Source organism: Carcharodon carcharias, chromosome 2 (genome assembly GCF_017639515.1).
Source record: "Carcharodon carcharias isolate sCarCar2 chromosome 2, sCarCar2.pri, whole genome shotgun sequence".
In the NCBI taxonomy this organism is placed as follows: Eukaryota; Metazoa; Chordata; class Chondrichthyes; order Lamniformes; family Lamnidae; genus Carcharodon; species Carcharodon carcharias.
The window spans coordinates 111376963-111612458 of NC_054468.1; the positions used below are offsets into that span (position 1 = coordinate 111376963).

General features: G+C 41.9%; 2 protein-coding genes and 1 long non-coding RNA gene across 16 annotated transcripts; 1 reads left to right on the forward strand and 2 right to left on the reverse strand.

Moving 5' to 3' along the window:
- Positions 1-66041: 66041 nt before the first annotated feature.
- On the reverse strand, positions 66042-141833 carry gpcpd1 (glycerophosphocholine phosphodiesterase 1). Of its 11 annotated transcripts, XM_041210375.1 has the most exons (24): positions 134058-134208; positions 133002-133095; positions 127338-127408; positions 123148-123193; positions 121854-121965; positions 121193-121281; positions 115450-115540; positions 114248-114332; positions 111223-111298; positions 106925-106966; positions 101015-101138; positions 98364-98601; positions 96866-97022; positions 94474-94603; positions 93030-93084; positions 85852-85944; positions 79615-79692; positions 77770-77809; positions 73971-74032; positions 73472-73537; positions 72397-72533; positions 70539-70674; positions 70255-70415; positions 66042-67635 (listed from the first exon to the last, which is right to left on the reverse strand). In XM_041210375.1, the coding sequence occupies exons 6-24, from the start codon at positions 121251-121253 to the stop codon at positions 67392-67394; spliced, it is 2076 nt and encodes a 691-aa protein (XP_041066309.1). In that variant the 5' UTR covers positions 121254-121281; positions 121854-121965; positions 123148-123193; positions 127338-127408; positions 133002-133095; positions 134058-134208; the 3' UTR covers positions 66042-67391. The 11 variants fall into 11 exon arrangements, with proteins under 11 accessions (XP_041066309.1, XP_041066319.1, XP_041066265.1 ...); XM_041210385.1 differs by lacking the exons at positions 133002-133095; positions 134058-134208 and adding an exon at positions 141696-141801; XM_041210331.1 differs by lacking the exon at positions 123148-123193.
- On the forward strand, positions 134127-233943 carry LOC121290163 (shieldin complex subunit 1-like). 4 transcript variants are annotated; one of them, XM_041210424.1, is made up of 3 exons: positions 134127-134265; positions 152529-152713; positions 232757-233943. In XM_041210424.1, exons 2-3 carry the CDS (start codon positions 152533-152535, stop codon positions 233161-233163), a joined length of 588 nt encoding a protein of 195 aa, XP_041066358.1. In that variant the 5' UTR covers positions 134127-134265; positions 152529-152532; the 3' UTR covers positions 233164-233943. The 4 variants fall into 4 exon arrangements, with proteins under 4 accessions (XP_041066358.1, XP_041066374.1, XP_041066349.1 ...); XM_041210440.1 differs by lacking the exon at positions 134127-134265 and adding an exon at positions 134959-134985; XM_041210415.1 differs by lacking the exon at positions 134127-134265 and adding an exon at positions 142199-142558.
- On the reverse strand, positions 152726-156090 carry LOC121290188. The gene is made up of 2 exons (XR_005945719.1): positions 155697-156090; positions 152726-154349 (listed from the first exon to the last, which is right to left on the reverse strand). It is a non-coding gene; the product is annotated as an uncharacterized LOC121290188 (long non-coding RNA).
- Positions 233944-235496: the final 1553 nt, after the last annotated feature.

A 235496-nucleotide genomic window follows, 5' to 3' on the forward strand; every position in this document is an offset into this window, starting at 1 on the left:
GGCTTTAATCCAATGAACCTTCAGCTAGCACACCACATATGGACCTCCAGGACAAGCCTGGGCTGCAGGCTCCACACTTGCTACCTAAATGCAAAATCTGCCTGGTTGGGAACATTAACTAAGGGCCTTGTTAATAAAGTTGAATGTCCCACAAATTACTCATAACATTTTTGGAAACCATCCACCTGCAGAAGAAAAGAGGCACTCTCAGCCATGGTGACATGTCTGAATTTAATATCACAATGAAAGGAACTTAAGAAAACAAAATGACAAAGGTGTTAAAAATCACAACAACTCATAAAGACCTCATCTCAGGTCAACACAAAAGCTCCAATGAGAAACTCGTGGTGTGCCTAAGGTGCCTTATGTTTACGCTTTCAGGTGCTAAGTCTTGGTGCTGATCCCTCGCCTGCTGACTCTGCTGTCCTGTTGGCCTCGATGACCTTGGCGGTCGTCCTCTGGCCTGTGGAGCCTGTGCTGGCCCCACCTGGGAGGGAGCTGCCAGTTCCACAGCTGGCATCTCCCCAGTCGTCGCAGCCTCACTGGATGCAATGGTCACTGGCAGAGGGGCGAAGGAGCTACTGCCCTCAGCCGGAGTGCCCTGAGAGGTGCCTGCAGAGACGCCAGGCAGCTGCTGCACTGACGTGAGGTCACCCCATACCTCCCTGCTCACCGTGGATGGATGGGCACCAAGCCCAGACCATCTCCCACATTGGCACTGACCAGCTGAGGTCAATGCCGATGTGAGGGCTTGCTGGTCAGAACACATCCCCAGGAAGGCCTGATTGGTCTCCTGGAGGAGCCTCTCCACAAGAGTCACCACTCTCTCCATGGAGGACGCATGACGCTCGGATATGAAGCTCATTGCTTCAGCGATTGCCTGCGTAGACTCCTCCACCATGGAGACCAAGCCAAGCATCGCCTCATGTATCTCCCCCAGATGTTCCTGCACACCCGGCCGCATTTCCTGCAGCTGCTGCGTCACGGACGACTCCAGAGGCACATCATCAGGCAGTGACTGAGCATGTGCCTGGTCCCCTGCAGCCCTCTGACTGCTGGCACCGTGGGCACTCTCTGTCTGTGCCAACTCCTCCAGCGACTGTGAAGTGCCCTCACCGCTGTGCCCCGGGACACTAGTCGATGTTCTAATTCCCACCGAGGTGCTAGTATCTGCGTTAGTGCCTGCCTGGCAGAGATGGTGTGATGCTGGTGAGACTTCAGGGCCCTCAGGTGTGAGAGGGGGGCCTCTGCTGCTCCTCCTCCTGGCCCTGCTCTGCTGATGCTGAAAGGAGGAACAAGGATAGTGGATCAGTTACCGTGGAGACAATGTCAATGTGCATCCCTGTCCCCCGGATCATTACCCGCTCATCCTTCCATAAGCAATGGTCAAGCCATGTTACAAACTTCAATCGCTGAACATTCAGCGCTGCCATGGCTGCTGGGAGAACAATGCTGACCTCACTGCTGGGCAAACATACCTGCCCCGTGACACCCCAGCCTCACCGACACTGGTGGACCTGGGCACACGGCGCCTCTCCAGATCCAGGGCCTCCTGCTCGAAGTGGCTTAGAATCGCTAACTGGGCCTGGCTGCCAACCAGTCCTCACCCACTCGGGGGCATTATGTTCATTCTTCTCCTGGAAAGGAGAGAAGAGCATTGATTAGTGCTACTTGTTCCTGGACTCTCTTCACAGACAGCCCACCCCAACCAGAGTGGGATATGTCAGGACTCCAGAGCCTCCTCACCCTGCTGCTGCTGAACACTCGCACAAAGATACTCAGCCTTTCCCCCCAGCACTCCTTTGACCGCATGCTGCCTACATCACATTAGGCACCACACGGTCTAACCTTCCATAGCAAGGAGGCACAAGGACGTGAAGCGCAGAGGGCAGCAGATCGATCGGTGCCAACGCCACCTTGAAGCTCCCCTCCCAGCATCTCATCACCTTGACTTTGACATGTCCTGGAGTTCCAGCTCTGCGCCAAGGGGCAGCTTCTCCAGGTTGTCCCCAGAACAGTAATGTGGGTCTCAGCGTGCCACATGCTGCGGGGGCAGAACTCATCTTTTCACCTCCCTCTCAGGGTGACCTCGGCATGGACAGTATCCGCTGGCCCACCCAGTGAAGGACACATCCCATCAATGATTCAATGCAGTCACTACACTCAGACTTGGGGTGGGGGCAGAGGCGAAGCTGACCTGCTGGGTTAAGTGACCAATGCCAACATGGTCCTCACCCTTCCTGAGTGCAACAGGTCGTTGGATCCCGGTGCATCACGTCGTGGGAGCTCACCACCTCCGCCACCTCCTCCCAGACAGGTTTGGTCATGTGGGGGGGTCTCCTCCTCCCATCCTGGGGTATGAGGACCTCCCACTGTTCTGCCACCTCCTTGAGGGCAGCAAGGCAATCATCAGAAAAATGAGGGGCACAGTCCTTCCCCTGCCCCACCCTCCTGCCTGGCCTGCCCCCCTGCCCCACCCTCCTGCCTGTCCTGCCCCCCTGCCCCACCCTCCTGCCTGTCCTGCTCACCAGCAGCGCTCTGGGAAGACCTTCCACTGACCGGGATTCATAGCCTTGGAAAGGCTGCAGCAGCTTTTTAAACAGGCGGCCGGGTCACCATTGGACCCAGTGGTCACTGCAATCCCACCACTGCCCGCCCACTCCCACTGTCCTCGGGAGCCGCGATTCACGCTGGGAGGGCCTTAATTGGCCTCTCTGTGTAAAATGCCGGCGCAGATTCAATCACGGGCAGCGATCGGGTCCGCACCCGCTCCCACTCCTGCTCTGCCCACCCAACAGGTTGAAAATTCTGCCCCTGGAAGTTAACAAAGTGCCTGAGCTAACCTGTCTCATAGCACCATGCCACAAGCACACATCGATGCTGCAAGAAACTCTACCATCATGCTGACGATATATATTTTTTTAAAAGGCAAAACTGCCACGAGCAATATTCAAGTCAGTCTCATTTACTTTCCTATTGTGACTTTTTAAATCTATCTATTGAGCTAATTAGGAGGTGCCTGGTTATAGGCCCCATCTACTATATCCCAAAAAGCATTTTTGAAAGATTGAGCAGGAGAGAATCATACAAGGTAGTCAATGTGAAGAAACCTACAATGAAAAATGTTCACGGAATCTGTGAAGGTCCACAATTGTGTTGTGTGTTGCTTGAAGCTCTACAATGGCAATTTGACATCTCCGGTTGCCAAAAGAGCCTGAAGAGCGATGCTATCATCTCGAACATATCCTTCCAGTGAGTGCTTCCTATCATCAGGATGTCTACCCTGGTGCCTCCTTGTGTTGTTCTCAAAGCTCTCCAGAGATTGTGCTGTGATGAAAACCTAACAGCCAGAGATGCTCTATTACCGTGAGGCATCATTACCCACTTGAAGACGAGGTAGTCCTGCAAAGCCTTTGAATCTGGGAAGACTCTATGCAGGTGCTGTCACCTCTCACATGAGCACGTCCCTTGACGTCTGCATGAGCAGGTAGCTGAGGGGACTGATGGGTTAAATGTGCTGCCACCAGGAAAGAGGATGTCCTCGTGAAGGCAGATTTCTAACATGTTGCTTGTACTGGGTCCTGGATCTGAGTGCCAACTGAATAGCTGGAGGGTAGGCCTGACACTATCCGTCTGATCCAGCAGACCCCGAAAATGTTACCTTTGACGTTCTCAGGAGCCACTTTCCAACTCTCTCCAAACGCTCCCCAAAAGCCTGAAAATTAATAGTCGAAGCATCCACAATGGATGCACTGCCTGGTCAGGAGGTGTCCCCCGTCAGAGTGGTGGATGTGAGTGCAGATGTCTCAGGGGCCAACACCAGCTCAGTTAATTCCCAAGAGTCTCCCGGTCAGTCGGAACTGTGTGACAGCTGCAGCACAACAGTCTCCCCATATTAAACAGTGCTTGCTATGGGCTGTCCTCCTCTCTTTGAGCAACTACCAGAGAGAGAGAGAGAGAGGGTTAATGCTGAAATGTGTCAAGTCCTTTTTTTGCCTGTTGGCACTGAGTTGTGACATTGGACTTCACTATGGTCCTTCCATCTGTTTCAGTTGCTGCAAGATAAACCTCAGTGCTGCATGTGAGTACAATGCTGATCAAACATCCTTCCCTTTAGAGCAGAACTCCTGAGATCTGAGACATATTTACTATGTTTTCATTGACAGGATGTCGATGTCACAGCCGGCATTTACTGCCCAGGTCTAACTGGCCCTGAGAAGGTGGTGGTGAGCTGCCAGGTTTTACTGTGTGAGTACAACCTGAGATATTTCGGGTGCAGTGAATACAGGAAAAAGTTCAATAACTTGGAATGTTGAACATTAATGAGGCTTTCAGGTTATTGCCAACTTTCCCTGGGGAAAAACGCTCAAATAGTGGGATCTTTGTTCCGAGGTTGTGGGTGTGGGATAGAGTTGGGCCCGCCACGCCCCCGATGCAGATTGGAGACAGCCACAGGGGCAGAAAATGCCAAGACAGGCCGGTTAAAGGGTCTTCCTTGGTTCCTTGGGACTTTGTGCCAGTTGTTTTTTTAAATATTTGGTCCTCTATGCCTCACCTCTCACCCATCCCCATCCACTTCCCATGTTCATACATGCCAACCCTTGCCCCCACCACTCCCATGGCTCCTCATGGCTCCTATGCCAACTAAGTGCCAATGCATGCCAACCCATGTCCCCCACTCACCACCCTATTCCCTTACACCTTCCAGGCCAACTCACCCAGTATCCACAATGAACAGACCTCAGGACACATCCTGAGATGAAATAAAACAAAGTTCTACATACCTATTACAGACTTCACTGTGTTAAAAAAACATCCTCATTCATGAAAGCCCATTCAAAACATTTAAATCGCGTCAAGTACTTAATCCTTATACAAACATTTGTATTCATTGTATTCTCCTTCGACAGATGTAAGCGCTGCAAAGCTTTCAATTGCATGCTACATCTCGAATGTGTGCCCTCATATGGTTTGGTGTGCATAAGGTATGGCAAAGAGCTGTAACTTGTCTTTAGCTGGAGGAGGAATGAAGGTGAATCAGGTTGGTGTGCAGTATGTTAAATAGAAATACATGGTAATGTTCCGTACTCTTACCTTGCCTGATTCTTCAAAGGGTGACATCTTTGCTTTAGTCTACTTGTGGATCTTGCAGGTAGTCCACACAGCATTGAATCTATCCACCATCTCCTGTCAGGCATGCTGCATTGTCATGCTTTATCATACCCTGGAATGTCAAGCTGGTCAACCCATCCCTCACTCACCAGCCTGTCCACTTTGCTAACCATGGAACTAGTGGCTAGATGCTGCAATGTAAGCAATCACCCATAGGTTCACTCCATTTCACACCCCCACATTGGGGCTCCTCTCACTTCATTTTCACTTGGCACGTCTTTCTCTACTCTTCATCCTTCCTAAAGCCTGAAAAGTGAGGCTGGGGTCTTACTCAAAGCTTCGAAGAGTGTTTGTCCTCTCCATCCCAGCCACCCACCCCCCCTCTCAATATTACAACTCACCATTAAGTGATCCAATCCCTTTAAATGTCAGCTGAAATATAACTTTGCGTTCCCCTACCCTAATTAGCCACACTCCCCATCCAAAATCGATGCTTCCCAAAGAACTGTGATTAACAATGTAAATTATTTTCCTATTCTTTTCACAGGACATGGGCTTCACTGGCTAGACCAGCATTTTTATTGCCCATCCCTAATAACAAATGAGCCAATCCCAGAATATTGTAAGCAGTCAAATTACTTTATAGTCTTCCAGCTTTGTAGTCATAATTATCAGCCCCGACTTCCACAAATTGTATGAATCCTAAGAAATTTCGCCCTAAGAAGGTATTTTATGAAGTAAAGCGTTTATATTTTATTGATATAAAATGGGAGTTACACACCAGCTTTGACACACCAGTCACTATTACGGTACTGCTTCAGCCACAGTCAACACCATACCGGCATCTTACTGATTCAGGTGGCAAAGTCATTACCAACCCTGCAACACCCATTGTAGCCTAAGGACTTCAGGATGAGTATTCACAATATTCTGGGTAATGACGAATGATGCGGTTGCTATTGAGCCTGTAACCACATGGTGGCAGTATAAGACCTTTGTTATGAACCATAGAAGAACCATAGGAAAGTTACAGCACTGAAAGAGGCCATTCAGCTCATCTTGTCTGCACCAGCCAAGAAAGAAAAAATAAAAAAAACTAGCCGCCCATTTTAATCCCACCTTCCAGCACTTGGTCCATAGCCTTGCAAGTTTTAGCATCTCAGGTGCAGATCCAGGTGTCTTTTAAATGAGCTGAGTGTTTCTACCTCCACCACCAAACAGGGCAGTGAATTTCAAACACCCACCACCCTCTGGGTGAAGAAGTTTTCCCTCATGTCCCCTCTAATCCTTCTACCAATCACCTTAAATCTTGGCCCCTGGTAATTGACCTCTCTGCTAGGGCAACCCTGTCTTCTCTATCCAGGCCCCTTATAATCTTGTACACCTCCATCAAGTCATCCCTCAGCCTCCTCTATTCTAAGGAAAACAACCCCAGCCTATCCAATCTTTCTTCATAGCTCCAATTTTCAAGCCCTGGCAACATTCTTGTAAATCTGCTCTGTTGAGCATAATTACATTTACAAAAGCCTTTTTTTTAATAAGCCATACCAATATTTTAGGTAATAACTCAGCTTTTCTTTTCAATCCCTTGTGCGCTTAGATTCCTTTAATGAAACAATTCCCTTTCAATGCTGAAGCAGGCACTGGGAATTTGCAACCCTCTCCCTTGGATTGCAATTTAGAATCTGTCAAACAACAGGAGCCAAATCTGATTCCACTCTGCTATGATAAATTATGTTTGTCACACATTTTGAAGTGTTATCCTATTTGACATAGATACAAACAAATCATCTTAGTCCGCCTGCCTAATGCAGATTTACTTTATCTGTGTCACACTGGAGGTTGGGGTGAGACAATTTTAAAGAGGCACCAGCTTCATGGAAAAGTTTTCAATTTTAAAAATAGAGATATATTTTTTCATTGCTTTGAAACCCAAAAGGCATATTTAAGTGATATCCACATGATAAAATGATGCCTGCCTAATTTTACGATCTTCTGACCTTTGATTTAAAAAATCTTAAATGTTTATACTATAACATGTACATAAACAATGGATAAGATATACTAAAGTTGCAGGGTCGATTAAAAAAATAAAACATTCTTCCCTTTTAATGTACAAAATATTCGGCACCATCTTTATGTTGCGTTCTGTGGGACTAATTCCATACCAGCACATCCAGAAGTGGCAGCATTAAGGCATGGAGGAAATTGTTTACAAGGATCTAGTTTGACTTCAATAGCATCACAGAACAAAATATACCTTAAAAATGCTTTTATAAGTCATGGATTCCTGTATCATCTCTCTGGCCTTTTCTCATTTACCTAACAATCAAGAAAAGTAGCTTTTCCATAGCTTGGGACCATTAGACCATAAGACGTAGGAGCAGAAGTAGGCCATTCAGCCCATCGAGTCTGCTCCACCATTCAATGACATCATGGCTGATCTGATAATCCTCAACTCCACTTTCCTGCCTTTTCCCCATAACCCTTGATCCCCTTACTGATTAAAAACCTGTCTACCTCCGCCTTAAATATACTTAATAACACAGCCTCTACAACCCTCTGAGGTAAAGAATTCCACAGATCCATTGCTCCCTGAGAGAAGAAATTGCTCCTCATCTCTGTTTTAAATGGGCGGCCCCTTACTCTGAGATTATACCTTTTGGTCCTAGACTCTCCCACAAAGGGGAATACCTCTCAGCATCTACCCTGTCAAACCCCTTAAGAATCTTATATGTTTCAATAAGGTCGCCTCTCATTCTTCTAAACTCCAATGAGTACAAGGCCAACCTACTCAATCTCTCCTCTTCCATACCCAGGATCAACCTAGTGAACCTTCTCTGAACTGCCTCCAATGCTGGTATATCTTTCCTTAGATAAGGGGACCAAAACTGTTCACTGACTAGTCTAACTAGTGCCTTGTATAGTTTTAGCAAGATTTCCCTATTTTAATGGTTCATTCCTTCTGAAATAAAAACGAACATTCATTCAACATTACATTAATTTTGGAATATCAATGCTTTCACAGGGCTATAAGCAAAATTGTTCCTGTGGTACATTTTGACTTTCACCACATGCTGATCAATCTTAGTGTTCCTGACAACAGTCCACATGTTGAAATTGAAATTACGTGTGCCAGTGCTCTTTCTTTGAAATCAAATATTCTCACAAAGGTATAGATAGCAGGTTTCCAGTGTATCCTCAAGGTGTCAGCCTTGCCTCAAAGGTAGCACTCTTGTCTCCAAGCTTAGAAATCTTCATCTTGAGCACATTAATCTAAACCGACACTTCAGTGCAGTCCTGAGAGAGCTGCAGTATTGGAGGTGCCATCTTCCTGATGAGACTTCAGACTGAGGCTCTGACTGCCCTTTAATATGTATGTAAAAGATTCAGCAGCAACCTAACGTGAAGAACAGGGGAGCTTTCTCAGTGCCAATATTTATCCCAAAAACGACTTCACTAAAACAGATCATTTGGCCATTTACCTCATTGCTGTTCAAAAGACCTTGCTAAAAATCAGCTATTTCCTACATTACAATAGTGAATACTCTTTAAAAATAATTTATTGGCGGCTTTGGGATGGTGTGAAAGACACAGTATAAATCTGAATTCTTCTTTTCTCAACTGTATCAGTAATTTTTGAAAAAAGAGACATGCTATCAAACTTATCACCTTGCAATCATCAGGAATTTTCCAACCATAGCAAGGGAACAACAATTTATAAGGCACGAGAAGAGAGTGCTGATCGGCTGCCAAATGGACTCTGACTGGGGGAGGCATTGCCATAGAGAATGCAGCATGGAACAGTTAACTTCCCAGCTTTGTTCACATTCAAACCAGGCAGGTTGACTCTTGATTGGTCAAAGTATTGATAGCAAAACTCTCTTATCATGCTGTATAAATTGTTGTTCTCCCGTTACGGTTGGAAAATTCTTGCCAGCTATCCTGAAGACATCAAGACAAAAAACTTTGACAGCTTGTCTTTTTTTTCAGCAATACCCAAGTTCTGTACTACCAAATGACTATTTGTATCAGTAATTACTATGTATAAATAGTACAATTATTTAAAATAGTGTTACTGTCCTGTATGCTGTGCATAGTTTCTGCTCTTTACACATCACATTTCAAAAAGATGGCTTCTATATATAAGTCACACCTTTGTTCATATCCTGAAGTGTTCTGGTTAAGGAGGTTATTTTAATCTTGTATAAAACATTGGTTGGGTCTCAGCTGGAGTACTGCATTCAGTCTGGGTGCCACATTCTAGGAAAGATGTGAAGGCATTTGAGAGAGTGCAGAAAAGATTCACAAGAATGCTTCCAGGGATGAGGAACTTCAGTTAGGTAGGTAGATTGGAAAAGTTAGGATTGTTTTCCTTGGAAAAGAGAAGGTTGAGAGGAAATTTGATGGAGGTGTTCAAAATCATGAGGGGTCTGGACAGAGTTGATGGGGCCAAAACTGTTCCCACTGGTGCAAGGATTGAGAATGAGAGGGCACTCAAAGGCTTAAGGTAATTGGCAAAAGAAGCAATGGCGACATGAGGAGAAATCTTTTCACACATTGAGTGGTTAAGAACTGGAATACACTGCCTGAGATTGTGGTGCAGGTAGGGTCAATTGAGGCACTCAAGAGGGAATTGGATAATTAACCGAAAAGGTTATGAGAAGGCGAGGGAATGGCCCTAGATGAATTGTTCATTTGGAGAGCCCAACAGTTGTAACAATTCTGTGATTCTGTGGCTGTATAGGGGTAACTTAGGTGGGAGCAGTTTGCGGGTATCTTATACTGAAAATGCAAGCATGTTATATAGGATTTGTGGACTAAGTATTGTTATAATTACATAAAAAAGCAGCCTTGCACATTTCCACAAACAATACTCCAAATGATTTATGTTTGGTAGAATGGGCACATATGTGAATCTGAGTGCCCTTTCTTAACCTACACAAACAAGCATTAATGTAAGTCACATTTTTTCAAAAATACATTTCTGGCATTTGGGGCACACTTGCTCTGCAATGTTCCAAAGATGAAAAATTTTGCCTCGTGATAGACAAATATTTTACATCGATGTTTTGTTTTATATTCAAAAATCTCACATAGAGCCAAAAATTCCTGTTCAAAGACCTTGGACAGGATTTGGGTTTTGTTTCATGGATTGGGGTCAAATAGGGGGTCACAAACCCACTCCATGTGGGAAATAGTCACCTGACAGTGATTTTCTCCTCAATGGCCAATTAGTGGCCAGAGGGCAGGCTCACCGTCCAATTAAGGATGGTAGAAGGTCTCTCAAAACTGGAGGGTCAATAGGAGGCTCACCAGCTCAGAAGGAACAGGGGTCTGCAGTTCAGGTAAGACAGCGAGAGAGAACACCTCAAGATAAAGCACTGTCAGTAATTTGCAATAACAAGATGGACAATGTCATTTTCTGTTTCTAATTAACTAACATGGGATGCTGGCAGCCTACGTTGAGATAGATGGAAAAGCTTTCTTCTCCCTCTTCTTGAAGAAGGGCACAAGAACACAAGAATTAGGAGCAGGAGTAGGCCATTCAGTCCCTTAAGCCTGGTCTTCCATTCTATAAGATCATAGCTGATCTGACTGTGGCCTCACCCCTGCTTTCCTGTCTGCATCCCCCATAAACCATAAGGGCAAAACACAAAGATACACCTAGGAAAAATCTGACATTTTACACATGGCAGGGGGAAAGGGAAGGGAAGCAACTGAGCCACAATATTTTGTTGAGAATTAGACATCTTTGATTTTACATGCCACTGACAGGTGTGTTTTTGGCAGGGGGACGCATAAAATAGGGTGGGTCCCAACCACACCATATTCCCGTCCACCCCTGAGCTCAGCCCCATAACGCAGTAGGTGAGCGGGCAACGAAATTGGCAGCCCACCCGCCACATTTAACTAAATAGTCAAGGGTTAATTGAGTTTGTTAACAAGCCAATTAACTGTTACGCAGTTGGCGTGGGCATTTGGGGAGTGGGGCAAGTAGCATTTTTAAAAAACGCTTTAAATGTGTGGGAAGGCAGGGGATACTATCTTCGGTGGGGTTGTCCTTTGCGCATTGAGGTTCATCCCCCCCCCTAAGATAGTAGCCCCCCCTTTCTTCCTACCTGCCTGCTTGCCAAAACCCATGACTCCCCTTTGCCGCCGCCCCTCCTCCCTAACCTGTCCAAATCTTCCCCACCCAATACGCTGAGCTTACCTGGCTCTGGGATCCATGGGACTTCTTCTTCGTCAGTGATTGGCTGCCAGCGTCAGAAGGTGGGTCTTGCTCCCCATTGAGGGGCTGAATTCCCACCGGCAGCATGTTTAGCCCATCTGTAGCATGTTGTGGCTGCAGGCCGGGCTGGTGTGGACACTTTGCTTCTAAGGCGGATGGTTGGGGGCAAGTTGTCCGCCGATCCCCACCCCCATTGTCATTCATTATGCCTCCATAGCTATATTGTCTCATTATGCATGAACTTTGATCAGCTTATTGAAGGCATTTAAGTGTTATTTATGAATAAAGGTACCTGTTCAAATATTTATTAATTATTATAAAGTAAAAATAGCTAAGTGGTCAATGCAATACAACTTGTTCAATATCATTCCTTGAAAAGTCACAAGCAATCTCAGACAAACATACGTTCCACTATATTCGGGTACAGTTCCAGGCATTCAAATAGAATACAAGTGTTATTTTGCCTTAGCACTTGCACAGTAGCACAGGACAGTCAATTAATCATTTCTTTGAATCATGTAATTTGTGTAGTATACATTTACAACACCAATTTCAAAATAATGGGCTGGATGGTACTGTAAAAATAACATTGAGGCTAACAGTACTCACTTTATTTATTTGCAAATTGGACAGCCACCTCTAGTGAGTGCGCATATGCAGTTAAATGAAAAAAATCTAGATTTTGCTGTCCAAGATGCCCTGCTCCTCCAAAAGAGGCTTGAGAATAGCATCTTGCTAACTGACTTACTATTCAATTACATTCAATGACATATTGCCTTATAGATATAAACCCACCAAAAAAAAAGTTAGGCACTGTCCATTCCAATCTGAGCACCACTTTTAACAGCATGGTAAGTCTTAATGATGCCAAACAACCTCTCTGGCACTGAAAATTAACTTATACAAATGTGGTGTTTCATTCATTCAGGTTTTAATTATTGTTGGAAATTTTTTAATATCTATAGATACACAATGTTAGTTTTTTTGCTTTTTCTTTCTGCCTCTTTGATCCTTCTCTTAATCAAATCTTTCTTTCCCAATCTCGATTTTCCTAACTGCTCTAATTGAATACACTATTCCGACTGACACTTCCTGGTTGAGACTCTGGGTTGCTAATTAAGCATTCTTCAATCCGGTGGCTAAGGAGATGCACAGTTGCTTTCCCTGTTGACCCAGGTTTCAGATGACCTGTTGAGGGAATTATGCTTTTTGGCATGGTTGGCTAACAGCAACTTGCCATGCTAAAGTCTGCAGGAAGTCTAAGGGGCAAGTGCAAATCTTAATGAATGTCTGACACCATTTGTTTGCTGCACTGAGCAACATTTGTCTCATTAACATCTTTATAAGCTATCAATCCATTATGATTGGGTTTTTAACACAGATTGATTCTAATCTTGTACCTGCGATTAATAGAAGGTACACATTTGACAAGACCGTTGTAGCTACTCCTGACTTGCTGTTCTGTTGCCTAGTTCAGAGGCTGGATTTGATCAGTTCAGGCCGCCTTCTTCCCAGGTTATGCAGGGGAATGAAAGGATATACCTTGATGAATAAAGAACCCTATTCTGCCCAAGCCAGACTTAGAGTGTGATTTTCTATTCCCCTGAGCAGCCAAGGATTTTACACTAAACACAGTGTTGCACAGTGTTGACTAAAAGAATGGATACTGCCAACCCTCTAGTTCTTATGCATCTTGGGTATGACATACACATTTTTCTTTGTAGAGCCTTTTGTACCCAATTTGCTCTTTCTTGAACATATGATGTCACGCACTAAAGCATTCTCTTGGAAGATTTGGATAACACAGTTACCAAAGTCTGCATCCTTTGGCCTTTTAAAACTTTGTTTAAGCTCTTTCAAAGCTGGCGTCTATTAGAAACGTGTTTTACCAATTGCCTCCATGATGCTCACAAACAAGGGCTGATTGCATTTTCATAGTTAGCCTCATTGTATCATTCACATTCTCATTAGTTTTGGCTCCTAAGGCATTTTAATTTGACTATAAGCGTAGCTTGTTCTCAATATAGCTTGTTTATCACAATCTCAATGAGATAGAGTTCTCCGTTTATGATCACAGCTTTGCTGAAACAATTAATTATTTCAGATATTGTTAATGACCATGTTTGTGGAATAATTCATTTGAGACCCAAGAAATAGTAGATTGAATCAGCCAGTAGAGTGGTAAAATGATTCAAGGTCAGTTTTTGTTTTCTCATACATTCGCTTGATTAAGTTGGGGCTTGCTTTTCAAATAAGGAGTTTCCAGCCACAGGAAATTCAGCTAACAACATTATTGACTAGAATCTTAACTGGACCAACCATATAAATACTGTGGCTACAAAGGCAGGTCAGGCCCTGGGAATCCTGCAGAGAGTAACTCACCTCTTGACTCCCCAAAGCCTGTCCATCATCCACAAGGCACAAGTCAGGAGTGTGATGGAATACTCACCACTTGCCCAAATTAGTGCAGATCTAACAATACTGATAAAACTCAACACCATCCAAGACAAAGCAGCCCGCCCTGCACCTCATCCACCACCTTGAACTTTCACTCCCTCCACCACAGTGGCAGCAGCGTGTGCATCCACAAGATGCACTGCAGCAACTCGCCAAGGTTACTTCAACAGCACCTTCCAAACCTACGACCTCTACTACCTAGAAGGACAAGAGCAGCAGCTACATGGGAAAACTACCAACTGCAAATTCCCCTCCAAATTACTCACTATCCTGACTTGGAAATATATCGCCGTTCCTCCACTGTCACTGAGCCAAAAACATGGAACTCCCTCCCTAACAGCACTGTGGGTGTACCTACACCATTTGAACTGCAGCGGTTCAAGAAGGCAGCTCACCACCATCTTCTCAATGACAATTAGTGATGGGCAATAAATGCTGACCTAGCCAGCGATGCTCAGATCCCAAGACCAAATGTTTAAAAATGTTTTGGGAAATGTACTGATCAAAGCTGTGAGATCAAACAACCAAATTCATTTTTGTAAATAATGTGTTCCTCTGTGGGAATAAAGCCAAGTATTTTGCGAATGAACTGGAACAGGGATGTCTGACTAGAGATGTTACAATGAAATTAAGTAGAATATTCAAGCAATGGCTGGCATGATTAATGACATTTGCATGTTCCCTTTGATCACCAAAGGTTAAAGTAATGTAAAATAGAACAAGCGTTATTTTGTCATTTATGAATGATTTACCCATGCAACAATTAGGGGTGAGGTAGAGGCCAAGTTAATAAACTAGAGAACGAAGTTGAGAATTTAAAGTGAACTTTATTTTAAAACTATGCAAATAAAATGTTGTCACGGTAAAAGTGAACAAGAAGCTGCCGGATTGTCATTAAAATGGTTCATGAATGCCCTTTAGAGAAGGAAACCTGCCCTCCTTTCTCAGTCTGGCCGATATGTGACTCCAATCCCCACCTCAAAGTGGCCACACCACTAACATGGCCTGGCAAAGAACTCAATTGGATCAAAATGGCGGTAACTGGAGGTGGGCAATAAGTACCAGAGATGCCCACATCCCAAAAAGGAGGTTTTAACAAGAAATATCCTGTTCTATGTCTTTGAGTGGGAGACCACTCTCAGGCGAAGATGAAATGAAGACCATACCAGTTCCACATCTTCCTTCAGGGATCCAGTTGTTGCCGATATCACCACCTCAGAAAGGGGAGTGTAAGAAAGGAGTGCGGAAGGAACTGGCAGAGTGGAAGACACGGCAGAGTCATCCATAATTTCAATAATATTAGTTGTAAATTGTGCCACCTTCCTGACTAAGTGTTGAATATATTCCCTATTGATAAATGACACTTTGGACGGAATAGTCTCAGATTTGCACTAAGTGCGGTAGCTGGCGGGAAAAACTACCTTCTACCCAATGGTGGCTTCTCACGCCGCATCGTCCCAAACCTGCCACATTATTGATGCATTCCCAGGAAACACACTGCTTCTATGGTGGGCAGGCCCTCATTCGCCCACCCACCATCACCTCGTCGCTTCATCACACCAGGCACCAAATTTAAAGTCCAGCGGCAAGCAGACATCTCAGTGCTTCCAGCCCACAACTGCTACACAGAAGACAGGATGACCCCAAAAGGCAAGAACAATGCGGCCTTTTGGACACTGTGGAGACCTGCTGTGATGTCCTCTACCCCCTCTCCGGCCGCAGGAGGGGCAGCAACATTACCGCTCCGGCTTGTTAGCGATGGCAGTGGTGATCAGTGCCAAAGCTGCACAGAAGAGGTTGGCCATCCAGTGCAGATAGAGGATGAATGATCTCATCTGTGCAGCCAGGGTAAGGCAACCATCTCATCCCTCTAAACTCACACACTCACAAGCCCATCACATATTCACTGGTATCTTACTCACTGCCAGCTCAAAAGACATCACCACTCACTCTCTCACACATACCCTCACATCTCCATCTGGCCTCATCTCCTCTGGAGACTGCCTCCTCAACCTTCACCATCTGGAGGCCACTTGCACAGATCAACTAGTGCCCCCACACACACCCTGGGATACCCCCCTCCGCAGTACAGCCCTCGCCCTGCAGCCTCTTCCCTTGCCTGAGGCCACTTCTGCCCCTTCTCCAAGCAAGACTGCCCCCCCCTGCTAAAAGCACTGTGGTGCTGTCTGTGAAGCCAGGCACTGATGACTGTGAGTGCTGCCAGAAGCAAGGCAGACAAAACAAACCTCGAAGTCCTGAGCGAAGTGCAGCCCACCAGATGCACTTCACTTATGTGCTGTTGTGAAACACGTCGCTGTGCTTTGCTGCCGACATGGTCAGATGATTCAACGAGGAGGGATGCGTCTGGCGCACTGGCCTTATAATGATTTGCTGATGTATTACAATGTGGTTCCCAACGTCCAATGGTGGAGAACTCGGCCCGTGGTCGGCGGGCTGAGCAGACGATCGCGAGCTGATTTCACCCCATGGTGAAATCGATCACGTCATATTGTCCGCTCACACCACCGAACACGCCCGATGCCAGCGGGCACAGAAAATCTGGGGTCTTTATGTTAAAATTCTTTGTGGCTGTCAGATATTTTGAAAGGAGAAGTATTTGGAAATGTACTGTTAATTTATTTCGTACGAACTGAAAATAAAACAGAATACTGAATGTTTTTAGAGTTACACTGCTAAGTGAATGTGGCCCCTGGAGAGATAATGGCTGTCAAAGCTTTGTTCTACTGATCAGAATCAACTGCTGGCCATATCTACTCTCCTGAAAGAATGATGAACAGCCTGTGTTGCCCAGAGTTCAGCCTTGACAGTGTAGATAATGCAAGTATTTATACATACACACACACAGATAACACTCACTGAATCACAAGGCAGTCTCACATGACTGCAAGTATAAGACTAGACTTGACCCTGAAATGGAACTAATACTATGGTGTTAAGTTCTAAAAATGCCACATCATATCCATTTATCACTGCTTATGCACCATTTGTGGCCAGAGGGCAGCACAACATGGGACTGGGCCAGAGTAAATGGATGTATACAACTGCTCACATTCAGTCTCCAAGCCCTCCAAAAGACCATTAAAGGCAGGGCAAACAAAACTCTGCATGTACGGTGCCACAAAGTCTCAGTGTTATCGCTTGGCCCCCTGGAATGAAGTGCCACTGACACAGACTGAAAATTCACTCAGCCCTTGGACTGCAAAACAGTGCCGCAACCGATCCTTGCCCACCCACCAGCACACTTTTTACCTTCTTAAAGCAACACTTTCTCGGCCCTTGACCTTTGACCTTTGACCCTCAACCCTTTCTCGACCCTCAACACCAACCCTTCACAGCGCTCTCTGGTTCAGGAGGGCACTACTTAGGCATTTCACACTATAGCTACCAAGCTCCCCTCACAGTAGTGATTCACATACATGGCCCTAAAACCTCTTGCTCCCCTTTAACAGCCTTGTGTCATCCCAGTTCTTACTTCACCTCACCATTGCAATTTGGCAGGCATTTCTCGATAGCTTTTTTTATCATCATTCCTCATGGGGGACAGACAGTAAAGTGGAGTTGAGGCTACAACTAGATCAACCATGATTTTATTGGATGGTGGAGCAGTGTCAATGGGCCACATGGTCTACTCTTGCTCTTAAGTGTTATGTTGCTATCAAGGGAGTCAAGGGTTATGGGGGACAGACAGGAAAGTGTAGTTGAGCCCACAACAAGGTCAGCCAGGATCTTATCGAATGACAGAACATGCTCAAAGGGCCGAATGGCCTACCCCTGCTTCTAAGTCCTATGTTCTTATGTTCTTTTCATCAAGGACAAAGGTGGGGCATCCCCACCTTGAAGCCCCTAACCCACTTTTGGGAATTTGACTCGTGGAGAATGGCTCAACTCTTGGCATGGGAGCTGGTGAGGTTGGCAATTTCCTGCCGGTGCCAGGTTACTGACTGAGCACCAACGCTGTTATCCTGCCATTGCTATGAAGCAGCGTCACATATGCAAAACCTTCCATCTGCACCTCCCTTCCCCTCTCTGTCTCCTTCATCCCAAGGTGGTGGGTGCCCACCCTCCTGTTCTGCAGATCCACCACAGCCATGGGAGGAGAAAAATGGTGATGTCAAAGAGGATGATGTGGACCAAGCCACCCAGGAGTCACTGTTGAGGAATACTGGCATCCCTCAGGGCAACACTGATGCCATGGCTTCAGCTGCTCTCCCCCAACAATTGTACTTCACCTGTAGTCCATGGGAGATGACCTGGCTGCCAGGCAACGAGCTGACATGAGGTGAGGGCCACATCAGTCCCATGAGTCCTTTGTCGACTGTGAACACAGCCTGCAATCTTCGCTGCAGTCACCACCTAGATGAAGCCCATGAATAAGTAACCATATTGATTGCTCCTGAGGGGCCTTGACAGAGTAGAAGATGGTGAGGTGGGGGGAGGGGTAAAAATCTGCTGGTGTTCCGGCTCCATGAGAAGCAGTCAGAATCGACCGCAGGCCTCCGTAGGCAGAATGGCGAGAGAGAGAGCTGCTTTAAAATTTATTTCTTACCTGCAGAGGTCAGAATGAAGGGGTCTCACCCTCACTGGCTGTGACGTCACCAAACTGTGGGTGCATTACCCCCTGTAGCCCAGCTTCTGGAAACTCCAACATCTCCTGCTCTAACACAATCAGATGAGGTCAGCGCTGAGGCAATCGTGGGCGAGCTGCAGAATCACGAGGAGACTGGAGGGGAGCCATTCGATGGTTTTCACTCAAGTTTTCCATAAAAAAATAAAGCTGTCAGTGCCATGGTAAACATGCCAGAAGCCATGAGCATATCCACCCCCATGAGGAATGGGCAGGGTACTGGAGGGTATCTTGAGGGGGTGGGGGGGAGGGGGGGAGCAGGGGGCAGTAACATAGGTAATGTTGCTGGACTGTTAATCCAGAGGTCTTGACTAATGCTCTGGCGACATATTCAAACCCCAACATGACAGCTGTTGGAATTAAACTCCAATTCATTAATAAACCCAGAATTAAAATGTTCATCTCATTAATAATGATCATGATCATAAAAACCCATTCGGTTCGCTAATGTCCTTCAGGGGAAGAAATCAGGGGTCCTTGCCCAGTCTGGCCTACATGTGACTCCAGACTGATAACAATGTGATGACTCTTAAATGCCCTCTGAAATGACCTGTCAAGCCACTCAGTTGTAGCAAACCTCTATAGTTGACAAGGGCAATTACGGATGAGCAATAAAATCTGGCCTTTCTAGCAATGCTCACGTCCCAAGAGCAAATCAAAAAAAAATCACATCCCACTTTCAGGAGAGGTGGAGAGGGCAGAAAGTTTGCAAAAAAAAATGTTCCTTTGAGGTGATAAGGAGAATACAGAGAGGAGGGAAGGATAGAAAGAGGGCAGCTATAAGCACTAATCATTGTTGATGACCTTCGAATGCAGAACAAGAGGACATCTTGAGCCAACTATTGTCATAACAACATTGTTTACCCCAGCGGGGTGATAAAGTAACAATATGCAGGGTGCATGCATCACAAATACTAAGAAAGCCTGATAGATAACATTTGATTTCAAGTTCACCAAATCACAGCTATAATGTAAACAATACCATGTTACAAAATTAACCCTGAGACTGCTGGTGCCTCCTCAGCATAATTTATTGCCTGGGCAGGCTGTTAATTGTCATTGGAACTTTTATTTCGCCTGATAGAGTAATTCTTAGGACATGTCCTGGCATACCTAGTGTTCAAGATGTACAACTTCGGGGACTGTCAAATGAGGACTTGATTCCAGCAGGATTAATGTAATGGATTCTTTCCCCTCATACAAATTAATGCATTCATACTTCTAATCTAACCTTAAAATAATTTCCCTAGTGATGGAGTTGTTAATAATTGTTCAGTGTCAGCCAGGGCTCAGTTGGTAGCACCCTGGTCTCTGACCCACAAAGTTCTGGGTTCAAGTCCTCGTACTGAGGGAGAGCTGCACTGTTGGAGGTGCTGTCTTTCAGATGAGACATTAAACCTAGGCGCTGGCTACCTGCTTGAATGGATATAGAAGAACCTATGGCACTATTTTCGAAGCAGAGAGCCAAGGGAGTTATCCCTGGTGTCCTGGCCAATGTTCGTCCCCCAGTCAACATCACAAAAAATATATTATCTAGTCATGATCACATTGCTGTTTGTGGGAGTTTGCAAATTGGCTTCCACGTTTCATACGATTACAACAATGACTACGTTTCAAAAAGTACTTTGAGATGTCTGGCGGTGGTGAAAAGTGCTATGTAAACACAAGTCTTTCTTTTTTCCCTTTTTCTGTTAGCATTACAATTCTACCAAAGTGTTTGCAATCATGAAAGGTTTAAACAGAGAAAAATAAAAAGGTGCTGTTTCCAATGGCTGAAGGGTCAATAGCCCAAGGACACAGATTTAAGGTGATTGGCAAAACAGCCAGAGGTGATGAGGTGGGGTCTCAGCTGACCTTAAAAAATGGCAAACAGGATCTGGAAATCCCACCTCCATTTCCCACACAACCATTTTCACCAGCAGGGGTAGGGAAGCGGGGTGTAATTCACACAGGCGGGAAACCCCAACTAGCACTTCAGCAGGGCCACCTGAACTGAAGGCTGAGTTCAAATACAACCAGTTTTTATTGTAGCAAGGGCCTTATCATGCAGCGTGGGACTCACAAATTTATGGAGGAGAGGTAAATACTCATGAAGGACATATAAGGTATGTAGAACTGTCAAACTGGCACATTATTTAAATTCCTAACCCTTTAAAAAAAATTTTAAAAGCCTACCTGTGTCAGTGCAAGTTGAAAAAAATCTCAAGCTATGAATTACTCAAATTAGTATTTAGCAAAACAACTGGGACAAAGTTCTAGAGAGCCGATGTAGGCCTTTAAAACAGTCGATCTGCATCTGGGGGCAGTGGGAGCACCCCCCCCCACCCCCGACTTTCCTGCAGAGCAAAAATCACACCATTCAGGGCAATTTTCCTGAGCCGGGAAATTTCCCAAGTCCAGCCACCCACCTCAGGAGCGAAAATGCGCCCTTACTGAAGGAAAACCTTTTTTACACAATGAGTGGTTAACATTTGGAATGCGCTGCCTGATCAGGCGATCGATAACGATTCAATAGTGCTTTCAAAAAAGGAATCGGATAAATATTTGAAAGACAAAAAATGCAGGGATATGGACAAATTGCTGGGGAATTGGAATACTTGAAGTGCTAACTTGATGGGCTGAATGCCTCCTTCTGTGCTGTACTATTCTATGACTCTAGGGCCAGGATTTTACACTTCCCCACCCCCCAGTGTGTTCTGAGGCAGCGAGGGCTTGGGGGGGCGGCGTTGGTGGTGGGGAGCATGAAATTGCATGGACAGGATTCCTTCCATGTTCGCACCTGCCCTGACCTGGTCGCCATTTTACTGTGGGGTTGGCAGGGCTTTGGGCAGGAAACCCGTCCTTGCCCAATTAAAGCCTTTAAGTGGCCACTAATTGGCCAAGTGAGGGCCTTTTCCCGCCTAGCCTCAATTTTGAGGCTGGCGGACGAATGACAGATCAGGGGAGCAAACCCAGAAACGAAAAGAGCTCTATCTCAGGCGGGAAGATAGGTGGGGGGGTGGGGTAGCGCCTCCATCAGAAACCCCCTTCTGACTGGGGGAGCCCCCCCCTCAAGGGCCAGTGACCCCAAGACCTCTGTCTCCCCCGGGCCCCTGATTTCTCCCTTCACGACCCCCGCCCCCACCAAGGCCTTCCCTAACTTCCCCGCCCTTGGACCCCCCTGTCACTTACCTGTCCTCTTGTTCCCAGCACTTAGTGCCAGGCAGTTCCCTGTAGTGCCTCTTCCGGCCATTGCAGCACTGTTCCTGGAGGCACTGGAGAGCTGCTGGTCAATTCGATTGGCTGGCAGCTCCCCAAGGTGGGGTTTCCTCCCAGTGACGGGCGGGAGTCCCGCCTTATGCCAATCAATGCTCGTTAAAGTGTGAACTGGCATCGGGCCTGCTGGATGTGTTCCCGCGGACCCTTCAGATGGTGGGGGCCGAGACCCGCCATCCTGAAAATTCAGGCCTAGGATTCTACGGAAGTTAACATCTAAATTTCTATCTTTTTTGTGAAAAAAAAAATTAAAAGGGAACATACTCTTTTACTACCTCAGCAGCCATTTTCAATTTGAGTGGACTGAGGTCAGTGATGGAGCCTGATCCCATTTATGTAGAAGAGGAGAATATTTGCGATAAAAACAAAAAAAACTGCGGATGCTGGAAATCCAAAACAAAAACAGAAACAGAAATACCTGGAAAAACTCAGCAGGTCTGACAGCATCGGTGGCGAAGAGCACAGTTGACGTTTCGAGTCCTCACGAGGACTCGAAACATCAACTGTGCTCTTCTCCGCCGATGCTGCCAGACCTGCTGAGTTTTACCAGGTATTTCTGTTTCTGTTTTTGTGTTGAGAATATTTGCGAGGCTTTTTCTAATACCCTTTCTGAGTCTTCTATAATTTTATCATTGCAAGATCACCATTAACCCAAGGGAGCATAAGGATATCATAAAAGCACAAGAGCCAGTATGTTCATAGGGCTACGATTTTGGAATTATCCTCAGGAAGCTATGCAAACATTGCAGAAAACAAGCTTTCAGCTGCTCTTGAGATCTCCTCCTTCTTTTACACTAACTTTGTTAAGCATTTCATGGACTGAGCTGGTTAAATCTTGACTGAAATGTATAAAATCCTGAGGTGTCTTGACAGGGTGGATGTGGAGAGGATGATTACTCTTGTGAAAGAACTGAGAACTATGGATCACCCATTTAAAACTGAGATGAGGTGAAATCTTTCCACTCAGAGGGTTGTGAATCTTTAGAATGCTCTTCCTGAAAAGGTGGTGGAAGCAGAATCTTTGAATATTTTTAAGGCAGAGGTGGATAGATTCTTGATAAGCAAGGGGGTGGTGGGTTATCAGGGGTAGGTGGGATACAGATTATCTGATCAGCCGTGATCTTATTAAATGGCAGAGCAGGCTCAAGGGGCTGAAAGGCCTACTCCTGCTCCTTGTTCATATGTTCGTATGGGGGAGACGTTCAATCTGGGTTAGGGGGTGGGTTTGGGCACGGGTGCGGGGGTGGTTAAATTGGCAAAATTGCCAGTGTCTCAGCAAGTTGGTTCCAACTCCGCCGACTTCCGAGTTTAACTTGAATGCATTAGGTGTGGAGCATCACCCAGGGAGAAGCAGTTTGCCTATTTACATATGGTATTTCCTTAATTGGAACAATATTTCAGCACAGTTCTAAGTTTAACGTTGCCTCCTGCAACAGGGCAAATAACAGACCTAAGGATGACTGTATTAGCAGTTGTTCACTCGATGGGGGCATTACTATTGTGAGAGTGGCCAAGTTGCTACTATTAATAGAGTTGCTCTGCAGACACTTCTTGGGTGGAAACATTAAGTTTATTTACAATGTACTCAGTAGCAACTACACGTGTGCTTTCAACTCCAACTCTATCTTTACACATTCTGCTGAGGTAGCCCACACTACTCTCCTATTGGTTACTATAGATCATGTGACCTTCCTTAGCAAGCATTTTTCTTAAAGGTACATTACACATTAAAAAAAACATAATTAATATATTCTTCCCCCTTTAATTTGGCTACACATATTATAATTTTTCAAGACAACATAATATTTGCAATGGTTAAGGTATTTACAAGTTCAGTCTTTCAGGTGGTTTCCTGGTACGTGTGGAATGTTGTAGCTCCACAACTTCAGATGCTTTGTCAGGAACCTCCTTTTCCGGAGTTGCCTGAACATCAAGTGCTTCAATGGGCACTTTCAGTTCTGTATCCTCAACTCTAACAGGAGCATTACACATGTCTGTCCTGGGTCGGGTATTCTCGACAGGAAACGCAGACCCAGTCATGATTACTGGTGGAACCAAATCTTGGTGATTGGTCTCTCTCTTCCATAAATGGTCTACATGTTTCCAGATGATTCAGCCTCCCACCTCTACGTTGTAAGATAGAGGTCCAGTCACCGCACTTATTTCACCCAGTAACCACTTTGGTCCTCCTCTGAAGTTCTTCACGCATACAGTCTCTCCCATGGTAAATTTCCTCTCGCGACTATGCCAGTTGTGTCTTATTTTCTTACTTCCCTCAGTCCTTTCCACCTTCCCCTCTAAATTCGGCATTATCAAGCTCAATCTCATCTTGAGATGGTGTTTCAACAATAACTCCGCAGGTGTGACACCTGTTGTTGTGTGAGGGATATTCCTGTAATGAAAAAGAAAGCGTCTTAGCTTGGTTGCTAAGGAATTGCCAGTTGGCTTTTTCGTGCCTGCCTTGAACATTTGAGCTGCTCTTTCAAGCCCAGGCCATTTGTCGAAGGGTGGTACGGTGCAGTTTTTACATGGGCGATACCGTTGAGGCTGATAAGCCGTTGAAACTCAGCGCTCATAAATCAGAAACGATTATTTCTGGTCGTCTGTGAATGGCAAAACTTTGACATAGTTTCCCAACTGTAGTGGCCAACATTGGTGACTTCACCTCATATATGTCCAACCATTTTGAATAGCCATTGACAATGAGCAGAAACATTGTTCCCAGAAAAGGTCCAACATAGTCAATGTGTAACTGCACCCAAGGGTGTAATGGAGTTGTCGCTGGCAACTTTTGCAGTTGCTGAAATTGCACACAGTGCTTCACTAAACTCTCTATTTTGCCATCCATCCCAGGTCACCATAGGAAAATTCCTGGATGGGCACTGTGTAGTTCAATTAAAAATGGCTCCCTTCCCTTTGGAGGAACTATCACTTGTGCTCCCCAAAACAAGATGCTGTCCTGGCTGGTTATTTCATGTCTTCCTGTTGAAGTACAGTTTCATTTCCTTAGATACGGGCTCCTGTGACCAACCCTGTTGCACTTGTTCTCGTACTTCAGATAGGACTGGATCCTGACTTGTCCAGCCTCTGATCTGTCGATACCAGCGAGGAATCTAAGAAATTTAACAGTAAAACAAGTTCCTGTGGCACTGGGACATGCTCATCATTTTCTTATAAAGGCAAACGACTAAGTGCATCAGCGTTTGCAATTTGATTGCCCGGCCTGTGTACGAAAGTGTATCCATATGCTGTCAGAATTAAAGCCCTATTAGTATTGCTGTATCTTCTTTCTACGTGTCTTCTTCTTTCCAGCACAGACTTTAATCTCAGGCTTTCTTTTGACTTCACTAGTGACCAGACTTCTCTCAGGTGCAACCCAACTTATCTGAACTCAGTGGCTGAGTCCTCCAAAATTTGATAATCTGTCTGCTTCTTGGAAAATTCTGTGACTTTTGCTTCCAAAGACCCTTTGGCTTCATTCAGCTGATTCTCCAGTTGTTTCATCTCTTTTTTGTATTTGTTTGCTGCCTCCTGGAAAATTGAGCATTGTTGTGTCTTCTCTAACAACTCATTCTTCAGTTTATTCAGAGAAGTGCTGAATTCTTTCTTTTTCTCTTCATACTTTTCCAGAGGTACAAATTTTGACCTGAAGGGATCTTGTAGAGTGTGAAGATCTTTCAACAGGTTTTCTTTTCCCCTGTGAAGGTTGCTCACCTCATCTCAAAGCCTGGCATCAAGCAGGGTTTCTTTGAGTTTCTTCTGTTGTTCTTCCAGGTTTTGGGTTAAAACAGCCTGCATTTCTTCAGCTTGTTGAGCCCTTACACACTCCTTTTTCAAAACAGGAACACTTCCAGCTTCCTTTTAGAAATTCAGTGGCCAATCAAGGTTGATTTCCCTTAGCCGATTTCACCCTGCCTCTCAATGCTAACACTGGTGACTTTGCCGATTGGCTTCCATAATGGATGGTTACTCTATGCCTTTTACTTGAATGTCTTCACCCATGTATGTTTTTAGTTTTGCATCAGTTTCTTCTAAGCTTAATTGATGTTCACCATTATTCAGATATCTGAAGGTATGTTCCCCATTTACTATAATGGAAGCTCCCGTGTCCACTTCCATTCTAACAGGTTTGCCATTTGCTTTTACTGTGACAAATATTGGTTCTGTCTTTCCAACTTTCAGATTAAACAATGAGTAAATGTCTGAATTTGTTGTTTTAGGCTCTTCTATATGGGGCTCCTTTTTTTGTTTACAAGCCTGTATGAATCTTTCCTTGCACTGTCTCATCAAATATCCATTTCTGTGACAATAGTAGCATTGGATTTTTTTTAACTGCAATCGCTAACAGACCGCTTGTTTCCACCTTTATCGAAATTATTTTTTTGATTTTGCTGCTAAGTTATTTTTCTTTATTCTGCGGCTAGTGGGGGCTGTTTCCTGCTTCTCGGCAGGGTCTTGCATTTTCGCTCCCCTTTTGGCTGGGGTTTCCTGCCCAATATGGAGGATGGCGCCATTTTGTGCACCCTCTATTGCTTTTGAATCTCTTACTGCGCTTTCCATGGCCAGTGCTATCTCTAGCATCTTCTTGAAAAACAAATTCACTTCGGACAATAATCTTTTCTGAATAGAGAACTCATTCACACCACTCACTAAACAATCTCTGAGCATGTCGTTTAGGAATGTACCGAACTCACAATGTTCCATTAGCTGCTTCTAATTTGCCACGTAGCACACAATTGTCTCACCTGAGGCTCTATTTCGCAAATTAAACCTGAACTTCTGCATCGTGACTGAGGGCTTAGTTTGGAAATTACCCTTCACGAAATCCAACAATTCATTGAAATGTTTCAAATCTGGGGCATTGGGTGCCATCAAACTTCGAATCAGACTGTAGGCTTTGCTCCCACAAGTACTTAAGAGGATCGCTCACCTCTTCTCTTCCCCCATGATCTCGTTCGCTTGAAAAAAGAATGTGAGGCATGTATGTAATGAAATCAATAATCTGTGGCTGGTTCAAAAGGATCAATTCTCCCAAATTGTGGCATTTTAAGAGAGGATAACTTCTTCAATTCTAACATAGCTTGCTGCTTACAATCACTGGGCAAGGTACAGTGCCGATTTCTTCCTAACTTGATTTCTTCTGTTCAATCCTGTTTTATCCTCATTGCCAGTTTGTTGTGAAGGTGGATGAGTTGCTATTATTGATAGATTTGATCTGCAGACGCTTCTTGGGTGGAAACATAAAGTTTATTTGCAATGTACTCAGCAGCAACTACATGTGTGCTTTCAACTCTAACTCTGTCTCTATGCACTCTGCTGAGGTAGCTTGCACTACTCTCCTATTGGTTACTACAGATTTTCCTTAACAAGCATTTTTCTTAAAGGTACATTACACACTAAATAAAACCATCTTAAATACAAGTACATTGGGTGAGAATGACTATCAGGGAGCAGCACCTCCCTGATAGTCCCCCACTCCACTCTAGCTCCCAATGTACCTCAGAGCTGAAATCTGGACTTGTGTTTCAGTTCATGGTTAGACAAAACAATCATGGACCGGTAGATCTTTGAAACTGTTCCTGCCCCAAGTAAATGCCAGCTCTATAGGACAGAGGTTGTCCTATAGACAGTGTCTCCAAATTTCATAAGGGTGAGTGGCATTGGTGGATGCATAGATGGGGATGTGGAGAAGTGCATAGGGAAGGATAGGCGCACTTGCAAGGCAAGTGAGTGAGAGGAGTAATATGATGGAGTAGGCTTGCCAAAGCAGAGTGAGGAGTAGGATGATATACACAGCAGGATGTAGGTGAATGTGCAATTGTATCCCCACCTTTCCTAACCTGTTTAGGTTATTAAAGACATTTCTTGCGCTGAATCCAGGAGTGTGACACAATATGTCTGCTGCTGACCTCCTGGGCCACCACCAGTCCCGCTTTCTTTGTGTCACAAGGGTCACGTGATTGCGTGATGTGGGTCCTTATCATGCACACTAACAGGCAACTGATGGCAAGCCTGAAAGTAAAATGATAATTAAGTTAAAATGCCACTAACGGGTATGTTGAATTGCTTGCATGTTTCCTGCACAATATCGAAACCCTGCCCCCCCCGCACAACCAGCAACCAACCCGCCCCTCCCCCCACCCCACCATTCCACTCCAGCTCCCAATGTACCTCAGAGCTGAAATCTGGACCTATGTTTCAGTTCATAGTTAGACAAAACAGTCATGGACTGGTAGATCCTGGGTAGGGTAGTAAAGGGGGTAGTCCCTCGGGGGGGGGGGGGTGGGTGTCGGGGGATTGTCGGCAGATGGTATCGAGGGGGTGAAGGGAGTCCCGTAGGGGATCGGTGGCCTGGGGGGAGTCCCATGGGAGGTCGGGCGAGCCAGTGGTGGGAGTGGGGCAGCGGGAGGATTCCTGCTGGGGGTCAGGAGGATGGCGGGACTTTCCTAGGGGTTTGGGGGTGTGAGGGGAGGCCCCTTGGGGGGGGAGCTGGTTTGGGTGGGTCAGTGCTATTGTTACCCAGAAGCTTTAGTTCCTGTAACTTTCTCTGGATAACTAGAGCTTTATGACAGTCGGAACCATCTGAAGATTGGGATTTAAATTGCATTTTTGGATGGTTCCCAGTGCAGGGAAATTGCCCAACCGAAGTTTGAACTTCCCAAGCAACTGTCATGCAATCCTCACCTGGGAACATATGGGGGTGGGTGGCGTGGGAGGGGGTGGTTTCCTGGCCAATCTTTGGGGTAACTCCCAAATACACTGCCCTGGAACTCGGACGTTACGGCCTATATTTTTCTTTCAAGTAAGGAGACCAAAACTGTGCACAGTACTCCCAGGGGAGGATTTTCCCCTCGTTGGGTGGGTGTGGCGGGTGGGCCTGGGAGTGGCCGTGCAATGGTCCTGCTGCCCGTGATCAGTGGCCACTCAGCGTAAATTGCGCACTGAAACGCTCAGCGCTGCCTGGGTGGTGGGGGTGGAGAAGGGCGAGTTCGGAAGTCAGTGCATGTGTGCGGATGCACTCAGTGAAAGCTCCCTGAAGGAACAGAACAGCCTCAGGGAGCTGAAGATTTTTCACGTGAAAATTAAAGTTTTAAGACAAAAGGAAAACATGTCCCCTCTGACTCTACTCTGACTCTGTCACATGAGCAGGGACAAGTTGAAAATGAGTTCTAAAAACTTTTATTTTATTGTTAATTAACATCCCGTCCATGGATGAGGTTTCCTCAAAAATCCAAAGGCTGCTTGGCCTATTCACCCGCCTGCCAACCGTAAGGTTGGACGGGCAGAGAAAAATTCTATTCAATTGATTGATGAATGGGCTTATCAGCCCTCTTAATTGTCAGCAGGCGCATTGCCAACTCCTGCACACGCCCCCCGACTGAAATATTGTGTGCTATTTCACGCTCGCGTGAGTTGGGTGCATACCCACATGCTGAGCTAAAAATCCAGTCCCAGATGTGGTCTCACCAAGGCCCTGTACAGCTGCAGTAAAACATCCCTATCTTAATATCACATTCCCCTTGCAATAAACACTAACGTTCCACCTGCCTTCCTAATCACTTCCTACGCCTGCACGCTAAACTTTTGTGATTCATGTACCAGGACACCCAGATCCCTCTGTACCATCGAGTCCTGCAGTCTCTCTCCATTTAAATAATATACTGCACAACAGAGGTGCAGAAGGGCTATCCAGTGATGGATGGCATCACAGGTCTGAGTCCCTAAGGGAGGTTGCCCACAAGGAAAAGGAGAGGTAGTGGCAGCATGGGAATTATCCATCATAGTTTTCAGAAAGGTAACAAAAGAGTATTGATGTTTTTTTCTTAGGCAGACCCTCAGGATCGAGGATTCACTGCCTGAAAGGGTGGTAGAGGCAGAAACTCTCATAACACCTAAGAAGCATTTGGATGTGCACTTGCAATGCCATGGCATACAAGGCTATGGGCCTAGTGCTGGAAAATGGGATTAGAATAGTTAGATACTTGTCTGACTGGCGCAGAGCTGATGGGCTGAAGGGCCCTTTTCTGTGCTGTAGACCTCTATGATTCTATGGTTACTTTCTCCCACTCTAGTTCCATGGATTCTGGGATGGCGGACAGTCCATTACATGATCTATAGACTCTGACACATGCGGGGTACGTGGTGCTTAGAGAGTCTAGTAAATGAATTGTTGGGAACTTTGTGAGCTCCCTCCAACACCTCGACTTCGCCTCTGTGTATTCCCAATGAAGTCTTGTGATGTGTTCAGCAACTTTCCAAATAAATCTTCTCAATTTTGGTCGGTCACAAGCCAGGGTCTTCATTGAGTCTGAGAGTATGTTTGACCTCTTCAGCAATGGTTTGAGGACATCCCTAAAGCGTTTCATCTGTCCTCCTGGGAGTTGCTTGTCATGACCAAGCTTCAATAAGGGCAGTTGCTTTGGGATCTGGTGTCAGGCCTACGAATGACATGTCCTGCCCAGCAGAGCTGGTTTTGAGTGATTAGTGCCTGGATGCTGGGAAAGTTGGCTTGGGAGAGGACCCTGCTGTAGAATCACCTTTCTTGCCACCAGATCTGGAGGATCTTGTGAAGACGCCCCTGGTGGTACTTCTCCAGTGCTTTGAGGTGCTGGCTGTGGGTTGACCAAGTCTCTGAAGCATATAGGAGCACGGGGATCACTGCTTCTTTAAATTCATTTACGGGACCTGGGTGTCACTGGCTAGATCAGCATTTATTGCCCATCCCTAGTTGCCCTTGAGAAGGTAGTGGTGAGCTGCCTTCTTGAACTGCTGCAGTCCATGTGGTGTAGGTACACCCACAGTGCTGTTAGGGAGGGAGTTCCAGGATTTTGATCCAGAAACAGTGAAGGAACGGTGACATAGTTTCAAGTCAGGAGGTGAGTGGCTTGGAGGGGAACTTGCAGATGGTGGTGTTCCCATGCACCTGCTGTCCTTGTCCTTTTAGGCGGCAGAAGTCACAGTTTTGGAAGGTGCTGTCGAAGGAGTTTTGCTAAGTTTCTGCGGTGCATCTGCTGCCACTATATGCCAGTGGTGGAGGGAATGAATGTTTAAGGTGGTGGATGGGGTGCCAATCAAGCGGCTGCTTTGTCCTGGGTAGTGTCCAACTTCTTGAGTGTTGTTGGAGTTGCACTTATCCAGGCAAGTGGGGAGTATTCCATCACACTCCAGGCTTGTGACTTGTAGATGGCGGACAGGCTTTGAGGAGTCAGGAGGTGAGTTACTCTCTGCAGAATTCCCAGCCTCTGACCTGCTCGTGTAGCCATGATATTTATAAGGCTGGTCATGTTCAGTTTCTGGTCAATGGTAACCCCCAGGGTGTTAACTGCTGCCCAGTAAACCATGACCTTATCCTTGGGTTTGAGGTCCTGGTCCTCAAATATTCTTTACATCAGTCAGCCGAAGGCTGAGCTGGTACATTGGAGGTGATGATGAATTTCATCATCCATGTCTGCCTTCATCGAGGGGAAGCACCCCGGACGTGGGCCTGAACCCTGGTCTCATCAGGTGCACGCGATTGGCAGGCCTGGAAGTGGACGCGATACGTGCTTCCAGCCACGATCAGCCCCCAGTTTCAAGCTGGCTGGCCAATTGACTGGTGAAATATGGGCTGAGAAAGGCCCAGCACTGCTGGGGGGTGGGGGCAGGAAGGGGGCAGGTGCCAAGAGAAGTGAGGGTGTGGGTGGGCACTCCGTGAAGGCTGATAGCTGCTGTGGAGCTGCCTCAGGGAGTTGCTGTACTGCAAAACTGAAATGAGCTCAGTAAAGCACAGCAAACTATGTGACTACTGCAAATTCTACTGACAGCAGATTACATAGCAGCTCATTGATCAAACACCTTCTTTCATTTTATTTAACTCTGGACATTTTATCCCACCCTGGATGGAGTTTGTAGCAAAAACGTGAGGACTGCCTGACCAATTGGCCCATCCGCTAAAAGTGGACGGGCTATGTAATATCACTGACCATTGGCTCCTTACTGGGCTTAATTGTCAGCAGCTACATTTCTGATTCCTGCACGCTCCTGCTGACTACAATGTTGCACTCGAGCACAGTGACGTCAGGACACTCGCCTGACGTCTACTCGCTCGATTTCACGTGATTCCGGGTCGGGTGCGCATCATTGGAAATGGTCCACATTTTGCAGGATCTCGCCATAGATTGTAATCGGCGAGGGGGAAGGGGGAGGTGTTGTGCTGTGAGAGCCGGTTGGGAGAGGACCTTAGTTTTTTGGGTGTTTAGTGAAAGGCACATTTTGTCATATGCTTCAGAGAAGAAGTCGACAATGAGCTGAATCGCAGTTTCTGTGTGAGCGCGCACATAAGCATCATGTGCATACTGGAGTTCTATGACTGAAATTGGAATGTCTGTGGTTTTGAATTGAAGGCAGCATAGATTGAACAGTTTCCCCTCTGTTCTGTGAATTATCTCCACGCCTGTGGGTAATGTGTTGGAGGTGAGACGCAGTATTGCAGTGAGGAAGATGGGGAGGAGAGTTGGTGCATTGATACAGCCTTGATTGACCCCAGTCTTCACTGAGATCGGGTCTGTGGTGGTTCCGTTGATGAGCATCAAGGCTTACATGTCAGGCTGGAGCAGGCAGAGGATGGCAACAAATTTCTGAGGACAGCCAAATTTGAGGAGGATACTCCATACGCCTCCATGAGTCAAAGGCTTTTATGAGATTGAGAAAGGCCAGTGGCTGGTGCTGTTCCTTCCATTTTTCTTGGATTTGCCATGCAGTAAAGATCATATCTGTGGTGCCGCTCGATGGGCGGTGACTACATTGCGACTCTGGAAGGTGTTATTCAGCTGCTGGGTGAAGGCTATTGAGGCGGATCCTTGCAGTGATCTTCCCTGTAGCAGAGAACTGGGAGACTCCTCACCAGTTATTGCAATCAGACTTGTTTCCCTTCTTGAATACAAGATACTGCCAAAAACATTGAACAAAGTCCAGTAGTGCACCTACATGAAGATTTCACCCATTTTAAATTACAATGCATTTACAATATGTTGCATTCGGATGTTCTATTTGAAGGCCATGTACAGCCCGCAAAGGAAAAAAATATGAATCACTGGCTTGTCATTCCTGTTTGGGCAGTTAATTCCCACTTGATTCCTTCTTCTGGAGCCTATCACTTTTGTCTTCTCTTCCACAAGCATTGCACATAACCTCTCCAATGTCAATACTGAACAATATTCAACAGAAAACACTGCTGAATCCTTCCATGCAGAGCATAAACAGAGAAGCGCGTCCCAATTTCAGCGACTAAAATTCTGATTGATTATATTCCTGGTGCATGTGAATCAGCGGAGGACCATTTTTGTAGGGTTCAGAACCACTTGGAGAGAGGGAAAAAAAGTCAATGCCTCCCGGAAGCAAAACTTACATCTTCATGTATGGCAACCAAACAAAACTGAGAAACAATGTCAAAAATGCATAGCAAGGTCGCAAAAATCCAGCCAGCAAAAAACAATCTTGCAGGCAACAATCAAATTTTCAAGCAACTGCAGTCTGAAATATCAGATGGCAATTTAAAACTAAATGATGTATTAGTGTGAGTGAAGCAGATTGGTGACTTATTCATGTCATTAAATAGAAATAACTAACATTAACAGAATTAACCTTCATTACATATTCATGTCATGACCATTCATTCATTAACACCCAGCTAACAGTGACCGTAACATAATTAAAATTCTATTTTAGGTGCAAAGGCAAAAGAGCCAATCACATACTGAGGCTTTAAATTTAGGGAAGGCAGACTTTAGAGGGATGAATCAGAAATTGATCACAGTGAACTGAGCAAAACTATTACTGGATAAAAATTCAATGAATGATAGGAGATATTTAAAGAGTAGTTTGCAGAATCTGTACACACCTTTAAAGGAAAAGAGCTTGACTTATGTAACTAAATAAACTGGGTCAACAGGGAAAGATAAGGTGGTTGCGATTCCAGGACTAACAGAGATATGAAGGACAGCCAAACGATAAAGGACAGCAATTGGATACAAAGAAAATAATAAAACTGCACAAAGAATATAAGAAAAAACTTGTGAGGGACATCAAGGAAAACACTGAAGGATTTTCCAAATAGATTGAGATGAAGGGGGTGACGAAGAGTAATGTGGGCCCCTTAAATGTGATGTGTAATCGAAAATCAGGAAATGGCATGCTAGATAAATGCTCAGAATTTTTAGCTCATCGGGCAAGCGCTCTCCCAACCCGATCGATCGTAAAATGATGTGCGATGACGTCAGGCGAGTGTCCTGACATCGCGATATTTTGTTTGGCGGGCGCGCACCAGAGTTGTCAGCGTGCCCACCAACAATTAAAAGGCCTACTAAGGCCATTAAAGTTATCATTGAAAGAAATTTTTGTTGCCCGTCCAACCTTATGGTTGGCGGGCAGGCGAAAAGGCCAAGCAGCCTTTGCATTTTTTAGGAAGTCTCATCCACGGGTGGGATGAGGTTTCCAATAGCAAATAAAAATAAAATAAAAATTTTAATATTTCATTTATAACATGTCCCTGCTCATTTGACAGGGCTCCAGGGTCTTAAGCATAAAATGTTGGCTGATACTTCAATGGGAGGGTGCACTTGTCTTTCACATTAAATCTGTCTGCTCTTTTGAGTGTTGATCTTGTGAAAGATCCCATGGCATTTTTTCAGGGAATTCTCCTGGTGCCCTAGTCAACATTTATTCTTCAACTAGCATCACCAAAAAAGGATTAACTCTTTGCTGTTTGTGGGAGCTTGCTATGCACAAATTGATCGCCCCGTTTCCTACATTACAGCATTCCTACACTTCAAAAGTATTCCATTGGTCATAAAGTGTTTTGGAATGTCCTTTGGTCAGGTAAGACACAATACAAATGCAAACATTTCTTTCACTGAAGATGAATTTTACCTGTTGCTTCATGCAGAGCAGAATACGCATGCGCATGAGCTTCCTGGCATGGCTGCAGACCTTCTCAAGCTCAGATAAACATGTGAGAGAAAAAACATTGTGAGACATTCTTGAACAGCCACCCACAACTGGATATTTATATAGTGGCAGAATCAGGTTTATAGCCCATCTGCATGAACTCTGCTGCAACACTGCACAGAAGAAAATTGCCGACTGTAGCAAATCAACACAAATCTTTTGGAGTATGTGTTGGGGCCCCAGCTAGAGATGTACTATTTCATTTAAGGCTAGTATATTCTGCTGTGTTATTACTAACACGATGCATTAACATTCTACAGGCCCTATTAGTTTGTGCAATTGATTATGGCTGTTGAGTTTTAATGGATTGAGAAAGGATTGCATAAGAAGGTGTCAACTGGCCTGAAATTTTCCTGCTGCCTAGGGTTCTTAATCAGGATATTCTAATGTCCTGGCAGCAATGAATTGGTGTATTTTGTCAGGAAACATTGACATACAGCATTACCAATGTTCTGAACACAAAGGTTTGTAGATCCATGTGTACAGTTTTGACCAGTCAATGCACCTGCAGCAGTTTCTAGGTGATGCCCCAAATATGTGAATGGACCAAATGCTAACATTAACAAAGACACTCCAAGATAGAGAGTACATTAAACATCCCAGTACTGCACCAACTTCATGAATAACTATTAACCATACTGCTGATGGTTTATAAATACAAGTGATGAATTGTAATGGGAGTTGCATGTTTGCACTGGCTGCTGGTCAATAAACAATGAACGGTTTTTGAAACATTTATTCATGAGGTTTGTAGGATATTTGTGGCTTCCTTTAAAAAACTCAAACTTCAGAACTATCTGTAAGATTTTGGGGATTTGGGGACCACATATACCTAAGACAGGCAGTCGACTATTTTAAGATAGTTTATTAAGAAGCAACCGTTTAGATATGATGCATTAACTAATCAGACAGGAGAAGTATACAACCGTGACAGTTGAGAGTGGTTTACTGATCCCAGAGGATGTACAGATGGTTGGCAAAGAGTGTGTTCATCTCAGTGGCTTGTGATAACAGCATTCTGCTCTCTAGTCGAAGTGTTAGGGAACGCTTCCTCTGATCTTCCTCCTCCTCCTCGTCCACCAGGAGAAGGCAGCTGCCAACGGGCACTGCCACCTCACCAGCACCCCTCACCAGGATCTCACCAGGACACAGCCCCTGTGCCTGAACGCTTGTTAACATACCTTTTTTCTGGGGGTTGGTGGCTTACCCAGTGTCAATCATCTATTCAACCCCTTCTGACAAATGGATACAGGAGAGGTACCCAAATTGTCAGGGTGGTTACTATGCTCCTTCTTTGTCACCTTGCTCGAGGTCAGCTTTTTAGTTTACATCATGGTGAAGATCAGATCCTGGTCCTTTTTAAACACTAGCATAGATAAGGGGGGTGCATGTGACAACATCCTACCAGCTTAGTAATGCCAACATGGCAGCCTGAACTAAGACTGTTTAGAAGTCAAAGTGTTTAGAAATCCTCTTTCTAGAGAAAGAATCAATTCTGTCTAACAAAACATATCAAGGTTCTATAATATGCAGAAAATGCTTGTTTATTCAAGACCCCAATGTCTTACATTTCCTTTTGAAAAGGAAATATCCTTATTGGCTTCTCACAAGTAATCTTTAGATAACATAGTTATTTCTAAAATACAAGCTGTTTCCCTAATTTCTTGATGACACATCATGGATAACTCATTAAAGCTACTAAAATTATCTGATCACTTTGATTTGGCACTCCCCGCCTGCAGATCTTATAGTTTCCCCCTTTGAGAGGGAAATAGCAGACTTCTGCAAAAGTGGCTAGAGGCTTTACCTCAAAGACTGCTTCACATGATGTACCTCTCGATCTCTCACCCACACCCTTTAAAGCAACATTCCATCCTTCTTTAAATACATTTCTCCCTCATTAATCTGTAAATTCCATTGTTCTACATGTTTTTGGAAATGTACATTCCCATAATATAAAAATCTTTCATGGGCCAGTGCTTTTGGGACAAATCGATGTAATAACTTGCAATATTCACCTTGCCAGTCATAAAACTCTATCATGTCTCCTTTGAAAATCCAACAACTCTTCCCCTTATCTAAAAATGAAAATTTCATTCATACCGTAGATGTGGAACCCTCATCCTTGCTTGTCCATCTCCATTTCAAAAGTCTGCATTACACCTAACTTCTTTTGATAACTTCAGTCTAGCATTCTATCTGACTCTGATTCAATCAAGTCAATCATCAGACAGAACCATCCACCCTCAAAACCATAAACCTACCTTGCAAAATCCCACAATACTATTATGACAAATACGACAGCTTCATAACAGTCTTAAAGTCAGTTCCTTTATGGAGTATGTGTCAGTGTTTGGTCATTTAAAAATGTTTTCTTACTCTTCAGGCCATGCTAACCATTTTGTGTCACGTTGTTTGTCAAGTAGCTGAGCAAGCCTGGGACCTGTTCTTCAGTGCAGCTGCGCCATATTCACAAGTTGCAAATCACTTCTGCGCACTCACACCAGTGCTCCAATTTCTTCTTTAATCCTCTGTTGGAATTTTACATTCTTCACATGATTCCCTATCTGTTGGACGTGATCTCTAGTGATTCTCTTTTTGGGCAGTGTTCCTTCTGCTGCACGTCACTTCATCACGCTTGGTGGTAACCTCTCTGCCCTCTCCCACAAATCCTTGTTTTGCATTTGTGGAAAGTTTATCAGGTCCACAGGGATCGTGCTGTGTATTTTGCCAATCAATTTCATCATCCACGATTTCACTGTCTTTACAGGGTTCCACCATTGGATAATTCTTCCTGACTTTCCGGTAATCTTCTCAAAAGATCAAAGGGGGTCTCTGTCTCAAGATCTTTGCTTATCTCCTCTCCTGTGCAGTCCCAATGTCTCAGATGGTAGCCAGATTATCAAATTCAGTTCTCTTAAAAAGTTCATAGGCAAAGACACAAGTATCTCTAAGAGAAAGCCGTCGTCTTATTCATCTTATCTATACTTTCCTTTCACTGGGACACACATCAAGACCAAATTTATATATTCCACCGAACTACCAAGGTGAATTATTCCAATTCCCTTTTTCCCTAACTCTACCTCTTATCCTAAGCCATTAATTGTCATTGTATCTCTTTCAGGAGATCTGGAGAAACTTTACTAATAATAAGTCTAATAAAATATTCTCATAATATCTTTAAAACAGAAATTAAACATTCCCACTTGATTCAGGCATTCATTTTTAAATGTTGATTGTTTGCTCTTTCCCTTAAACTCCATCCTATTTTCTCAAAAGATCAGGCTTGTCCAAGGGCCAGCCTGTGGGGCGGTTTGATCCTGCCTGCCACGTCGCTGGGCTTATCGGACCTTGGGCCTGGTCCTGATACAGCATGTTGGGAGGGTGATGGGGATGGGGGAGGACTCTTCCTGGGCTGACAGGTGGGCATCAGATCTGGGATGCAGCACGGCGCTACATCAAGTACATGGTCAGGCATTGACTTTGATTAGCAGGCAAAAACAAGGGCAGATGTGTGTTTTTGGAGTAACATGTGCCCTTCCCCCCACCAAGCGAGAAGGTTGCACAAGCCTGCCCGAGATTGTGCCTGACTTTTTTTATTTTAAAATTATCCTAAATTCGAATAGCAGTGTTGTTGGGCTGACAGGTTTGTTTGTTTATTTCTTCCAAAAGCACTATTTTTTTGATACTGAGGAACCACTCAAGCTGTTTTTCTATTAGCTTTTTCGGGAAATTGGAATTTGTTTATTCCATTAAACATCAGGCATTCTTTGAATGCTTGAAATGGCAACTCATGTCAACTTATTCATCCCTTCCAAGTTCAGAAACAGGCTTGGTGGTTTTAAATGGTGGATTTGCATCAGAGACAAAAGCGTTTGCAATCGGTTTACAGGTGATTTCCATGTCTCCCCTACTCAAACACTTTGGTGAGAATTTTCTCCCCGTCGGGTGGGTCGTTCGGGAGTGGGTGCGTAGCTGATCGCCGCCCGTGATCGGCTGGCGCCACCATTTTGCATGGATGGGCCAATTAAGGCCCGTCCAGCATGACGTGCACCCAGAAGCGTTGTGCGCTCCCTGTGCGGGCTGGAGGAGGAGGGAGAGTCGGGGCCTGCGCTCTTTCACGCACGTGCACAAAAGAGCACAGAAATCTCCCTGAGGCACGGAGCTGCCTCAAGGAGATTAATTTAAGAATAAAACTTTGCAAAAAAGAATTTTAAAAATTATTCAGACATGTTCCCTCATGTGCCAGTGTCACATGAGCTGGGACACATCAATGAATTTTACTAAAAATTTTTATTACATTTATAAACCCTTCATGAAACCTCATCTCGCCTGTGGATGAGGTTCCATGAAAAATGCAAAGGCCACTTGGGCTCTTCGCTTGCCCAACAACAGGGCAGCCCTGTTAATTATTTCAATTGGTATTTAAATGGCCTTAATAGGCCTTTGACAGTTCAGCGGGCGTGCAGCCAACTCCAATGCTCGCCCACTGAACTGATGATCGGAATGGCGCGCAGTGACATTGGGATGCATGCCCGATGTCACTGTGCGTCATTTTACACGTCGGCGAGCAGGGGCCCATCCCCCGCACACCGACCTGAAGATTCAGGCCTTTGTCTCAAAAGATAACGAATAGTAACAAACAGTTGAATGATTGAGGCCCGGTCTCCAAAAGGTAAAGTCTTTTTGCTGTGCTTTAATCCTTAAAACTGCTAGGTTCACTCGGAGCTGGAGACCATCGTCACCTGTTTTTAAAAAAGCACAAACAATTCATTGTGGCTCTGGCCAAGAGCGCAATGGGTTAATATGTCCAGTCATATCTGTAAATTTAGAAACTTCATATCTAATAATGCCCAATATACATTTAGTAATCCGAAGGTTTTGTGACGAATTTGAAGAAAAGAAGCAGCAGTCAGCAGAAAGGGTTAACTCCGCTGCTTGTTTATCGGGGGGGTGGGGTGGGTGGCGGGGGGCACGTGGATAAAACTTGGCACGCAATTGTGTCACTCCACATAATTTTAAAAAAAACATCCCCAAGCAAAAGAGAAACCAAACTCCATTTTAAACTTGCTCCATTAAATTCTTGTGTGATTTTAGCATTTTGTAAAACGCTTCTCACCTATTTCGTTTTGGTACAGTCAGGAATTTAAAGTCAGTAAAATATGTCTTTAGCTTGAATCTTAGTCGTTCTTCTTTAGCTCGCCTTGGTACAAGTTTCTTGAGGAGTTCAAATTGGATTTCTGCCAAATATCAGGCTATCTTTATATTTTGGGAACAAACAGTATTGCTTTATTAAATTCAACACAGAAACCCACAGCGTTCTAAACTAATGTCAATTGCTTTTAAACTTTTTTAGCTCCCCTTCAAACTCAATTTTTTGAATCACTGATGTTTGCGAACAGCACCCTGCTTTAACAATAGCTTGACTCAAATGTGGGGCATACTCTCAACCAGGTAAATGTACTCCTTCGTAAGGTCGGGATAAGGATCGTGGGTGAGTGCAGGAGGCAGATCTCTCTGCGAATATACTTGGACTTTTGATGGGGACCTGCTTGATGCTAACTAGGACCTTGTGAACCTCAATGTCCTCCTCTCTTAGAGCCCTAACCTCATCCAGGGAAAGGTGCAAGGCTGTGACCTCTTCTTTGGCCATGGTGGGTGGTTCTTTAGCATTCCCGTCCATCTCTGTCCTTGCCCTGGTTTGGATAACCCCACACACCGACATTCCCTTATCACTTAGGAGCGGCAGAGCAGAGGGGGAAGTGCTTTCGGCCGTATCACTCCAGCAAAGCTCAGGATCATCTGCACGGGTTTTGGAGACAGCAGCCTACAACTTCTCACTGTTGACCCATCTGTGTCTGGGGGTTGTTTGTTTTTAGCTAAGTATGGGGAGTGGTCAGCTTCAGGGGAGGTGGCACTTGGTGGCTGAATTAACTTTCTCAAAGCCAACCACCCCCAGCCCCCTGGCCCCCACCCCCACTGCCCCCCACACCTCCTAACTTCTCTCTCAGCCTGGTATTTTCTGACTGTAAATCAATATTTTGTTCCAGTGTTTGGTCTAACAGCTTTTAAACTTCCTGGTCCCAGCGTAACTGGTTGTTCAAGACAGCTGTGCTCTCCTGCCAACCATCACTTCCCTTTTGCAACTTATCTACCAGTTCGCTTAACTCCTTGTACTTCTTACTTAGCTGTCAGACACACAGATGTGCACTGTAAGCCAATTTATTCTGGATTTTCTCCAACTCAGTGATTCCTTCATAGGCCTCTTCAGCAAACCTACCTAAGATACGCTCGTAATCTCCGTCACACTCTTCTATAACTCCTAAGACATCGTTCGCTCCTCATGCTCCTGTCTCTTTTGTTAAACTGTCTATCAGTCACATTCTAGCATCTGCTAGTGCCATTGTGACTCGTGGCTTCACTTAATAACTACACCACACGTTTAACTACAATCTAAGACTGCTTCTCGAATACAAATTATTGATACCTCGACTACTGTGGATCCTACTTCTGAGGCCAATTGTAAGATTTTTAGTGTTCGAGGGGCCACAGATAATTAAGACAGACAGTCGGCTATTTTATGATAGTTTATTAAGAAGCAACAGTTTAGATAAGACATATTATGACTCGATGGAGTTTAGAAAGATGAAGAAGGATCTGATTGAAACTTACAGAAATACTGAAAGGCCTGGATAGAGTGGACGTGGAGAAGATGTTTCCATTAGTAGGAGAGACTAGGACCCGAGGGCACAGCTTCAGAGGAAAGGGAAGACCTTTTAGAACAGAGATGAGGAGAAACTTCTTTAGCCGGAGAGTGGTGAATCTATGGAATTCATTGCCACAGAAGACTGTGGAGGCCAGTTCATTGAGTGTATTTAAGACTGAGATAGATAGGTTCTTGATTGGTAAGGGGATCAAAGGTTACAGGGAGAAGGTGGGAGAATGGGGTTGAGAAACTTATCAGCCATGACTGAATGGCGGAGCAGACTCGATGGGTGGAAAGGCTTAATTTCTGCTCCTATGTCTTATGGTCTTATGGTCTTATGGTCTTATGAATTAATTAGACAGGCAAAATAAACGACCCGTAACAGTTGGGGGTAAATGATTTTGACTGGAAGCATTGCCCCTGTAGATGGATTGAACAGATTGTTCTGTGCCTCAGGGTGTGCCTGCCAGTTCCAGTATTGGCACTGCCTCTCCATCATGAGCCACCCTCTCCTTCTCCCTAAATTTGAGCAGCACACACCATTCCAAGTGGGACTGCCTGCCACGCTTCCCCTTGGCTGCTCTGATTGGCCATCCTGCATCCAGTGCCCGCCCACCTTCCCAGATTGGGCTTCGAAACAGAGGCGGCCTGTTAATTGCCTCCCGTTATATAGCGCAGGAGGCTTGACCGTGCTCGAGGCCTGGAACTGGTCCCAATGCGCAAAAGTTTTTAAGTGGAGAAAATTCTGGCCTATTGGAGCCAATCTACATATTTAAAACCGGACCCCACTTCCTTTCTGAGGGGTAGACTGTTCACCTGCTCAAAAGAGCAGGTTAATATCAGGAAATGGCCTGAAGGAAGCATGATTACTGGGGGTAAGTTACTCCTGGTATTCTAACAGCCACTCCGTCCAGTTTTCACCAGGTCAGAGCGGTTAAAATCAGGGCCATAAGATCTTACAGAATAGAAGAAAGTAATTTGACCCATTGTGGTAGTGTTCAATGACAGGCCAATGCCCATGCCAGTTCTTTGAAAGAGACACCAATTAATGCCACTCCCCTGCTTTCTGTCTATGGTACTGCAAATCCGTCCTTTGTATGTACACATCAACTTAGAAAGTTACTACTGAATTGATCTTCACCACCCTTTCAGGCAGGGCATTCCAGATCACAGCAACTCCATGTGTAAAAAAAAATTCATGTCCACACCCCTCCCCCATTCCCATCACATAGTTCTTTTGCCAATTATTTACAATATATGCTCTCCGGTTATCAAACCTTCTGTTCATAGAAGTTTCTCCCTATCTACGCTATCAAAACCCTCCATAATTTTGAACACCTCTATTAAATCTCCCCATGATTGTTGTATTTCTCGGATCTATGCAGAGGTGACACTAGTTTCTAAGTCTGCAACAAGTTTAATCGCAAGAGTTTTAAAATATCTCTGCAATGTCTGCACATATACTTTACAGCTCAGCTTCTAGTGGCTCCTTTGGTGTCTGTTTTCTTTGCTCTGTGTCCACACCCAGGTTTAACCAATCAAGCTCAGTGGTCAGTTACTAGACTCACATAATCAAACACAGAACAATTGAACACTATCACAACTGTTCTTGCTTTCGAGGGAACAACCCCAGAATTCCCAGCCTCCCCAGACCCCACTGAACTTTTTATTTATTTATTCTTTCATGGGACATGGGTGTTGCCAACAAGGCCCAGCATTTGTTGCCCATCCTCAATTTCCCCTGAACAGAATGGCTTTCTAGGGAAAGTCCACCACAGTGCTGTGGGTCTGGGGTCACATGTAGGCTAGACCAGGTAAGGATGCCAGATCTCCTTCTCTAAAGGACACTAGTGAACCAGATGGGTTTTTAGGACAATTGATGAGAGTTTCATGGTCACCATTATTGAATTGAATTCAGATTCCACCAGCTGCTGCAGTGGGATTTGAACCTGTCCCCCTTTGCCCCCCGCCACCACTCCCCACCCCAAGAATTAGCCTGGGCCTCTGGACTACTAGTCTGGTGACAGTACCATTTGTCTCACCATCTCCCCCTATGCTGAGATACAGTGAGTAAATTAAGTTCCTGTGGAGACGGACGCTACAATTCTATATTTGATGCCATGAATTTGTTAAAAGGTGACAGAGCTGATGAAAATCCAAGTTGTGTCTTACAGTTGTAAAGAAACAAAACTGAGTCCTTCAAGCACTAAAAAAACACTTTGTTTAATTCCTTGGCTCACATTGCTCTAACTTTCTTTAATCAGGGAAATCTATCTGGACTGAGGGCTAGCAGACAGTCAAACTTTTCATCTGAACGCAAGGCACAGGGAGGATGCAGCAATTGTAGAGACGTCTGCAGATCCTTTCTTGGCAGGAGAGAGCTAAGTGATTGTGAACAGTTTTTGGGACAGAGAGGGGGTGTTGGGGGCAGGAGGTGGTCTAAATTAAATAAAAATTGCATAAATGAAACCAAACTCACTGGTGACCTTGTGATTCATTCTGTTCTAAACTAGTAAATTGCACCTGTGTGTGCTAATATGTCAGCTATAGGATTACAAGTTAGGAGTAATTGCAACTGCTGCTGACAGCTACATGCCACAGGAGTAAGTCAATCCCTAATCTGCTCAGAGGCTCAGTATGTTTCCTGGAACTCTTCAGAACAACACTCAGTTACAATTCTAGGAATATGAAGGATAAATTGGACTCCCAGTTTAACACTAAGGTAAAAGCAAAATACTGTGGATGCTGGAAATCTGAAATCTGAGAAAGAGTCACACGCACTCGAAACGTTAACTCTGTTTCTCTCTCCACAGGTGCTGCCAGACCTGCCAAGTTTTTTCCACCATTACCTGTTTTTACTCCAGTTTAACGCGTTTAGTTATTTTCTAATTGAATTGGCGTTTTGCATTGCTGTTTGAAATAAAACCCCCAGCACATGTTTATCCTTTGTTTTTTTTTAACTTTTCAAACCATAGCTTTAGTTGTTCTGTAGGTGCGCTGGTAGTTTATGCCGTGCTGGAGGAAGCCATTAGTGGGATATCTGGGCTTTTGGGTGGTCCCTTTGCAGAATTCATTCCAGAATCAGCGATATACCACCTTCAGGTGCCCCAGTTGTGTTTCTCCTTTAGCCCTGAGCACTCCAGTTATGCTTCCTCTTTCTCTTGGCAGGGTAGGTACATTTACTGCAGGTCGATTCCTGTGGGTGAAATGCTTTAGCCCCACTTCGCCGGCAAAGAGTGTGGGTCTTGTTCCACCTCTTACCCAGTGACGATGTTCCCTTCGTCATTTTCACTGCATTGCCTGCCAATTACAACCCAAATGTTATTGCTTACAGCTGCTTCCCTGGAAAAGAAAGGGGTGATTTTTTAACTCCCGAGTGACACAGCTCATGTGCTATTCAGCAGAGGAGGACAAAGATCAGGCTGCCCAGAACCCACCTGCAAGCTGCTAAGTAGATACAAGATAGTGCTGCCAGGGACAGCAGAGACCCAGACTTCCCTTTTGAGGTCTGAAGGCTCACTGCTGCTCCTTACGGCCCCACTAAAGGAAGCTCTTTTTTTCAAATTGCCTTCGGTTGCTTTAATGTTGTAAAAGACTTTGATAGGGTAGACATACAGAAGTTATTTCCATTAGTGGGGAACAAAGCAAAAGTGGAGGCCATAATGATAAACAAGCCACCAATAAATCCAATAGAAAATTCAGAGGAAACTTCACTAATCGCAAGATGTGATAAGAATGTAGAACTCACTATCACATAGAGTATGTGAGGCAAGAGGAGAAATGTATTTAAGGGGAAGCTTGATAAACATATGAGAGAGAAAGGAGTGTGTTGCATTTTGGTTAGTCTAGCTAAGGAATGAGAGACATTCTCATTCTAAACAATAACTGGTTTATTAGATACAACTGAACCATGTGCATGACTAGCTGTTACACCGCTTAGGGCAAGAAGATTCTCCCTCTCGACTCTTAGTCACGTGTTCTCTTACATCATCACTTTGGGGGGTTCTATTCACACAGTCCCAAACATTAACCCTTACAAATCCTAATACCACAGAATGGAAGGATATTCTGATAGGGTTGGATGAAGGAAGGTGGGAGGAGCCTCGATCACAAACCCCAGCATAGACCTGTTGGACTGAATGGTCTCTTCCTGTGCTGTAGGCTTTACTTCACTCTATGAGAAAATTAATCAAGATAAGATACTCAAAGTCCTGATATGAGGTTTGAGTCCATGACTATTTGACTATGAAGCAAGTGTGAAACCGCTCAGTCAATTCAGAGTACACTCATGGATTCTATGTAAGGTTTTGATTTCTCCATAACTGATTCACCAGGGTTTTGTGAAACTGAAGAGTGTTGGATGTGGTGAATAAGTTGGGTTCCCTGTGGAGAGATTAATTCACTACACGTTTTATCATCATTTATTCATTCATGGGATGTGGGTGTTACTGGTTGGGCCAGTATTTATTGCCCATCCCTAATTGCCCTTGAGAAGGTGGTGGTGAGCTGCCTTTTTGAACCGCTGCAGTCCATGTGGTGTAGGTACATCTACAGTACTGTTAGGGAGGGAGTTCTAGGATTTTGACCCAGCGACAGTGAAGGAACGTCAAAACAGTTCCAAGTCGGGATGATATGTGGCTTGGAAGGGAGCTTGCAGGAGGTGGTGTTCCCATGTATCTGCTGCCCCTGCCCTTCTGGGTGGTAGAGGTCACAGGTGTGGAATTTGTTATCGAATGAGCCTTGGTGAGATGCTGCAGTGCACCTTGTAGATGGTACATACTGCTGCCACTGTGCATTGGTGGTGGAGGGAATGAATGTTGAAGGTAGTGAATGGGGTGCCAATCAAGCGAGCTATTTTGTCCTCACAATTTTACTAAGAGGTGGAGGAGTTGATAAAAGGTCTTTCAACGAGTTAAATAAATTGTGATAAAGTGGTGTCAGCTGTGGTTCAGTGGCAGCACACTTGCCCCTAAATCTTCTGGTTCAAGTCCTAGGACTTGAGTGCAAAAAAGCCTACATTCGCTACATTCAGTGCAGTACTGATTATGTAAAAGATCCCATGGCACTACTTAAAAGAAGGACAGGGTAGTTATCCCTGGCATCCTGACCAATATTTATCCTTCAATCATCATCACTGAACAGATTATCTGGTGGTTATTACTTTGCTGATTGTGGAGCTTGCTGTGCACAAATTTGTTGCCGTGTTTCAGACATTACAACAGTCACTACACATCAAAAATTACTTCATTGACTGCAAAGTGCTTTGAACCATTTGGTGGTTATGAAAAGTGCAAGTGTTTCTTTAAATATGATACACATTTGAGTCCTTCATTCACAAAAGGAAGCCTGGGAGTTTAACACATTGGCTGCCATTGCTCAAACGCCCCTCATTCAGAGGAAACTTTCTATCTGGACTAAGGACTGGAGGACGATGAGGCTTTTCATTTCATCAAGAAGCACAGAAAGGATTAATAATTTATGCAGACCCCTGCAGCTCCTTTGGCCGGAGGAAGCTATGTGATTGTATCAGCATGGGATTACCAGTTCAAAGTAATGCAAGCTATTTTGGCTAGCCACATGCTGCAGAAGTCAATTTTTGATCTCTTCATATACCTAATGGTATCCCTGGAATCCTTCAACTCGACAGTCAGTTGTAGCTTCTAGGAATATGAAGGCTGACTTTGGCTCCAGTTTAGCACTGTTGACTGTCATTACTCCTCTGAAATTTACAGCAACTCCTGAAGTCCGTATGTGCACTGTTAAATGCAGAAATACAGAATTTCCTGTGAATGGTTCTATGCTTCTCCAGGACAGGCAATGTTCAAGCCCCACCCAGCCTGTGATCAATTAGAAATCACTGAACTGACAAGAACTTGCCCTTTTACACTAGAAATCTCACTGTCAAAACCCTTGACAAAGTTACACCTTGTTGAATGAGGTGCAACTGGGTTTTTAACTAAGTTCCTAATTAATGTTGAACAACTTCACTAGCCCAGGAAAACTGATTTCATTCTTGTGAAATGTCAAATTTCTCCATTATGATAAAATTATACATATTTTTAAAAGAATATTTTTTATGTCTGTTTATGATATTTCAGCTTCTATTGTAATCCCATGTGAATGGTCCAATGATTTATTTTACTCTCTGTAAAATATAATTAAAAGTGAAGGATAATCAGCACTTTTTAATTCCTGATTTGCTGTCTACCAGAATACTTTGATGTGATTGGCTGCTAACCCTGCTTGATGCTATCACTGTTATTGGATGCCTGGCCATCCTTTTGACTTGGAACCAGATTCAAACTGACATTGGCTAAGGGAAAATCCACGCCACAGGCATTGCTAAATCCTTTTGGGCAGCTTTCTTCTTGGTCAGTAGTGACTGCCACAACTTTGCCTGTGCCTGTGAAATCTGGGCAATGGTCATTTTCTACTTAAATAGTTACTTTGACAATCCGAGGATTATCTTTCTTCGACACATTCCAAATTATACTGATGACAGCTCCTTTACTGTAAATGAAAGTGATCCGGAAGCAGCAGGTTAGATGCAGGAGAGATCTCGCAGTTAGGGTGGCAAGTACTGAGGGAACAGGGCAGTGGAAGCCAAGGTATTCCTTGTGGGATCAGAAGGAGCACTGCTGCTCCACCTTGCCCCACTAACCGAACAACCATCCTGCTGGCTTCAGAGCAGCATTACCTGGCAAGGTAGCTGTGGTGGGCACCTTGCTCAGGCGTGAGTGAAAATGCCATGGTGCAGAGGGGGTTTAATTTAATGAGGGGAGGTGATGGCATAGTGGTATTGTCACTGGGCTAGTAATCCAAAAACTCAGGATAATGCTCTGGGGACCTGGGTTTGAATCCCACCATGGCAGATGGTGGAATTTGATTTCAATAAAAATCTGGAATTAAAAGCCTAATGAAGACTATGAAACTATTGCCGATTGTTGTTAAAAGAAAACCCATCTGGTTCACTAATGCCCCTTTAGGGAATTGTAGTGACTGAAGGTATAGCCTCTCCCACTGCCTATGTTCTTGCAGGCTCTGACCAATGGGCCCTAAGCGCATGCAATCCAGAGACGGGGCTTCCTGTCAAGGGCCCTGTTCAAGCATGTAGCATCTGAAAAGCTCTCTGTAATAAAGTTTATCTGTTTCTTGTTGAAACCTATCTGGTCCATCAAGTCATTACAGGAAGGAAATCTGCTGTCCTTACCTGGCCTGGCCTACATGTGACTCCAGACCCACAGCAATGCGGTTGACTCTTAAATGCCCTCTGAAATGCCACTCAGTTCCCAAGGGCAATTAGGGGTGGGCAATAAATGCTGGCCCAGCCAGCGATACCCACATCCCATGAAAGAATAAAAAAACTGTCAGACATTAGCGTTAGCCTTTTCCTCTGCCAAAACCACTGGGATTGAAATTGCAGGTGGGTGACAAAGAGCAGAAAATGAAGCAGCTCCCATATTAATTCACTCCCTCACCCTCCCAAACCCCACCCCCCACCCCACCAGCTGCTCCCCCCGCCCCACCCCACGACTCCTTTCTCATGGAGATTTAAACAGCCCCTAAAATGAAATTCACAGCAATGGTTCAACTCTTCTGCCAATCCTTGTTTGATATGAGGCAGAATTTTCTGCCTACCGTGTGGGCGGGCCCGTCCCAATCTCCGGCAAGCAGGGAGACGATCCCCACCGGAGAAGCGGGCCCCGCCGCCATTTTAAGTGGGCGGGCCAATTAAGGCCCACCCAGCGTGACGTCCAGCAGGATGCACTATGCACTCCCTGTGAGGGCAGGGGGGATTCTACAAATGCGAGAGTGAGCTCTCTCGCGCATGCGCACAAAAGAACGCACATCTCCCTGAGGCTAAGTGCAGCCTCAAGGAGATTGCTGACACTTTTAAAAAGATGAAAAGTAGAAGTAAAAAAAAAATCCTTAACATGTCCCCCTCACGTGACAATGTCACATGAGATTGGACATGTTCATAAATTACAATAAAATTTTATTAAACGTTTAAAACCCTGCATGAAACCTCATGTCCACCAACCTTAAGGTTGGAAGGGCAGGTCCTTTAATTGTTTTAATGATCCTGTCAATGGCCTCAATTGGCCATTGATAGGTCGGCGGACGCACAGCTGATTTTGCTGCGCCCCCACCTTCTTGGGAATTTAAATGGGGCGGGATGACATCCCCTGCTCGCTGATGGCAAAATTCTGCCCATGGAATTGAGCCTAAGAAAAAATAATGGTATAGCACTGAAACATACATGTTGAACATTTCTGTATGTAACACATCAAACTCTAGTGCTGAGATTAAACTTAATTAGTGCTTAATTCTCTTACATGTGTAAAAGGAAACCAACACAGACAGGGAAGCTGTTTACAATCATTTATTTTTATATGAGAAGGCTTGGAATGTGAACTGGCCACTTGTCCCATTAAACTCATTTTCTTTACTCCACCTCTTGATTCCCTCACACCTCATTTGCCACATCAAAGGTACCACCAAGGTTGTTGGCAAAGTGGCAGTGTAAGAATTCCAACAGCAGCATACACATTTACGCTTGACCACTACAGGGTCAGTGGCTCCTTTTCCTACTCCCACACAGTTACCTCTATCCTTGGACCCCCTCCTATTTCTCACCTACATGCTGCCCCCTCAGCAATACCATCCAAAGACACAGTGTTAGTTTTCACATGTACGCTGATGACACCCAGCTATGCCTCACCGCCACCTCTATTGGCTTGTCCACTGTTGCTAAATTATCAGGCTGTTTATCTTCATCCGATATTCAGTGCTGGATGAGTAGAAATTTCCTCCCATTAAACATTGAGAAGACTGAAGCCATTGCTTTTGGTTCCTGCTCCAAACTCTGCTCCCTAGCTACTGACTCCATCGCTCTCCCTGCAACAGTCGGAGATTAGGGCAGTCTGTTCGCAACCTTTGTGTCACCTTTGACCCCAAGATGAGTTTTTGACTACATATTCGTGCCATCACTATGACCGTATATTTACAACTCCATAATATCACTCTATTTTGCCCTTGTCTCAGCTCATCTACTGCTGAAACCCTCATTCATGTCTTTGTTGCCTCTAGACTGGACCATTCCAATGCCTTCCTGGCTGATGTCCCACCTTCTACCTTTCGTAAATTTGAGGTGATTCAAAACTGCTGCCTGTGTCTTAAATCGCAGCAAGTCCAGTTCCCCATCACCCCTGTGCTTGCTGATCTTGGCTCCCAATCAAGCAACGGCTTGATTTAAAAACTCTCATCCATGTTCTCAACTTCCTCCATAGTCTCGCCCTTCTCTAACTCTGTAATCTCTCCTCACCCCGTGACCCTCCATGATATCTGTGCTTCTCTACTTCTGGCCTCTTGTGCATCCCCGATTTTAATTGCTCCTCTATTGGTGGCCGTACCTTCAGTTGCTTCGGCTCAAATCTCTGGAATTCCCTCCCTATACCTCTCAGCCCCGCAACCTCATCTTCCCCTTTAAGACACTCCCTAAAATCTACCTCTTTGCCCAAGATTTTGGTCATCTGACCTAATATCTCCCTATGTGATTCAGTGTCATACTTTGTTTTATATTGCTCCTGTGAAGGGCCTTAGAATGTTTCAGTGCATTATAGGTGCTATATAAATATAAGTTGTTGTTGTTGTTGTTGCTCCTACCTGTTCCATGTTGGTCAACAAAGTGGTTTTGCTGCTGAAATTGTTGATCTGTGTAATATTTTCCCCAGCTTTTAGAGAAGGTAGTGAAGCCTGACAAAAGATTAGAAACAATGACTTTAAAAGTGTTGATCCATTACAGTGGAAACCAGGTTGCCTTATAAATGGAGGATTCGACAGCACCGTATGCTGCATCAGCCTTGTAACAACCCCCTGAGGTAAGGTTCTGCACCTATTTTCTCGAGCACGACTCCCTCGACTTGAAAACAAAGACCGGTTCTTGAACATGGTTGATGAGTGAGCTGTCCACATTTTTTTCATAAGCCAAGCTCAGAGTTTTCACTAACGTGATAAACTCGCATTCAACAACCGAGCCAAATCCAGCTAAAAGGCAGCAAGATGACATTCATACTTTTTGCAGCTGCCATCATAATTGCTGAGGGGGAATATGGCGTGTCACTGTACACCAAGTTCACATGTCACTGTACACCTGCTGGACAAGACTACATCCGAGCGACAGCAGCAATGTCTTACCTAGGATTAACTCAAGATCGAAGGAGGTTGTGACTGTCCAGGGATGAAATTATTAAGGTTTGTTAGGTGTACGCAGCTGCACACCCATATGTACCTGTTGTCCAGAACTGTTCATTGTTGCTATGGGATCAGTTTAATTACCTGGAAAGAGTTTCTCAGGCAATATTCAATATTTAAAGACCTTTCTCTTCTCTTTATTCAAGTAGACACTGCAATCTTTTGTAGACAGTTGTAATCAATATCAAATCTCTGATTTCTACCAAGGATGCTGGGTATGGATACCAATGTGCAAGATCCACACTGTCTCCCTGAACTTTAGACAATGATCTCTGGTCACTGCATGTCTTAGAAACATGGACAGCCTGCATGGCTGAGATTGGCAATGCTGAAGGACCTTGGATGTGCCGCTACATTAAAGGTGCCAGATAAATGCAGGAGTTTGTTGTTGTTGTTGTTGACAGAAGTGCCTCAGTCATTCCTGGATGACGCTCCAGAGTGAGTAAGGTAACATACGTAGAATGATCATGATGGTGCTGCACACTGCAGAACCTCTCCATTCAGCCCATCAGAGTATCAATGAAGGGATTGCAGCAGTAGAAGGTAAGGTGGCATTGCTGGGGAGACTGGGAACAGTCTGATTGCTAGCAATCCCAGTTAAGACAACTTCCCACGTTAAGAAGAAAAATGCCACGCTCGTGGTTTCTAACAGATGATATTTGTGGATCTATCATGCAAGCCTCACACTCACCTGGAAGATATTGTATGTGCAGCAGCTCCATAAATAATCTGTTATTGGACTAGTTTGTCTTTCTCTTACTGTTCTACAATCAGTTCTTACTAGCAATTGAACCTAATGGTATTTCAATACCCAGTCAAAATCCCACATAATTGGAGGAACAAAGACAAATATGCCGACTTAAAATAATTCTTTACTTCTTTATATTCTTGGGGTGCCCCTAACTATGGCCATTACGTATACTTAATCTTCTCAGTGAAATATGAGAGTTCAAGTCCCCCATACTGTGCCTCTGCCTTCTGTATTTCCTGTTCAGCAGAATTGATAATATGGTGATTATAAGAGGTCCCTACGGATAACTCTCAGTTTACCTTGGTGTTTATTTTCCTGTGTACAATCATGGTGGCTGCCTCAATCTAGCACATCCTGCTGTGTGCCCCGACCTTTAAAAAAAATAAAACAACGAAGTAAATCATAAGTCAGCAGTTGTAAATATCATGCAGAGGTTGTAAGAGGTTTCACAGGAGGGAAGGGGCAGAGAACTGGTCCATTTTGTGCGGTTGCCAACTAACACTATAGCACTGTAAATCACCTCACGTCAGATTTTTTTGGTAAATAATACCATCTGTGGGGTCCATAATGCTTGTTATGGAAAGGAGGGGATTTTAATGTAGAACAGCCCTGATAAATCCACTCATTACCCGTCCATAAACGGAAAGGTGGTTTTATTTATTTTTGCTTTTCCCCCTTTATAAGTGGTGCCGTATTTTCCCCAAACCATCAGCTTTGGAATAATCCAATCCTCTATTAATAATCCGGCAGCAAACTTGAGATAGGGTAAAATAAGAGAGTTTATTTTACACACACATAAGATGGGGGAAGGGGTTTTGCAATGTTCCCCCCCCCCCCCTCACTTTTTGCAATCGTACAATAAAAGAGGGATAAGGGAAAAAAAGGGATTCAGGGCAAAGACCACAATAAAAATAAGAATTATGGTTTCACATAAGTCCAGAGTCTGGAATCAAAAAGTTCGATGGTGCATTCCTTCAGGGGTTAGTAGGCTGAAACTCTTGCAGGGCAATCCACTTTTCCAGGAGCGATGACTTCCATGATGCAAGAAGACATATAGAGAGGAATTTGTTTTCTAGGCACAGATACAGATGTTCCAATGTTCCAGTAGTACACAGTGTAGACGAGGGCCAGGTAATTTAAAATTTAGACAGAGCCCTGTTTCCATTGTTGCTCTGTTAGGTGGTAAATGGCAGACAGAGCCTTGAGCCCTGTTTCTCTTCTGAGATTAAACAGCAATGGAAGATAAAACCCAAAATCTGTATAATTAAAGCAATTCAAATAATTTAAGTCTTGACCATATGACAGGGTTGAGCTATTTAGCTAACGAGGTCCCTTGTTAAAAACCATTGTGTATTGAGCAGGTAATTCTAGAACCATCAGCACAATGTTGGAGATGAGGAGTCACAAATAGCTCTGCTTTTGTCTATAACTGGCTGATGCAGACATCTTGTCTACTTTTCTTTGTGTTGACATGGCTGGAGTTCATACGATACAAGGAGTATTACATTCCAGGGGTTTATGTGTTAGCCTTTGTCCATTTAAATAAAAAACAGAATTTAAACAAGAGAATATGGAAGAGAAACAAATTTCTTTCAGATCTCCTCCTTCTTCATGCCATCTCGATGGGGCATGCTGTTACATTGTTCTGCCCCAGATTAGAATGTATGGAATAAGAAAAGCCAATTCAGTCCATTGCTTCGAACAAACCATATCCAATTTTCCATTCACGTACTTTCTTTTGTACTTATATCTCCTAAGGCAATCGATTCAACAGAAATAATACTTCCAGGAAATCAGTACTGTAAATTGCCTGCAGTTAATGTTGGCATGTCCTGCATAGTGTATCTCCTTATGGTCCAATGAATTACAGTACCATAGAATCATACAGCACAGACGTGGGCCATTCAGTCCATTGTGCCTGAGCTAGCTCTTTGATAAAATAGCTATCCAATTAGTCTCACTCCCCCAATCCTACTCTTTTTCCATAGCCCTGCAAATTTTTCCCCCTCAAGTATAGATCCAATTCCCCTTTTGAAAGTTTCTCATGAATCTGCTTCAAGTGCCCTTTCAGGCAGTACATTCTAGATCACAACAACTCACCATGTAAAAAAATTCTTCCCATCTCCCCCTCTGGTTCTTATGCTAACGGTCTTCAACCTGTGTCCCTCTGGTGTCCGACCCTCCAGCCAGTGGAAACAGTGAACATTATGTGAACATTTTCATAATTAGGCCTGTTATCAGAGCGATAAAATATGAAACTGATTATCATACGCCGGCGTTTCACATTTCGTCAAAATTAAGAAACACTGAATTTATTATTCACTGTAGCAGAATTTTCATTCACATATGAATCTCCTGAGAACAGCAGCCAGCATTTTCAGTACAATCAAAACTTAATTAAAAATTATACTGAACAAGTCTATCAAGCTGTGTGTTCCATCTTTTTTTCCCATTTCCAAGGGTTTCACTGGCTGTACATCTACAATCAATAAAGAAGCACATTTTACAGGCTACTAGAAACTGCAGCATAAATGACAAATTACCTCATTGTACCTTTTACAGTTTGCCTCTGAAGAATGATTCACGTAATCTTGGAACTATTGCAGAGTCTTTATTTTATTTCCAGCATAATGCTCTCTGGACAGAAAGTTGTTTAGGAAAAGAAATCACCTTTGAGTAGAGTCATTAGCATTGACAGGGCCAGTTGTGCCTCATTGGCTTGCACTCTGAGTCATAAGGTTGTGAGTTCAACCCTGGTTCAGCGACTTGAGCACATGCTGACAATCCAGTGCAGTACTGGGGGAGTGCTGCACTGTTGGAGGTGCTGTCTTTCATATGATGTGTTAAACCAAAGCCTTGCCAGTTCTCAGAGTTGGATGTTAAATATCCAGTTACACTATTTCAAAGAAGAGCAGCATATTATTAATATCAAGCTACACTTAATACCAATAAATACCTATAGTCAATTATTGAGAAAAATATGTTAAGCAATTATTTGGACTTTAAGTCAGAAAGTTGTGGAAATGTGCAAGAGGATATAATAATAATAATGTAATATGCCCTAAAATCCTTGGCTCATTTGGCACACTCTGACTCTATCTCCTGCAACCCAAGGAGGCCCCCAACATCCTCCTGGAGTTTCAGCAAGGTTTTGTAAGAAATCAAAGCATCTCCTGGCTGAAACAAAGTTAGTGGAGATGTTGTTAGTGGAGAAGTTTTGATTGTACTGAAAATGCCGGCTGCTGTTCTCAGGAGATTCATATGTGAATGAAAATTCTGCTACAGTGAATAATAAATTCAGTGTTTCTTAATTTTGACGAAATGTGAAACGCCGGCGTATGATAATCAGTTTCATATTTTATCGCTCTGATAACAGGCCTAATTATGAAAATGTTCACATAATGTTCACTGTTTCCACTGGCTGGAGGGTCGGACACCAGAGGGACACAGGTTGAAGACCGTTAGCATAAGAACCAGAGGGGGAGATGGGAAGAATTTTTTTACATGGTGAGTTGTTGTGATCTAGAATGTACTGCCTGAAAGGGCACTTGAAGCAGATTCATGAGAAACTCGCTCTGGGCACTCATCTGTCCACAGCCTGGGCCCGGTTAACAGAGTATTCATGACTGCACCAAATGGAAGCAGGCATACTGGCTGGCTGCTTCAGTGGTGATGCCTACCTCTGGGGTTTAGGTCTAGGTCATGGTTTGAACTACCGAAGAAGAGATTTTTTATTTTTGCATCTTTTATTAATGAAGCTGTGAGGGCTTTCTGTCTTGGGAGCTTGCTAGAATTATTTGAATGTAGGGATCCTCCCTATTAGCATGAATGTTGGCAGGGGCAGCCAGGTGACATACACCCACAGGATTGCAGCCACAGAATGTTTTCCCCTGGTATTGTAGGATAGGTACGTAAAAAGGAAGCGATTAGCAAAAGTAAACATGGGTCCTTTAGAGGAGAAATTATAAAGGGGAATAAGGAAATGACAGGCATTGAATGAATATTTTGCATCTGTCTACATGATGGAAGCACAAAATAAAATTCCAAAAGTAATGGGGAACCATGGGACTGGTGAAAATGAAGGGCTTAAGGATGCAGGTACCAGTAAAGAAATAGTGCTGAAGAGATTAATAGCAATAATGGCAATAAAAGCTGACAAATCCCTGGACCTTATGGCCTCCATCGTAGGGTTTTCAGTGTTGGCTATAAAAACAGTGCTTGCATTGGTTTTGATCTTGCAAATTTCGCTGGATTCTAGAATGCTCTCTGTGGATTGGAAGGTAGTAAAAGGAGGGAGAGAGATAGGGAGCCATAAACCAGTTAACCTGGCATCAGCAGTAGGGAAAATTCTAGGATCTTTCCCATTTTGTGCACCATGTGAAAGTAAAGATTCTGATGTGATCTTGGCCCTTCTGGCAATGTTGTTAGTATTGCTCTATTTGTGCATTTGATTATATTGCTGCTAGTTGGCATGGAGTTGCAGTGTTGTCTTAAATTTTTGGCTCCCTTGGGCATAAAAAAAACAAAAAAGATGTGCTGGACATTCACTAGGATGTTTCCCAGGATGAGGAGCTCCATTTGTGAAGAGAGGTTCAATTTGAGATCAATAGATTTTTGTTAGCATAGGATATAAAGGGATATGGCTCAAATGAGGTTGATGTACAGATCAGCCAGGACCTAAATGAACAGTGGAACAAGTTCAAGGTACTGAGTGACCTGCTTCATTGTTCAGGTTTGTTTGAGAGAGTTAATGAATAGAGTTCTTCAAGATTATGAAGGATTATGATAAGGTAAATAGTGATCGATTGTTTCCAGTTGTCAGTGAGCCAGTAATGAGAGGAAGCAAGTCTAAGATAATCCCTTAAAAGAATTCAAGGGAAGGCTAGAATTTATTTTTGCACAAGGCAGTGGATTCTCTGCTAAAAACCATTACTGAAGTAGAGTCTATAAATCCTTTTGAAAGGAAATTCGAAGATTGCTTGAAAAAGATAATTAAAAGCTATGGAGAGTGAGCAGGATAATGGGATCCAACTAGATGCTTTATGTAAAGAAAAAGATCATCACAGTCTTTGTAAGCCAAATGGTCTCTTGCTATGCTTTATCATTCTATCATCTGAAGATAACTTTGATGAAAGGTCATTGACCTGAAACTCTGGGCCGAATCTTTGGGTCGGCGAGCAGGGGTGGAGCCCGCTTGCCAATGCGTAAAATGACGCGTGATGACAACGGATGTGCGTCCCGATGTCACGGCGCATCAGTCAGATTTTCAGTTCGGCAGGCACGCACCCGAGTCGGCTGCACACCCACCGAATTGTTGAAGGCCATTTAACTATCAATTAAATCAATAAGCTGAGCTGCCTGTCCAACCTTAAGGTTGACGGGCAGGCAAAGTGCCCAGGAGGCCTTTGCATTTTTCATGGAACCTCATCCACGGGCGGGATGAGGTTTCACGAAGGTTTTTAAAGCCTTGTAAAAATTTTTAGTAAAATTAATAAACATGTCCCAGCTCATGTGACAGTTTTTTATAGTCACATGAGGGGACATGTCTTAAAATTATTTTTTTCCTTTATTAAATTTTTTGGAACTTAAACTAATTTCCCTGAGGCAGCTCTGTGCCTCGGGGAAATTTTGGTGCTGTTTCACACGAAAGAGTGCAGACCCCAACATCAGGCAACTCCCCCCCCCCCACCCCCCAGCCCGCACAGGGAGCGCTGAGCGCTTCAGGGTGCACGTCACACTGGGCAGGCCTTAATTGGCCTCCCCTACGTAAAATGGCAGCGCACGCTTGCCCAATCCCCCATCCCCAACGGGGAGAAAATTCTCCCCTCTAACTCTGTTTTACTACCCACAGATACTGCCAGACCTAATGAGTGATTCCAACATTTTCTGTGTCTATTTGCATAGTGCTCTGCTTACATTGCTGCAGGAATAGAGCTGACATCGTAGCCAGGAATGTACAGAAGTTCTGTTCATGTGTTTTTTTAATCCTCTTGCCTCTTTCTTTTTACTGTTAATCTTCTTTGGCTGTAGGGTTTTCTAATGCCATTGGCAATATGCCAGCCACCAACAGTCCAAACATAATACTAGGCACAACAGCTGCAAAACTGATAACTTTTTCAACAACATGCAAGATGATGATGATAGATGTATGGGAGTAGTAGATGCTGCAGCTATCACCTCCTATCCTCAACAGTGTAAAATAACACACTCCGGTCATCTATGAAGCTGAAAGTGCTACCATGCATCGCATTGAGGGATATATTCCGTTTCAGTGGTTTACTTCAGCACAAAAGCCCAGAGTCAGGGGGCTAAAGTATGTGGAAGGCTGAAGATCATATTTCACCCCTGCCTTGGATTCACCTAGTTCTGTTGAAGGGTCATGAGGACTCGAAACATCAAGTCTTTTCTTCTCCGCCGATGCTGCCAGACCTGCTGAGTTTTTCCAGGTAATTCTGTTTTTGTTTTGGATTTCCAGCATCCACAGTTTTTTTGTTTTTATTACTACATTTTAGTGTTGTCTCTTTTGGCCTCCACTATTGCAGCTGTTGACCATTTAAAAAGTACTCAGATCCATCTGTTATTGGCCCAAAATGGATGATTGAAATCCATCTGCCACAATTCTGCTCACTCACTTGGTCAATTAATGTCTCCTTATGTTTTGCTCCCCTCTACATTTCTGCTATGTCAGCAATCTTTGTCATTGGCAAATTTGGACATAGGGCTCTCTATTATGCTATCTAATTATTGTAATGTTGAGACCCCAACACAGATTCTTGTGGGGCACCACAAGTCCCCTCCTTCCAATTCCAGTACACACCCATTATCCCTACTATGTTTTCTACCATCTAATCAACCTCCTAACCATGCCATTAATATTCCCTCCATTCCATGAGCTTTAATTTTAGCTAACAGTCCCTTATGAGGAAGCTTTAAGAATTCAATTAGGTTCTATGACCTATCTTTTACAAATTCTTGCTGTTCCTTTTTAAATCAGCCCATTTTTTTCCTAAGTGTTTAGTCACTCATCAATTAATTATTGACTCCAATAACCTCCCCCCACCCCCCCAACAGAAGGAGGACGAAAATGTCTCTAATTTCCTGGTTTCTCTCTTGTGCCCCTTAAATAATAGTTAACTTTACAATTTTTCCAATTAAAATGGGCAACTCCTGTTTTGAGTGAGCCTTAGAAGGTTAAGGGTAAAACATCTGCAATTTCATCCATGCCCCTTGAAATTATGAGATGGGATCCAGCAGGTCCTGGGGGTTCATCAGTCTTAAATACCATTATTTTTTCTAATGCTGTTTTCTTACTTACATTAACTTTAATGAGTTCCAGTCGTTTTACTGGACTATTATATATTTTATCCTCTTCCTTTACTGTGAAATTTGAAACAAAGTGGGTACTTATTTAACAAGTTTGCCATTTCTTTTTCATTTAGAAGATCACGTGCTTGTTTTTAAAGTGCTCACGTTATCGTCTAACATAACTGTATAATCTCTGCGTTAATCTTGATATGCCTTGCATTTTTTTTGTATTCCCTTTTTGCAGCTTGTCTTCCTTTGCTGTTCTTTATATCTATCTCAGTCTTTTATATCCACACTATTCTTTGCACTTCTGTACGTTCTCGTTTAATTTTGTTATGCCCTCTTCTGTCAACTGTGTTTTATATTTGGTGAGTAGAGCTCTGGCTGCTTAATGGTGTATACTGGTCCTGCATTAAGTGAAATTCTTTTTGAGCACCTCTGGCTATTCATCTGTAGCTTTAACTGTCCCATCAGGAAGCTTATTGCATAAAAATTGGAACTCACTGTTGTGGTCTGGAGACATTCTACTGCATAAATAACCACCTCTCTGATGTTTCTACTGAAGCTACAGCGGATTGTTTCTCAATCTACAGCAGACAATTATAGGTAAGGAAGGCCATTTATCCCATCTTAGTTTATTGAGAGGAAGATTTGATAGAGGTTTACAAGATTATGACATGTTTAGGTAAGGTAGACAAAAACCTGCTCCCATTCACTGATAGTATACAGACTTGGGGGCGACAGATTAAAAGGTTTTGGCAAGAAATGACAATTTTTTTTTTTTACACAAGGAGTGGTAACGACCTGGAACTCGTTGCAGAGATGATTAATGATTTCAAAAGGAAATGGGATGTTTACATGTTGGAAATAAACTTGCAGGGCTAAGGGGGTATGTTGAGGGAATAGGACAGGCTAGATCAGTCAAAAAAAAAGCCACCACTGACTCGATGGACTTAATGGCCTCCTCCTGTGCCATAATGTTTCTAAGCTTCTATGAGGAAAGATCCTAACATCATTCCCAATTGTAGGATCCAATTGCTTCTTAAATGACACCAAGTTTTTCAACTTGTTACAAAGCTACGTATGTCCCTTTATTTTTGAAAATGATTTTCAACTTTCAGCTGACTGGAAAGTTTACAATTTGAACTGAGACAAAGCAAACTGCTTAAAAATGCAAGGCTGTATTTCAAGGTGAAGGTGAGAAACCAACAAATCACCCTCAGGTGAGTGTGAAGGGTGGGACACATCCTATAATCCAGACACCCACTGAATCTCATAGCTGTCTAAGGAAAGATATTAAAAATGCAAAGTACTGAATATCGAAACAATGGCTGCTATAGACAGACCCATCCAAAACCTCTTCGAAATACCCAATAGATGAAGTATTTTAAGGCAAGGTTGCTAGCCAATAGAGAGATTGCAAGTGATACAGGTGTCCATAAAGGAAAGCAAGGAAAACAAGGAAAGCTTTCAGCAGAGTAAATAGGCTGAAGGCTGCTCTCTCCCTCTTTTGGGATGTGTGTCAGCTAGTTCGAGAAGCCAACTCTACCAGAAACCTACCAACAAACCAAGATCTCATTATAATTGCACCTACATCTGACTGCATCCAAGATACCAGCTAACCTAAATCAGCTGCAACGTTTACATTCTACACCTCAAGGAAAATCAAAGGATACTGAAGCATATATTCTTTTAACTTTTTTTAAATTGAACTCTTTACATATAATGATCCCAGATGATGTTACTACTAGAAAAGTCAGACTCCACAAGGTGGAATCTAGCTTAATAGATCTTAACTTTTATTTTTTGTTTGGAAACTTGGAGGGTGGCAACTGAATAGAATCAAGAGTCATCTGATGAACCTTTAACAAAAAGGATAAAACATTTATTAAACAAGATTAACTATATTACAATACTCCTTCACCCACAACTATACATTTACAGATGTATAGATTCGTAAGGGCAACACAGGTTACAAAAGCTCTCACTCTCACATTCACAGTAAGTACGCAGTCCATATAAACCAGTGGACAACCTGTGGTCAGACACATCACACTAAATAAAAGTGACAGATGCCACCCCAAACAGATGCTATGGATCTCTCAACTCTTCCCTTCCCCTGCCCCCTCCCAGGTGCTTGTCACATCATGAGCCGGTCTTACTGCACCGAGTCTTCCACACAAGGGTTTCCAAACTTTCCACTCGAAGAACTAACTTTGGAATCTTCTCCCAAACTATGCTATCTTGGACGCCTTCCACAAGGGTTCACCTCCAGGGTTTCGATCTCTTTCCAATGTTCCCCACCCCTGGATTAGCACATGCATTCAAGCTTTGCCTTCCATGCACTCAGATGTGCCAGTAGAACACCACAGCGCCACATACCCATAGTAAGGAGTTACCAACCTTTGGCAGTCTCCTTAGATCTTCTGACTTCTTGCAAGCCAACTTTGCCTTGAGTCTGCTTCCTCTCTCTAATTTGGTGCCTTTCTCTCTGCTCCTTGCTTTCATTTCCACTGAACATGAGCTGTTCCCAATTCCTGTTCTTGTTCCTTGACTTAACTGCCTTACTGGGACTTTTTGTCCCCACTCCCTGGTTTCTGGGACTTTCTTGTTCTTTTGAGAAACCTGCTCTCTACAATTTCCTCTTCTGTCCCAACTTCCTCACCCTATTGTACCTACAGACCAACTGATCTCAAACTGCTTTCCTGTTTCTCTTTGTCCAGTTTTTTCTGCTTTGTTTTAACTTCGCCTAAACCACTTATCATAAAACCTCATTAAAAACGTTGTTATGCAAACAGAGCTTAGACACTTTTCAGCTCCATTTCACAGAAACTCAAATGAAACCAAACCCAGGATTCACCTTTTCTCGACACACAAATTAAAAAAAAACATCAGCTATATCTTGTTCCTAACACCCACAAATACAAATTACTTAAAACTATCTCTAGTTCCCAATAAACTCCCCTTATTTCTGATACCTGTGTGTGGGACCTAATGATTGCACAATGACCAAATGCTTGATGTCACATTATCATTTCTTGGAATTAGTGGTTAATAAATCTGACTCAAGAAAACTTTGCTTGATTGAACAATAAGGAGCCACAGCTTAAATACATTCTGATTTGGAAAAGACATATCCTTGTGAAAAAGAAACTTAAACCTTTGTTCTGACCAACTGAAGAGATTGAATAGAGAAGAGCCAGTTCACCCCTTCTCACCAGATCATAACAGTCTTTAGTTTCATCAGTTTTTCTATTAACTATCTAAATCAAAGGATGAAAGAAGGGGTAGCTAAGGAAAATAATGAAAAAAAGGCAGCAATTGATTCCTTGGTCACACAATTACCATTGATGTAAGTTGATGCAAATACATTGGATGAATATAAAGAATGCATTAGTCACAAATGTATGAGCCATTGAAAGTCATTATTGCCCATGTCTATTCGCTCAATGGAGCGCATCCATCTTATTCAGAGTCATCATAGGGATAATTTACACAAATGACTTATTTAAATTTTCACTTTTCAACATGGAAGAGTCCATTTTGGCCCTCAATTCTTCATATTTTGGAAGTTCAACTGAGTATTTCTGCTAAAGTCATGGGAAATATATATATATATATATATTAATTACTGAATTGCATTTGCATTATAAACAGATGGAAGCTCAACCAATCAGAACAATTTTAATGCTGAGTATATACACATCACAGATAAGGTATTATGTATAATATTTACCTCTGCAAATGTTTTACAATCCTGGGACACTGGGTGTACATGTAAAAAAGGTTGTAAGGAACAATTCTTAAACTGCCCTCATCCCAACACTGGGCAGATTTTATTAGACTGTAGAAGTACGCTGGGTGTGTGGCTCTTATTAAACAGACAAGCTGTAATCATGAATGTCAGCGGATAAATGGTTCTGTTAGTTTGTCTGCACTAAATTCATATCCATCTCTCTGCATTTAAAAATTATACATACATACACACACACACACAATACATTCACACTAAAAATGGCACAATTGCTTATACAGATTAATCTTATTTTCTCACTCAGTGGAAAAATGATCACAATGCAAAACCAGACATCAACATATGAGAACATAATGGGAAAACCAGACCAGTTTGCACAAGGATAGTCTGATCAACTGAGCACATCATGCAAATGCTTTTTGAAACGTCCATTTTATCCAGTCACTGAAATTTCTGATGACAAGATAAAGTTTTAAACATAAAGGTTGTTTTAAAACATGATTAAATCAATTGTTTTGTGCCTCTTAATATCTAGTAAAGTTTATACTTGAAAATGTCACCTTCTTCCAAAAGCTTGGATTCAATTAACACTTTTGGCATTAAATAGCAACTCAGTGCATTGAAGGCAACTCCTACAGTCTGAGCATGTGCAGTTTGTATAATCCCCAGGATGTATTAGCATTACGTTAGCCAAAAAATAGAATACAAGGATCTAATAATCTACTTAAATGCTTTTATAAATGACACAGCAAGATTGTACTGACTGCATATGTTACACCTTTAGTTGGTGTTCTAATTAACTCAAACTGCAAAGACTTTTTCAAATACCAAATTTGATGCTCATAGAAGGTATAATCCTGTGCTGCCGGACCCACAACGACCCCTTTTTGCTCAGTGTAGTTATTCCTATGCCCTCCCCACTATAGGCAAACAGCAGGAATGTACCAACAACTTTCCAAAAAGAAACCTTTAACAATATTAAAACACCCCAAAACACTTTGCAGGGGCCTAACAAGGTGCGGTCAAAGTACTAGGGCTCTAAGGACATCTGAAAGGAAGAGAGGTGAAGAGATTTAGGAGAGAACTCTAGACTGAAGGAATGGCAGTCAATAGTGGAGCAAAAGTAGAGGGGCTTGCACAAGACACCAGAAACAATTGTTTATTTCTGCTTCATTTAAGACATGGCATAATTAACCATGATTTTATTTTACATTAATACACAATAAGTTAGGACAAGCAAAATGTTAGTCAATTCATGCTAATGACCACATATTTCCTGAGTATACAAAGGCAGTTTCAATCTTTTAATAAGATTCCAAAACTACTTTTCATGCATAGCAGTTGAAATATTAAAATGAAAAAAGATGCAAAGACCTATGGTCAACTATATTGATTAGATCACCTACTACACACATGCTTGCACACATATTTCATGAAAAAAGTATAGTTGCTAAGTAGTACAGAACTTGAGCACTGCTGAAGAGAGATATGTTGCCAAAGTTTTTGTCTTGCACTTACCAGAACAGATGCAAGAATACCAAATCTCAAAGGAACAATTTATACTACATTTGAAGAATGTGCTAGCTGGTTGGCAAATGGACTCTGGTTAAGGTGTTGCCATGAAGAATGCGCCAGGGAATGGTTAACTGTCAAGTTTTTGTTTAAATTCAAGTCAGAATTGACTTTTCTGCTTTGAATTTAAAGCAAAGCGTAGCAGTTAACCATTCCTTGGTGCATTCTCCATGGCAACATCTCGACCAGAGTACACTTGCCAACCAATTAGCACCCTCTTCTTGTGCAGTATAAATTATTGTTCCCTCAGATTTGGTATTCTTGAGCCTGTCCTGGTGAGGGCAAGATGAAAAGTTTCAACAGCATGTCTCTTTTTTTTTCAAGCCATTCTCAAATTCTGCAGTATTTGTAGACCATCCTACACCATGACGACTGTAGATGCAAACATACTATGAATAATTACAGCTGTGCTGTCTTAGACTGCAGTAAAGATGGGTATTGAATAATCTAATGCAGAGCTGACTCAAGTAAAATTTCTATTAAACTAGCGTCTAAAGCGAGGGGTATAGAAAAGATGTGCAGATCTGAAGCAACTGAAAGCCTATGCAGAAGTGCAAAAACATTTTAAAATATACTGAACAATTTTACAATAACTTGGATAACTTAAACAGCATTAACTATAATTTGTGCTTAAATCGTAATTACAGTGTAAGATCTGCAATTTGAGGAATCGTCTGAATTGCAATACAACTGTAAACCATATCCCATTTGTGTCAATGTTGTCAATATTAAAATGTTGTAAAAATCCCAAAGCTGAATGAATTTGCACTTAGGAGTCCAAATCGCTGCTGAAGGCACACTAAGGAGACGCTGCTGCCTCAAAAAGTATGCATAAATAGACATCCTCATTCAAATATGGACTCAACACTAGATATTAGTGAAAGAAAATTTATATGGTGGTAAAGTTCAATCCAAATCTTGGGAATGAATGAGGTTATCAAGTTGCTCAAGTTTTGATTGCCATTCACGTCATTAGAACTCTCACCCAAATTGAAAAATAATTTACTACATATAGATAGGTGATCTTTTATTTTATAATTTTATAGACACTGTGGAAATACATTTATAAAAATCCAAAGTTCCGTGCAATGTTTTTTGCCCAGTTAAAGTAGTGCAGTACCATATTTATGACGAGAAGCATGAATTAGCCCATATAGCTATATGGTGTTGCATTTCGCTTTCATTTTTTGGAGGTTAATATTTATGCTAAAATAGAACTTCAAATTCCAATGCTGCATCGTTCCAATTCCATGCAAATATTGCACATTTCTTTTCAATTTTATTTCCTAAATTACGATGGACACAGTCACACAATTCTTTCACTATTCTTCAAACAGAAAATGTTTTAATAACAAATTGACTATTTGTACAATAAGTCAAGTCATTATGAAAGGTGCCATCACAGAGCTGCATCCATCAGCTAAGGTATGTATAACAAATATTGATTTATGGATTTTAGAAATTTATGGTATATGAAAGGACAGCTGACATTTTCGTTACACACTAAAGTTTGAACTACAAGATTACTTTCATAATACTTTATCAATGCAGTTAGTATTCTAATACATTACATAGTTTTGTTCCTTGTAATATTATTTAACTCATTTGTACAATAGGCGGTGTTCCACAAGATATTGAAGCCAATACCAACTTATTATACAACGAAAAAAAATAATTGGTACATGTCACTCTAATGAAAAACATTTAATATATTAAGAGTTTTTGTTGCATGGACAGTTGAAGCCTGGAACAACCATGCCTAAGTTTATACAATATCTAATGTAAAAAAATAATTCCGCCAATGCAAACTAATACTTGGCCTCCATCTAGAAATACTTACATATTGCAGATCAAAAGATGTCAGAAAATTCTAAAGTAATCACCATTTGTTTTATGGCAAAGGAAGCAATATGTTTATTACATCTTTGAAGCAGACCCATTTACTACAATAGGCTGGTGATTGTAGCAAAGACATCACTTTCCTTTTCCATCAGTTAGCTTCCATGAAAACAATTGGAGCTTTTCTACCCCAGAGTAGAAGAAATTAGAATTGCAATGTATATACTCAAATCTGAAATCAATGCATAAACTACAGAAGGTAACAGAATAAATGCATAGTGTAAACATTGACGTGACTGCATAATGCAAATGCCCCCACTATAATAAAAAACTTAAATGGCACACAAATGTATCATAAAATAAAAAGCTATTTTCCCTTGAAGAAACCATATGTACAACAACCAAAATTATTTTTTTAAAAATAGGCAATATGAAAACTAAGCAACAAAATTATTGTTCATGCCACCATGGACTGCAGGAAAAAAAACCATATTAGAATGTGGGAGGATTGAAATGGAGGAAGGATCAAAACGAATTGCAACTTTGCCCAGAGTCAGATTCTGTACTGTATGCTTCTTGTTCACAGCTTTTTATTTCGCTTGGATAAGTGCTCCCATTGAAGCTGTCCACTGAAGTTGACTGACGATCAAAATGGTTGACATCAGAACATGTGTAATCAACATATGCCTCCTCTGATAATTGTTGCTTCAATTCCTCCAATTTTTCTACTTGGAAGATATTTGTCTGTCCCAGCAGAAAGTCACAGATCCTGTTTAAAATAAAAATATTTGTAACAACTTCAGTGTGTTAAAATATTCCCAGTTAACACACTTGTAAAAAAAAAATGAAAATTTAGAAGAGAATGGTTCAACTAGTAACAAGAATGGATAGCTGAACAACAAGAGCAGGAAGGTCTCACTTTCAAACCCCAGTGGATACAGAGCTAGCTAATTTCAGAGCACTACAATTGACCTTGTGCCACAGGAATTGGAGGGAAGGGGCAAAAAAAAAAAAAGCCAAAATCCCAGATTATTCAAAATTGGCTGCTGGAAAAGCGCATTTGTGGCTGACGGTGAGGATACATGATCAGGTTTGATGCCAGTGCACACCACAGTTGAATAACTCACCAACATTCACTGCCATGACTCAACTGAAGCCAAGCCAGGTTCGAGGGGTGTTGGCGCAAACTTTATAGGGGCGACAAATGTAACATGACAATGCACTTATTGTAATTTTTGAAGTAAAAGATAGAATGTGGAATATTACCTGAAAAGCAGGGTTCAAAATTAAAATATGAAATATTGTAAAGCGGAAAAATACGAAGACCAAGAAATTAATTCTGCCGATTTATTTTATGGTCAGCGATCACAATTCCTGCTTCCCACAAGCTCCAATTTTCACCCTAGGGTCACGTGAAGCATGGGACATTAAAATGGGGTCACATTGGGAAAAGGTTTGGGAAGCAATGTTCAGTTATTCTGAAAGTGGTAAGAAGTGTTAGTGCTGAAAAGAACAGTTTATACTATAGGCAGCATTTTCCCCTGTCAGGGGTGGGGGTTGTGCAGGAGCGGGTGGGCAGATTCCTGATTGGCACCCTTGCCAATTAAGGCCCGCCCAGCGTGACGTCCACCCAGAAGCGGTGTGTGCTCCCTGTGCTGGGGGGGGGGGGGGGGGCGCACGCGCTGTGCTGCCACAGGGAGCTCGGTACAAGTTTGAAAACTTTATTAGAGAGAGAAAAGAATATTCCTGACATGTCCCCTCATGTGACGTTCGAGCAGGGACATGTCAAGTACTTTTATTTAAAAACTGTTTACACATTTTAAATCCCTCATGAAACCTCATCCCGCCAGTGGATGAGGTTTCATGTTTTTTCTGAAGGCAGCCTGGGCTCTTCGCCTGCCCGCCAACCTTAAGGTTGGACGGGCAGGTCCATTAATTGGGTTAATTACTTTTTGTTAAAGTCCTTAAGTGATCATTTGGCAGCCGCACAGCTGACTCTGGTGCATGGCCGCCGAACTAAAGATAGGAATGACACATGGTGACGTCACCCCGCGTCATTTTATGCGTCAGTGAGCGGGCCCCACCCCCACTCACCAACCGAAAAATGCAGCCCTATGTATGAAAGGTAAAGGGCCCAAATACACAATGAAACAGGGAGAAGAGAGAAACTGCATGATTAACGAAGAGGAAGAACATGGCAAAAAGTAATGCAGCAGGCATACAAATACAGGAATGCTAGACTTAAGAGAAACACAACCTAAAATCCTCCATACAACTTAAATAGCTCCAACCATCTGCAGGAACAATGGAATCTAATGTCCACATTTCACTATCACAAAGGATTACTGGGATGATTATATGTCAAGATATTGGGGTATAAACAAACCAAACAGGCTGATTAAGGATATAAAAACAAAAAACTGCAGATGCTGGAAATCCAAAACTAAAACAGAATTACCTGGAAAAACTCAGCAGGTCTGGCAGCATTGGCGGAGAAGAGAGTTGACATTTCGAGACCTCATATATTTCACCCCTCTCCTTATGTACACTCAGTTCTGTGGAAGGGTCATGCGGACTCGAAACGTCAACTCTTTTCTTCTCCACCGATGCTGCCAGACCTGCTGAGTTTTTCCAGGTAATTCTGATTAAGGATATATTTGAAATACAAATAGGTGTATTCTGCACAGAATCCGAACTATTTTAAATCTACTGTCTTAACTTGTGTTTGGGTTTCTACAAGTTTCTCCTCACCACCTGCTTTAGAAAACTCCACATTGTGACACTAAGGCTTTAAGTGCAAGAAATATTACAATTACTGCCTGCAGTAAACTGAAAGATTAGTTGATTAATTTGCTACTTGGTTGTGGTTCAAAGGCATTCACCGATAAAAGTCTTAGCAGCATTAGTTATAAGCTTTTTTAAAAAATATATAATATAAGCAGTTTAAGTATGTACTTTAGTATTAAATTTACTATACCCTTCCTCTCTATTAAAAGGTGTAATAAAATAAATTTAATTTTTACAGTAATATCAGAAGCTTATCCCCAAACCGTTACTTGGTTATTCTTGGATCAATTTTACAGATTGTGCACTCATCTGACCCATATATGGCTTCAGTCGCACACTGATGTATTTGACTCAACTGACCCTAGCAATCTACTCTGGTGCATTAAATACTATGAACTCTTGGAGAACATGGCCCACCAATACTTTCTCAAACCAACGAGGAATGGGCATCAAATACTGGCATTGCTAGTTATATACATATTCCAAAAATATTAACAAAACAATAAAGATTGATTCTTCCTAGTGGTGAGCATTCATTGATTTTAACATTTGACAGCAAGATAAAATTTAGACGAATTCAGTATCACTGTTTTGATCTTACTTATCGTAGATGAGGCCATCAATTCCATTCTCCTTCAGTATTCTCCTGTTTTCAAACTCATTGGTATCATCACCCCAGCAAAAAATGACCAATTCTTTTGACTTGGCTTGTTGAATGTAGTCCAGATTTCGTAGCAAGTCCTCCGTGTGAACATTAATTCCCTTGTAACAAAAAACAAAAATGTTTAAGCAATGGAACAAGTAAATAAAGTTATTTGAAAGCATATCATTAAGGACAGTATTCTTCTCCTTAGGTACATGGAAATGTAGAGGACCAGTACTTACTAGAATGTTTTCTGACTGTGCAAAACTCATCGCAATTGGTGTGCTTCGGCACCGGAGATCCATAAGCTCTGGATAGATATTAGAATAGCCTTGGGTCAAGAAAAGGACTGGATACTTGTTTTGCTTTTGCCTGATCCTAGAAAAATAAAATTGTTCAGTGTTTAACTTTGGAAAAATCTAAACCTTAACTCTCCCCTTTTTGCCATTCCCTGTTAGAGGACTTATGGGAAATGTCTGATGCCTCCAACCTATCTCAAATATTCAGGATCTAGGCACTGAGAGGGGCACAGAACACGCTGCTGATATATTATACAGTGCTAATGGTGGCAGGAATAGTTCATCTCTGATACTGATGGTGCACTATTGATGTGAAAGTGTTCAAACTTGACGACCAGTTCTGGCAATTCAATAAATTTCCACAATTTAATCATTAGCCTCAGAATTTCGAAGAATCATAGAATTCTGATATTAATTTGATGAATTAGTGGCTTAGATAGCTTTGCAAACATTGAGGAAACAAAATTGATTTTGTTTTTGAAAGATACTTGCTAGGTATCAGGAAATTCCAGTATTACACAGTACTGGAAGTTAGGCTGACTTAGAACTAGTGCAAAAAGTACACACGGGACTGTGACTACAGATCAGAGCAGTAATTTATTGCATGTGAAGTACTTGAGGAAGCTCGAGGTAAAAAATGCTATATGAATGCATGTATTTTTTTTAGAAAAAAATGTCTTATTTAGTTACATTCAAATTTGTCAAAAAACTTATCAACCCAACATACTGTACATTTAACCTCTAAATGCAGTAATAAGTATTCAGCTTTTCAGCAAGATTAACCACTGCGCCACAAAGTACTTTGGCAGCACTATAACTCCCATACAAAATGTTTAGGCTCTTGGATAAGAGTCAAGTCTTGATATTCACGCTTGACTTTCCCTAAACATCAAATTTTTCCAGTCTCAAATATACATGATTTTCCACTGTTAAGAAAAGGAACGGGAGCAGTAAATGGGTCCCTACCTAGACTGAACTGCAGTTTGAGGAAGCATCAGTGTTATATGTGGCTGGATCACGCCATCCTCTGAACTGAGTTTTTGATCATTTTACATCTGTGAAATTGAGGGTCATCATGTCTGTTTAAGTGGAATACTTCTCTCATTCTCAATGCTGAGCGCTCATCAGAGAGCTGGAAGTGTAGCTCTATTACACTTTTGCAGCACTCTGACCAAAATCACAAACCCAACAGCTCTTATTACACTCATGTGAATTTTTCTATTTCATTCATCAAACATCATTTTTATAACACCTTTATTAACTCCTGAATCAATGGAAGCTGGCAACTCCTCAAAATCTCCTTCATGTTGTTAATTTTCACCAAACAGTGCGACAGTGAATGAAGGTGGACTATATGATTATGGTGTCAAGTCCAAATCCAAATTCACAGCAATCTGCATTGTATATCCATCAGAGATCCCTGAATTTTCCGAGTCGAGGTTAACTAGTGTCTTATTGTTGTATTAATGGCCTCCTGGGTCAATTATGGGTAGAAAACTAAAAAATCAGCTACAACTGCTACTCCTGTTTTCCATCTGCTCCAAATGTGCACAGGATGTTGTGTTATGTTGGATAAGGTCAGGATCAAGCTGCACTCCACCAGAAAAAAAATTCCATGCTTCTGCAAGGTAATAGATGGCTAGTGATCCCTAGAACCACACTCAAGCAATAACTCAACATATCCAAAACGGCAACTGGGGGAAAAAAGGCTTTATCTTAAGTAACTATAGACATCATGGTGATCAGAATCTAGCTTTGCAAAAGGAAAAATACAAACCCAAATATCAAAAATTAAACATACATTGAACAGACGTCAGCAACAAACGAGGAGAACACTATCCTTCGATTAGATGCATTTTCCAAGACACATTTTAGGATTATATCAATAGCTTGATTCATATCCAAATAGGTTGGCATGTTGCCCTCCCAGGTACCATCCTAGTAACAGGGGAAAATGCACAACTAATACATATGTAGTATTTTTAAACGTGTTTTAGTTAATATTGACAGCTAACAGTTAAAAAGTATTTGATAAGCAGTGCAGAAAGCAAAATTTCAAACACAACAGTGTACAAGTTGCAGTATCCTTTGCCCAATACTGCAGTGACTTTACAAGCCATGCCAAACATTTCTTATTGAAAATTAAAATAAAATTTCAAAAGACTAAGTCATGTATATATTTTGCCCATTCCTTCCTCCCATTTTTCTTTTGCTTCAATAAAAGATTGCCACACTAGTAACCCACAAGATCTTGCAAAAAAATTGCTTACTTAGTGGCAAATAGTGCAAAACTGCACTCAATTTTGTGCCTATTGGGTTCATATTTCAAATGAATTTCTCTGTAGAGTCAACAAATTGAACATTTTAATCCAAAATCTATGCTAAATTTAAAAGCAGGTAGCAAAAGTGCATGGAAGAATATTGAGCAGGATACCTGCTCATGGCATCATTATTTAACATCACATATGAAAATGCCGCCTCTAATAATACAGCACACCCACTGTGCCACAATGGAACGGTAGCCTAGATTATCTATTCCATTCTTGATTCGAACTCTCAAACCTTCTGAGATAGAGGCAACAGTGCTACTGACTAAGCTAAGCCAAGTCAACAATTGCTAATCCACTGTGCCCAGTAATCGATTGAGGCCTTCTCCTTTCCACTCTGATAAATTTCAACAATTGTAATTTACACCAGAAATTGACAAAGAATGGGCAAACTCTATCAATTAATGTACATAAAAGGCTGTCCCGGGGCTCATCATCAGCGGCTTTTTAGGTTAACACTCTAATTGTATTTATCAGGCTGTTGCACTGACCACATCACAACAAAGAAAATCTCACAAAGTGGAGATATCGAGGATTTATGTTACTTACTTTTTGTTGATAAGGCCATTTAACTTCAACATTGAATCCAATACGCTCAGGCACACATGCTAAAACCTAAAAAAAAAAAATTATATTTTTAATTCATGCTAAAATGCATCAATATTACCTGACCCACAAAAAGTGCAAATTTCAGAAATACTAAATATTTAATAACAACTTTCTAAAACTGACCATTAATTGCACAAGTAAATGAAGCTTGAAAATGTGAAAACATGACTGCCTCTGAAAGAATAGTATTTGGAGAGCATTATAATCCTTACTAAATTAAGTCAACACCTTTAAACATTTTTTTTTTTAAAAAGACCCTAACCACAAAAATACCTATGGTTGAATTATTAAAAATGGCAACAGTGGCAAACCATTCCAGTCATGAAGAGTGCCACATCTCACAAGGAAACTCTCATTCAAGAAATGAAAACGGTGTTCCAAAGTTACCTACTGGATATTCTATACAATAAACTTTTTTTTTTTACATCAAATTATGTACCTGCTGCAAGGAAGGGAATGGCTGGTTTTCTGATGCATCATTTTCATCATCCATTGAATTTTCTAAGGAATTAAAAAAAACTAAAGAACTTAGATGTGAATTTTGAACAAATTGGATCATACATCTTCCTATAAAATCATGAATAAACACAGCAATGGTTAAATAAAGACTAAATATAAATCTTGAGTTCAATTAAATGAAATCCTGAAACAAATCAAGTTACAACTATGACAATGTGTTTCAAGCACTTACTTTCAAAAGGAGCCAAAAGGTGAAGCAAATTAAATTGCTTCATGCATTAAGGCATGATTTGCTTAAAAGTATGAATTCAAGAAAGAATTAATTTTATATAGCGAAAGCAATCATTTACTTTCTTTACTCACTTTTCATCATGTGTTTCATGGTATCCTCTAACCAGTATACTCAGAAGTGACCTAGATTCCCATGGCATTATCCTATTACAAGTTTTTGATTATAACTATGTACAAAGGTTGATCTTATAGGTGGTGGAGGCAGCTTTTATGAAGCTGGTAGCTTTAGGGCTGGGTTAACATTTTAAAATTGCAAGGCAACATTATCTAGAACACTGGTTTGAGCTTCTGCTCAGTCAATGTTGATGCGTGCAACGACTGTTTAAACTATAATGCTCGGAAAATCTATGATAGACAATCTGTTATGATGAAATATTTATATTGCATTGCTCCTGAGTTACAGTCATGACCAAGTTGCATAAGTCATTCATCATTACCAAAAATAAAGCTATTTCATACTTCTACACTAAACATTCTTCCTATATTTGGGCTTTGTAAAAATAAATGTTTTAAGAAACAATGGAGGTAGGTGAAAGAGATAGAAAATCGGAGGGGAAAATCTGAGGGAATACTACTTATTCAAGTACTCAATTTTCCAAGAAGCAACACAGGCCATTAGAGGCCCAGTTTCAATTGGTCTACAAAGAGTTAACTGACTTCAGTCAGGGCTGGAAATATGGGGATTTTGGAGGTAGTAAGGATGTTACAGTTAGTCTGAGTACCCTACAATGAGGGCGGAACAGACATGGAGTTACCAAAACAAAAACAGAATTACCTGGAAAAACTCAGCAGGTCTGGCAGCATCGGCGGAGAAGAAAAGAGTTGACGTTTCGAGTCCTCATGACCCTTCGACAGAACTTGAGTTCGAGTCCAGGAAAGAGCTGAAATATAAGCTGGTTTAAGGTGTGTGTGTGGGGGGGCGGAGAGATAGAGAGACAGAGAGGTGGAGGGGGTTGGTGTGGTTGTAGCGACAAACAAGCAGTGATAGAAGCAGATCATCAAAAGATGTCAACAACAATAGTACAATAGAACACATAGGTGTTAAAGTTGGTGATATTATCTAAACGAATGTGCTAATTAAGAATGGATGGTAGGGCACTCAAGGTATAGCTCTAGTGGGTTTTTTTTTATATAATGGAAATAGGTGGGAAAAGGAAAATCTTTATAATTTATTGGGAAAAAAAAAGAAGGGGGAAACAGAAAGGGGGTGGGGATGGGGGAGGGGACTCACGACCTAAAGTTGTTGAATTCAATATTCAGTCCGGAAGGCTGTAAAGTCCCTAGTCGGAAGATGAGGTGTTGTTCCTCCAGTTTGCGTTGGGCTTCACTGGAACAATGCAGCAAGCCAAGGACAGACATGTGGGCAAGAGAGCAGGGTGGAGTGTTAAAATGGCAAGCGACAGGGAGGTTTGGGTCATTCTTGCGGACAGACCGCAGGTGTTCTGCAAAGGTGTTCCGCAAACTGGAGGAACAACACCTCATCTTCCGACTAGGGACTTTACAGCCTTCCGGACTGAATATTGAATTCAACAACTTTAGGTCGTGAGTCCCCTCCCCCATCCCCACCCCCTTTCTGTTTCCCCCTTCTTTTTTTTTCCCAATAAATTATAAAGATTTTCCTTTTCCCACCTATTTCCATTACATAAAAAAAAAACCCACTAGAGCTATACCTTGAGTGCCCTACCATCCATTCTTAATTAGCACATTCGTTTAGATAATATCACCAACTTTAACTTTAACACCTATGTGTTCTATTGTACTATTGTCGTTGACATCTTTTGATGATCTGCTTCTATCACAGCTTGTTTGTCCCTACAACCACACCCCCCCGCCCCTCCACCTCTCTGTCTCTCTATCTCTCCGCCCCCCACACACACACCTTAAACCAGCTTATATTTCAGCTCTTTCCTGGACTCGAACTCAAGTTCTGTCGAAGGGTCATGAGGACTCGAAACGTCAACTCTTTTCTTCTCCGCCGATGCTGCCAGACCTGCTGAGTTTTTCCAGGTAATTCTGTTTTTGTTTTGGATTTCCAGCATCCGCAGTTTTTTTGTTTTTATCATGGAGTTACCAATCCTGGTCAATGGCCAGTGACCCTACTAAAAATGCACTTGTTTGAGGTCAAAACAATTTGTGACATTCAGCATCAAACACATATGTACAAAGTCCTTTTGGTTAAGGAGAAGTGAGTGGTGGGTGCCCAGCTGTTGCCTGTAGAATCCTATCAGCAAGGCATCAACAGTGAGGGGATAAAATAGTGGGGAAAACATTTTACCATGTTACAGAAGTGGAATCTTCATAGGTTTTAGCAGATGTGCCACCTCCATTGTTCTTAGATGCAAACTACATGTTTAAGGCTCAAGTTCCACGCTGAGTTATTCATACCTTTAGTACATGTTAGGTGAATCTACAGCATTTCATTTCTTTGCCCAATTTTTCCTCTCTATCCTTGTAAATATTGCACTCATTAAATATTATTAGAAGAAATGGTGTGAATTTAATTATGGCTATTTTATAATTTACCTCTTGGTTGTTTTCTGTGCCAGAGTTACCAGAAAAAGTGAGACAGGGCATACCTGTCAGTTTGATGCCTGCTCTCCCTTCCTTTCAGAGGAGAGTGAAGCAAGGTTTAATATCTACACTTTACTTTAAATACTGTCACAGCATCTACGACAACCTTGGTATGAAGTTCTTCAATATTTCTACATTATACCTGCTGGGCATGTTTGCTTATTATCCCTACAATAAATTAAATCCAGTGATTCTCAAAATAAAATTTGGTACATTACCTTTATTTTGCCTTTAATAGTGCAATTGATCCCCCAGTAATGCAAAAATGCTTATTAGTATGGATTCTAGATTCTGAATCACCATAATAAATTGAGAATGGATTAAAGACATTAACCTCGGCAGGGTTCAGAGAATATAAATTGCAAGAATGAAATTTCGGAGACTTACAGGAGACATTTGAACTCCAACACGAGATCACAGTCTTGAAATCATTTCAACAATTTGATTTTTAAAATCAGAATTCTATAGGACTTTCTTTTCCTAGTTTAAGGTTGGTTGACTTTCACCACTGCTTGTTATAATAGATGCCAGCAGCAACTGTGCTCCATGTCAAACGATATTGTTGGTCATAATAATTGGTTAAACATATATTTATTTCTAAGTATGAACGATCTTTTCAAATAATTGTATAAAATAAGATTTGCACTTCTGTTGTGAATTTACATGTAAAGTAGAATAAGAGATCCATAAACCAAAAAAAATCAAAATCAGTCTTATTTTTGCAGAAATATTGCAAATCACAAAAGGAATAAGCAAGCATATTTAAAAACTGGTTCAAAATAAACATTTATTTTCTAGACTGTCATGTGGAAGACCATCATAGGATAGCTCAAAGGATTTCAAAATACAATACTAAATAAAACTATAAAATCAATATGGCATGTGGAACCTTTGACGCTTTCCAAATCTATATGTACCTTTATCGTCATTCACCTTCAAAGCAGCCACATGAGCCAACTGAAAGATAAAAATGGCAATTGTGCCACTTATTAGTTATGCATGACAGTATGAATACAGCAGTTCACTGTTGTGCCCATACTTCTAAAGATTGCAACATGTAACCTTGCTTATATAAGGAAAAACATGCATCCTTGCTTATGTGTTTAACATCTACATATCATGTAAGATGAAGGCAAGAATCATAACAGAATTTAAAAGACATCAGGAGGCAATACTGACTGATTAGAATCTGTAGCTTTGCAGCCTTCAGGTTTTGCTTATAAGTGGCTTCACGCAAAAGAACTGTGTAATGTAAAGAAAGCAAACGATATAATAATTACCCTAAAGCAGTTTTTAAATTAATTACAGCCATTTGTCAATTCCTCTTGGTTTTAGGGTTTTCCACACCAGACTTGCCAATGACTCAGTACCCTTTTCTCATGCAATATAAACTGTTGCCCCCTTTGAAATTTGGTATTCTTGCACCTGTCCTGATGAGTGCATGATGAAAAGCTTCAACAGCATGTCTCTTTTTTCAGCAATACCAAATGCTCATTTAAGGTCAAGGTTAAACTTAAAATTATTTTATGTTAATGTACAGAACATGAACGAAAAAAAGCTTGCAACTATAAACTAGACAAAATTGCAATGATTACAATTAGATAGACAAGGTTTCAATAAATGGAAGTGACAGTGGAAATAATTTCCCAGAAGAATGTGGCTGCTTAAATACAAAAAAAGATTTTCTTTCAAAAAGAATTTGGAACACCTGGGGCTATTTTCCCTAGAAAAAAGATTGACAGGTGATCTGATGGGAGGCCTTTAAAACTATGAAGGGATTGACTAAGGGTAGATGCTGAGATGATGTTGCTACTTGTGGGGGAATCTAAAACTAGGGACCATAATAAGATGGTCACTAATAAATCCAATTAAGAATTCAGGTGAAACTTCTTTCATTCAGAGTGGTGAGAATGTGTCAACAAATAAAATGGCTGAAGCAAATAGCATAATTCTATTTAAGGGGAAGCTAGATAAGTACACAAGGGAGAAAGGAATAGAAGGACATACTGATAGGCTAAGATGAAGTACGAAATTAAGAAAATAAGAATGGAGGTGGTCCTGGTGGATCATGAACACCAGCATAACTAGTTAGGGCAAATGGTCTGTTCTTGTGCTGATAAACACCTGCAAAAATTCTGGGATGAGATGGTTTTAACCGAGGCTGCATTGTAACGCAAGAATGTTGTCAATAAATAAAATAGTGAGACGGTTACAGTGAACAGAAATAAAACATTCCATCCTGTTTGTCTCTAAGCAAGGCCAATTTCTGTACTAATCTGTACAAGTGTCAAACATTTAAGTTTACAATCATGTTTAAGTTGAGGTAAGGCTCACAACATTTGATTAATAATTGAAGAAAACATGACAAGGAGTGTGATTGAAGTCTTTAAAACGAGTCGGTTATTCTTGGTAGCAATATTAGAGGCAAATTACATAAAACTGGTAAGCCTGAAGCAACAGGAGAATTTTTAAAAAATGCCCATACTCAGAATACAAAAGGAATAATGAAACAGTGATTTTCACTTACTCCAGTATCTCTAGAATTTTGTCAGATGCTTTTCATATATCTGAGGCTTCTAGCCCTGACTAAACCAGAGGCTTTTCTTTAAATCAAACAAGCCATACTTATGCTGATGTCTATTTCACATGCTAGTTAATTATATTCATCCAGATCAAGTCTAGCATATCTTGCGTTCTCTGCCATTAAATGTATGATTGAAGTGCATAGCACACTGCTAGATATTAACTATAATGCTTCATACCTTTAATAGCTGCAACTGTTCAAATGTAAGTTCCTTTACTGGAATTTCAAATAATTCTGAAGCTTCTTTGTCCACTTTCTGAAAACATAAAAACCACAATGGAAACACAAGCAGTGCACATGACAACAAAAATATCAGAACTATTGTCACAAAAGATTATGAAAATGTTTAAAAATTAGTTAAGAGTCATGAAAACCAGTGACGTGAATTCCACCACATTAAAAAAACAGAAGCCAAGACTTAAACAAAGTGTGTGTGTGTTGGTGCTATTTTGACTGATCTAAAGCAGATCAAGGTTTTCCAATGGGGCAATAAAACAATTTTCAAAACATCAAATGCAGTTGGAATACAGCATTATAATATTTCACTGGCACAGGCAACAGAAGCAAGTAGACCAAGAAAAAGCTGAAAAGAATTCCTGGACAGTCTAAAGTTAATGATTAACTTATAGTAGCAAACAAACGGGCCTCATTTACAGAAAGGATTTGATGGGTTAAATAATCTTTTATTACGAATTGGTACTATACTCAAAATACTGATGTAAACAGTAAATATACATATGAATCCCTTCACATTTCTTATAAATTGTCCTTTTAAAACTCAAAAACTGTGTTGGGACACAAGATCTTTTCAACCTGTGTCAACACCAAATACACATCACGCCAAAACCACCCCCCAAATCTCAGAATATTACTGGCGCCTCAAATAACATTGTTATTTTCCATACAAGCCATGCTGTTGTATTCCACCAAATTTGCAAATTAATGCCAAATTATAGGCAATTTTATCCTGTAGACTGTGTCACTAGGAAATGCAGCAAGATCATCCATATTGATTTCTTGTAAACTCTACAGTTATTAGGAAGAATATTTTCTTTATCATTCTGGGTTAATTTCAACCAATATTTTGAATAAAAAACTGTCACCAATATGATGAACCAATTGAGTTAATGTAAGATTCTACATCGTTTTGGCAATTTCCAAAGTCAGCAGTAACTGTGAAGACGGTAGGATTAACACTTTAGGTCAATGATCTTTTATCAGAACCAGAAAGTTACGCTACTCAACCCAAACAACTACAAATTTTGCTTGGGATGGGTGAAGGTCAAAGATTGCAATTCATGGATCACAACCAGATTCAAGAAGAGCATCTTTCTGATCTTGCTAGAAGCTTTGGAGAAAGAACAGTGAATGTCAACAACCAAAGGAGTCAGCGAGTCTTTTGGGATAAAAAGGTTAAAATTCCTAGCCCCCAGGTCAACTATAGCTGCAAAAGACTGAAATAGGTTTATCTAAAGGAGGAGTCAAAGAGAAAGTGGCTGCTGTAGGATAAACAAAGCCACATTAAAGCCAAGATAAAAAGTTACCCTGAGAAAAATAATGTTAAGCATGTTACGCTTCAATGAAAGACAGGAGTAGCACCTAAACTAGAGAACAGAAGGTCTTCTTCCATTTTGTAGCTTTCAATCCTGGAAATATCCAATTTTCTCAGCAGAACAAAGGTTGAAAATAATTCTAATCAAAAAACAAAGTAAACTGAAACACAATAACTTCACCAAGCAGATGTTTATTTCACACAAGGTAAAGTACTACCATCACCTAGAAGGGCTGTGTCCTTCACACCACACTGAATGAAAGTCACAATGACTTCAAGATAAAGGCACCCTAGGTAGCAGTGACCACAATATGACTGAATTTTAATCCAGTATGAAAGGGAGAAATATGGGTCTAAGACTAGTATTTTAAACTTAAATAAGGGTAACTACGTGGGCATGAAAGCTAAACTAGCTGATGTTAACTGGGATACTAATCTAGGGGATAGACCAATAGAGAAGCAATGGCAGCCATTTAAGGGGATTTTTCAGAATGCTCAGAATATGTATATTCCTACTATAAAACAAAATTCTAAAGGGACGATCCACCATCCATGGCTAACTAAAGTAGTTAGGGAGAGCATCAAATTTAAGGATAAAACATAACGTAAAGATAAGTGACAGGTCAGATGATCGGTCATAATATAAAGAATGGCAGATAGTGACTAAATGGTTAATCGGAGAAAGAAATTAGAGAGAGAAGCTAGCTAGAAATGTGAAAATGGATAGGAGTTTCTACAGGTATTTAAACAGGAAAAGAGTAGGTGAAGTGAGTGTTGGTCCTCTACAGAGTAAAAATGGGGAGGTAATAGGGGATAATAAGGGAATGGAGGATCAAATCACAATCTTTACAATGCAGGAGGCCATTTGGCCCATCGAGTCTGCACTGGCTCACTGAAAGCATTCTACCTAATCCCACTCCCCTGCCTTATCCCCGAAACCTTGCACATTCTCTCTTTCCAGATAGCAATCCAATTCTCTTTTGAATGCCTCAATCGAACCTGCCTCCACCACCCTTTCAAGAAGTTTGCTCCAGACCCCAACCATCCTCTGGGTGAAAAATTTTTCCTCACATCACATTTACTCCTTTTGCCCATTAATTTGAATCTGTGCCCTCTAGTTCTTGATGTACTCGAGTGGGAAAAGTTTCTCACCATTTACCCTACCCATACCCCTCAGGATATTGAATACCTCTATCAAGTCTCCTCTCAGCCTTTTTTTTTCTCTAAGGAAAACAGGCCCAACCTCTACAATCTATCCTCATAGCTACAGTTGTTTATCCCTGGAATCATTCTTGTGAATCTCTTCTGTACTCTCTCCAATGCCTTCACATCCTTCAAGTATGGCACACACAACTGGACGCAGTACTCCAGATGAGGCCTAACTAGTGCCTTACACAAGTTTAACGTGACCGCCTTACTCTTGTATCAATGCCCCTCTTAAAACCTAGGATACCACATGCTTTATTAACTGCTCTCTCAGCATGCCCTGCCACCTTCAATGACTTAGGTACATATACACCTAGGTCCTTTTGTTCCTGCACCTCCTTTAGAGTTTCTCCCTTTAATTTATACTGTCTCTCCACATTCTTCCTGCAAAAATGAATCACCTCACACTTCTCTGCATTGAACTTCATCTGCCATTTGTCTGCCCAATCCACCAACGTCTCAATCCTTTTGAAGTTCAAGACTATCCTCAGAGCTGACAATGCGTCCAATGTTCGTATCATCTGTAAATTTTGAAATCATGCCCTGCACACCACAGTCTAGGTCATTAATATATATCAAGAAGAGCAAGGGTCCCATAATGACCCCTGGGGAACTTCATGACAGACCTTCCTCCAATCTGAAAATCAACTAAGTATCACTACTCTGTTTCCTGTCACTCAGCCAATTTCTTATCCAAGTGCATACTTTCCTTTTTATTCCATGGCCAGGATTTTACAGTCAGCGTGAGGGGGCAGGCCCGACATGCTGGCACGTAAAATGATGCGTGATGTTTCGTTCGGCGGGCGCGCACGGGAACCAGCTGCGTGCCCGCCGATTTTTAATGGCCTTAATAGGCCTATCAATTAAGTAATTTATTTCAAGTTTACGCTGCCTTACAGTAGGCAGGCAGGGGAAAAGGCCAAGTGGTCTTTACACTTTTAGGAAACCTCTTCCACGAGTGGGACGAGATTTCCTAAAGTTTTTAGGAATTAAATAAAAAGATTTTCCTGAAAAATCAAAACATGTCCCATCTCATGTGACATGGTTCATTAAATTTTTATTACATTCATTTATCTTTCTCAAAAGCGCTTCAATCTCCGAGGCAGCTCTGTGCCTCAGGGAGACTGAAGCACTCTTTTGCATGTATGCGCGAAAGAGCGCTGGACCAGATTCTCCCTCCTCCCCCTGCCTACACAGATGGCGCTCAGCACTACTGCACACGTATTACGCTGGGCGGACCTTAATTGGCCTGCCCACATAAAAAGGCAGTGTGGAGCTGATTGCCGACAGCGGTAGGCTGTACGAAGGCCCCCGCTTGACATGGGAAAAATTCAGGCCCATGAACTAGAATTTTGCTCAAGAAATCTGCTGTGTGGCACTGTACCAAATGCCTTTTGAAAATCCATACACGCATCAACAGCACTGCCCTTATCAACCTTCTCTGTTACCTCAAAAAGCTTCAGCAAGTTTAGTTAAACATGATTTTCCCTTAACGATTCCATGCTAGCGTTCCTTAATTATCCCCCACCTGTCTAAGTGACTACTGATTTTGTCCCGAATGATAGTTTCCAGAAGTTTCCCTACCACACAAACTGACCGGTCTGTAGTTGCCAGCTTTATCCTTGCACCCCTTTTTGAACAAGGGTGTAACATTTGCAATTCTCCAAACCTCCAGCACCACCCGTGTCTAAGGAAGATGATCACCTTTGCCTCTGAAACTTCCACTCACCTCCCTCAGTATCCTTGGATGCATCTCATCTGGTCTTAGACCATCTTTACTTAAAATTGATAGGTACCATCTAATACCTCCTCTTTTCTTAATTGTAAATTCCTTGATTAAAATATATTTTGTCTGTCATCTTCACTACAGAGGATATAAAAAACATTTTTTATATCAGTAATATAGTCAGTAATAACTATAAATCAGGAGGTGGAGGGAAGAGAGGAACTTGGTGAAATTACAATCATTAGGGAAGCGATGTTGAGAAAACTGATGGAGCTGCAGGCTGACAAGTCTTGGTCCAGGTGGACTTCATCTTTGGGTCTTAAAAGAGGTGGCCAATGAGGTAGTAGATGCGTTGGTGTTAATTTTCCAAAATTCATTAGGTTCGGGAAAGGTTCCATTAGACTGGCAAGTAGAAAATATAATCCCTCTATTCAAGAAGGGAGGGAGGCAGAAAGCAGGAAATTATAGGCCAGTTAGTTTGACATCTGTCATAGGGAAGGTGTTATATTTGATCATTAAAGAGAGCTGGGCACTTAGAAAAAGACAAGGTAATAAGGAAGAGTCAGCATGGTTTGTGAAAGAGAAATCATGTTTAACCAATTTATTAGCGTTCTTTAATGGAGCAACATGTGCTGTGGATAACGGGGAGCCTGGAAATGTACTGTACTTAGAATTCCAGAAGGCATTAGATAAGGTGCCACATCAAAGGTTATTGCGGAAGATAAAAGTTCATGGCATAGGGGGTGACTATTAGCCTGGATAGAGGGTTGGCTGCCTGGCAGAAAACAAAGTATGCATAAATGGATCTTTTTCTGGTTGGCAGGGTGTGACTAGCAGGGTCCTGCAAGGGTCTGTGCTGGGTCTTCAACTTTTTACAATTTACATGAAGGACTTAGGTGAGGGGAGCAAAGGCATGGTAGTTAAACTTGCAGACGACACAAAGATAGGTAGGGAAGTATGTTGTGAAGAAGACATAAGTTTGCAGACGGATATAGATAAGTTGCGTGAATGGGCAAAAATCTGGCAGATGACGTAATGTGCGAAAATGTGAAGTTGTTCACTTTGGCAGGGAGAATAAAAAAAAGCAGAGCGTTGCTTAAATGCAGAGTGACTGCAGAATTCCCCGAGGTGCAGAGGGATCTAGGTGTTCTTGGGCCTGTGCCACAACAAGTTAGTATGTACAGCATATAATCTACAAGGTTAATGGAATGCTATCCTTTATTGTGAGGAATTGAATATAAAAGTAAGGATGTTTGCTTCAATTATACAGGGCATTGGTGAGATTGCATCTTGAATACTGTGTGCAGTTTTGGTGTGTCTATTTAAGGGGGGATGTAAATGCATTGGACGCGGTTCAATCTAGTAAACCGCCTCTGATACCTGGAATGAGCACATTGTCTTATGAGGATAGGTTGGACAGACTGGGCTTGTTTCCACAGGAGTTTAGAAGAGTGAGGGGTGATTTGACTGAAGTATAAAAGATCCTGAATGGTCCTGATAAGGTGGACGTGGAAAAGATGTTTCCTCTGGTGGAGGAGTCCAGAATTAGGGGTCACCCTTATAGGGCATAGGTGAGGGGAAATTTTTCTGAGGGTTGTGCAACTTTGGAGCACACTGCGTCAGAAGGCAGTGGTAGCAGAGTCACTAAATATTTTTAAGGCAGGGGTACATTGATTCCCTTGCCTAACAAGAATCCAAGTTATTGGGGGTAGATGGGAATGCAGAACTCGAAACAAAGGGATCAGCCATGATCTTATTGAGTGGTGGAGCAGGCTCAAGGGGCTGTTTGGCCTACTCCTGCTTCTATTTTTTATGTTCCTATGACAGATATCTCAATGTTTGTAACTACTTTAAAGACATGCTGTTCCCAATGTTACCAGTTGGCTTCTTCCTCTTATGTGCAGACAGTGCAAAAATGAAAAATTACATACCTTTTTCATTGATATACAACAGGTAAGGTCATGGTATACAATAGGAACATGGTCTTTTGAAAGATGGACATCAAACTCTACAAAGGCAGCACCCTGCAAGAAATCAAATATATTTCTTTATATTTTAGGTACTGGTGTAAACAAAGTCCTGTAAAGTAACATAACAATTTTACACTTTTTTTCAGAAGCCTCACAATGGATTCTGATTTATATTTCTTTTGTAAAATTGAATTACATTCCATTCACTAAACTTTTTAAAAAAAATGTAGTCAACATACTGCAGAAACCATGTAGGCTGTAACAAAAATGAATGTATAGTCAGGGCTTCAGACAGAGACCAATATAAATATTACTAAAATATGAACCCTTTTAAGATGTAGAAGTTGTCTTAAATTTACACAAATGTTTAATTATTTTCTTTCTTCTCTTATAATCCTAGAATGTCACGTTGCTTAACTTCTCCTCCTGTCAGTGAAATACCTAGCTTCTGCTTAACACCGCACTAATGGTTCAACCAAAGATCAAGAAACTACTTGGGGGAAAGTGCTATTTAAACACAAATTTTATCATGTCTCGTAAAAATGCTTCAAAGTTTCCCAATCAGTTACATAAGTAAACATGGTAGCATTTTGCACAAAACAATGGATCAATGCATTTTAGCTGGTGATGAGTAGCAGAGAAATGACAAACATGTGAACATACATATGAATTTGCAGTAGGCTACTCAGCCCTTCAAGCCTGCTCTGCCAATCAATAAGATCATGGCTGGGCTGATTGTAACCTGCCATCTATCCCTGATAATCTTCCACCCTCCTGTTAATCAAGAAATATCTAGCTCTGCCTTAAAAATATTCAAAGACCCTGCTTCCACCGCCTTTTGAGGAAGAGAGTGTTCTAAAGACTCACGATCCTCTGAGGAAAAGATTTTCCTCATCTCTATCTTAAGTGAGCGACCCCTTACTTTTAAACCATGACCCCTAGTTCTAGATTCTTCCACAAGAGGAAGCATTCTCTCCACATCAAATCTCTCAAGACCCCTCAGAATCTTAAAGTTTTTGATCAAGTCACCTCTTACTCTTCTAAACTCCAGTTTAGAACTCCAAGCCTAACCTGTTCAACCTTTCCTCATAAGACAACCCCGGTTCCTGGTATTAGCCTAGTAAACCTTCTCTGAACTGCTTTTTTTAAGGAGGCCAATACTGTACATAGTACTCCAGATGTGGTCTCACCAGTACCCTATAAAACTGAAGCATAACTTCCCTACTTTTGTATTCCATTCCCCTCAATGAATTTCTCTACAAGAGCACTAATTATGTGTGCAATTTACAGCCTGAAAAACAAAAGTTAAGCGCGAAAATTAGAAAAAAAACAAAATATATTGACTTTAGTCATTATTCTATGAATATTGCTTAACATTGGAATGAAAATATTATCTAAGTGGAGAAAATACTTGTGCATTGTCATTAAGTATTTCACATCCCTGAAGAACTGTGGTGTCACTTAATCTTTCTTAATGTTCCAAAGCACAGAAGAGCCAACAGAACAGGTAAAGACACACCAGAAATCAAAATCCTAATTAGTGCTCTTGTAGAGAAATTCATTAACAATCTGGAAAAGGGGAGATGGGGGCGGGGGGGGGTGGTGGGGGGAGGAGAGAAAAAAGGAAAGAGAGAAAAAATGTTCAGGGTTCGGATGCGGTTAGGGAGGTCTCGCATGATGATTAAAGGAGAAAAGTAGCAGAGGCAGCTAAAGACATGCTCTCTAACTTGGGAGGTGAAAAGAATCAATGAGGTCCCCATGCTTCTTGTTGGAGGTAAAATTGAAGGAGACAGTCAGTCAGTCAGTCAGATTCACAGAAAAGGAGCCCAGGGTTAACTTAACACTCCAGGCTGATCCTACAGTGGTGGGCAATTTAGATAGAAGAAAGTAGAGTTTATAAGAGTTTGATATGGCTAAACTGGCAAGGAATGACTAAGTGCCAGGTTTGGTCAAGTTTACATTTCTCAGGCTTGAGGATGCCATGATGGGGGCAATATTAGTGGTAGCAACCAAGATGGGAGACAGTGAAGGTTCGTACCAAAAACAGGCAGAGTGCCAAAATAACAGTTTTGCAATTTGGATCATAATTAACACTTGTGGAATAAAACCTCAACTTCTACTTAGTGCATCGCTAATGATTAAATTGTTCAGCAATGAGTGCATTGCTATTTATTTTAGTAAGATATTAACAGGCTTTCAGCGTAGACTGATAAATAGCAAATGAAAGTCAATATAGCGAAAGTGTTGTAGGACTGAGGCCTGCAGCTACTAATTTTTGCAAATTTTTATTTTTGCGTTTTTATGTCTGCTTTGCTCTCAATTTTAAGCCTATAATGAGTATTTAAAGTAATTTTGCATTAAATCTTACTTGGTAGACATTAACCTTAACCCAGCTATGATTATTATTGATTAATCAAAGCACAATCAGTAATGATCTGTGTTCCCAGGCCTTTTTTTTTCCCATATTGGCCATGCACAGCTGGTAATTATACTAAATCTTTTGTTTTCCATTTTTCAAGCTAGAATACTAAAATAAATTGTCATTTGTTTAACAAAAGTCCCCTTTTTTTTACTGCATTCAGTGACCCTTGGACTAAAGGCTGGGAGGGTGAGCAACCTTATATGGGGTGGTCACCTAGTGTGGTCATCAGCAGATGAAGTTTGATTGCTGGGAGTAACACTTGATGAATGGCAGATGGGAAGACACCATCAAAAGATCTGTAAACAACTTGGATATTGCGAAGTCTACATGGCCTTGCAGTGCCTGTGAGAACTGATAAGAAGTGAGACTCGTTTTCAGAAAGGACTGTACCAGAGCCAGAAATTTGGCGACTGCAGCCACAGTGGAATAGTCACCACCGAAGATGGAAAGAAACATAGAAAATAGGAGCAGTAGGTCACTCTGCCCTTTGAGCCTGCTCGCCATTCAATATCATGGCTGATCCTCCATCTCAATGCCATACTCCCAATCTCTCCCCATTCCCCTTGATGCCTTTAGAGTCCAGGAATCTTTTTCCTTAAATATATTCAGTGACTTGGCCTCCGCAGCCCTCTGTGGTACAGAATTCCCCAGGTTCATCATCCTCTGAGTGAAGAAGTTTTGCCTTATTTCAGTCTTAAATAGCCTAGTCTGTATCCTGAGACTGTGACCCCTTGTTCTAGACCTCCCCAGCCAGAGGAAGCATCATCCCTGCATCCAGTCTGTCCAGCCCTGTCAGAGTTTTATATGTTTCAGTGAGATCTCCTCTCATTTTTCTAAACTCCAGCAAGTACAGGCCAAGTTGACTCAATCTCTCCTCATACGATAATCCTGCCATCCTAGGAATCTGTCTGGTGAACCTTTGTTGCACTCCCTCTATGGTAAATATATCCTCCCTTAGGTAAGAACATAAGAACTAGGAGCAGTAGGCAATTCAGCCCCTCAAGCCTGCCCCACCATTCATTACGATCATGGCTGATCTCATTTCGGCCTCAACTCCAATTTCCCATCCTCTCCCCATAACCTTTCAACCCATTTCTAATTAAAAATCTGTCTATCTCCTCAAATTTATTCAGCATCCCAGCATCCACTGCACTGAGGTAGTGAATTCCACAGATTCACGACCCTTTGAGAAAAGTAATTCCTCCTCATCTCTGATTTAAATCTACCACCCCTTAGCTTAAAACTATGGCCTCTCGTTCTAGAATACCCCACAAGGAGAAACATCCGCTCCACGCCTACTTTGTCTATCCCTTTTAGCATCTTATATACCTCAATTAGATCTCCTCTCATCCTTCTAAACTCTAGCAAGAAAAGGCCTAAACTGATCAATCTCTCCTCATAAGACAGGCCCCGCATCTCTGGAATCAATCTAGTGAACCTCCTCCAGTGCAACTACACCCTTCCTCAAGTAAGGGGATCAAAACTGTGCACAGTACTCCAGGTGAGGTCTCACCAATGCCTTGTACAGATGCAACAACACCTCCCTATTTTTATACTCAATTCCTTTAGCAATAAATGCCAAAATTGCATTTGCCTTCCTTATTACCTGCATACCAGTAAGGAGATCAAAACGGTTCACAATACTCCAGGTGCGATCTCACCAAGGCCGAGTACAGCTGCAGTAAGGCACCCTTGCTCATGTGCTCAAGTCTTCTCGCAATGAAGGCCAACATACCATTTGCCTTCTTAACTGCTTGCTGCACCTGCATGCTTGCTTTCAGTGATTGGTGTACAAGGACACCCACCCAGCTCCCTTTGTACATCAACATTTCCCAATCATTGTTTAAATAGTACTGTGGAAGGGCCAGGATCGGAGTAACTGAACATAGTGCCCACCCGTAAGGTTACTCAGCGACTTGGTAATTTATATACCAAGGAGATGGTAACAAATGTACCAATTAAGGGTGCTTTTGTGGAACAGACTAAGTTGGGGTCATCCATTTTGGACAGCAGCCATGATCATATTGAATGGTGAGCAGGCTCAAAGGGCCGAATGACCTACTCCTATTTTCTGTTTCCTCCCGTCTTCAATGGTATTTATTTATATTTTTTATGTATATTGCTTTCTCCATTCAGTAACGCTATCTTTCTTTTGTTTTACTTATTTTTTCTTTTTTAATTTTTCAATTATAATTGTCTTATTGTAATTATTATCTTAATTCAATGTTCAATAAAATTGTTGTTTTAACACATAACAAGAATGAGCGACTGTGAAAAGTAATGTCCAAAGTACAGCTTCAAACCCAAGTGAGACTCCGAAAGGGACTCTCATGTCCAACTCCCTACAGTCAGAAGCGGTTCATTCTGGCAGGAGGAATATTCTGTGGAAGGCAAGAAACTAAGTGGAATTTAGAAACATAGAGCTCTGGGATAGAGGTTCATAAATCACTAGCTGGTAAGACCATAAAGAATGCAAGCAAAGTACTGTAGTTTATTTCTAGAATAGAACACAAAAGCAGGGAGGTAACATTAAATTTATATAGAATCTTGGTTAGATCACACCTGTATTGTATGCAGCTTTAATCTCCATACAACAAAAAGGATACTGAAGTACTGGAAAAAATAAACAGTTAACAATAAAATTACTAGAATTGGCAGGATACAACTATCAGAAAACTAAGAGGAGAGCTGATGGAGATTTTTTCACAGTTATGAAGAGATTTTATAGGGCGTGGAGAAACCCTCACTGTGGTTAAACCCAAAGCATGAGGACATTAATATAAGATAGTCACTGACAGATTAAAGAATTTAGGAAGAATTTCTTTACCCAGTGTGTGAGAATGTGAAGTCCACTGCCAAATGGCATGGCAAAGATAACAGTATTAATGCATTTATGGGGAACCTTGATGCATACATAAAGGAGAACAAAATGAAAGGTATGGGTACAGGATAAGAAGCGGTGATTAAGAATAGGAGGCGGCTTGTGTGGAGTATACACATCAGCAAAGGTTGGTTGATCCGAATGGCCTGTTTCTGTGCTGTAGATTCTATACAACAATTTCCTGAGGCAAATAAAACTCAAAAACAATTTTAGGCATTTTTTCCCCCCAAATGGAGCTTGATCACTGCTGTATCTGACTGCCGAAGTTAACCCACTGTCAACCATAAGTAAAGAACTTATCACATCAAACCATTGGTACAAATGGATCAGACATCATGGGCAAAACAAGACTAAGCTCCCACAAGCTTTTTTAATTCTTTCATGGGATGTGGGCATCACTGGCAAGGCCAGCATGTGTTGCCCATCCCTAATTGCCCATGAACCGAGTAGTTTGCTAGGCCATTTCAGAGGGCAGTTTAGAGTCAACCACATTGCTGTGGATCTGGAGTCACATGTAGGCCAAAACAGGTAAGGATGGAAGATTTCCATCCCTAAAGGACACTAGAGAATGAGATAGGGTTTTACAACAATCGATGATAGCTTCACGGCACCATTAGAGAGACTAGCTTTTAATTCCAGAATTAAAAAAAACATGGCTGTATATGAATCTGTGTGCGTCCAGAGAACTAGCCTGGGCCTCTGCATTACTAGTCCAGTGACATTACCACTATGCCACCATCTCTCCCAAATGAAGAGTTGCTGCTTATATACAAATCTAATTCTCCAAGAACATCAACCCCACCAGCAACTTAAAAACCATCAGTTTTTCCCAGCTCAATATCAGCAAAGCCCAAATCATGTTCTTCAGCACCCTTGAACCTTAACCCTTTGTAGGCTCCCATTGCAGATCAAGTCCTTAAGATTTGAATCTTGGTAACCAAAAGACACAGAGGACAGATTATGCAGTAAACCAATCCTGGCTTCTTCCACCTTTGTAACATCACCCACTTCTGTCAAATCCCTAAACATATCTGAAAGCTCAAGTTATGTTCTCCTAGTCTACTTCCTTCAGAAATTAAAAACTCGTCCAAAATGCAACAATCCAAGTTCTCACCTTTGCAAAGTTACAAATTCTAAATCACTGCCCATTCATGTGGATGCTATCCGTGACCGACCAATACAAATATTAACTGAAGCTTGCCATACATTAATTCAAAACCTTTTTAAATAAAAGGCTCTCCAAGAAATAGTGATGGCACTGAGCGTTGCAAATAACATCTGGAAAAATTAATTATTTCAGGACTGCTAATCATAAACTGCTGCTGGTAGCAAGGAAATAAAAATTTTGGCACATTATAAAACAAGGTATTATATTGTAAGAACATAAAAAATAGAGTAGATGACCCATTCATTTCCCCATGGCTGATCATCTACCTCAACTCTAATGTAGCAGGGATTGCAGAAAGGTCTTAGGTCTGTACAATAGCAAAACTTTTAAATGGCCAATTTCTCTTGTGTGTTTTCCATTTATTTAGGTGGCAAGATATTCATTTGTACAATTTCATTCACCTTTCCAGGATTTAAAAATCTGCTGTGTGATCCATTTGTTAAAAAAAATGCAATTTTTCATATGTTGGAAATAAAACTTGTAGTTTGAAACTATGGCATAACTCCATAAGTTACAATCTAGCAACACTCGTCTAGATCTGAAGATTTATTTTGTTCTAATGCATACATCAACAAAAGTAACATTTTAAATAAACTTTTGGGGAAATGTGTTTATTGTGACCTTTAAAGGCACATATACCAGAAAAGCAGAGTTGTTATACTACTTACGTGACTAGCGGCATTTTTAAAGGAAGCTATTGTGTTTTCTCGAACCTTTGCGAGGCTAAAACACAATTTGAAAAAGATTAGCACTGTGAAACTGAAATATGCTATGTCTATATGTACACTTTTAATAATTTCAGAAATCAAAGGTGAAATAATCAAATGTTTATTTTCCCAGCATTAACAGGCAATAGCATTTTGGTTTTAAATTGAAACAAAGAAAACATCCAGAATTTTTTAAAAAATCACATTTCTCTGTTAACTGCTGAGACTTCAAACATATTATAGAATACAGGTTGTTTAGGGTAAATAGACTTTTTAAAACCTGCAAGACATTTTAAAACTTGCATGACTACTTCTATTTTAATAAATGATTACACGAAATGTTGACCACACATATCACTGTACTCATTATGCTAGAACTTTTGACAACAAAAAATCAATAAGGACAAGCCAACCTCCTGTGGCATTATTCTTGATGAGTCGAGACTAGTGGGGTTACAGGGCAGGGGATCATTTTCTTAAGGAGAGCAGATATAATTCAGTCGCCATGTCTGGATTAAGTCTGCCTTTATTCTTATATTTTCTTCATAAATCCACATTTACAATAAAAAATACCCATGCAGACATATCACAAATGCACACTTGCACTTACACTGGTGATGTTGAATGAAGTGCCAGAAGAGAAAAAGGAAAGGGGAGGAAGGTGAAGAATAAGGATGAAGGAGAAGAGCAGGGAAGGGGTATCTCCTAAACAATTAAAAAACAAATACAAAGGGCTCCTATCTAGATTCTCTCTTCCAGCAATAATATGAACAAACTGTTGCTCCCATAGCCCCATGTTAATGGACAGAGATGTCTCTCACGCAACCTACTGATGAATGGTTGCCCTCCCACCTACATCAAGAGCCAGGGTGGCAGTCAGAAGGGAAAAACACCAAAAAAAATTTCACCCATACTAGGCCATCAGTTAAAGGGGGCTGGAAGTATCAAGTTGCCAGAGTCTACTGTTTGTGACTACCTTAAACAAAATCAAAACTTTAGGCTTTAACACTGAACCAATCTTATATACTTATTCTGACTGAGAAAAATAATTTCTGTGCTTAGTAATTCTTTGAATTTTATATTACATGCATAAAAATTGTGAATTAGGTGACATCGTCTGATAAATAGGTCACACTAGGCACACTAGGTTAATTAATCTAAAAAAAAAGCTAGCTGAATACTGGCTTAAGAATACAAGTGAAGGTGGGAAATTGAAATCGTGCAACTGCAGCACCACATCCTCTTACATGATTTGGAATCAGATGCAGTTTTGGACACGTTTGAAGAATTTTCAGCTGTACACTTAATTTAGCATGAACAGTACTGAAGGTGTTACCCACTTCTCACAACTGCTTTACTTTGATTACCAAAAATTAGAAAGGATTATAACTAATTTAACACTTACTTCGCAGACGACATATTCCCAGCACCTCTGTGCCCAACGTCCAAAGCCATTCTTGGTTTCCAATACTTGGACAAGGAAGGAGACATGTCACAAATATAGCCTTCCAGAGGCTTAATAACGAGGTAGTCAACTATATGTAAAGACAAAGCCATACAGAAGTGGTTAGTACCACATAATCTAAGTCATATTACTAAAGAAGCTAGATTTAGTTGTATTCTAATTTCATTACAATTAAAAGCTCCATTTTGTGGGCAAAAGTCAATTCCTTCAGAGATTTGATGAATAGGCTGTATCTGTAGAGCCTCAACACTCCTGTAAGGGTATAGCTATTATATAAAATAGCCTTGGATAGTTCTGGTCTTCGCATGAATATATCCATGGTTTATCTTTTTTCCGTGAATATCAATAGATAAGGCAGTTTATATTATGTTCTTAGACTGTGCCTTATAATTTCTTGTGAGATCAGGAGACAAGTCTTTGGTATGTTGAGCTAATAACAGCCACTGTAAAATCAGAAATGAAGGTCATGGAGGAGATGATGTAATGGTCTTGTGGCCGAACTTAAGGTCAAAACTTTAAGGTAAGACACTTAAGACTAAAAGAACAAGAAGAAAACTAAAAGATCAACAGAAGAGATCTAGAAAGCCAAGTTCAATTACTGTAATTTGTGATCATCTACAGCAAAGTCGATCGGGTCTATGGTGTTGTCTGAGAGAATGCTCATGTAAACCCTAATAAACTTGCATATACCTGAAACCCTTGTTTCTGTTACATAGACTGCGGTTGCAGTTCTAGCCCACCGTCAAAACACTTAAACCATCTTAATATACTGATATAATAGTTGTACGTTAATTATTTTCAAATGAAAGCTTTAATCATTGTAGCAAATTACCATGCTACATGATTTTATTTTTAGGTGATTTTTTTTTAAAGCAAGTGTCTTACAGTATCCTAGACTTTATTAATAGGGGCATAGAGTACAAGAGCAAAGAGGTTATGTTGAACTTGCATAAGACACTAGTCAGGCCTCAACTGGAGTATTGCGTACAGTTCTGGGTGCCGCATTTTAGAAAAAATGTGAAGAAATTGGAGTGTGCAGAAGAGGTTTGAGAATGCAGTTTCGCATCCATGGAACCAGTTCTGAAGACAGATTGGAGAAGCTGGGACTCTGCCTCGGAGAAAAGGTAGCTGAGAGGAGATTTGATAGAAGTACTCAAAATCATGAGGGGCCTGGACAGAGTAGATAGGGGGAAACTGTTCACATTGGCGGTAAAAAAAATCACCTAAAAATAAAATCATGTAGCATGGTAATTTGCTTTCATTTCATAAAGCTTTCATTTGAAGATAATTAACATAAACCATCTTAATACACTGATATAATAGTTGTAAGGGTTTTGACGGTGGGCTAGAACTGCAGCCGCCGTCTATGTATCACAGTCTATTGGTTCAAGAACCATAAGGTTCTTGATTTAAGGCAATTGGTAAAAGAAGCAAAAGCGACGTGAGAAATAACTTTTCCACACAGCGAGTGATTAGGGTCTGGAGCGCGCTGCCTGTGTGTGGTGGAGGCAGCTTCAATCAAGACATTCAAACGGGAATCAGATGATTATTTGAAAAGAAACAACATGCAGAATTACAGGGAGAAGGCAAGAGGACAGCACTAGGTGAAATGCTCATTCAGGGAGCCGGTGCATTTTATTAGTGGGCAGCAAAATATGACAAATTACATAAATAATTATAAACAGATAGCATAGGTTGCATTATGGTAGGTGACAAACCCAATAGCAGAGGAGGTGCCAGCTTTGACGTTCAGTCTGTCCTGTATTAACAGATTTAAGCTCGGAGAACAATTGGATTTAGTGAGAAAAGATCACAATTGCAGTTCTTAACACTATCCAGCTATCACTCTGGAAGCTTGTGTGCAAAAGGGATTGGCTGATTGTAAATTATTTTGACGTAAAATCACCTTACACTTGAGATTAATGGCCAGAATTCATGAAATGGTCTACAATGAACTATAAAGATATTTGTAGGAAAACGAAAAATAAAATTGGCAAAGAAATAGAAAACCAAAAAAACTGCACAAGCACATTATTCTTTTAGTCTTTAAAATCTAGGTTACTGAGTTGTTGGATAATTTATAGTGCTAATAATTTATAGAGCTGTTTTGTTCCCTAAAATAATTTTAATTACTTATCATTGACCAGGTATGGTCTGTAAAATATTTAACTTTGTTACCTACTGTCAAAAGCCTTTGGGTAAAATGTGAATATATAATAGGAAACCTTCAAATTGAACAGAGAAAGCAGCAATTATAACTACTCACTGTATGCATATTTAACTGTGCAATTTAAAATTATACATTATACTTTATGGTTTTGAATACTGATACCTTTCACTTTTCCAATAGTTTGTCTAGAATTTCTACTCATGATGGGAAGTGTAATAATTCCACCAGATTTTTCTACAATTGTTGAAGACAGAAGACAGGCTGTCCCTACAAGACCAGGTAGCGCATCACCTTGTACAACCGTTACACCCAACTCTTCCTGAAAAATATAGAACCAAGTGGTACAAGTTTAGACAATATTCAAAAATACTGATGATCCAACTTGCTCTTACTGGACATTGAAAAATGCTTTTTGAAGAAAATAACAAATCCAGGGGGAATAAAAGTAGAAAAAAATGATATACTTACTATTCCTCATTATCCCTGCCCCAAATTTATTTATTTAAACCCTCAATCCTAGCTGAGCACCAGCCAATCATCTTCCCTTCTCTAAGGGGCAACTTTTTGAATCCTTTCCACCAAAAGGCTCTATGTCTGTTTTGCATTATTCAAGCCTTCGTCACTTCCAGACTCAATATACCAACGTTCTCCTTGTTGGCTTCTTTTCCTACACCCCTGTTAATTTTAAACTCAGCTGGCAGTATTTTTATGCTGCACCACTTTCTGCTCATGCATTCCATCTACTCTTGCTCACCTGCATTGGCTCGCAGTCCTGCAATGTTTTAAACTTAAAATTCTTATCTTGACGTGTGCCCTGCCCTCATCTGACCCCACAACTCTGTTCCTCTGATTCCTCTCACTATTATCGGCTATGCCTTCCGCTGCCTCAATTCAACTCTTAAATTCCTTCCTTATATCTTTACTGCATATTCTTCAAAATTCACCCCTGACTTTTTTGTTCACTCTCAACTTCATAGTCTGGGTGTTTGTGTGGTGCTCTCACATCCTGTTGTTTAACAGCTCTATTCAGAGTGAGACGTCCTTCAGTTAATGAATGGAGGCAACACCAATAAGTTACAAAGTCACTTGAACATTACAACGTAAAAATGAGGCCTAGATCCAAAATAGGAAAACAGGAAAGTATCTTCCAAGTGGGGCATGTCATAAAAGAGAGGGCTTTCAATGACTGAACCCAGCAAATTTAACCTGTAGATGGATTTATTGCATCTGGCAATTTTCCTTACTACTGACTGAATCTGGGTTTATGCTCATTAAGAGTGAACATGCTGTCAATACTCTAGGGCCCAAAGACTCCTTTGAATAGAACTTGCCTCGTTTTCCCTTTGTTTTTCAAAGGGGTGCAAGTTAACTTTTTGATTTAAATAAAAAGCCCCTTCCCATGGGTAACTTGGTAGAAGCTACCTACGTGTGAACCAGCTTGAATTTTCATTTGAATCTTAAGGGGGACAAAAAGTGTGATGAGCTATTGGAAGAACGAATCTGGTGTGGAGAAATTAAACTCCATAGGATTGAGCTGCCTGGATTGACTTGCCTTCCACCCCGAACTTCACAAAACACACAAGTTGATCATCAGCAATTTACACAGTTCACTCAGAAGTTTGTTTCATAAAGAATTGCAGCAAAATAAAAATGATCATACCTCAAAGAAATCAAAAATTAGCTCCAGGTTATCTGGCTCCATGGTTTGAATGCTATACTCTGTCCACTGGCCAGGTTCTAAGGCATATCCACACTCTGGCTGTGAATGACGTGATTTGTATCCATTGTCACTGATTAAGGAAATTTCTAAAGTATTGGGGCTTTTCTGCACTGAGGTAGTTACCAGTTTGTCGTCATCTTCATCCTCCTCCTCAAAACCCTCCAATGTCAACTTCACCCTTTAAACAGAATGGGCATTAAAGAAATCAAATTAAAAAACAATCTGCAGGGCATTTACCCAACATTTGCTTACTATTGAAGAATCTGTAATTTTGTACTTACAGTTTAAGAAAAGGACTACTTAAAAAATCAAATTAGCTTCAATATCTCATTGTGCGCAACAAACAGACAATTAAAGTAATTCCTAAGGTTATCGCAAACCTCTACAACATTCAGCTAGAACCATAATTACCTTGTTCATACAACCAATATATTGCATATTTGGGTCATCTCACAAGATTGTTTTATGTAGATGGGGAAGAATCCACTATGCAAAAGGGATTTTTTTTTTTTTTAAATTAAGCGTTTTTTTTAATTCACTGGTCTGATTCATTGTGTTTTAATTCACTGGTCTGATGCACATCCTTCTTGTGTAGTGCATTGGGTTCGTAGTATTGTTGATCATGTGCCAGCCAGCTATTGGCCAAGAATGGAAATTGAATATTCTTCCTTCCTGAGCCATTTTATGGACAGAAATTTTCCTTCACCCTATGAAATACCTTATCTCTTTCAGGTGACAGCCCTTCTCTTTACTTGCTACTAGGGCCTCAATTTTTCCTTTTAGAGGAGTAGGGTTGGAGGGAGAGGAAATCAACTTCATGCATTACATTATTTATTGATTTGTTACAGCAGTTGACTTTATTGCAGATGGGTGGGAGAGAAGTGGAATTTCAAAAAGCCAGAATCTTCACTTCAGCAAAAAACTTATCAATAGTACACATCTCACTTCACTTACTCTATAATACATTTGCTATCTCCCAGAAAGCTCTCCAACATCAGACAGCAAGGGTTATTTTTATCTTCAATTGTGTGCCTTATGATTGTTCTTCATAAGTTGAGAGAGTTTGTTATAAACTGCCAGTTGAGTGAATTCTGCTCACTTTCTACTCAGCAGTGGCTGCCTATCAGTAAAGAAAAAACCCTCTGCTTGTCTGACATCCAGTCCTGGATGTGTAGAAATTTCCTCCAATTATACATTGTGAAGTGGGAAGACTGGAACCATCATTTTTAGACCCCACCACAAACTCCATTCCCTATTCATTGACTCCAAACCCCTTCCCGAGCAACTAGCTGAGACCAAACCAGACTATCCACAATCTTGCTTTCATATTTGATCAAGATGAGTTTCCAACCATGTACCCACACTATGGCTGCCTATCTGAGCTTCTAAACATCGCCCAACTCTGTCCCTGCCTCAGCTCACCTGCTGCCAAGTTCCTCTTTCATACCATTGTTACTTCTAAACTTAACCATTCCAATGTACTCCTGGCCAGCCTCCCACAATCTACTACCCTTAAATGAAATAATCCAAAAAGTCCGATGCAAACATCCTAAATCCCACCAAGTCATGTTCACCCATCCCTCCTGTGCTTGCTCACCAGAACTGATTCCCAGTTAAGCATGCCACAATTTTTAAAAATTGTATCCTTGGTTTTCATAACCCTATACTGTCTTGCCTCTCTCTGCCTCTGGCAAAATCCTCAGATGTCCGCACCAGCCTAATTTAAGTCATTCCACTATTGGTGGCCATACCTTCATTTGCCAGGCCCAAAGTTTTAAAATCCTTTCATGAACGTCCCCATCTCTTTTTCCTCCTTCAAAACAATACTCCATAACACTAAGTACCAAAGCAATATCCTCACATTAACCCTATCTTTTGGATTGTTAAAATTTTTCTGATTGAAAAATTTGGAAAACAGTCCTATTTCTCTACTATGACCACCTCTGTTCAGACAAAAAAAAACTGTCAAATGACTAATTCATACCACACTTGGGACCAAAAATTTAAGTAAGTTGAATAGTCACTGAAAAGTTCAAGGATACCTTGCAGTAGGTCCACAGTCAATTCCATTATACAAGAGACACATGGGCATATAGCTAAAAGTAATTATGACAGAAGCAACTATTTCAGAAAATTTGTTATGATATCTTAGGATTCAAAGTCTAAGAATGCAAAGTGGAGTACTATGGTAAGATCCAGAGCGTTTTGTGCTATAAACGTATACTCTAACAAACCTGGTTTCATAGGTGGTTAGCAAAGCAATGACACAATAAAGGAAGATAAGTTTTCACACAACTGTAATAATGTTTGCAGTTTTACTGTTATAATGTTAGCTCAGTTGTTTCTATATAAAATGCATAAAAACTACTCCAGTTCCAATCCAGGGTTGGAGTACCTAAAAATATTCACACAAATCTATAGTGTATAAGTCCTGGCTTGGTCAATGAATATTGTCAACCTCATTCAGTCTAGCGGTCCCAGCCTCATAGCACATAACAGTTACAATGTCCATCTCTTATCAAGTCCAGATTTGATATCCTGAACAGTCTTAACTGACCATTATTAAATTTTAAGAAGAAACATTGGTTTACCTAAATCTGGACTTCTTGAACTTCTTCTTGGATATGGAAACTGGAGGTTTCTCAGAATAGTGTAACCTTAAACGAATTTCACTTTGGCAAGTTAACCACCCAGAATCCAATTTCTCAACACCATCTATAAACAAAAATCAAGTTACTCTTTTTATGTGCATTGGGAGATATCCTATAAAATCAACCATGTCAGTATACATTTTTGGAACTCTGCAGAGCCAACTATCACATTTCACAGACTGAGCACGGTTTTTGCAAGCAGCATGGTGAATTTTGTTTTTTTTAATATAGATAAAAAAACTGTCATATAATAGAAGTTAGAAGGTTAGTGTTCTGGTAACTCTATAGTCAGTTAGATTCCAAAAATGCTGCAAAGAAGGACTGTTGTGCATTGCCTTCGTTAAAAATTATAAAATACTAACAAATCAATCTAAGTTATTAAAAGAAACAAAGTATTCAAATATTGAAAAAAAAAAGTCGACGGTCGTAACAGCAGAGTGTAGGTCTTTGCCCAAATTGCACTGAGTCTTCACGCCAAAAATCCCATCTGTCTCTTTCATTGTACACTCTCAGTAGAATCACTCATCTGATCATTTTCATTCCCCAATCTTAAGAAATAAAATGATTTTGGCTCCTGTTAAAAAAGCTAGTGGGCTAATATCATAGAAGGGACTAGAAAGAAAGCTAGTGGGCCAATGACCTATGAGAAGGGACAGAACATCAAATTCTGTCAGCCTTAGTTGAACAGTAGCACTTTCAGTTGTGTTGTCAAGCCTCACTCCTGAGACTTCAGCACATAATCTATCTTGGCATTTCAGTGGAATACATAAGGTTTGCTCTACTATGGGAAGTGCTCTTTCAGATGCAAGGTGAAGTCATAGTTGCACACTCAGATGAAATTAAGATCCTTTGCCACTAGAGTTGGTGTTCTCACTGGCGTCCTAGCCAATATTTGTCATCTACCATAAAAATACATTTCCCTGTCATTTATTTCATGGCTGTTTGTGGGTCCCTGCCGTTTGCACGTTGGCTACCACATTTTCTTACAATACTAGGTTTGTACTAAATTGGCTATGAGGCTCTTTGGTATGTTCCCCGGTTATGGAAGATGCTTTATAAATACATGTTCTTCCAATTCTTCAAAATTTGGATGAGAAAATGTCTCCTATAAGAGTTTAGAATTTACTACCTCTTCAGTACATTTTTCTAGATAGAATGATTCACTATTTGATATGTCTCTTTATTCATAACATACTCCAAGAGTTACACAGATAGTAGAACTGAGGCAGTGCTAAAGAGGTGTCTAAAGAAACTATCAGTGTGCACATAGGAACAAATAATAATGGGGAGTTGGCCAGAAATCATAACAAGATGGCACATAAACATGCAATGATGGGTTCAAGTTGTTTCACCAAAGTATGAGGATCTGCAGCTATGCAATCATAATAGAGTCAATGAACAGAAGTTAATACAGATGAGAGTTTTTGATTATACGGTGACAAACATTGAGCAAGTATAGGAGATAAGCAGCCCCATAACAGGTAGTTAGAATAAACACTGGATTCGTAATCATGCAGTGACAATATATTGGATTTAATAATCAGCAAAAGCTGATAGGGAAGGGTTCTGCAGACTCAGATTGTTGGTGCCACATTTTCACATTTTAAAAAAGGCTCAACTTATGGATATGTAAATAGCAGCAGTGAAGTGGGAAGGGGAGCCTGGTACAGAATACTCCAATGCCCCCTGCCCCCCCGCCCCCACAGAAAAAAGGAAACTTTTCTTTTAAAAAGCTCTGAAGGGAAAAGAAGCCCATACATCTTAACAACTACATTTAACAACTGGCCCATTAGGGGATATAATGAGGAATAAATACACTAATCATTTAGATAAAAGGTACAAAGTGGTTAATGTTCACAAGGGAAGTATTGACAAAGCCAAAATTAATCCAGAGAATGGAGAAAGGAGTCACAACAATAGAAAAGCATCTTTTAGTTATTTCAAGAGTAACACCTCCATTAGTGGCAAATGAAATAATTCAAGGTTATGGCCCTGATTTTCAATACTAATGACGATGAAACAATGAGTCTGCAGAATCCTTCCCTATCAGCTTTTGCTGATTATTAAATCCAATATATTGTTGTCTCTACATCATTAAGAAACCAATGTTTATTCTAACTACCTGTTATGGGGCTGCTTATCTCCTATACTTGCTCAATGTTTGTCACCGTATAATCGTATAATCAAAAACTCTCATCTTCCGCTCATTGACTATTATGATTGCATAGCTGCAGATTCTCATACTGTGGTGAAATAAACATGCAATGATGGGTTCAAGTTATGTGCTATCTTTTTATGATTTCTGGCCAACTCCCCATTATACTATTTGTTCCTTTGTGAATACTGACAGTAGTTCATTTAGAATCCTCATTAGTACTGCCTCATCTACTATCTGTGTGACTCTCTTGGAGTACAGTGTGAATAAAGAGACATGTCATTCACCATCATTGGTCCTCTGAAACTAACAGCAACTTCTGGAGCCAGTACACGTGCAGCTAAATGTGGAAATTCAGAAGGTTGTGTCAGTGATACCATGCTTCTCCAAAAGGTGCGCTACTGACATTCCCACAGAATGAAGTCAATTGGGAGCACAGCTACTCATATTCTTAGCCTTGTGGTAAAAACCCTTGAAAAATTATACCTTGCTAAATTAGGTGTAACTGAGCTTCTAATGGGATGCCAAGTTCATAGCTACTTTTAAAGTCTCCGTGGCCCTGAAAGGGTAATTTTATATTTGTTGAATGTCAAATCTCTACATTATAAGAGATTCCACATAATTTAATATATATTTTTCAAAGTTTATGCTATTTTAACTTAATTCTATGTGTATGCCCCAATCATTTATTTCACTATTTCTAAATTTTACAAATTAAAAGTGAAGGGGTTCAGCAGTTTATAACTCCTGGTTTGTTCTCCAGGCCATTGATCAATTTACTAAGCAAGCATACACTGACATAATGGCCTAAGCAGAAACCTGGCTGAGGGGTGATGACACCTTCCCCCTTAATGAAATCTCTCCACCTGGCAATATCTTGCACCTTGTGACCATTGCAGTGACGATGTGGCATCTTTCACCAGATCACATCTTGACCTGACCCCTTGCTCTTCCATTTGCAATACAGCCTTTTGCTGAATTTATTATTTTTTTTGAGTCATCACATCACCAAGAATGTGGTATTGCTAAATTGCAGCTGAAGTTAATAAAGCAGCAAAGGTTGACCATCAATAAAAATGAAAAGATGCATCTTCTGTATGATAAAGTGTCACTGTGTACCACAGTTACAATACTTCAAATTAATATATTTTATTTCTGTTTCCAGGCTTTTCTTTATGGTGGTGGTGATGCTGTTAATAAAGGCTGTGCCCTTTGATGAATTGGTTTGGCTTTGGCACAAAACCTTTCTTGACATCTAGTGTGTTGTGCTCACGAGGCACACAAGTCACTACATACAAGTGCCATTTAGAATGCTTTGTTCTTTTTTCATGGAAAGCAATGGTTAATGACGTCTCATCAGAGTTGGACCCCTGTCGATCAATTTATATTTGAAATGAATAATGTAATTCATCTTCGGGTGGCGACTGTGGTCTTGGTGAGTCCAAAACTGGAGGGCATAAATATAAGACAGTCACTAATAGATGCAATAAGGATTTCACAAGAAATTTCTTTGCCCAAAGAGTAGCGAGAATGAGGAATTCATTACCACAAATAGTAGTTGAGGCAAATTGTATGGTTGCACTTCAGGTAAGCTAGATAAGCACATAGGAGAAGGGAGTAGGTTATGTTAATAGGGTTAGAAGAGAGGCGGGGCTGCAGGGAGGAGGTTCATGTGGATGTCAGAACAAAAGAGTTGGACGTACTTGCCTGTTCAGACTAACTGCCTCCAGAAAAATATCATCTACCATTGATAATCAGGATGAAGTCCACTGCACAACAGGTTTTTAATCAAGCATTTGTAAAAAAATACTTTTCTCTTGATCTTATCTTGTTTTCATTCTTTCTCGCTATCAACTTTCTTTCTAGAACTCGAGTGCTTTTTCCATCATACCCTTTGCTGCACTTTGGGATTTATGACCATTTTTCCTTAAGAGGGATTTGAATATGACAATTTGACGTGACTTTTTTCTTGAAATATGAGGTTTCAAAAGAGTTCACCCTACAGATGCTGAGCAGCCACTAAAACTTGCTCTGTGACAATAGGATAATTGTTACCATTTCAGGACTGGCAGTAAAACATTCATATTCGAGGTTGGGAGGAACTGAAGTAAGATGCACATAGCATGAGGTGGTTCAATCTGGTCTACACTGGGGTGGGGGCAGGGAGGGTGAGAGAAACCCTGAGCAGGGGAAAGGTTGAAGGGTCAAGTCCCCACATCATTGCCAATGAACACAGGGAACAACAGAAGAACGAAAAACACATTTGAAAAGGCTGCCAAGTAAGGCAGGGAGAAGGTAAGTCTTCTTTAAAAAGGGTAGCAATGATAGCTAGTTAGATTTCAGAGAAAGATGTATCCAAGAAAATCAAAGACTTAACCAATTTTGCATTATTTTTCTTAATGAAAGACTGAAGTTAAATTGTATTAATTTGCCATTTTCTATAATTATTGCTTTGTTTACTCGCTTATTGACGATAAAATATAAGAGCTTAAAAATCCTTATCTGTCCTTGACTCACTAACTGCTACAGTCCATCGGGGGGGGACATATGTAAAGACCATGATACCCTGTTCATATAACAAACATCATCATTGTGACATCACTGAGTTAGATTAACACACATCTTGATATTGGACAATGAACATAAACTCCTCATTGTGAGGGCTACAGGTCCACTTTTGGAAGAACAATATCAATGTGAGAGAATACTTAAGCAGAGCTAAAAATTTATAATACCCATATTTCTTAATGTAATGTAGCTAATGTCAAAGTTTTTTCATGTATGCAATGAAATGTGAATAAATGAATAAAACCACACTAGCTTGGCTGGTACATGGTAATACATATCATGGGTCAAACGTACGATAAGCTTGAGAGAAAATGATTAAACATATGCAAATGAACATGGTTCATAACCATCACAGTTTGAAATTTCACTCATCAACCAAGACTAAATAAAAACGATGGAATTAGAAATGGACCTATTTACAGATAACTATCCCAAGGAAAAATACAAGCTGATAGTTTTTGATAAATACAGATTACACACATGCACAATCCTAAATGCCACAAATCACAATCGCACTAGCATCTTATAAAACATAGTCAATCTCACTGGTAGTGCTTAGAATGAGTATATCATTCTGCTATTTTACCAAAATGATAGGAGTCACATTCATAGCCACAATTTCCCACAATGAGTTTCCATCTCCAGACAGCCATGAATCCTTCTTGAAAGGAGGCTTGGAAATAAAAGTACAAGGGCAAGTGCATTCTTACATGCACTCTGGGGAGGCAATGGCACAGTGGAATTGTCACTGGGCTAGTAATTCAGAGACCCAGGGTAATTCTCTGGGGACTCAGGCTTGTGTTCCGCCACGGATAGACAGAGATTCACCTTAGTAGAATACATAGTACTACATGGCATAATACTCCTGTCATCATAAACAGCATCATCCAACTTATAAGCAGTGCTGCAAAAGATCCAATAAAATAAATAAAAGCAAAATGCCAGATGCTGGAAATCTGAAATAAAGTGCTGGAAAAACTCAGCAGATCTGGCAGCATCTGTGGAGAGGGAAATCGAGTTCATGTTTCGAGTCCAATAAAACTCTTCTTCAGAACTGTTCCTATATTTGTCACGTTTTTATCTTACATTAACAATATTCAATAATAAAAATATTACAGCACACTTACTGTGAATTCCAAAGTATCCATCATTCAAAATGCACTCTCCTTCTAGAACAGAAAAAGGAAGCATTGGGAAAAGTCAATGATTGTTGCAGCAGACAAAACATTACTCATTAAATTAAAACAATTTTGTATTCCTAGCTGTAAAGACAGACTAAGCTCATTTAAAAAGACACATTTCCATGATGCACAGGCATTACTTTATATATTTTTTTAAAAATGCATTAATATTGAAGTTTTTTAACCACAGATTTGTCTTCAAAAATAATGCATAAAAATTGATTCAACACCCAATCTAGGTAGCATACTGAACACGGAAGGTCATTTCCAGCCCTTAAAAGGTAAACATTTGTAAAACTTGGTTAATAAATGTTTCTGGGTCATTTCTTTCCCATAGCCAATGACAGTCAAGAAGAATGATGGGAACAATCATGACGACAATGATGGCAACCAATCAAAGCATACTTTTGGCATTGCACACTTTCTTCAATAGATCAGCCAGCCAAGGGTCTTTCAAAATTGATTAAAATTCTTCAACGTGTGCGCACTACACTGTCTCTCTAGTTTGCTTTTGCACTGGAAGCAGTTGGGTGGATAAAAATGTGTTCTCATGGTCATGCCCATCTCCTCTGAGCCAATGCTTTATGAACTACTTGGAGTTATTAACCAGGGTGTAAGACTGAACGTGCCCTTCTAAATTAGACATTCTATGACACCAGTTGATACTACTCGTTCAGGCTTTTGCATTTTAAATGAGCTTAATGTGTAGAATGGTTATTATCTATAAAAATGAGCTTGGCCATTGCTCAAATAGTGAGTGTTTTAGAACGAAACCTCCATTCAACCTTACTTTTAGATGGGGAGTGCTTTGCCTAAAAATGACTACTGCATCGATGACGAACTACATTCCTAATGTCATCTTGCTGATATTTTTAACAAATTCCTTAAGCTCTAACAGTCTTTATTTGATTGATGTCTTTAAGGGGACACTCAATAAACACGAGGTAGAAAAGAAGAAATACTGATGGAGTCAGAAGATGATATGCATGGAACATGAACACTGGCACGGACCTAATAGGCTGATTAGCCTGTTTCTGTGCTGCAGTTATGATGTGATGTAACTTAACACTCTGGTATTTACACGTTACTAGAGGGAGGCAAGATGACTGTACATTACAGTGCTTCTAAGCTCCAAGTCCTTATTTCCTGTGTTCTTAGATACCCAATGTTAGGGTCTGGATAGGAGACCTTCAGAGCCCTTGATATGCATGCATGACAATACCTGTTTCGCTTCAGCGTCCTTATGGCTTACTCCAGCATAGCAAAGGCAAAAAACCCACAAACTTAAAGGAATAGGTAAATTGTGTACAAAGGTCCCCTTGTCTCTAACAGAATTCGAATTATTTGAAGAGTTTTGTCACAAACAATGTCTCCTTTACAAAATAGTTAAGTACTAACACAGCTGTTGAGTCTCCAGAAGCCAAGTGCCATTCTTCTAAAAGTTTTCATAGAGTAGTGTGTTGGCTAGTTGCAGCCAAGTGCTACAGATATTTGATATCCAAAGCTGTTAACTATCTTTATGTTAGGTGCAAAATATGGGATTTAGTACATTCTCAGACACGAGACAGAATGTCAAAGCTATGCAATTGCTAAACTAATACAATTTTAAATTCTCCACTGGACATACTGGTCCCTGGTTCACCTTACATCTAGGGGTCAGGTTCAATCAAGCAGCTGCTAGAGGTAAAATGAAGAGGATGGTGCCGAATTCTATATCTTCATTAGCATCAGAAGCCAAAATGATACTGGAATTCCTGACTTAAGAACATATCGACAATAGTGAGAGGGCCAGTATCCTAGGATTGTATTCCGGTTTTAGCAGAATTACAACACTGACAATGGCGTGCTCTAGGAACATTTCTGTCAGAAGTTGGAAAATATCAATGAAAGGGGAGTACTGAGGCACTGGAAGAAAGCTGACTTTTCTTCAATAAAGAAATCAAGTCAGTCAGACATTCCAAACCACAGCTCGAGTGGTCTTTGGCCAGGGTAAGTGATAAGTTACCTTCACTGTGGCAATGTAAGGAAATCTAGTGGAGGGCCCAAAGGTGTCCCATTTTCCTGCAGCACCAAATATGGTATTGCCTCAACTACAGCAGTGACAACCTGGGAGAACTGGCTATCTAGTTCAGCATGCGTGCTCATCAAATCTTTTGCTCCATCTTTGAATACCTTTTAAGGCTAGGATAGACAGATTTTTGGTCTCCCAGGAAATGAAAGGATATGGGGAGTGGGCAGAAAAACAGAGTTGAAGCCCAAGATCAGCCATGATCATACTGAATGGCGGAGCAGGCTTGATGGGGGCTTTGTGGTCTATTCTTGTTCATATTTCTTGTGTTTCTTCAGGATCAGATGTTATATGGTGTTGCCCGTGCAGGTGATTACTTCTTATACATCCTGCTTCTAAATATTGTACTCACCTGTGACATGCAATTTAATTCTTCTCGATTTATAGCTCTTAGGTGCTTAATTGCTTTCTTCTTCTGTGTTTAACAATGCAAACCTTAATAAAAAACTTAACGGCAAATTAGGTGCAAAGCGGCACATTCAGTGGCAGCACGTGGAGAACAGCTAATGTGCTTTAGGTTTTGAAGAGGAAAGCGTAGCTGTGGTGCAGCACACTGAAACAGCAGCATGCTGTTTTGTGGAATGCTAGGCAGGGGCATGTATGCTGCATTCCTCAGCCTCAGCACACCGATTTTGCAACCCCCATTCCCTCAACTGTGGGAAGACCAGATTCTTCCCAATAGCTTATCCAGCTGGTTTCAGAGATGTAATGGAGGTAAAAGCTTATCACAGGAGGCCAAGAAAGTTAAGTAGAAGAATAGTTTAAGAGACACCTAAAAAAGTTGTATTTTGAAGAAATCTAAATCTTCCGATGGAATTACAGGTACAGAATATGCAATAGAAATCAGATCTATGAAATTTATTAAAAAGTTCCTTGGGATAAATTAAATAAACAAATAAATTAATGGTAAAATAAATCTACGTTGTACACTTAAGTTAAACAAATTTAGGGCCAATAAATTACATGCTGCCAACTTAAAATGTTAGATAAGCTAAAAAAAGTGGGAAAAAAATAGAAACATTAACATTAAACATTATTTCCACAAATGCAATGAGTATTAGTGCAAATGCAGCACAGTGGAGTACTTAACCCAACACAGCCACATGTAGCAGCACCATTTTAAATATTTGGAAAAAAAAAATTGTCTAGTCAAACGATGCAGTAATACATTGTTGACTAGCATGAATTGAAAACCAATATATGGCTTACATTGTAGCCAAGGTCAATTTGAGGTACACCATGATCTTGAAGTTAAAGTTTGCAGCATTTTCTAAGAAAACTTAATTCGGTCTTCTATGTTGATATTTAAATTGTACCACTCTGAAATGTAACTTTTCTTATTAGCAATGATTCAAGCTAAAGAGTGGCCCATGGATACAAATGATTAATGCTTCAATGAGGTAGGAAGCAAATCTGCACCCACAATTTCTCACATAGATAGTTCCAAATTACCAATGGGCAAAAAGAATCATAGCAAACAGAATGTGGCAGCTTTTTCCCAAGGAAGCAGTGGTGGTGGGGAGGGGGGTTGTGTGTGTCTGTGTAAAAGAGAGAGAGAGAGAAAGAAAGAGATCAAAAAAATGAAGAGATAACAGAGTACGTATCATGCCAGGCTAGGTTTGTTTATCCAAGTTGCCAGCATGACAGCAGCACAGAGTCTGTGACTACGCTATCTGTTGAACCTCCTGTATGAAGCATGGTGCTGAGAAAACCAGAAGGCAGAAAGAGGAAAGGAAATTAAAATTAGTTGGATTAATAACTTCCAGCGGAATAAACTTCTACTCAAACTTTTGAAGTGTGAGCCAATATCTTGCAGAGCTGACAAAACAGGTCTTTATGTTACTTAAGATTCTGTGATTTAGTTTCAAGGATCATTGTAAATGAAATCTTGGTTCAGAATGTCTGGGATACAGATCAAGAGAGTAACCTTACAGGAACACAAATGTAGGGAAAGGAAAATAAATGACTGTTTAGAAACGCTGATCACATTTTCTGTCCAACATGACAGACATTTGGTTCACAAAGAGTCAAAGTATATTGTGATAATAAAGACGGCGTTAAGTAATATATCTTTCAATTTAAAAATTAAATTGTCAGATGCTTAATTTTATCACATGTACCTCTGCTACTGCCAATCTGGCAGATAACAGAAACTCAATACACTGTAGTGACATACCCGACGGATTAAATGATCGTGGATGAGGATGAGTCTCCCACTTGTTGACTAGCACTTGCCGAAGATCAACAGGGTTCTGAGTCAAGTGATAAAAAGATTAAAGCCCTTTATAATAATACAAAAGGACTAGAAGAAAATGTAAGGTCAGAGGACAAGAGATATGTTTTTAACCACTTCCGGTAGAACGTTTACAAATTTTTCATTCTGTGCTTTTCAGGTAGTAATATGATTTCCTGAAATTACAGGTACTGAGGATAATAACCAATATTGAAACTGGATTGACCACAGTACAGTTTAATAACACAGCATATCAGAGCACCAACAGATGGTACCATAGGAGAGATGCAGATTTGAACTTCTTACTGAAGAGTTCCAATCTCACATTTCTGTCACAGGTCCCATCAATTCCCTACAGAGGAGAGAAAAGTTGGTAGGGAGTCCTATTGCCAGGTTGTCATGAGCCTCCAACTGGCTGTCTGACTAAACAGTAGTACTGGCAGATGCATAGGAACAGGCTGCCAGGTCTGCAGGAGGTGCATAGCCCAGCAAGACCTGAATAGGAAATAAAGTTTTAAATTATTTTTGTAAATCATCACACATACACCATACATACAATTACTAAATGCAGCTTAGGCTCACTCTTCAATATTACAAGTTAATTATTCTTTGATTACATCAAAAGATTGGTGAACCATAAAAACATTGATAGCTAAAAACTTTACTACAAAACAAACATAGTACCCTTCAAGCTACTTAGAGGATCAAGGTAGTACAGGTCGAGTATCCTTTATCCTCAAATCCAAAAACTGAGCACATCCAAAAACAACGCTTTTTGTTGAACCTCATTGACCTTTAGCGCAGGAAGTCCCTGACTCGAGCCGACACGAACCTCGCCAACCAGGCCCGACCTTTAGTGTGAGAAGTCTAATGTTTGTCTGCACTCAACACTAACCTCGCTGACACTGAACACTCTCCTCGAAGCAGGATCGCAGGTGGCACCATGGACGGGAACTTATTACAGGTACCCTGTATTTATTATTTAGCTAGGCTAGGCTACTGTTATCTAAGTAGGCCTAATCTTATATGTGGTATCCAAAAACCAAAACTATCTGAAATCTGAAATACAATCATCCCAGAGGATTTCTGAAAAAGGATACTTGACCTGTATATGGATTACAACTTTCACCCGTGGGATCAATGTGAAGCAAGATATCAGTCTGAAGCCAGCAGGGGCTAATGAGACAAGTCTCCTCCCTCTGCCTGATCTTTAGAATCTACACAAAAGAGTTAGGTTAGCTTCAGTGCAGTTTAAGTGTATGGCCCCTGACAAAAGTTTCCTCCACTTCTGGCTTTACTTGTAACATTTCTCACAGCAACAACGATAGCAGTTGTGGGAAATGGAGAAAGAAAAATTATTGGGCAAAGCAGAGGGTGTGGCAGAGTAAAAAATGTTGCAATGCATAAATCCTGGGAGTACCTAATGCTATTGTTAGGCACTGAAAAGTGATATAGTGTTGCCTTGTTAGGACCTCACTAACCTTGAGGAGCACAAGAAAATTAAAAACACAAGCAAGCTTTAATATTCCTTAGGTATTCTTTCTGAAGCATCAACCAGTTCATTACAAGTTTTAAATAAATAAATTTGGTAAAATTATTAAAATAACAGAAAAATCTACAGCATTCACTTGAGATTATCTGGGCCTGTATGGACATCTGATGGTTAATACTAACAATACAATTTTTAAAAATAATCAAAATGGCCACATGCATAAGCACAAATAATGAAAAAAATTGGGATATTTCTAAATGTTTCAGTTTTGGTTAAAACAAAAGATAAAATTAAATCAGTGTTGTCACTAGGTTGATCTGACATAACGCCCAATACTAAAAAGTTTCCACTTAAGCCGACAATACCCTTTATTCAGCTCAAACTTTGTCCACCATCAACAGCAAGAAGCCTGAAATGGCCAGTGCCTTAAGGTTATATTGCTCAAATGCTCTTTCCTGACAACTCCTCCATCGAAAGAAAATTTCCACAAAACCACCATTGTGCTTACAGAAATCCTAGTGGCAACACTGATAAATAGCTTAACTTTCTTTTATTTCAAACAGTTTGTGTTGATTTGTATATTTTGGTTAGAGTCGCAATTGATTTTATTTTTCTTTCTTAAAAACACATTCCATTGTTAGTGCATTCTGAGGAAGTCCAATTAAGTTAAAACTGAAGCACTCAGGTTATTAACTCCTCTACATGTTGCCAAGCTTCACTTAAAAAAGCATTGAAAGATGTAAAATAAACTTGCAACATGCTGATCATTAAAAAAACTAATAGCAATAACTCTTTAAAGAAGCTAATTGATTGCCAATTGAGAGAAAGAAAGATGATGCAACAGATTATTTACTGCTGCGAATGAACCAACCATGTAAAAACATAATGCAAAATTATAGGAAGGGATGTGGGTCAAGTCTATACATTTGCTGAAGGAGAATCTTTGACACAATCTGGAGTGAAGTTGCCAATGCAGAACAAGAGAACTGAACAGATTAGCATACTACACTACCTCTACTAGTTAATCCATAATTTATTTTAGGCTTAACCAGAAGTAGCAAGATATTATCAGTCAATATTATAGATAGCACCCATTGCATAGATGGATGGATTAAGGACAAGAATTTTTAGTAACAGAAATCGTTAAGCCAGAAAAGCAACGTTTTTCCTTGCCATTTCTCTCTCTTTACCCCCTGTAGAATTAACTGACATTTGCTGTCATACATAAAATGAAAAGGGCAATTCATGTGTATAGAGCGCAATCCTGTCCTTTCTTCAGGAGGGAGGGAGAGAGAAATGGAAATACCAGACAACAAAACTTTGTCCAAACCATACTCACCTCCTAGATTCTGCTTACACAATTGTGTGTTTGAGAGCAAATCATCCACTACATTCTCTAGCAGCATTCCCAAAACAATAAAACCCATCATATATTAGACTTATATCATTTAGTACTGTCCAGAAAATGTATCTTACCTTGGGTTCCATGACGTAACATTTAAAATAGCGATATTGGAAAAGAACGGTTCTTGGGAGAATGACCGTTGCCCTCCACATTAGGCTGCAGAAAAATGGCAGAAACATCATCTTAAGATGATCATTTGATTTTGCATTCCATGGCTGTCACAAACCAAACTGGTTAGAGCCTTTAAAGCACAAGTGAACAGTTAGCTACCATTTAGGATCAGAAGGGTGTGCAAAATTGCAGGTAGATTAAAGATTTATAGCAGGGAAAAATGTATTGGAATAAAAATATTAAGTTTGTAACCCAAATACTAAGTACATCATTGAAACTCTAAAGTGCTAGCTGACTTAGAGGAAATACAGAACTTGGTGAGTGGAGATAATTGATCCAGATATAAAAGTTGCCAAAGCAATTAATTCCATGAGGCTCCTGACCTCCCTATGATTCTACCATATTTTGCCTTTTTAAAAACCCAGATAAAAGTACGAAAACACACAAGAGGCACTGAAAATCATATCAAAACTTGAAACTGTCAAACCCTGGGGAAAAGAGGGCGGCTAATTGAAATTAAGAACCTTATACGTTCATTCACTTGAGACCTAAGCCACGAACAAGCCATACATCAATAATCACAGGCAAAGGCAGAATTACTGGACTCCTGAAACCAGGTTTAATCAAAAGAATCGAGGAGAACCTGCCTTTAACTGTCAAAGGCAAAGGGCAAAAATGTGAGAAGCGTTACCACTCAATTTTATCAGTAAAGTAGGAAAAAATATCTGATCAAACCAGTCCCTTTTCAATATTACTTAAAGGTGTATCTTGTAACAAGGCAATTTGCAGATTTCCTTCAACTCTGCACAGTATATTTTCCTCACTTGAACAGAATTAAAATTAATGAAATATACTAGCCACAATTGTGTCAAAATATCCACCTTTCCAACATCATGGACCCTAACTTAGATAGTTTAATTACACCCATAGCAATAATTGATACAGGCTATGCCTCCAATTTGATCTTCCGAAAAAGATCAACAGTAGGAAAAATAAATGACAGAAAACATATGCTAAGAGAAACAAATATTTTGAACTAGAACGACAGAAATAGGTTAGGTAGCTGGCAAATTAAGAAATTGGAATTGTTGTACTGCACTTAAGACACTTCCATAAATCTGGGCATTTTATCCGGCAGCAATTCATCCTCTTTGACGCTTACCTATCATTTAGATCTGGTTCCAGAAGCACCGCTCTCTGAGGATACCAACTGCCGAGTGCAGCTGAATTTCCACATACTGCAAACACTTCACCTAAGGTGCAAAGGAGAAAAATGTTAACTTGAAGGAACAGCAGACATGGGCTCAAACACTAACAGGTCAAATACACAAAGTATAGACTTTGTCACAAGAACTCTGATCACTAGGCTCCCTCCAGTAGCACTGACACACCCTATTTTTTTAAGCTGTCCTTGCCCCCAGTTTCATTTTATTCTTCATATCATCCGATGCCTCAACAAAAAAAGTGTCTCTTTCTTTCAGATGCAAAGGAATGCAAGCTCCAACAACTTATTGACACCAATGCCCATCCAGGACCCTCCACCCCTGCCCGTCCCTCTGTCCCATCCCGTCTTCCAATCCCAGCCCTGGCTGTGTATTTACCATATCCTCTGACCTTCACCTCTCTGAACGTTCAGTGCTCAGCAAAGGACTTAGTTTCATACCCTTATGCCTTCACCTTAATGAATTTTGGGCTCGGCACAATGCTGAACTCTTCTTCTGCCGTCTTCATCTCCATGCTCACTTCTGTGGGCAGGAGTCCTCTCCCCGTTCAACGGATCCTTTTACCCGCCGCCAATATTCTCCCTCCACCTTGTCCCCTCCCTCTGGATTTTTACCTGCTCTTGATCTTTTCATTAAGAACTGTTGGCGTGAGATCAGTCGTCTCAATTTCTCTGCTCCTCTCACCCACTCTAACCTGTCTCTCTCTGAACTTGTTGCACTCCATTCTCTCAGGTCCAACCCTGACTTTGTCATCAAATCCGCTGACAAAGGTGGTACCTATTGTTGTCTGGCGCACTGACCTCTACCTCGCAGAGGCTGAGCGTCAACTCGCAGACACTTCCTCCTACCTCCCCCTGGACCATGACCCCACCACTGAACATTAAGCCATTGTTTCTAGAACTGTCACTGACCTCATCTCCTCTGGAGATCTTCCCTCCACAGCTTCCAACCTCAGTCTCCCAACCTCGGACAGCCCGCTTCTACCTCCCACCCAAAATCCACAAACAAGACTGTCCCGGCAGACCGATCAAGTCAGCCTGTTCCTGCCCCACGGAACTCATTTCTTGCTATCTTGACTTCATTCTCTCTCCCCTCGGCCAGTCTCTTCCCACCTACATCCGCAAATCCTCTCACGTCCTACATCATACCAACAATTTCCAGTTCCCTGGCCCCAACTGCCACTTCTTCACCGTGAAAGTCCAATCCTTCTACACCATCCCCCACCAGGATGGTCTGAGGGTTCTCCGCTTCTTCCTCGAACAGAGGCCTGAACAATCCCCATCCACCAGCACTCTCCTCTGTCTGGCTGAACTTGTGTTCTCACTGAACAATTCTCCTTAAACTCATCTCACTTCCTCCAAATAAAAGGTGTGGCTATGGGTACCCGCATGGGCCCCAGTTATGCCTGTCTCTTTATGGGGTATGTGGAACATTCCTTGTTCCAGTCCTACTCAGGCCTCCCCCCACAATTTTCTCCAGTACATCGATGATTACTTCAGTGCCGCTTCATGCTCTCGTCTGGACCTGGAAAAATGTATTAACTTAGCTTCCAATGTCCAGCCCTCCATTTTCACGTGGTCCATCACTGACACTTCCCTTCCCTTCCTTGACCTCTCAGTCTCAATTTCTGGTGATAGACTATCCACCAATATCCATTACAAGCCTATCGACTCCCACAGCTACCTCGACTACAGCTCCTCACACCCCGCTTCCTGTAAGGACTCCATCCCATTCTCTCAATTCTTTTGCCTCCGTCGCATGATGTCACTTTCAAAAACAGTTCCCCTGACGTGTTTTCCTTAACCGAGATTTTCCACCCACAGTGATTGACAGGGCCTTCAACCGTGTCCGGCCCATCTCCCGCACATCCACCCTCACCCTCTTTCCTCTCCCTCCCAGAACCATGCTAGGGCCCCTCTTGTCTTCATTTATCACCCCAGCAGCCTCCGCATTCAAAGGATCATCCTCCTCCATTTCCGCCAACTCCAGCATGATGCCACCATCAAACACATCTTCCCTTCACCCCCCAGGGAGGCTTTCCATAGGGATCGTTCCCTCTGGGATACCCTCCAACACCCCTTACACTTCAACCCCCTCCCAAGGCAGCTTCCCATGCAACCGCAAAAGGTGCAACACCTGCCCCTTCACTTCCCCCCTCCTCACCGTCCAAGGGCCCAAACATTCCTTCCAAGTGAAGCAGCATTTCATTTGCACTTTCCTCAATTTAGTCTACTGCATTCGCTGCTCCCAATGCGGTCTCCTCTACATTGGAGAGACCAAACGCAGACTGGGTGACCGCTTTGCGGAACACCTTCGGTCTGTCCGCAAGAATGACCCAGACCTCCCCATCGCTTGCCATTTCAACACACCACCCTGCTCTCATGCCCACATGTCTGTCCTTGGCCTGCTGCAATGTTCCAGTGAAGCTCAACGTAAACTGGAGGAACAGCACCTCATTTTCTGACTAGGCACTATACAACCTTCCGGACTTAATATTGAGTTCAACAATTTCAGATCATGAACTCTCTCCTCCCCACCCGCTTTCCGACCCTCCTTTTTCCAATAATTTATATATTTTTTTTACAAATATATTTTTCTTTTCCCACTTACTTTTAAATTTATTTCAACCTATTGTTTCATCTCCACCTTTTAGCCCATTTCGATCCCTTCCCCCCACCCCACCCTCACTAGGGCTATCTGCCACTAGCTTGTCCTGCTTACTGCCCTTAATGTCCCCATTAGCACATTCCTTAGATAATATCACCAAACCCTTGTCCTTTTGTCTATGACATCTTTGGCAGTCTCTTCTTGGCCTCCACCTATCACTGACTCCTATCGAGCTCTACCTGTCCCCACCTCTACTAGCTTACATTTCACCTCATTTCTATATTTCTTAGTTCTGATGAAGGGTCATATGGACTCGAAACGTGAAATGTAACCCTCTCCGCAGATGCTGTCAGACCTGAGTTTTTCCTGGTATTTTTATTTTTGCACTTGGCTTAGATGTTGACTATCTAAATAACTCAGTAGCCGAGTTACAATTGATTGGCTTATGCTTTCTTTGGTTAAGTTAAACTAATCACACTATAAAATCAGATGCAATCCAAAGCTGTACCCCATAAGCATTTATACAAAGAACTCAGCATAAAACAATTTCCATTTCTTCTTTTTAATCTATTTCAATATTAATATAGCTAATGTTGCTAAAGAAACAATTACACAAAAAAAGATAAGACTGCCTCAGGGAAGCCAAGTCTACAGAAAGAAATCCAGCAATGACTGAGGGAGGAACCTACTCCCATAGCACTTATGTCACATCCCAGGCATCTGGTAGCGCCACAGGCACTATTTAATAAGGGGCACTTGGCAAATAAATTTTTCCCCCTTTAGATCAATATGAAGTCAAGTAGCAATAGCTTGCAGAATTAGATGTTGAACTAGAAATACTTTAAGTGAACTTTGCAAATTCCAATATGCCAGGCTGTACCCTTTAGATTGACTGCAAGTTACCAATTTCTCAAACTACCAAAAGATGTTTAAATAAACTTCTGAACTTCCAGAATAAAAAACCAACAAGTCTCCTGTTCTTTCTTGAACTTAAAAGGTAATAACATCAAAACCCAAACCCAGAATTTCCTAGGCTGGCAGTCTCTTCCTATAACCTTACAAATACCACCTTCTATACTAAGCTGTTCAACATATATCTTGGTTGCACACTTCAAATGCACCTAGAAAACATTTCACTTTAACTATTTAAAACCCAAAGATAATGGATAATTTGGCACCTTTAAAAAGGGAGAAGCCAAATCTCTTAGCACCTTTGCACTGCTTAATGCCAATGATTTATTTTTCACTATCTTCCAACAAACAAAAAAGTGCTTGAGCTCAAGATACCAAAGACAATCTCTTGAACATTGGAAGTTTATTTTAAGTTAATTATTGGACACTACAAAAACAAAAAAATGCTACTGATCTGCAGGACTGTAGGAGGCTGCTACTCAAGAACAAGAAAGAATCAGTTTGCCATCTGGGTACTGCAAGAGCACAAAATATCAAAGGAACTAAACATTTTTCTCAGAGAACCCTTGGACTGTGGGTACATCAATGTTTCAGTGTGCAATTGGAAATATATGAGATTGTAAACTTAAAACATATTGTTAATTAGCTTACAAACTTTTTGATATATAGCGCACTACCCTAGGAATAATTTAATTGAAAGATTAAAAAGTATTCAATTTTTCTAGTATGTGAAAATTGAGCTGTGCGAAACCATTTACTTGGCGTAACCTGGCTGCATGCAGGTGGTGTCTGAAGAAAAATTTTAAACCATTCCCAATTTTTGTAACGAATCTACAATTTAGTGCTATAGATTGTAAGCTTCACCACAAATCAATATTAGAATAGAATAACTGGATTCTTTGCCTCTTTCTCAGCCCTTTTTAGACTATCAACGACTTTTTGTTATTTTGGAAACATTCAGAAAAATAACTATAGGACCATTAATTTGGAGGTTGCTGCGTCTTGGGTGAGGGAAAGACCTATTCGCTTTCATTAGATTACATGTAGGATTTCTATTCCAGGAGACTAATTCATCAGTCACAAGATACTTTTAGAACAGACTAAGCTACCAAACCATAGAAGCAGATGATAACAGAAAATAGTTGGACTGCCTAAACAACAGGAGCTTTTACCAATTCAAGAAAGGTTTAAACAGATTTATGAAACAGCCTTTCAAAAACATGAACACACTTCTTGCAAGTGGAATGGCAGCTTGGTCTTTACTGGACAGTCTTTCAAAGAACAATGCAAATGTTCTGATCAGAGAGCTGTAACTGCTGTAATTGTCAAAACCATAAGTAGCTCACGCATCCAAAGTGCTGGATTCGATATTTGTAAACCACTTTGAAATATAGCCTTACCTGTGAGTAGTTTGCAAGACAGAGAAGCATTTTACAAAACTTACTGTCCATAATTTGAGTAAGAAATACTCATAAGCAAGCCAATGGCCAAATGGCAAATGTTGCTTGCATTAAGGGTACTCAAACTGAAGAGACAAGCACAATGTTGGGCTGTTAATAATCAAATGCATTGAACTCATTCACATTTAAATTAACATCTGGATCAAAAGAAAGACATATTTTAGCAATGCTACCACGGAAGTACTGCCAATTAAAATAAACATAGGCAATCATGATTTATCCATTAAAAATGTTCATACGTCTATTTAAGAAAAAAGCGGAAACAATGATCAGAAATGGTCATACTGGAGCAAAGGGGAAAAAAAATTCTGACTAATATTATTTAAAGGAAAGAACATTATGACAAATCACTGCCTTGTGTCAGATTTATTGCACAAGGAACAATTTACCAGTACTACTTCCCTGTGATTCACAAGCATATAGCTAAACTCGAAGTAACTTTGTTGCATAATTGCCCTCCACACAAAAACTGTTCATATTAATTTAAATCTAAACTGGTTAAAAAAGGCAAGCATGGCAGGAAACTGGAACAAATATTGTAAAAATTTAATACTGCGTGAGGAATTGCTGAATATGGCATTTATTCCCTTTCTGATGGAGACCTGCATCCACATTTGTGATTTCATTCAGATGTTTCATGGTCTCTTCTACTTCAGAAAGAAGTTGTGCAGTATTCTCAACATAATAATCTCTTGTAGAATACCTGGAAGCGTAACGCCCTTTATTTCGAAAGTGACCTGTGAAGTGAACATGCTTGCCAACATCGAGGTACAATTGAATGGCTGATGTTACCTAGAGTAAAAACACAGGTTAACTGAATTGTTACAACAGTATCAAACATATGGAAAAGCTGTGCTGTCTGTGGTGACAAATACTACTGAACTAGTCATTTATGGCATTTACAAAAGGTACTAGAACTAATCAGATTGCAAAATCCTCTATTAACACAATCAAAGTCCCTCTCAGCTAGTCACAGCACTGAGCTTTGACCGCAGCTGTGTTGCTGTGAGAGATGTTAAGTTGAGGTCAAGTTTCTCCCACTTTGAGTCACACTCATGCACTGACGTTATTGAGTTTAAGAGCAGATCACCAAAACCTTTTGTGGTAGTTAGCCTATGGTCAATCAATGTAACACTCACCTTCATGCAGCAGTCGATTGCTAATCAATTCTCCAATTTATCTTTCCCAAATCAATAAAGAACACACTTCTGTCTTGTTGAAAATCTTTACAATTTCTAAAGAACATTTTTAGAAATTCTGATACTCCTAAGTAAGCACGTAAAAGGAAATCTCTACATAAGTTCTACTGCAATGCTTATTTAAATCCCAATAGTGTCTTGACTGAAACCTTTTCAAATACTTACAAAGAACTCCAAGCTTTTCGATTATTAGAGCTGAGAAAATAAGTCTTCAAAATTGCCATGTAACCACTGTGTCTGTGAAGTTACCATTCAAATCGCAGTAAAGTATCACCACCTGCACAACAGACAATGTATTGTAATATCATTAATATCTGCCAACCTCACTTTGGTAAAGTACTGAATCTGTATTTGGGTGCTGTAAATCAAATAACGGTGGCCTAAGAGACCTTTCTGTCTTTACATACTTGCACTTCAGTGCCACTGCAGTATAGTTCTTGAGCTTTCAGAATAATGCAGATCACTGCATATAAGTCGACCCGACATACAAGGTGACCCCATTTTTTTTTTTTTAAAAACACCAAAAATCACACTTTTGCACATACTCAGCATAAAGCCCGACCCCCTTTTCAGCTAAGCAATGCTTTACTGGCATTAGTAGTAGTCGGCCTCAAGTTTTCACCCAGAAATGCATATTTTACTTATCTGTAAGTTGACACACGGGATCACGCGTAGTTACTGGTTGCAAAGATGCAGAGTCTCTCTCTCACACACACGGCATGGCAAGTGCAAAAATAATAAATTACAAAGTTGGATTCAAGCTAAAAGTCATAAGATTTACTAACTTGTCAAATAACTACTGTATCAAGAGAAGTCAGTGCTAGTGAGAAATTGCCATGAGAATGGAAGAAAACAGAATCCACCTGGAAGATACCACCCAAGATCAAATTGCCATCAGAACAGGGACCAGCCACTGTCCTGAACTTGAGAAACACAGGATCGGTGCCGGAAACTCAGCCATTTACAATCTGCATCAATGACTTGCATGTAGGGACCAAATGCATGGTAGCTAAGTTTGCTGATGACACAAAGATAAGTAGGAAAGTAAGTTGTCAAGAAGACAAATGATCTAAAAAGGGATTTAGATAGGTTAAATGAATGGGCAAAAATTTGGCAGAAGGCAAATAATGCGGGAAAATGTGAACTTGTCCACATTAGCAGGAAGAATAGAAAAACAGCATGTTACTTGTACGGAGACAGCAGAGCTCTCCGGTAGTGGGGTCTGGATGTCCTGGTATAAGAATAATAAAAAGTTAGCCTGCAGGTGCAGCAAGTGATTCAAAAGGCAAATGGAATGTTGGTATTTGTTGCAAGGGAAATGGAATGTAAAATTAGGGAAGTCTTGCTACAACTGTACAGGGCCTTTTTTTGTTAGACAACATCTGGAGTACTAAGTTTTGATCTCATTACTTAAAGGATATAACTGCATTAGAAGCAGTTCAGAGAAGGTTCACTTAACTGATTCCAGGGAACATTGAGCAGGTTGACTCTATACCCATCAGATTCTAGAAGAATAAGAAATGATCTTACTGAAACATGTTAGAGGGGACTTAAGTTGGTGGATGCTGAGGAGATGTTTCCCCTTGTGGGAGCACCTAGGACTTAGGGGACAGAGTTTAAAGATCAGGGGTTTCCCATTTAAGGCTGAGATAGGGAGAATTTTTTCCTAAGGGTTGAAAATCTGGAATTCTCTTCCTCAGAGAGCAGTGCAGACTGGAATATATTCCTGTCTGAGTCAGATAGATTTTTGATCGACAAGGGAGTCAAGAGTTATGGGGGATGCACAGGAAAGTGGAGTTGAGGCCACAATTAGCTATGATCTTACCGAATGGCGGAGCATGGTCAAAGGGCCAAATGGCCTACTCCTGCTCCTAATTCATGTATCGGAATGAGGCCTCAAAAAACATCAGAATGGGTACATTGTTACCAGAAATGGAATACATTATATGTGCACTTAAGTGGGCCAAAACAAACCCCATGTTCAGTAAAGATTTCAGACCAAAAGCTAGGATTGGTGCAGCTGCTTTATGGAACAAACAAACAAACAAATCTAGTGTTGTGACAGAAGACCAAGATAGCTCAGAGATCACCAAGAGATCTCAATGCCAAAATTACTAGTTTCCAGGGTCCATCGTCAGACAGCAGGAAAAACACAAGTACCCAGTAAGTCACATCAGCAACATGGATGAAGTACCCATTTAATTTTTATATGCCCCAAATTAGGAAAATAAACTGACTACATGACACCAATTTAAGTCTGCTTCAGTAATCAATGGGCAATGGGTGGTGCATAGGGCAATGCTTGAGTGTAGAATGGATGAGGCACCCAAACTACATGACAAAGCAGGCAAAGTTTTGTTACTTCCATCTGCTTAAGCACTTGGCACGTCATAACATTCAAGGCTATGGGCCAAGTGCTGGTAAATGGGATTAGGTAGGTAGGTCAGGTGTTTCTCACATGTCGGTGCAGACTCGATGGGCAGAAGGGCCTCTTCTGCACTGTGATTCTGTATAAGAGCAGCCATTTATGATTTGCCCTTCTATTTCAACATCCCACATCAGCGCCAAAGGATGAAGCCGCATCCACTCATCACTGGATGGAAAATTGGAGCAAACAACTCCTGAAATTTTCATAAAATATTCATTGAAACTATTAAATGTTTAAGTTTGTGCCAAGTTACTTGTGAATGTAGGATAAAACTTGCACAGTTCAAGTGCCAATACAAATCTTACACACTTCAAAACACAGATGAGCATAAATGCACCACGAGAAATTCAATGATGTATCCAGACTGCATCAATTTTATCCAGTAAGTGGACTGACTTGAAAACTTCATGTATCTTGGTTCATAACAAAAACGAATATATTGTACATTAGAATTAAAAGGAAATTAGTTTCAGCAACACACATGCACATATATATATTATAAACCTGTCAACTTTTGTGTATGTTATCCATGGAGCTGTGCCCATTTGAGGCAAAAACAACTTAAGCATAAGTATATTGTCACACTTTTGGTTGGATATCATGTGTAGTGTAATGTCAAATCACTGTAAAGATCCAAGGGAGACTTGAGCCTTTGGGCAATTTTTAAACCTCGCTGATCTAAAACATATAAACATTTAAAATTTAACATGTAAATGAGCATGTGTCTTTCATACATGTACAAATCAGAATCATTTGACAGTTGAGGTTTCAGCCAGGCAGTGTAAACAAGGCAAAAACAGAATTACCTGGAAAAACTCAGCAGGTCTGGCAGCATCGGCGGAGAAAAGAGTTGACGTTTCGAGTCTTCATGACCTTTCAACAGAAATGATTTTTCTTTACAAGGAGGAGTGAAACATAGCTGGTTTAAGGTGGGGCGGGGGGGAGGAGGAGGAGGAGGTGTTGTAGGGACAAGCAAGCAGTGTTAGGAGCAGATCATCAAAAGATGTCACAGACAAAAGAATGCAGAGGTGTTGAAGTTGGTGCTATTATCTAAACGAATGTGCTAATTAAGAATGGATGGTAGGGCATTCAAGGTATGGGTCTAGTGGGGGTGGGGAGGCATAAAAGATTTAAAAATAATGGAAATAGGTGGGAAAAGAAAAATCTATATAAATTATTGGAAAAAAAAGGAAGGGGGAAGAAACAGAAAGGGAGTGGGGATGGAAGAGGGAGCTCAAGATCTAAAGTTGTTGAATTCAATATTCAGTCCAGAAGGCTGTAAAGTGCCTAGTCGGAAGATGATGTGCTGTTCCTCCAGCTTGCGTTGGGCTTCACTGGGACAATGCAGCAGGCCAAGGACAGACATGTGGGCAAGAGAGCAGGGTGGAGTGTTAAAATGGCAAGCGACAGGGAGGTTTGGGTCATTCTTGCGGACAGACCGCAGGTGTTCTGCAAAGCGGTCGCCCAGTTTACATTTGGTCTCTCCAATGTAGAGGAGACCACATTGGGAGCAACAAATACAGTAGACTAAGTTGGGGGAAATGCAAGTGAAATGCTGCTTCACTTGAAAGGAGTGTTTGGGCCCTTGGACGGTGAGGAGAGGGGTATTGAAGTGGCAGGTGTTACATCTTTTGCGTGGGCATGGGGAGGTGCCATAGGTGGGGGTTGAGGGGTAGGAGTAGTAGTGTAAACAAGGCAAAAACAGAATTACCTGGAAAAACTCAGCAGGTCTGGCAGCATCAGCGGAGAAGAAAAGAGTTGACGTTTCGAGTCCTCATGACCCTTCGACAGAACTTGAGTTCGAGTCCAGGAAAGAGCTGAAATATAAGCTGGTTTAAGGTGTGTGTGTGGGGGGGCGGAGAGATAGAGAGACAGAGAGGTGGAGGGGGGGAGTGTGGTTGTAGGGACAAACAAGCAGTGATAGAAGATCATCAAAAGATGTCAACGACAATAGTACAATAGAACACATAGGTGTTAAAGTTAAAGTTGGTGATATTATCTAAACGAATGTGCTAATTAAGAATGGATGGTAGGGCACTCAAGGTATAGCTCTAGTGGGTTTTTTTTTAATAATGGAAATAGGTGGGAAAAGGAAAATCTTTATAATTTATTGGAAAAAAAAAGGAAGGGGGAAACAGAAAGGGGGTGGGGATGGGGGAGGGAGCTCACGACCTAAAGTTGTTGAATTCAATATTCAGTCCGGAAGGCTGTAAAGTCCCTAGTCGGAAGATGAGGTGTTGTTCCTCCAGTTCGCGTTGGGCTTCACTGGAACAATGCAGCAAGCCAAGGACAGACATGTGGGCAAGAGAACAGGGTGGAGTGTTAAAATGGCAAGCGACAGGGAGGTTTGGGTCATTCTTGCAGACAGACCGCAGGTGTTCTGCAAAGCGGTCGCCCAGTTTACGTTTGGTCTCTCCAATGTAGAGGAGACCACATTGGGAGCAACGAATGCAGTAGACTAAGTTGGGGGAAATGCAAGTGAAATGCTGCTTCACTTGAAAGGAGTGTTTGGGTCCTTGGACGGTGAGGAGAGAGGAAGTGAAGGGGCAGGTGTTGCATCTTTTGCGTGGGCATGGGGTTGTGCCATAGGAGGGGGTTGAGGAGTAGGGGGTGATGGAGGAGTGGACCAGGGTGTCCCGGAGGGAGCGATCCCTACGGAATGCCGATAAGGGGGGTGAAGGGAAGATGTGTTTGGTGGTGGCATCATGCTGGAGTTGGCGGAAATGGCGGAGGATGATCCTTTGAATGCGGAGGCTGGTGGGGTGATAAGTGAGGACAAGGGGGACCCTATCATGTTTCTGGGAGGGAGGAGAAGGCGTGAGGGCGGATGCGCGGGAGATGGGCCTGACACGGTTGAGGGCCCTGTCAACGACCGTGGGTGGAAAACCTCGGTTAAGGAAGAAGGAGGGCATGTCAGAGGAACTGTTTTTGAATGTAGCATCATCGGAACAGATGCGACGGAGGCGAAGGAACTGAGAGAATAGGATGGAGTCCTTACAGGAAGCAGGGTGTGAGGAGCTGTAGTCGAGATAGCTGTGGGAGTCGGTGGGTTTGTAATGGATATTGGTGGACAGTCTATCACCAGAGATTGAGACAGAGGTCAAGGAAGTGTAAACAAGGTGCTGCCTGGCTGAAACACAAATAGTTGCAGTCTAATTGCATTTTAAGAAAGCAAAACATGCTTTGCAACTAAATAGTATATATAAACATTAGACACTTACTGCATACAGCTGGATCTCTGTAGTCTCATGCTGGCTTGTTTTCTCCACTTGTTGCTCTTAAACCTCCAGGCCTGCATTTAAAAAAAGTGAATTCAAAATGCTGAAAATTAATATTAATGTTATGTTCCTCAGTGGCACTAAATTTTAAGACACTAAATTGTGTTTGCATTCTTGCAGAACAGCGTTATATCTGCTCATTCACAGAGATGGAAAAGATCATTTACAATCACAGCATCTCCACTAAAATAGGTACACAACATCTTAAAAAGTCAAGGTTGGCTCCCATTCAGTGTTCCCTCTAGGCTGTACACCTGCATGGCCGCACAACAGTCCATCAAGCGTCGTGCGCTTAGCTATTACAAGTGCACACATCCTATTGGTTAAATGAGGTTTATTGCCACTCCAGCCCACAAGCAAAGAACTGCTAGGCTTCCCCTACAACAGGAAATTAACAGACAAGAGCCAAACCTAACATGATTATCAGGTGAATTAGTAGCCGATGAATTAGCCAAAATGCACTCCTGTCAAGTGGAGCCCAAAAGCTGTGTCAGTACCTGTCTTTCCTGTGGCTTGCTCGCTTGTTTCCCTCCCACTCACTACCTCCCACCCCCCCACCAACTCTCCTGGTCACTGCCTCTCCCATTCCCCTTCCTCCCCGATCCGCCTGCTCGCAGCCTCCAGCTTGACACCTCTCCCACTACCGGCTTCCCTTCATGACCCTCCTACTTGCAGCTCATTTTGCTCCCTTGTTCATACTATGATCTCGAGACCATTTAAATTTAAGAAATTAGAATAGACAGTTATTAACTAAAGAGATACACGAGACTTTAAAACAAAACCAAACTTCACTGTCTATAAAAAAAAACACTAACATAACACTACAGTTTGTTAAGACCGAGAAGTATAAATCCAGTTCCCCTTTTACTTCCGAATTCCACCCAGGAGTTCCCTTATACATTATGAGATCTCGAGGGTTCATTTCACTTCTTCTGGGGCCAAACCAAATATGCCACAGCTCTCCAGAATTCACTCTGATTTCTCCTCGATGTTCCAGCTATTCGCCAAGGTACAAGATTTCATGGGGACCCTCCCATAAGCTTTTGACTAAGTAACCCTACAACTTTCCTTCAAAAACCTCAATTGTGGATGGAATGGAACAGGTTTCCATTCTCTCTTCACTACAAAGCTCTGTCCCCAGTTCCCAGGTGCACTTTCCCCATACAGGCGGACTGTCTCTCTGACCTTCATCCTCCAGTTCACAAGAGCAACCACTCTCTAAATTCACAGGGCAGGGGTAAGACAGTGGGGGAGGGACAGGGAAAGAGAGGTAGACTGGTGGAAACAGAGAGGGAATAGAGAGTGGGAAAGGAGAAGACAACAGAAGCAGGGCTGAGAGTCAAAAGTGTCACCAGCCCAGTGTCTAAGAAAAAAATTGAAATATAGCCCCTCGTGCAATAAGGTTGGACACGCCTGCTGTACAAGGTTCTAGGACCAGAGGGCAGAACAAGCAATCACACTGAAAAATCCCCAATGGGCTAAGAAATAGGAGCAAGAATAGTCCATTTGGCCTATCAAGCCTGCTCTACTATTCAATAAGCCCATGGCTGAGCCGAACGCAACCTTAACTTGACTTTCCCGTCTGCCCCCCCCCCCATAATCCTCGATTTCCTAATAGATAATAAATCCGAACATATTCAAGGCTGAGCTAGACAATGACCTAGCCTCCACTGTTCTCTGTGGAAAAGAATTCCAAAGACTAATGATCCCCAAGAAAAAAATTCTCATCTCAGTCCAAAATGGGAGACAACTTACTTTAAACCGTGTCTCTTAGTTCTAGATTCCACCACCTCGTCACCTCAACGAGGGGAAACATCCTCTCAGAATATATCCTATCAAGCCTCCTCAGAGTCTTTTATATTTCAATAAGGTCAGCTTTAGTTCTTCTAAGCTCCAATAAATATAGGCCCAACCTGCTCAACATTTCCTCACAAGGCCACCCCTTCATCCAGCTATTAGCTTAGTTAACTTTCTCTGAGCTGCAAGTATATCCCTCAAGTGAGGAGGCCAAAGCTGTACACAGTATTCTATATGCCATCTTACCAATGCACTGTGGCAAGGCCTCCATAGTTTTATACTCCATCCCCCTTTCCCTTCCCACATTATTCTCTATGTGTCAAACTTTTTGCCCACTCACTTAAATCATCTATAGCCCTTTGCAAACTCTTCATGTCTGCCTCATAACCTGCTTTCCTACCTATATTTGCATCATCGCATTCCATGATTACACAGTCTGTTCCTTCATGAAGTCACTAAGATAGACTGTAAATAGCAGAGACCCAGCATTGATCTTTGTGGCGCTCCACTAGTTACAGTGCGCCAACCTGAATATGATCCATTTATCCCAACCCTGTTTCCAGTTAGCTAGCCAGTCAATCTTCCATCCACGCTAACATATCACCACGAGCTCCTATCTTGTGCAGTAACCTTTTATGTGGCACCTTATAGAATATCTTTTGGAAATTCAAATGTACATCTACTGGTACCACTTTATCCACCCAGCCTGTTATATCCTCAAAGAATTCTAATAAATGTCAAAATTTCCCTTTCACAAAACCATCCTGACTTTGCCTAATTGTACTAATTTTCCAAAAGTCTTGCTACTGCCCCCTTAATAAATGGATTCTAGCATTTTCCCAATGTTAGACATTAAGCTAACTGGCCTATAGTTTCCAGCTTTCTGTCTCCCTCCTTTCTTGAATATTAGTGGTACATTTGTGGCTCTTCAATCACTGTGACCTTTCCAGAATTTAAGAAGATTACAGCCAATGCATCCACTATCTCTGCGGCTACTTCTTTTCAGACCCTAGGATTCAGGCCATTAGTTTCAGGTGACTTGACAGGTTTAAGTCCATTAGTTTCCTTCATTCAATGTATATGAAAGTTAAAATCGCTTACAATTATTGCAATGCCTTTCTTAGAAGCTCCCATTATTTCTTGATTTATACTCTATCCTACAATGCAGCTAGTGATCAGTGAGTTACAAATTACTCCCACCAGTGATTTGTTCTTTTTGCTATTTCCTATCTGCACCCAAACTGATTCTACATCGTGATCCCCTGAGCCAAGGTCATTTCTCACCAAAGCACTGATCTCATCCTTTGTTAACAGAGCTTTCCCATCTCTTTTCTTTCTTCCAAAATGTCAAATATCCTGGAAATTTAGGTCCCAGCTGTTAAACACCTAACAGCCATTCGGTGAAGGAGACGACCAGAAGTCAATCTTTACTCGGTTTAGATTTATTCACAAAGTGAAACATTGCAAGTGTATAGCTATTCCCCACCCCACTGTCAATAAGTGGCTCGTTATACTCTTTTGAGCAAAATAACTAATTACCAGCCCCTTAAAAGGGGTCAGTGCCTTGTTACATGTGCTCAAATAAGGAATGTCCTTCACCTTTTTACCCTAACTTTTAATTCATACAAATAACACCAGCCGTGGTCACTTTGCAACCATGTCTCTGTACCAGCTATAATATCATACTCATTTATTTCTATTTGTACTATCAATTCATTTATCTTGTTACGAATGCCGTGTACATTCAGATAAAGGGTCTTTAATTCTGTCTTTTTAACCCCTTTTTTTCCTAACCTGACCTTGCTTGCTGGTGGATTCTTAGGTTTGTTCACTCTGTCCCGGTATTGCAATTCTGAACTATTGCCTGATCCTTCCTCTTCAATTTTCCAAATCTCCACCACACCGCAACCCCTGCCTTCATTCACCACCTGCTCTAACTGAGCTGCACTGGCTCCAATTCTCCAAATTTTAAATTCTCTCTCTTGTTTAACACCGCCAGAACTTTCTATTCCTCCATTATGTGGCTCAGTGTCACGTTTTGTTTTATGATTCTCCTGTGAAGCACTTTGGACCATTTTGTTACATTAAAGGTGTTATACAAGTTGTTGCAGATTGGTTACTGTGATGAGAGGGCTGTCCTATGATGAGGCTGTTTAAACTGGACCTACATTCTCTGCAGTTTAGAATGAGACAGTGTCACTGAAACATACAAGGTTCTGAAGTGGTAGACACAGAGGTTGTTTCCCCTGGCTGGGGAATATAGAACATGGGAACAAATCTCAAGACAAGTGGCTGATCATTAAAGATTGAGATGAATATAAGTTCTTGGAATAAAAACAGAAAATGCCGGAAAAACTCAGCTGGTCTGACAGCATCTGTGGAGAGAAAACATTTAGAGTCCATATGACTCCTTTACCAGCATTTTGTTTTTATTTCAGATTTCCAGCATCCGCAGTATTTTGCTTTTATCTTAGAAGTTCCTGGGTTGTTAATCTTTGGCATTCTTTCCCCAGACAGTTGTGGACATTCCATTGTTCTGAATTTTAGGTCCAAGATGGCCAGTCTTTGGTCTTTCAGGGAATCAAGGGTGTTGGGGAGATGGGAGGAAAAGTACAGTTGAGGCAAGAGATCAGTCATAAAAACAAAAAACTGTGGATGCTGGAAATCCGAGACAAAAACAGAAATACCTGGAAAAACTCAGCAGGTCTGGCAGCATCGGCTGAGAAGAGCAAAGTTGACATTTCGAGTCCTCATGACCCTTCAACAGAACTAAGTAAAAATAGGAAAGGGGTGAAATATAAGCTGGTTTGGGGGGGTGGGTTGTTGGGACAAGCAAGCAGTGATTGGAGGAGATAACCAAAAGATGTCACAGACAAAAGAACAAAGAGGTGGTGATATTATCTAAAAGAATGTGCTAATTAAGTGGAGAGCAGGACAAGCAAGGTAGCTGTAGTGGGGGTGGGGTGAAATAAACAATGGGTGGAATACATTAAAAATAATGGAAATAGGTGGGAAAAGAAAAATCTATATAAATTATTGGAAAAAACTTTGTGTTTTCCAATAATTTATATAGATTTTTCTTTTCCCACCTATTTCCATTATTTTTAAACGTATTCCACCCATTGTTTATTTCACCCCACCCCCACTACAGCTACCTTGCTTGTCCTGCTCTCCACTCTTAATTAGCACATTCTTTTAGATAATATCACCACCTTCAACACCTCTTTGTTCTTTGGTCTGTGACATCTTTTGGTTATCTCCTCCTATCACTGCTTGCTTGTCCCAACAACCACCCCACTTCTCCCCCTCTTTAAACCAGCTTATATTTCACCACTTTCCTATTTCTACTTAGTTCTGTTGAAGGGTCATGAGGACTCGAAACGTCAACTTTGCTCTTCTCTGCCGATGCTGCCAGACCTGCTGAGTTTTTCCAGGGCTTTTTTTTGTTTAGGAGATCAGCCATGATTGTTTTGAACAACATGGCAGGCTTCATGGGCCATATGGTCTACTTCTGCTCCAATTTTTTAGATTATGTTCCTATTATGCCTTTAGCTGGCGATGTCTCACATTCAGGCATTCCTATCCTGATCCCGTTTTTTGCATGATACAAATACAACTCTACTTTGGAACAACATCTGATTCAGTGCAAGGGCTGAGGGAGATATTTTCCAACATGAAATGAATGCAAATTACTACAGTTCAAAATAGTTAATTCTTGTGAAACAACACTGGCCAGTTAGTGGCAGGTACAAGATTTTCCTCATTATGCAATTACTGTTTGCTCACACCAAACGGTTAAAAAAAAAGCACCTTTTCTTTGGAAAAGCTTCACAGATGGTTAATAGCATCGCAAGGCTGCGAACTGTTTGTCCTGAATTCCCAACTGGATTTCTTGATAACCATCCTGTAAGGCAGGAGGTTACAGTCAGACCTTATCGAATGGCAGAGCAAGCTCGAAGGGCCAAGTGGCCTAACTCCTGTTCCTAACTCGCACGTTCGCAGAATGGGGTGCTTTAGAGATGGTGAGACAATTAAAAAAATGTGAAATATATTTGATCCCGATGGTCTCTACCTTCGCTCTTCCCCAAGAGCGTAAACAATTCCATCTTGTTTCAGGTCATGGTGGAAATTTGCAAAAGAAACACACACCCCCCCCAAAACCTAACCTCTCCATCACCCAGATATGGAAGAGTGGGGGTGTCAATGGAGCAACTCCATGGCAAAATTATGTTGCTAGACAATAAACTCCCCTCAGTCTTAACAAAAAGAGAAATTTTTTTTAGAGGTTTGATTTGCACGTATCCCAATTCACACCTCATTTTTGTTTTGTTTAGTTTTTTGTTTAAAAAACAAAGCCGGCAGCCCAACACAAAAGCTCCGGTCGAAGATGGACTTGTCGACGTGGAGGGAAGCGGGGGGGGGGGGGGGGTGGGGTGGGGGGGCAGAGATGCGGTCAGGGGGTGGAGAGAGAGCGGAGCCCGGGGGGGGAAGAGGAGAGCGCGGAGCCCCGGGGGGGGAGAGAGCGCGGAGCCCCGGGGGGGGGGGGGGGGAAGAGAGCGGAGCGAAACCGTTTCCTTCCGGCTTTGGAGGAAGGTCGGTGGAACACCACACGTCCAACTTTGTCTTTCTCGCCGCAGATGCCGTCAGGCCTGCTGAGTTTCCTGGTTTTGTTTCAGACTTCCAGCATCCGCAGTGTTTCGCTTTTATCCCGCTCCCGCCAGCCCTGTCCCCCGTCCAACGGAAATACCCAGGAACCGCCTGGAACCGGTTCAATCCGCCGCAGCGGCAAAGACTACGACAGCAGCAGCATCATCTCGAGAGCTCAGCCACGACTCGCGCTACACACCCGCCGCCACCGCAACCTACCTGAAACAAATCATCAATACAACTTCTTCTTCGACGAACAGGAGAGGAAACACTTAAGATAAAGAAAATATTAAAAGAGAAAGAGGGTCAAACGACAGACCGTGGCTGCCGACAATTCCGATCGCAACACCAATCGCAGCTTCTGCTGAAAGACCCCCACCTCCCGGTCCCCTATTGGTTCGCGGCCCTCCTCTCCTTTGCCTGATTGGTGAGTTTCGCCTGTCAATCAATCCACAGGGCCGCCTGCGCTGTGGTGGGGGTGGTCAGCTGGAGGAGACTTGTGACTTCCAAGCTGCTCAAGTGAAATGCTGAGTCTCTGTATGGGTGTTTTTTTTTAATTTCCAATTTCAAGCATCCACGGCTCTTGCTTGTTACTTTTTTTAAAAGTCTTGGCCCATGAAAGACTGAGTCATTTATGGTGTAAAAGATATGCAGGAAGGGAAAGGGATTGAGAGACACTATATTATTCATGTGGAACAGGAATGCTGCTACTGGATCCAACTGTGCCTTTGAAATACTTGTCATTGTGGACAGTTCAGCACATTTTTTCAGTATTCACCTTGTAATAACAACAGCTTGCATTAAATACTGGCTTTAATAAAGTAAAATGTCACAAGGCGCTTCACAGGCGAGATCACAGTGCAGAAGATGACCTTCAGCCCAATGAGTCTGCACCGACACATGAGAAACACCTGACCTACCTACCTAATCCCATTTACCAGCACTTGGCCCATAGCCTTGAATGTTATGACGTGGCAAGAGCTCGTACTTTTTAAAGGATAAAAGCAAAAAACTGCGTATGCTGGAAATCCAAAACAAAAATACCTGGAAAAACTAAGCAGATTTAGCAGCATCTGCGGATAGGAGCACAGTTAACGTTTCGAGTCCAAATTACCCTTCAACAGAACTAAGTAAAAATAGAAGAGAGGTGAAATATAATCTGGTTTGGGAGGGAGGGGGGACAAGAAGAGCTGGATAGAGGGCCAGTGATAGGTGGAGATAACCAAAAGATGTCACATACAAAAGGACAAAGAGGTGTTGAAGGTGGTGATATTATCTAAAGGAATGTGCTAATTAAGGGTAGAAAGCAGGACGAGCAAGGTACAGGTAGCCCTAGTGGGGGCGGGGTGGGGGAAGGGATCGAAATAGGTTAAAAGTTAGAGATAAAACAATGGATGGAAATACACTTAAAAATTATGGAAGTAGGTGGGAAAAGAAAAATTATATAAATTATTGGAAAAAACAAAAAGGAGGGGGGAAATCGGAAAGGGGTTGGGGATGGAGGAGAGAGTTCATGATCTAAAATTGTTGAACTCAATATTCAGTCCAGAAGGCTGTAAAGTGCCTAGTCGGAAGATGAGGTGCTGTTCCTCCAGTTTGCGTTGAGCTTCACTGGAACAATGCAGCAAGCCAAGGAAGGACATGTGGGCATGAGAACAGGGTGGAGTGTTGAAATGGCAAACGACAGGGAGGTCTGGGTAATACTTGCAGACAGACTGAAGGTGTTCTGCAAACCCAGTCTCCGTTGTCTCTCCAATGTAGAGGAAAGCGCATTGGGAGCAACGAATGCAGTAGACTAAGTTGAGGGAAGTGCAAGTGAAATGCTGCTTCACTTGAAAGGAGTGTTTGGGCCCTTGGACAGTGAGGAGAGGGGAAGTAAAGGGGCAGCTGTTGCACCTTCTGCGGTTGCATGGGAAGGTGCCGTAGGAGGGGGTTGAGGTGTAGGGGGTGATGGAAGATTGGACCAGGATGTCCCGGTGGGAACTATCCCTGTGGAATGCCGCCGGGGGGGTGAAGGGAAGATGTGTTTGGTGGTGGCATCATGCTGGAGTTGGCGGAAATGGCAGAGGATGATCCTTTGAATGCGGAGGCTGGTGGGGTGATAAGTGAGGACAAGGGGGACTAACATGTTTCTGGATGGGAGAAGAAAGTGTGAGGGCGGATGCGCGGGAGATGGGCCGGACACGGTTGAGGGCCCTGTCAACGACCGTTGGTGGAAAACCTCGGTTAAGGAAGAAGGAGGACATGTCAGAGGAACTGTTTTTGAAAGTGGCATCATCAGAACAGATGCGACGGAAGTGAAGGAGTTGAGAGAATGGGATGGAGTCCTTACAGGAAGCGGGGTGTGAGGAGCTGTAGTCGAGGTAGCTGTGGGAGTTGGCAGGCTTGTAATGGATATTGGTGGACAGTCTGTCATCAGAAATTGAGACAGAGAGATAAAGGAAGGGAAGTGTCAGAGATGGACCATGTGAAAATGATGGAGGGGTGGAAATTGGAAGCAAAATTAGTAAATTTTACCAGGTCCAGACGAGAGCATGAAGCAGCACCAAAGTAATCATCGTTGTACTGGAGAAAGAGTTGTGGGAGGGGGCCGGAGTAGGACTGGAACAAGGAATGTTACACTTACCCCATAAAGATACAGGCATAGTGGGGGCCCATGCGGGTACCCATAGCCAGACCTTTTATTTAGAGGAAGTGAAAGGAGTTTAAGGAGAAATTGTTCAGTGTGAGAACAAGTTCACCCAGATGGAGGAGAGTAGTGGTAGATGGGGATTGTTCAGGCCTCTGTTCGAGGAAGAAGCGGAGAGCCATCAGACCATCCCGTTGCGGGATGGAGGTGTAGAGGGATTGGACGTCCATGGCGAAGAGGAGGCGGTTGGGGCAAGGGGACTGGAAATTGTTGCTATGATATAGGGTGTCAGATAAATCACAGATGTAGGTGGGAAGGGACTGGACAAGGAGAGAGAGAGTGAATGGAGTCAAGATAGCAAGAAATGAGTTCCGTGGGGCAGGAACAGTCTGACATGATCCGTCTGCCAGGTCAGTCCTGTTTGTGGATTTTAGGTAGGAGGTAGAAGCGGGCCATCCGAGGTTGGGAGACTATCAGATTGGAAGCTGTGGAAGGAAGATCTCCAGAGGAGATGAGGTCAGTGACAGTCCTGGAAACAATGGCTTGATGTTCAGTGGTGGGGTCATGGTCCAGGAAGAGCTAGGAGTAAGTGTCTGCGAGTTGACGCTCAGCCTCTGCGAGGTAGAGGTCAGTGCGCCAGACAACAGCACCACCCTTGTCAGCGGGTGTGATGACAATGTCAGGGTTGGACCTGAGAGAAGGGAGTGCAGCAAGTTCAGAGATAGATAGGTTAGAGTGGGTGAGAGGAGCGGAGAAATTGAGAAAATCCTTTTTAAAGGATGTGAGGCAACCCATCTCCACCACACTCCCAGGCAGTGCATTGCAGACTGTCACCACACTCTGAGTAAAAAAGTTTTTCCTCACATCCCCCCTAAACCTCCTGCCCCTCACCTTGAACTTATGCCTTCTTGTGACTGACCCTTCAATTAAGGGGAACAGCTGCTCCCTATCCACCCTCTCCATGCCCCTCATAATCTTGTACACCTTGATCAGGTCGCCCCTCAGTCTTCTCCGCTCCAACGAAAACAACCGAAGTCCATCTACCCTCTCTTCATAACTTAAATGTTTCATCCCAGGCAACATCCTGGTGAATCTCCTCTGCACCCCATCCAGTGCAATCACATCCTTCCTATAATGTGGTGATCAGAATTGCACACAGTACTCCAGCTGTGGCCTCACTAAGGTTCTTTACAACTCCAACATGACCTCCCTACTTTTGTAATCTATGCCTCGATTGATAAAGGCAAGTGTCCCATATGCCTTTTTCACCAGCCCATTAACATGCCCCTCTGCCTTCAGAGACCTATGGACACAATCGCCAAGATCCCTTTGTTCCTCAGAACTTCCTAATGCCTAATGTCACGACGTTCATTGAATACTTCTTTTTCAAATTACTCCTTCCAAAGTGTATTACCTCACATTTTCAGCATTAAATTCCATCTGCCACTTATCTGCCCATTTGACCATTATATCAAACAGTTGGATAACTTGCATTATGTTACATAAGCCACATTAGGGCAGATCTTGGTCAAAGAGATAGAGCATGTAAAACAAGGAAAAATAGAGCGGAATGGTTTAAGGGAGGAATTTCAGAGCTTAATCTACCAATTTAAAATTGGGAATTTTCAAGAGACCAAGGAATTTGGAGGACTGCAGATCTTGGATGGTTGTGGGGCTGGAGGAGATTACAGAGATGGTGGTGGGGCCATGGAGGAATATCAAAGCACAGATTAGAATTTTAAAATCGAGATGGTGCTTAACTGGGAGCCAATATAGGGCAACAAAAATAGCTAGGGCTGATAGAGACAAGGTACAAGTTAGGATATGGGCTGCAATGTTTTGTATGAGGCCAAGTTTACGGGGGTGGGGGTGGCTGTAGAACATGGGCCAGGAGTATGTTGAAGAGATAACAAAGGTATGAATGAGGTTGTAGCAGCAGATGAGCAGAGGCAGTGAAAGATTCTGACCATGGAGGTGGAAGTGGGCAGATATGTGGTGGAAATTTCAATTCAGAGTCAGATATATCAAGTTGCTGTTTCACCCACAGACAGTTGTCAGAAAGAAGAATGGAGTTGGTGTCAGGGATCAGAGTTTGTAGTTATGACCGAAGACAATGGCTTTGATCTTCCCATCATTTAGTTGGAGCAAATTCCTGCTCATCCAGTACTAGAGTAGTCTGGGAAGTTAGAGACTGTAGATGGGTAAAGAGGGAGGTGTGGTGAGATAGAGCTGGGTGTTGTAACACATGTGGAAATTGATGCTGTGTTTTTGGATGATGTTGCTGTAGGGCAGCATGTCGGTGCGAAATAGATGGTAGCAAGAATAATCTGGTCAATATCTCATTGATATTTGTGCTGTGTGCAAATTGGTTGCTGCGTTTCCTGCATTACATAATAATTAAGTAATTTTGAATTTTATTGATTGTAAAGTGTTTCAAGTCATCCTGAGGTTGTGAAGAGCACTCTATAATTAATAAACTTTTCTTCTCTCTCTAAAAATTTATAGCAAAAGTGAAGGGGAGGCCACACAAGAAAGTAGGATTTTGAAATTATTTCATTGCCTCACTTCACTCTATCTGCCAGGTCTATGTCCTTTTGAATTTTCTTTTTTTTGTAACTGAATTTCAGGGTTTTAGTTTGTGTTGTAGAATTCCAGTTTTTTTTTCCCTACGAAAACTGAAGTCTAACAACTCATTTATGAAAAGGAGTTACCAAAAAAACCAGCAATGGATATTAAATCATCATGACTTGAGCAGCAACCTTATAAGTCTGAGACTGGCTGGTTTTTAGTTAAAATATCATTTGGGTTCTAATTGTGTAGGCAGCTAATCCACTGTGGAAAGTGAATGGTTAAAATGTTGGCTGATTGAGCAGGTAATTAATGCTCTTTAAATGCACACACCCAACCTCTACCTTTCGAATGAGCAAAGTTCAACTCCGGTTGAAACATGTTCCATCACTGACTAATGATTTTAATGCAGAAAGCCTAGGAACAAGAGGAGCTTAAGAGACACCAGTATAAATGTACTGGTATAGCCCTTTATGACATTCAGAATTGCATAATTCAACAACAACTTGTAACTCTTTCCAGTACAAACACGTTTCCATCTGTTCCTATTCAGATGAAGTTACATTGTTTTGCCACTGTGAGATTTGAACTCTTGATCTTGGGGTTGCAAACCCAGTACCATAACCACTTGGCTATTTAGGCCAAGCAAATAATGGTTCTTTACCAGTGCACTTACACCAGAATTAGTAACTCTTTTGAGTACAAACATGTTTCCATCTGTCATTTCAGATGAAGTTACATTGTTTCCCATTGTGAGATTTGAACTCTTGATACTCTTTTGAGTAAACCTGTTTCCATCTGTTTCAGATGAAGTTACATTGTTTCATAGTTTGCCATTGTGAGATTTGAACTCTTGATCTTGGGGTTACAAGGCCAGTACCATAACCACTTGGCTATTTAAGCTAAGCAGCAACAACAACAACTTGTAACTCTTTCGAGTACAAACACATTTCCATCTGTTCCTCTTCAGATGAAGTTACATTGTTTTGCCACTGTGAGATTTGAATTCTTGATCTTGGGGTTACAAGCCCAGTACCATAACCGCTTGGCTATTTAGGCTAAGCAACAACAACTTGTAACTCTTTCCAGTACAAACACATTTCCATCTGTTCCTATTCAGATGAAGTTACGTTGTTTCATAGTTTTGCCATTGTGAGATTTGAACTCTTGATCTTGGGGTTATAAACCCAGTACCATATCCACTTGGCTATTTAGGCCAAGCAACAACAACTTGTATTTATACAGTGCCTTTAACATAGTAAAACATCACAAGGCACTTAACAGGAGCAAATCAAACTAATTTGACATTGAATCACATAAGAGCATATTAGGGCATATGACCAAAGCTTGATCAATTAGTCAACTCAGATAAATAAATTAGCCCTCTGAAGCCTTTCACACAACATTTAGCAAACTTTGCAGCCTTTGATGTGGTGGTGTTGAAAAGTACTATGTCACATTATTATGTAACTACATAACTTCTTTAAATGCTTGTCCAAAGCTCTGAATGTTTTGCTGACATTTGGAATTCTATATGGTGGTAACAGTTATCAGACTCTCGTCAGCCATGGGGATGAAGCTAATGTGTCCTGTCTTCAGGAAAGCTCATAGATTGCATGGTTTGAGAAAGAGCAATCAATTTCAGTTTGTTTTACTAATCTGAAAGCTATAACATTTAGAGCTACCTAACAAACATGTTGCATGGTGATTCCTCTGCCCTACACTAATAGATACCATTAACCTTGAAAAATATTTTCAGAATTTGAGATTCCCAAAAGCCACAGAGCAATCTGTGAATAGGGAAACTAATTGATCTCATTTTGAAACCTATTTCAGAGGGACATATCCATATAATAGCTTAAATAAAATAAACTAATGGAAACATAGAATGTTCGGGCAGCATCTGTAGAGAAAGAGAGGTTAACTTTTTGAACAGCATTTATCAGAATTTCCTGAAGCATTACCCTGTCTCTTCTTCTTAAATGCTGACTGAGCTATTGCGTATTTTCTGTTTTTGTTTCTGATTTCCAGCATTTGCTATGTTTTTGTTTTTTATTTATATAATTACTTTTCAAAATGGCTCCTGCATGGTCAGCTTCCTAAGGAACTCCTTACTGTGCACCTGTATCCTTCGCCATCTGCTGCCACCCCTTGTCCTCTCTCTCCCAATTTCTTCCACTGGTTAAGATCTCCTGGTCTAATAGTGGGTATGTTTTATCCTTAACCACAAAACCTTGGGAACAGTCGTGTAACGGTAATGTTACTAGACTAGCTCAGAAGCCAGGATTAATGCTCCAGAGACATGAATTCAAATCCTGTAATGATAGTTGGTGGAATTTAAATTCAACAAATTAGTTAGTCGCACTAATGGTGACCACAAAACTACCAGATTGTCATGAAAACCCATCTGGTTCACTAATGCACTTTAGGGAAAGAAACCTACTGTCCTTAACCAGTCTGACCTATATGTGACTCCAGACCCACAGTAATGTTGACTCTTAACTGCCCTCTGAAATTGCCTAGCAAGCTACTCAATTACATCAAACTTACAGAAAACTTAAAATAGACCACTTGAAAAATGCCACCAGCATCAACCTAGGCACTGGAAATGACAAAGGCACATCATGCCCAGTCAACTCTGGAAAGTCCTCTTTACTCACATTTAGAGACTTGTGCCAAATTGGGAGAGTTGTGTCCCACAAGATAGTCAAGCAACAGAGTGGCATGGTCATACTCACTGAATCGCACCTTATAGCCAATGTCACACACTCCTCTGTCACCAGTCGTATACAGTCAGTAGGGAGTTGCCCTTGTAGTTCTCAATATTGACTCTGAATGCAGTGACGTCCAATGGCACCAGGCCAAAAATGGGCAAGGAATTTACAGATGCAAATTATAGTTATTATTGCTATTGCAAGTTCTGACTTCATAGAAAGATAAGGCAAGGAATGAGAGGTGGCTAATCAAGCCATCCAGTCGCCACCTCATACCATTTCATGGACTCGATTCAATTTTTAAAATTCCCCTCAGTGCAAGTTCTTCGGATCAACTAAACTTTTGCATGTTTATGGATTCCTACATCTTCACTGATCTACTGTGACTGTATTCAGATTTTACATTTGCTTCTACTTGTTTTCACATTCAAAAGAAATGGTGTGAGAGAGACTAAGTTCTTCCCCATCAATTTTTGTGTGTTTAAGAAGAAGCCAGCAATGGTTAAAAAGATATTTGACTTGGGGCCATGTTTTGAATACTTTAGCTTAAGAGGAACCACCCAAGTATGACTTCATTGATGATCCAAACAAGATTGGAATAACATGTTTCCACTTATAATCAAAATGTACCTGTTTATTATGTATATTACGATTGCACTTTGCATGGCTGTTTCAAGGTCTAGGGGTTAGATCTTATCTTTAAAGGAAATGGAAATGAAAATCAGGAGAGATGTAAAAGGTATGCTGATTCATTGTCACGCTATTGCACAAACTCAAAATCTACACCAGGGAGTTCTTCTAACATCCTGGTCAGTATTTATCTTTTGGCCAGTATTACGAAAATAGATTAACTGACCATATGTCACACGTGCTATTTCCGGGACCTTGCACTATGCTAATTGCCTGAGACTTGTTTTATTCACAAAGTTTATGATAGCACCTCAATGCTAAGGTGCTAATGCATACGCTATAATGCTCTATCCTATACCTAGCTGATTTTGAGATGTAATTTAAAAACAGCTGCAATGCTAGATTAATAGGTTTACTCAGGACTAGGGTGTTTGAGGGTAAATTCATCCATAAATGAATAGATCTGTTGTGGTTTTGTGTTTGTGTCTATTTTTATCCCTTCTTAATGGAGAAAGTAATACTGTGCTAGCCTGAAAGATATCCTTGAAACTATCAAATCTCTACCTTTCCCAAGGGTACATTAGACATGTGATGTATATGTAATTTGTTGCTTGTTTGCAGGACCCCCATAGGACCACCTGGGTAATTGGTGAATTCTGGTGCCAGCAGCACGATTACTTTAGGTGTTAATCTTTATATTAGAAGAAAATTAGTTGCTGCATATTATCAGTTTAGCAATGACACTCCTAGTTTTGCTTCACAGAAGAGGTTTTTGAACTGTTGACCTTTCACTCTGATATTTTCTTTTATTGACAATGCACAAGCTCCAATCAGATAATTTTGTGATAAATCCTTGCCAGATGGTCACACCGACAAAAGCAATGTTGAGCAAGGATTGAGGCTGGGTGGGAGTGAAGGTGGATTGAGGGTGGAATTCAGCAAGTGTTTTTCTCAGGACTTTATCGCCTCTGTTTAATACAATTTCTCGTAAATAAATTTCAATTACAAGCCAATGCAGAGATTTTGCTAACAAATTGCTATTAATTAGTGTTCATTCTCATGTATTAAGTGTTTCTAAAGGAAGAATTAGTGAATTGGAATTATACTTCGATGTATTTTTCTTTGACTAGCCTTTTCTTAAATAAAAGCAAAATACTGTGGGAGCTAGAAAACACTCAGCACGTCAGGCAGCAACGATTCAGAGAGAAAGAGTTAACAGCGCCGGTATTTGCAGAAAGGCTGGGCGAGGTGTGTGGCAGAGGTCAAGACTAGCAAAGAGCCTGACATGGCTGGGCCATATTAATTTTGCAGGGCCTTATTACTTTTCTGTCCAGTTTCCTGCCCAACACCAGATAAATTGATAACCTGGCCAGCAGCCAGGATGGAAAACCAGCAGCAGGAGACAGCAGTTGTGAACCCTTGGGAATGGACCCCCCCACCTCCCCCATCCTGATTGATGGGGTCAGCAATTGCAGCTGGAGGAAAAGAGGGCATTAGGGCTGGCATGATGTGGAGGTCAGTAAATGAAGTGGGGTGGGATGTGCGCATACCATAAGCAGGTAGGAGACCAAAGGCTTTTCTGAGGGGCCAAGGGAATAGTTCTCCTCTTGCTGACCCACAAGAAATGTTGGAAAAGGTACTAACCTTGGGCTTACAGCAGCTCCCACTTCCCTATCATTGCCAGTAAAACTTTGCTACAGGTGCTTAAATGAGGGTTTGCAACATCTTCACCATAACTTTCACTCCTAATGTTTCCCTGATGTTGACAGAAAAAAATACATTGTTTACAGATCTAAAGCCATTGTTGCAAGTTTGGACATTTTCAGTGAAACACCAATAACAATCCCTTAAAATGAACGATTTATTCGTATCATTTGTGGGATACAGTAAAGGAAAAATTTAGTCCTGAAAAAAATATACACACTAATAACATGGAATATGGGCAAATGAGTAGCAGGTACATTTGTATTATGTAAATGCCAGGTAATGATAATCTCTAATAAGCCAAGTTCCACCACTTCCCCTTGAGCTTCAATGGCCCATCGACAAATGTCCCCACTGTCAGCGTTCTAGGTGTTACAGCCATGTAGGGGCAGGGGTGGAGGGAATAAAAATGACTACCCTATTATGTCACTCAGAGTCTGACTGTTTTCACGAATTTAACAAGGATGTGCTTTGCCAATACTGCAGAGTGCCACTCTATGTACACTCAGATTATAAAGAATTAGCCAAGCAGGTTCAGCCCAGATCTGCTAGAAGTGTACGAGAGTATGCTCCTGGCCGGCAGTATGCCAGAATCCATGAGGAAAGGCATTATCACCCTCATCTACAAGCACAAGGGGGAAAGGGAGGAAATTAGAAATTGGCGACCCATTTCACTGTTGATTGTGGACTATAAGATTCTGTCCAAGGTCAATGCCAATCGGGTCAAATCCGCTCTGGAATTGGTGATCCACTCCAACCAGACCTGCACTGTGCCGGGCAGGAAGATCTCTGAATGCCTAGCGCTGCTCAGGGATACGATTGCCTATGTGCAGGACAAGGGGGTGGACACCTGCCTCATCAGCCTGGATCAGGAGAAGGCCTTTGACAGAATATCACACACCTACATGGTGGATGTGCTCTCCAAAATGGGGTTTTGGGAGGGAATTGGCAATTGGATCCAACTGCTCTACACTAACATCAGTAGTGCAGTCTCAATCAATGGGTGGGAATCAGATAGCTTTCCTATTAAATCTGGAGTCAGGCAGGGCTGTCCTCTCTCGCCTGTTCTTTTCGTGTGTTGCATAGAACCCTTTGCTGGGTCCATCAGGAAGGATCCGGGCATAACAGGAGTGACAATCCCAGGCAGTGGAGGCATTCAGATCAAAGTCTCCCTGTACATGGACGATGTCACCGTCTTCTGCTCGGATCCGCTGTCGGTGCGCATCTGCATCCACATCTGCGACCATTTCGAACTGGCCTCGGGAGCCAAGGTAAATCGTGGAAAGAGCAAGGCCATGTTCTTAGGGAACTGGGCTAACCGATCCTTTGTCCCCTTCACCATCAGGGCTGAAGGCCTGAAGGTGCTGGGGATATGGTTCGGAGGGACTGGGGCATGTGTTAGAAACTGGAAGGAGCGAGTGTCTATGGTGAAAAGGAAACTGGGCATGTGGGAGCGATGCTTCCTCTCCATTGTGGGTAAGAACCTAGTCATCAGGTGTGAGGCACTCTCGCTGTTGCTGTACGTGGCGCAGGTCTGGCCCATTCCACACTCCGCGATGGCGATCACGTGAGCCATCTTTCACTTTATCTGGAGGTCGAAAATGGATTGTGTCTGCAGGGACGCGATGTACAATCCTCTAGATAAAAGGGGAAAAAACGTGCCCAACATCGCGCCCTCATACTGATGGCCTCCTTTGTGTGTGGCTGTATCAAGCAGTGCGTAGACCCTCAGTACGTAAACACCAAGTGTCACTACGTGCTGAGGTTCTACCTGTCCCCGGTGTTGCGAAGGATGGGTCTGGCCACGCTGCCGTGGAACGCTCCAAGTAGTTGGACCATGCCGTACCACCTGTACCTCGTGGAAAAATTTATGCAGAGAAACAGCTTTGACCACAAGTCCATCAGGCAGTGGTCGGCACATAACGTCTTAGAGGCCCTGTGGGATGGTTCCCCGAGCAGACTGTCAAAGCCATTTGGCAGAATGCCTCATCGCCAGAACTTTCCTACAAGCACCTTGGCTGGTGATGAGAAAGGCCCTCCCTGTTAGATCCTTCCTACACGCCAGGAGTCTCACCCCCTCGGCATGTTGCCTTCGAGGTGGCTGTGGTGGGGACGAGACCATTGTTCACCTCCTTGTACATTGTGCCTTTGCAAAGAAGGTCTGGAGATAGATGCAGTGGTTTCTGTCGAGGTTCATCCCGATAAGTTCTGTGACACAGGACTCTGTGCTCTACAGGCTGTTCCCAGGGACACACACCGAGACAAACATCAACTGCAGCTGGAGGAACATCAACTCGGTGAAAGGCACACTTTGGTCTGCCCGAAACTTGTTGGTCTTCCAGTGCAAAGAGTTGTCCTCGACCGAGTGTTGCAGACTGGCACATTCCAAAGTCCAGGACTACATGCTGAGGGATGCACTGAAGCTTGGAGCAGCCGCCGCAAAGGCGCAAGGGGGAAGGGTCACTGTCTAAGACCTTTCTGCCAGAGCGCACCAAGGGGTTGGGAACTGTTTAGAGCCCCTCGGGTTGTACAGCTCAAAATGAATGTCTGCAAATGATTGTAATATTCATTTATTGTATTGATGCACCTCGTGATACATGTTGTAAAAGTTGAACCTGATAGTACCTTTGTGATAGTGAGTTTGAAATGGTTTGGTATGTTCTTCCAGATATTTTATGAATAAAGTATATTTTTCAAAAAAAAAATTAGCCAAGCAGGTTTTCTGAGTTTAAACACAGAACAAGATAAGTTTACCGAAATTATTTCCCAAATTAAAAACTAGGTAAATCGCAGCCACCATTCATATATAACACACACGCAATTGTACAGATAGTAGAATAAGAGGATAGATTTAAAGTTTTTTTTTTTAAATAGTTTGTCAAGATGATAAACAAAGAAATATATAGTTAACTGTCCTTTGGCTGGTCTCGATGCAGTAATTCCAAGTTGTGGCCATTTTTGTTCAGTTGTGTTCCTGGGTGTAGTTGTATGAGAGCAGACTTTCCCCTTTTTATTCCCAGATCATCGAGGTTTGCAGTAGAATTCTCTTCTCAGGATGGTTACTTTGCAAATCTGGGTGCAATACCTTGGAGAGAGAGAGAGACAGAAACATAGCTTTTTTGCAGCTTTTCAATGCAGCATTCTGATCTTTCTCGTTTGATAAAACAGTTCTTAAAAGCCCTGCTCGTCGTACATTCCAGAAGACCATATCTGTTTTATGGAGCAGGTAATTGCATTCTGACATCTCAAACCTTGAGAGTTTCAAGACAGTGTGAAAGCTAATAGGAAATGGAGTCTTTCACACTTCTTAGTTGGGGGCCGGGGGGCGAAGGCGGTATTGGGTGCCTGTTCCCTTTTCATCCCGCTTGGTGTTTATCTAAATAATCATATATTGAAGAAAGGATGCACCTGAAGCCATTCTTTTCCTTAAACCAGGTTTCTTCTACAAAATAATGACACAGATTCCTCTTGTTCCCCTCAACACCCAGTGTGAACTGGTTTTCATACTCTTGCAATGATCCCCTAATCTTTCCCCAATTGGGGGCAACTGCTCTTAATTACCAACTTAAAGCAAGTACTGTATTGCAGCATGATTCCAACAATAACACTTAGGTGGAATGCAAGTTGTCCATTCTGTCAGGCTAGCTGTCCTACATTGTCTTAACAGGATTGCAATTTTTTTTTAAAAACCCAGCCAAAAAAAAAAAATAGGAATTGTACTATTCATAAAAAAAGCACATTCTCATAACATAGGGGACATTATTGACCAGAAATGAAAATGCACCAGCCACACGTCAATAGCCTGGCTACAGGTGCCAAGTGAAAATTCGCTGTTCTGCAATGAGTAGTTCACCTCTAAATCCCTCAGAACCTCTCCAACACCTACAAGACTCAAGTCAGAAAGAAAGAAAGAGTTTGTGCTTATAGTAATTTCTCACTCAACGTCCTAGTCATGTTCTTTGAAATCACAACTTTTAAGTGAAACAACTTTAAGCAAATCATAGGTTCCTATAGGAAGCAATGTTTAAAAACAGAATTATGTTATTTTAGACATTTCTCACCTGGAAAAAGCAATGTTGAAATCCTGTACCCTACATGTACAGTCCTGTGCATTCCCAGCTGAAATAACTCAGAATACAATAATGCATAAATCTACTGCAAGATGATTTTTTTTGTGTCATCCAAAATAATCTTAAATACCTTTAGGGACAGTTGTTTTCTCAGTTTACAGAGTATTCTTATTTTGCAAGTGAAACAATGGTAGAATATATGCATTTTTACAGCAATGTCAATATCTTCCCTGGTCTAATCAAGAAAGAAATTGTCACTCCAGGCCAAATCTCTCAACATACTGTCTAACAATGGATAGTACTTCTTAAAATAAAATGGCGTTCTTCTAAAATAATCAGTCGTTGAAACAAATCTTACTTTATGAAGAAAACACATTGGTGTTTTAACTAAAGTAAATTGTGTGTAGAATGCTCTCTTCTATGGAAGAAGGAGTGTGTTTTTTTTCCTCCTTCTCCTGCCCTGATTCTCTCAAAATTTCATTTGTGGTGCACTCGGAAGACAGATGATCTTCAATCCTGTAATAATGAACATTGCGACTTTAAAGGGGTATGCGCTCCCTATTGCCTCCACGACATTAACACGAAACAACTTGCTTGAATCAATGTAGAGTGGGGAATTACTGCATTCAATGTCCTGCATGACTTCAGGATATCCCAAAATAGTTTGCCTGAAATACTTCTGTAGTTACAACAGGAGAGTGGGGGAAATCCAGAGAAATGGGCTATTTCTTCAGGCAATATTATGACAGATGTCCAAGTAAGCTCTTATGGAAGTTCTTCTTCAATGGAACAGAAATATGGTATTCATAACTGTGCAGTTGAAGCTACCAGATTAAATGTTTGTTTAAATTATTAATTTTTAAAATTATATTAATAATTATTATATTATTATTAACTATTAAATTATTTGTCATTCTACCTGGAACAAAAGGAAAGCTTCAATATTTTTGAAAGGTACTTTCTGGTTAAGTGTTTGTCAAAAGATGGATGTGTTCATGGGACATTGTCCACAGATGCAACAAAAACATATAATATTCAGAACAAATGCATAGTCATCTTTTCTATCTAAATCATTCTGCAAAGGAGGATCCTGAAACTGTCAATTTTTTTTAATGCTGTCTGAAGGATGTGACTCATAACCTTAGTTCCAAAACAAGATATGGACGGATCCTTCAGTAAAGTAGGTCCCGACCAGAAGCAGCTGTGTCATTTTTACAGGTCTTTTAGCTGTCTTTGAGATCAATAGGGCTTAGGTGTTCAGGCAACTAAAGAGTACTGAGCTATGAAGATTTCTTTAAAAAATGAGAACATAATCCCTGTGATGTTATGCCTTTGCTGTTAATCTGCTCAAATTCCACTGAAAATGCAGCTCTTCACTGCTAGCTACAATCCCCATATTAGAGGCCTAGGGACAATTCCCTCCTCTGAGGAGGCATCCAGCTGGCTGAGATCAGTGAATCTCTGACACATAGTCAAACCTCTGGCTTTTACTGAAATAGTTTTATGAAGTGGCCTGTATATGCCCTTACTCCTAAATTGTAACAAGTAATTTAAAAAAGCATCAAGACATGGAATCCCTTTGCCCACTTCAGCTGGGGAAAAAAAAATATAGTAATTGTCATTCCAGGTAGCATATTGCCATCTCCCAGATCTCTGCCTATCATTCACGGTATTCGATGCTTGAAACCATCCAATTTCTGCCCCTGCCAAAATATTGAAAGGGCTCTTAAAATAAAAAAGACATCCCTCCCCATTCCTTTTTGACTTGCCTGTAGCCTTTAACCTGGCTAACTGCATTATTTTCCTCCAATACACATCCTCCATCATGCAGCTGGTGGAATTGTACTTGCCTGCTTCCATTCTTATCTATCCAGTCATAGCCAGAATATCACTTACAATGGCTTCTGTCCTGCTCCCAGACTGTTATCTGTGGAGTCTCCCAAGGATCGAACCTTGGCCTCCTTCTGTTTCTTCTCTACATGCCTGGTGACATCATCCAAAAACATGACATCAAGTTCCACATGTGCACTGACAACACCCAGCTCTACCTCGCCTTGCCACATCACCACCTTTCTCGACCCCTCCACTGTCTTTTAAATTGTCAGACTGTTTGTTAAACATCAAGTATGGATGAGCAGAAATTACCTCAAATTAAATATTGGGATGACAGAGCCATGTCTTTGTTCCCTGTCACAAATGTTTTTCCCTAGCCACTGATACATTTCTCTCTTTTTTTTCAACTGTCTGATGCTGAACCAGACTGTTCATATGCTTATTGTCATATCTGATGTAGAGATGAACTGCTAACCACAAATCCTTGCTATCACTAAGACTGCACACTTCCACCTATGTAATGTTGCTCAACTCTGCCTCAACCCTTCTGCTGCTGAAACATTCATCCATGCCTGTGTTATCTCTAGACTTGACTATTCCAATGCATTCCTGGTCAAACTCCCATCTTGCACCCTCCATAACTTAAGCTCATCCAAAACTTTGATCCCAAATCCTAAATTGCACAAAGTTCCATTCACCCATCACCCCTGTGTTTGCTGACCTACATTGATTTTCAGTTCAGCAATGTTTTAATTTTAAAATCCCTATCTTTTTTTCAATTCCTTCCATGACCTCACCCCTCCCTATCTCTGGAACCTCCTCCAGCCATACAAAGCAACAAAAAAAAATGTATTCCTCCAATTCTGGCCTCTTGCGCACCCTCATTTTAAAGTACTCAAGCATTTCCACCCCTGTCTTCAGCTGCCAAAAATAGAAGTTCTGGAATTTCTTCTAAACCTCTTCACCTCTATAATTCTCTTTCCTTTAAATGCTCTTCAAAGCCTAGCTCTTTGATCAAGTCTTTTTTGTCCTAATATCTACTAATATGGTTTAGTGCCCAATTTGTTTGGTAGTACTTCTATGAAGTACCTTGGGACATTTTACTAGTTAAAGGCATGATATATACCAGGTGTTGTTATAGAACCAATTCAGTGAAACTTCATCCAACTCCCAATCCTTTTGCAGAGATACTTTATTCCTCCAACTATGCAGCTTCCCCATCCCTCTCATTTCAATCTCAACTAGTCCTTTCCAATTCAAGCTGGTATTTTTTTTTACACTACCCCCATTCAAACTAGCACTATCCCTTCCTTATAAATTCCTATGTCTACACTTATAGTAGAAATTGCCTATGTACACTTGCCTTACTCCAGTTATACCCTCTGAGAAGTGGTGGTTCTATAGCATTTCAGTTCTGTGTCCCATCTCAGTTTATTCTACAGAGAAAGCCTGGTGCTCCAACAAACTCCACTTCTCACATTTCCACCTTGCAGCCACAATTACTATTTCACTATCTTTAGCTTGATAACACCAATATAAAGGAAGAATGAGTCTGAAGCTGGTCTTTTACCTCAAGCAAGTTTATTCTTCAGCCAGAGTAATAAACTCTCAGCTCCTTTCCACCCTGGAGTGTCACAGCTGTACCCTTTATGGGTGAGCGAATGCCCATCACCTGTTTTAATAATGTAATTGCTATACAGTGTAATTGCCAGTCAACAAGGTGATTGTTATTGGATCTTGACAATGTTATTGCTGATACATTGACAAGCTTATTAAAAAGAAATCATACTTCTGCATGCATTTCCTGTCTACAAAACTTGCTTCCTGTTGTCATTCTTTTCACCACATGTTGGAGATAACATCTTGCCACTATAAATTCCTATGTCCACATTTCTAATGGAAATCCTCCAAATAAACCCAAGGATGGGGGGAAAATAAATTAGTAAAATAAATAAAACAAAAAACTTGCACTGATAATGACTTCAAGATGTTCCAGAGCACTCAAGATTAAATTAAGAAGAAAGACTTGCATTTATTAAGGCTGTCACAGCCAATGAAGTGTTTTTGAAGTGTGGTTACTGTTTTAATGTAGGAAACGTGGCAACTAATTTATGCACGGCAAGTTCCCATAAACATCAGTGACTTAATGACCAGATCATCTGTTTTAGCAACCTTCCTTGAGAGATAAATATTGGCCAGTAAACCAGGAAGAACTCCTCCTCTCTTTTCAAAATAATGCCATGGAATCTTTTACATCCAGCTGAGAGCGCAAATGGGGTCTCAGTTTAATGCCCTCATTTGAAAGACAGCACCTCTGACAGAGTAGTGCTCCCTCAGTACTGCACTGGAGTGTAAGCCTAGATTTTGTGCTCAAGTCTCAACTTATACCCACAACTTTCTGACTCAGAGCTAAAAGTAATTATATCTTAAGTGGGTGTATGTTCTTTTTTAATGCAGAGTTGTTATGGTCTATAAATGTGCCTTGTAACATATAGTGTGCATTTGGGAGTTTATGAATTAACTCTTCATTCTCCTCCAACAGGATCATGTCTACAAAAGAAGTTTTATCAAGTAATCTATCAGAGTCATATAGTGTACTGGAGCTACCAATGACATACAGCTTACCAAATGTAGGTCATCAGCTGATGTCTGATGAAGTTAATGCCAGGTATACTTCAGATTCTACTGTTAACGCTTCTTTCTCAATGATGCCGGTAGTAAATACAGGTATGTGACAGATTTTGAACAATGCCTTTATTAATATTGTTAGTTCCATAAACTATGGAGTAGGATAAAAATTACCATCCAGTTGTTTTGGGTTAAGAAGAAAGATAGTTCATGACCATTTTCAAGGAGATCTCAAATTAATAACTCTTGTGAAGCATTGAAGATCTGGGAAATGTTACATTAAAGTTAAAAGACCTTTTCACAATTCAAAGAATGAAAATTTGGCAAAAGCAAAGTAAAACATGGAAGCATTTTACCATTGGATTTATAAGGCTCTGGGAGATTATGACATTATTAGATTTGACATACACAATAGTCAAGATACAAGAGGCACAAGTTAATTTACAATGAAGGAGGCCATTCAGCACCTCTTAATTCATTTGGCTAGAGTAACCCTAAAAACCTCCCATTGGAGCATCTAATTGATCCTTAAATCATTCCAAAATTTTCATCTCCACTAATATATGCAGAGGAGACTAGGGTATGTTGTTCATAGCTTTCCTTACTAACACTAGAAGAAAGTAATAACTCGGTAGAGATCCTTTAGACATGGAGTGATGCAAAAAAACAGCAAAAGGATACAAAGAAAGTAATATGGACTGCACAGACAGAGCATGAGAAAACAATTGCAAGGAATATCAAAGCCAGCATTAAAGGTTTTTGTAAGTATATTAATAGAAAAAGGGTGGCTAAGAGAAATGACCAAAACAGATGCAGGTATTGTAATTGAAGATCAAAAAGGGAGATTTGTTAAATATTTACATTGTATTAGGCTTCACAGTGGAGGATGTGGATCAAGATATGAAGAGAGCTAAAAATAAACCAATTGGCAAAACTGACTAAATTTAATATAAGTTTAAAAAAACTGACTAGATTTAACGTAAGTTTAAAAAAATGAATAGAGAAAATAAAAGGACAGAAAATAAAATAAGGATGGACACATTTCTCGGACCTAATGATTTTCCCAGTGTATTAAAAAAAGTCACTGAGGAACTGTAGATGCTTTAGTCATGATCTTTCAAAACTATTAGATAGCAGAGTGCATAAGTTGGAAGACTTCTTCCAAATCCCTATTATGTCAATCCACCGGTCTCCTTTTTGTGAGGCACAGAGTCTTCAATTGCAGCTTTTTGGGCTTCCACCAATGCTGCAAGATGAACATTAATTGCTTATGCAGCTGCAACAATTCTGGAGATGCACAGACTTTCCAGTGTGAACTGTATAGTCATGATGTCCTGGGAGATGATATCAGATTGTAAACAGACTCCTCCACGCTGTCAACCATAGTGATGAAACTCCCTGGTTTGGGTTCTAATACCTCAATGAGGCCAGCAATGTTCCTGTCATGATTGGGCCATGGAGTCCCCATTTCTGTCCCCTACAGGACAGAGTTGGGAGAGAGCCTCACCTTCTGGAGAACGCTCTCCTGTGCTGTTTTTGTCACCATTCCCTGCTGCTATCCACTCATTCTGGGTATTTTACCACATGAAAACCCCCTCTGGCTCAGTATCTACCTCAAAGAGTGCCGATGTCTGATCTGGCTCTTGGGTGGGATGAAGTGTTTTACAGTCCCTCCTTACAAGGACTGTCTTCCTCTGATGTATCTTCTATAGGGGCCTCTTGCTGTTGAGAAGTACTTAGGAGAAAGAAAATGAGAAGAGTTAGGATGCCAGATCAAAGTCAAACATTTTCAGTTAATAGTCTTGAGAATGCAGCTTGGTGTTGGGTTGTTGTGGATCATTAATGAGAAGGTCTTGAGACATATATTTAAACGTGAACCCTTTATTGTTAACCTTTAACTATTTACACACCCTAGGTTACTGTCTTACATCGTGTTGCTCACCATGCAGGCTAGGCTGTTTCTAGAGTGTTCTCTCTTGATTGTTCTCTCAGAGTCTGTTACAATGTGACTCTATACATCATACTGTGGGTGGTGCTATTCTCCAGTCCCACATTAACCCTTGCTCTGCCAAGCACCTTTACATTATAATGGCATGCAGGCATATACAACATCATACAACATTGTGAAGCTTGTTTATATTTGTTGAGTTGAATCAAGTGGTACAAAAATGTGCAGATATTACTTCGGTAAACCACCAAACTCTGAACTGAACTGGGGCCTTGCCGCCTGACTATCTAGGGCTGGTGGTTGATCCACGTTTTAGTTTTACATTTAGATATGTAGGACTAAAGCTATTTTTCTCCCCGCGCCCCCCCCCCCCCCCCCCCCCGCCAAGAACTGTGTCTGTGATATATTCCGTTTGGCAAAGTGCAGTGTCAAAATGGCACTTTCCACCTCATGCTTTCTTGTTACAAAATATAATTTTGTTACTTATAGAGCAGTATTGTTCATTTAGATGCAGTCAAGGACATTGGTCAATATCTATAGTAAGTTGTTTCAGTCTGTAACAAAAGTTTATGTAAGCTTATCACTAAGTAACATTTATCAAACTGGGCAGTGCAATGTATCTCTTAATGTTCCAGTACTGATCTTAACTAAAAACAGTTATATATGATTTTTCTTGTGCTGTGGCTGGATTGTGCACCAATATGTAAAAGGATTTCTCTTGACACTTATCAGCAAGACAGGTTGATGGAGTTACACATTTGGCTTTTACAATATCCTACTATTTGATTCCAAAGCTCAAAGCAACACAAATTTGGCAATGTTGTAGTCCTACTTGGACTGAAAATTAGCATGTCATGATTCACATCTTGATTTGCTGTACTGCTTCGGCCCAATTTACTTGTGTAGTGCAGTGGCTGAACAAATGAACAGGAATGTTAGATAGTATTCACTTTAGATGTATTGTCTCTCATTCTTTAAACCTAGCTCAAATTACACTTATAAAGCTTCCTTCCTGTCCATTCCTCGTTACTCTTTCTTTCATTCGGACTTCCTTATTTTCATTCTTACTTACAACCACACCTGGTATACCAGCCTGCTATCAATGTACATGTTAATTTGAGACTATCAACTTACTTTTGTGTTGCTGCCTCCTGTCATACAAGAAAATCAGGAAGTTCATGCCTTCATGTTGATGGTAACATTATGAAAATGTTGTTCAGCCCACGAAGCTTATTCCATTTACTGGGTGGTTATCCTTTGGTTTTCTGATCAAGAAAGTAGACATGATGTTTCGAATGGCCTCCTTCTACACTGTAACAATTCTGTGATTCTATTAAAGAGTGGTTTACATTATTAAATCACTCCTCACTTTCGTTCTGCTATTGAACTGAGATGATTGGGATTCTCTAAATGTTTTTACCACATATGCTGGCCATGTTTTCTTCCAGTCAGATTGTTTCAGTTTTGATCACCAGAAACATTGTGAAAGACCATGTAATCACAGATTGCCCTATATTTATATGAGATAGTGCCCACATTCCCAGAATTGTCCTAAAAGCATTTGGCTATTCTGGATAAAGAATGCCCATCAGCCCCTTTTTTAGAATCAGAAATTTCAATGCAGAAGGAAATAAATTGATATATCATGCCTGCGCTCATGTTATTTCTATATATGAGAGCTATTTATATGAATCCCATTTGCATGCTGTTTTCCCGTGTCCTTCATTATTTTACCTCCTTGAATGTTTGTCTAGCTATGAACATATGAAAATGATAGGCAGGCAAAGGCCTTCTGATCCTACATTGTAACTGGAGAATACTTAGCCACTAGCAGACATATAATTTCATGGAAGAGGCAAAAAATAGTTTAAAACCCAGGCCAGTTAGGGAAAGAATTCAGAAACATTTTACTTCAACTCTTTAGTCCAGAAGACCACATTAACCATGCATCTTATCAGCCACCATATCAGGGGACAAATATTGTATGCAGTATAGTCAATATAGTCCCTCTTAAATGCCACAATTGATTCAGCTTCAATGGCCATTTGTGATAATGTATTTTGTTTTAACAATCTTCATCACAAAAAACTCTAGTAGGTTTCCCTTATGCTCCTGGTACTAACTCATAACTGAATAAATCCTTGTTACCAATTCATCCACCAGTGGAAATAATCTTTTACCTGCACAAATACTTTCATATTTTTTAATACTTCTGCTTAAGGCCCTCTTCAATTTTTCTATGCTTTCATAAATAGTCTTATTTATAAAATCTCTGATCTTAGTCATATCATTTCATCCCAGTTAAGATTCTAGTAAAGCTATGGCCAGAATTTTACATTCGGCGTGTGGGTGCGGGCGTGTGGAACGTAAAGTGGCATTTAATGACGTCGGGCATGCGTCCAACGTCACTAAACACCATCGTGATATTTTACTATGTGGGTGCACTATGAGGATGGGGGCACGCCCGCCATTAATTAACAGGCCAGTTAAGGCCCTTGAAGCACCATTTGTCTGCGATTTTACACAGCTCTTGCAATTTTCAGGGCGTCGCATGGGCACAACGGGCAGGCCGGTAGGCCACATTTTCAGAAACCTCATCCACGGGTGGGATAAGAGGCTGGGCTGGGGCGCTGGGTACTGACCTTCTTGACACCTTCAAGAGGGAGCTAGATTGGTTCCTACAGAGATCACATCATATAGAAGGTAAGTGGATTAGTAGATAATAATTGGTTATATGCGATCTTCTGAACTGGTTTTGATCAAATGTTTTGGATTTTTTCTGGGTTTTTGGTCCCTCCCATGTGTTTGCGAGGCTTTGGGGGATGGGTCAGAGAGAGGGGCCTGAATTTTATCCATGGGGTGCGCCCAAAGTTGACATGGCCGGAAGCGGATGTAAAACCCGCTCCCGGCTGAGATCATGCTGCGAGCACGATCTTACGCTGGCCAATAAACGGCCAGCCAGCATGAAATGCCTGGAGAAGGGCTCAGCACTGCCAATGGGGGCAGGAAGAGAGCAGGCATCGACGTCACCATGAGTGCTGGTGAGCACTTCCACTGAGCTCCCTGAAGGCAAACAGCTACCTCAGTGAGCTGCAGACCTCCAAATAATAAAATAAAGCACAAAAATGCTGCGAAAAATGTCCATGCAGCACAATCAAGCACCTGACAGCATACCTCATTAAGTAATCAGTCTCCAGATATTTATTTTAATTTTAAATCCTAACAGAGATTTCATCCTGCCCTTGGATAAGGCTTCATCAAAAATGTAAAGCCCACCTGGCCGATTGGCCCATTCGCCAGCCTTAAGGTTGGACAGGCCATGAAAAATCGCTTTCAGTTGGGCACTTATTGGATTTAATTGCCCGCTTAATTGTGGGCGGGCGCTCTGCCAACTTTTGTGCAGCCTGCTGAGCAAAATATCACACAAGTGTGCAATGAATTTGGGACGCTTACCCAATATCATCTCGCGCGATTTTACCCCCATTTGGGTTGGGCGGCGCTCGCCCGCAGAATGTAAAATGCCAGCCAGGGAGTCAGAGATGAGAAAGCGTGTTTAACCATGATGGTCCAGCCGTTGCAGTGTGGGGCAGGCTTCATGGAACAGCTGATCTTTTTCTGCGTGTTTGTATCTTAGCAAGCAGCTCCTCAATACTCTATTCTCTAATATCAAAGCTCAGACTTGTTCATAGAATCACAAGACAATTCTAGATGAGTAAAGCCATTCAGTTCATCCATGTATTGCTGCTCTCCTTTGCACCATGTTAATTCCAAGATGGCCCCATTATCTGACAGTGATCAGGACTGTAGACTGTACTGCTGTTGTGCCTATTCAGAGTACTGCACAGCTTCAGCATAACCTCTGAGAATTTAACAACAGATTCTGCAATGTAACTCAGTGTCCTAGGTTCCTGTGTTGTTCGTTGTCACCTCTCATTGCTTCAACATGGTGAACCACAGCTACCTCATTTACTGACGAATAAAGAAAATCTAACGGAGTGCTTTCCAAAACAAAAATAGTAACAAAAATATGACTTTGTTAATCTAGGCTGACAGAAACTCATAATTTATGTCTCCATTTCTCAAATTTGCTTTGTGGATAGAGAGAGGCTGTTTACATCCACGGTACCATTTATACTGACTTTGTGCCAGCTGGATAGATAATCTGTATTGCACCTGGTCCCAGAAAAACACTCTACTGGCCAGCATTCATTTACTCTGTTGGCTGTTTGCAATCAGTAGAAAACATATTTAAAGTCCAAGGAGTTGGAAATTCTACAAGACCCTGTCTGATCTTGCATTTATGGACTTGTGCTCTCTCTTTCCTGGTGAGGAAAGTGGTTGCTATTAACTCACGGCAGTACATAATGCTGCCAGTCAGTGCCATACAAACATAGTAGGGAGAATTTTACCAGCCCAAGTGAGTCAGCAACAAGTCAGGGGGGCTGGTAAAATTATGGGGAGATCGGTTCCCTGTCCATGCCCCGTGAGATGCTAAGAAAAACCAAATCGTGTAATGTGCTGGTGTCCCAGAATTCAGCATTAAGTCAGATTGGGTTAACATAAAAACAGAATTACCTGGAAAAACTCAGCAGATCTGGCAGCATCAGCTGAGAAGAAAAGAGTTGACCTTTCCGTTCCTCTCTTTTGCCCTGCTCACCTTCCTTGCTTTCCATTTCCCTCCTGGTGTTTGACAAGGTGTTCTCAAAACGTCAACTCTTTTCTTCTCCGCCGATGCTGCCAGACCTGCTGAGTTTTTCCAGGTAATTCTATTTTTGTTTTTGTTTTGTTTTCCAGCATCCGCAGTTTTTTTGTTTTTATCTCTGTGTTTAATTGACTGCCACTGCTCTTCAAGAAATGCCTACCTCCTTGAAGAAGTTCTGTTCTTTTCTGCGACAAGATTTCCGTTCCTCTCTTTTGCCCTGCTCACCTTCCTTGCTTTCCATTTGCCTCCTGGTGTTTGACAAGGTGTTCTGGGATACCCAGGTCCACTCCTCCATCACCCCCTACTCCTCAACCCCCTCCTATGGCACCACCCCATGCCCACGCAAAAGATGCAACACCTGCCCCTTCACTTCCTCTCTCCTCACCGTCCAAGGACCCAAACACTCCTTTCAAGTGAAGCAGCATTTCACTTGCATTTCCCCCAACTTTGTCTACTGCATTCGTTGCTCCCAATGTGGTCTCCTCTACATTGGAGAGACCAAACGTAAACTGGGCGACCGCTTTGCAGAACACCTGCGGTCTGTCCGCAAGAATGACCCAAACCTCCCTGTCGCTTGCCATTTTAACACTCCACCCTGCTCTCTTGCCCACATGTCTGTCCTTGGCTTGCTGCATTGTTCCAGTGAAGCCCAATGCAAACTGGAGGAACAACACCTCATCTTCCGACTAGGCATTTTACAGCCATCCGGACTGAATATTGAATTCAACAACTTTAGGTCGTGAGCTCCCTCCCCCATCTCCACCCCCTTTCTGTTTCCCCCTGCCCTACCATCCATTCTTAATTAGCACATTCGTTTAGATTATATCACCAACTTTAACTTTAACACCTATGTGTTCTTTTGTACTATTGTTATTGACATCTTTTGATGATCTGCTTCTATCACTGCTTGTTTGTCCCTACAACCACACCCCCACTCCACCTCTCTCTCTCTCTCTCTCTCTGTCCCCCACACACACACCTTAAACCAGCTTATATTTCAACTCTTTCTTGGACTCGAACTCAAGTTCTGTCGAAGGGTCATGAGGACTCGAAACGTCAACTCTTTTCTTCTCAGCCGATGCTGCCAGACCTGCTGAGTTTTTCCAGGTAATTCTGTTTTTGTTTTTGTTTTGGGTTAACATACTTCGATTATTTGGTTACTACACATAATTAAACTACAAGCTAATTGTAAATAATTTTCAAACTTCAACTTTTCTACATATTGGCCTAGACACTGGGGATAACTCCCCTGCTCTTCTTCAAAATATTGTCATGGAATCCATTAGATCCACCTGAGAGGGCAGACAGGGCCTCAGTTTAAGATCACCTCTGAATGATGGCACCCCTGACTGTGTAGCACACCCTCAGCACTATACTGGAGTGTCAGCCTAGATTTTTGTACTCAAATCTTGGAGTGGGACTTGAACACACAAGCTTCTGACACAGAGGCAAAAGTGCTACCAACTGAGCCATGATGACACAAAGCTCCCTCCCTGTCTAACCTTTTGTTTTCTTTCTGACTTGGGGAATGCTTGTCTCTGTTTTTCTTGTATTAACTGAATCAATCTTCTGTCACCGTCTATAATGAGAACAAGGTGTGCTTCAGGAATATAGTGGTTGGACCAGCTTTCGAGGAAGAGGAAATTTCACAGCTGCAGCAGTTAACCAAGCATTGTGTCTCTTAAGGGCATAAAAATGGTACAATGAATACCAATGTGGTCTATTTTATATTGCACAAGAAAGGTATAGCTTAACAGCAAATATCTAAAAGGAACTGTCTGTTTTATGATTCCTTCTTCCATTGACAGAAAGGTCACTCTACAAAATAGAAAACCTGACTTGGCAGAATAAGAATCAATTATGTGGCTGCCTGTGGAAAATTGGCTCCTCAAAAGGGCTTGGGAATTGTCATATGAAATGAGGGCTGCCAAGCAGCAGGTGGTGTGAGATAGGGGGCCCATTGTTCAGGAATTCGGTGGGTTATGTCATTATGTTTGTTACTTTAAACAAATAATTACCTCAAAGAATGAATTCAGAGAATGCAATGCCCTTAGAGCATTGGCTGATTTTTACAGGCCACCCACGGGCAGGAAAACAGGTGAATGGACTATAAATTAGGGCATTAACCAACCCTGCCCATCCCCCACCCCGATTTTAAGGGAGATGGGAGTGGCATCGGGTTGCTGCCTGTTTGTGGCCCAATTGAGGCCTGCAAGTGGGCAATTAATGCACAGTTAAGGGTCTCATTCCACCGTTGTTCCAATTTAATGGGTGGCAAGAGAGATCTGCGCCCAAAATGTGGCCTGGTAGGTTTAACCCTGCGGGCTGCTGGTCAATGTAAAGCAGGCAGTGCATCCTTCCTAGTAGCCCTGTGCTAATCGAAGGCAGCCCACAGTTTTGCCTCCCTGCATCCACCCTCTGCCCCCTCCCCACCTCCGTCCGCCCGCATCCACCCTCATCAGGGCCAGCCAACCCAGTCCCAGCAAAATTGCAGACTTATGGGTTTGGGAGCATCCATGGTTCCCCTTTCCCATGGGCCTCCTGCAATTTCAGCAGTGGCCACAAATCCAGGTATGTTGCTGCCAGTGTGCAGAGCTACCAGCCTTTGACTCGTTGGCATCTCTAAGGCAGGACTACCTCCTGGAGACAGATGGCAGTCCTGCTGCTTACTAAATTAAAAGGCCATCATCCAAAAATTTAAAATGGGACCAGCCAGCCAAGCAGAGGTGTGCCTGTCACAAAATTCATGTTGGGCTGAGGGGAGTCGACCCTCAGCATATAATCCAGTCTGATACATTGTGCAAATACTTCAAAAAATATTTGGATATGCGTTTGAAGTGCTGTAACCTACAAGGCTTCAGAGCTGGAAAGTAGGATCAGGCTGGATAACCCTTTGTCATCTTGCACAGACAAGATATGCTGAATGGCTTCCTTCTACACTGTAAATTTTCTATTTCTATGAAAAATGCTTAAGTGCTTTTTCCCCCCTAATTTATGAAAAGAATCATTGACTTGTATGATGGCATATTACGTGCAATCGTTGAGTCATAGAGTGATACGTTTCAGAAAACGACCATTATGCCTCTTTAAAAGAGCTAACCAATTAACCTTATACTCCTGATCTTTCTCCATAACCCTGAAAATTCTCCTTCAAGTTCCCTTTTGATAGTTATTATTGAAACTGCTTCACCCACCATTTCAGGCAATGAATAGACCATAACAACTTTCAGCATAAGATAAATTTTCTTCATCTCACCTCTGCTTCTTTTGCCAATTACTTAAATTTGTGTTGTCTGGTTGCCCACCTTTTGCTACTGGAAACAGCTTCTTCTTACTTTACCTATCAAAAGCCTTCATGATCTTGAATGCCTTTATCAAATCTTCCTTTATCTTTTGTTGTAACTGCCAGACTTCATAAGAGTCATGTTTAAAACTGTCTCTTTTAATTTAAGGTAAAACAGAATGTCCTATAATGGCATGGGAGGTGGGGTGGGTCTGATGGTGTGAAGGTGCGCTGAACTCTGCCCGGTGTTACAAATTCGTATATTATAAGATTACTTTTAGCTTGAAACTTGTGATTTTTAAATGTGGGATAAATGAAAGAATGTCTGGTCAGAGGGACTGGGGTAATTACAGATCAAAGGGAGGCCCATGTTATGTTAGTGAAGCCATGATGTGAGGTGTTGAAAGTTAAACAATGGGAGCCTTGTTAAACTCTCTCTTGAGGAAATGGTATGTCTGTAAGGGTTTATATTATTCGTGTAATTTCCCCAGATCTGACAAAGTTTGAAGGCAACTGGTAAACAAGGGGAAGTTTTGAAGTATCCATATACTTTTCAGATCATAGGACAAGTTTAAAATGAAGACACTTTGCATTTCTATATGAAAACACGTCTTGTGTGTAACATTGCCATGGAGGCGGGTTGAGATGGGAAGGTTCCTTTGTTTTAATATATATATCACAGTCTGTGAGGCAGTCAGCCTGGGCCAAGTCTGTGAAAAGGCAATATGTGTCTGCCAGGAGCAAGAGCACCAAAAACTGAGCATTCTTGTGGGACACAATGCAAAGATACAAGTGAAGCCATGCTCATAATTATAAGTCCATATGTATGAGAAATTAAAGATTGTCAGGTCTGCCTAGTAAACCCATTGGAAAGGATTGGCACTGGAATCCTCACAGAGAGAGGGAAAGTGTGTTCTGGAAGTCTAAATGCCAGTTTGGGAAATAAAGGAGAATCAGAGTGAATTCCTGGGAGCTGAGACACAGTGGTTTGGTTCCAGGAGAATTGAATGGATACTTAAGAATCTGTAATGTAAGAAGGAACTCCCTGTTGAAATGAAGGTAGAGTTCTGTTTGGAGCTTTGGTTTAAAGTATGGTTGCTTACAAGATATTGCTGGGGCAACCTTTGTGTTTCCAGCAACTGGGGAAGAGGGAGAAAAATCACCCAAGTTTTTTGTCCATGGTCATTATTCATGACCTACACAGAAAACCAGCATGGACAGGAATGAGCTCAACTATAATGTTCTCTATTGTCAAGTACTTACCAGTAGCTTATGTCAAGGAGATATACTAATTTTCATAATGTTATTGGAATTAATTGTAAAGTAGAGTAATAGGTGTGTGTGTGTGTGTGTTTGTGTGTGAGACTTAATTGAATATATGGCAGCTGATCTGAAGGCTTTAATGTAACAGAAGATAAGCCAGGTTTGAAATGTTAAGAAGGTAAACATGGGGGGAGTTTTAGAATGTAAGGTGTAAAGGGAACATTTGCATTTTAAATAAACCAGACTAGATTGAATTCAAAAGAGGGTGGTGAAATGTTTCACTTAGCCAGGAGAAGTTAAGAAACAGTGGGTAGAATTTTCTGCCTGGCAGGCAGGTGGGCCCGACCCAATCTCCAGCGGGCGGGGAGCCGATCCCTGCTGGAGAAGCGGGCCCGCCCAGCGTGACATCTGGCAGGAAGTGCTATGCTCCTCCTGTGCAGTTGAGGGGGAGGGTGGAATTCCCCAAAAGCGAGAATGCGCTTTTTTGCGCATGCACTCGAAGGAGCACACATCTTCCTGAGGCTAAGTGCTACCTCAGGGAGATCACTGACACATAGAAATAAAAAATCCCTAACGTGTCCCCCTCATGTGACAATGTCACATGAGATGGAGCATGTTCATAATTTACATTATAACTTTATTAAAATTTTTGCAACCCTGCATGAAACCTCATCCCGTTGCCGGATGAGGTTTCATGTTTTATCTATTAGCCGCTGGGGCTCCTGGCCTGCCCGCCAACCTTAAGGTTGGATGGGCAAGTCCTTTAATTGTTTAAATGATCCTATCAATGTCCTTAATTGGCCATTGACAGGTCGGCAGGTTGACAGATTTTGCTGCGGGCCCGCCTTCTTGAAAATTTAAATGGACCGGGATGACGTCAGGGGTTCCGCCCGATGTCATCCCGCATCATTTTACACGTTGGCGAGTGGGCTCAGCCCCCACTCGCCAACAAAATTCTGCCCGGTGTGTTTATTTTTCCCAAAGATTACTGGTAAAGTTGGTACTTTGATGGATTTTTATTATTAGAGAGGTAAAAATCCAAAGACATAGTGAAACAATGGGAATTTACATTCAAAGGAAAAATATGTATAAAGGAGAGAAGGCTGTGTGCAAGGGAAGGCATTATAAGATATAACAAATGTGAAAAGCCTCCAGCATCTAAACCTCAAGCTGCTGAAGCTGAGAAAAACTCACTTTGAATTCGACTATTTAGAGTATTGTGTGTTACTTTGCCTGGGTCATTTAAAAACCTATGTGTCTCACTGTTGCCTTAAAGGAGGTATAACTGGCATTTAGGTTAAGTTGGGATTTAGAAATTATCATAGTAGTAATTTGTAGATCTATGTTCTTAAAATAATTTCTTCTATTAAGAAAGGTTTAATTTAGTTTTGTAAGAAACCTATAAGACTTGGTGGACTTCTTTTTGCTGAATTCAAAGCCCGCATCTCAAAATAAGCACAAATTAAAAAATAGTTGTGGCAGCTACCTCAAATTTCCCTCTGGGATTTGGGCAGCTTGGCATTTAGCATCCGCCTGCCATAACACTCATCAGTAGCTTAACCTCTTGGCTCACAGATAAGACACAATTGAGCAAGGTACCTAAAGTTACCCACCACTTCAACCACACCCCAAAAGGATCTCCCTTCAGTCAAGGAAGGGGGACTTTAGCGGGATGTTGGGGTCACTACAGAGCGATAGACATCTTGATCTTAGAATGTCTTTGATCTTTGCAACATGTGAGGCTGGACATCTTCCTTTGTGCTAGGTATGACTCCATGATTCATGCTAGGCATGAATCACAAAAGGCTAGTTTGCAGGTACAGCAAGTAATTAGGAAAGCTAATGGAATTTTATCGTTTATTGTGAGGGGAATTGATTGCAAAAGTAGACAGTTTATGCTTCAGTTGTACAGGGCACCGGTGTGATCACATCTGGAGTACTGTGTACAGTATTGGTCACCTTATTTAAGGAAAGATGTAAATGCATTAAAAGCAATTCAGAGAAGGTTTACTAGATTAGTACCAGGAATGGGCAGGTTGTCTGATGAGGAAAGGTTAGACAGGTTAAGCTTGTATCCACTGGAGTTTAGAAGAGTAAGAGGCGCCTTAATTGAAACCTTTAAGATCCTGAGACGTCTTGACAGGGTGGATATGCAGAGGATGTTTCCTCTTCTGGGAGAATCTAGAAATAGGGATCACTGTTTAAAAATAAGGGGTCGCTTATTTAAGACAGAGATGAGGAGAATTTTTTTCTCTAAGGATCATGAGTCGTTGGAACTCTCTTCCTCAAAAAGCAATGGAAGAGTAGTCTTCGGATATCTTTAAGTCAGAGCTAGATAGACTCTTGATTAACAAGGGGTGAAATGTTACTGGGGGTAGGCAGGAACATGAGGTTGAGACTACAATCAGATCAGCCATGATCTTATTGAATGGCGGAGCAGGCTCGAAGGGCTGAGTGGCCTACTCCTGCTCCTAATTCGTATGTTCGTATTGTAGGCCATTTGTGAGTAAGTTACAGACTCAGCTCCTAACTTTAAAACCTTCATTACAACAAAGTAATATTTCTAAATGCCCAACTATAACATCTAGTGAGCAGACCCAGAAACACAACCACAAGAAAACATTGGGTAGGTAACCTGCTAGCTTGCAGGAATATTCCTGTATAACATCACCAATTAGACACTGCCAACCCTTACCCTGATGTTCTTTATTTTCAAGTAATAACTTGAATGTATCATTGAATTTCCTAATATAAAATGCTGACTTTGGAGCCGTGTTCCTGAAGTGCTTACTGATGATCCATGTGTGATTTATAAATAATTTTAGAAAGATGTCTTGAAGATTATATAACCAATAGCCGAGACTGAAGTTGTATGAAAACTAGGAATAGCCGTTAGCAGAATTATCTGGCATCACAGTTATTAATAGATGGAGTAAGATGATTCACATGAGTCCAAAGGACACCTTCATGGTTATAATAACATGCTCAGTCATTATTCATTTAGAAGAATCACACTTCAATCTTCCAGGGACAAGTGCTGTTATGAGCATATTGGTTCCTTTTATGGACAACACCAAGATTGGAAATATTCCCAATGTCAGAGCAGAATAAGCAGATACAGTGAATAAAACATTGATTTGATTGATCCTCTCACGTGCCGTTGGGGTGGGAAATTATGATGTCTTGTTTACTTTGAATATATTTCTGAGTTGCTATGTGCGGAATCATCCGGTCCCATTGGCAGGCGGGTATGGACACAATTCAGCGTGAGGGGCAGAAATCAGTTTCAGGCTGGCGTGAAAGTACAGCGGGATCATTCAATGGTGTCCACCATTATGGAACGCAAATCCCGCTGGAAGCCGGCGTGAAGCCGATTTGCATCCAGAATGGACCAGAATTGCCCTTTATCCACTTAGAAGGAGCACAAAGTTAAAAGGTAGAGGATACTTAACACAAAAGCATAATACTGAGGATGCTGGAAATTTGAAATAAAGACAGAAGCTGCTAGAAATTCTCAGCAGTCTGTTGGTATCTGTGGAAAAAAGAAACAGTTAACATTTCAGGTCAATAATTTTTCACCAGAACTGGAAAAGAGTTAAAGATGGAACAGGTTTTAAGTAAGTACAGAGGCAGGGATAGAAGGGTTGGGAGGACAGGAAAGAAAAAGAGGGAAAATATGTAATAGGGTGGAAGGTAGAATGATTAACTGACAAAAGGGCTAATGGTGCAAAACAAAAGGAGATGTTAATGGTACAAGTAAAGAAATAAAAGATGTGTCTAAATGACAACAGCAGAATCATTATCAACAGCTGTTGTCCAAAAAGATAGGAGCGGTAATTGCAATCTGGTGAATCGGTGAATTCAGTCATGAGGCCTGAAGGCAGTAAAGTGCCTAACTGAAAGAAAATGGTCCCTGTAGGGAAAGTGTAAACCAGAATAAACAAACTTACCAAATGACCTCCAAATGAAGAAATTACCAATAAGATTTCACTTTTTAACACAAATTAAAATCAATGTAAATTAACAGGCAAATGATACTTCAAATAAAAAGGTAAATTTCATTTTAAATAGTTAATATAACAAAGCTGCATCTTACAGAACCACAAATATCCACATCACTCACCGCACACATGGCAGAATGTGAAGCTCCAAAGTTCTCTAACTCAGCTTCCGGTACATAGCATCTCCCATTTTCCCACTCAATCGATTCAGCTCTCGATTCACGTTCATCAGCAGCTGTATTCCATCTGAGGTCCCCAGAGATGGCCGTCACCCAGACAGCACACTCCTGTAGAACCTTCCTAGTTAGGTTCACAAGTCATGATGGCACAGATTCCCCAGAGACTCCTTTATCTATTTCCTTTAATAAATCCCATTAAATGGTCTGGTTGGCTCTGATGAAACTGATGCAGCAGCAATAAAATTGTCCAATTCACAAGCCATGTTCTATCCCTGTCTTCGGCTTTCTGCCCTGTTTAACTGCATTGCATGCAGACAGGTCCCTGTATAGGTACTGTTTCTGTTTTCTCCTCTGCTGCAGCTCTCTTTTGTCCACAGCTCTCCTTTATGTCTGGCTATGTGGCTTTTTTTTCTTAACTTCCTTCCTGTTGCATCTGCTTCCAAGTCAAGGATCACTAGGTCACATGGACGAGTACTTCTTATTATCCAAGAAAATTACAATTGATTCCTTTACAATGATGCAAACTCTTAAAAGTTCTTTACAAACTTTCTTAAAAATGATTACAGATTCCCTAGACATTTTAAATTAATTACAAATCTTCCATGTTGTACTGATTTCTGGTCAAAGGTTGTCACTGTTCCTCAAGCTTCCTTTCAGCTTCATTAGAGCGGTATAGGAGGCCAAAGACAGAGAGATTAGAGTGGAAAGTAAAAACAGAAATGCTGGAAATACTCAGAAGGTCTGGCAGCATCTGTGGAGAAAGAACTAGAGTTACCATTTCAGGTCTGTGACCTTTAATTAGAACATCATCATTGAAATGTTAATTCTATTTCTCTCTCCACAGATGCTGCCAGACCTGCTAAGTATTTTCAACATTTTCTGTTCATATTTCAGATTTACACCTGCAAAATTTTGCTTTTGAGATCAAAGTGCGAGTGCATAGAGAATTAAAATGATAAGCCCCACTCCCAAAACAGGAACATCACCTTGTGTATAGGCTTTACAACATTCCGGACTCAACATCAATTCAAAGTCTGAAGGGTGGCCGATCCAATTTTCAGCCCATGCAGGAAGTTTCTTAGAATGTGATCTTGTCCTAAATTGTGAAGTATGATGTGGATTTTTATTTTTATTGGTAAAAGGGCAATTTCAATCTTTCCAAGTTTTATTAGGGGCAGAATTTTACACCCGGCATGCAGGCGCACGCCTGACATGCTGGAATGTAAAATGATGCATGATGACATCGGGTGTGCATCCCAATGTCATCGGGAACTCGCGCGATATTTCGTTCAGTGGGTGAGCGCCAGAGTCAGCTGTGCGCCCGCCAATAATTGAAAGGCCTATTAAGGCCATTAACAAGATAATTAAGCTGAATTTTATGCTGCCCGTCCAATCTTACAGTAGGCAGGCAGGCGAAAAGGCCAAGTGGCCTTTATGATTTTAAGAAACCTCATCCACGAGCGGGATGAGGTTTCCTAAAGCTAATACTAATGAAATAAAAACTTCATTTTGAAAATAAAAACATGCCCCATCTCACGTGACACAGTCAGCTCCGTGCCTCAGGGAAATTGAAACGCTCTTTCGCACGCATGTACGAACTGCTAGACCCTCCTCCCCCCGCACAGGTAGCGCTCACATTCCACACAGGGCGGGCCAATTGAAATCACGGTGCGGAGCTGATCGCAGGTGTTGGGTGGCTCTCCGACCACCTCCGCCCGCTCCTGCCAAGCCCACCCAACGACTGTAAAATCCTGGCCTAGGAGATAAACAATAACTGGTTTTGGGTCTTATCTAGTTATGCTACATGCAGATTGGAAGATAAGTTTTAATGAGGCTGTTATTCCAGCTTGGATTAAACCACTGCAAAATTGGCTTTCTGTGCCTGATTCCCCAAGCCATACTTGCTTTAAGTAGAATCTTGCATTGAGTTTGCAGCCTTGCAAATTTACTATTCAGATGTTAATAGGTGAAATATTTTGTAAATTTGTACAAATTCAGTTGAATATCACTTTATTCGCATGTTAAAAGGATAAGAAAGATTTTATTCTTTGTTCAATCAAGATCAAATTTTACTTGGCTTATTTATGTGGCTTGTGATCTTTGTTTCTGAGGGTTCCAGGTTCTTTCATGTCACCCTTCCCTGATTGATAGAGCAAGCAGGCAACCTGCTGGCAGATCAGCGCCAGTGCTGCACTTGATGCATCCATGATGAGGTAAATGTTAAGCTCCAAAAGCTGTTTGGCAATAAAGACCAAGGGGAGGATTTTCCCCTCGTTGGGTGGGGCCGGGAATGGCCGTGAGACTGACCACTGCCTGCAATCAGGTGTTCTGCCCGACGTCATCCCGCGTCATTTTACGCGTCGGCTCACAGGCCCCACCCCCGCTCGCTGACTGGGAATTCCTGGCCAGTATATTTCTTTTGAAATACCATTCCCAAAATAAACTGTGTACAATTAAAACTTTTCTTAAAGCTCTTATCCTAAACATTGTTCAATGGAATTTGGAAACTGTACAGACACACGGAATTTCATTTCACCCTCCCCATCATCATCACCTCATCCCTCAATCCCCTCCAGTTTTCTTATCCTTTAATGAATCGCATGAGCACAGAGGTCCCAAATTCAATCCTTCACCTCTGATAAGTTAGCTTATCTCAGTCAGTGAGCATGGTATAAGCACTATACTTAACTTCAATAATTCTGGGATAGGCAAACAGAAGAAAAATAGTAATTCAAAAGCAAAATACACACATGCTAGAAATCTGAAATAAAAACAGAAAATGCTGGAAATGCTTAGCTGGTCTGGCAGCATCTGTGAAGAGAGAAACAGGGCTGGATTTTAACAGCTCTCTGGAGACTTGCTGGGAGGCGCAGCTCGTAAAATGGCGGTGGAAGGCATCAGGAAGGGAGCCTGATGTCTTCCTACTGAAATGGGATAATACTAGCAGTGGAATCTCAGTGGCATGGACGCCTGCCAACCGGAGCAACACTGGGAGCAACTTTGTCAAATTGTTTCTATTTGTTCTGCCTTTTTAAAGTCACGCTATACCAATTCGCATTCCCCAACTATTGGGCAGCAGGGTTACCACCACTTATACTCATCCTTTCAATCTGTCACTTTATTCTGTGTCCAGGCTGGGTGAGCTTTCCTGTGTTTCTGTGGTTCATGCTCTTTTCTGTTATCCCAGGAACATATTAGTGGGTCCTTTCATCCCTGCTTTTTTTTGCATTGGCCTGTGGGTGGGCAGTTCTTGGGGTTGTCTGCATAACATTCTTAGACAATGCTTAAATTTGTTTCAGTGTCTGTGACATTGTCTGGGATTTTCTGCTCCCCAAAGTCAGTGGACCTATGGCTGGCCCATCAAGTTTTCTGTCTCACCCTCGGTGATTCCCGCCAAGGGCGGGATCAGAAAATCCCAGCCATTGTGTTTTTTTCTCCTCCTGTTATCCTCTTACTACTGGTTTATTTCAGATTCAGGGAGAGGGTCTTCCATGAACAGGCTAAATTCAGTGTAAACATTGGGACCCAGTGTCAGTAAAAGATTTTAATGTATAATGTTAATTGGATTAAAGCCAGCTAATCTGGGAAGAGGGAAGTGTTGTTGCAACTGTACAAGGCTTTGGTGAGACTGCACCTGGAGTACTGTGCACAGTTTTGGTCCCCTTATTTGAGGAAAGATGTAGTTGCATTGGAGGCGGTTCAGGGGAGGTTCACTAGATTGATTCCAGAGATGCGGGGCTTGTCTTATGGGGAGAGATTGAGCAGTTTAGGCCTATACTCGCTACAGTTTAGAAGGATCAGAGGAGATCTAATTGAGGTATATAAGATGCTAAAGAGGATAGGTGTGGAGCAGGTGTTTCTCCTTGTGGGGCATTCTAGAGCGAGAGCCCATTGTTTTAGGCTAAGAGGTGGTAGATTTAAATCAGAGATGAGGAGGAATTACTTTTCTCAAAGGGTCGTGAATCTGTGGAATTCACTACCTCAGGGTGCAGTGGATGGTGGGATGCTGAATAAATTTAAGGAGATAGACAGATTTTTAATTAGTAATGGGTTGAAAGGTTATGGGGAGAGGGTGGGAAATCGGGAGTTGAGGCCGAAATGAGATCAGCCATGACTGCATTGAATGGCGGGGCAGGCTCGAGGGGCTGAATTGCCTACTCCTGCTCCTAGTTCTTATGTCCTTATGTTCTTATGTCTGGGTGCTTTGATATATAGTATTTCTGAGATGTAAACAGAGGTAGAGGGTACATTTGCATTTTGTTGAATTTACATTCAAAAGGGAGCGCTGGGTATAACAGAAGGGAGTTTGTGTGTGCAGAGCAGAAGCAATTAAGATCAAAGCCTGTAAGCCAACAACTGCCTGCAAAGGAACCAAATTGAAAGGAACCTAATTTTGAATTTGTAATGTGAAAATGTTTTGTCTGGTGTCTGGTTCAGTCTATTGGTCATTGTTGCCTTAATGGAGATTAATTTGGGAATTTGTTATGATAGTAGTAATTTGTAGACATGCATATGTGTTTAATACCTTGTTGTAAATCAATAAATGTTTCATTTAGTTTGATATAAAAACCTCTGGAAGTTTGGTGGGTTAATTTCTGAATTAAGAATTGCATCTCAAACATACCAATTGAAAATATAGATTATGACAGTTGTTTAAAATTTCCCTCTGGGATTTTAAATAACTCAGCCTTTACAAACTGCTGTATCATAACACCCAGTCTTTTGGAATTTTAGCTAAAAGTGTTTGCGTAATAGTGACTTCAGTCTATGCCTTGGCAGAAATCTCGAGTCTAATGGCTTTTTCAGTGTAATTCATGATGAATTATTTGCTGTTCTTGTTTTAATTATGAAAAGGAAAAGATTAGCTAGGACAAATGTGGGCACATTAAAGGTGGGGACAGGAGAATTTATAGTGGAGAACAGGGAAATGACAGAGAAACTAAACAGTTAGTTGGGGCCAGCTTCAAGAAAGAATATACAGAAAATCTCCCAGAAATATTAGGCGACCAAGATTCTTGTGAAACTGAGGAACTAAAAGAAATTATTATTAGTAGAGAGATAGTACTTGAAAAGTTAATTGGATTGAAGGTTGATAAATCCCCTGGACCAGATGAGCTTCATCCCAGAGTGTTGAAGGAGTGGCTAGGGAAATAGAGGATGCATTGGTGGTTATCTTCCAAAATTCTATCGATTCTGGTAAGGTTCCTGTGGACTGGAAAGTAGCAAATGTAACCCCACCAGTTAAAGAAGGAGCAAGAAGAAGAAGAATGGAGAACTACAGAGCTGTTAGTTTGACATCAGTAGTAGGAAAAATGCTAGAATCTATTATAAAGGATGTGGTAACTGGACATTTAGAAAAGAATGATAAAATTGGGCAGACTCAACATGGACCTATGAAAGGGAAATCATGTTTGACAAATTTGTTGGAGTTTTTTGAGGATATTACTTGTAGCATTAATAAAGGAGAACCAGTGGATGTGGTGTATTTGGATTTTCTGAAGGCTTTTGATAAGGTCCCACACAGGAGGTTAGTAAATAAAATTCGAATGCGTGGAATTGGGGAAATGTACTTGTATGGATTGAGAATTGGTTAACAGACAGGAAGCAGAGAGTTGGAATAAACAGATCATTCTCAGGAAAGCAGGCTGTTACTAGTGGGTTACCACAAGGATCAGTGCTAGGTCTACAGTTGTTCACAATCTATATAAATGATTTGGATGTGGGGACCAAGTGTAATATTTCCAAATTTGCTGATGACACCAAACCAGATGGGAACATAAGTTGTGAGGAGGATGCAAGCAGGCTTCAAGAGGACTTGGACAGGCTAAGTGAATGGGCTAGAACTTGGCAGATGGAACGTAATGTGAATAAGTGTGAAGTTATTCACTTTGTTAGAAAAAAAAGGCAGAATATTTCTTAAATGGTGAGAGGTTGGGAAGAATGGGTGTCCAAAGGGACCTGGGTGTCCTTGTTCATGAGTCACTAAAAGTTAGCATGCAGGTGCAGCAAGCAATTAGGAAGGGACAAATGGTATATTGGTCTTCATCGCAAGAGGATTTGAGTTCAGGAGTAAAGATGTCTTGCTGCAGTTGTATGGAGTCTTGGTGAGACCTAGCCTGGAATATTGTGTACGGTTTTGGTCTCCTTTTCTAAGAAGGGATATATTTGCCATAGAGGGAAAGCAATGGAAGTTCACCAGATTAATCCCTGGGATGGTGGGATTGTTTTATGAGGATGGATTGAGGAAACTGGGTCTGTAGTCCCTAGAGTTTCAAAGAATGAGGGGTGACCTTATTGAAACTTGCAAAATTCTTACAGGGTGAGACAGGGTGGATGTAGATAAGATGCTTTCCCTGGCTAGTGAGTCTAAAACCAGGGGACCTAATCTCAGGATAAGGGATAGACTTTTTAAGACTGAGAGGAGGAGGAATTTCTTCACTCAGAGGGTGGTGAATCTTTGGAATTCTGTACCCCAGAGGGCTGTGGAAGCTCAATCATTGAACATCTTCAAGACAGAAATCAATAGATTTCTGGAGGCTAATGACATCAAGGGATATGGAGATAGCACGGGAACATGGTTTTGAGGTCGATGATCAGGCATGATCTAATTGAATGGCAGAGCATGCTCAACAGGCTGAATGGCTTACTCCTGTTCCTCTGTTCCTGTGTTCCTAATCGGAATGCACTGATTTAAGCCAGTGTGCATTGCATGTATTGATTGTCTTTGATCTGTATTCATTTTTTTATAAAGTACAGTTTTGGGCTGGTGGGGGGCAGGGGAGAATACATTGAGGAGATAAACTGCTTCCAGGTTCTTCTACTAACCTGGCTCTTGCACCCATTAGTTAACTCAGTATTTGTTACGATAGAGTTCCATCTCCTTGCCTTTTGTAACCCTTGACCCCCCCACGCACTTTTGACCTCTAATATTGACCTTTGTTTTCGATTATTTTGTATGTGTGCATTGAATTGAATGTAGACTCAGTCAGCCAGGAAAATCACTCAAGCAGGAAAAAAGCACAGGGACCTTAAGCATACTAATGCCCCCTTTATATTATGGAACTGCTGCAGTGCTGTGATCAGATTATATAAGATCACAAAATAAGTATTTGACTAATATTAGTTCACCCTGGAGTACATTAAGCTATCCCCACAGCAGTATCTAATCATTTTCTAATGCACCCCGCTAGCCTCCCACACTTTATTCTCTGTAAACTTGACATCATCCAAAACTCAGCTGCTCATTTCCTAACTCGCAACAAGTCCCATTCACCTACCAACCCTGTGCTCACTGGCTCCCAAGTAAGCAACACCTTGATTTTAAAATTTTCATTCTTGCTTTCAAAACCCATCCAGGGCTTCACCCATCCCGATCTCTGTAATATGCTGCAGCCCCACAGTTCTCCAAGATATCTGTGCTCTTCTAATTCTGGCCTCTTGAGAATCTCCGATTTTAATCACTTCACCATTGGTGGCTGTGGCTTCAGCTGCCTGGGCCCTAACCTCTGGAATTCCCTCCCTACACCTTCCTGCCTCTCTATCTCTCTTTCCTCCTTTAAGACTCATCTCATTGGTGAGCTTTTCATCTGCCTGGTATCTCCTTACATGACTAGGTATCAAACTTTTCTTTATAATGCTCCTGTGAAGTTACTTGGGAGGTTTTAATTATGTTAAAAGTGCTACGTATTTACAGGTTGTTATTGTTTCTTCAGTTCATCCAGGGTCCTGTGTAGATTCCAAGTGTTGGTCATTCTGTGTTGAGCAGAACTTCTTGATATCAGTACTAAAGTTATATTTTACTGCTTTCAACCTAAGTCCCCTTGTCCTACTTCAACAATTTAATTCTGGATTTATCTTTCCAATGCCATTTGCTATTGTACTTCCTTTACAGGCTGAAAAGCCTATCCTCAGATCTCAGTCGCTTGACACTAGAGGTCAGTGCTGTGGATAAAAGCAAAAAACTGCGGATGCTGGAAATCCAAAACAAAAATAAAAATACCTGGAAAAACTCAACAGGTCTGGCAGCATCTGCGGAGAGGAACATGTTTCGAGTCCGAATGACTCTTCAACAGAACTAAGTCAAAATAGAAAAGAGGTGAAATATAAGCTGGTTTAAGGGGGCGGTGGGACAGGTAGAGCTGGAGAGAGGGCCAGTGATTGGTGGAGATAACCAAAAGGTATCATAGACAAAAGGACAAAAAGGTGTGGAAGGTGGTGATATTATCTAAGGGATGTGCTAATTAAGGGTAGAAAGCAGGATAAGCAAGGTACAGATAGTCCTAGTGGGGGTGGGATGGGGTGCAGGGAAGGGAGCGAAATAGGCTAAAAGGTAGAGATGAAACAATGGCTGGAAATACATTTAAAAATAATGGAAATAGGTGGGAAAAGAAAAATCTATATAAATTATTGGGGAAAAAAAGGGGGGGATCGGAAAGTGGGTGCGGTTGGAGGAGAGAGTTCATGATCTAAAATTATTGAACTCAATATTCAGTCTGGAAGACTGTAAAGTGCCTCGTCGGAAGATGAGGTGCTGTTCCTCCAGTTTGCGCTGAGCTTCACTGGAACAATGCAGCAAGCCAAGGACGGACGTGTGGGCATGAGAGCAGGGTGGAGTGTTGAAATGGCAAGCGACAGGGAGGTCTGGGTCATGCTTGCGGACAGACCGAAGGTGTTCTGCAAAGCGGTCACCCAGTCTGCGTTTGGTCTCTCCAATGTAGAGGAAACTGCATTGGGAGCAACGAATGCAGTAGACTAAATTGAGGGAAGTGCAAGTGAAATGCTGCTTCACTTGAAAGGAGTGTCAGAGCTGTAGATATTCTTTGCACTGCTTGCAGGACTTGAATGTGTCTCTGATGTCTTGGTGATGTTTTCTGAATGCAATACTTAAGGTGCAGTCTGACTGGAACACTGTTCAGTTGGACCATGACTTCCTCTCGCTTATATTCAACTGTTTGGCTGTGCAGTTTAACAACCTTTTCTGTGTTGACATTAGTTGGACATGTTTACTGTAGAGTCTATCAAAAGTCTTATTTCACTTCACCCTTAGTTAACACAATTTATAGAATATGTGTGTAGTGTTATTTTTCCATCCTCCATGCAGCACTTTGCATTTGTCTACATTAAATTTCACGGTTATTTATTTGTCCACATGCCAATCATTTTATCCATCTCATTGTCAGTTTTGAGCTGCTTCTTCTGATTCCACTGACACTCCCAGCTTGGTATCGTCAGCAAATTCGACCATTTTGCATTCAGTTTCTGAGTCATTTTTGTCAACAAGATCCAAACACTGAGCCCTGGGACACCCCACTCAGTACTTCCCCTCCACCCCAATATGACAGAATGAGTACCCATTGCTTTTTACTGTTCAATTGGTTCCTTGTCCTTCTCCAGAGTTTACTTGAATCCACAAAACTTTTAGTCTGATGAATAAACTTTCATGAAGGATTTTGCCAGATCCATTTGGAAATCTCAGTATACTATGTTATTGGGCTTTCCACAGTACATTTGAGATATCTGAGGTGAAATAGTAGTTTGGGTTTGCAACTGAGACTATGATATTTCTTACTCCCTTTGATAGATAGTTCTGTGGCCAGGAGCTTGCACCTGTGGAGTTATATTTGTCTGCTTGTGCTCAGTCAGCAGTCAGTTGAAACAAGCAGCGACACTGGCTAGATCAGTGGTTCTATGGTACACTTTCATGCAAATAGAAACCATTTTTCGAGGATCAATTTTATAGTTGGAGGTCAGATAGAAGAAGTATCTTTAGGGCAATTTTAATACTAATGTTATGGTGGAGATCATATAGAAATATTTTTGGGGCAATTTTAACAATATGTGCCCAAAAGAAACCAGGTGGGCTGTTAAAATTGGCTAGAGGTCTTACCTGATGATGTCCCATGCTGTTCACGCTATCCTGAATTTTAACATTCTCTTCTGTGCAGGCAGCAAGGATCCCCTCTTGAAGCTCAAGGCATCTTATTTTAAATAAGCAGATCAGGGCCTGATAATGGCACTGAGTCCTAACTGCAATTTTAACCGGTGGCCTGAGCAGAGAAGCAGTTGTGACTTACCCACCAGGTTGAGGCAGTGGGAAGAGCATCTAGAGCCAGAAGAGGACCAGAAGGGTCCATTTTTTTCATCTTGCTTCATATTTCTTGTGAGACCAAGAGGAATAGCAGCACTCTTCTGGCCCACCAAAGGAAAGTTTAGGCCTACCCTGTCATGGACACCCTTCCTTTCCTTTTGGAAACCCTCTCCCTGACACTTACTATGTTGCCAAAGGTCATTTCTTCATTGCCAGCCGCCCAAAATTCTGCCCTAACCCACTGATTATCTGCCACTTTCAACTCATTTCAGTCAAACAACAGACCAGCTGCAAGTCGATAAGGCCCAGCAGTTAAAATCATTCAGGCCTGACGCTGCCAATGTCAGTCCAAATATAGCTCTCGTCCTACCTGGCTGACTCCCAATCCTGCTTAAAATCAAACCTACTATTATTGAGATTTGGGCAGAGTATTCATAGATTCTAAACGCTTTTTATACAATATACATCAAATTGATGTGTCTATTGATTTACAATCTGAAGCATGATCTGGCAGAGTGCATCTGTCTACCAGCGAAGATGAGATCATATAGCAGAATGCAACTCAGGATTACTTGCGTGCCAAACAACGTAAGCAGCATGCGATAGACAGAGTTAAGCGTCTCACAACCAACGGATAAGATGTAAGCTCTGCAGCCCTGCCACATCCAGTCGTGAATGGTGGTTGACAATTAAACAACTCACAGGAGGAGGAGGCTCCACCAATATCCCCATCCTCAATGAAGGGGGAATCACAGAAACACAGAGTGCAGAAGAGGTCCTTCAGCCCATCGAGTCTGCACCAACACGTGAGAAACACCTGACCTACCTACCTAATCCCATTTACGAGCACTTCACCCATAGCCTTGAATGTTATGATGTGCCAAGTGCTCATCCAGTTCTTTTTAAAGGATGTGAAGCAACCCGCCTCCACCACCCTCCCAGGCAGTGCATTCCAGACCGTCACCACCCTCTGGGTAAAAAAGATTTTCCTTACATCCCCCCTGGACCTCCTGCCCCTCACCTTGAACTTGTGTCTCCTTGTGACTGACACTTAAACTAAGGGGAACAGCTGCTCCCTATCTACCCTGCCCATGCCCCACATAATCTTGTACACCTCGATCAGGTCACCCCTCAGTCTTCTCTGCTCCAACAAAAACAACCTAAGTTCATCGAACCTCTCTTCGTAACTTAAATATTTCATCCCAGGTAACATCCTGGTGAATCTCCTCTGCACCGTCTCCAGTGCAATCACATCCTTCCTATAATGTGATGACCAGAACTGCACACAGTACTCCAGTTGTGGCCTCACCAAAGTTCTATACAACTCCAACATGACCTCCCTACTTTTGTCATCTATGCCTCGATTTATAAAGGGAAGTGTCCCATATGCCTTTTTCACCACCCCACTAACATGCCCCTCCACCTTCAGAGATCTATGGACACATGCCAAGGTCCCTTTGTTCCTCAGAACTTCCTAGTTTCATGCCATTCATTGAATACTTCCTTGTCAAATTACTCCTTCCAAAGTGTATCACTTCACATTTTTCAGGGTTAAATTCCATCTGTCACTTGTCTGCCCACTTGACCATCCCAGCACATCAGTGCAAAAGATATGGCTGAAGCATTTGCAACAATCTTCAATCAGAAGGGTCGAGTGGGTGATCCATTTCGGCCTCCTCCTGAGGTCCCAGCATCACAGATGCCAGTCTTCAGCCAATTTGATTCACTCCAAGTGGTATCAAGAAACAGCTGACGGCACTGGATACTGCAAAAGCTATGGGCCCTGACAACATTCCGGCAATAGTACTGAAGAAATGTGTTCCAGAACTTGCCGAACCCCTAACCAATCTATTCCAGTACATAAAAACAAAAAAACTGCGGATGCTGGAAATCCAAAACAAAAACAGAATTACCTGGAAAAACTCAGCAGGTCTGGCAGTTCTGTCGAAGGGTCATGAGGACTCGAAACGTCAACTCTTTTCTTCTCTGCCGATGCTGCCAGACCTGCTGAGTTTTTCCAGGTAATTCTATTCCAGTACAGCTCAGATCCAACATCCTGAGCACAAAAAGCAGGACAAATCCAACCCAGTCAATTACCGCCTGATCAGCTTACTCTCAATCATCAGTAAAGTGATGGAAGGAGCCATCAACAGTGCTATCAAGTGACACCTGCCTAGTAATAATCTGTTCTCTGATGCTCAGTTTGGTTTCTGCCAGGGCCATTCATCTTCTGACCTCATTACAGCTTTGGTTCAAACATGGACAAAAGAGCTGAACTCCCGAGGTAAGGTGAGAGTGACTGCCCTTGACATCAAGGCAGCATTCGACTGAGTGTGGCACCAAGGAGCCCTATCAAAACTGGAGTCAATGGGTATCAGGGGAGAACTCTCTGCTAGTTGGAGTCATACCTATCACAAAGGAAGATGGTTGTGGTTGTTGGAGATCAATCTTCTCAGTTCCAGGACATCACTGCAGGAGTTCCTCAGGGTAGTGTCCTCGGCCCAAACATCTTCAGCTGTTTCTTCAATGACATTTCTTCTATCATAAGGTCAGAAGTGAGGACATTCACTGATCGCTGATGATTGCACAATGTTCAGCATCATTCACAACTTCTCAGGTACTGAAGCAGTCCGTGTCCAAATGTTGCAAGACCTGGACAATATCCAGGCTTGGGCTGACAAGTGGCAAGTAACATTCGTACCACACAAGTGCCAGATAATTACCATTTCCGACAAGAGAGAATCTAACCATTGAATTCAATGGCATTACCATCACTGAATCCTCCACTATCAGCATCCTGGGGGTTACCATTGACAATAAACTGAACATATAAGTACTGTGGCTACAAGAGCAGGTCAGGGGCTAGGAATCTTGCGACGAGTAACTCACCTCTTGACACCCCAAAGCCTGTCTACCATCTGCAAGGCATAGGTCAGGAGTGTGATGGAATATTCTCCACTTGCCTGGATGAGTGCAGTTCCAACAACACTTAAGATGCTTAACACAAAGCAGCCCACTTGATTGGCAACCCATCCGCAAACATTTACTCCCGCCGCCACCAATGAACAGTGGCAGCAGTGTGTACCATCTACAAGACACACTACAAAAAGTCACCAAGGTTTCTTAAGCAGCACCTTCCAAACCCACGACTGCTATAGGGACCAAAGCAGCAAACACATGGGAACACCACCAAGTTCTCCTCCAAGCCACACACCAACCTGACTTAGAAATACATCATAATTCTTTCAGTCACTGGGTCAAAATCCTGGAACTTCCTCCCTAACAGCACTGTGGGTGTCCCTACACCACATGGACTGCAGCGACTCAAGAAGGCAGCACACCACCACCTTCTCAAGGGCACCTAAGGATCAGCAATAAATGCTGGCCTAGCCAGCAACCTCCACATCCCATGAATGAATAAAAAATGTATATATTCCAGTATGCCAGGGTACAGTGACCAGGGTTCTCTGTTTAACCTCAGGGTCTCACTTTTTACCTAAACCTTCAGGTAAATGAAGACACAGGCTCATAAGGGACACAATATAGTACAAAAATCCAAAATGGTAACACTCACCTAAAGGCAAAGGCTGGTTCTCTGCAACGTGGTAATTAAATCATGCTGGCATTTCCAGAACTATCTAAGCAGTTCAAACTTGATCTTTCAAAAATAAAGGCTTGTGTTTCTGGGTGAAGTGAGTAGCAGAATTTAAATAGCTCTGTGCAGATTTGCTTGGTGTAAATAGGGAAATGAAAATTGGACTTTTGTTAAATCTTGCTGAAAAATCTTAGCCATGAATCCCTAACACCTCAGGAGGAAATTATATTCATTCTATCAGATCTAACATATTTATTGGAATTTTTTTTTGTTTTTTATGGTTCCTGAACCTCTGAGGCTTATTGCAGAGATTTTCATAAACGAAGGAGGTTTTAGAGCTTACTATATTTCATGTGTTCTGTTGGTGCCTCGGCAAGGCTTCCTTTATAATCTGATAAATTTAGCAATATCCTTTTGGTGATAACTATCTCATAAAATAGCCAAAATGTATTAGTTGCCTAGTTTTCTACAGCAATATGCTTTTTTAAAATGATTAAGCCTCATGTCCCCGCCTGCTAAAGTTAATTCAATTCATTTTGATGCCCTAACATTATCTAAGTGCTTTCAATGGAGTTGATGTGCTTTTTAATGTAATTGCTATTGTTAAATTTCTTTCTATTCCAAATCACTGGAAAAATCTCATTGTGTCTGTGTAATGTGATGATGTTTCCAATTTGTATTGTCTCTCATTACGAGGATGTTGCAATATACACTTTGATGAGAGATCTTGGTTTGATTTTACTTGCAGTTCACTCTTGAGAAAACAACTGCTTCACTATTAGAAACCTGTTTTTGTGATGTATAAGACCAAGACTCTATTAAACTGTGGCAACACAGTTCCCAGGTGCAGAAACACACTCTGGGAGGCTTCTTAGTCAAAGAAAACAAACTTTATTTACAAGAGAGCTTCTATGGCTACTTGCATACAACCAGCCCCTCATACAGCCATCTTCTTTCCCTAGAAAACCCCTCCCTAGAATGTATTCCCCTGCGCTAACCACACATTGGTTGAACAAATTACGTGACCCCCTACTCAGTTGAACTGATCCTAAAGTGACAGTCATCACACCAGGCTTAGTTCCAGCATTTCAGGCTGGAAACCTAGAATTCCAATTTCCCAAATGGCATGGAGCTTTAACTCCCACCTTTTGTACTTGTCAGATTCCTCAGCTGGAAATCAGCACCATTGATAGGCTTGATTTCTCGTTGGGTGTGGAGCACTTTGGATCAGGCTTTAGCAACAGGTAGGTTTGACCCCCACGAAAAAATTTGGATGATCCTGTCATGGATGTGGGGATCCAATCAATAACCCCAGGATTTTTTGTATGGGGTGGGGAGCATCTGATGGATGGGAGTGGGAGTTGGGGACCAGGTGGGCTGCGGTGGGGTGGGGTGGGTATGGGTTGGTGTTTAGGGGAGAGAAGTACTCCTCCTGGCCCACAAGCAGCCCTGTAAAGATACCAACCTTCTTCTAGGAGCTGTCTTCGCCTCTCTTCAACTGCCATGTTTCCAGAGGCCTGGAAAACCTGATCACTGTAAAACCTGCAAAGCAGGTTAAATCAAAGCTACCACACTTGTTAAAATATTTAAATTCCTAACCCACCTCCTAAGGTGGGTTAGCTGCCCGATCCTTGTCGCACCTCAATTAAATCTGGAAGTGGAGAAGTTGAAGTTGGTTTGGGTTGGGTTTCCTATTTTGAAAACGTTAACTTTTGATTTGACCTCAATTCAACTGTTTTTGGGTGCCAAACTTCAGCCTAATGTGGTTCTATTCAGTTACTGTATAGGTGGTACTTGGCCAAATAAATATCATTATGCATGTCAATATCAGATCATTGGCAACCATTCTGGTGTAATTTAGCGGCATAGTGGTTGTTTGGGGAGAAAAAAAAGTACTGGGTAACTTTTCTGAAAAGACTCTCTATATTCATGATTGATGACCATGAACAAATGGCTAATAGCAAAAGTGCACTTCAGGATCCGAAACGGTATCTCCTAGAGGGCATGGGAGTTCCCAACTTACATTTATGCATTGCATGATTGGCCGCACAAGAAGTCTATGCAAGACTGAAAAGTGCACTTAGTCCTCATGCGAGAAAACATATTTCTCATTTTGTGTCAGATATGAGGGCCTTGATTTACAGCCTTTACTCAATTGAATACTCTCCAACATAGAGTTTTGACTTGTGTTTTTACTGTGGGTGTGTAACCTTTGGTCTCAAATAAGATCATTCTCCTTTGGACATCTGCTGTAGCCAAGCCTTCAACCCCTCAGTGTTAGATAAACTGGTATGGCCTACGGTCCACAATGCCCATATGAACCACAAGGCCACTTCTACCACCACTACAAATGGTGAACTTCAGCCCTTTAAGATCTGCTACCTCATCAGATTTTATGCTTCCCAGCCAAGTGCACAAAACAGGATGAATAATACGGGGGCATGGGTGGCTTGCCCCCAATTCCTCTGCCCTCACCGGAAGTAAATTCGGTGTGGAGTCTACCCGCTCCACGCCGGCCCACCCCGGTGCCAGAATGCGTTGGGGGCGTGCTTCACAAGTTCAGTGTAGGACTTTGGCCTCTCACTGGGGAGGAAGTTCCACCCAATCAGATTGACTGGCAGTTCCATCAGTCCCGGTAGCACCAAGGACACATTAGTGGCCAATGCCAGGACTGCACAAAGAAGCAAAAGAGGGCCCATGGATCCACAGAATCAGTAAGTCCAGGGTTTTTTGGCAGAGTGTGTTTCAGATGGTCAGGGAGTGGGGGTTGGTGGGAGCGTTGGGTTTAAGGCTTGGGGAGGGGTTAGGAGGAAGGGGTTTTGACCTTACAGGGGCTGCACCCCCAATCTGCAAAGAGCAGCAACCAAAGATCCAATATCCCCTTTCTTTCCCACCCTTTGAAGAAGGTAGGTAATGAAATTGGGCTGCCAGCTCCCACCCGGGCTGTCCACACCAGGTGTTTTATGGCATGGGCAGCATATTATCAGGGTCAATTGGCTTGGTCACATGCCTAACTGCCCCTTGATTACATTTTGAATATGGCGGGCGGGCTGCCAACTTCAGTGGCTGGCCACCCCCCCCCCACCCAGCCCCCTCTATTATTGGCTGGACAAGAAGGTGGTGGGGTGGGCACCTGCCCTATTTTACCCCCCCCCCACCCCCGGCCGTCAGAAACCTGCCCGCCAGGGGCACATAAATCCAGACCCACATTAAACTCTCTGGGCTTTTCATGTACCAATAGTCTATTGGGACTATGGAATGGGGCTTTCATTGCAGAATCTGGTGTCATGTGGCCTATTTAGATATGGTAAACGTGGTACCATTGCTATTAGACTCGCAAAATCATGGCTTTACTGTGTCGAAAAACATTTCTTTTTTTGTCAAGGTAATAAATTTTATCTTCTACAGTGCATTCACTTGACCCTGGCATTAGATCTTATTCACTGACTGCAAAAGGAAAACAGTGGTCTGTTATTTTACTGAAGTATAGTAAATAATCAAGAAAAGCGTGTATTAACAAATTTCAAATGCATTTATTGATTTTGTTTCCGTTGAAGGTCACAGACTGACAGTAACCATCGACTGAAAGGATGAAAAGCTTGTTCTGTCACATGCGTTTAAATTATAACCTGAGGGGCCTCACTATTCCTTGATTAAAGAAATTCAATTTGAACCTTGTTTGTCTGCCATTTGGACACCTTTTTCCTCAGGCTGAATACAGATTTACAGGATGTATCTCATGTCTGTGCCAGGATGAACATTAGTGTCCTAAGTTCTAGCAATCTGCTACTTTTTACATAGAAATATTACAAAGTCTAAATTAAGTTATACCTCTATTGGATGATCCAACAGAATGGTTGTTGTAAGGTTAAAATGGTGTCTCCGGATAATCAGAACATTATATATATTTTAAGACGATCTTTAGTGGATAGTATTTTAAAGATGGGGTGCTTGGTGGCATGGTGGGTCAGATGCTAGCTTTGCATATCTGGGACTTGGATAAAAACTATCCAAAGCTGATAGGAGAAACATCTCCTCCTACATAAAATGAATTTGGGCAGTTTCAATCCAGTCCCTAATGGTAGCTGGATTGGCAAATGGGAAGATGCCAAACTGGTGCAACAGAGGGTTTTAGTGTTGGTTCAAGGCTTTACTCTGCGTGGCTACACCTGAGTTGAGATTGTTTTATATTGAGATTGGATAACCAAATGAGAAATGTTCCCGAGCATTAGCATCCCTCACCTTGATAAATACAAACATACACCCATAAAAATCTTCAGAAAAAACAGAAGGCTAAAATGCTACCCCACCCCATTGGCCCTGTTCTAGTCACAAGTCAGTTACATTTGATTACTCTGCTTCATTGCACTGATTTATGGGCAATTTTAGAAACAGGCTTATGCCAGTAAATCCGGACATAACTTCGTTTTGGCAAAACTAGCAAATTGCCTATTGTGCCCCGAGTGGTAACTCCAAGCCACTATTGGCAATATGAATGAATAAAATCAGGACGTTTGCACGATATTCCTCTAGTCATTATTTAATGGGCCAGTAAACCCAACTCATAAAGGAGTAGACAAAATACTATCAGATGACTGTTAAGCTGTCCACGAATATTGTTTATTGTTATTTTTAGCCATATTAAGCACTATATTGGTAAATTTTGGGAATCCTAGTGCTGTTGATGGGGTTTTGCATATATTTGAAAATGGTTGTCAGTTTGCCCTTTCTTTTCGGTATGTACTCTGCCATAGTGCAGAGCCCCACCAAGTAAATTATTCTACTTGTTGGCAGAAGTTGGCACAGTGTATACATTGTTTTATTGCATATCTCTAACTCATTTTATTTCCAGAGCACTTTTATTTCAGAATTGCAGTAGGAATATAAACAATGGTATATAAAGAAATTGGAATTTACAAGCAAGATTGAAATTGCAATGGATAAAATTGAGCAAGATCTGGGAATGTTGATAGATTTGGTGTCTAACTGTTCATTTTCACATCATTGGCAATGATAGAGAATGGGTATTTGCAGCTGTAAAACGTAGCTAAGATAAACTTCCCAATCTCTGCCTATTGTGCATAAGAACATAAGAGAAGGAATAGGTCGTATGGCTCCTTGTGACTGTGTCACCATTTAATAAGATCATGGCTGATCTTAGACCACAATACCGCTTTCTCACCCGATCCTCATATTCCTCAATTTCCTTAGAGTTCACAGATCTATTAATCTCAGTCTTCAATATATTCATTACTGAGCACTCTGGGATGGAGAACTCCAAAGATTTGCAACTCTGAAGGAAGAAATTTCTTATCTCAGTCTGTCTCCTTATCCTGAGACAATCCCCTCTAGTTCTAGACTCTTCAGTGAGGGGAAGTAGCCTCTCAGTATCTACCTTGCCCAAATCTCTCAGAATCTTGATAGTTTCAATGAGAACACCTCTCATCCTTCTAAACTCCAGAGAGTATAGGCCCATTCTACTCAATCTCTCCTTATGAGACAACACTCGTCCTAGGAAAACACTTCATTGCACATGATCTTTGACCCTGCCTTTAAGACCTGCCGAGGGTCCTCTTCAAAATAGTTGAGATTCATTTTAATATGAGCACTGACTTTGTGAGGCTCCATTTCTGGCATGGACTCTTGCTGAAGGCAGAAAGTATAGAAATTGGTGCACACTTCACTACTTGCCTCGTTTTCCACCACTCAACTAGGTCATGAGGTAGAATGAAGACGTGCTACAAGTTTGCATGTGCCTCAGTGGCATTGTATAACTATTAAAATGAGATCCAATGCCAAGTTTCACAACATTTAGTAAGATTCCTTTCTTCCCTGTTCCCCAGCATGCAACATTTGCCTCATTCATATTAAATGGGTACATGATAGCAGAACAGGCCAGTATTGCTTTAGTCTTTCAAGTGAGATTGCTATTGTCTCTGTTGCTGTTGATCAGTATCAATTTTGGCTTGGGATATTTCTCTGCTTCTGCATTGAAAATTCTTTAATTTCCTTACATTAGAACATCAAAAATAGCCTCCACTGCTGTCTGCAGAAGAGAATTCCAAAGACTTATTAACCCTTCTGTCTTTCTGTCTTTTTGCTGATGCCTTGTTTGCAAACCCAAACTTTCCTGAACATTTGCCAATTAGCAGCTGCTGTGACAGTTTGGATAGTATGAAAGTTTCTTGGCTGTTCACATAATGCTGTATGAATCAGATGAAGCGGAATATTTCATGATAGAGCACAGGTTTAATGACCTCGGCAGGGAGTTTATGTTTGCTGCTGTCACTACTCAAGGATCTTACATCTTGACACACTTTCCTGAGGTTGTCAGAGGAAACTTTGTGCTGAATTTTTAAAAGGAGTTGGGGTCCGGATCAGAGGCAGGCAAGCTCGCAATTTGGTGCCTCCGGCCTCCATGCTGATACCCCACCATGATCCCCCATGACCTGACCCCAAGCCATTTTGAAATAGGTCAGATCGGCTTCCTGCCTGTAAGCAGCTGGTAGCCAATTACAATTAATTAAATGTAATTTAAGGGGCCTATTAAGGCCCTGTTCCTGCGCCGACTGGGATTTCCAATTGGCAATGCAGGCAGCCCACATTCTATGTGGTGGGCTTAGGGCGGAAAGGGGGTGGGGGAGGCACAATGGATCACATGCAGGACCTCCCTGGGCCCCTCCATCTGCCCAGACACACATCATGGAAGCTCGGACAGGATCATGGCCAGGCAGCTGTGGTATTTTTAAAATTAAAATAAACTTAACTGCCTTTTTCTCTCACTGTCTGCATCGTCACATCTTGGTTGCTGGGGCTGCCAATCTCTGAGTGCTGGAGAGCCTCCTACTGGCCTTCCAGCATCAGACATCCATCCACTTTCATTGATTGGATGGCGATCCCAGCCCCTGGCCTTTGATTGACTGGAACTTTCTTAATTGCGGTAGGCATGTGGCACACCATGTGGGGTCGGGACCCAGGAACTAACTCCCATACTTGGTTCCCAACCCCTGGTTAGTAATCCAGGCAATGCTTATTACCTATATTTCACCATAGTGAAATCAGGAGTCTGACAAGAACCACAAACTTTTGGGGTTTTTTACTCTTGTATTTTGTTGGCTATTTTATAAATATGAAATTTGAATCGATCAGATGAAGCTGATTCTGAAATGTTTGCACACAAACAATGTAATACCAAAAGTATGATGTAGCTATATATATATATATATATATATATATATATGTGTTGATTTTTGCATACAGGAAGTCAAGTCTAGGTCCAAATGTGTGTGAAATGAGGTACATAGACTATTGTTTGTTCAAGTGATGTGGGTGTTGCTGGCTAGGCCAGCATTTATTGCCCATCCATAATTCCCCTTGGGAAAATAGTAGTGAGCCGTCTTCTTGAACCCGGTAGTCCATGTGTTGTTGGAACACCCACAGTGCTGTTAGGAAGGGAGGTTCCAGGATTTTGACCCAGTGACAATGAAGGAACAGCAATATAGTTCCAAGTCAGGATGGTATGTAGCTTGGTGGGGGGGGAACTTGTAGGTGGTGGTGGTGTTCCCATTCATCTGCTGCTGTTGTCCTCCTAGATGGTAGAGATTGCGGATTTGGAAGATGCTGTTGAGGGAGCCTTGGAGCAGAATTTTTTTCCTTGTCGGGCAGGTGCACGCCCGACCCAAATGAGAGTAAAATTGTGCCCCATGACGTCGGGCAAGCCCCAATGTCATTGGGCACTCTCACAATACTTCACTCAACAGGAGCGTGCGAGAGGTGGCAGCATGCCTGCCGACAATTAATAGGTCTTTTAAGGCCCTTAATCAATTAATTAAATTGAAATTTTCACTGCCTGTCCAACCATTCGGTTGGTGGGTGGGCAAATAAGCCAAGCGGCCTTTGCATTTTTTGCGAAACCTCATCCATGGGTGGGTAATTAAAAAAAATCTTTTAATACTCATTTTAACATGCCCCTGCTCATGTAGTCATATGAGGGGACATGCTTTCCTTATTTTTCCATTCTTTATTTTTGATTGTAAAAATCTTCAGCTCCCTGAGGAAGCTCAGTACCTTCAGGGAGCTTTCACTGCGCACACCCCCATGTATGTGCATACTTCAGCGCTCGCGCTCCTCCCGCCCCCACCCCGGCAGCGCTTAGGCTCTGAGCACACCTTTCACATTGGCTGGCCGTTAATTGGCCAGCCAGCATGAAATTGCAGTCGGGGCCTGATTGTATGCGGCGGTCGGTTTTGCAGCCGCTCATGGGGCTGCCCACTGCGCCCACCTGATGAGGTAAAAATCCTGCCCTTGGTCAATTGCAGCAGTGCATCTTGTACATGGTACATACTAGTGCCACTGTGTGTTGGTGCTGGAGAGAGTGAATGTTCAATGTGGTGGATGGGGTGCCAATCGAACTGGCTGCTTTGTCCTGGATGGTGTCAAGTTTCTTGAGTGTTTTTGGAGCTGCAGTCCTCCAGGCAAGTGGAGAGTATTCCATCACACTCTTGACTTGTTACTTGTAGATGGTGAAATGGCTTTGGAGAGTCAGGAGTTACTCTCTGAAGAATTCCCTGCCTCTGACCTGCCCTTGTAGCCATTGTATTTATATGGCTGGTCCAATTCAGTTTCTGGTCAATGGTAACCCTTAGGATGTTGATAGTGGAGGATTCAGCGATGGTAATGCCATTGAATATCACAGGGAGATGGTTAGATTCTCTCTTGTTGGAGATGGTAGTGCCTGGCACTTGTGTGGCATGAATGTTACTCGTCACTTGTCATCCCAAGCCTGAATATTGCCCAGGTCTTGCTGCATATGTGCACGGACTGCTGCAGTATCTGTGGAGTTGCGAAGGATGCTGAACATAGTGCAATCATCAATGAACATCCCCACTTCTGACCTTATGATAGAGGGGTGGTCATTGACAAACCAGCTGAAGATGGCTGGGCCTAGGACACTTGCCTGAGCAACACCTGCAGCGATGTCCCGGGACTGAGATAATTGACCTCCAACTACCACAGCAATTTTCCTTTGTGCTAGTTAATTCTCTAACCAGTGGAGAATTTTTCCCCGATTCCCACTGACTTCAGTTTTGCCAGGGCACCTTGATGCCACAGTTGGTTAAATGTGGCCTTGATATCAATGGCAGTCACTCTCCTCTCACCTCTTCAGTTCAGCTCTTTTGTCCATGTTTGGAGCAAGGCTGTGATGAGGTCAGGCGCTGAATTTCCTGGCAGAACCCAAACTGAGCCTGAGTGAGCAGGCTAGTGCTGTGTAAGTGTTACTTGACAGCACTGATGATGACACCTTCCATCACTTTGCTGATGAACAAGAGTAGACTGGTGGGACGGTAACTGGCCGGGTTGGATTTGTCCTGCTTTTTGTGGACAGGGCGTACCTGGGCAATTTCCCAGATTGTTGGGCAGATGCCAGTGTTGTGGTTGTAATGGAACAGCTTGGCTAGGGTCACGGCTAGTTCTGAAGTACAAGTCTTCAGTACTATTGCCAGAATGTTATCAGGGCCCATAGCCTTTGCAGTATCCAGTACCTTCAGCCATTTCTTGATATCACATGGAATGAATCAGATTGGCTGAAGACTGGCATCTGTGATGCTGGGGTCCTAGGGAGGAGGCCAAGATGGATCATCCACTCAGCACTTCTGGCTGAAGATGATTGCAAATGCTTCAGCTTGTCTCTTGCACTGATGTGCTGGGGTCCCGCATCGTTGAGGATGGGGATATTTGTCGAGCCTTTTCTTCCTGTTAGTTGTTTAATTGTCCACTACCATTCACGATTGGATGTAGCAGGACTGCAGAGCTGAGATCTGATCTGTTGGTTGTGGGATAGCTTAGCTCTGTCTATTGCATGTTGCTTCTGCTGTTCGGCATGCAAGTAGCCCTGTGTTGTAGCTTCACTAGGTTGATACATTATTTTTAGATATGCCTGATGCTGTTCCTGGCATGCCCTCCTGCACTCTTCATTGAATCAGGATTGATCCCCTGACTCAATGGTAATGGTAGAGTTGGGGTAATGCTGGGCCATGATGTTATAGATTACAGTCGAATACAATTCCGATGCTGCTGACGGTTGGTTTCTTCACCACCTGCCTCAGACCCAGTCTCACAGCTATCCTTCAGCACTCAGCCAGCTCGGAGAGTAGTGGTGCTATTGAACCACTCTTGGTGACACCTCACCCAGAGTCCATTCTGTTCCCTTGCCACCCTCAGTGCTTCTTCCACTTGGTGTTCAACATGGAGAAGTACTGATTCATCAACTGAGAGGGAGGTAGGACAGTTGCAGGAGAAGGGTGTTGGCGGCGTAGGTGGTAATCAGCAGGAGGATTCCTGGCCCATCTTTGACCTGATGCCATGGGACTTCATGAGGTCCAGAGTTGATGTTCAAGACTCTCAGGACAACTCCCTCCTGACTGTATACCACTGTGCTGCAACCTCAACTGGGTCTGTCCTGCCGATGGGACAGGACATAACCAGGGATGGTGATCGTGGTGTCTGGGACATTATCTGTAAGATATGATTCTGTGGGTATGACTATGTCAGGCTGTTGCTTGACTAGTCTGTGGGACAGCTCTCCCAATTTTGGCATGAGCTCCCAGGTGTTAGTAGGGAGGGCTTTGCCAGGGTTGACAAGGCTGTGTTTTGCATCATCGTTTCCGGTGCCTAGGCTGATGCCATATGGTTCACCCAGTTTCATTCCTTTTAAACTTCATAGCAGTTTGATGCAACTGACTGGCATGCTCGGGAGCATTAAGAGTTAACTACGTTGCTGTGGGTCTGGTGTCACATGTAGACCAGACCAAGTAAGGACAGCAGGTTTCCTTCCCTAAAGAGGCATTAGTGAACCAGATGGGCCTATACAATGATTGACAATAGCTTCACCAGTATAGAGACTAGCTTTTAATTCCAGATTTATAAATTAAATTCATATTCCACCAGCTGCCCTGGTGGGATTCGAACTTGTGTCCCTAGAGTATTAGCCTGGGCTACAGCATTACTAGGCCAGTGACGTTACCACCAGCACCACCACCACCATATGCCGCCACCATCTCTCTCTTGTTGTTCAATCCTCATTTTGTAGTCAACATTCACTACTATTTGGATACAATACTTTGATTTTGTTACTAGTTATAGTCAACAAACATCAATAAAGCAGGTTATCTGGTCATTTTTTGTAGTTGTTTGTGGAATCTTGCTATGTTCCAATTTGCTTTGTGTTTCGTTATGTTGACTACACTTCAAAATATTTAATTACTGTGAAGTGCTTTGGGATGTTATGAGGATCAGATAGTCAATATGAAGGCAATATACTTTCAAGTCCTTTCTTTAAATGTCAGAATTCACAGCAGTTTGGAAAGCAGAAGTGTAAAGTTGGTTGCAGCACAGCCTGAGAAGCTGTAAACTGCAAAACCGACATGACATGCTTCTTTCCTAGCTGGAGGAAATCATTACAATGCAACATATTTTAGAGGCATTTCTCATTATAAATATTGACATTGGAATTCATAATGGAAAATCTGACATAAGCTTGTGTCAAAAATAGGCCAACAGGAAGTAAGGTTTCATTGACAGGATGTACATGCATCCTAAAGCATACATGTAGCTAAATCCCTTTTCTGCACTTAGTTCCTTGCTTAAGACTTCCTGTTAGCATGTTTTTGTCACGTAAGATATAAAAGGAAGAAATTATTGCCTTAAAGTGGTAAACAAATAGGATGTGGAAGGACAGAAAAGTCCATCTGTTCACTCGATTTAGGTTAATAGAGACATTGTTGCTCTATTATTTGTTCAAATGGAAGGTTACTGTAGATTGATGTTGATGAAAGGCTGCTTCAGGACCACCCAAAGGTTTAAAGCCAATGACGTACTTAGGAAGTGTTGTCACTGTTGTAATGTAGGAAACGAGGCAGCCAATTTACACACAGCAAACTCCCACGAACAGCAATGTGATAATGACCAGATAATCTGTTTTTCTGACGTTGAGGGATAAATATTGAGTAGGACACCAGGGATAACTCTTTTTCAAAATAGTGCCATGAGACCTTTTATGTTAATCTGAGAGGGCAGAAAGGTCTTGGTTTAACACCTCATCCAAGAGACGATACCTCCGACAGTGCAGTACTCTTTCAGTATTGCACTGGAGTGGCAGCCTAGATTTTGAATAGATGCTGAAGTCCCTGGAGTGGGATTTATGCCCACTGCCTTCTGACTCTGAGACAAAAAGCTGACGCATGTCAAATGGAATTCAAAACAGACAAATCTGTGTCCATACATAATTGTATTGTAATGCAGATTCTCATGTAAAGGGGGAAATGTCAATGTTTAATGATTGTGATTATTTTCTATGTTAGGGGAAATTAGTGAATAAGGGCTGAATTTTGCCCTTGATGGGCGGGCGGGCCCGACCGACTTGGTGGTGGATGGGCAGCCGATTGCCGCCGCCAAAACGGGCCCCACCGCCATTTTACAGTGTGATGCCCAACGGGAAGCGCTATGCGCTTCCTGTGCGTGCGGGCGGGGATTCCCCAACTGCGAGAGTACGCTCTTTTGCACATGCGCATGAAAAATCGCACATCTCCCTGAGGCTAAGTGGTATCTCGGGGAGATCGCTGTAAGGTGATGAAAGTTCAAAACTAGAAAAATAAAAAAATCATTAACATGAAAATGTCACACGAGATGGGGCATGTTAATGAAGTACGCAGAAACTTTACTAAACTTTTTAAAATCTGAAATCAAACCTCATCCCGCCACTGGATGAGGTTTGTTAAAAAATCACTTACCTGCCTGCCCGTTGGGCCCGTGCACCGAGCCAAAGTTCGCATGGGCCCCTCAAAATCGTCGACAATTGGTGACTTAATGGCTTTAACAAGGCCTTTAATTAATAGCGGGTACACATCGCGCTGCATAGCTTGCCCGCCAACCTAAACATCATGATGCCGCGCGCTGATGTCGGGATGCTCGCGCAACATCAGTGCACGACATTTTAAGCGCTGACGTGCGGGCTCCGCCACCTGCACGTCAGCCAGAAAATTCAACCCTAAAGATAATCTATCTAACTTCAGGTTGAAAGGAGTCTATAACATCAATTTATACATTTATACATAATTTAATTTTGTTCTTAGGGTCTGAAGTGGGTGAAGTTTTCCACTTTATTTTAGTGTAGAGGTATTACCTGGGAATATTTTCAAGGTTTTACTTCATTTTTGCCCTGTGCTGTATCTCTAGCAGTGCTTGATGTTGATACAGGATGTGGAGAAACATTCCATTCTTTAGCTCGAGAGCCCTCTGCCTCAATGACTACTCAAAATAAAATTTCAAGCAAAATAGTTCATGGCTTTAATTATTCAAAGATTTATGTAAAATAATGACATTGATACTTTTTCCTACTAATACATTTAAAACAAAACGATGGCAAGGAGACTTAGGTCCCAACAGTGACGAGAACAGAGGCTAGCAGGCACTGAAAATACCATTGTCGTCTGGCATGCCAGTTATCCATTACTGTCCCTGCCACCGGTGTGTTTCATCAGGACGGGGGAAGGCCAGCACCAGAAACTCACCTAATTCTACTTTGAGGCCAATTAATCTAGTTAAGGAGCTTATTGAGAGTTCATGAAGGGCCAGTTTGGAATTTTGGTGGGGGCACACTGGTGGATCAGGGTATACCATGCACATGGAGGTGGCAACACAGTGTATCACCGATTTAAGTGAGTCCATAAATGGGAATGGAAGATGAATCTCACTGGCTGGTCATTCAGTGCCTTGATGGTCACATGCAATTGGTGATGCCGAGAGTGGAGGCTACTGTATCAGGCATAGCATTGAGTGATACTCTGAGATTTGCCTCACCTGTAAACATGCATTTCTCTTTTTCAATGCTATGTAAATGTTGACACACGATGCCATATGTGTGAGCTTCCATTCTTTAATGTTGTGATAGGAAAAGAGGGAAGAAGTGGTAAAGGGAAGCAAGGATCCTTGAAGGGGAGATGAGGTGGCTGTGAAACCTCTGGACAGATGTACATCTTTCATTGGCAGTAAAAGTGGATTCCAGGCTGCATCTTCAATAGAAGTATCCTCACGGGTAGGTAAAAATGAATCCCAGACCATGCTGTTCTCTTGGGTTAGAAGGGTTCAACTGAAACATGAGTGGGTAAGATAATCCCTGGCGTTGATAGCAACCTGATGAGAACTTTGAGTCCTGCGCTGGCCCTGGCCACTTCCCAATGGAGCCATGGCACCTGTCTTCTGCGTCTTCTTTATCCTCTTCCCCTTCCTCCGATGAACTGTGTCATTTCAGGGCCCCACCCTCTTCAAGGTCCACCCCTCTCTGGGAGGCCTTGTTAATGAGAGCGCAGCAGAACCACAAAGCATGAAGCCCTTGCAGGAGTGTACTGCAGGGCACCACCCAACCAGTCCAGGCATCAGAATTCTCATTTCGTCTTCCCTGACATGCTCCTGTGAGGGGGCCACCCTAGCCATCTCCATGGCTCCGTCCTCCATGGTGGTTATGATATGCAGATGGAGCACACCGCCTTCTGTCAGCATCCTTTCTCGGGCTTTGAGTCCTTTTCTCCTGCAAGGATAAAAGAGAGATAAGGCACTGCAGCCCTCAATGGTTCATTGACATAATAAGCTGCACATATCAATACTTGCAAGTCCTCAACAGTGTTAGGGCTCTCATCTTTGATGAGGGGTCAGTCGGTGCCCTGGGAACTGATTCCTCCCATGCTCAGGGCATGTACCCTCAGACTCCTCAGCTGGGGTGCCTGCTGGAGAGGCCTGTCATGAGGCTCTGGCATTGCACTCACTATGCCAGTGTAAATAAAATTATTGAACTTTTACCAGCACTGGACTTAGTTCCTTCTGACCACACTTTGTCTGTTCATCATCTCTGCCACCTTGCTCCAGGCCTATTTGATTTGTGAAGGTGGTCTTTTACTGCCTTTCCCTCACTACCTCAAGGCGAACCTTCAGGTCAGCATCAGCAAAGTGAAGGGTAGGCTTGCCTAGGGTGCCAGCTCACTTCCTTTCCTCTTACATTGCTGCTGCTTTAATCTTCTCAGTAAAACATCAGCCACAGTAATAGCTGTAATGGTCTGTTTAAATCAGGCTTGCATTCACTTAGTCCCACCTCAAGGCCCCTGTGGCCTTAATTGGCCCAACTCACCCTCCAGCCAATTAGCCCACCTCCCAAAAACAGTGACTGTGACTGCTTCCCCTCAACCCCGGGTCAGAATTGGGACCCAGACGTGGTCCTGATGTCAGTTCCCTGGCACAAGAAGGGAAATCAAGCCCTATGTCTCTAAAATCAATATTATCTGAGAGATTTATAAAATCTCAGCCTTCTTTTTCTCACCTCTTGGTTGTTTGCAACAAGGTATACTTTTAGAAGGAGTATTTGAGGGTTGTGACTTTAAAGGACAGGCACAAACAGGCTTTCTAGTAAGTTTAAATCAAAAGAAAGCATAAATGTTTATTTACATGACACCCAAAATGTGAATGCAACAAAATACTCGCTCTCTCAAACATACACACACACACACACACACACACACACACACACACACGAGAAGATGAGTTCTAGAGATGATGCATGCACTTAGATTATTAGAATAACAAGAAACAAATCGCATGTCATTAAGGTGAAAATTTAGCAGGCCTAAAAGGTTTCTCTCTCCTGGTTCTTTGAAGATACTAATCATCCCCTGACCTGACCAGTCCTAGATTGACTTGCTTTGGCCTGTCCTTGGAATAATAAGATCTGTTTTCTCAAGCCAGTTTCAATCATGTAGTCATAGAATCAATATTTCCATTATTCACACAAATATGGATGTCGTAAGCACTGCCACACAATCGGGAATGAATGGCAGCCATTCACACCTACTTGTGATAAAATGGTTTTTCCACACCCTTCTTTGATAGGTTTTGAGTTGGCAGATATCAAGTCTAGGGTGACCATTGTATTTGAGTTTCTGTAAATATCCAGACAATTGGAGCTGTAAATTCCACAATTGATCTTGCACCCTGAATGTCTCTTCAAGGGAGGGTCTTCCACATGGATATTTGCATTTTAATGACTTTCCAGAGACATGAGTTAGCTCCTGTCTATACAGAAATCACAAAAGTCACCTGATCCCCTGGACTCCATCTTGGGTCAAGTTAAATTGTTCATATTCCATGTTGTTCTTTAAGAAAGCAAAAGTGTCCAGCATCTTCACATGTTCGTGGGTTTTACACAAACATGTCACGTATAAGACCATAAGAAATGGGAGCAGGTGTAGCCCATTGGGCCCCTCAAAACTGGTCTGCCACTCAATAAGATCATGGTTGATTTTATATCTTAGCTCTACCTTCCTGTACTATCCCACATCCCTTGATTCCCTTAGTATCCAAAATCTGGCAATCACTGATTTGAATATACTCAACAACTGAACATTCACAGCCTTCTGCATTAGAGAATTCCAAAGGTTCACGACACCGAGTGAAGAAATTCCTCCTCATTTCAGTCCTAAATGGCCGACCCCTAATCCTGAGATTATGATCCCTAGTTCTAGACTCCACAGCTAGGGGGAATATCTTCCCAGCATCTACCCTGTGAAACTACTTAAAAGTTTTATGCTTCAATGAGATCACCTGTGACATGAACTGAAATTACATAGGCACTAAAACTACTTTGCGTGTTTATATAACAAGCTGTTTGTGTCAAGTAGAACCTATGAATGGATTTTTCTCAAAACTTTGGATAGATTCCAATGTCATAGCTTGAGGTGAAGTAAAATAAGGCTATGCAATGTTTACTTGCTTTTGCCTGTCCTTTGTTTTGGCTGAATTGCATTAATCCTGAAGCTTGAAAACTTGGTATTACTTATTTTTATTTAGCTTAAGGCACAAAAATGAGCTACATGGTGCCAGTGCTATGGAAGCCCCAGAGCAAGATAGCGCTGCCTATGTTTCCAGCAACTTCCATGCAGCCCACGCGATGCCCATGCTAGGAAGGGCGTGAGCATGGGTGTGTCGTGTGTTCACCCGAAGCCTCAGAACTGGTGCTATTATGGTAGCAAACAGGCATTGCAGCTGATTTGACATTAGAGTCAGAAACCTCAACTACTCATGTCCAATGAATGGCTGTGCTGCCAGCTGCACCAGCACGGGGATCCCCAACAGCGTTATTTAAAAGGCCAGAAATCAATATCAGAAGTTAATGCCCCCCTCTGTGGCTAGTTTGATGGGGGGAGCTTTAATCGGGTGGGAGGGTGGCAGTTGGGGACATCATCACCTTCCCATTTCCCCCGATTAAGTCCGGGGCAGAAGACCCATGGACAGCCTTCCCATGCAGTGAGCATTCAGTGCCTGATTGAGGGATCTGCCATTGTGAAAAAGGGAACCTGCTGAAAGCCAACCCCTGTCCTTGCTGCCAACCTGCATGATCCCCACCCTGTGAATGCCACCCCCATCCCACCCCGACATCGCCTGTGCATGGGCCCCTCCTCAATCCGAGGCCTTGGATGAATATAGTTTTGGCAATAGCCACTTTCTTCTTACTGGTTGCTGAATACAGAAGAGCTGCTAGCCTTGATCCCGGGGAAAGCCCCACCACTGGCCAGTAAGTGTCTGAATGGCATTTAATTTTGTAGACCTTCCCTAAAAGAGGCAATGCAGAACTTTCGCTGGCTCTCCAGATGGTGGTGGAAACTTTGTTGCCTCTATTAAATCCAAATTGCAGAAGAGATGCTTTTTACTTAATTCTGCTTAGGCTGAGTTTGTGCAAGGACTGTGCTGTATTTTTGGACACATTATGGTGCTTCAAATCAGGGAGGACCCAGGGATTACTGAGTAAGATACGGGACTGTAGTTACAGGGTCTCTTGTCCAGCAGCATGACTGTCAGATAGAGCAAAGAATACGGAGGGGGGAAGCTTTGCAAAGGAGGAGGAGGAGGACGGCTCTGCACGGAAGGCCCTACCCAGCAAGTGTTCTTCAGAAGCTTCTCCCACCTACACCTGAACCAAGAGCAATGTCTGAGATGACTCAGGTTCAACAGGAGTGGGCACTGAAATGTACCATCTCCTACACCCTGACTTTGATCCTCATGCCAGGATGAGGATCAAACTACCAGTGGCCTTCAAGGTCACCGTCTTCTTAACTTCTTATGCATTGAGGTCCTTCAGGAAGCGGGAGACATCTTCAAAATATCCCAGTATGCCATTCATTGGAGCACTCAGGAGGTCACAGAGACTATCTCTTTCGGGAGAAGGCAGCACATCATCATCTCCCTCAGCAGTGACAAGCAGGATGAAAGGCATGTAGCTTTGCCAGAAATGTGAGATGGTGCAGGGCTGCATTGACTCCATGTATGTGGCTCTGGAGATCCCCTGTGACAACAGGGAGATGTACAGGAACTGCAGGGGATAGCATTCTCTAAAGGTGCAGTTGATGTGTGATGTTGCCAAGAACATAGTGTTGGTGAATGCCTACAATCCAGACAGCAGCCACAATCCATTCATCCTGTGCCAGTCAGCCATACACACCATCTTCAGGCCTCCTAGAAGAACCTGATGCTGGCTGCTCAGGGACAGGTTACCCCTTACACAAGGTTGATGACCACCTTTGCCATCTGACCACATGAGGATTGCAGGCATATAATGAGAGCCACAGAGCCACACGAAGCATTGTGGACCAGACATTTGATTTGTTAAATCAATAGTTCCATTGCCTTGACTATATGACTACATAACATACTGGAGTATGTTTCAAAGATTGCAGTGGACTGTTACATCTTAACATAAGGGCCCAGCCATTGCCTCCAGGAGTCTGGATGCCACCTCAGCAGGAAGAGGAGGAGGAACAGGGAAGGTACATCCTGAACTCCTTTGATCCAGACAGGATGTCAGAGAACGCCTTCTCAGACTGCATTTTCAATGAAACTATTTTCTCTTACCACAATTGATCCACCATTCCCCATTGTTACATCCATTGGAGATGCTCCATCACAACACCCCCTGCTCTAATGAAAGGTCACAGAGCTAAAACTTTGGGCTGAATTTTCCCAGCCCATTTGCAATGGGCTGGTAGGTGGAGGGCTGACAAAATGGCTAGGGGAGGCATCAGAAAGGGTGCCAGACCTCTCCCTGCCACCATGCCATATAACCAGTGGCAGGAAACATGGCAACTTAGCTGCCTATCAAGGGGCTATCGGGCCATTTAAGTAGCCAATTAAAGGCTGCTTTCCACCTCTTTGCCACATTGAGAAGGCCCTTCTCCATGTGGGGAGCACTGGTGGGGGAGGGGTTGCTCTCTCTCTTCTTTATACTGGGGTTCTTTGACTGTCAGGTGACAGTTTTTGGGAATCTGAAGGCATACTCCTAGGTACTGCTGCTGGGTGAATGATGGAGGTCTGCAATGAGCAGCATGAGAGGCTGATTTGGGTATGAAATGTCAAGTAAAAATGCATTCACTGAATTTGACTGCCCATGTGAGGTACAGCCAGGTCCTTAAGGCCAGATGTTAACCTCCCTTTCCACCTGCTTCCACTCCTTTCTGAGAGTCTCTTGGCCACATAGAAACATGGCATCTCTCCTCTCTAGCTCCTGGACTAAGGCCTCCAGCATTGCATTGATAAATCTGAGAGTCCTCTCTCTGTCCTGGTGTTCCATGTTCCTTTGGAGCGACAGCAATAGCGTGCAGTTGCAGCAGTTTCCTTTAATTTAGAGCAGCTTCACTTTAAGAGAGTCAAACTGCCTTTAAAAACTGGATGCTAGCTGGAATACACGCTGGCATCGCATGCTGTTAGGCACCCATCACCATCCTTATCACCCCCCCATCCTGCCCCACACCCCATTGTGTGTGCAGCCAGTCAGAGTGTAGGTTGCCATGCTCAAAACATGGAAATGAGGAGGCTGGATGAGATTTGCATACAGCAACTAGCAGGCGGTGAATCTTGATGCCCGCGCCCAAAAATGGCTGCGGACCGATCTCTAGCCTTTAGTTTCAGTTTAGATTTTATGCAGAAGTATACATATATCTGTCTGAAGAAGAATCAGATGGACTCGAAAGCTTAACTCTTTCTCTCTCAACAGTTGCTGCCAGACCTGTTGAGTTTTTCCAGCATTTTCTGTTTTTATTTCAGATTTCCAGCATCCACAGTATTTTGCTTTTACATATATTTATTGTTCAGTTGTTCAGTTTTACTTTTAGAATTTTATAACTGCTGTTCAGATTCTGCTCATGGAAGTGTATTCAGTGATGTAGAAAAGTCTGATTGATTTTGGGAAAATCAGGGCATGTAAATTAGGGCTGAGTCATAAGATTAGAGATGAGTAGTTGAACAGCCAGCTTGTGTCCATGTGTAATAATGTGCCATAATTCCCAGTAACCACATCTATATAAAGTAAAAGCTCAAATATTTACTCTGTAAGAATAAAAGTGGCATTTTTTACATCTGGCTTAGCCAGCGACGAATGAATTTAAAAAAGCAAATATTTACTGATTACATATTCGAATTTACTTCTCAAACATGTTATGAAGCAGCCTTATTAAAAACTATGGCCTTCAAATTTTTCACAGTCATGATCATGGCAATAATATCTTTTTTCTTCTTGAGATCAATGGTCCAACAGGTTTCTTTGAGGCTGAGATTCCTGGGATCCATTTATACCAGTATTGAGCAGGTAAATCAGGGGTCCGCAGCAAGACTGCTGGAGGTCACCTGGAGGTGTAGCTTTGATGCACCATTTATTTTTAAGGAACCAAGAAGAGTGAAAGGTGTAGGAGTGATTCATGTGGGTGTACAAAAGAAATCTGGCCTATTATTGGTCAGTGCAAGGCCCACCCCCATGCTCACCACCCCTGACACACCCCCAGTCTCTGTTATTGCTTGGCTCCTATGCATAAACATAAATTACCCCCCCTCTCCGGCTAGTGACCTGCCTTGGCGCACTGGTTTAGCACTCACAGCTTGTCAGCTGTGTGTACTTAAGATCAGTGCCTCAAAATGGCTCGGGCCTCAACATAATAACAATGGAGAAGTGACGGGCACACCCTGCCTGCCAAACACCCATTGTGTGCTTCAAGTTAAAAGTAGCCCCTAGTTTTACAAAGGCAAATTATCAAGGTAAAATAATTATGTCAAATTATGAAGTCCTCCCCATGATATGTGGAAAATGTGCCAAAGGACCAACACCATCGCATGGGTTGAATGCTGTTTTAAAGTGTGAAAAAATGACTTGTACAACTGAAGTGATTAAATACTAAGTGAGCTTCTGTAATTTGTGTTCTCGCTCTAGTTACTGATCATTTTCCTGGGGTATAAATGATAAAAAATCTTCTTTACCATTACATACCTATCACCAGTTAATTAACCATAAAAATCTAAAAATTATGTATATATTTAAGATTGTGTCGAGTTAGCAGTTGATATGGAATAACGTTATGCATCCAAAGCCCTTGAGTGTGCTACCTCTCTGTAATATACACTGTTCCATCATTTATTATAGTTTATGTAATAGAAACGGAGCAGGAATGGTAGGCCATTTGGTCCTTCAAGCCTGTTCCAACATGTAATCAGATCAAGACTGATCTGTACCTTAACTACATTTGTCTGCCTTTTCTCCATGTTCCTCAACACCTTTACCAAAAAAGATTATATTGCTATCATTTTGGAAATCTCATTTGATCCACATCCACTGCCCTTTGGGGAGTTCCAAATTTACATCACTCTTGGAGTGAAAAATTCTTCCTAATTTCAGTCCTAAAAGGCCGAGCTATAATTTTGCTCTCAATTCACCCTATGGTGGAAATCCTTTCCCTATTGAATCATTTTTAGCATTTTAAATACCTCAACGAGATCACCCCTCAATCTTTTAAACTTGAGGGAATTAAAGCCAAATTTATGCCCAATATTTTCTCTTGCCTTTTTAAACTAAGTTTCTACCCTTAAACTAATTTTAGGTTCCCATGTTTGCCTTCCCTGTAAAAACAGATACAAAATACTCATTTAGCACATCTGCTATTTCATTATTGTCCATTATAGTATTGCCTGCAACTGTCTTTAATGGACCTATATTCCCCATTATCTGGTTCATTTAATGTATTTATAAAAACGTTGCTGTTAGCTTTGATATCCTTGCAAGTATTTTTTTCAGTTTTGCACCTTGGATTAATTTTTTTGTAACCTTTGTCGCTTTTTATAGTTCTTCCAGTCCACTGGTTTTCCACTTTTCCTTGATTTGTGTAAGCCTTTTGTTTTAGTTTGATACTCTCTTCTTGTTTGTTGACCATAGCTGCTTAACCACATAAGTTTAAAAATGTTGCCTTTGTGATAAATACAGTATAAAACATACTTCTTCAAAAAATGTTTCTATTATATTGATGTCACAATGGAAAGGTTTTTTCTGCATGCTGAAACACTTGTAATTTATTAATTATTCCAAAAACTGAAAAACTAATTAATTAGTATACTACACATGCCATCGTTTTAATAACGTATTATTAGTCGTAGATTCATTTGGCTTTAAGAAGATATTGGGCATCAAAAATGAGGCATGGTTGGGAACATTATTTGAAAACACAATAAATTAATATGTCTTGCAGCATGTTTGGTTCTTGCTCCATCTGTAAAATAATATGATCAAAAATAATGTATCAGCAACATTTTTTAATTATAATTCTCCAGACTTCTTAAAAGACTTGCTTACATTATTAAATAACTGGAATTCATGTCTGAAATACTAGTAGCAGAAAAATTCCATAAGCACAATTTTTAACCAATACATTAGTACCTGAACTCTTGTCTGTTGATGTTCTTTGGCAGTGTTGTCAGTTAATTTCAGAGATCATGGGCTGGATATTTATGGAGGAGTTGGAAAGGTTGAGTCCAGAAACTTTCCAACTTGGCAGACTTGCCTCCTTTAAAAAGGCCCTTGCATGCCATATTTTCATTCCAGGGAGGTGAAGCGGGATGAGTCTAGCCCATTGTCTCCAGAGGCAGGCCTGAGGCGGCAATGGAAACAGGCAGAGGGTGAGGCAGGCAGGCTGGAATGCTTGCCTCTGTCTCCTAGGCCATCAGACCAGTTATAATGATGAATTTCAGGTCCTCAAATCCTCACCACCCCAAACACCCCACATGTCCCCTCCATGATCCCTCATACCCCCATTCCCCTCTATGCTCCCACGTATCCTCCATAGCCACTCACCCAGTATCCACTGTGGGCAGAATTCAGTAGCCATGACTTTAAACTGAACATGAAAAAAAAGTTCTAACAATGTAATAGCTCTCATTCAAAAACACTTCATACTGAAAAAAACTCCAGAGCTATTCAACAGAAGTTAAATCCCCTCAAATGATCGATCAATTGTAAAAATGAACAAACATCTATTCAGTAACCACATCAAAGAAATAATCCTTTAATAACCTTTTAAAACTGTCAGTCAAATTGTTTGCACAACCCCTGCTGAGACATGTGGTTCTTCAGCATTTGAAACTCAACTAACCATACTTAATGGGATCAGCTGTCAAAACAAACCATTATCACTCCAAACAACCAAGCCTATTGAAACTAATATTACAAATGGCTATGTTTTTTCCAAGCTACATCAGATGGTCTGTCAATCAATGCAGCCCAGGAGCAGGTGGCTTTTTTTTTAAGTTTAAAAAAAAATTAAAGCACCCTGGACATTTAAATCACTTCAGATCATGACACTAGAGGCCCCAAGCACCATTTTCTTAATTTTGAATGCAGAATAGCACTTGGAAAAAGTGCTCTAATGCATCTCAATACTTACACATTGTTGATCAATGGAATGATCAACTTGCTTTTGCACAACAGAACCCCATAATCAATCACTATGCAAAAGCACCTCTAACTTATAATATCTCACAATTGAAACTGAAAGAACAGATGCTTTTGTATTTCAAAATAAATGGCCTGTCAATCAAAAAATTCCAGGAGCAGGTGGTTGTTTATTTTTGGTCCCCCACTTGGGAATGGGGCTTCCCTGTATTTCATGATCCTCTGAGGTACTGTGAATCATATGTACCTATGAAAGAAGCTGACTTCACAAGAACTGCGGGAGGGTTTGAACTTCCCATCCCTGCAACAGAGCTGGCAAGGACGGGAGTGCTGCATCGAAGTGGCCTACCCACACCCTTCTCCCATGCCAGCAAAAATTGCCAGAAATGGGAATGGGGGCAGGAATCCCGGAATCGGGCCCTGCCTGCCATTTTTAGCCTGACTTGGTGAAAACCTGGGCCCTTATGTCAACACATTTGAAAGAACAGTGAAACCAGAACAAGTTATACAATGGTCAGGTATTTGCTATAATGGCGTTGGGAGATCTCGTGGCCCAGAGTTTCTTGAACTGACGTGCCCCATTAGTTAGACTTTTTTCCTCATGAAAAACATTTGCCCTGCTTTTGCTGGAAGTGCGAGATGATAATGCATCATTTGGAACTGTGGTGCACAATGGGACAAACAGTCTATCTCCTTAACCAATGAGAATTAAGAATTGTAAAAGAAACAGAGGAACAATGGAGAAGGAAGTTAAATTAAAGTCAAATCAAGTACAGAAGGAGATATAAAGACAAATAAAGAAAGAATGGATTAAGAGAGAGGAAGAGAGATAGAAAAGTAAGAAAAATATAGAAAATTTAAATTTTAAATCTTAAAAACATCTAACAACAATTTACCAATGACAGAAATTAGATACTGCAGTTAAAATTGATCCTTTTCTGGTCCAAAGAGATTGAGTGGCATCGCAGGTATATGAATCTCATAATTAAAAAGGCACTTAAGGTATTAAATATTCCCCATAATTTTCTGTGGTTGGTTTAACTGGCAATTATTGTGCAAATGCAGCAGTCCCTTGAAACCCACAGGGAGTTGAGAGTTTGCTGGCATTTTCAAGAGATTGATTAAGAGGGGAAAAATAGATTATGAGAATAAACTTGCAAGGAACATAAAAGCAGACTGTAAAAGCTTCTATATGTACGTTAAAAAAAAGTTAGTGAAGCCAAATGTAGGTCCCTGGGAGAATTTATAATAGAAAACAAGGAAATGGCAGAGCAATTAAACAACTACCTTAGTTCTGTCTTCACGGAGGAAGACAAAAATAACTTCCCGGAAACACTAGGGAACCAAGGGTCAAGTGAGAAGGAGGAATCGAAGGATATTAGTATCAATAAAACAATAGTGCTGGGGAAATTAATGGGAATGAAAGCCGATAAATCCTCAGGGCCTGATAATATACGTCCCAGGGTACTAAAGGAGGTGGCCATGGAAATAGTGGATGCGTTGGTTGTCATCTTCCAAAATTCTGTAGATTCTGGAACAGTCCTGGCAAATTGAAGGGTGGCAAATGTAACCCCACTATTTAAAAAAGGAGGGAAGGGAAAAACAGTGAGGGCAGAATTTTGCCCTTGATGGGCTGTCGGGCCCCACCGGCTTGGTGGCGGGCGGGCAGCCAATCGCCACAGCCGAAACGGGCCCCACCGCCATTTTAAGTGGGCGGGCCAATTAAGGCCCACCCAGCGGGCCGCCTGACGGGAAGTGCTATGTGCTTTCTGTGCGGCCGGGAGGGGGGAAATTCCCCAACTGCCAGAGTGCGCACATCTTCCTGAGACTAAGTGCTGCCTCAGGGAGAGCGCTGACAGTGTTTGAAAGTTTTAAAATAGAAAAATAAAAAAATTACCCACCTCCCCCCCACTCCACTTGACTGATTGGCTGCAGCATCGGCTATTGGACTGTATGCTGTGCTTTCAGCTCAGGCACAGGCATTCTCCTAACCTGCACTGCAAGGCTGCACTGTTAGGTTGAACCATAGTGGAGACTGGTCCAAACCTTAATAAAGACATTTCAAGGGGCTGTGAGTGCCTCCACCAGTGACTCCGCCTTGGTTACCTTTCACAAGGGGATTCTACAACTTGCCCAGTCGGCCAATTGTTCTGCTGCCCCCTAAAACACACATTAATTTATAGTCTGCGCCCTGAGGGGGTGAAAGGTTCTGGAGCATTTGGTGGCACATTCATGCTTTTACATTGCTTGAATGGGCAGAAAAGTTTCAGAGGCCCGACTCCAAGCATGTCAATGCTTGCTGAAAGGTCTCAGCTGTGGAAGAATGCTTACTTTTGACAAGATTTTCCAAATGCGGGGCTGCTTCCCTCACTTGCCCCTCAATCCATTCCCCAGCATGTTCTTGAGTATTTCCTTTAGTCAGTGCTGCCTTGACACCACTCCACCCCCACCACCCCCACCCCCCCCACTGGAGTCCTTGCGCTGGCAATGTCACATAAGATGGGAAGTGTTAATAAATTTCACTCAAACTTTATTAAAGTTTTTTAAAACTGCTATGAAACCTCATCCTGCTGTTGGATGAGGTTTCATGTTTTTTCAGAAGCCCGCTGGGGCTCCTGGCCTGCCCACCAGCCTTAAGGTTGGACGGGCAGGGCCTTTAATTGATTTAACTACCCTGTCAATGACCTCAATTGGCCAGTGACAGGTCAGCGGGTGGACAGCTGATCGCGCTGTCCCCCCCGCCTTCCTGAATATTTAAATGGGGCGGGATGACATTGGGGGATCCCCCCCCCGACGACATCCCGCGTCAGCGAGCGGGCCCCACCCCCAGCTCGCCGACAGAAAAATTCTGCCCTGAATTGCAGACCTGTTAGCCTAACCTCAGTAGTAGGGAAAATGCTACAGACTATTATAAAGGATGTGATAACAGGACGCAGAAAATTTCAACGGGATTAGACAAAGTTAACTTGGATTTATGAAAGGGAAATCATGCTTGACAAACCTACTTGAGTTCTTTGAGGATGTAAGTGGCAGAATAGATAAGGGAGAACCAGTAGATGTGATGTATTTGGATTTTCAGAAAGCTTTTGCTAAAGTCCCACAAGAGATTAGTGTGTAAAATTAAAGCACATGGGATTGAGGGTAATATATTGGCATGGATTGAGAATTGTTTAGCAGATGAAATGGTGTGCTACACGACTGCATTTAAAAGGCAATCTGGCAATGTGACTGCATGCAACCTTGCACAGCACTCACGAGCATCACCTGTAGGACATTAAAGAAGAGGCCCTTCGCGAAGGTCACAGGCAAGTCGCTTTTTCCTAGCTAGCTTTCAGTGTAGTGCCAGCACAAGGACTCCATTGGGTGGGGGGGGAGGGTGTCTGTGTGTGTGTGTGCGTGTGTGTGTGTGTGTGTGTGTGTGTGTGTGTGTGTGTGTGTGTGTGTGTGTGTGTGTGTGTGTGTGTGTGTGTGGAGTGGTGTCAAGGCAGCACAGACTAAAGGAAATACTCAAGAACATGCTGGGGAATGGTTTGAGGGGGAAGTGAGGGAAGCAGCCCCACATTTGGAAAATCTTGTCAAAGTGAGCATTCTTCCACAGTTGAGACCTTTCAGCAAGCATTGACCTGCTTGGAGTCGGGCCTCTGAAACTTTTCTGCCCATTCAAGCAATGCAAAAGCATGAATGTGCCACCAAATGCTCCAGAACCTTTCACCTCCTCAGGGTGCAGACTATAAATTAATGTGTGTTTTAGGGGGCAGCAGAACAATTGGCTGACTGGGCAAGTTGTAGAATCCCCTTGCGAAAGGTAACCATGGCGGAGTCACTGGTGGAGGCACTTACAGCCCCTTGAAATGTCTTTATTAAGGTTTGGACCAGTCTCCACTATGGTTCAACCTAACAGTGCAGCCTTGCAGTGCAGGTTAGGAGAATGCCTGTGCCTGAGCTGAGAGCACAGCATGCAGTCCAATAGCCGAAGCTGCCGCCAATCAGTCAAGTGGAGTGGGGCGAAGGTGGGTAAGTTTCGGACAGCCAATGAGCGCACTGCACACTGGCCATCCAAGTGGTGACCAGAGCTCTTCTGCCTGCGTGAAGGGACCTTCAGACTTGACCAAGAGTTGTTCTTAGTGCATCTGTGTCAAACAATGTGTCTCTCTCTTTGATCCTGCAGGAGGAGAACATCAGGATCATGGAGCCTGGTGATTTAACAGTATGCCTCATGGCTTACAAGGAGCAGAGAAGAAGAAGAAGAGAGTGGCGGAGCTGCCTGGCTTGGCAAAGAGAGGAGCAACTCACTCAAGCTGAAGGGACAGCAGGGCCTGCTGCACAAGCATCTGAAGGTCCACAGAGAACCGTCGCTCGTAGATGCCTCACTAGACCCAAAGTCTATAGACTGTGCCTATCATTCCTACAGATGACCGAGAACCAGTGTCGCCAAAGACTGTGCATTTCTAGGGAGCTGGTCAGTTACATATGCCACCTGCAGCAGGATTTGGTGCCATGGGGGACATGGAAGGAATCCACTGCCAGTGGTCGTGAAAGTGACTGCGGCCCTCAATTTATCCACCACTGGCTCCATCCAGGGCTCCACAAGTGACCTGTGTGGGATCTCACAAGCCTATATGCACAAGTGAATCCAGGAAGTCACTGACGCTATCTTCATGAAGGAATAGAACCTTTTGCATTTCGCTCAGGATCTGAAAGCCAGGAAGCAAGGATGCTGGGATTTGCTTTTCCACAGGTTCAGGGTGACATTGACTGCGCTCACATGGCACTTAGATCTCTGTGGCAACAAGCAGTCAACTACGTCAACCACAAGGGCTTCTACTTGCTGAATGTTCAGCTGGTGTACAACTACTGCAACCACATCCTACAGGTCTTCGCACAATTCCCAGTGATCATCCACGACTCCTACATCCTTAGCAGGTCTCAGATCACTGAGATCTCCCAGGGACCAGAGAGGCTGCAGGGTTGGGTCCTTGGGGACAAGGGCTACCCATAGAGGACATGGTTGATGACGCCTGTGCGACGGCCTCAGACTGCAGCAGAGTGACGATATAACAAAGCTTATGCTGCGACCCCGACTTTGGTGAAGAAAATGATAGGCAGCTTGAAAATGAGGTTCTGGTGCCTTGATAGATCTGGTGTAGCACTGCAATACAGTCCCCTGAGGGTGTTGCACATCAGCATCGCTTGCTAAACGCTCTACAACTTAGTGCTGCAACGAGGGGAGGACCTAGCTGAGGAGGAGATGGAGGAGCTGCACGTATCCTCCAATGAAGAGGACGTCGAAGGGGATGATGATGATGAGGTCCTCAGAGGTGAGGATGCTGGTGATTAAGCCATTGCACTGGCCAGAGGAGGCAGGCGCACTCGGGAGGCTCTCATCGCTGCAAGATTCGTGGAGGATGATGAAGACATGTAGTGAGGACGTCCTGACATCCTCACCTTACATGTGTGAACGTTTGACTCCTGTGTGGCTAATGGCAGCACACAAACCCTCAATGCTCCAGCTCATATCATGGAGACACAGCGGAGGCTAGATTCCAGGAGGATGATGATGACATCAGTGAGGACACTCCATTGATCTTCACATAGCCTTTGTGAATGTCTGACTCCTGTCAGGCTGAGGGCAGCTTGCTTGTGCTCTGTGATCAGGGTCACATCATGGAGGCGCAGCAGTGAAACTTTAAAGGTACCTGATTCTTGGTTAGCCTTCAGCACCTGACCCCTTCAGAAGCACAGCGTCACCGGTCACAGATGGTGAAGAGATGGGGGGTCAGCCCCACATTAAAGGTGCTGAAAGCACACAAAGAGAATGATGGAACTCCGTGATGCCTGTCCACGACATTCTGGCAGCAATGACAAGCACCACTGAGGTGCAGGCATCACTAATGTGTCCAATGAGTGTGAAGCCAGACCATCACTTTGGTCTGAAGGCTACACACTGCACAGGAAAGAGATCCTGCCCTGAGACACCTACCTTTATCATGTGCAGGAACCAAGGTTTCACATCTGAGTGACACGAACACGGCTCATCCATAACAAGGAACCAAAGGCAAGAAAACATTCTTGGGAGTTTATTTACGTGGTGAATATTAAGTACAAGTGATTAGCACCCATGTCCATGCTGCGCAACTACATTTTAACCTCCCTAACCCTGCTGCTAGTCTTGGTGCTCCCACAACATCCACAGTAGAGATAGAGGCAGCCTGTTGACTGCAATGCCCTGTCTGTGATGACCTTGGCAGGCATCCTCTGGAGGACCCAGACCTGGAGGGCCCTGCCTGCTTTCGGGGGCCCTGCTGTGTGGCAGTGGCACCCTCCTTGGCCTGTGGAGCTGGAGCTGCTGAGGTCACAGGAAGAGGGGATTTGAATGGGCTGGACACTCCCAGAGCCCACTGGATGGATGGCCCCGGGTTGTGCCAGTAGGCCACTGCCTTCTCCTTAGGAAAAAGAAAAGCTGAAGTGAGATCAAGCTGCCCTACACCCCTCTCGCATTAACACTGTTGGAGGCCAATTATGGCGTCAGTGATGGCATTCAGCCTGCGCAGCAGTGCAGGACCGATGTCCTGGACCAAGGTCTCAATGGTAGTTGCTACCCTTCCAGTGTTGACCTCGGTGCATTGGCATGCCGGCACTATCACTTCAGACTGTAGGCAGACAGACTCCTTTATTGTGCCTTGCAATCTGAGGTGTGCAGCGGACATGCTTTACTGATGTTCCCATGATTGAGTTTGCAGCTCCAGAAACTGAGGTATTAGAGTCCAGAGGCTCCTCATGTGACTCAGGTAAGCAGATTTCTAACCTCCAGCAGTCCTTCGAGCACTGGAAACCTGGGAAGTCCCTGCCACCACCTGCCATGGGTCAGACAGTGCGATGTGCTCACCAGATTGTGACCCCAGGGCTACTCTAGAACTAGGTCCCACCAAGGTGTGTGCCTCTGCGCTGGTGGAGGCTATGGGTGGGCGCTGTGACCATTCTTCAGTTAGGGTATCATCAGATACTTCTTCCGAGGTGTCTTCAGGGCTTGAGTTAATGACCTGATGGACCCTCTTGGCTGCTTCCCAGATGTGCCTGTGCAAGCAAGGAGAGATAATTAGTGTATAGTAGGGGACTGCAGAACAGGGGAACTCACTCATAGCATGGTCCTCTGATGGATGTTGCACTGCTGTATCTTCACTTGGTTGAGCACCGCTGACCTCCCCATCAGCAGAGGAATAGTCCAGAGAATCGCCAGCCAGCTGGATGAATCTATTTTCAAAGTCTGATGCCAAGCATTCCTCCACCAGTCTGCGATCTCTCACATTTGTTGTGTGCCAGCTTGTCCTGCTTGAAGACAGATAGAGAGAGTGTAAGCAGGACACCTGCCAGCCAGATGAGAAGGATGCCTGGCATGCGTGGATTGTGAGTGGTGCCATGGGCAGGATGAGGACACGATCCGCAAGGCAGATGAAGGTGTGTGTGACAGAGTGAATGATGATTACCCTTGAACTGGCAGTGAGTGAGATTCCTGTGGATGTATGATGGATTTGAGAGTTGAGAATTATAAGAAGAGTGATTTACCCTGGCAGAACAGAGGAGATCATTCACCCTTTTTTGGCACTGGGTGGTTGTCCTCTTTTACAGGATGTTGGCGCTGACCGCTGCTTTCACCGCCTCCCATGCTGGATTGATGACATTTCTTGCTGGTCTTTGCCCAGAGCGGGATTAGAGGACTTCACGGCGGATGTCCACTGCGTCCAGTATGTGCCCAAGGGAGGCGTCATTAAATTTTTCCTCCCTTTGGCAGCCATGACTTTGCAGCAGCTTCCGATCCCTCAGAGAGTGCTACCTCTGTGCAGGGGCGCTCTTTAAGTATGGCACCCAGATTACTGAAGGCCTGCATTGAGGTCAGGGAGAGTGAATCAGAGACCATCCCGCCAGCGATCCGATATATTTCCCAGAAATGCATTAATTCCTGGAATTTCTGAGCTAGAACGATAGTGTTTGCTTTAGATCCGCCCAGCTGTGGTGCAGGTTTTCGAGAAATTCCAGGCAATGTTTTCATTGACTGCAATTGGCTCTGTTTATTTTAGTGCAGCTCTCAAAGCAGCAGTTATCTATAAGAATGAGTGTGAACATAAGCTATCTCCACTCTCATGCATGCTGGAGCATAAGATAAATTGTACAGATAAGAATTATGGCACTGTATTAATGAAGAACATGAAAATGCAAGGATAGAGCTGAATGATTTCTTCATTGCTAGTCATAAAATTAGCCAATCGGAAAATTAAAATGTTCACCTTTGAAATACCTTAACGCCAATATGTCAAACACTATGAAAATGGAAAATAAACTTTTCTAGGAAAAAACGTGGTGTTGATTTCCAGCACTATTGCCTGGGCATTAAGCATTGACTGGACAGAATGCTGAAATGAGAATCTGGTGGCATATCCTTGAGAGAAGCTGCCACCGTATTTTTCTCCCATAGCAGGAAAATCCAGCGTGTCCCAAAATGGGCTGCAATCACCATCGCCAAATTTTCCTTTCTGTGTTTAACGACAATGTGGGAATGATGAAAATCCACCCTTTTAAACCAGTAATGTTTTAGCAACTGTCAGATTTAATGAATGGCCAGAGTAATCCATGAGATACAATTCAGATTATGTAATGCTATAACATTAACGGGGCCATCTCTGGTACAGCTTGTATATGACTGCATGGTTCAACTGTATGAGATGTGCCAATGCAGCTCAATCATACAATCAATTCATGTGTTAGTACTACAGTGCTTCTTTACACTTACTGCCTGTAATAATTTCTCTCTCTTTGCCCAACAAGCTAAGAAATGATGAGATGAACCACCGACAAATGTTATTGAAGCTGTCAACATTTACACCATGATGTGATGGAGTCAAACAAACATGGGATGCAGGCATTGCTGGTGAGGTTAGCAGTTGTTGCCCATCCCCAATTCCCCTTGAATTGTGTAGCTTGCTAGGCCATTTCAGAGGGCAGTTAAGAGTCAACCACATTGCTGTGGGTCTGGAGTCACATGCAGGCCAGACCAGGTAAGGATGACAGATTTCCTTCCCTAAAAAAGAGATTAGTGAACTGGCTGGGTTTTTAATGACAATCAATGATAGTTAATAAAGCATACAGTATCCTAGGTTTTATTAATAGGGGCAGTGAGTACAAGAACAAGGAGATAATGTTCAATTCTTATAAGACGCTAGTTGAACTCAGCTGGAGTGTTGGATGCAGCTCTGGGCACCGCACTTTAAGAAGGATATGAAGGCATTGGAGAGAGTGCAGAAAAGATTCACGAGAGTAGTTCCAGGGATGAGCCACTTCTGTTATGAAGATAGATTCTATAAGTTAAGACTGTTTCCCTTGGAGAAAAGGAGGCTGAAAGGAGATTTGATAGAGGTATTAAAAATCATGAGGGGTCTGGATGGAGTATACAGGGAGAAACTGTTCGCACTCATGAAAGTATAGAGAATAAGAGGGCACAAATTTAAAGTAATTGGTAAAAGAAGCAAAAGCAATATGAGAAAAAAAATGCACACAGTGGGTGGTTATGGTCTAGAATGCTGCCTTAGAGCGTGGTGGAGGCTGGTTCATTGGAAGCATTCAAAATGACTTAGACTGTGATCTGACAATGAAGAATGTGCAGGTTATGGGGAGAAGGCGGGAGAATGGCACTAAGCTCATTCGGAGAACTGATGCAGACACGATGTGCCGACTCCTTCTGCACTGTAACAATTCTGTGATTCTATGATGCTGTCACCAATACTGAGACTAACTTTCAATTACAGATTTTATTAATTGTATTTAAATTTCACCAGCTGCCGTGGTGAGATTTAAACCATATCCCCCAAGCATCAGCCTGAGCCTCTAGATTACTAATCCAGTGGCATTACCACTACTCCACCATCTCCCCTTATTTGATTTTTTTTCTTTTTTACTGGATATGTTCCGTTATAAAAATATATTTTTACTTCCCACTTTTGGCATCCTATATTAGCATGAAAGGCTCAAAGTCATATACAGCATGGATAGTCTACAAGCCAGCATTGTGTACCTTAACTCTTGCCTTAAAAGAGTGCCCCTACTGTACCAATATAGATTTTTCAATTTTCCTTACCAGCTATCTTTATGGAAAGCCTGAATTAGATTGCTATACAATGTAAATCCATTCCCATAAAGGTTTGTGTGTTAGTGAACTGCACCAACCCGCCTTCCTTATCCCTGTTTTCTTTCAAGTAGTGACCACACTATACAAGGTTTTGGTATTAGGAGCAGAAAATGTCTTTAGAGCCTTGTATGGCAAAGCTTTTCCATTAACTTCTCAAAAGCAAAACAGTACAAATATCTTCTTCAAGATGCAATTTTTCTTTTTGCATGGTGTGTGACTTTTGTGCACTTGTGTGATGTTAACACACACAATGCAGTTACTCCATTGTTAAGGTGAAGCCGTGGGACATGTTCACCTGTCATCCTCAATCAAACAAGGTTCTGTTGCAAAACAGATACATTTTTCATGTTCTCGCAAACTCCTTTTTTCAAATAATTTAAAAGACTGCAATAGGCTATAACATGATATAGAGACCTGAGGGGAAATTTTGCCCTGGTACGAACATCGATTTATGCCTCAAAATGTTGTAGGCACTGTCATGATTTAACATAGTGCAGCAAACTCAGTACTAGCAGAAGTTACTTGCACCCTTGAATGTAATTACTATTCTAGACTGGTGTTTCATTAAGTGTATAAAATGCAGCTGTTGAGTACTTTTAGATACAATGCTCAGATAGATTTTGTAATATTTAATCTTAGGGCGTGGACAATGCTGGCAAATGTTCATAATCTAGAACACTAGGACAGTTCGTCCACAAAGACATTTTTGATCACTAATGATTCTACCTGAGCATTACTTCTGAAAGTGCATAAGAGGTACCACTCATACACATAACAAGGCATTTCATCTAGAATGTTGGTGGCATTCAAAGATATGTCACATTTTTGTTGAGAACTAAACTGCACCAATGAATTCCAATATTAACAGTGTAATGATTATTGAAAGCCATGTAAAGAAGGCATGTTCTTCAGAAATGTCCTTCTTTGCAGTTTAGTCCAATGTGAAATGAATAGATATACTAAGTTTGCTTTTGCTTTTCTACAGTCCAAGTTTAGATTAAAACTGCAAATGTAGTTAGCTTTCACTTTTGCCTGAATGAGATACTGATAGCTTCAGGATCCTAATCTATCTTTGGCAAAAATCTAATTTTGAATTCTTCCTTTATTAAAGGCACCCTGACATCCTTCTTTCCAGTAAACCTAAATAAAACCAGTGTACCTTAAGCAGTAATTCAATAACATTGTCAGTGAAGGAAAGTAGTGAAGCAAAATGACAAGGAAGTAATATATTTTACTACCTGCTCATTGCGCAGAGAAATTCCAGTTTATATAATTACAGTGTATGTTTTCTACATATTAGTTGATCTTCTACAGTATTGAGCACAGAAAGCGAAGGCTATATATAATCTTCAGATGAAGATGCGTTAGAGGACAAGGGTTCAATTAAACCTGTAATACTAAAGCACAACACAATGTGGGTAGTCAGGGGGAGTAGTCAAGGGTTGGGGAGTGCTCTAGGAACATGGTACAATGCTCTCCCTCAATCATCTAAACTCCCCAGCCGCACTCGTACTAGCGGGCTGAGGGGCTAAAAAAAATGGCCCGTACAATTTTCTTCACCAGGAGCATGTTCTCAGAAAATTTGCTCTATGCTGTTTTATTCATCTTCATTAAGCTTTTACAGCTCAAGTCCAATCCATTCTATACCAAATAGTTTTAATAGTGTCAGTCCTGTCTCAGTAATAACATTTTTCTGCCTAAATCAGAGGTTTATCTCTTTGCTCTCCATGGGACTTCACTGTGTCCTAATTGGCTGCTGCACTTGCATACGTTGCAGCAGTGACGACACTTCAAAAGTCATCATTAGAGTGCGTTTGGATATGAAAGGCATAATATAAATATGTACTCTTTTCTTGGTGAAGCTATTTCTATATTTATCCCAACAATATACTTTAAATGAAACTCATAAGAAGCCTTACTAATTCAATGTGGCACTTCAGTTCCCACAGAGGCGAGGAATCCTGTGGCGAGTAACTCACTTCCTGACTCTCCAAAGCCTGTCCATCATCTACAAGGCACAGATCAGGGTTGAGATGGAATACTCTTCACTTGCCTGGATGAGTGCAGCTCCAACAACGCTCAAGATGCTTGAAACCATCCAGAACAAAGCAGCCCACTTGATTGGCACCCCATCCACAAACATTCATTCCCTCCACCATCGGCGCTTAGTGGCAGCAGTGTGTTCCATCTACAAGATGCACTGCAGGATCTCACCAAGGCTCCTTAGACAGCACCTTCCAAACCCACGACTGCCACCATCTAGAAGGACAAGGGCTGCAGAACAGCACTGCCCTCCAAGCCACTCACCATCCTGACATGGAAATATATCACCATTCCTTCACTGTTGCTGGTCAAAATCCTGCAGTTCCCTCCCTAACAGCACTGTGGGTGTACCTACACCATAGGGACTGCAGTGGTTCAAGAAGGCAGCTCACTACCATCTTCTCAAGGGCAATTAGGGATGGACGATAAATGCTGGCCTAGCCACCGATGCTCACATCCCATGAATGAATTAAAAAAACACTGGCTACCCTTATACTCTATATAAGTACAATTGTCTAATTATTACAATATTATCGTCATTTTTGTGTTATGGTTTTCTGTCTGCTGGGATTAAGTGGAATTGTTCAGGCTCTTTTCATTTTCATGGCTCTCAGGCAGTGTAGATTTTCAGACTATATGGATTACAGTTCAGAAATTCAGAAATACAAAAATGTAGGCTGTTTTGGACTTGTCAGAAACACATCAAGGGTGCATGTTCGGAAGGTTGAAAGAAACTATAAACAAAAGCAAATATTGAACTTGGCATGGCTACTCTCTGTTTAAAGATAAATAAAGTCCATCAAAAGAAAATTGAGTATCATTAGCAACTCCTTTTAGGCATTACAGCATGTTCATTTCTGTAAGAAGCAGCAGGGTGATAGACCAGGCTATTGTGAGCTCAAGCAGCTATGAATCTAGAACGACCCTTGAAGCATCTTTTTGACAATGTTGGTATTAGTTTGATCTTCCAGCCATTGTAGTTGGTTGATGGCTACAAAATAGTCTTAAACCGTAGATAAGATAATGCTGCTTGGGCCATATGGGTATGAATTGTATTGGATGGTTTAAGAGAAGCCTACAGTAAACTTTTTCTCTGTCTAAGATTCCAAATATGGCATTTAGGCTTTGCGACATTCATGGGCATGGTATATATTTTTTGATTAAAACTGACGTTCCTCCCATAGAACGTCTCATAAATTCTGTAGCATCACAATGTTTTCCAGCTTTTGCTGCTAGTAATCATGTGCTGAAAGAGAAATGGCAATATAAGCGGGCAACCTATTTTCCCCTGGAACTGTGCCTCAGGAGTTACAAGAGGCCAAAATTTTGCAATGCAAATAAAAGTGAGACAATTGTCACTCATCACCATTAAGGGAATTGCAATACTTTGCCATTAAACAAGTCAGAAAAGATTACAGCTTGCCCACCGAAGTGTAAGTAACTTCTTTAGGGTGTGATAAATCTTAATTACTGCCTAATCTCTCTAGCACTGAAAATTTACTTTTAAAATTTTGGAACCTAATTTCTTCAGATTTTGCTTAACCAATCATCCTTTTAACTTGTCTCTGTGTAATCCTATATTCATTGCAGTGAGCCCTTTCTTACTCCAAGCAGGATTTGTAGGAATAGTTTTTCCTCTTTATTTAAATCCAAATTTGTTACTCTATTTAAGATCTCATTAGTGTAATATGTGGTGGCTAATCTTAGGCATGTTCTTGTTCTGCATCATTCCTTGAAATGAGTTCCATTTGTCTCCCACTGAAATGTTGATGGCCATTCTTCTCCAATTCAATTGTTTTAACTCTTCCCTCATCCAATAGAATTTCACCAGTTAGAAGCTATAATTGTATACCAGGTTTATGTGGAACTTCATTATTCTGTTGTCACAATCCCCAGGGGTGCTACAGCTTCCATTTGCTGTACGTTGGATCATTTGCAAATACCAGATCAAGATGAGCACATCTGCTTGTGGCTCTTCCTATGCACTGAATCATGGAGCATTGATGCCTTCTATTTACCAATCCCAACTCTAAAGCAGTTGGGATTTCTTTATTCATTCATGAGATGTGGGCATCGCTGGAAAGGCTAGCATTTATTGTCCATCCCTAATTGCCCTGGGACAATGTCCCAAAATGGAGGGAGTTCAAAGTCAACCACATTGCTGTAGGTCTGAAGTCACATTTAAAGCATATTTCCTTTGAAGGACATAAGTGAACCAGGTGTGTTTTCATGACAGTCCAGTAGTTTCATGGTCACCAATACTGATACTAGCTTTTTATTCCAGATTAGCTTCCTACCCTTTTCCCAGCACCCAACAAGCCCACCACCACTAGGCTGGGAAAGTTCAGCCCACTGTCTCCGGATTACCAGTTCAGTAACATAACCTCTATCCTACGGTACCTCATATTTATAACCCAATATATATTTATATTGATTGATTGAAACCTTCCATTAAAGTAACTTTCCTGATCTCAATGTCTTTTCTGTTCTCTTCAAAGAGCAAACTCTCCTTCTTGTGTTGACCTGGTAGTTTGTAGAAAACACTTGTGCAATAGTATAAAATTCAAGTCATTGAGGTTATTGGAAATGAAATGGGGAGAGATGTAAAACAGGCTGCTGGCTCAATACCACCCATTTTGCACTATTGCACACAATCAAGTTCTACCCCATAATGTTAGCTTGGATTTGTTAGAGATTATTATTTCAATAGTCATTGAATCATACGGCACAGTAAAAGGCGATTCAGCTCATCAGCCTATGCCAACTTCTTGGAAAAACTATCTACAATCAGTCCCATACTGCCAGCCTTTTCCCTCAGCCTTGCTGTGGGAAATTTTTCCTTTTCAAATATTTATCCAACTCCATTCTGTAACTTAGCCCTCCTCACAGAATCAACTTCAGTTGTCCCTTGCCCATGTGACTAGACCCCTCCTTTTCTGAACACTATACCGTGAATCTTCCCAATGCCTGTTGGGCCTCAGCTCTTCTCAGCTGCAGTACTCACAGTTTGCATCCCCTGTTGGGCTCTGTCTCTACCTACGCTGCAGCACTTGACAATAGCTATACCTCTTCCTGCACCAAACTACTTAGGGATCTCCAATTGTTGTCTGCCTTATTTTACAAAGTGGAGATGGAACCTTTTCCCAATGCAGTACCCAAGTCAGCGGCATGGGAAGGGGCCCGTGTTGAACATCCATGTACATGTTTGCAGGGTGTGCAGGGAAGCCAGCAGTGCGGTGGCATCAACATCATACAAATAACTGGCTACTGACAGTGAGAGCAATCCTGGCTCAGAATGGAACAATGGCTGAGATGCAGCACCCATTCAAAGGGAGGAGGCAGGGAGGCAATGGAGTTCAACAACCTTTGAATCCAAAGCCATCCATTCACATACTTATCAGCAAAGAACGCGGGAAGCACAAACTACCGAACAGGGCAGAGCCAAGGGAGAAAATTAGCAGAATGAGAACACCAAGGCACAATAAAGGATGAGGCTGTAAGAGGGTGAAAATGGTGCTGCTGGAGACATAAAAAAACCTGTAAAGGAGAAATTGTTAATAAAATATTTTTTTAAAAACTCTTTTGCTCAACCTCAGAGGGAAGAAAATAAACATGGCTATCTTCTGAAGTTAAGAAATATACTGCTGTGATGCACCATTGTGTTGCCAGGGATGGAACTGCACGTTTGTAGGAACTCTCAATGAAAGAAAGAACTTGTATGCATATAACAGTTTTCCTAATCTCAGGACATCCCAAAGCACTTTTCAGCTTTGAAATATAGCCACTGGGAATGGTGGTATTGTAGTAATATACTAGTAATCCAGAGGCCCAGGCTAATGGTTGGGGCCACAAGTTCCAAGGCAGCTGGTGGAATTTAACTTCAGTTAATAAATCTGGAGTTAAAAGCTAGTCTTAGTCAATGTCATAAAAATCCATCTGGAGATCTGCTGTCCTTACCCTGTCTGCATTCTCCTTGAAATGGCTTAGCAAGACACTTAGTTATACCAAACTGCTACAGAAACGTCGAAAAGGAATAAAACCGGATGGACCATCTGGCGTCAACCTAGGCTCTGGAAACGACAATGTCGCACACTGCCAGTTCACCCTGTAAGGACCTCCTTACTAACATGTGGTGGCTTGTGCCAAAATTGGGGAGCTGTCCCACAGACTTTAATAACTGAGGACTTGTCTGCAAACATCCCCATTTCTGACCTTACAAAGAAGAAAAGGATGCAGCAGCTGAAGATGGTTGGGCCTAGGACACCACCCTGAGGACCTCCTACAGTGATGTCTTGGGCTGAGATGATTGGGTTCCAACAACCACAACCATCTCCCTTTACACTAGGTATGACTCCAACCAGCGAAGAGTTTCTCATTGACTTCAATTTTGCTAGATCTTCTTGATGCCACACTCAATCAAATGCTGCCTTGATGTCTAAGGCGGTCACGTTTACTTCAGCTGTTTTTTCATTTTTGAACCAAGGCTGTCATGAGATCAGGAACTGAGTGCCCCTGGTGGAATTCAAACTGAACAGGGGTGAGCAGGTTATTGCAGCATAGCTGCCCCTTTGATAGCCCTTGTGACAAAACCTTCCGTCACTTTGCTGATGATCTAGAGTAGATTGATGGGGTGGTAATTGGCTAGATTGGATTTGTCCTGCTTTTGATGGATAGAACATACCTGGGCAATTTTCCACATTGTTGGATAGATGTCAGTGATGTAGCTATACTGGAAGAATGTTGCGATGTATGGGTATGAAGCAGCCAAATGTTGCACAGCAAAATGACCCAATAATCCGTTTAGCAGTGCTGGTTGAGAGACAGCAGCTGGAATCTTTGATTTTTGGAAAGGGCCATTGAACCGTTGACATTTGTATAAAAGGGTAGACAGGATCTTGGTTTAATACCACTTTTCGCAGTATAGCAGTCTCTGAATACTATACTGAATTATCAGTCTTAAGTTTGCGCTCAAGCTTCTGCAGTAGAGTTTGAACCCACAATCTTCTGACTTAAAGTGAGAGTAGGCAATGGAAAAATCCTGTTTAGAAACTTTACAGGGCAGACATCACCAAATGTATAAATTGGCAGTGAAAAAGTCATAGGCACCATTACCATTAGGACTTCTGAATGAAGGGATGACAAGAAATGCCAATAGATGTTACACGACAAACTAAAACAATTAGAGTTGCTGGCTATCCTAGCAGCTGTCATGATGCTTTCATTCTGTTCCATGAAATGAAATAGCGATGGTAGATTTCAAAAGAAGTTATTAAGGACTGAAGCAAAACTGAAATTTTAGACAAATTTAACCTGTTATAACATTAGAATCAAAGAAGAGCTGTATTCTAGTATCTTTGATTTTTGTTCCTGGAACAGTGTCTGCTGCCTTTTATTACTATAGAAATTTGAAAGCAGTTTGGCTATGTTTTCTCCTTTGATGTGTATTATCAGAAACTATTGTGATCAAAGAATAAAACTAGGTGAGTGGGGGAAAGCTACTCAATTTTAAAATTGTACTCATAATTGCCAGATTGAACTTGGGAAGACTAAATAAAAGATTATGGGGGGGGGGAAATTGGATAAGGCTGGAAAATGAGCATGGGATCCCTTTTCAGGATGACAACATTCATGATCCTACTGTTGTCACTCCACCAATAACCCTGCTGTTGTCTGTCAGCCACCCAGCCCAGACTGCTGCCATCCATGCTGAGGTGGTACAGTTCAAAATCACGCTTTCAAGCTGCCACCTGCAGTCTCCTCCACTGAAATTCAGCAACCTTCCACCAACCATTCTACAGCCACTGTAACACCACTGAATTGGAGTAGTAGGTTCCAAGTGAAGGTACCCACAAGAAATGCAGTAAAGGAATGCACAAGGATAAATAGTTGACTTTTGTTGAATAAAGTTGGTTTAGAATGGTTGTTTTATGGTGGCTTTTATTTCAGCATTGTGACCAAGAAGTCTGTGCCACAGGAATGGTAACTGGATGTAGCTGTTGTACAATGGACATTTGGCTTGTGTTTAGTGAAATTGTAGTTCAATGAGGCAATCCTGGACATCCCAGCTGAAATATGTTTGTTGCATCCTCCCTTGTCCTCTTCTGCCTCCTCCTCCTCTTGCTCCTGAGCTACTCATCATATCCCTGTTGGCAAGGGCTGTTCCCTCATGATGACCAGATGGAGGAGGATGCAGCAGACCACCAGAACACACAATCCAGTGAGTACTCCTCCAGAGTGGTTGAGTCAGTGGAACTGTTGCTTCAGCAGTCTAGTGACCTGCTCGATGATATTTTCTGTGGTAGCATGATGCTCATTGTATACATGCTTGCCACATGTGGTTGGGTTGCAGAGCAAAGTCATGAGCCTGATGATAAGTGGATAGCCCTCGTTGCCCAGCAGCCACCTTTTGCTTTGGTGTGGTTGGTCAACTACTGATGGAACAGAAGATTGGAATGGAATGAAAGCATCATGACAGCTGCTAGGAAATCGAGCATTCATCAGCATGATATGCTGAGATTGGTCACACACCAACTACACATTTAGCAAGTGGGAACCTTGCGCTTTTGATACATCTCATCATTTGATGTGCTGCCCGCAAAGCTATGTGCAATCAATGGTACCATAGGGAAGCCCAGTATCCTGGTAAAGTCATGTGCATGCCCTGCCTTCTTTCTGACCAGAGAGAACACAATGAACTCCCCTCCTCGGTGTAAAGAGCATCTATCTCCTCTCTGATGCAGTAGTGGACAGCGAACAGGAAAATGTTAAAGATGTCACTGGGGCCATAGTCACCTTCAAACCACTGGCAATTTCAGTCTTGCCCTGTACTGAGATTACATGTCTTGTTGCAAGAGTAGGGAGATTTCTGTGAGCATGTCCTTTGTAAATGCAGACAACGCACACCCTACTTCTGACTTAGGTGGAGGTAGGAGAAATGCTCCCAGAAGACCCTAGGTGGATAAACACTCCTGCTGAGAGCTCTTCTCCTTCTCCTCTTCCCTCTGTGAGCAGCTTGTTCTTTTCTATGCTGCCCCTGTTCCATCTCACTCTCAAGCTGCAGTCCAGGGAGAATGGTAACTGTAGTACCTGTCACAAGTGATCTGATCAGAACCCTTGAATTCACAACCAAGTCCTTCTTGTGCAGCACCAACTTTAATCAACTTGGCAAATCACCAAGGGCTTCTACAAACACAATAGAACCTGTAGAAATTAATCAGCAACTAACCTGCAAGTTATCAATGATCCCTTTGAATAGTCCTGGTTGGATGGTCCTTCCTGCTACTGAACACATGTTTCAGTTGTGCGTGTTTAAGAGAGATGTTAACTGGAGAGGTGAGGTGAAAAACTGACATTAAATCAGCCTTACTGACTGACAGCATGATCTGCCTACTCTGCACAGATTCCATGGGTACTCACTGTGCATGTGTTAACACCATCACCAAGATGGCGTTCAGCATGAGTCATGTGTCGATGCCATTTTGGATCTTTAAGGCCATCTGTTGCACTCAAAAAATGGACACTACATATCTGAATTTTGCAGCAACTCAAACTTAAAATTGTACTCAAAATTGCCAGATTGAACTTGAATAGTCTGTAAAGAAATAAACTATTAATTTAATATACGTTTATTGTGTTGACAACATCAAAATATTTCCAATCATAAAGAGTACATTTGCCTTGCCACACAGCTCTCAGCTTTGAACAGAAAGTAAGCCATTCCTCTTGATGGAATGAAATATTAATGTACCTGCAGTTTCCCCAGTGTATTGTCTATTATTCATTGCTTCTAGCTTTCAAGATTTAAGCTATAAATAATGTGTGCACAACAGTTGGCTTGATGCTCATATCTGTGCAGAGTCTGTGAGAGATTTTTGGCAGTTAATTATTTTAATTATAAAGACTAATCTAAGTGCTTTTGTAACACTAGATGTGTACTGAAAGGAAGGTCTATCATTATGTCTACTTTTTCAATTTACAGTGGAACATGTTGCTCAGTGCAGTAATACATCTGAAATAGTGCAGAAAAGACCCAGTATACAGCAGGATAGATATAACAACTAAGTCTGCTGAGTTGGTTTCACATTGCGCTTAAAGCTCAGGCAAAATTTCACTGCATTCATTGCAGCATGATCAAGGACCAAACACATAATGAATTGAAAAATTACAAATTATGTTTTTCTTGTTTGTTTCGTAGAATAAACGGATCATGTCATTCAACATGTTGTCATCCTGACAGTGAAAGCTTTGCCTTGCCGGATTTGCTTTACAGAGATTGGGTCAGGAAGTACTTTGAATTCAGTTAGCTCTCTGAAACTTCACCCAATATTGCTGGATGCCCGGTACAGATACTTAATCTGCCATTCTGTGGTGCAGCACATGAACACACTCCATGAGGTTACCCTTATATTATCATTACAATTATAATTCTCTGTCCCACACATCATTTCCATTTCCACAGGGAAATGACAAATTCCTTGGTTTCTATCAATGATATTTTTAACCACTCCTTAGGAGGCCTGTATGAACGGAAAATGGATTTCTCATTGATCTTTTGATCTCTCCCTGAGAAGTACCTTCACTGGTCAACACACATTGGGATTCTTACAGTTCTACGCGCTATAAGATTGGCCTCATCAATAGCTTTGTAAATAGGGCCCAAGCCTATTGCTCACAATGCAAACTTGATACTGAAATAGGATGCATCAAAGAATGGAAGGGCTAGGTGTCTCAAATATGTGAGCAACAGATGAAGCTAGCTGTTTCACACTGCTACTATGCAGTAACAGCACGAATCGTATTCGCCACTAACAGGATGCTGCCATCAAGCCAAAAATACATTCTGCCTATCACACAAATGAGTAACGCAATATATGAATTTCAGTGCTAGTGTGATGCTAGGTATGTAGGCTGTACGTCCCAAAGACTGGTGGACCATATCAAGCAGCACGTCCCTTCCGCTGTTCGCAACGGGCAAGGTACAGACCATACTCAACCAGCCCTTGCTTGCAAAACTCAAAACACAGCGTCCAACATCAGATGTGATTCACGATTGGACAGCATTTGCTAAATTATCCTCAGTGTGCTAAAAACTACACAGACAATCAATTTAGGATTGTCAGTCGGGTTTGCAGTGCGCCACATTTGCGTTTACTGGAAGCTACATACATGAATACAAGCGAACCTGCTCTTTGCAGACAGAAGGAACATATACATTGCACCTGTTTCAGCTAAGCAAAATAAGTGATAGCCATTCATTGGTTCATTCCTCAGGGCAATGCCTTGACAAATCAGAGTCAAGCTACCTGGTTTAAATTTCAAACGATACTTGGCATTTAACTATCAGTCACCATTAACTGGAGCATTCTCCACAACAACACCTCTGCCAATCAGAGTCCACATGCCGACCAATCTTCTCATTCAGTATAAATTGTTGCTTCTGCTGATCTTGGTATTCATGTGATTGTCCTGATGAGTGTAAGACGAAAAGCTTCGACAAAATTTTTTTTTCAGCAATACTCAAATTCAGTGCTACCAAACATTGTGAAGTTGACCACAGAGATCAGGGAGCCTAAGCTGTCAGACAAACAATGTTTCTTCTGGGGAGTGACTGTTCTAGTATTCTAATAGCTGTCTGGGCTGTCAGCCAAGCATATATAATGAGAGCCTAGGCAGCTAATACAAGAACACCCGTGCCCCAGAGAAAACATTGTTTGATTGTTGGAAGGGCACAGTTAGCATAGGCGGACTGAGAGGACATGGAGGAGGTGGCAGGGCAAAGCTTGGCTAAGGGGGAATGAGAGGACATACAGCATGGGTGAAAAGACAGAGTTTGGCGTGGGGGCATAAGGGGACATACGGGGTGAGTGGAAGGACAGAGCTTGGCATTGGGGGCATAGGGGTTGTAGGGGCTGGGTGGAGGGCTTAATCTGGCATAGGCGGCATGAAGGTGAGCTTTTGAACTTATCTTTTAAAAGGTCCCCTCATGCACACTAGGATTCATGATTCCTCTTAGGGGCCGTGAAGCATGACACTTTAAAAACTTGGCCCAACTCCATGAAAATTGCTGAAGCGTAGGACACACCTACCTCCGAAATGGAGCCAGCCAGATCAGGATTGTCAGGTGCAGGCTTTTAATAGGAACCAGCCGGCACCCTTTAAAGGCGTTCCCAAAAATTAGGCAGCCCAGGAATGTTAATGGGAATCCTGGAACTGGGACCCACCTGTCATTTTTAAAAGGCTCCCTAGTCACCCCGACTCGCTAAAAATCCAGGCTTCTACTTCCTGTTAGTTTACCAATCCTCTGTACATGCTAATATATCACCCCCAACACCATGAGCTCTTATGTTGTGCAGTAGCCTTTTATATGGCATCTTATTGAATGCCTTTTGGAAATCCAAATACACTACATCCACTGGTACTCCATTATCTACCCTGCTTGTTACATCCTCAAAGACCTCTAATAAATATGTCAGCACAATTTCCCTTTCACAAAACCATGTTGTCCGCTGCCTGTTTGTATTTATGTTTTTTCTAAATGTCCTGCTACAACCTCCTTAGTAATGGATTCTAACATTTTCCCAATTGTAGATGTTAAGCTAACCAGTGTATAGTTTCCTGCTTTCTGTCTCCATCCTTTCTTAAAGTATTAGATTTGCAGTTTTCCAATCTGCTGGGACCTTTCCAGAATTTAGGGAATTTTGAAAGATGACAAACCACACATCCACTATCTCTGCAGCCACTTCTTTTAAGATTCTCGGCTTCAAGCCATCAGGTCCAGGGAACTTGTTAGCCTTTAGTCCCATTTTTTCTAGTACTTTTTCTCTAGTGATTGCGATTATTTTACATTCCTCCCTCCCTTATGCCCCCTGCTGTTCTATTATTCTTGGGATGCTTTTTTGTGTCTCCTACTATGAATACAGACACAAAATACTTGTTCAAAATCTGCCATTTTCTTGTTTCCCGTTATTAGTTCACCAGTCTCATCCTCGAAAGGACTAATGCTCACTTTAGCTACTTTTTTCCTTTTTATATACTTGTAGAAGCTTTTACTGTCTGTTTTTATATTTCTTGCTAGTTTTCCCTCATACTTCAATTTCTTCCTTTTTTCAGTCATCTTTTGCTGGTTTCTAAAATTTTCCCAACCTTCTGGCCTACCACTACTCTCTACAGCATTGTACATCTTTTCTTTCAACTATCCTTAACTCCTTTAGTTAGCCACAAACGATGCATCCTTCTCTTAGAGTCTTTCTTTCTCAATGGAATATATATTTGTTGAGAGTTATGAAATATCTCTTTAAATCTCTGCCACTGCTTCTCTGCCACCTTACCTTTTAACCTATTTTCCCATTCCACTTCAGTCAACTCTGTTTTCATATCCTTGTAGTTGCCTTTGTTTAGTTTAAGGGCCAGAATTTTATCCCCAATGGAAATGCAAATCGGGTTGGGAAACGTTGAACTTAGATTTCTTTTGCTGGAATAACAATTTTCCCCTTCCTTACCAACCCCACAACATTTTCATTTGACCTTTTGGCGGGTTGGGATGGACGTCGGTGCAAAATGCACTTGCACCTCTTCCGAGGTCAGGGTCTCCATTGTGAGGATACAGGGAAATTGCATTTCAGCTATGCACTATTTTTGTATGCTGATGCAGGTTTTGGAATCCCTAAAAAAACACACTTTCTTGGAGAGTTCATGACCATGGAGGGACGTCTGCTGAGGAGTCGGGAACATTCTGAAGAATGAGTGTAAAATGTATTAACGCCTTCAAATGTCACTATTAGATGTTGTATTGTAAAGTAGATGTGTTTTTAATGCAGTGATTCATCATAGGAATCTGATCTACAAAGGTAATTTGACCCTTACGTTGACCACTATTATGAAGTGTTGTCATGCCTTACAACACATTTTCCATTGGAGAAATTGCCATAATGTAATAAAAATGTAAAAAAAAAAGTCCTGCCGGCCTCTGCTGTCATGTTTTGTGATATGATTTAAATCAACCAAAAGCTCTGGCTATTAAAAAGCCCTGCTTTTGAAAGTTGAAAAAAATTTCTGCACCTGCTCCCCTCCATTGATTGTTAGGCACTCTGCTTTGAAATGGAAGCAGGACACCATTCTGTTCTGTCAGTTTCAGGCAATGTAGCTGGAAGTTTTTGTAATGAAGCTAGAGCCATTATGAATACTTAGCTGGATTTCAGATGCTGTTAATGTCAGCAGACGGCCTATTAATCTAAGACAACTAAAACTTCTAAGGAACTGTATTGACCAAATATACCTTTGATGATTTTTTTTTGTGTTTGTGTATATACGTAGCAGGCACTTAAAGGGTTTCCTTTTTTTGCACTAGAGTGCTTTTTTTCTTTCTAGTATCAATGATGGTGTGTTTGAATCAGGGTTTTATTAGAATGTTAGAGGTTTAATTTTTTCCAGTGTTTTAAAAATAATTTTGAATGCTATTGCATGGCTACTGAGGACTGTATGTAGTGTATATTGGTTGACTGGTTAGGGAGGGTACATGGGGGGCATGGAAGTGGTAGGATGTGGTATGGGGATCAGAGGAAGCATGGGATGGCATGGGGGTGGATGCCCCCATCTGATCAAGAATATTTTAAGAAATTGAAACCCAAATCTGCAGTGAAAGTGGATTAACCTTCATTTAAGTTTTCAGCATATTCACCGAAAGCATTTTCGTACCATATGGGGAGAATTTTTCCTATGGTGGGCAGGAGCAAGTGGGTGTGGGCGCAGAGCCGATCGCCGCCTGCAACCAGCTGCGTGCCGCCATTTTATGCGGGCAGACCAATTAAGGCCCGCCCAGCATAACGTGCAGCCGGTCAGCACTACCTCTGCGGGCTGGGGGAGGAGGGAGAGTCATGGGCATGTGCGCGTAAGAGCGCAGCAATCTCCCTGAGGCACGGAGCTGCCTGGGGGAAATTGAATGGAGAATAAAACATTTTAATAAATGATGTAAAAATGTATTTAAACATGTCCCCTCATGTGACAGTGTCACATGATTTGGGACACGTTTGTGAAGTTGGGAAAAATTATTTTTTTATTTTATAAAAACTTCAGGAAACCTCATCCCACCCGTGGACGAGGTTTCCTGAAAAATGTGAAGGCCACTTGATCTTTTCAACTGCCCGCCAATCTTAAGATTGGATGTGCACTGTTCTCAAATAGTTTAATTACTTTCTTAATAGGCCATTGACATTTCATTGGGTGTGCAGCCGACTCCGGCACGCGCCCACCGAACGAAATATCGAGATGACAACACCCGACACCATTGCACGTCATTTTATGTGTCGGCGTATCAGGCCTTCACCCGCATGCCGACTGGAAGATTCAGCCCAGTCTTTACAAGTGGTTCTATGTGACTTAACTTATCAATTGACTAACATCCAGCTGCTGTCTACATCAGGCTATAAAGTTGCAACTACTCAGAATTTGAAGAGTAAAATCCAAAGATGATGGTAAATAATATTACTTCTATTAAAATTTCAATTTTCAGTGTGTTGGTCTGAATTCCAAGGGTACGTGGTAATCAATACTCTGAGTTTGAAGTCATGTTTCAGATCTGGTTAGACCACAACTGAAGTACTGTGAACAGTTCTGGGCACCACGCCTTAGGAACAATAAACACTGTAACCTCTGCAGTCTGGAATGCTTGGGATCAAGTCACTTCAGGATTTCAGAACTTTTTGGATAAAAGAATGAATGAGTAAAACATGCTGGACAATCTATTCAGATTTGGCCGGAGTCCTTAAACGACATTTGCTCTTAGCATCTATCATAGAGTGCTGCACAATACAGTTATATCCCAATGATAAAGTCAATCTGTAAAGCTCCTGTCACAGACAGCTTCGTATGTGTTCTCTTACTGTCTATGATCAGTATGTTTTGTGTGAAGGTGTGTCTTTTCTTATGCTTGGAGTATGTATCCCACTTAAATGATCAATCAGCAGCAAGCTTTTGTGAATTAAAAAGAATAAGGTTCTTTATTTCCACACACTTACCTTGAATAAACACAAAGTTGTACAGCCTCCCATGCACACATTCACACACACAAAGATTATATATAGATAAAGATAATGTACTTTTCCAGGTTACTATTATCTTAGACTCTGAGTTACGATCTCTGGTCTCCCAGTGGCAGGCCTGTATTTTTTAGATAGTTTCTATGCTTTAAAGTTGAAGTGAGGGTCTTGTAAAGTGAGGGATTCTCAGCAGACTTTGAGGCTTCTTGCAGTCGAATTTCAAAGAAGTCGGTTCTCAGCTGAACTTTAAATTGAACCAGGTACTTGCAGCTTATTTTGAGTCTGGGTCACAGATTAGTTGAACTGTTAGTTCGATGGCTTTGGTGAGATTGCCTGCACACAGCTCCTAGCTGATTTTAAAAAGCAGACAACAACAAGGCTCCCTCATCATGTATACAAGTTCAAGTCATTTTCCAATAAAGAGATAGTGTTTATGTTGATTCCATCATCCTGTGTTGTGGTTTAACATCTTTAATATTCACCCAGTTTAGGTTGGATGGGGAAAACCATCATGATACAATGGAAGGTTGATAGTGTGCATTCACTTCTGCTGGCCTCAAATTGAGTTTCAACCTTCCCGTTTGTCCGTCATGAAGCAGAGAAACAGGCAGTCTGGAAATTCTAGAGTCCTTTTGTATTGGTTCATCCTTGAACAAAAAGATGTGTGAATTCCCCGGATGGCTTTGAATGCCGATATTTAACTAAGTTTTGGTTTGAGACTCGGTACTGTCTGTAGCTCAAATGCCAAAGGTCACATGATTTGCAGCATCCATTTTAATAGCTTGTTTGTGTCCAGTTTTAAAAGTACTGAATGAAGGTTGATAATATGACATCATTGTACTAGGCACAATACTTCATTGAATATGAACAATTATTTTGAATTGATATCTTTTAACATGATTAATGAAAATGTAAAGTTGATAACAATGGTAATTATAATGTTAAATGAGCTTTTGCTTGTTCATACCACTATTCATTGTTGTTAATGTGAGCTACCAAAAACAAAAAATATTAACTAATAATGTCTTCATCAGATTCAAACCCTGAAGATGGCATCTCCTCTATTGAGGTTGCAGAGTTGGATCCGAGCAATGATGATGAGCACGGACGTATCAACATTACACAGACAATGGAAGAATTTTTTAAAGATGCAGAGCAAAGGAAACTACTGGCATCTAATCCTGTCTCTGAACAAATTGCACATTTGCTGACCTCAAAAATTTCACAACTGAAAAAAGGAGGTGGCCAGTATCTCCTGCGAAGCTTCCAAATGGCCCTGGTTTTGTTCAATAGGCATGGTGCCAGCATTTTCAAAAAAGAGACTATTAAGGGTGGGCATTTCTCCTCTGTCAATTCTGCTGTCGATTCTGCAGAATTCAGCCCTTTGCCTGGACTTTCAAAGGATGTTGTCAATTTCATTTTTCAGGAGATTTCAAAATGAGCAAATACAAGGATACAGAACATTTTAAAAATATTTTATATAAAATTATATTTTGTGACAATTATGACCTAAAATTACTATCAGTGTGAATTGTAAATGAACGCTTAATGCAGTTGTATGAGAGTCATCTGATTTTTTAGTTTAATGCAGGCTTTAATCCATTTAAAATAAACAGGTGAGTACGTACATTAAAATATCAAAGGGATGGTATAGAAGCGTTTGACCCTTAATATAGCTGAGAGTTATTTCTAGGCTTATATTTTAAAAGATAGGATTGATTTTATCTAAGAGTTCTATCATATTTAAAACAAATGAATTCATAATTCTGAGTTTATCATATCTATAAAATTGCTATGAAAATACAGTGCCTCAAAATGCTTTTTTTTTTACATTTCCAATAAATTCAAGCAAAATATCCTCTACTAGGTAGTTCAACAAGCTGAAGGAGAAAGTCTAATCCAACAAAAGATTTTTAACAAACTAGAAACCTGTATATGGCCTCTCAGCTTCTTGATCACACACACGGACTGGGAGGATGTTGCTATGAAAAGGAAAAAATAATTTTAAAATGGAATCAAATATTGTTTTATTTATTGTTGTATCTTGGATGAAATACAGTGCTCAGAATATTGAGAAATGCACATGAATTGGTTCAATTATGGGAAAGGTAGAGAGAATTATGATAAGTTATATTATCTGCTGGTCACAAAATCATTTTTTTTCTGTCACTGTTCAATCAACTTTGTAGATTATACAAATTATAAAGGTTCAGAGGCCAGAGATAAATCAGCTTGTCTTTTATTAATATTGACAGAAAGTACAAGTTTATGCACTTGCAAATAGGATATCCATTGGGGTCTCATTTATTTCTAACCTAGGTTAGAACTCAACACTGAATAACAAATAACTACTGCAAGCAGTTCTTATTTAAGCACCTCAAAGACAGTTCCTAAGTAAATTCAGATGATTCGCTTTGAACCTATTAATTCTGAGATTATTGGCATGTGACCCTCATGGATCATATCCCATCATGCCAGTAGATGGCATTGTTACACCACATTACTTCATTGTCACTGCAATGTGGAACACAACCCATTTCCTAGTGGTGAAAGCCCATTGTGCAAAGTTATAAACATTATACTCTTTCCAAGGTATTACAAGCTAACCTAGACATGTTCGGATAGATTTCAATTTTGTACGATTGTGTAAAGTGAGTGATAGCAAATTGGCAACTTGCTTTACATCTCTCCCAATGTTTACTTCCATTGAACTCAAAATCTTGTGACTCTTATCCTGGTTTTCTCTGATTATTGACAGGAAGTGGAAGGATGAGACAACTGGCTCCTTACCTGTCCAGTGATTTGAAAGTAGGCCTGTCAATCAGACTATTGCACTCTCTCCTGAGTATGTTCTTAGCAGACATTACATGCTAGAAATATCCTGACCACAATAATAATTGTAATCGCTCACTGGAATTTTTAAACCGACATTCATTAGCTAAAATATTCTGGCTCAGATCCAAATTCCCATTTCCCATATCTTTGTTCCATGAATTATGGCCTTCGAGAGCTATAGTTAACTCAGTGGAAACATTTTTGGCGTTAATTTTGCCTTGCTGCCTCCATGTTGGCATAAGGAACATGACCCTGCATTTAAACCAGCCATCCGAGACGTACAAAAATAACACAGCTGACGAATCACTTAATTCTTCCTCCTTCCTTGTGGGGATACCTTTGGCCTCTCCTCTTCTTAATAGAACAGTCAATGATTTAAAGCTCAGCACAAGGGAAAAATGGCTTCAGATGCATGTCTTACCACTCCTAGTGAAGAGATATGGAGCTCCAATATGCTGTGTCAATTAATTGCCGACCTGCCTTGACGCTGCTGAAAATCCAGGAGTTAAAATGGTGGCAAGATCGATGATGTTAGAAAATGTTGTAATATGTAATATCTTTTCCAAGTAGTGCCTTGCACAACTAATGGCAACATGTTTCAATTTTCTTTCACAGACTTGTTTTAAGTTATGCATCAACAATTTAAAAATTATGAGTTGAAGACTTTATGTGCTGATACATGAGATGGATTTTACCAGCCAATTGCAGATGGGCTGGGAGGTGGGAAGGGTGGTAGAATGGCTTTGGAAAAGAAGCTCGATGTGTTCCCTCCACCACGAGGTATTTCCAGTGATGGGTACTGCAGCCGGCTCAGCCACTCACTGATCAGAGGCAGGCAGCCAATTAATTGGCTGATTGACGACCATTTTACCACAATGCTATCTTTACCAACATCAGTATGCCCCTCCGCCATGTGGGGAGACCTCCACTTACATCAAG

Bases quoted from the DNA above. Each gene is read 5' to 3' on its own strand.
- gpcpd1 (XM_041210342.1), bottom strand. From the start codon at position 121,253: ATGTTGGCAAGCATGTTCACTTCACAGGTCACTTTCGAAATAAAGGGC. The intron at 106,967-111,222 runs GTATGTCACTAC...TTTCTGTTCTAG, and splicing joins ACGATCATTTAATCCGTCGG to AAGGAGAGTGCATTTTGAAT. The intron at 93,085-94,473 runs GTAAGTGTTAAA...ATTGTGTTTTAG, and splicing joins GGGAATATGTCGTCTGCGAA to CCTCGCAAAGGTTCGAGAAA.
- LOC121290163 (XM_041210415.1), top strand. From the start codon at position 142,458: ATGGAAATGAAAATCAGGAGAGATGTAAAAGGTATGCTGATTCATTGT. The intron at 142,559-152,528 runs GTCAGTATTTAT...CTCCTCCAACAG, and splicing joins GGAGTTCTTCTAACATCCTG to GATCATGTCTACAAAAGAAG. The intron at 152,714-232,756 runs GTATGTGACAGA...TGTCTTCATCAG, and splicing joins GATGCCGGTAGTAAATACAG to ATTCAAACCCTGAAGATGGC.